General features: G+C 42.0%; 2 protein-coding genes and 2 long non-coding RNA genes across 37 annotated transcripts; 2 read left to right on the forward strand and 2 right to left on the reverse strand.

The window, feature by feature from the left end:
• The first annotated feature begins 32153 nt into the window (after window positions 1–32153).
• GSDME (gasdermin E) lies at window positions 32154–88501 on the forward strand. Of its 18 annotated transcripts, none has more exons than XR_014834155.1 (12): window positions 33830–33909; window positions 34429–34584; window positions 42216–42445; window positions 47630–47822; window positions 65471–65636; window positions 67711–67831; window positions 68988–69152; window positions 71121–71248; window positions 71888–72086; window positions 81746–81819; window positions 84989–87776; window positions 87814–88501. XR_014834155.1 is itself a non-coding variant. In XM_021078675.2 (11 exons), the coding sequence occupies exons 3-11, from the start codon at window positions 42235–42237 to the stop codon at window positions 85217–85219; spliced, it is 1488 nt and encodes a 495-aa protein (XP_020934334.2). In that variant the 5' UTR covers window positions 32154–32444; window positions 39313–39505; window positions 42216–42234; the 3' UTR covers window positions 85220–88501. The 18 variants fall into 18 exon arrangements, 11 of the variants coding, with proteins under 11 accessions (XP_020934334.2, XP_020934335.2, XP_005673376.3 ...); XR_014834159.1 differs by lacking the exon at window positions 34429–34584 and adding an exon at window positions 39313–39505 and having other exon boundaries at window positions 84989–86140; window positions 87170–88501; XR_014834160.1 differs by lacking the exon at window positions 34429–34584 and having other exon boundaries at window positions 84989–86140; window positions 87170–87776.
• A 3126-nt stretch (window positions 88502–91627) lies between these two features.
• PALS2 (protein associated with LIN7 2, MAGUK p55 family member) lies at window positions 91628–217445 on the reverse strand. 17 transcript variants are annotated; one of them, XM_021079251.2, is made up of 13 exons: window positions 216838–217054; window positions 162323–162441; window positions 147464–147616; window positions 136495–136647; window positions 135237–135464; window positions 115582–115623; window positions 113979–114110; window positions 112007–112106; window positions 111603–111671; window positions 109589–109750; window positions 103253–103455; window positions 101530–101658; window positions 91628–98251 (listed from the first exon to the last, which is right to left on the reverse strand). In XM_021079251.2, the coding sequence occupies exons 2-13, from the start codon at window positions 162437–162439 to the stop codon at window positions 98075–98077; spliced, it is 1665 nt and encodes a 554-aa protein (XP_020934910.1). In that variant the 5' UTR covers window positions 162440–162441; window positions 216838–217054; the 3' UTR covers window positions 91628–98074. The 17 variants fall into 17 exon arrangements, with proteins under 17 accessions (XP_020934910.1, XP_020934907.1, XP_020934909.1 ...); XM_021079248.2 differs by lacking the exon at window positions 216838–217054 and adding an exon at window positions 216062–216350; XM_021079250.2 differs by lacking the exon at window positions 216838–217054 and adding an exon at window positions 216062–216169 and having other exon boundaries at window positions 162323–162444.
• Window positions 152452–184479, forward strand: LOC146395070 (uncharacterized). Its single transcript, XR_014834186.1, has 2 exons — window positions 152452–152538; window positions 180364–184479. It is a non-coding gene; the product is annotated as an uncharacterized LOC146395070 (long non-coding RNA).
• LOC146395071 (uncharacterized) lies at window positions 184772–190721 on the reverse strand. The gene is made up of 2 exons (XR_014834183.1): window positions 187643–190721; window positions 184772–187352 (listed from the first exon to the last, which is right to left on the reverse strand). It is a non-coding gene; the product is annotated as an uncharacterized LOC146395071 (long non-coding RNA).
• Window positions 217446–288358: the final 70913 nt, after the last annotated feature.

A 288358-nucleotide genomic window follows, 5' to 3' on the forward strand; every position in this document is an offset into this window, starting at 1 on the left:
AAGGAAAACAAGCTGTGAAAGACATTTGAGGACAATTAGTGGCATTTGCATATAAACATGATGAAATTATCGCTCACTTCCATACATGTATATGATATCGTCTGCTGATCTGAATCAAATCTGTCACCAAAGGATCATTTTCCAGCATCATTCAAAATAGCATGAACACTAAAGGAAATCTTAAGAGGCAACCTCAAAATATTTAAACATATTGGCCATTATTGGAATAGATATTAAAGCATCCTGAGCTGTCGCTGTTGAGGCAATGAAACTTCCCGGCCATTAGTACACAAACTTAGTCTTATTATTTTCTAGTCCTATGGATGGAATGTCTGCATTCGCATAATTATGTCCATTGGTAACCAACACATCAGGACATCCCTGTTCTAGTTGACGCCAGTCAGGAGTTTCTTATTGTGGACTCATTAGTTGGGGTCCTTGCAGGAACGGAATCCCAACTCCACAGTTTAAGAGGCTTGAAGGAAGGGGATACTTGCCGGGCTATTAGCAAGTTTAAGGCACATTAGCAACATCAGGAAGTTGTCACCGCCCCTTCAGGGGCTGGAGCTCCAGGAGGGAAGGGCCAATGGGAGCCGTAGCGGAGGTTCATTTGGCCTCTGCCAGAAAATCCAGACCCAAGTAAGAAAAGAGCCTCTCAACTTGGGTCTCTGGCTGCCATTCTTCCCGGGGGCTGAAGCCCAGCGAGCTGTGGGGCCCCAAAGGGCAGTTCTTACAGCTCAGGTCCTGGGGCAGGAGAAGGGCGGAGCCAACAGAAAAATGAGCACCTGGTCAGGGGAAACGCATCTGACTAACATCCATGAGGACGCAGGTTCAGTCCCTGGCCTTGCTCAGGGGGTTAAGCATCCAGGGTTGTCATGAGCTGTGGTGTAAGTCGAAGACGTGGCTTGGATCCTGTAGTGTAGGCCGGCAACTGTAGCTCCGATTGGACCTCTAGCCTGGAACCTGCATATGCCACAGGTGCAGCCCTAAAAAGACCCCCCCCCAAAAAAAATAAGAGCACCTGGACCTCACATTCCCTGGAATGCTTCACAGCTGAGCTTCAGTAAGTAAATAGGCTTAATAAGAGCCACTTTTTTTGGAGAGGATAGAATTTATTTTGGCTTCCAGTTATGAATTAAAGATGAATTATGATTATGCATGCAAAACACTGAATCTCCATATGACTGTTGTAACATTTTTAATGAGCGAAGGGCAGCCTCTCTTTATCAAATGCCGTAGTTTAAATAGATATCAAGCTGGGAAAGACATATCAGCTTAGGCAGTGATTCCCCAATTTGGCGAATGTCCTGGGCCCCCCCCACTCCTCTCAGGGGGTTCATCCCGAGGCAGCCCCACAAGGTGTGTTGACCAGCACCTGCTCACCATCGAGCAGGAAGACTGCTTTCTCATTTCTAAACGGCGTCTTGTTAAGAACTTTCTTTTCATGATGTTCTGTGCGTGACGTGTGCACTGTCTTTGCCATGTAAAGGTAGCTTCTTCCCCGTGACATTTCCGAGCTGTTTTAGAAAAAGGGGCTTTGCAGGCAGAGCAAGGGGAGCCACTGCTCTGATGGATGTTCTCTTTAAAAAATATTTACTGAGCCAGGAATGGTCCCAGCTGCTGTAATTCAGGGGCCTCCTCCTTGGGAAGCTTCTGGTCTGCTGGGAAGCTGGTGGGTCCGACAGCAGCCACAGCTGTAAGGCTCTTGGGTGTGGTAAGAGGATGCCCGTGCAATAAGGGGCGAGGTGACGGGGGTTAGAGATGCTGAGAGTTGGGCCTGACCTCAGAGCCCCGAGGGAAGGACGGGGTTGGCGCCGGGGAAGGCTGGGGGTGGCAGGGAGAGTCCGGGAGACTCAGGGCTCCTCTCTGTGCCAGTTCAACCACAGCACCACTTCCCACCCAATGTCATGATGAAATGTTCGATGTGTCACAATAGCTGGCGTTTCCTCAGCCTGGAGCCATGAGACAAAGGGTGGGGAGAAGAGGCAGGCACCCCAGGAAATCAGGCCTGAGGACCCCTCTTCCCCCTCTGCTCAGGGGCACATGAGCCCCTGCTTCCTGTGTCCCCCTCCCCAGGTGTCCAACACAGGTTCACAACAGAGAGGGAGGCCACGCCTGGGAAATAGCATAGGTTCACCTGCTCTCCAGAACTGGCTGAGAATCACCAGAGCAGACTGTCTAAATGATCAGATGCGACTTTAAAATTTTTTATTGTGGCAACATATAAAGTTTTCCTATCTTTTCAGTTTTCCTGAGCTATGTTTGATATAAGTTGTGTAGCTCGAGGGTGCACAGCCTCATGACTTACACCTATTGTGCTGTGAATCCCACCGTTAGTTCTGTATCTCGTATAGCTAGAAAAAAGGGGGGAAAAAAAGGAGTTCCTGTCATGGCTCAGAGGAAACAAATCTGACTAGCATCCATGAGGATGCAAGTTCAATCCCTGGCCTTGCTCAGTGGGTTAAGGATCCGGCATTGCCATGAGCTATGGTGTAGGTCGCAGACGTGGCTCGGATCCTGCATGGCTGTGGCTGTGGTATAGGCCCAGCAGCTGCAGCTCTGATTCAACCCCTAGGCTGGGAACTTCCATATGCTGCAGGTGAGGCCCTGAAAAGACAAAAAAAAAAAAAAAAAAAAAAAGAAGGAAAGAAAAGAAAGCTTTCCCTTGTGACGAGGAATTCTAGGATCTGCTCTTGTAACGACTTTCGAACATCCCATCCGGCAGCTGGGTAGCTGTGGTCACCACGCTACATGTACAGCCCGAGTAATTACCTCTCACGTCTGCACGCTTGTACGTAGGCAGGTGTGCAGGTCCGTGGCATGATGTGCATTCACATTGTCGTTTGACCTTTGCCACTATCCATCTCCAGAATTTTTTTTCATCATCCCAGCTGAGACTCTGTACCCATTTAGACTACGTAAAATTGGACCTTGGGTTTATTTTTTCTTACTGACCAATAGTTGAAGGGCTCGTGAGGAAGACCAGACCAGTTACTGATGAGATTTACGAATTACATTGTCACCTCTGAGTTAGAGTGTGAGTGACAGTTGTGCAACCCACTGCAGAAGCCTCCCCACAGCCCCATTTAGGCAATTCCCATTTAACAGACGTGTTCACTGAGGACCAGAAAGTAAGCGACCTGACCGCATTCTCCCAATTCCTTCACAGCATTGCAGGAGTATGAACGCATCTCTGACTTGTTTCAAAATCCAGTGTCTTCTGCTAAGAATGAGATGCAAACAGTATGATCCCAGCATCCTTTCCCTTCCAAGTACTTGTCCTCTAATTTGATTTGATTTGATTTTTTATTTTATTGTTTGGTCTTCTTAGGGCTGCACCCGCAGCATATGGAGGTTCCCAGGCTAGGGGTCGAATCAGAGCTGTAGCTGCCAGCCTACACCACAGTCAAAGTCATGCAGGATCGGAGCTGTGTCTGCAACCTACACCATAGCTCATGGCAGCGCTGGATCCTTATCCCACTGAGCAAGGCCAGGGATTGAACCTGCGTCCTTAAATTTGATGCTAGTCAGATTTGTTTCCGCTGAGCCACAGCAGGAACTCCCTGTCCTCTGATTTGAGGTCCAAAGATTTCCTTAGGTCTTTGATGCTAACATGGGGAGCTCATTGAACAGGGAGAGACTCCTGTGATGAGACCTGGGAACTTCATTCTAGTTAATGGTAAGAAGTTGGGCAGGTCACTTATCCTCTGCAAATGTCACTTGGTCCCAACATCAGTGGACAGATGACTGTTAAAGTTCCCTCTCTGCTGCCATGTTGTCATCTCAAGAATAGATGGACATGTTCTTTGGTCAATCAACAAACATTCATGACCATCAACGAGCCAGACATAATCCCTGTCCTCTTGGAGCTTACAGATTGCACAACCTGCCCTAAATTGGTCTTTTCTATTTCACCCTGAAAAGGGGACTCATTTGGCCCTATGGAAGAATTACATTACTTATTTAGAAAATACCATCTGCTTCTGAATCATCACGCTTTTGTGGAATCAAAATGATCCAAGAGTAAACAGCAGACTTCAAAGCTCATTGATAGGATCCTTTGCCTACACATCCAGCCAGCCAACAATACAGGGAATACAGGAGAGATTTGAAGCATAAACTTTCTGTTTTTATGGTGCTTAGAGTCTAGTGGGGCAGAGGGTGGGGGCTGGAGGTGGAGGCGATGAACTCATGACCAGACAGATGTGTGGTGTGACTGACGTGAAAGTGCCGGGGAGAAAAATACTCAAGGACTGTGCGGAGGGAACACTAGAGGGTGCAGCTACTTTTGGTTAATAGAGTATTTTATGCTCTTCCGAGACTTGAAGGAAATGAGAGGCTGGAGCATCTGGGGCTGAGAGGAGAGCCAAGACAAGTCCGAAGCAGGGATGTGTCTGGTGTGGTTGAGGAGGTTAAGCCAGGGCAGGTGGAGCAGTGGGGGGCCGGGGGGGGGGAGTTGTGGGGGGAAGACGGTCAAAACTCGGGCAGGGCAGTTCTCGGAGTCAGAGGACTTTGGTTTTCACTCTGAGTGGGATCAGAGGTGAATAAAGCATTTTGAGCAGAGAAGTGACATGACTTGACTTGCAATTTTAGAGGGTCATCTGGCTGCCTGGTGGAGATTATAGGGGCCACTGGCAAAAACCAGAAGCCCAGTCTGGAGGCTGCAGACTCATTCAGAGAGAGTGGTGGAGGTTTGCGCCAGAGGGGAAGTCGTGCAGGTGGAGGGGCGCAGAAAGAAACTGGAAGTACTCTGAATGTCAAAGTGACAAGATGGGCCTAAGAGTTGGATTTAGGGTGCGGGAGGACAGAGGTTGAGGATGACGCCAGGGTCTGTGGCTTGAGTCACTAGGCAGAATGAAGTTGCGTGAGCTAAGATAAAGAAGATCCCAGGCAGAGCAGGTGCGGATGCTCTAGTGAAAAGGTTAGGTGCTGAGGGAGTTCCTTTTATGGCTCAGCAGTCACAAACCTGACTAGCATCCATGAGGATGCAGGTTTGATCCCTGGCCTTGCTCAGTGGGTTAAGGATCCCGTGTTGCCGTGAGCTGTGGTGTAGGTCGCAGACGCGTCTCGGATCTGGTGTGGCTATGGCTGTGGTGTAGACTGGCAGCTGTAGCTCCAATTCAATCCCTAGCCAGGGAACCTCCATATGCCGTGGCTGAAGCCCTAAAAAGACAGGAAAATAAAAAAGAACCTCTATACCTGGGATGTTGGGCCATGCCAGATGGTTTATGGTAAAAACGATGTGGTCATGGTGGGACTTTGGGCCACGTTGTATCAGTCTGACCTCTGGATCCGTCACGTGGGTGCCCCAGGCCTGTGACCAGCCCTGGCTACGGAAGCTCCTGGGTGACACCACCTTGAACGTGTGGTCACACACAGTTGCTGGCATCCTCGCGTGATAAATGCAGGCGAGGTTTTAGACTCCTCCACCTCCCTCGTCCCCACGTTCTCGGGGCCTGAGTCCTGTCCAGCCTGCGGGAAAAGTTCCGCTTCCTCGCCTGCAGCCCTGCCTCCAGCCAGGCCCTCGGTGGCTCCTGTCTGGTTCCGTGAAGACCCGTCTGCAGTCCTAACTCCTTCCATCCTCTCTCTAAGTCGCACCCAGGGTGATGTGTCTAAGTTCTGGTCATGATAATCTCTTCACAGTAGGTCTGTGCTCAGAACACCTCAGCATGGCCTGGATGCAACACAGGGGTCACAAGCCCGGACTTTGGCGTCAGAGACTTGGGTTTGAACCCTGGCTCTGCTGTGCCCTCCATTCGGCCCCAAGGGGTGTTGTGAGGATCACTGGTAGCTGCCATTGACTGATGGCTCACCCCGTGCTCGTCGCAGCCCCAAGGCTCCCTCAGTGTCCCCACCTCGCCAAGGAGGAAACGGAGACCTGGGCTGGGCACTGGCTCACAGTCAGTCTCAGGCTCCATTCAGCCAGGCTTCAAATGCCCTTAGCCTCTAAACCAGCAGGTCTCAGAAAGGGGCCTGGGCCCCTCTGGGGCCCCTCAACATCTGTTCAAGGGGTGTGCAAGGTCTGGAATATATTCGTAATGACTTTAAGACACAGTTAGCCTTGTATAGTGGGATTTTCTCAGGAGCCATGTGACATGGGAGCGACCAACAGGTGAAATCAGGAGCTGACATGAGAATCCAGCTGTCTTCCTTTAAACCAGATAGTAATGGTGTTTCTAAAATGTAAAGCAAGTCTGGGAGTTCCCCTCGTGGCAGCGGAAACAAATCCGACTAGGAACCATGAGGTTGCAGGTTCAATCCCTGGCCTCGCTCAGTGGGTTAAGGATCCGGCGTTGCTGTGAGCTGTGGTGTAGGCCACAGATGAAGCTTGGCTCTGGTGTGGCTGTGGCTGTGGTATAGGCCGGCGGCAACAGCTCCAATTTGAACCCTAGCCTGGGAACCTCCACATGCCGCAGGTGGCAACCCTAAAAAAGCAAAAAAAAAATATATATATATATATATATATATAAAGCAATGCTATTCTTCCCTCTAATTTTTTTTTTTTGTTGTTTTGGAGACTCTGGTTGTATTTCTTTAAAGGCATGTTTTTATGTTAACATATAATGGTTTATCATCAATATTTCTAATGAGTTCATGTGTTTAATTGCTCAGTTTAGAATTTCTAATACAGTAATAATCAGTAGATAAACCCTACATATATATAAGCTCTCCAGGGTTCTCTCTAATTTTTAGAGCATAAAGTTTTTTTTAAAAGAGCTTACAGGTGTTCCCAACGTGACTCAGCGGAAATGAATCTGACAAGCATCCATGAGAAAGCAGGTTCAATCCCTGGCCTCGCTCAGTGGATGAAGGATCCGGTGTTGCTGTGAACTGTGGTGTAGGTCACAGATGCAGCTCGGATCTGGCGTTGCAGTGGCTGTGGTGTAGACTTGCAGCTGTAGTTCTGATCGGACCCCTAGCCTGGGAACCTCCATAGGCTGCAGGTGTGGCCCTAAAATTAAAAAAAAAAAAAAGAGGGTACAGTTGTTAAGAGCATAAATAATCTCGAGGCCAAATAGCGTGAGAAATACAGGACTGAGCTGTACCTGATACACACACACTGTTTCTCATGGTGCCTAACCGAGAATGATTAGATAACTGATACGTGGCAGTTTCACTCATTTACGGGGTGCTCTGATTGAGTAGTTTGTGCTGGCCTGTGACTGCCCTGGTCTCACGTCTCACTTCCCCGCGGACCCTTCTCCCCCAGTTTACTGAACTGCCCATGGTCTCAGATCCCCTCAGGCCTCAGCTCAAGCATCTACACCCCTTAGAAGGCTTCCTGGAACTGGGCCCAGCTTCTCCAACTCCCTGACCAGTGACCTTCCCGTGACATGTACCACCTGGCAGCAAGTCATGGGGATTTTGCTGATTTCTTTGGAGAACAAGACTCTGTCACTGCCCATTCACTACTCTTGAGAAAGAGGCCTTCTTCCCGGAACCCAGCCATATCCTGTAGAACAAGATATGCAAGAACGATGGTGGCCTAGGCCAGGGCCTCCCCAAATGTGTCCTAACCCCCGCAAGGTCACTGAGGTGCAGAATAACAACACCCATGACCTGCTGAGACAGACTCCTGGGAGTAAGGCCAGAGAATACCTTTTTTTTTTTTTTTCGGCCATGCCCCAAAAAAACCCTTTTTGTGGCAGTCCCTGGGTCAGGGATTGAACCCATGCCATAGCAGTGACCCAAGCTGCGGCCTTGACAATGCCCGATCCTCAACCCACTGCACCACAAGGAATAAGATTATTTTTTTTTTAGGGCTGCATCCACAGCATATGGAAGTTCCCAGGCTAGGGGTGAAATCAGAGCTGTAGCTGCTGGCCTACACCACAGCCACAGCCACACCAGATCTGAGCCACATCTGTGACCTACATCACAGCTCACGGCAATGCCAGATCCTTCACCTACTGAATGAGGCCAGGGATCGAACCTGCGTCCTCCAGGGTACTAGTTGAGTTTGTTATGGCTGAGCCACCATGGGAACTCTGAGAAGACGGTTTTCTAAATAACAGTCTTATTTTGATTTAGTGATTCTTACATGCACGAAAGATCTGAGAAGCCCTCTCCCAGCTACTCCTGGGTGCTGTCCACTGGGGAGACGGAGATGACTACGAATGATGCTCCAGTGAGAAAGGAAATAACCAACAGTCAATACCTCCCACATATGGAAACTTACTAAAGGGAGTAACTCCCATTGGGAAGGGAGTCAGGGAGGATTTTGCAGAAGATGCAACGTTGGACTTGGTTTGCATGGCCATTTTTAGGTGTTGAAGGACCACAGGGGTATTCTGGGCAAGCAGAAGGTCATGTGCAATGGAAAAGAAGCCTGAAAGTATGTGGCACAGAGAGAAAAGCCCCAAACCACCTGCATCCTTTGCTTTGATGTGACGTTCAACCAAGAACACTGCGGATGTGAATTTGGCTATTTAGCGGCTCTGTACTGGGTGGTACACATGGGAGAGGCATTTGCTTATCCTGGTTGGTAAACTGATGTTTGGTTAGGGTGTATCCCTGCCCCAGAATGTCTCCATTCAACTTCTAACCTTTACCACGAGGGCCTTGGATGTGGTTCCACAAGGTAGGAAGTGCCCCATGGGGCCAACCGGAAGGAGCAGCTGACCCCTCAGCCCTCTTGTAGTGGACACTGTAGCTTGCCTCCCGCCCCTTTATCCACTTTCCTATTTACAGACAGATCTTTGATTCTGTTTAGACACAGACGGCCTTGTTTTTGAAGGGAGGCCAACCCCCCTCCCCGGCCCCAGCATTTCAGTCGGGCGAAACCTGTACGGCAGTTCCTCCTCCTGCCCATGACGGAGTTAGGAACAGGCTTGGGATGCAGTCCTAGCTGATGGGATGGGGGAGAAATCTGCTGGCAGCTTTAGAAATGTTTCCTACAGTCTCACGAAAAGTCTAAAGAGAGGGCCATCTCCTTTCCAATCTGACTGGTGTGAGATGGTACCTCACTGTAGTTTTGATTTGCATTTCTCTAATAATGCGGGATGTTGAGCATCTCCTCATGGGCCTACTGGCCTCTCTATGTTTTCTTTGGAGAAATGTCTAGTTAGGTCTTCTGCCCAATTTTTCAATTGGGTTGTTGGTTTTTTGTTGAGTTGTATGAAATATTTGTATATTTTGGAAATTAAGCCCTTGTTGGTCACAGTGTTTGCAAATATTTAATCTCATCCACGGGTTGTCTTTTTGTTATTTTTTGTTTTGTTTTGTTGCCCTTGCTGTGCAAAAGCTCACAAGTTTGATTAGGTCCCATTGGTTTATTTTTGTTTTTATATCTATTGCTTTGAGAGACTGACCCAAGAAAACATTGGTATGGTTTAGGTCAGAGAATGTTTTCTCTGTGTTCTCTTCTAGGAGTTTTACGATGTCATGTCTTATGTTTAAAAAAACCTCAAACTTTCTTTTTTTTAATAATGATTTTTATTTTTTCCATTATAGCTGATTTGCAGTGTTCTGTCAATTTTCTGCTGCACAGCAAGGTGACCCAGTCACACACACATGTACACATTCTTTTTTCTCACATGATCATGCTCCATCACAAGTGACCAGACATAGTTCCCAGAGCTATACAGTAGGATCCCACTGCTTATCCATCCCAAAGGCAATAGTTTGCATCTATTAACCCCCAATTCCCAGCCCCTCCCACTCCCTCCCCCTCCCTCTTGGCAACCACAAGTCTGTTCTCCATGTCTGTGATTTTCTTTTCTGTGGAAAGGTTCATTTGTGCCGTATATTAGATTCCAGATAGAAGTGAAATCATGTAGTATTTGTCCCTCTCTTTCTGACTTACTTCACTTAGTATGAGTCTCTAGTTCCATCCATGTTGCTGCAAATGGCATTTTTTGTTCTTTTTATGGCTGAGTAGTATTCCATTGTGTATATATACCACATCTTCTTAATCCAATCATCTGTCGATGGACATTTAGATTGTTTCCATGTCTTGTCTATTGTGAATAGAGCTGCAATGAACATGCGGGTGCATGTGTCTTTTTCAAGGAAAGTTTTGTCCGGATATATGCCCAAGAGCGGGATTGCTGGGTCATATGGTAGTTCTATGTATAGTTTTCTAAGGTACCTCCATACTGTTCTCCATAGTGACTGTACTAATTTACATTCCCACCAACAGTGTAATAGGGTTCTCTTTCTCTGCACCCCCCCCCAGCATTTGCTATTTGTGGATTTATTAATGATGGCCATTCTGACTGGTGTGAGGTGGTACCTCGTAGTAAAAAACCTCAAACTTTCAATCATTCAATTCTTCCACTACATTTCTGACACTGCTTCCTGCTCCCTGAAGCAACCCTAAAAGCCTGGGTCAGGCCATGGGTATGGGTTTTGGTTCAGTGAATATGCAGGGCCAGATTCTGACCTGTCTCTAGGCACACAAGAGGACTGCCTATGTGGGCAATTTCAGGGTGTCCAAATTTAGTTGATTAAAATATTTTTTCCTTTTCCCCACTTATCCTGAAAAGTTCAATCTATATGGGGAAACCAGTGTATTGTATGTTCCATGGAAATTTCTTTGGAATTTATATTCATGGTGGACATTTTTGTCCATTTTTCAAAACTAAAGGTAAGATATTACTTTTTGAAACAGAAAAATGTAAATAATTATAAGCTAAAAGGAAAGAATATAATGGAAATTTCCTGAGTTCATTTCACCCCAAGAAAATACTGCTAATATTTTGGCTTTTTTTTTTTTTTTTTTTTTTTTTTACTTTCTGGTATCATTTCTAGTATATACATTTCTCTATTGCACATATGAATAACTCTCTGGTCTTTTAAGAAATAAAAGTTCACAATTTGCAGCCCATTAGTTTGGGAAATAAATTATCTTTGGGGCAGGAGGTGAGAATGGTGACCTAAGAAAGAATAAAGTGAGGCCATCTCATCAGCTTCATCTGTGTGATAGCAGTTTAGGTCTGTTCCTGGAGCTTTTGATTAAGGTGATTTATCCCTGTTTTAATTTTAATTGAAATTTTAAGTGACATAAAAGCAAATCCTGGTGAGGTGGTGAAGACCTGGTTTTAAATGAAACCTAAGGGAGTTCCAGCTGTGGTGCAACAAGATCTTCAGTGTCTTGGGAGTGCTGGGACACAGGTTCGATCCCTGGCCCAGCACAGTGGGTTAAGGATCCAGCATTGCTGCAGCTACAGCTTAGGTCACAACTGCAGCTCGGATCTGATCTCTGGCCTATGAATTCCGTATGCCAAGGGTGGCCAAAAAAGAAAAATGAAACCTAGGATTTGCTTTAAAATAAAATGATGTTGGTTGTTGGGGAAGAAGTGGATATAGATGAAATAAGATTGCCATGAATTGAGAGTAAGTGAAGCTGGATGATCGATATGGCAGGGGTGGGGGGAAGTATCTTCTGTGACAGACGTTTGACTTTTTTTTTTTTTTTTAAGGCCACATTTGCAGCATACGGAAGTTCCTGAGCTAGGGGTTGAGAATCAGAGTTACGGCCGTCAGCCTACACCACAGCCATAGCAACACTGACTCCTTAACCCACTGACCGGGGCCAGGGATCAAACCCTCACTCCCATGGATACTAGTCAGGTTCATTTCTGCTGAGCCACAGTGAGAATTCCAAGGTTTGACATTTTTGTTAACAAAAAAAAAAAAAAAAAAAAAAAGCTAAGCAACAATTAAAACCAGGGACTGACTCATGTTAATGGCCAGTTCCTGGTTTAATAATTAGAATTTGACTCAGTCTTTGTATCTTCCCATTTCTGAGACTTCACTTTTCTCAGACGTCCCACCACCAGCAGCACCCGTTAGTCATGAAATTAACCACCCTGACCACCATAACCGTGCTGGGGCACTCTTCCTTACCACCCTGCGTCTTTAGCAAAGGTGCCAAGAGACAGGGTGGGGCAGGAAAGCAGGAGCAGGAGCAGCTGGCGAGGAGTCCCTAGCAGCCCTTCGCAAGCGTGGCGTATCATGGACTTCTAGTTGTTTTACAAAGGTGTGTCAATTTTGCATTCTAAACAATGTGATTTGTAGGCAAATTATTTCATCTCTCTGAGCCTTAGTATCTGAATCAATGAAGTGGAGATATTCACCCTGACCTCTGAGTTATTACAAAAACTGAAAGACAGCCTTTGTTTTCTTAGACTTACAAAGCTATTATGTCCATACAATATTTTGTAACAGGAGAAGGAAAAAAAACCCCATATAACCTGGTATTAGAATTCCACCTAGGAAAGAAACTGTCTTTACTGGAGAAACTAATTTGATAAAATACTGTGGGTGAAATAGGACACTCCAGAGCATGGCTTGGCCAAAGACAAATCACAGAGATGGCAAAATCCCAGGGCTACATATTTATACATTTTGCTTTTTAGGGCCCCACCTGCAGCATACATAAGTTCTCAGGCTAGGGGTTGATTTGGAGCTGTAGCTGCTGGCCTATACCACATCCACAGCAATGTGGGGTCTGAACCACATCTGTGACCTCCACCGAGGCTCACAGCAATGCCGGATCCTTAACTTGTTGAGCGAGGCCGGGGATTGAACCTGAGTCCTCACGGACACTAGTGAGATTCGTTACCACTGAGCCACAGTGGGAACCCCCTATATAATTTTTAGTTGCTTGTTTTATTTTTTTTCTAAACATGTTCTGTTTCCGCAAGCATTTAGTAACATCTTCCCCATGCATCTGTCTGGGTGGGTGGGTGGGTGGTATTTGTGTAAATGAAAGGCAGGGACTGAATTCCATAGCTGCATCCCCTCCAAGGAGAGGACAGGCAGACTGGAGAAGCACAGTGCACGTGCAGACCTAGGCTTTTAAAGTCAGAAGTGAGCATGAAATTGAAGTCCTGGGAAATGCACAAAATCCTTCAGGTGATGGTGGTTCTGGTTTGAGGGCTCAAAGTGAAATACCAATTGCAAACAAACAAACAAACAAACCCCCCCCAAAAAAAACCTCACCAAGGTGGCTACGCTTCTGTTTGTTAAGTGCAAATGAGTGGAGTCACCAGGAAATAACAGGACAAGATGACATCTTTGCAGCAGTCCTGATGGAGCTACAGAGGAGACAGAGGATGAACAGGGCCTACAAGGCCCTCGTAACTCAGACTAGTACCAGACGAGCCTGTCTCAGACAGATTTTGTTTCCCCTCCTAAAGAAAGCAACATGTCTTTTTAATAACCTCAGCCCCACATAGTTTCCAAAGGATTTGTGAATCTGAGCGACACATATCTAGGTAAACACAGGGAAATTAAAAAGGGATCAGAAACCATGGGGAAAGAAAACAAAAAAAGGCCAGGACATGGTCGTACTGGGAACAAGGGAAGGTGTGGTTTTGGCATTGGAGCCCCCTGGCATTCCAGGAAGTGGATACCATACAGAGCTTTCTGTAGCTGACAAAGGAGAGGGTTTTCATCAGTGTATATGCAGGATCCCTGGCTTTGCAAAAGCCAAGGGCCTGTGCCTCACTATTTTATTTCTTCTTTTCTTTTCTTTTTTTTTTTAGGGCTGCAGTCACAGCATACGGAAATTCATAGGTTAGGGGTTGAATCGGAGCTGCAGCTGCCAGCCTATACCACACACAGCCATGCGGCAACCGAGCCTCATCTTTGACCTCCGCCAGAGCTCACCACAAGGCCAGATTCCCGACCCCGGTGAGTGAGAGCAGGGATCGAACCCTCATCCTCATAGATACGAGTTGGATTCGTTTCTGCTGCGCCACAAGGGGAACTCCTGCTTCACTATTTTAGAGGCACAGAGAGGCTTTTATAAAGGCAGACAAGAGAGGGAGCTATGCTGACAAATTACAACGTGACTGCAAGTGTTAATTGGTTTTAAAAATTCTTTAGATCTGCATAATATATCTACAGCTGAGAGTCTCCATAAAACACAAAAATAAAAACTGATGACAAATCATCAAATGGAAGAACAATGTGAATCGCCATCAAATATGAACAATTAAAATGAATTAGTCATAAACTACATTAAAATGAAGGCCACGGATGTGTAGATTTATGATGTGCGCTACACTGTGAAAGAATAATAATGGCACTTTATCTTAAGCTATTCGACTTAATTTTTTTCCATGTGCTTCAGGTACTTGCTATATAACTTGAGATGTCTACATCGTAAAACAGAATTATAGCCCAAATGATTTAAACAGCAACATAAAACTAAACGCTAAATTTGTTTATAGCCAAGAGCTTATAAGTGCCTGGATAGAATTGGGTTTATAAAGAAAATACAGGCACACCTCATTTTACTGTGCTTCATTTTATTGTGCTTCCTAGATATTGCATTAAAAAAAAAACAACAAAAAACACAAATTGAAGGTTTGTGGCAACCCTGGGTTGAGCACCATTTTTTTCCAAACAGTATTTGCTCCCTTCGTGTCTTGGTGTCACATTTTGGTAATTCTGGCAAGTTTCAAACGTGTCGTTATGATTGCATCTGTCATGTAGACTGTGATCAGTGATCTTTGATGTTACTATTGTAACTGTTTTGGGGCGCCACAACGTCACCCTTAGAAGATGGTGAACTTAATAAATGCATGTGTTCCGACTGTTTCATGGACCACCCGTTCCCCCATCTCTCCTTCTCCTCGGGCCGCCCTATTCCCTGAGACACACCAGTCTTGAGAGTATGCCAGCCAATAACCCTACAGTGGCATCTAAGGGTTTAAACAAAAGGAATTGCATGACTCTCACTTTAAATCAAAAGCTAGAGGTGACCAAGCTTAGTGAGGAAGGCATGTTGAAAGCCAAATAGGCTGAAAGCTGGACCTCTTGCACCAAAAAGCAACTTATAAATGCAGAGGAAAGGTTCTTGAAGGAAATTTAAAACTACGATGGCCACTGGACACACACATGATAAGAACATCACACAGCCTTATTTGCTGATATAAGGAAAGTTTTAGTGGTCTGGGTAGTTGGTCAAACATTACCTTAAGCCAAAGGCTCATCCAGAGCAAGGCCCTCACTCTCGAATTCTATGAAGCCCAAGAGAGATGAGGAAGCTGCCAAGGAAACGTTGGAAGCTAGCAGAGGTTGGTTCATGAGATTTAAGGGAAGACGCTGTCTTCATAACTAAAGGTGCAAGGTAAAGTAGCAAAAGTGCTGACGTGGAAGCTAAAGCAAAATATCCAGAAGATGTAGCTGAGATCATTAAGGAAGCTGGCTACACTAAACAACAGGTTTTCAATGTAGACAAAACAGCCTTCTACGGGGAGAAGATGCCACCTAGGACTTTCAGAGCTAGAGAGAAGTCAATGCCTGGCTTCAAAGTGACAAAGGACAGGCTGACTCTCTTGCTAGAGACTAATGCATCTGGTGACCATAAGTTGAAGCCAGTGATCATTCACCATTCAAAAAGTCCCAGGGCCCTTAAGAATTATGCTAAATCAGTTCTGCCTGTGCTCTATAAACAGAAGCACAAAGCCCGGATGATAGCATATCTTTTACAACTTGGTTTACTGAATAAACCCACTGTTTGCTCAGGAAGAAAGATTCCTTTCAAAATATTAACACTTACCAACAATGCACCCAGTCACCCAAGGGCTGCGGTGGAGATGGATGACAAGATTAATGTCCTCATGCCTGATAACATGACATCCATCCAGCAGCCCATGGATCAAAGAGTAATGTCAACTTCCAAGTCCTATTAAGAAATATATTCTAAAAAGTTCCCATTGTGGTGCAGTGGAAATGAATCTGACTAGCATCCATGAGGTTTCGGGTTTGATCCCTGGCCTTGCTCAGTGGGTTGGGAGTCTGGCATTGCTGTGAGCTGTGGTGTAGTTCACAGACAAGGCTTGGATCCTGTGTTGCTGTGGCTGTGGCCAGCAGCTATAGCTCTGATTTGACCCCTAACCTGGGAACTTCCATATGCTGTGGGTATGGCCCTAAAAAGAAAAGAAATACATTCTATACAGCTATAGTGGCCATGGGTTTTGATTCTTCTGATGATCCTGGGCCAAGAAGATTGAAACTTTCTGGAAAGCATTTACCATTCTCGATGTCATTTAAGATTTGTGATTCAGGGGGAAAGGCCAAAATAATCAACATTAGCAAGAGTTTGGAAGAAGTTGGTTCCAGCCCTCATGGATAACTTTGAGGGGTTCAAGATCTCAGTGGAGGAAGTAGCTGCAGATGGGATGCAAAGAGCAAGAGACCAAGAATTTGAAGTGGCGCCTGGAGATGTGATTGAATGGCTGCCATCTTGTGAGACAGCTTTTTTTTTTTTTTTTTTTTTTTTGGTCTTTTGTCTTTTAGGGCTGCACCATGGCATATGGAGGTTCCCAGGCTAAGGGTCAAATCGGAGCTGTGGCTGCTGGCCTAGACCACAGCCACAGCAACGATGGATCCAAGCCACGTCTGTGACCTACACCACAGCTCACAGCAATGCCGGATTCTTAACCCGCTGAGCAAGGCCAGGGATCGAACCGGCAACCTCATGGTTCCTAGTCGAATTTGTTTCCACTGCGCCAGGACGGGAACACCTCGTGATACAACTTTAATGGATGAGGACCTGTTTCTCATGTAGGAGCCAAAAAACAAAAAAAAAGGGTTTCTTGAGAAGGAATCTAGTCCTGGGGAAGATACTGTGAATCTTATTGAAATGACAACAAAAGATTTAGAACAACGCATTAACTTAGCTGATAACAGCAGCAGGGTTTGAGAGGATTGGCTCCAATTTTGAAAGAAGTTCTTCTGTGGGTAAAATGCTATCAGGCAGCATTGCCTGCAACCGAGAAATCTTTCATGAAAGGGAGAGTCTATTGATGCAGCAAATTTCTCTATCATCTTTTTTTTTTTTTAATAAATTGCCACCACCATCCAGTCTTCAGCAATGACCACCCTGGTGGGTGATCAGCCATCAACACTGAGGTCAGAGCCTCTACCAGCAAAAAGATCATGACTCCTTGAAGGCTCAGGTGATGGCTAGCATTTTTTAGTAAGAAAGTACTTTTTAATTAAGGTATGTACTTTTTGCAGACATAAGGCTATTACACACTTACTAGACTAGAGAATAGTGTCAACATAAATTTTATTCAAGTTGGGAAACTAAAAAATTTATGTCACCATATTCACTTTAGTGCGTGGTTTGGAGCTGAACTTGCAATACCTCCAAGGCATGACCGTAAGATGAAAACATTTTTTATTGTCACTGATGAATGCATGGGAGCCCAAGGACAGACGCTTCAGGGATGCAGGTGGGAGAAAGAAAAGCTACACTGTTGCGGAGTGCTGTCTTGTACACAGGCTCCACCTACAGCCTTTCAGGCCGGGAAGGTCAAGAGCATGGGGTTTCAGGAAGGTGCAATCCCATTACCTCGCCAGCACCTGCTGTGTCTGCCCGTCTCTATCCCGTAGGTCCTCATATGTTACTGGGTTGTTCCATTGTTTGAAATAACCCAAGTCCCTGGCAATTAGATTCTTCTTTGAAGTTCAAGTCTCATCCCATGGCCTCTTTCATAGGTAAAAGTGGCATTAGCATATAGACAGAGAGGCAACCAACAGGGGGTGGGGGGTTTGGGAGGGTGGAACCCAAACAAACAAGATAAAACAAAAACTCTCTCCAGTTCTAGTGATTGGACTTCTGAAAAATTACTGAACTATACAGGACTCCATTCCTAAACTCCCAACACCTTGGCAAAGGTATAAGACGAAGTCATGGAAACTACTAGCATCTGATGAGAAATAGGAGCATGAATCAACAGCTGTTATACTAGGCACCAAATGTGGGCCAGGCACTGTGCCAGTTCCTCAACCTAGAATTCCTCTAATTCGTAACTGCTTGACTGTTTATTCATCTCTGCATTCTGAAGATGCTGTGCTTACCTGCTCTGCGGCTTAGACATCCTGAGACGTGTGGAGATGCAGCAGCGAACAAAGACAGGCAAGCTTTCCCTCCAACAGCCTGCATCCTAGTAGGAAAAATAGGCATTGCATTGTTACATAAGCAACCAATGAGTTAGAACTGAGACAACTATTATGAAGAAAGATCTGAGAATAAATGGGGGACTTCATTAAATCTGTGGGTTGGGAAACGCTGCCAAGAGAAAGGAAGTTTAGGCTGAGCCCTGAAGATACGCAAGGGGGCACCCAAGGAGCTGGGGACAGGGTGGTCCCTGCAGGGCTACAGCCTTTAGGGAGAGGCTCAGCTGAGATGTAGACCAGAGGACCAGATTGTCAGGTAACCTGCCCAAGGTCACACAGTCAGGGGGTGGCAGAAAAGGATGCCAGCCTCGTTACAACCCTTCTACTGCATCACGGGGCCTGTTACAGACTCCACACAGAGAAAAGCACAATTAAGGTGCCCATTGTGAATTCAGGAGCTGAGTTCCCCTTCCCAGGAATGCTTTCCCTGGCCACTCTATGGAAAGTTCCAAACCCCTCTCCTCCAGGCCCCCATGCAATTCTCTAGCCCCTTCTTTTTTTCCCCCTTAGCAGGGACTTAGCATTGTCCACTATCTAACGAGCTCTGTACCTTCATCTTTCAAGATTTCTTCCTTCTCTTTGGTTTTCTGTGGTTCGAGTAGGCATGCCTGGGTATATATTTTTGGGGCGTTTATCTTCCTGGATGTTCTCCGAGCTTCCCGGATCTCTGGTTTCATGTCTGACATTAATCTTGGGGGAATTACCAGTCATTATTGCATCAAAAATGTCTTCTGGCCCCTTCCTCTCCTTCCAATATTCTCATTACCTGCATTGTACACCTTTTTTCTTTGCCCCACGGTTCTTGAATATTCAGTTCTCTTTTTTTCCCCTGGTCTTCTCTTTCTGCTTTTCAGCTTTGGAAGATTCTATTGACATATCCCCAAGCTCAGAAATTCTTTCCTTACCCAGGTCCAGTCTACTAATTAGCCGTCAAAAGCATTCTTCATTTTTATTACAGAATTTTTTGATCGCTGGTATTGTTTTCTCATTCTTCCTTCGAATTTCCATCTCTCTGGTTACACTTGTCTCAGGTTCTTTCAGGAGTGTTTTCTTTTCCTTTTTTTTTTTTATGGCTATATTCATAGCATGTGGAAGTTCCTGGGCCAGTGATTGACTCTGAGTCGCAGCTGTGACAAGCTTGATGCTTTAACCCACTGTGCGGGGCTGGGATTTGAACCTGTGCCTCTGCAGGACCTAAGGCAGTTGGATTCTTAACGCACTGTGCCACAGCGGGAACCAGTGTTTTCTAATGCCAATCAATTCTCCAATTCGCTGACACCAACTGAGTGCCCAACCATTCAATTCAACTCCGACACCAACTCCTGAGTTAGCACTGACTCCCCCGGTTAAGGGTTCAGTCCCACAAGATTTTCTGCCCTTGAGACACCAGTCACAAATAGGCTACCCAGTGTGTCCTGGCTGCAAATCTGGGGAACCCCACAACTCCCTCCTCAGGTTTGATGATATTCTAGAATAACTCATAGCAACCAGGAAAGCATTTAATTTACTATTAGCAGTTTATCATAAAGGACACAACTCGGGAACCACCGAATGACAGAGATGAAGAGGACAAGGTCTGGGGCAAGGGGCACAAAGCTCCCACGCCCTCTCTGAGTGTACCACTTCCTGGCCCCTAATGTGTCCACCAACTTGGAAGCTCTCCAAATTCTGTCCTTGACAGCGTTTTATGGAGGTTCCATTACCCAGGCACGATTACTTAAAATATGGGTCATTGGTGGCTGAACATAATCTCCAGTCCCTCCCTTCCCTTTCACAGAGGTCAAGGATGGAGCTGAAATTTCCAGTCCTCTAGTCACAGGGTTTGGTCTTGCTTGGTGACCGGCCCCCCATCCTGAAGTTATCCAGGCACCGCAGGCAAGAGTCATTTTTATTACCTAGAAATTACCATGCTAAGTGAAGTTAGACAGGGAGACACCAATGTCATATGCTATCACTTACATGTGGAATCTTAAAAAGAGTACACACTGAACTTCTTTGCGGAACAGAAACTGACTCAGACTTTGACAAACTTACAGTTACCAAAGGAGACAGGTTGGGGCAGGGGGAGGGATGGGCTGGGGGTTTGGGATGAAATGTAAAACTGGGGTGTGATGATGGTTGTATGACTATAAATATAATACAAGTCATTGAGGTAAAAAAAAAAAAAGAGTCATTTCATTAACACACCAAAGACACCATTATCACTCTGGAGATTCCAGGAGCTTGCGCAGCTCTGTGCCAAGAGCCAGGGACAAATATCAAACTTGTTTTCTTATATCGCAATGATCCGTGTTCTTGTATATTGTCTACTGTTTGCCATTAGGACCCTTAGCATATTAGTTATAGTTGTTTTAAATGCCTGCTCTGATAACACAAAATTGCTGCCAAATCTGAGTTGGTTCTGATGCTTGCTCTGTCTTTTAAAATTGTATTTTTTGGTTTCTTAGCATGCCTGGTAACTTTTGTTGTTGTTGAAAGCTGGGTTATGACATATGTCTCAAGTAAAATAATGGTGGTAAATACGCCTTCAGGGACATGGTGCTAAGGTGTCAGGAAGAGACGTGTTCAAGTTTCCTATGATTGGACCTCAGTTTTCTAATTAAAAATATTTTTAGGAGTTCCCTGGTGGCCTAGCAGTTAAGGATGAGATGTTGTCACTGCTCTTGCTTGGGTTTCATCCCTGGCCCGGGAACTTCTACATGCCACAGACAAGGCCAATTTTTTAAAAATTGAAATGTAGTTATTTTACAATGTCGTAAATATATATATATAAATATTATAAGAATATGTATATGTATACTTTTTCAGATTCTTTTCCTTACAGTTTATTGTAAGATATTAAATATAGATTCCTGTACTATATGGTTGGTCTTTGTTGTTTACCTATTTTATATATAAGAATGTGTATCTGTTAATCCCAAACTCTTAATTTATCCCTCCTGTCATCTTTGCCCCTTTGGTAAACATAAGTTTGTTTCCTATGTCTATAAGTCTGTTTTCATTTTATAAATAAGTTCAATTCTATCACTTTTTAAAATTCCATATATAAGTGAGGCCATGTGGTATTTGTTTGACTTAATACACCGAGTATGATAATCTTTAGGTCCAACCACGTTGCTATAAATGGTATTATTTTTATGGCTGCATACTATTCCATTTTATGTATGTACCACATCATCTTTCTCCTTTCATGTGTCAGAAGACACTTAGGTTGCTTCTATGTCTTGGTTATTGTAAATAGTGCTGCTATTTTGGTGGTGCATGTATCTTTTCGAGCTAGAGATTTCATCTTTTCTAGTTATATGCCGAGGAGTGGGATTGCTGGATCATAGGGTAGTTTTATTTTCAGTTTTTTAAAGGAATCTCCATATTGTTCTCCATATCAGTTGTACTAACTTACATTCCCGCCAACTGTGTAGGAGGGTTCCCTTTTCTCCACACTCTCTTCAGCATGTGCAGACTTTTCAATGATGGCCATTCTGACTGGTGTGAGGTGGTACCTCACTGTAGTTTTGATTTGCATTTCTCTAATAATTAGTGATATTAAGCATCTTTTCATGGGCCTACTGGCCATCTATATATTTGCTTTGGAGAAATGTCTATTTAGGTCTTCTGCCCATTTTCCAATTGGGTTGTTTGTGGGTTTTTGGTTGATAAGTTAGGTGAACTGTTGGCGTATTTTTAAAATTAAGCCCTTGTCAGTCACATCATGGCAAATTTGCAAATATTTACTCCCATTCTGTAGCTTGTCTTTTCATTTTGTTGATGGTTTCCATGTCCATGCAAAGGCTTCTAAGTTTGGTTAGGTCCTATTTATTTTTGTTTTTGCCTTGGGAGACTGTGATTAGATCTCAGTTCTTTACTGAGCCTGTGCCCCTGGACTGGGGACTGCACAAGCGTATCTCAATTTCCTTCTCCTACCTTGGGTAGGACAGAGTGGCTAGAGCGGCCTGAAGTTGAGTATTTCCCTTCTTCCAGGCCAGGTCTTGAGAAAATCTCAATAGGTCAGACTTTGGTAAAATAGTTTCTCTTGAATACAGGCCTTGTTAAGAAGAATGGGATGCACTGGTGTGTTTCAAAATGATTGCTTTTCTCCTCCCTCTGCTGGATACGCAAGGAGACTTTTGTCCCATATTGCCTGTGAGAACCTGGTTAAGATCCTGGAGGTAAAACTTACAAAAGTGTGGAGAGTTTTTAACTTTTAGACGCGTTCACTCTGAGCCTCAAGCAATACGTCATTTCCAGTTCAGGTTTTCCTGCCCTAGTCTCTGCTCTGCTAAGTTGTGACTCTCTGTAACTGTCTGTCTGTCTCTCCAAGATGGCAGCTAGCCCTGTGGACTCACCTCCCTAACAGATCTAAGAATCTTTGATTTTTCAGTTTGTTCAGATTTTTACTTGATAGGATGGAGGAATGACTTTCAAGCTCCTTACATGCCAGACTGGAAAGTGCTCATATATTTTCTTTATTTTCTTGTTTATTGTCATTTCACCTGCTATAGTATGAGCTCTATGAGGGCAGGCATTTAAGTCTACTTTGGCTTGTTGTTCGCAGCTGTCTCCCTCATGTCTGGGACAGTGCCTGGCACATACGAGGGGCTCAGTGAATACACATGGAGTGAATTTTCTCTCTTTGCTTCATTTATTCCTTTATCTATCATAAGATGGCATAATACAACTTAATATAATTACTTTAGTTCTTTTAGGCTTCTATAACAAAATAAACTGAGGAACTTGCAAACAACAAAAATTTATTTTTCACTGTTCTGGAGGCTAGGAAGTCCAAGAGCAAAGTGCTGGCAGATTCAGCATCTGATGAGAACCCACCTCCAGATTCATCGATGGCTGACTTCTTTTTGTTGTGTCTTCACATGGCAGAAGGGAGCTCCTTGGGACCTCTTTTATAAGGGCACTAACTCCATTCGGGAGGGCTTCACCCTCATGACCTAATCACCTCCCAAAGACCCTGCCTCCAAATGCCATCACACTTGGGATTAGATTTCAACATACGAATGTTGGGGTGATACATTCACCCTACAGCAATATAAATTTAATATAGCATATATTAAATGTATAGTTATATGTAATATTTCAAATATATAACATATCACATTATATGTTTTATATATTAATATATAAAACAATTTAATATAAATACTGTTCATGCTTGGACTGCTGATAAGTAACATTTGCTAGGCAAATTAACTCGGTGGACTAGATTGCTTTAGGGTAGCACGCCCAATCTTTGTCATATCATGGCACACATAGAAAATAAAAGTATTCCTACAATAACCAGCCAGTGAGTGACTCACACCTCCAGGACTGAAGGCCTCAATTTCTAAGTCCGCTTGTCCACTGCCTGCTGTGCCATTGGGGAAATTCTTGCTTTGAGACTAAGGTTTCAAGCACTGAAGAGATCCCCCTGTTTGACTGGACATATTTGAATGGCTGGCTCCCGAGGACGAACGATTGCTGAGGCCAAGAAGAGGAAAAAGAAATAATGTGGAGAGAAGAGGTAATTGGCCATTCCCCATCATCAGGTAAAGGCCTCTCCCACTGGCTCTCAGCCTGTCTTTCCCATCTTAGGTCCCCACTCCTGCCCAGTGCTCCACCTGGCTCAGCACCCCATCCATCCTAAATGCTACCAGTTCTTTGTCCATTAGGCCCCAGGATGCAGCCAGGAAGGTGTTTTCCCATCTACTGATACAGAATCCCCTCTCTTGTGTTCCTGGGGTCTTTGGTCCACACCACTGCTTTCGAGCTTCTGACCCAGAATTTTAATATTTGGAGTCATTTTATTTTATTTTATTTTGCTTTTTATGGCTGCACCTGCCCCATATGGAAGTTCCCAGGCTAGGGGGTCGAACCAGAGATGCAGCTATGAGCCTACACCACAGCCACAGCAATGTGGGATCCGAGCCACATCTGTGACCTACACCATAGCTCACAGCAATGACAGATCCTTAACCCACTGAGTGAGCCCAGGGATCGAATCTGCATCCTCAGAGATATTAGTCGGGTTCATAACCCGCTGAGCTTCAACGGGAAACTCCAAATTTGGAGTCTTTTTAGAGACTGGATCCAGCCTTCAGTTTTTAAGGGAAACACGGCGCCCAGAGAGGTAGAGGGACTGTGCAGAACACAGCACCAGCTGGGGGCAGCCTTGGGACAGGGGTGTCCGGGTCTCGTCTTTCCACTCCCTGGTTTCATCTCCCTTATGCTAATGATGACACTTGATAATTTATTGATAGGTGCGAACCAGCTCATTGGAGAGTCTATATTATCTGTAGCAACAGCCAGATGGTCCTTAATAAAACATTAATACAGCAAAAGCAGCTGGCATTTAATAATGTATTATATAAACATGCCTGAGAGTCATCAAAAGCATTTTTCCCCCACACTCTAATAGTGGAGAATTATCAGACAAGACATAAAAGAGGAAATCAGCCTCTAAATTGTAATCTGAGAAGATGTTGTAGGTTCTTGTCCATATTATAGATAATAAAAGATTTAAAATGTAATTTTATCTCAAATGTCTTAGCCTTACAATGCCTATGTTTTGTGGCAGTTTTAAAAGAAACGACAAAAGCTTTAGGAGAAACAAAAGGCCTTGCAATTTCTTTCTCCCTTGAAAAATCCAGTCAAAACAAATTTCCTCACTTTCTTAGAAAAAGAGATTTTTCCAAGGCATAAAAAACAATATATTTTGGTATCAGGTGGAATTCCTGTCCTGGCACAGTGGAAATGAATCTACCAAGGAACTGCGAGGTTGCAGGTTCAATCCCTGGCCTCGCTCAGTGGGTTAAGGATTCAGCGTTGCTGTGAGCTGTGGTGTAGGTGGCAGATGCGGCTTGGATCCCATGTGGCTGTGGCTGTGGTGTAGGCCGGCAGCTAAGGCTCCCAATAGACCCCTAGCCTGGGAATCTCTATGTGCTGCGGGTGCAGCCCTAAAAAGAAAAAAAAAAAAAGTAATAATAATATCAGGGTCATAGAAGTCATTACACTGGACCGCGAGAGTTGTAGAAACAGAGCACTGTCGAAAACAGAAGGAATAACAACCGGTTTTGAATGAATGAATATTAATTTACCTGAAGGTAAAAAGTCGAACTTTCAGGATTGTGTTTCAAGGTTCACCTTCCTCCCAAAATTCACCTGTCAGGCAGTAGTCAAAAGTTAAGGCTTAGACTGAGACCCAAGGTTAAATCTTACTATCGATTGTGCCAGAATCGGAGGCTGCCTCTTGAGGATTCAGTTGTCGTTGTTCAAACAGGGATAATAATACTTTAAAGAGTTATACAAGGAGTCGGTGAAGTAATGTTTACGAAGGGCCATGCCAGACGCAAAGTAAGCATTCCAAAAAAAAAGTACCAATTACAGATATCAGAACTGGCTGCCTGCTGTTCTATCTATACTGAAAGTGGCAAAATTGTGAAACAATGGTTTCCTTTTCATAAACCTTCCATGTATCATTCTTTCCGCTTCCTGATCAAGCACAGCTACCCAGAAAGGACTGTCAAAGTGACTGTCTCAGCTCCCTGTCATTTCCCTTGGGGATATTTACACGGCGAGCCTATTTCTTTCCTTTTCTTTTTTAGGGCCCCATCCATGGCATATGGAGGTTCCCAGGCCAGGGGGTCGCATCAGAGCTACAGCCACTGGCCTACACCACAGCCACAGCAATGCCAGATCCTTAACCCCCTGATCGAGGCCAGGGACTGAACCCGCATCCTCATGGATCCTAGTCGGGTGTTCATTCACCATGGAGGCACGAAGGGCACTCTCTTCAAGCCTGTTTCTGGTTCTAAATGTGAAGCTAATTTGATAGCTGGAGGGAATATCTGGCATTGCCCTATGTGGCCAGAACTTTTTTTTTGGTGAGGAGAGAGCGATGAGAAATGGAATCTAGAGCAATGTCAAAGATGTTTGTTCCACTTTACTGGACTCCTTGCTGCAAAGTCCTGATCAGATTGCTTCTAGCAATTAGTCAAGATTGAATCAGATGCCAAGATAATTTTTCCTTGCCAAATTGCTTTTTTCCATTGCAATGAGCATTTTTAAGGACCTTACCAAATAAGAAATATGCGTACAATTCCCGTTCTCCTCCTCCAGTGAACACTCAGCTCAGAAGTTGTGTCAGGAATAATCATTAAAAATTAAAATACCACCTCACCCACTCTGGCATCGGTTTCTCCGTTTTCCTAGATATTCTTTAAACCAGGCATAGGATTTTGAGGGTTTAATTTTTTTTCATAGTACATATTGCATGCTCTGGAAGTAAATTACTTAACTAAAAGCAGTTCAGTTGTCTGGGTTGCTCTAGTTGGGATTCCTTATAAAATTTTGAGCTTGACACATCTACTTGTCCAAAGTCTATTTGTCCTTCAAAAGCATTTTGAAGCTGGGGGCATGAAGACTTCATCCTCCTGCCTCCTTGTGATGGGGGAACCATGCGACTGGCTTCTGGGCAGAGGAAAGGACACAGGCAAAGTGCCAGGCCCGTGAAAATCTTCCACCAGGGAGCCTCCAGTTTCCTTCCCTCCCCACCTGCTCGTGGTGTCCCTGCCTGGCACCCTTCGTGGCTCTGAATGGCCAGTGGCAGAGCCTCCACTAGGCTGGTTCCTGAAGGATCAGAAACTAGTCTCAGCCACCCCTTCCCAAATCTGGGAACTACCTTAGATTGTGTTTTACTTCTCTTAGCAGTTAGCCGTGAGATTACCCTAACTAGCTGCCTTTCCTAGTTCCAGCCCCAGCTACCTTTCCTTCTCCACCAGGTGAGACGATTTAGCCTGGCCTTCGCGTGGCACCTGATTGTGGAATGTCCCACCCTTTTTCCTTATTGTTTACCTGTTTGCTTTCCCAGGTAGACTCTCAGGCTGTCCGAGGACAATTTCCCTTACAGTGTCGCCTCAATATTTCATATAGTGCCTCAATATCTATAAGGAATAGATATTTGGGGTTTGGGGGGCCACACGCATGGCATATGGAGGTTCCTAGGCTAGGGGTTGAATTGGAGCTGTAGCTGCTGGCTTACACCACAGCCACAGCAACGCCAGATCCAAGTCATGCCTGCGACCTACACTGTGGCTCACGGCAACCTGGATCCTTAACCCACTGAGTGAGGCCAGGGATCAAACCTGCGTCCTCATGGATCCTGGTCAGATTTGTTTCCACTGCACCATGATGGGAACTCCAATGTTTGTTAAATTAACAAAACGTTGGCTGCACAGACTTTGCCTTTCTCTGTTCCAGTAACAGCAAACTTGGATGCTGGATAATCTTTAAGAATAATGATAATGTGCGAGTTCTCACTGAGGAACAATGGGTTAAGAATCTGACCACAGCAGCTCGGGTCGCTGCAGAGGCTCGGGTTCAATCCCCAGCCCAATACAGTGGATTAAAGGATCCTGCACGGATGTAGCTTCAGGGTAGGTTGCCGTTGAGGCTTGGCTCCAGTCCCTGGCCTGGGAACTTCCCAACGCTGCAGGTGAGGCCATAGAATTAAAAACGATAAAGATTGAAAAAATGATAATGGGGTGAGAAAAGCTTGTGCGGCTGTAAATTGCGTTATGCCTGAATGTTTCTAGAACGCTTACCTCTGGTGGATAACCATGTCTTCATTGCAAATTTCCTTGATGCTGACAGTGATGTTTCTACATGAACACTGAACAAAAAATACAGGAGTTTTTACTAATTTATTTAGTGCCACTCTCTTTCATAAAAAACTTGTGGTAGAATGAAGATGTCTGGAAATTCTTGGTTCTTTCTCCCACTGAGAGGTAGAGTATAACCACCCCCCCCCTCCGCCCGCCCATCCTGCCTTGAATCTGGACTTGCTTCAACAAAAGAAGGATATGGAAATTACATTCTGGGTTTTCACAGGATAAGTCACAGACTTAGAGTTTCTGCTTTGTTTCTTGGAATATTTGCCTTTCTTTCTTTTTTTTTTTTTTTTTGTTGTTGTTGTTGTTGTTGCTTTTTTTCTGGCTGTACCCGAGGCATGTGGAAGTTCCCAGGCTAGGGGTCCAATCGTAGCTACAGCTGCCGGCCTACGCCAGAGTCACAGCAATGTGGGATCTGGGATCTGAGAAGGGTCTGTGTCTTAGACCACAGCTCACGGCAACGCTGGATCTCTGACCCACTGAAAGAGGCCAGGGATCGAACCCGCATTCTCATGGATACTAGTCGGATTCATTTCCGATGTGCCACAATAGGAACTTCTTGGAATACTTGCTTTTAGAGCCCCAAGCCTCCATATCGGAGGTCTGTCTTCCCTGAGACCACTGTGCTAAAGAGGCCAGATGTAAGAGCTACGGTCCATAACCCCAGCTGAGCACTGCCTTCCAGCCTCCCTGCCAAGGCTTTATTTTATTTTTTATTTTTTTAAATTACTCAATGAATTTATTACATTTACAGTTATGCAATGATCATCACGAACCAATTTCACAGGATTTGCATCCCACAACCCCACTGCATCCCCCCACCCCCCGAACTGTCTCCTCCAGAGACCATAAGTTTTTCAATGTCTGTGAGTCAGCAGCTGTTCTGCAAAGAAGTTCCGTCTGTCCTTTTTTCAGATTCCACATGTCAGTGAAAGCATTTGATGTTGGTGTCTCATTGTATGGCTGACTTCACTTAGCATGATAATTTCTGGGTCCATCCATGTTGCTAAGAATGCCGGTATTTCGTTCCTTTTAATGGCTGAGTAATCTTCCATTGTGTATGTGGACCACATCTTCTTGATCCACCCCTCTGTCGATGGACATTTAGGTTGGTTCCATGCCTTGGCTATTGCAAATAGTGCTGCAATGAACATTGGAGTGCATGTGTCTTTGCGAGTCGTGGTTTTCTCTGGATAGATGTCCAGGAGTGGGATTGCTGGGTCAAATGGTAGTTCTATTTTTAGTTTTCTGAGGAATCTCCATACTGTTTCCACAGCGGTTGCACCAATTTACGATCCCACCAACAGTGTACTAGGGTTCCTTTTTCTCCACACCCTCTCCAGCACTTATTGTTTGTAGACTTTTGGATGATGGCCATTCTGGCTGGTGTAAGGTGGTACCTCATCGTGGTTTTGATTTGCATTTCTCTAATGATGAGTGATGCTGAACATCTTTTCATGTGTTTTTTGGCCATCCCCTGCCAAGGCTTTAGGCTTGTGGGTGAAGCCATCCTGGATCTTCCAGCCTAGGCCATTCTCTAGCTCAGTTCTGCTGAGTGATCCTGATAGCGATGAAGTAGGCACAGGCAGTTGCAGAAGTCCCCATAAAGACCATATTTAAAGAGGGAAACTTAGGGGACATTGGGAGATGACTGTAAGTTAATAAATTGCTCAAAAAAGCTGTCAGCACTAGGCAGGCTTGCTTCATTAGTGGAGCCTTGAGAATTGCCTCAGGTCATTGGGTAGGGGATGAGGTGAGACCTGCATTCATATTCAGACCAAGGGCAAGGGTTTGAGGACCATCCTTCTGCGGATTTGAATATATCGGATACTAAGGAGGAGCTGCTACTCCCAGAAAGGAAGGGGTGGGCTCTTCCAACCCCCACTCCCCTTGGATGATAAAACTGTAGCCCACCAGATCTTCAGGGCAGAGCTTCCGTGCCTGCCCACTTGCATCTCAGAAGCGTCCTATCCTAATGAGTCTATTTCTCGCCTATCCCTTTGTCTCTCGCTGAATTCCGTCTGTGCGGAGACGTAAAGAACCTGAACCTCAGTGAGTCCAGACACAGGAAGAGTGATTCTAATTTAAAACCTTGGGTTCGAGCCCCCATCTGGGTTCTGGCTAGGTTCAGGCCATTAACACTGTCAGTTTCAATCCCAGTCAATGCCACATAGAACTGAAGAATCACTGAGCGTAGCCCTGACCTGCAGAACTGTGAGATGTAATAGAATGATTGTTGTTTCAAGCCACTAAGTTTGAGGGTAGTTTGTTATGCAGAAATAACAACTGGACAACCAATTGCTTCATTTCCTTATTTGTACAATAATATCTACATTGAGACTTTTAATTTGGACAACTTTTGTTGATCATTTGCTGGCCACTAAGTAAATTTCAGTTCTTCTTCTTTGTAATTGAACAAAAAATGGTAGGACACTGAAAGAAACAGGCTGTTAATTCTGGGCCGGATTTGATCTTCCATATGCTTTTTATTTTAGAATGGTAATTGGTAATATGCATTGGCAATACAGCCTCCAGTTTAAAATAAAAACTACTTTGGGGATTCAGGGAAGTAAATTAAATTGGTTTAAAAATATATATCAATGTATGCCAAATTTTATGTTAATTTCTGTTAGTAGCTGTTTTCCTCCGGGAAGCAGTCAATATGGTAAAAAGACAAAATTATACGTAGGTGAAAACTTTTAGGTTCAATTTAAAAGTGATATTAACCAGGAGTTCCCGTCATGGCTCAGTGGAATGAATCTGACTAGCATCCATGAGGATGCAGGTTTGATCCCTGGCATCGCTCAGTGGGTTAAAGGATCCGCTGTTGCCATGACCTGTAGTGTAGCTCGCAGACTCGGCTTGAATCCTACATTGCGTGGCTCTGGCGTAGGCTGGCAGCTGTAGCTCCGATTCAACCCCTAGCCTGGGAACCTTCGTATGCAGCACCTGCGGCCCTAAAAAGACACACACACACACACACACACACACACACACACACACAGTGACATTAACCAACAAGTAATTAATAAAGGGAAAGAGATGTACTTGTATTTAGGGCCTATTCTGTGCTGAGTGCTTTTCCTACGTCTTCTCTTTTAATTGCCTGATAATACTAGAAGCGGTTTTTTAAATGGGAAGTTAAACATTTGCCTGGGGTCACTCAGCTGGTAAGTGGTAGGCTGGATCTGACCCAAATCTAAGTGATCCAAAGCCTGTGTGTGTTCTTTCTCCTCCATGGAAAATATGCATCTAAAAGAGTGCAGGTCTCCCCAAAAGTGGCTCCCGAAGAATTAGGAAGCAGTTATGGCAGCCAGGCTGAGCTGGTTTGTTAGCATGCTCATTTATGAAATAAATCCCGTCAATACATTTTACCAATTTTGCCTGACGTTTGCAAGTTGCTTATTCAGAAAGGATCTGGGGAAAGAGTAGGAAATGCACAACACCCCACAGATGTGTTTCAGAAATTCTGTAACTTGAAATATAGTTTTTATACCGAATCTTATTAAAAGCGAACACTGTTATGTCACTATGTCCTCCCTGATTAATATTTATCTCCTGTAAAATTCTGTTATAGCTCCATCTTCTACAATAGGATGAGAGGATTGGGGTTGGAGATTTTCTTTTTATTCATTTTTTTTTTCCTAGTTGGACTAAAATTCCCATCTTGCATTTGTCCATTTGAAGTCTTCAAATACTTTAATAACAGTAATAAGCACAATTGTTCAAAAAATACAACAGAAACATGGAGACTCTCAGTTTGGGCTATGCCAGAATCCTGATCCACCCACCATGGACAAGGGAGATTAGCCATGAGGAAGGGGAAGGGGAAGGGAGGGAATGTTCTAGAACACAATTCAGCACTCTCTCCCAACACATGGTGTGTTCAAACTCTGCTTGGTGATGCTTCCTATTTTCAGAAGAGTCTGTACTGCCCTGTGGTTTTATTTATTTAAAAAAATTTTTTTTAATTTTAATTTTTTTTTGTCTTTTTAGGGCTGCACCAGGTTAGGGGTCGAGTCGGAGCTGTAGCCACGGGCCTATGCCACAGCCAGACCAGGTCCAAGCTGCGTCTGTGACCTATTATACTGAAGGTCACAGCAACGCTGGATCCTCCACCCACTGAGCGAGGCCGGGGATAAACCTGCGGCCTCATGGATACTAGTCAGATCCATTTCTGCTGCGCCACAACAGAGCTCCCAGTCCTGTGGTTTTCAAGTTCAGACTGTTACAGAGCAGGACGCTATGGGGCCTTCCCAGGACAGAACTCTCCACCATCCTGGGCCTTGGCTTCTTTCCCAAGTGCCTAGACAACAGCAACTGATGCACATTTCCTGAGCTGTTTTACTGATGCTAAACCCACCACCCGGTGGAAGAAGTTAACCCCTTGATGATCCTGAGCGAGCCCATAGCCCCCAGACTTCCTGGCCCCTAAGGACTGATAATGTTAACACCTGTAACACCACCCTGTTTTCTCACTCTCAACCAATCAGAGTGCAGGAGCTGATCACATGCCTGGTGACGTTCCTCCCTCACCTAGCCTTTAAAAAGCCTTCCCTGAAACCCAGTAAGGAGCCCAGGTGTTTTTGAGCGCTGGCTGTCCTGAGCTCCTCGCTGGGGGCCCTGCAGCAAACGCTGCGCTCTCCTTCGCCACAACCTGGTGTCTTGTAGATTGGCTTTACTGTGAGTGAAGACGAGCAGAGTCTGGTTCCGTCATAAGATGGCATCAAACGATCTGGGTTTGCATCTTACCTCCGTCTTGTCCCAGCTCGGTGAACTTCCTAGCTTGTGCCTCAGTTTACACATTTGTAACTTGGACCTTCAACCAGTTACTGGGAGGATTAAATGAATCAATCAATGCAGGTAAGGTACTTAGAACTCTGCATGGTGACAGTTAAGAGAAAGCGCTACATAAATATTATTTGCTGATCTGATATTCTCTTCCTCAAACATTTAATTGAAGACAGTGAACAGGACCAAAAAAAAAAAAAAAAAGTGAAAAATTTGAATGCACTGAGTAACTGTTGCACCAAAAATCTCATGTGCTCTCAATGACAAGTGGTTACCTATCTAGACAGAAGGCTGAGCTTGTCGGTGGAGACTTCATGAATATGCTGCTTATAGGATGTTCTTAAGGTTAATGGCCAAGGTCAGGAGACAATAATCTTTACAAGTCAGAGTCATCACTATACTAATTTACGAAGACAGAGAATCAGCTGCATGGATGAAAAGTCTCTTGGCGGGGCCAGGACAGAGATTCTTCTGTTCTTCCACTATCTAATCACTTTGGCCAGGCAGGGGACCAAAAGGGGGCCACCTCTCTTGACCGTTTCTATTCAGTCATTTATCCAACAACCATTAATTGTTCACCTGCCCTGTGCCAGGTACTGCAAAGAGGAGTAAGACCCCACAGGCTAGTTGGAGGGACAAGAAGACATAAATGAATTCAACAGTTATTTACTATCAACCATTCATCGGGTGCTATGCTAGGTTTCGGGGGTATGGTGAACCAAACAGGCCAAACCCGTTCCCTCGGAGAGCTGACATTTCAGGGAACAGAAAGATTATGCCCGGAATAAGTATGATGTGTGTCCTCTCTCAGATGGTGATCCGTACAAAGGAGAAAAAGCCGGCGAGGAACTAAGGCATGTTCCTGTACGGTGGTGGATTGGCTTATCCTTTTTTTTTTTTTTTTGGTGGGGGCTGCAGGCGCGGCATATGGAAGTTCCCACGCTAGGGGTCAAATTGGAGTTACAGCTGCCGCCGGCCTACGGCATAGCCACAGCCCCAGCCACACCAGATCAGAGCAGCGTCTGCAACCTACATCGCAGGTGACGGCAATGCTGGATCCTTTCACCCACTGAGCAGGTCTAGGGATCGAATCCTCATCCTCATGGATACAGAGTCGGGTTCCTTACCGCTGAGCCACGACTGGCAACTCCTGGGTTGGCTGTACTTTTAATTTGAATAGGCAGGGAATATAAGGAGGTGGGGTATTCCTATTAAATACAAGAAGGTGGGGTAATTAATCTAAGGATAAGCCCAGAGCAGATGGGGGCCCAAGCGAAAGCCCTGCCTCATTCCGGGCCCTGCTGAAGGTACTCCTGAGTGCAGGTTCTCCGAGCTCACTCCTCCGGCCCAGGCTCCGGGCTCCAGGGGGCGGGGACAGAGCAAAGGTCCCGCCGCCCGCCCCCCTCGTAGGAGCCCCCGCCCCGGCCCGCCCAGGCCCGGCCCGGCCCGGCCCGCGGGGTTCCTCTGGCTCGGCCGGCGCCGGGCGCAGGGCGTGCTGCGAGGGTTTGGCAAGTGCGCGCCGCTCGCCTGGGCTCGGGTAAGTGCGCGCCGCAGGGCGCGGCTCCGGCCTTGACCTTGGGGAGCCCGGTCCGCGCGGCCCTGTCTCTCTGGGACACCCTCCCATCTGCCAACAGGGACGAACGGGTGGTCTGCCCACAGCTGGCCCGCCGGCCCCATCGCGTTCCCTCCTCGCTCTCCTGCCCAGCTCGCGTCCCCCACCCCTTCCCCCACCCCTCTCCTGCCCCCTCCCCACTGCCCTTTCCATCCCCGGCTGTTGCCAGGGTAGCGGGTACCTTCTGCCCCCCACCCCTGCGCGCCGTCTCCCCACTCCTTCGTTTCTTTGTCTTCCGGTTTCTCCCCCTCGGGTGCACCGAGGCTTTCCCGGGCCCCGCGCCTGGACGCGTGCGTGCGGGGAGGGAGGGCGGGCGGGGGCTTCACCCTCCGGCCTGGACCGAGTTCCGCTCCGCCCGCGTCCGGGATGCTGGGCCCGGCGCCTGCGGAGACCAAGCCCCCCTGGGAGTTCTCGGCCTGGCCTGAGTGGGTGACATCACAGCAGATCACGGGACCATCTTGGGCTTTAACCTGCGGAGCCCCAAGCCGCTTCCTAACTGCACCTGGCACGGAAAGACTAGAGGGCGGTCTGCGAACGGTGTTGGTTGTAGATCATTCCGAGAAAATCTCTGCTGGAGCTTCTGCTCTGTTCAGAGGACACGTGAGTCGGATGGATGCCTTGGGATCGATGCCTTTAGGAGGCAGATAGTCAGACGGGCTAATCAGAGTCGAATGAAATAGTGCTGGGAGGTCAGAGAAACAGCTGAATTAATGTGGAGGAAATGAATCGTTTTCCAAAGCCACCGCCAATGAGCTCTTCTCGTGAAGGAGAACAGCCGAGGGGGTCCTGAGAAACACGGCCCAAGCCCCCAGCTGCTGCCTTTAGCTTGTGTGCTTGAGGAGGAGGCCTTATGTTTTCCAGAATTGCTTTTCTTTTTGTTCTTTTTGAACCCTCAAGGGGACCAGGCTTCTCTATTCTTAATCAGTGTCCTGGTATCTGCTCCAGGTTGGGAAAGTTTTTACTGCCTCTCCCTGACTCCTTTTTTCAGGCTCATGCCTGTCTTGTGACTATAATTTGTTTTTTATTTCATATTTTTATTTTAGAAATGATAGAGTACCTTGTCTTTCATTTGCCACCTTATTATAAAAATGAACTCAGATACTGGCTTATAAGCAGCAGAAGGTACAGAAGGATGACACCTGTTCTAATTGAATAGACTCAATTTCACTTTGTTATTTAGAAAACTGAAAATAATTCACAAGCGCTGAGGTTAAGACACAAGTACTAACAGTGATGTCTCGTTTCCCTAGATAATGAGGAAATAACATGTTTTATGGCCATGGTTTTTGCTTCCACCGTAGCTGGTTTACCACTTTGAGCACAGTTTCTTACTGTACACAATGAATCGTATGTAGCCCAGATTTAAAAACAAAACTGACTGGGGTGGCAGAGCAGGGTAGTTCAGGGCTCAGGTTTGGGAGGCAGGTGGACCTTGGCTGGAATGTGGGCTCAGCGCTAATTCTCTATTTGCCATCCAGTGCTCTGTCGTCAGGGACCTCTGGGGACACACGCAGAGCTGAAGGCATTGGGTCACTGCTGAATAAGGGAGACCTCGCTCCACAGGAGACCCTCTGCATCCCCCTGACTGGGTGTCAGGAATTTCAGGATTGGGGCGTGTAGGTGGTTTGGAAGCCGATTTGAGGAGATAGGACTTCACTCTGGATTGGATGCTGTCAGGAAGTGGGGGAAATTCTCTGGAGAGTCTTCATAAATCTTGTCTGAAAAGAGGGAGGCTAGAGGCCCAAACTGCGGTTGGTTGAGAATGGCCGTCGCTCATGTGCCAGGAAGGGTGGTGGGTGGGTGTGGAATGTTTGGTCCTTTTTGGCTTTGGGATAGTATTCCTATTTTGTCTGTGGTCAGATAAGACCAAGAGAGGTCTTGTGTTGGTCTTGACACATCGTGACTGCAGAGTGGCCTTGCCCAATGTTGGTGCCCTGTGCCACTGTTCATGGTCACCAGGAAAATGCCAGGCCAGTGCCAGTAACCCCAGGGCTCCCTGGTGGTACCAGGCCAGCTCCTGGATGTCAGGGCTGCAACTTTTCCTCGTGAACTTGGGCAAGGTACTGAACATCTTTGAACTTTGGTTTCCACATCTGTAAAATGTGGACAGCCCCTGCACGGGGTTGTCGAGGAGACGGAAGGAGGAAATGGGTCAACAGGCCTTAGCCCCGTACCTGGCATGTAGCAGGTGCTCAGTGCACCGTTGCCCCCTTCTTTAGTGTATTTTGATGTTGAATTTCTTCCCTAGAATTACTTAAGCAGAGTGCCAGTGATCAGCTGGAGCTGCTCCAGAGAAGAAACCCGAACTGGGTATTAGGAAGAAGAGAGTCCTTTGCATCTCAAAGATCTGATAATTCCATCACTCTGAGTCAGTCTTGAGAATGAGTGATTGTAGTATCTTCTTAGGCTACCTCTACCTGTGCGACTGTTTTTAGGATTTTTTTCGTTCCCGGGAGCCAGTGGTCCTAATAGGCCATGTGCTCTTCTGACTGTGGTGTTGTCTGGCCTTCTGGTCTCTTCCTGTGATGTCTTTTGTGCCAGAGACTGATTCGAGCTTACTTAACCTAACTGCCTTCCCTGTGGCTCTCTGGGTTCTGATGTGCTTTGAGCTGGGAAGCCATGTAGGCAGATGCTAGGGACGGTTTTCTCGTGGAAGTTTTCAGGCCCCAAGTGAGGGGGCCCTGAATCTTTGGTACAGATGTTCGGTGAGGGGAACTTTAGGCTACGAGCATTTTGAACTTGATTTCTCAGGAGGCCATTTTCATTGACTTCTAGGTCAGCGCATTCCAGAAATTTCAATCTGAAGTTTGACTTCTGCTTGAGATATTGTTGTGCTTGTCTGTGTCAGGCAACTCTGGTTCAAGATCCGCAGTTGGTCTTGGGCATATTATTATTATTATTTTTTAATAGTTATTTCCACAATACAAAATTTTTTCGACTGTACAGCATGGTGACCCAGTTACATATACATGTACACATTCTATTTCCACACATTTTCATGCACCATCATAAGTGACTAGATATAGTTCCCAGTGCTACACAGCAGGATCTCATTGCTAATCCATTCCAAAGGCAATAGTTTGTATCTATTAACCCCAAGCTCCCCAATCACCCCACTCCCTTCCCCTCCCCCTTGGCAACCACAAGTCTATTCTCCAAGTCCATGATTTTCTTTTCTGTGGAAAGGTTCATTTGTGTCTTATATTAGATTCCAGATATAAGTGATATCATACGGTATTTGTCTGTCTCTTTCTGACTTACTTCACTCAGTATGAGAGTCTCTAGTTCCATCCATGTGGCTGCAAATGGCATTATTTCATTGTTTCATGGCTGAGTAGTATTCCATTGTGTATATGTACCACATCTTCCTAATTCAATTGCCTATCAATGGACATTTGGGTTGTTTCCATGTCTTGGCTATTGTGAATAGAGCTGCAATGAACATGTGGGTGCGTGTGTCTTTTTCAAGGAAAGTTTTGTTCAGGTATACTTGGGCATATTATTTAATCTTTCCTGGCTGGACAGTTAACTTTAGATGTGTGAGAATCAGATGGCAGCTCATCTCCCAATGCCATACAATAAGCTCTATGGTATTAAACTTCTAGCTGATGTTTTGTTTTGTTTTTGCTTTTTAGGGCCGCACCTGCAGCATATGGAAGTTCCAAGGCTAGAGGTTGAATCAGAACTACAGCTGCTGGCCTACACCACAGCTGCAGCAACTCGGGATCCAAGCTGCGTCTGCAACCCACACCACAGCTCATGGCAATGCCAGATCCTTAACCCACTGAGCAAGCCCAGGGAAGTAGCCTCATGGATACTAGTTGGGCTCTTACTGCTGAGCCACAACGGGAACTTCCTCTGGCCTAACATTTTGACTCGTCTCTCTAGTCCATCAGAAATTCCTAAGAATAAAGAAAAGAATAATCGAGAATGTGCTAAGGACACAAAGAGTTAAGAAAAAGATATTAAAAAAAGGCTTTAAACAAAAGATGCTTGATTTCATTTATATTAAAATAACTTTACTGAAGTACATTTCTCCCCTGGGGGACTGACAAAAATACAAAAGATTGCTAAGACACCCTTGCTGAGACTGATCTTTTCATACATTATTGGTGAGGCTGAAAAATGGTACAACCTATAAATTATAGATGCATTTATCCATTGATCTAGCAACGCTTTCTAGAAATCTCCCTTCGGTTAGTTGTCCATGTATGAAGAAGCCATACATTCAGGAGTACTTAGTGTAGCATTTTTCTAGTAACGTTTTAGAAATAACTCAGGGGTCGGCAACACAGGACAGGCTCAGTAAGCAACGGTACATCCATGTCCAGGCATGTTATGTGGCTGTCTTGTTTGCAGGGTGCCAGCCCTGGGAAGAGCTCCAGGGTAGATTGTCACATGACAGAAAGCAAGATGCCTATGCCTTTCCTCTTATGTTTGTAGAAAGAAAGGTGAGAGTGATAAGCCTGATGGGGAGAGCGATGAAAGGGCAGTGGGATTTCTCAGCGTACCTCTTTTCCTGTAGTTTAGCTATTTGAGCCTTGGATGTATTATGTATTCAAATATCGTAATAAAAGAAGAAGCCTCCACTTTACCTTCACAAGGAAAGTTTTCTCGGAGTTCCTCAATTGAATAAGCCTGATTCTAATAAAAAACCCCCGCAGCAATACCCACCTCCCTTAACTCTTCCTAAAGCAGCCTACCCTGTCAAGAGGCTGTGTTGGAGGCTTGATTGAAAACAAAAATTAAAAATTAATTTAGGAGTTCCCTTTCTTCATCCCTTGGTCCCTCGGGGGAGAATTGGTGGCACAACAAAGGCTTTGCCGCTCACAGCAGATGGGTTTGGTTTTGTTTTTAATAGCAAGCCTGATTTGGCTTCTTCAGAAACCTGTTGACTCTGCAGGCAGATTTGTGAACTTCTTTCCAGAAAAGAATAGAAACCATAAAAACAGAGATTCTGACACTGGTGGTGGCTTTTCTCTTGGCCAGGCGGAGCGGGATCCCAGAGGCCATTGGAGAAACCTTATTTTGTTAAAAGGGCTTTCCTTGTGTTTGACGAAATACACTGCGGCCCTCATGCTAGACCGACTCTCAGCAGTTACTGACTATCCCGCACCTGTCCGCTGCCTCCCGCTTCCTCTCTTGCTAACTGGCATCTCCATCTCATCAGCCCGCCCAGGCCGGGGCTCTCAGGGGGCCGTGCTGGGGAGGCGCCTCGCTTTCATCCCCACCCTCTCCTCCAGCCAGAGTTCTGGGGAAGCCACCAAGCCAGCCTCCTTAAGCCGTTGCCGTAGCTGAGCATCCTCCTTTGTTGTTCCTCTCTTCCAGCTGGTTTCCGGTTGTGCTTCCAGATCTTTCTAAGTGACCGCTCCGATCAGATCGCTCCCTGCATAGCCTCTCAGAAGCCTTCCACTGCCCAAGCCCCCAGCAGGAGAGGCACAGGCCTTCAGGACCTGGACTGAGACCCCCTCATCCTTGTCCTTTGCCCTTCTCCTCTCTAGATCCTGGCGCTGCTGTACAGGTACCAGTCCCAGAGCTTGGACAGCAAATCCAGATCGAAGAAGTGGTGATGGGCATATGGACACAAATCCATGTCTCTTGGACGTCGGGAGCTCAGTGATCTCAAATCTCACCTTGCACGATCTTGTCCACCCATACATCACCTCCTGCAAATGCCCAGCCTTTATCATTGCTGCTCCTCTGCCTTTGCCGGCTTGCCTCTAACTATAGCCCAAGCACGTTGCAGCTTGATGCGTGTGCATCTGCAACCCCATGCTTCTCCTCAGTGTCCTTTAGATGCCTTGTTCTTGGCTCATTCCTTTGAAGCCATCTGTGTCAGTATCCAGCATAAAGCCTAGCTGTCTCTTTTTCCATATGTCCACCAAACTAGTAGCTCATTAAGGAGCTACTAGTAGTCTTTCACTACTTTTTGCATCTGCATCTTAATGGTTTTTTTTTTTTTTTTGTCTTTTGTTTTTTTAGGGCCACATCCACAACATATGGAGGTTCTCAGGCTAGGGGTCTTATCAGAGCTACAGCTGCTGGCCTATGCCACAGCCATAGCAACGCCAGATCTGACCACCAGCTCACAACGCCAGACCACAGCTCACGGCAACGCCGGATCCTTAACCCACTGAGCGAGGCCAGGCATTGAACCCAAAACCTTATGGTTCCTAGTAGGATTCATTTCCGCTGCACCACAGCGGGAACTCCCTGCATCTTAGTTGTTTAAACATGGTACCTGGGAATAATAGGTGCTTAAGAATGAATGGTGAATGACTGATTGGATAAATATTTTGATAAATGAATAAACAGGTGCTCCATCACATGCAAGACCCTTTTGCTTAATGTAGTGAGAGATTAGAGATGAGGGCCTGGGCCTACTTACCTTTCCTTTGCAGTTATCAGAAAAGGACCTTTGGCGTGTGTTAGAATCTCTTCCTTAAATATTCATTCTTATTGTTAATATATAAAAACAAGGTTAGGTGGCTATACATTAATCTGTACTTTAGAGAAGAACTAGCAATAGTAAAAATAGCAATAGATTTCTTTTATGCCCTAGAGGAGATTCATGGTAAAGAAAGTGGTTTGAACTAGTTAGTATCTAAGATGATTTCAGCTGTTAAATCTTAGGAGTTTGTTATCTACTTGACTGTCAGATACCGGGGTACAAATATTGAATAAAACACAGTTCTTGTCCATTAGACATTTTCTTTTTCTTTTTAGGGCCTCATCGTGGCACATGGACGTTCCCAGGCTGGTGTTGAATTGGAGCTACAGCTGCCGGCCTACACCACAGACACAGCAATGCGGGATCCGAGCCACATCTGTGACCTACACCACAGCTCACGGCAACGCCGGATCCTTAACCCACTGAGCGGGGCCAGGGATCAAATCCGCCCCCTCATGGTTCCTAGTCAGATTCGATAACCACTGCACTACAATGGGAACTCCTAAAAGATCTTATGTCAGTTTGTGCCTTTTTTGAGTACTAATGGTTTTTGTGTGCACATATGTGTATATCCATAGGCATATGTATAGCTACTGTATACATATATAGCTACATTATAGCAGTTTATGCATCATGAATTGTTTCTGACCTTTGCTTGTGTATCTACTACAGTATTTTAAAAACTTGATGTGGTTTGTGTTTTTTTAGTTAAGTGTTCGAATTCTTGGTATTTAAGTATTTTTTCCATTTACCAGCTGTCTTCTTAAAGTCCTTTCTCATTCTACAATGGTGCAAATACTTGTCTGTATTTTTTTTCTAGTACTTTTATGGTTTTACCTTTCCTTAAAAACTCTCTAATCTGTTGAGAATTTGCTCTCTTATATGGCATGAGGTAGGGATCTTTTTTCCAGACGATTAGCGGGTTCTAACACCATTTATTGCATAGAGTATATACACTTCCATTGAGTATAGTACTTGATACCTTCCAGTGTATCTCTCCACCCCCACCCATCCCCAAACTGGGCCTTCCTTTCTGGGTTTAAAGGTAATCACAAGTCAGTTTCCATTTTTGAACAGGGGAAATCACACAGTGTAAGGAAAAAGCACATTTGACTCAAGAAGTGCTCATGAGTACGATCCAAATTGTAGTCAGAAGCCGTGTAACACATACCCAGGCCTCTGCCTTCCCAACTCTTGGTGGGCTTCTGTTTCCTGACTCTTACCATTGGCCACGACTGTGTACCTAGTTGTGACAGATCATGCCCAGAAGTGATGTATGTCAGAGCATTTGATTGCTGGCGTGAGACGGTCAAGAACTCTCTTTCCTGTTGCCCAATGACCAACAGTCATCTGCGGGGTAGATCCACCCCGTTCATGCTGAGTGGCCACCCCATCTACAAGGGACAGGTCGTACTTTTATACCCACACTGCAAGATCGTGTTCAAGATTGTGGTGGCGGCCCCTTCTGTCTGGACCCCTGGATGACAATAGGGGCAAACTGTCCGTCCTTCTTTTGAACAGGTCGTGAGGGAATATACCTTTATGGTTCTAAGTTGCTGGGATTTGGAGGCATAACCTCGCCTATCCTGACTTAGACACATGGTTGCTTTCAGTATTTCAGTTTGATTTTTTTTTAAACATCCCCTGAACTCAAACTAGAGGCTTCTCAAAGGCGAAGTATTGTATCATGTATACTGATTGATACTGGGAAGAAATAAGGTAATTTTAGGAAAAAAAAAAAAAGTCCTACAATAAAAACTTCTCATTTTTGTATTTTTAGGTCATCTGGAACTCTCAAAATGTTTGCCAAAGCAACAAAGAATTTTCTTAGGGAAGTTGATACAGGAGGTAACTTGACTGCAGTGTCAAACTTGAATGACTCTGATAAATTACAACTTCTAAGCCTGGTGACCAAGAAAAGGAGATTCTGGTGCTGGCAGAAACCCAAGTACCAGTTTTTATCTGTCACCCTTGGAGACGTACTCACAGAAGACCAGATTCTGAGTCCAGGTATGTTTCTTTGGTGATAGTCTACCGTTAGTTCCAGGACGGGAGGTGATTCTTTTTCTAGACACATGTTGTCTCAACTGATTATAAGTGGATACCTTATAATCAGCCCTCTTGATTTTTTGCCTACTGTCTTAAAAACATATCCTTTCTTTTCTTTTTTTTTTTTTTTTGCTTTTTAGGGCCGCACATGGAGCAGCATATGGAGGTTCCCAGGCTAGGGGGTCCAATCCCAGCTCGAGCTGCCAGCCTAACCACCGCCACAGCAATGCCACATCCAAGCCGTGTTTGCGACCTATACCATAGCTCATGGCAACACCGGGTCCTTAACCCACTGAGCAAGGCCAGGGATCGAACCTGCAACCTCATGGTTCCTAGTTGGATTGGTTTCCGCTGCGCCACGATGGGAACTCTGGAACATATCCCTTCTTAAAATGACAAAATTCTGCAGGCCTGACATGAAAAGCTTTAGCAAATAATGTTGCAGTGTGGGTATAAAAGTAGGATGTGCCCCTTGTAGATGGTGTGGCCACTCAGCATCAATGGGATGGATCTACCCCCCAGATTTGGTTTGGTGTTGAGGTTGATGATGTCAGTAGATGCCAGGAGGCTGTAGATACCTGGGGAGACCGTGGCAGGTTTTCAAGCTGGTCCAAAAAGAGATGAGGGGCATGAGAGATGGGCTCAGCTTTTATAGTGAATAGGAGGCGCTGGGAGGGTTCTGCATGTGGACTGGGGCTTGCGAGCTTTCCATTTCCTGCTGGTGCCAATGGAGAGAGCACCTGGGCTTTCTTGCTGGATTGCTCAGGTGTGTGACAGAAAAAGAGGGAGTGGTGGGCTTGAAACATCAGACATCAAAAATGGGGTTCGACTGATGACCAGAGAGGAGTATTTACAAAATACAGAATGGCACGAAGAAAGCAAATCACTAAAAACTGCCCCATTAAATGTTGATTCCCCTTAACACTTGGATTGTAGTCTTTTCTTTCTCTGCACCTGTTTTTTTAAAACAAAATTGGAAACACCCTGCATGCAATTGTTATTTACTCATTTTTAAAAATTTAACCTTATATGTTTTCCTTCATAGGTTTAAATATTTCTTAAAACTGTTTTCAACAGTGTGTATGCACCTTAATTTGCTTAACCAGTCCAATTTCGTGCTTTATATAAGGCTACAGGGAGCATTTTTGTCTGAATGTTTGTTGTTGTTGTCACTTCTCCATTAAGTAACTGCGTTAGCATAGGTTCTTTTTTTTGTAATTACATTTTTTAATAGAAATTTTCTTATTGAGGTATGGTTGATTTACTATATTATGTTAGTTTCAGATTTATAGCATAGGGATTCCAAATTTTTATAGATTATGCTCCATTTATAGTTATAAAATATCAGCTCTATTCCCTGTGCTGTATAATATATTCATGTAGCTTATTTACTTTATGTGTAGTAGTTTGTACCTCTGAATCCCCTGCCTCCATCCTGCCCTTCCGCCATCCCTCTCCCCACTGATAAGCTCTGGTTTGTTCTCTGTATCTGTGTGTCTGTTCCCTTTTTTGTTCATAGTCATTAGTTTGCTTTATTTTTTGGGTTCCTCATATAAGTGATAACACACAGTGTTTGTCTTTCTCTGATTTTATTGCACGTAATATCACACCCTCCAGTCTACCCATGGTGTCGCAAATGGCAAAATTTCACTCTTTTCTATGGCTGAACAGTATTCCACTGTCTTTATGTACCACTTCTTCCTTATCCAGTCTTCTGTTGATGGACACCTAGGCTGCTCCATATCTTGGCAATTGTGGATGCTGCTGCTGTGATAGCCAAGACATGGAAACAACCTAAATGTCCATTGACGGAGGAGTGGATCAAGAAGATGTGGTCCATATACACAATGGAATATTACTCAGCCATTAAAAAGAACGAAATACTGGCATTTTTAGCAACATGGGTGGACCTAGAAATTATCATGCTAAGTGAAGTCAGCCATACAATGAGACACCAACATCCAATGCTTTCACTGACATGTGGAATCTGAAAAAAGGACAGACTAAACTTTGCAGAACAGCTGCTGACTCACAGACAGTGAAAAACTTATGGTCTCAGTTTGGGGGGTGGGGGGATGTGCTTGGGTTATGGGATGGAAATCCTGTGAAATTGGATTGTGATGATCATTATATAACTACAGATGTGATAAATTCATTTGCGTAATAAAAAAGGACAGCAGTACAATAAATTAAATGTAATTAAAAAATATATATATAAAATAATGCTGCTGTGAAGTTAGGGTAGCATAGATTCTGAAAGAATTACTAGACCAGAAGTTGGGAACTTTTTGAAGCCTTCTGGTACTCATTCCAACACTACTTTTTGGAACATGCTGATGTAGGAAAGTACCATCAACTCTTAATTATTGGACTAAATAATGTTCATCTCTTCTTTCAACTCTAACATTTTCTAATTTTGTGACTGCATCTCTGTGAAGGGAGAATAGAGATAAGGGAGATTATTTGGGTTGACAGATAATCGCTAGACTTTCTTCCAGACCGGCATTCTAGCCAGCGCTTTCTTCAGCCAAGCTCAGAATCAGAGCTGCCAAGTGATGGAATACGTGAATTGCTAGCCGTATCATGTCATCTCCCCCGCCCCCAGGTATCTGGTGGAACTTAGTGTAATAACTCTGGTGTAATAACTAAATTAGACCAAAGGCAAGAGAAAAAAAAAAAAAAAAACAGAGCAGACCATGGACCCCAGAGTAATTGGACTGCTCTGTGCTGTTGAGTTGCCTCATTTGTGGTGTCCTCCAAGATCTTGTTAGAAAGGCCTGGCCAGTCTCAGCTCCTGTAGCCAAGGCGGCACCCTGGTTCTGCGTCCTGTGGGTGTGAGGGATGTGGTGACAGGTGCCCTCTTCTTTGTGTACCGGGCAGATTTGCAAGGCCGCACCTCTGTTGTTCCTTCCACTTGTGGCAACACCAGAGTGCTGTGCTGGCTGGGGATGTGGAGGATAGAGGATGCTAACTTGATGGCTGGCGGTCCCAGCCACAGCCTGTTGGCTTCCTCACTTTTCCCTTTGACCTGCAGCACTTGACCTCAGGCAGATGGATGCACAAACGATGTCCACTTTGCAGGTGTGTCTAGCGCCATTTGGGGATATCCAGGCGGTCTTGATGGTCCTCACCAGCTGCAGGTCCCGTCTTGGGGACGGAGTTGTCAGCAGTGGTAATAAGCTTGATCAAGAGCAGAACTGGGGCCTGAAGGTAGAATTTCTGTCTGTGTAGCACTTGGTACGGCCCGGGGCTGTCCTGTTGATCAGAAAATGATGTTGCTGTGGCTGAGAGAATGCACTGAGCACTTGGTCTGTGCTAGGCTCTATGTCCCATGCTTTACAGACACCAGTGTGCAGCAGAACCCAACAGATAGGTATTAGAGTATCTCCAAATTACATATGACAAACCTAAGGTTCTGGAGATGGACGTTACCCGAGTCTCCCAGCGAGGAATGTTGGAGTAGTGGCAAAATCTTGGGCTCATAACAGCTGCTCTAGGCTGCTGCCCAAAGCATTTCCCAGAGTGTATTCTCATGATGTGACTATGAAAAGGCTTGGAATTGGGGCATTTTGACAGGCTTTGTTTCGGACAGAGTTGATTCCCTCCTTTGTAAATTTCACAGGTAATGAATGGTGATTAACTTTTCATTAACCTTAGTTAAGGGATGGGTTTTCTTGACCTGGGTGAAAGAAATACAGGTGTTGGAGGCTGTGAGTGGATGGAAAGAAACCTTTCAGACTCCAAGTGGATTTGAATCCACTGTGAAGTACCACAAGGAGCCCAGGAGAGCCTCGGATCAGGAAAATGGAAACGGCCTAGAGGGAAATTCCTAGGAGACTCTCAGTGTAGACTTATTGAATGGGGGTGACTGAGACTATTTTTATGGTAGTATTTGGTTCAGTGAAAAATGGGAACAGTAGGAGTTTCCATCGTGGCTCAGCGGTAACAAACCCGACAGGTATCCTTGAGAATACGGGTTCAATCCCTGGCCTTGCTCAGTGGGTTAAGGATCCAGTGTTGCTGTGACCTGTGGTGTAGGTCGCAGACAAGGCTGGGATCCTGTGTGACTGTGGCATAGGCCACAGCTGCAGCTCCAATTCAACCGCTAGCCCTAGCCTGGGAACCTCCATATGCCACGGGGGTGGCCCTAAAAAGACCAGGAAAACAAAACAAAACAAAAAGCAAGAGCGAGAGAGAGAACAGTAGACATCTGGAGACATGAGAGGGCTGGTAGTTCAAGTCTGAGATCATCAGATACTGATCTTTAGTGTCCAGATAAAAAGGGCAGGTCCCAAAGGCTGTAGCCGCCACCAGCTGTGGCCAGATGCAGAGCTCGCGGTCCCCAGGAGAGTTGATTGAAGCTGGGATACCAGCTGGATGGGGGCATCTTAGTGTCTGGGAAGCCAGGAAGGGAGAATGGAGAGTCTGGGGCTCGTGTGTTCGCAGAGGGTGTTTGAAGTAGGGAGGAAGGGTGTGCCCGCGGACTTTATCAGGCGCGCAGAGATAAGGAACTGCTTGGTAAAGAGTTGAAGGACTGGGGAGAGGTCAGATATAGACAGGTAAACATGGGGAGAGAACTATCTGAATGGAGATGGTAGTACGGCCAGGAGAGTTTCCCTCCAAGGCCACAGGCAGGAAAGGAAGATGCCCAAGGACACGTTCAGGTGGCCAACCTGCCAGCATCTGAGGAAGGCAGGCCACTCCCCAGGGCAGGGTGGGGCGCCGGGCTGCTTTCTCTGTGCTTGGGTGTCATCTTCATCTAGTCCCTTTTTCCTGGAAAAGCACACTTTGGAAACATCCTGTTTCTTTACCTGGATCGTGGCTTAACAGAGGTGTTTGCCTTAACATCGTTGGTGAAACACTACTTTTTGTGCGCTTGTCTATATCTGTGTATGTTGCCATTGCAAGGTGAAAAAACCAAAAAAGCAGCCGGCAGAGCCCCGGGCCTCTGGTGCCCACACGCTCTCAGTCGTCCCCAGCTGTGCGGGGCCCCACCTTCTTCTGCCCATGCGCCCAGCGTGAGCGCCCGCTTCCCGCCTGGCATGCCAGCCCCGGGTTTCCCACGGGGCTCCACGGGCCGGGTGGCCTGGGCACGGAGGTGACCATATCGTCATCAGACTGCTTTGCTTGTCTCATTCACTCCAGTGGTCGTGGAGTCGGACTTTGTGAAGTACGAGGGCAGGTTTGAAAACCATACGCGTGGGGCCCTCAAGACGGCGCTGGGCAAGGTCAAGCTGACCCTTGGAGGCAAAGGCTTCGTGGAGAGTCAGTCGTCGTTTGGAACCCTGAGGAAGCAGGAGGTGGACCTGCAGCAGCTCATCAGGGATGCCCAGGGGAGGTAACAGGGGTTCTGCTGGTGTCGTGGCATTTGGCACGTCTCTTACTGAAAGGTTATTCTGGGAGTTCCCGCTGTGGCACAGTGGTTAAGAACCTGACTATAGCGCTGGGAGTGCTGTGGAGGCACAGGTTCGATGATAAAGTATCCAGCCTGGCTGCAGCTGTGGCGTAGGTTGCAGCTACGGCTCAGATTCAGTCGCTGGCTCAAGGACTTCCATACGCCATAAAATTAAAAAAATAAATAAAAAATACGGGTCATTCCTTGGGACCTTGGCTAGAAGGGTGACATTGGGAACTTGGCCCATCAGCAGACATTACTGAATGCCCAGGTGCTGAGATGAGCAGTGTATCCTCTGGTCTGGACTTTGTCTGTTCTTAGCCTGAGGGGGGGGGGTGTGGGAAGCACTTTAAAAAGACGTTACTTCAGGCAGGTGTGTCCTTTAAAAAAATGATATGTTTGTAAAATACCAGCAGCGAGAAATCTCTGTCCTACGTTTCCGAACATTAATAGCAGAAGTAGGAAATTCACACACCCCTCTCTGGCTCTTTATGATTGTCTGATTAGCCAAAGAAGCAAGCCGGGGAGGGGCTTCAGGAGGAGAGCTGGTTTTTATCTCTGCAGTCTGGAGGAAGGTTCCCCGTTGATTCACTGTCTGGCTTTTCAGTAAATATATTTTACCCCAGTAAAATAAGACTTCCTTATTTTTACCTTGTGTTTATTCAGCATTTTCTAAGTAATTTTGCTGAGTGCCTGTTGCGCATTGGATACCGTTCTTCATGGTGGGGATGCTGCGGGGAGGAAAATGCCAACATTTCTGCCCTGTCATTTCCTGGGGCGGGGCAGGGGGGGCACACAAAATGTGTAGTTGGGTGAACTACAGAGTGAAGTGACGGGGACCGCAGGAATGGAGAAACATTTAGCAGAGAAGGAGGGTAGGGCATGCCAGGAATGGGGGCTGTGATTTGAAAAGGTGGCCAGAGGTGGCATCCTGGGTGAGTTGACATCAGAGCAAAGACTTGACATGGTGGAGGGAGCGAGCAGAGGGGTGTCCTGGGTGAGAAGGCTGTAGGCAGAGGTGCTGTGGTTGGGCCAAGGGCAGGGGAGGTCGGGGGGCGGGGGAAGGAGTGGGTACAGGTCCCATGGGACCCTTCAGGCCACTGGGAAGACTTTGAGAAGGGAAGTGCCATGAGCTGACATGCTGTAGAAGGATCATTCTGGCTGCTGGGCTGAGGAGAGACTGGATGGGCGGAAGCTGGGAGCCCAGTTGAGAAGTTATTGCAATAATCCTGACAGGAGATGATATTTCAATTGTACAGTAACATATGTGCTTTTTCATGTGTAATTTTATCAACCCCCCTTTAAAAACAAAAACAAAATGCTAATCCAAATAAATTAATACTCTCTGTGTGTAAGTATGGGCAGCTTATCTCTCCTTTTCCAATGTTCTGAGGGTTATATGAAATATAAAATATGTTCCTCAATTGAATAAAATAATGTTTTAAAAAGTTAGTGAGAGGAGTTCCTCTTGTGGTTCAGCAGGTTATGAACCTGACTAATATCCATGAGGATGTGGGTTTGATCCCTGGCCTCACTCAGTGGGTTAAGGATCCAGCATTGCCTTGAGCTGTGGCATTAAGTCGCAGATGTGACTTGGATCTGGTGTTGCTGTGGCTGTGGCTGGCAGATTGGACCCCTTGCCTGGGAACTTCATGTACCACAAGCGTGGCCCGAAAAAGCAAAAACAACAAAAAAAGAAAGCAAAAAAAAAAAAAGTTAACGAGTGAAAAAGACCATAAAACCCATATCAAGCATTTGTATAGATACTGAAGATGCTTGGGCAACCGAAGTCTTCAAAACCCATCCCACCTCCCCAGTAAGCTCTGAAGCTTCCTGGAGTGGAAAGATGCTGGTTGTTATTTGCCTGTTGCCTCCTGGGGCTCTCTGGGACTCTGGGATGCCACTGAGTTAACTCTGGCAGGAATTCCCTGTCTCAGAGAACTTAAAACTCTGTGGTGCTACCAGCGGGAAGGGTCAGGTACCTCTTTCTCTGAGAGTCTTGGCCTTCATTTTCTTTTTCCCTACCACTTTTCTTCTTTGCTACCTCAGTCATGGGGACAGACGAGAAAAATATTGGTCATTTTTCCAAAAATGAAATTTTATGTATATTTTTATTTTTTAAGTCTGGCAAGTAAGGAGTAAGAGGGGCGGAGGGCTGGCTGTTCCCTCAGTCTTTAGACAGCCCTCTATAGCTTAATCCTATTTTGCGGCCTTGTTATTTCTATTTCAAGAACCACAGTCTGGCAATGCTCTATAATCACATTTCCCGATATAGGTTTCTCAAACACTCTTCAGAGTTCAGGTGTAGAGGATGGTGCCAAGAAGAAGCATATGGGGAGAAGTCAGTGAGTAGAGATGGGAGAAAATACTCAGAGAAAGAGGCCAGGGCCAGTTGTTATAGGTAGGGGGGCAGGGAGAGAGGGAGGGGAAGGAATTGGGCATCTGCTGTGTATCTGCTCTGTACGTTATAGACGTCATCTCATTGACTGTAGAGCCATCTCCTTTTCCATTTGAGGATCTAAGGCTCAGGGAGAAGAAGTGACTTGTTCTCAGTCCCGGAGCTCAATTTGGATGCTGCACCTGGGATTCAGCCCAGGATTTTCTGACTCCAAAGTGCCTGTTCTTTCCTATAAATCATTCTTGAAGTGATTGTGAAGCAAAGAAACTGGATGAGATAAATGTAGTTAAAATTATAGCAGGAAATGTAAAGGCAGCAGCATGAATCTGAGTCCCTATTGAGAGTCCCTTGGGGTGGGAGATGTACAGGGGACTAGGCATTATCCTAAGCAAGCTCATGTGCTATATAGCTCCATCTGCTAACCTCGTGCTCACACAAGGACATGAGATCACCTTGGGAGGGTTTAGATATTCTGCTCTTTGTAGAGGTCATGGAGAAGGGATGACCTAGGTGGGGGACAGGGGAATAGGGGCAATACCAGGAGCATGCTAAAGAACAAATGTGAAGTCTCGAAATAGAAGAGGTGTCTTATCACAGAGTCACCTCCTCCTTGTCTTGTTGCTGAGAGCTAAAGCTGAGCTACAAGGAAGAGAAGAGGAGAAAGACTTGACCAGAGGATGGAGATCTTATAAAAATAAAATTCTTAATGCTGGAATAATGAATTCTTAGCTACATGGTCTGCCTGTCGTTGGACTCCCACAACCTCATCAGATTGATAAGACGCTGGCCGTTTGACACACATGTGACCTTGGGAGTGGTGATTAGTAATGCTTAGGTACTTTACGTTCTCGAGGGCATATTTGCAATCATTTTTATTTCAGGTCATTTAGATTAGTTGTCATCTGTTTACAAGTTATTTCAGCCCTCGTAATTCAGAGTATTTGTTTTATGTTGTTTGTGAGATGTGTGCACATCTCAAAAACCACCTTACCTGTCCCTGAAAAAACAGGCACATGCATTATATAACAGTTATCTAGCATTGTTGGGCATGTGGGCAATCCATAGGACCACAGGACTTAACCTCCCAGACACCTGGAGATGACCCCTTTGAATGAGAGCTCAATGTTCTTGATGAAACTGTGTAAGACCTTTCTGTGATAATTCAGATTCATATTTTATCATTAAGACCCAGTATGGTTCTGTAATGAACACCTCAGTTTTTCTGCCTTATCTTCCATTGTCACATGCCACTTGTCACTGCTCTAAGTATAACTGCCATACCATCTCTGCCACTGATTTATTGTTTTGATCTTCTAGTGCTTGGGGAACTTTATTCTGGCAAATGACTGCTGAGGACTTGTATGTCATGTCTGTCCCTGGCCTCAGTTTCCTCGGCTATAGGTGGAAGAGTAGAACTAGATGACCTTTGAGGCTCTTTTCTGGGTCAAATGTAGAAGTGAATGGGCTCCAAGTGTGCACGTCAGTTCCTGCCCCTTGAGTTTTGGGCCTTGGTTCCAGCTGATTTCCAGAGATGGTGCCATTTTGTGCTTTTCGTGCAGGTTTAGGGGTTAAGAGGGGTGTTACAGTACAGGCAGATGCCCCTCTCATTCTTGGGTGTATTGTAAAGCAAATTTCAGTAAAAAAAAATTACAGGTTTCTATGAATACATGATAATTAGAAGTTTGGGTCTTCATTAAGAATTCCAGCTTATAAATCATGTGAAACAAAATGTCATGCAAACAATGGTATATCAATGATAAACCTTCATATTTAAAATATTTTAAAATTATACTCAAAAAATCTTGCTATATTTAAATACTTTAAAAATACCTAAGTTTTACACACAGGAAGAAATGTCAATGCTACTATTTATTACGGTCCGTGTTTTGATCTCTAGAGTTGCTACAGTAGCTCTGCCGAGTACAGTTGCAGTGTGGCATCAAGCATTGTTAGGAGCGTTTTGGGAGTTCCCATTGTGGCTCAGTGGTTAATGAATCTGACTAGCATCCATGAGTTTATGGGTTTGATCCCTGGCCTTGGCCAGTGGGTTAAGGATCCAGCATTGCCATGAGCTGTGGTGTAGGTCACAGACGCGGCTCAGATCCTTCAAGGAGAGGAATTTGAGGGCCTTTCTCTTTCTTGAAAAACAAGCAAAAGCAAACCCATACAGTGAAGTTGGAACGAGTCTTCTTTTCTACTTGGTAACTTCTCCTGTGGCAGGAGAGGGTTTAAAACAATGATGTTTGTCTTTGCACTCAGCTCAGTCTTGGCACCATCATTTTTAACAGAGGTTGCGCCTAACAATTCAGAAACCTCCGGCCACATGTCCTTGGGGAACAAGAGTTTCCCGAATCGGGTCCTTTGCCTTCGTCTCTCATTTCTCTGTTTCTCCCTGGGGGGCAGTTCTTTGTCCCCCCCTTTAAGAGGTCAGACCAGGTGACGGAGTCTCGGGGCCTGGGGATGCGAGCAGCCAGCCCCCCGGCATCCTGCTTTTCTGTCGGTGTTGGTACCACCACATTTTCAGGCTGATGGTAAACTTCAGACTCTTTTTTTTTTTTTAAATGGAAAAAATTGGCTAAGAAGGATAAGGAATAATAGAACAAACACTAACACACCACCTCCCTGCCCCACTCTCAGCTTAAAAAGATATTTTTCCTTACACCAAGACATAGGAACTAATTTTTTCTGCCTTCACTGCCCAGAATTTCATTAATAAAATGGGATTTGTGTTCCTGAGGAGATGGTGTGAGAATTAAATGAGAGCATATAAACAAAAAATAGCCTATGGTCGGTTCTCAGAAATTGTAGCTGTTAGTGTAAACAGTTCATAATGATGGCTATTCTTTTTTTCTTTTTATCTAGGGCCACACTCGCGGCATATGGAGGTTCCCAGGCTAGAGGTTGAATCAGAACTACAGCTGCCAGCCTGCGCCAGAGCCACAGCAACGCGGGATCGGAGCCACATCTGCCACCTACACACAGCTCACAGCAATGCCAGATCCTTAACCCAGTGAGCAAGGCCAAGGATCGAACCTGCAACCTCATGGTTCCTAGTCAGATTCACTAACCACTGCACCACGGTGGGAGCCCCCTGATTGCTGTTCTTACTAGTCCCCATTAGAGCCCAGTTTACAGAAGCCCAGAGAGGTCAGAGCTGAGGGGGGAACGGTGTGACATAGCATTTGGTGATGGGACAGGAGATGCCATTTCAGGAGAGAAGTGAAGTCTCTGTGGTTTCTGATGCTCAGGTTTCGAGGCCCTTGTTTGGCTCTGTGTGGCGGAGGCAGGCAGCCCCGCTGCCTCGTGAACCCCACCTTGGAAGGCCTAGCCACCTCCAGTGAACGTTGGAGGGGCTCTGGTTCCCCCCTGTGGCAGCAGCCCAGCTTCTCCCAAAGTGCCTGTGGACTCAGCCATGTCCTGTGCCACAGAAAAGCCTGGAACGCACGCAGGTGCTTCTCTCAGAGGGTTTTGTTTGTCCCGGAAGATGCCGGTCCCGTTCTTGAATGATAGACCTGAAGCTCTTGGACAATATCAGTTGTTCTCAACGGGCGGCCTCTCATCATACTCCTTGTGGGAAGAGCAGCCCAAGGCCTGAGCAGGTCCCCTCTTTAGAGGATGTCTTTCTGGAGCCCACCCCCTCCCCACCCCCCAGGCCACACCCATCTCTGTGCCATCAGAAAGCTGGTCAACTAATTGCTGGGTTTTCTTTTTCCCCTAGAGTATTCTGTCTTCTGGTAACGGTTTTAGTTCTTAGGATTGGGAGCTTCTGGATGCTTGTTTGACTTTCTTTTGTTTTTGTTTGAGCCGTAAACGCAACCAACTGAGAACCCCTCCAGTGGGAGAGAGGGCCGCATAGGGATTCTGCCCAATACTCAGTCCCAGGAGTGGCTTTTGCCCTGTCCCTGAGCTTCACTTTGAGAGGCTGCCTCAGATCTTCTTGGAACGAGGTAGGAGTTGAGTCACAAGGAGAGACGTTCATGCAGGACTTTCTTCTAAGGTTGACAGCCATTCTGCATCAAATCCAAGATGTCAGGGTTCCCTGGTGGCTCAGCAGATGAAGGGTCCAGCCTTGTCCTCCCCTGACAGCGCCCCGACTTCCTTCTGTCCCTGGCATCAGTGCTCGGGCTCTCCTCACCTGCCAGCCCTGTCTGGAGGCTGTCACTCCGTCCGCCCAGGCACAGAGTCCACGCGCAGACTCCCTCCCTCCCCCAGCTGCACCTGTCCCACAGCTCCTGTGCCCGCCCACTGTCTTCAGCAGCTGTGTCACCCCACCCTTCCCCTGCTGGGGCTCCAGCCCTACTGTGCTAACACTCGTCATCACGGCCCGATTCTGTGTCTGTGTTGCTCCTGGGACGACCTCTTTTGCTCGCCGCTGGCCCGGCACTGTGCCTGCAGCACACTCCGTGGGGTGTGCTTGGAGGGATACCTGGTTCCATCTTGATTTTCTGTCTGAAACGTAGAGGTTAACTGCCTTGCCTGCACTCAACACAGAAGCCCAGGAATTCCCATCATGGTTTAGCGGTAACAAACCTGACTAGCGTCCATGAGGATGCGGGTTCCATCCCTGGCCTTGCTCAGTGGGTTAAGGATCCGGCGTCGTCATGAGCTGTGGTGTAGGTTGCAGAGGCAGCTTGGATCCTGTGTGGCTATATGGCTCTGGTGTAGGCAGCTGCAGCTCCCATTTGTCCGACTCGCCCCCTAGCCTGGGAACTTCTGTATGCCGCACGTGTGGCCCTAAAAAGCAAGCAAAGACAAAAAAAGACAGAAGCCCAGGTCCGCACCACATGTAATTGTGGCAGTCCAGCTGTGGACGCACAGTTCGGCAGGCGAAAGCCAGCCCCGGGCTCCTGCGTGCGTTCGCTTTCCTGCATCCGCCTCAGTGGCTTTTATCATCTCACAGACCTTCTGCATCCGCGGGCGGCAGTGAACTAATTACTCCATCTGAAAGGTTCAGAGTCTTCCTGCTCAGTCATTCTTCCCTTTCTTTGCCTGCTTGTGAGTGAGACAAGGTACTGAAGAGACCGCAGTGCACCGAGGTGGGGCAGCTGCACTGGGGGTGGCCTGGTCACTTTGCTAATAATACCTGGTTAGTGTTGTGCCCTGATTTTGATTTTTTTTTTTTTCACGCCATTGACAGTCCTGAAGTCCAGCCCTGTGACACAGAGCGGGGCTTTCCCCACCACGTGGAAGCGGAGGCCCTGGGGTAGCTCAGGGTTCCAGAGGCTTCCTGCTCCCTGGCCTCAGCTCCAGGTCCAGCATCTCCAGAGGGTGTGTGGGAAGTTCTTTAATGGCTGAAATGGAGACTTGGTTGGTGGGGAGGAGCCAGCCAGTGGTGGCTGCTTGGGTTTCCCAGAGAATCTATTGCCGGTCTCGGGGGGCATCTTATGATTTTTTTTGGGGGGGGGGGCGGCTGCACCCGCGGCATATGGAGGTTCCCAGACTAGGGGTCCAGTCGGAGCTACAGCTGCTGGCCTACGCCACAGCCACAGCAACGTGGGATCTGAGCCGAATCTGTGACCTACACCGCAACTCACAGCAATACCAGATTCTTACCCACGAAGCGAGGCCAGGGATCGAACCTGCAACCTCATGGTTCCTAGTCGGATTTGTTTCCACTGCGCCATGATGGGAACTTCTGAGCCCCTTCTGTATGCAGGGCCCGGGGGAGGCTGGAGAGACAAGGCCTCAGGCTTGGCCAGGCTCAGCTGGTTCTCCTGCCCGTGGTCTGCTTGCTGTGTGCCTTTGGGTCGTTGGCTCACAGGCCCTCTCTGCTTCTGTCACTCTGTGAAATGAGGGTGACAGTCACATCACACAGCAGTTAGGGTGTCTTTAGTTGCAAAGCAGATCGTTGATTGCCTCACACAAGAGAAGAGCTCCCTGGGTGGGGTGAGCCCCCTTCGCCTTGGGTTCAAGGGGGAGGTTGGTTCAGCTGCTCCGTGGGGCCCCCGTGGTGGCCTCCCTGCATTGCTTCTCCAGCCGCCCAGTTTTCTTGGTGCCCAAATGTGTCTGCATGGCAAAGCCCCAAGGCAGAAAAGTAAGTAGCCTCTTCCTTGTGCCTCGCAGGAACCCCCAAAGGACTTTTTCTCAGGTCTCAATGTTCAGAATTGCTGTGGAGTCCCTGCTAAGAACAGCAGAGTTACCAGCATTGGCTGAGGGACTCATCTGCAGGACTGGCCCCCCGCCCCTGCTCCATGGCCTTGTCCCATGGCCCCCAATCCGAGCTAAATCAGGGGAGGCAGCTGGAGGCACCATTCTCGGGGGCGGGGTGTCAGAGCTCCCAGCCCCCGTGCTCCCTGCGGCCCGCAGGAGCAAAGCAGACGCGGTGGAAGGCTCCCCAGCCCTTGCCCTCTCAGCCTCCAGATGCCAAGGGGAAAGCACTGTCTGCTGGTGGAAGCAGGCAGCCAGAGCAGCTGTGGCGCCTGCCTTTCAGGGATCGAGGAGGCGGTTACCCAAAGAAACTCCAGTCCCAGCCATGGTGTAGACTGAGGAGATGGGCGATCAAAAGAGAAGCAGACGTTTTGGCTTCGTTGAAATGTCAGAAGAGCAAAGCCAAGTTTCCAAGCAGCGCGCCTGGACCTCATCTCCGCAGCCTTTCTAAGTTTTCCAGGGTCCAGCCGGGCTGCGCGCCCACCCTTCTTTAACGGCGGCGTTGGCCAATCAATCAACACCCTTGGGAAGAAACACCTAAGTGAAACGACTCAAGCTTTAGTCGTCAGTCCATATCCACGTCTCTGTGGGTTAGTAATTCTCGCGTAATACTCTGGCAACAGCAGGCTGGCACCATCTTCGGGCTCCTTTTAATGTCCCCATTTCTGTTCCTGGAGAGATGGTGGGATCTGTGTCACATGGCACGGTGTCTTCAGCGTGCCTTGGCCCCCTGGCCTCTTGCCAGGAGCAAGGTTTTCGAGCAGTGTGGTGGCAGGGGCGCTGGTCTTCGAGTCAGGAGGTGTGCGTCCTGGTTTTGGTTCTCCAACTAAGATGCCATGTGATTCAGGCGAGGCTGCAACGCGAAGGGCGTCACGGTCCCTCTTCTGAGCACGGGCGTTGGGTGGGGTCCAGGTCGGATCCGAGTGGTCAGAACCGCCTCCCTCTCGGGCTGCTGCGAAGGGTGCGCATCAGCCACGGCTTCCTCCTGCCTCCCTGCCTCCCGCCTGCACCCAGGCTGCGAATCCTTTCCCAGTAGCTACGCAGCCGGCACCGTTGGCTCCATCCGAGTTGATGCTCACGATAAAACTTGTTTTCCACCCCAGAACTAGTCCTCCCCGGGCCCTTGTCATTTCGTGATTTCTCCGCAGAAGGACTGGGGAAGAGCTGATTGCTCCCCCGCTGTCACGGAGCACGCGTGGAGAGCTGTGTCGGAACTCTCTGTGGAACTCTCTTCTTCTAGGACGTGTGATGATCAAGGGCCGTAGCACAAGAGGTTGTGGCAAGGTGGCTGCGCTGGTCCTGCTCACTGAGAACTCCCAGCGTTTAGCCCAGAGGATAGCAGGACCCAGGCATCCGGGGAGGAAATGAATGAGTTTGGGGTGGGGTCTGCTCAGAAAGCACATGCCCTCGTCTTGTCTCTAGGGAGGGGTCCTGAGGACAGCACGAGTATGTGGGAAAAGAAGACTGTTCTTCCTCCTTTTGGATATTGTTTGAGTTTTAAAAGCCGTCTTCTCTGGATTTCTTCTCTGTTGCACTTGGCTTTCAAAGCCATAGAAGAGAGGGAGTTCCTATGGTGGCTCCATGGGTTAAGAACCTGGCTGTTATCCATGAGGACGCGGGTTTGATCCCTGGCCTTGCTCAGTGGGTTAAGGATCTGGCATTGCCATGAGCCGTGGTTTCGATCGCCGATGCAGCTCAGATCTGGCGTAGCTGTAGCTCCCATTTGTTCCTTAGCCTGGAAACTTCCATATGCCATAAGTGCATATCTAAAAAAAAAAAAAAAAAAAGTAGAGAGAATGGACATTAAAGCTTTGGCCTGAGAAGGAGGCAGCTTCACTAGGGTGGGTCTGGGGAGTTTCAGGAGCCTCAGGAGAGGAGCCTCTGTTCCCGCTGGCTGCCTGGCCCTTGGCCTGGTCCCCAGCAGCCGTGCCCCGCCCTCCTAGTGCACCCCCGCCTGGTCTCCTCCCCCAGGAACTCCTGGCCTGTATCCGTGTCCCTGTTTTCTTAATTGCTGAGAAAATCTGCTCCCCAGCTGGTGGCTCACCTGCAGGCTGTGGCTGTGTCTTTGGCCAGCCTGGAAAGGGAACTTGGTACGGCTTCCCTGCCAGGAGTGGAAGGAGAGACATCTTTTCAGGTGGGGCCAGTGTGGTTCCTGAAGCCAGGTGCCACTTTACAGATGTGCAGACTGAGGCTCAGAGACAGGAGATGGTTATCCTGGAGCAGGGCACCCGGCCAGGGCCGCCTGCAGGCAGAGCTGCGGGCACCGGAGGAGGGTCCCAGGAGAGAATGGGCGGGAAGGGGCGCTCGTCGCCCCCCTCCAGCGTGTCTTCCTCTGCCCTTGCCTGCAGGTGTGCTCCTTTGGTCCAGCCTTTTAACATTGTCTCCACCTCTGTCTCAGCGGCCTCCCATTCTGGTTTCAAACTATCATCCCCCACAAAGAGAAAGGTGCCCTGGGTGTCCTTAAAAATGTGGGTGAAGAGGCCGAAGAATGTTGAGCTGCTCATTTTCTTGCGGGAGAGCTTCTGCCCCATTTCTCCTGTCCCTGGCATTGACCCCTGGCTGGACTGGGGAGCGAGTTTTATTCTGGCCCCTTCAGGATTTATGTGATAAATTATTCATTCATATACCAACTGGGTGGGTAGCATAATTTGAATTAAAATGTTTTTGAATAATTGATATGTTCATATGGTTTAGATGTCAGAGGTCAAGAGTAAGAATGTGAAACACCTCTGAGCCCCGATCTCCCGGCCGTCTAGCTCCCTACCCAAGAGGCAACTACCCGTAATAGTTTCTCATGTCTTTTTAGGGCCACATGCGCAGCATAGGGAGGTTCCCAGGCCTAGGGGTCACATCGGAGCTGCAGCTGCCGGCCTATACCAGAGCCATAACCACAGCAATGCAGAGCCTGAGCTGCGTCTGTGACCTACCCCACAGCTCGAGGCAATGCCAGGTCCTTAATCCACTGAGCGAGGCCAGGAATTGAACCCACGTCCTCATGGATGCTAGTTGACTTCGTTACTGGTGAGCCACAGCGGGAACTCCCTCTTGTGTGTCTCTTTGAGGACCTGTCTTGTTCAGTGGCTCTTAGGAGGACCCTGGAGAGGTGGAGCCATCAGGACACCCCGGGAAGCACTTGGAGGGCAGCCGCCAGGAGATGGGGTCAGGGAGGAGAGGCAGGCGTGGATGTTCTGAAAACGATTCCCCGGGGACTCGGATATGGTCCCTGCTATTGATGCCCAGCCACCGGGCGAGCCAGCCAGGCAGGATCCTGAAATGGATGCGTTAGAGACGACAGTCACATTCCTGGGACAGCCATCGGGTGCCCCCTCCCAGAGAGAGACAGTAGCAGTGGGGCTGGTGGCGCTGGCGTGGCTGGTGGGGCCCGGGAAAGACCAGCCGGGGCCTCTCAGCTCCGTGACTGTGGTCACCGCCTCTCTGGGCTTCTCGTTGCTCATCTGTGGAAGCCCTCGCCCAGGGCTTTCCACGTTGTTGTTCCTTGAACCCCTTTAGACGTCTTTACATGCGTACAGTAAGACAGGATTCGAAGGTAAATGAGTTACACTAGGTAAATGAGGAGTTCCGTCGTGGCGCAGTGGTTAATGAATCCAACTAGGAACCATGAAGTTGCGGATTCAATCCCTGGCCTCACTCAGTGGGTTAAGGATCTGGCGTTGCCGTGAGCTGTGGTGTAGGTTGCAGACAAGGCTCGGATCCTGCATTGCTGTGGCTGTGGTGTAGGCCAGTGGCCACAGCTCTGATTATACCCCTAGCCTGGGAACCTCCATATGCCATGGGTGCAGCCCTAGAAAAAGACAAAAAGGCAAAAAAAAAAAACACCCAAAAACCAAAATGCAGTAGGTAAATGAAATGTGGCTTGCGTCCCACGTGGTGGGCTGGGGGGAGTCTGTCACACAGTGGTTCCCACTCTAGAGCCAGGGGCGGCCCCCGCGAGCTGCTCTGGGTCCTGGCACTGCCTGGGGATGGCTGCAGAATGCCCTCTGGACATGGCTTTGTCAAGAGTCCGATGTGAACCGTCCATCGCCCCGGATAACTGGCTTCCCTGCTGTCTACACCAGGCCTCCTGTCCTCACTGCAGAGGAGCTGGCATGTCCGGCATTCGGTTTCCAAAAGGTGGCAGCACTGTCCTAGGAAACACGATCCCAGTGACCAGCGTGGGAAGTGCCCTTCCTGGCGCCTCCTGCCCACCCTTGGCCCTGGCGAGCGCCTCCCAGGGGGCCGCCAGGAGGGGTTGGCCTGTCACTCTCCTCCTCTGTCACCCAAATCTGAGACTCCGAGGAGGGGGCCCTGTTGCCTGCCCTGTGGTGGGGCGCCCTGCAGGGCTCCTCTGAGGGCGGGGAAGCCTAGGGGAGTGGCTGGCCCCCCCAGCATCTCAGGTCTGTCCTGACCTTGGATGCAGAAGGAGGCGAAGTTCCTGCACTTGGCCTTTTTCGCGCCTCCTTCCGGTGTTTGGGGCTGGGGTGAGGGGCGCTCAGGAGGGAGAGGGCCTTTTCAGCCAGAGTCCTGAGTGATCCAGGCTGACTTTTCTCTTTTCAAACAATTTAACATTGATGGAGGCAGCGACAAGCGTTTTAGCGGCTCTGTGTAAGGCGTGAGTGAGGCGTGCAGTGACGCCCAGGCCGCCAGAGTCCCTTCAAGGAGGCTTCGTTTGTTGTTCTCCTGTTGTTCTGGGCTTGTGGGCAGGCGTCGCTGCTTCTGATGTGTGTGTTCAGAAGAGGATGAGCCGGTGCCTGAGCTGTGACTGAGAGTCGATTTTCAAGAATCGCCCGGAAGAAGGGACTGTGTCCAGCAGAAGGGGAAGGCCTGGCTCAAGTGCACGTTCTGACGGGTGGGTTCACCGACCCTCACCTTCAGGTCTGAGATGTGGCTCGTGTCCCACGTGGTGGGCCGAGGGGGCGTCTGTCAACAGTGATTCCCACTCTAGGAAGTCAGAGCCAGGGTCGGGCCCTGTGCGCTGTCCTGGGTCCCAGCACTGCTTGGACCCCAACACGATCCCCCAGGAAGGTTTCCATCCATGCGTCTTGTTTGAGCCGCGCTGCCAACGTTCCCGTCTCTCTGTCTTAGTGGGTTCGCTCTCTTTCCTGTGCAGTTGCATAAAGCTCCCATCTGGACAGTCTTTTGACTTTTTAGGGCCGCACCCGCAGCATATGGAGGTTCCCAGGCTGGGAGTTGAATTGGAACTAGAGCTGCCAGCCTACACCATAGCCACAGCAACGCCGGATCCAAGCCGAGGCTGCAACTTACACCACAGCTCACGGCAACGCTGGATCCTTAACCCACTGAGCGAGGCCAGGGATCAAACCCACAACCTCACGGTTCCTAGTCGGATTCGTTTCCGCTGCACCACAAGGGGAACTCCCGCACTTGTTTTATTTTATTCATTTATTCCAAAGATATGTCCTGAGCCCCTGCCACGCACAGGCCCCGCTTCTGCAGAGTTTATGGTGTAGCGGGAGGAGTCGGCCACGCACGAATGAGCTGGAGAAGCGTCGTGTGGACGTGTCCTCTCCACAGAGTGGGAAGGTCACATCCACGTCCCAGCACGTGACAGTGTGACGGGGGTGCCCCCCTGCCCAGGGTGGGCGGGGAACACCGACCGCGGCAGGAAGTGACCAGTGTCAGCGAGATGTGGGAGCCTGGGGATGCGATGGCATGGCCTGGGGGCAGCCCGCAGCTGGTGTGTTTCAGGCACCAGGGCAAAGCTGGGGGCTGCGGGGGCGGTGCCAGGCCCAAGGCCTGGCGGTCTGGGCAGGGTTGAGATGTGTCCATTGGAGGCTCCTAAGGGCCTGAGGGATGGGAGAAGCACCTGTGACCTTAATGGCTGCCTGTCACTCCCACCAAGTGCACACACTGGGGCTTTGGTCTGGGGACCCCCGTAGAGGAAACAGGAAGGTGACCTGAGCCAGCCAGCATTTGTGGGGCATTTAACTGTCTGCTCGCCGCCTGCCATCTCGTGTAAACCCTGGCAGCCCCACGCAGAGGCATCATTACCATTGGTATGTCCGTAAGAAAACGAGGTGCAGGGGGCGGAGTGATTCACCCAAGGTCACCTGGTTGGAGGGGCAGGGCTGGGAGTGGGGGTGCAGCCCCAGCCAGGCAGACCCCAGGCCCCTGCTTTCCCTCAAGCCTGTTCCCGTCTCCTCTGCTTTCCTGGAAGCTGAGCCCTGGGCAGCCTTTTTTTTTTTTTTTTTTTTCTTTTGTCTTTTTAGGGCCACACCCGTGGCATAGGAAGGTTCCCAAGCTAGGGATGGAATTGGAGCTACAGCTGCTGGCCACAGCAATGTGGGATCTGAGCCACATCTATGATCTACACCTTAGCTCACAGCAACACCGAATCCTTAACCCAGGGAGCAGGGCCAGGGCTCAAACCTGCAACCTCATGGATACTAGTTGGGTTTGTTGCTGCTGAGTCACAATGTGTGAAACATTGTTATAGTTTGCATTTCTTTGAAGATATATAGATGGCCAACAAACGCATGAAAAAATGCTCAACATCCCTGTATTAGAGAAATGAAAATCAAAACTACCATGAGATACCACCTCATACCAGTCAGAATGGCCATCATTAATAAGTCCACAAATAACAAATGCTGGAGGGGGTGTGGAGAAAAGGGAACCCTCCTGCACTGTTGGTGGGAGTGGAAGCTGGTACAACCACTATGGAGAACAGTATGGAAGTACCTTAAAAATCTATACATAGAACTACCATATGACCCAGCAATCCCACTCATGGGCAATATATCTGGACAAAACTTTTCTTAAAAAAGATATGCACCCGCATGTTCATTGCAGCTCTATTCACAATAGCCAAGACATGGAAACAACCCAAATGTCCATTAACAGATGACCAGATTAGGAAGATGTGGTATATATACACAATGGAATACTACTCAGCCATAAAAAAGAACGAAATAATGCCATTTGCAGCAACATGGATGGAACTAGAGACACTCATAGTGAGTGAAATAAGTCAGAAAGAGAAAGGCAAATGCCATATGATATCACTTATATCTGGAATCTAAGGCACAAATGACCTTTTCCACAGAAAAGAAAATCATGGACTTGGAGAATAGATTTGTGGTTGCCAGGGGGATGGGGGAAGGAGTGGGAGCTTGGGGTTAATGGATGCAAACTATTGCTTTTGGAATGGATTAGCAATGAGATCCTGCTGTGTAGCACTGGGAGCTCTGTCTAGTCACTTATGATGGAGCATGATAGTATGAGAAAATAGAATGTACACATGTACATGTAACTGGGTCACCATGCTATATAGTAGAAAAAAATTGTATCGGGGAAATAACAATTTAAAACATTAATAAAATTTCAGTTAAGCAAGATGAAAAATAATAATTTGCACTTCTTTGACCACTACTGAGATTGAACAGTTTTTCCTCTTTAATTTTTTTACCGTGATAAAGTATAACATAAAATTTGCCATTTTAACCATTTTTAGGTGTACGGTTCAGTGGCATTCCATACTTTCACACTGTCATGCAGCCATCACCACTGTCCATCTCTAGAGCTTTTTCATTACCCCAGACAGAAGCCCTGCAGCCATCAAACAAGAACCACTCCCCTTTCCCCCCCACCCCAGCACCTGGCACCTCAGATCTGCTCTCTGTGGCTTTGCATTTGCCTGGGCTAGATTTCATCTAAGTGAAGCCACCCACTCTGTGTCCTTCTGGGTCTAGTTTCTGTCACTCAGCATGACGTCTTCAAGGTTCATTCCTGTTGCAGCACGTGTCAGCTTTATTCCTTTCTCTGGTTGGATAACCATTGTGCGTGTGGACCACATGGGTCTGTCTGTCCATCCATTGATGGGCATGGGATGTTTCAAACCTGAGCAGCTTTTCACATGGAGACAGACCTTTCCAACTACCTGCTTCCCTTCCAGGGACCCTCCCTTCCTTCCTTCCTTCCTTTCTTTCTTTTAGGACTGTACCTATAGCACATGGAGGTTCCCAGGCTATGGGTAGAATTGGAGCTGCAGCTTCCAGCCTTCACCACAGCTTCAGTAACGTGGATCTGAGCTTTGTCTGTGACATACACCACAGCTCGTGTCAACGCCACATCCTTAACCCTTTGTGCGAAGCCAGGGATCGAACCCGCATCCTCGTGGATACAAGTCGGGTTTATTTCCGCTGAGCCACATGGGGAACTCCCGGGGATGCATTTCTGAAGCCTGGAGAACCTGAGTCCCCCTGGAGCGAGGTGAATGCTGCTATGTGTGGTTGGGGCTGGCGCTGAGCTTTTCAAGGTAACTAACCTTGGACTGTGTAAACAGCACGGGATGAAGACAGGAATTGTCCTTGTGCTGCCCCTAACTCTAATTTGGTTTTCTTCCTGTCCACACCATCGCCTCATAGCATTGAATGAGAGGGTATTTCATTACTTGCTTTTAAGCATGAAATCATCGTCTGTGGATGGAAACTTACCTTGGTCGTGAAATTCCCCAGAGGAACCCCAAGTCTCTGCTGGGTGACCTGGGCAGGTCCCGCCTAACTGGCCTCGGTGTCCCTGACAACTGTCAAGTGACATAAAACCTCTTCTAAGAGATGATGCATCCTTCCCAGGCGGGCAGGTTAAGTTCCTTTTTAATTCAAATCCATTTTTTTCCTTGCTCTTCAAGCCCGTTCCCCTCTCCTCTGAGCGACACTGGCCCCCACGGGAATCCTATGGTTAGTGCCCACGGCTATGATGTCTGTGGTCCCTCGGCCTCTGCTAAAATGACAAGACAGAGCTCCCCCGCTGGGGCTTCCTTCCCTCTCGCTAACAGCCCCGCGGGCGTGTGGCAGGAGCCCCCCTTCCTGCCGGCATCCAGCCTTTCTCCAGAGACCTGGCAGCTCCCAGGTGGCCTCGCCAGAGTCTGGTTTCTGCCTTTCCTGACGAATTGCCCCCTCTATCATTGCTGGGAAATAAATGATGCTGGTTGTCACCTGTTCACTTCTCAGCCGTCAGCTGTGCGAGGGGCAAAAATTCAGGCTGCATCCACCTCCTGGGGCCACTCACGGGCGTTTTTCTTTTTCAGAACAATCGATCTGAAGAATCCTGTGCTGCAGCAGGTGCTGGAGAGGAAGAATGAGGTCCTGTGTGTCCTGACACAGAAGATCGTGACGACGCAGAAGTGTGTGATCTCCGAGCACGTCCAGATGGAGAAGTGCGGCGTGGTGGGGATCCAGCTCAAGACCGTGCAGGTGTGTCTGGTGGCTTGGAGTGTCAGACCACGGCAGCCGCTGGTTCCAACCACCGATGAGGACTTGGTCTTTATCCATCAGGACTCTCTTTGTAGGGAGTTCACAGAAATCCAACTCAGGAGTTCCAGCTGTGGCTCAGTGGAAGTGCACCTGACTGCTCTCCATGAGGATGCAGGTTTGATCCCTGGCCTCGATCAGTGGGTTCGGGATCTGGCGTTTCCACAAGCTGTGGTGTAGGTCACAGAAGGGGCTTAGATCTGGTGTGGCTGTGGCGTAGGCTGGCAGCTGCAGCTCCACTTGGACCCCCTACCCTGGGAACTTCCATATACGGCAGGTGCACCCCTAAAAAAAGGGAAAAAAAATCCAACTCAAATTGGCTTAAACAAGAAAGAATTTATTGGCTTATGTAATGGAAATGTTTGGGGTGACTGCTGGATCTAGGACTCAGAGAAGGTTGTAAGCTGCCTCCCCTGGGGGTGGAGTCCCTCTCATATAAGCTTGTGGGGGGGTGGCTCCTGGCTCTCGTCCCATCTGCCACATCAGGGCTGCTCTCACTGGACCATCCTGGCAGTGCCCATTCCTAAAGAAGACCCACGGCCAGGGCAATGGATTGGCCATGCAGGGTTGGATCAGACACATTCCCAAAAGAAAATGGGTCAATGTATTCCCTGGCCAGGTTGATGCACAGATAACCCCTTAGAACTGAGCGTCTCCAGATGATTGCTTTGGGATTAGATCGGTACCTGCATCTGCATATCTATGAACAGATGCTTCTGGAGTTCCCTTTGTGGCTCAGCGGTTAACGAATCCGACTAGGAACCATGAGGTTGCGGATTTGATCCCTGGCCTTCCTCAGTGGGTTAAGGATCCGACATTGCCTTGAGCTGTGGTGTAGGTTGCAGACGTGGCTCGGATCCCACGTTGCTGTGGCTATGGCGTAGGCTGCTGGCGACAGCTCTGATTGGACCCCTAGCCTGGGAACCTCCATATGCCCCTGGAGCGGCCCCAGAAAAGGCAAAAAGACAAAAAAAAAAAAAAAAAAAAAAACCAGAAAGGAAAAAACAGATGCTTCTGGATTAAGTCACAGTTTTACCAACTGGTCCCTGAGCTTCGGCAGGACTGCCGAAGGAGTGGAACAGGAGGCTCTCCACCCCACGGTTTCCCCCCCAGCTGGTCATGGTGCTCAATATTCTGTTTGTAGAGATTTACTTCTTGGGGTGACTTTCAAGTTATGCTAGAGGATCCAGGGAAGTTGTCTTTAGAAGGAGGTGGAGATACAGGTCCGGGGCTGGACTCCCTGGGCTGGGAAGGCTGGGCAGAGCGCAGACAGATGCCAGGTGAGAAGTGGCTTCTGCTGCTCCTGCCCATACTTCTGCCCACAGTGACCCCCCCCCCCCCCCACCAAAGGCCTGGAGCCTGCCTGCGAGTCAGGAGGCCAGCTGTCACCACACTCTGACCAGGACTGAGTTGCTAAAAAGGTCTATGATCTCCAGCATTTGGGCGGCAAAAGCTTCTCATCTTCCCAGGCCATGGTGGACAGGGGTCATGTTTGTGTTTGAAGGAGAGAGTTGGTACCCGACCTGGCATTTCCTGCCCATCCTCTCATGCCCGCTCCTCTCCCTCCAGCCTGTCCCCTGGTTTCTGCACACCGTGCCATCCACAGGGTCTAGAAGAATGTGCCAGGGTCTTGCTCTCAGCGGGGTCTCCCAGTTAGGCTTTCTTACCCCTGAGGGTTTTCTTTGGATTTCGGAGTTGTTTCCACAACCCTCCGTGAGGGAAACGGGAAGTCGTCTTACTTGGTACCTGCTTTAGTCGACACCATAGACCCAGCTTCACTGGATCCCAAGCTCTGGAATCTTGCTTTTGTGCAGCCAGGCTGGCCATTTCCTTTGGAACGTGTGTCCGGCATCGTGAGGCCGACGGGGATGAAATCCTGACCCCTGCCGGCCGCTCCTCCTTTCCACCTGGTTCAGTGGGCATTTTCCAGGCACTTCTTGTGCACCTGGCACCAGGCTGGCGCGTGGTGCAGGAGGAGCCTGGGTGCCCAGGTGGGAGCGTGTGTCCTCTCCCGCAGGTGTCAGTGATGGACCGCGGGAACATCAGCAAGGGCAGCAACGTGGTGCTGGAGATCCCGGCGCCCACCACCCTGGCCTACGGCGTCATCGAGCTGTACCTGAGAGTGGACGGCCAGTTCGGTGAGGGCGCCTCGGCTCGGGGCTCTCTGGGGCGGTTGAGCCTGCGCTGAGGGACACCCCACCTTCCCGAGACACACACTGGTAGAGGATCTCCTGCTGCTCTGGGCTGGAGAAGAGAGAGATACTGGAGAAGTTTAGGGATGTCTCTGCGCAAGTGAGACAGCAGCCGCATTGGGAGGGCGCTGGTCCGGGGTGCCCAGGTGTTGGGGGGGGGCGTGGGTTTACCGACAGGGCACAGGGTGAAGACTGGGGGCCCTGAGGTCAGACAGATGGTACCCCAGGGTCCTGCGAGGTCCCAAACTGCTTGCTGAAGCTGGCTGGGCCTTCGTTTCCTGTCTCCCTCCATGGGCTGCGGTGAGGAGCAAGTTAGAGGAGGTGTGTGAAGGGCCTGGGGCAGTGGTGGCTTATTAGTACTCACCTTGGCTATTAGATACTGTCATTAGAGTTCCTGTTGTGGCCCAGCAGTGATGAACCTGACTAGTATACAGGAGGATGCAGGTTCAACTCCTGGCCCTGCTCAGTGGGTTAAGGATCCAGTGTTACCATGAGCTGTGGTGTAGGTTGCAGATGTGGCTCAGATCTAGCCAGTGGCTACAGCTCCAATTCGACCCCTAGCCTGGGAATCTCCATATGCTGCGGGTGTGGCCCTAAAAATAAAAAAAAATAAAAAAAAAAGACTATGTGATTACAGAAATCAGTAGTTTATTTTTTGGTGCTGTGTGTTGTTTGTTAACAAAGAAAAACAGACTCTCCTAGAGTCCTATAACCACTTGTGCATTTAAATGTATTGTCAATAATTCTGTAATACTATCAGTTCAATCGAGTCAAATCTATCCATCAAATTCAAGTTTTCCCAGTTACATATAGTGGGTTGTTTGTGGGAGTTGGTTTGTTCCAGTCAAGCTAAGAAAATACTTCTGATGTTTGAAAGCTTCCCTCCCGCCGGTTCAGAGGGCACACACTAGAGAATGTTATGTTAAGAACAACTGTTTCTCCTGTATTTGCAGGAAGTGGCTGAGTTTTGGTGAAACAGCCTGATGTGGGGAAGAGAGTGGGTGTGTCTCCCTGCCCTGCTTGATTGGCGTTAAAGCTGGGTCTGAGAGGTGCCAGCAAGGCTGACCCTCACGCCCGGCTGGGCCTTTTCTCTGCATTCCAGAATTCTGCCTCCTCCAAGAGAAACACGGCGGCTTCCAGCAGACAAGGGAGAGCAGCTGTGCCTCGCTGGAGCCCCTGCCCCTCCTAGAGCTTGGGTTCTGGGACATGACAGATGCTTTGCAGGGGGCGTCCGTCGTGGATGAGCCACTGGGTGTTTTGAAACAAGGTATTGCCAACAGGGTGGGGCATGGTGAGCTGATGGGTAACTGAGTGCTGTACCTCAGGAGGGGATGTGGCCTCAGGAGTGGAGACTCCATGGAAGGCATTTGAGAACAGAGAGGACAGAGCCTGAGTCAGTTCTAGTTCACTCCGCAGGGCTCACCATGGTCAGATCTTGGGGAACCTCACGTCTTGGATGGCCTGTTTTAAGGAAGGGGTGGGGGGCTGAGGTGGGGAAGAGGCAGGAGCCTCCTGCTTTCTTTCGTTTGCACCATGGGAGTCTTGCTGGCTACCGGGAATAGCTAGTGAGCAGCAAGGAGAGAACCCAAGCTTTGCATCCGTTTCATTATGTTCCGGGCTTCATTGCGGAGACAGGCAAGGCTTTGTCAGCATTGCAACGCACTCTCTTGGAGGCCCTTATCCACATGGCATGAAGACATCTGGTGCCAAGGCAGCCAGCGAGAAGGAGGGGAGGACCCGTGACTTACCTGTGGCAATTGCTTTTGCTCCTTGTAGCATTTGTGCATTTGTGTTTTAAAAGTTTTTTTTTTTTTTTTTTTTGGGTGGGAGGTGGGGCAGGAATTAAAGGCGTGCAGTATATAGTAGAAGAGGATACGCAAGGACAAAGAGAAGTGAATAACTAAGCATGATAAAAAGAGCTAAGAGCAGCTCACAATATCTCTGGCTTGAAGGCTAAGAAGAGAGACTCATCAGTGGGGCTTCAGTGAGTCCCAAACCAGAAGAGAGAGGCTTTTGTTTCTGTAGCATGAGAATGAAGCCCCAATCTTAAGGCTTTCCCATCTAATGCGGGGATGCAGGCCCCCTCCTGGTAACTGGGTGTGATTCTCCGCTGCTATTTAAGCGATGTGAGTATCTTGGCTTAAAACCACAGCAGGAGTGGCCCTGGAGCCTTAAACTGCACTACAGGGAAGTGACAACACCCCCATGTGCCGAGCTTTCTTAGAATTTCTTTTCCCATCAGTCCACCCTGTAAGTTGGCCATTCTGGTCAGCCCGGGGTGGAGTTGGGAGGCTGAGTGGTTTAGGCAGGACTAGGGCGGGGCCCGCCTTTGGCTCTTGGGCTCTAGACCAGCCAGGACACACTTCTCTCCAGGCTGGCAAGGACCTAGTCGTGTTCGTAGGGCAGTTTTTGAATTTATTGGGCATTTTTTGAGTTTAACTGTTGGCTGGAGTTTGACATCAGTGGAGGTGGTGCTTTTATATATTGATATGCAGCCCTGCATGTGAAAGCTTTGGTTTATCAAACTTGTTTTTAAATTCTCACTGGGCTTAATTTACTCCAAGTTTTTGACTATTTTAAAATAAAGAAGAAAGATTCTAAGGGGAGAGGCTCAGGCATCCCGCGGAGGATGTGAGCGACGGAGCTAGGAGCCTCTACACCCATTCTCCAGGATGGGTGAAGAAGAACGGAGAAAGTGGCATAGCTGTGTTTGCCATGAAATTTGGGTGCTGGCCTCTTGAAAAGCGTGCGTTTGGTATTAATGGATACAAAATTACGGTGTATTAGGAAGACACAAAAGAATGTATTTTGGAATTTGCATGGCTTTGAAGCTTTGTGAAAGTATTGACATTCCATAATTCAGCCTTGATAATTTAATAATAATTCTAAATGACTGTTCCAGAAAATAAGTGATTAGACTTAATTAATGTTTAAAGCCATCAGGAAAAGAGTAAAGTCTGAAATAAAACTGGGCTTCCCTCTTTTCTTTCTTTTTAATCTGTTTCCTCTCCCTCCTGGAGGGAAGGGAAATGGAAGCAGGAAACTACTTCTTCTTTTAGTAGTTCGGTTAGTGAAAAACACTCAGGTGGTACTTAACTTGTCCTTTGAGTTCCACAACTGACTGTGCAGCTGGAAGCGTCTGTGAAAGAACGGAGGACAATGAGCTTTAGAAAGCAGCGTTGCTGGTCCTCGTTCTGAGATGCGTCGCGAGACCGGGTCTGCTCTGCTTTCACAGTCACGTGGCTCTTGAAGAGGAACATCCATCCCTTTGCGGAGCTGCCGGAGCAGCAACAGACAGCTCTGAACGATGTGCTCCAGGAGGTCCTGTTTGATGAGGAGATGCTCGTGGTCCTGGAACAAGTGGTGAGAGTGGAGGCATCTCGAGGCGGTATTGCCCCCTGGTTTTCTGAAGATGTGGACAGGCTGGACCTTTAGAAATGAGGCTTTGAGCTGGGATAAAATTGCCTCTTTTTAACCCTAAAGCTTCTTTTCCTCCTACTCCTAGGTCCTCAGTTTTCTCCCTGCAGCACAGTAGCCGATGTGAAGGTGGAAAGCTGTAGTCGTTTCCTAGGGCTGCTGTGACAAGTGACCACCAACTGGTTTTTATTCTTTACAGTTCTGAAGGCCAGAAGTCTGTAAAGTCAAGGTGTCAGGCGGGGTCATGCTTCTCCCCCAGGCTCCAGGGGAGCATCTTTTCTGCCTCCTCCAGCCTCTGGGAGCTCCCGGCATGCCTCGGCTGGTGGCCGCATTGCTCAGATCTCTGCCGTCTTCGTGTGGCTGTCTCCTTCCTTTTCTGTCTCTGCCCCAATCTAAGACCAAGATCCTTACCTTTATGACACCTGCAGAGACTTCAACAAGGTCTTGTTCTGAGGTTCCAGGTGGACATTTATTTGGGGGACCACTGTCCAGCTCGCCACTAGGGCTGCGTCGTGGGGCAGAGGCTGGGATTCTGCCCGGTTTGGCCCCTGGCTTCACTAACCTGCCTCTTTCCCCCTCCCACAGTGTGACAGTGTGGCCAGCAGCAGACTGTTGCCCCCTCTGGCCGGGCTGGGGGAGCTGAAGCCTTCACAGCAGCAGCAGCTCATGGCCTTCCTGCAGCTGGCGGGGTGCAGCGTGCAGGGTGGGGTTCCGGGCCCAGAGGATGTGGTCAGCAACCGGAAGCTCTTTTCTACGGCCTACCTCTTGGTCAGTGCACTAGCAGGTATGGAAAAAAGGCAGAAACGCAGTTGCCTTGGAGTCGCTTTGCTTACTTTGTGGAAGATGTGGTGCATTGAGTTCCCTTTCAAGCAGGACAGGGAGGCTAAGCAGTGGGAGGCCAGGAGAGTTGACAGGAGTGCCACGAAGTCACGGACTAGAGCTTGGGGGCAGCCTCTTTGCTGCCAGCCTCCTCCACCCCCTGGGGGAGGACTTCCCTCTGCTCCCCCGGGGAGGGCTGGCTGAGGGCGCACCCCCTCCCCAACACAGCAAAGCACTTCCCCAGACACACGGCTGGTGATCCCCCTTGATTCCTGGCAGTGCTGAGAGGCTGTGACTTGCATTTGGCAACTGCTTTGTCCTCTGTGTTTTGGTCCTTCTGACCCTCTTGTTCCTCTTTGGAAACGTATGGCCCCACCCTGAGTGCAGCACTGCGGCCACTAAGGAGCCTGGGCCCAGCAGCTGCACAGCCTCCACACCCGGCCTGAAATGGTCCTCCCGTGATTATGAGCAGTGGACCCCCCCACCACCTGCGACCTCTCCACCACCCCCATCCCACGCTCACCGCGCCGGAGAGTCTGTGATACCAGAAGGTGGTCATCCTGCATGAGGATGCTGAGCGTTCCCTGCCCTTGCAGCAAGGCGAGACCTGGCCAGCCAGCCCTGTCTCTCAGTCCCCACAACTTCCCTTCAGGGCGATGTTAGGGAGTTGAGTCAGGGTTCTTCCCCAGCACCGGGCAGGAACCAAGGCCCGGCAACCTTCCGTTGTAAAAGAATTGATCAGAGCGGATGCCTCTCCCAGTGGCAGATGCCAGTGAATGTTTGCTGTATGTCTTGCTCGGAGTCCAGGGTAAAAGTTTTAACTGGGGCAGACATAAGACAGAGCCCTGTGGAACCTCACCAGAGACCTTTCCCCGGTGTTAATCCAGATATTAGAATGCCTAGCTATAGGCATTCTATCTGAAGCTAATCTACCGGCCAGAGTTTTCTAGCTTGTGAGAAGCCTTTTCTTCACCTACCCTACTATCTTTTTTATTATTCAATGAATTTTATTGCATGTATGGGTGTACAGTGATCATCACAACCAAATTTTATAGCATTTCCATCCCAAACCCCCAGCGCATCCCCCCACCACCTCGTCTTTATCCACTCCTCTGTCACTGGGCATTTAGGTTGTTTCCATTCATACCCCTATTACTTACTGAAATAGTTCTATCAATAGGCTGGATCAGTGATATCAAATAGGTAACACCTGGCCAACACTGTGAATGCATCACAGTTTCCTCTTCCTTGAGCCTGGACACAACCTCCCGTTCTCTGCAACCTTGCACACAGGCAGCCACTCGGAGTTGACACGTACCATAACACTTACTAGCAGTATCTGAGCTGGAAGCCCAGGGATAGCGAAATCTTTCAGTACAGCTGAAAATATATGCAGCTGATGCCTCAACCAACAATGAGTGCTCTTTTGCTTCTCTCTGGACTGAGGTCTCATTTACAGGTCAGTCACTGCAGAGATCAGACTGGTGTAAGCTGTTTCATTAACACGCTTGTTTATCCTTGGCCCTTCTGAGTTGATCTTTTCCTCCTATGACAACAGTCTTTTCTCTTTAGAATCTGAAAAAAGTGCTGGAACAGAAAATGGCCTCTTTTAGAGGCCTATTTCCAGCATTCTAAATAATAACACTAGTTTTTTTCTTTAGCGTGTTTTTTAAAAAATTGAAATATAATTGAGATATAACAGTTTCAGGTGTATAGTATCATGAGTTGATATTTGTACATGTGTCTTATTAACATGCATCCCCATACATAATTAAGTTTTCATCGCAAGAAAAAAGATTTACTCTTAGCATCTTTCAAATATATAATACAGTATCGTTAACTGTAGTCTCTGTCTGGCACATCACATACCCGGGACTTGTTCATTTTATAGCTGGAAGTTAATACTTTTTTAACCATCTTCACTCGTTTCACCTACCCCTCCACATCCTCCTCATCTGTTCTACCTATGAGCTTACTTTTTTTTTTTTTTTAAGACTCCACATGTGAGATCATGTTTTGTTTCTCTGTTTGACTTACTTCACCTAGCCTCATGCCCTCAGGGTCCTTTCATGTTGTCCCAAATGCAAATATTTCCTTTTTCACTGCTGAATAACATTCCAGTGTGAGGTGAGTATGTGTACATTTTCTTCAGCCATTCATCCATTGGATACTTAGTTTGCTTTTGTACGTAATGCCCCAAGGAACAGCGGGATGCATACATTTTTTTCAAATCAGTGTTTTTGTTTTCTTTGAATAAATACCCAGGAGTAGAACTGCTGGATTGCATGGTAGTTCTATTTTTAATTTTTTTTTTTCCTTTTCATGGCCACACCTGCAGCTTATGGAAGTTCTCAGGCTAGGGGTCTACACCACAGACAAGGCAACAGTGGATCTGTGCCTCATCTGTGATCTATGCTGCAGCTTGCAGCAACGCCAGATCCTTAAACCACTAAGAGAGGCCAGGATTGTACCTTCATCCTCACAAGGACAACATCGGGTTCTTAACCTGCTAAGACAATAGGAACTCCTATTTTTAATTTTTTGAGTAGCTTCCATACTGTTTTCCATAGTGACTGCACCAGTTGACATTCCTACCAACAGTATGCAAGGGTTCCCTTTTTTCACATCCTTGTCAACACTTCTTTCTTTCCTTTCTTGATAATAGCCATGCTAACAGGTGTGAGGTGCTGGCTCATTGTGGTTTTGATTTGAATTCTCTGACTGATGCTGAGTACCTTTGCATATATCTATTGGCCATTTGTACGTCGTCTTTCCAGAACTGTCTATTCAGATCCCTTGCCCATTTTAAAGCTGGATTTTTTTTTTTTTTTTGCTATTGAGTTGTATGAGTTTTTAATATATTCTGGCTATTAACCCCTTATCACGCATGATTTGCAATTTTTTTTCCATTAGTAGTTTGCTGTTTCATTTTGTTCATGATTTACTTTGCTGTGCAGATTTTAGTTTGCTATAGTCTCATTTATTTAAAAAGTTTTTAATTACAGTTGATTTATAGTGTCATTTATTTATTTTTGCTTTCGTTTCTTTTGCTTTTTCCGTGAAATCCAAAAAAAACCACTGCCGAGATCGATGTCAGGGTGCTTACTGCCAGCCTATGTTTTCTTCTAGTTTTATGGTTTCAGGCCTTATGTTTAAATCTTTGCTCCATTTCAAGTTCGTTTTTGTGTATGGTATACGATAGTGGTCCAGTTTCATGCTTTTGCTTGTAATTGTCCAGTTTTCCCAACACCGTTTGTTGAGGAGACTGTCCTTTGTCCTTTCTCCATTGTATATTCTTGACCATGTAGCATGGGTTTATTTTTGGACTCTGTTCTCTTCATTGCTCTATGTGTCTGTTTCTCTGTCAATACCACAGTTGATTGCTAAGGCTTTCTAATATAGTTTGAAATCAGGGCACGTGATACCTCTACCCTTGTACCTCTTGGTCAAGATTGCTTTGGCTTTCAAGGATCTTTTATGAAGCTAAACAAATTTTGTAATCGTTTGTTCTATTTCTGTTAAAATACGCTATTGGAATTTTGGTGCAATTGTAAATGAGGTTGTCTTAATTTCTTTCTGATAATTTATTAGTATATAGAAATGCCACAGATTTTTATATATCAATTTTGATCCTGCAATTTTATTGACTTTATTAGTTCTAAGGGTTTTTTGATAGTTAGCGTTTTCTATATATAAAGTCATGTCATATGCAAATAAGGGCATCTTATTTCCAATTCGCATGCCTTTTATTTCCCTTTCTTGCCTACTGGCTCTGGCCAGGACGTCCAATAAACCACTTCCACTTTAAAAGTGGTTAAAACATCCTTCTTTGTCTTGTTTCTGATCCTAGAGGACAAGCTCTCAACTCTTCACCATTGAGTAAGATGTTAGCGATGGGCTTTATTATGTTGACATGTGTTCCTTCTCTGCCCACTTTGTTGGAGAGTTTTTATCATAAATGAATGTTTTGTCAAATGCCTTTTTTTTATCATTTGAGATGGTCATATTGTTTTTGTCCTTCATTTTGTTCGTATGGTATCATCACATTGATTTGCAGATGTTGAACTGTCATTGCCATCACTGGAATAAATCCAGTTTGTTCACGGTTTATGATCCTTTTAATGTATTGTTGAATTTGGTTTTGCTAATATTTTGTGGAGAATTTTTGCCTCTGATCCTTTTAATGTATTGTTGAATCTGGTTTTGCTAATATTTTGTGGAGAATTTTTGTGTCTGTGTTCATCAGGGATGTTGGTCTGTAATTTTCTTTCTTTTCCTTGTTTGATTTTGGTATCAGGGTGATGCTGGCCTCATAAAATGAGTTTGGAAGGAGAAGGGTTGGAAATCTTTTTAAACGTTTGTAGAATTCACTGGTGAAGTCATTTGGTCCTTGACTTTTCTTTGGTGGGATTATTGATTACTCATTCCATCTACTTTGATTCAATCTATTTGCAGTAATCAGTCTTTTCAGATTTTCTATTTCTTTCTGATTCAGTCTTATGTTGTATGTTTCAGTCTCAGTCTTACATTGTATGTTTCTAGGAATTTATTCATTTTTCCTAGGTAGTTAAGTATTTCAGCATATAATTATTCATAGTAGTCTTTTATGATCCTTTGCATTTCTGGGATATCAGTTGTAACATTGCTTTCATTTTCATTCCTGATTTTGAGTCCTCTTTTTCTTCTGGTCTAGCTAAAGATTTATTAATTTTCTTTATCTTTCAAAAGCTCTTAGTTTCATTGTTTGTTTTCCTTTTATCTACTAGTCTGTATTTCATTTATTTCCACACTGCTCCTTGTGATTTCCTTCCAATTTTAGGTTTCAGTTCCTTTGCTACATCCCATAAGTCTTGAATGTTGTATTTCCATTTTCATTTGTCTAAGGGTATTTTTGATTTTTTTCTATTGATTTCTTCTTCGACATCTTATTCAGTAGCATGAATTTGACTTTTCTAGTTTTCTTCCTGTAATTGATTTATAGTTTTACACCATTATGGTCAGAAAAGATGCTTGATATTGTTTCAATCTTCTTAATTAATGCTTATTTTGTGGCCTAAAATATGACCAATCTTGGAGAATGTTCCATGTGCACTTGAGAAGAATGTATATTCTGCTGCTTTTGGATGGAGCAGTCTGTATATCAGTCCATTTCCTCTAATGCCTCATTTACGGCCTCTATTTTTGTATTGGTTTTCTGTGTGGATGATCTATCCAATGATGAAAATGGGGTATTAAAGTCCCCTACGATTATTTAATTGCTGTCTATTTCTCTTTTTAGGACAGCTAATATTTCCTTTATATACTTAGGTGCTCCTATGTTGGGTGTATAAATATTTTAAAGTGTTATTATACCCTCCTGTTGGATTGAGCCCTATACCACTATATAACAGCCTTCTTTGTCTCTTACTACAGTCTTTTAAAGTTTAGGCTGATATAAATATAGCAGTGTAACTTCAGTTTTTTTTTTTTCTTTTTTGGTTTCCACTTGGATGGAATATCTTTTTCCATCCCTTCATTTTCAGTCTGTGTATATCCCTACATCTGAAATGAGCAGTGTAATGGGTCTTGTCCTTTTTTTTTTTAATCCATTTAGCCACTCTGTGTTTTGATAGAATTTGGTTCATGTACATTTAAAGTGATTGCTGATATGTACTTATTGCCCCTTCGTGGCTCTTTGGTAGTTCTTGTTTCTTCCTTATTCTCTTCCTTTTGTGATTTGATAATTTTCTGCAGTGGTATGCTTAGATTCCTTTCTCTTTATTTTGTTATGTATATACTATAGGTTTTGCTTTGAGATTTTCGTGGGGATTACATATCAACTTAATATAGAATGTTATATGTATATTTACCTTTATCAGTGAGGTTTATGTTTTCCTGTTACTAATTAGTACCCTTTCATTTCAGCTTAAACAAGTTCCTTTAACATTTCTTGTAAGGCTGGTCTAATGGTGATGAATTCGTTCAGCTTTTGCTTGTCTGGAAAACTCTTTCTCCTTCAATTCTGAATGAAAACTTTGCCAGGCAGAGTATTCTTGGTTGCAGGTGTTTTTTTTTTTTTTCCTTTCAACATTTAAAATATATCATAACACCTCTTTCAGGCCTGCAAAGTTTCTGCTGAAAAAAAAATCTGCTGATATGAGGGGATTCCCTTGTATGTAAGATTTGCTGCTTTTAAGATTCTAGGCTTATCTTTAATTTTTGATGTTTTAATGCGTTGTGATGTGGCTCTCTCTAGGTTCCTCTTATTTGGAACTCCATTCTGGGTCTCATGGATATGTTTCCTTCTCCAGTTTCTGGAAGTTTTCAGCCCCTTTTTGTCTTCTCCTTCTGGGACCCCTATACTGTGAATATTGGGCTGCTTGATGCCGTAACCTTGGTTCCTTCAGCTATGTTCCCCCTTCCCCTTTTCCTTCTGTGGCTCTGACGGGGTGCGTTTCATTGCCCTTTGAGTTCAGTGACCTTTCCTTCCGCCTCCTCTAGTCGAGCCCCTCTAATGTCTGCTTCTGTCCAGTTCGTGTATTCTTCATCTCTGTGACTTCTATTTGGCGCTTATATTTCCTGTTTCTGCATTGACGTTGTCACTTTTTCATCCATTCTTCCACGGTTGGCAAGCATCTTTATGATCACATTCTGGACTCTTTGTCACTTGTATCCTTTGCTATTCATTAAGCACTTTTTCTGAGTTTTTATCTTGTTCTTCTGTCTGGAACCTATTCTAGTTTTTCATTTTTCTTGACTCTGTTTCCAACAAAACAGTTACTGCTCTCAGTCCTGAGAGCGTGGCTTCATGTAAGAGGTGACCTTACTCTTCGCCGTGGCTGCAACTCTCGGTTGGTTGTCTCTCAAACCTTTGTGAGGGTCCAAATCGTCGATTTTACTTATTTTTAGTGGCCCCAGTAGTTGGGGGTTTGTCAGCACCTAGATGCAGACTGAAAGAAGCCGGACCCTCCGGCAGCAGCTTTTCCGGCATATAAATATATACAGACCGTAAGTGCAAATCCTGCTAGCCACTACAGCCAGGTGACCTAGAACTGTCATCCGGGTGACAGTCGCACAAACCAGATGATTGTACAGACTGTTTTCCAGGAGATCCCGGTGGCCTGCATCGAGGTGGAGAGCACAAAGGTGGCATCCATCGGCCTCTGTTCCCTGAGAGCAGGCGCTAGGTGTGTGTCAAACCAGAGAGAAGCTCGCTCCGCAGGCCAAGCAAACAGTCTTTCACCGGAAGACTGGGGGTGTGTTTCCGTCTGCTGTCTGACAGTGCCTTGGGGGTGGCAGCTGGCCAAAAATGGTATGACTGTCATTGAGTCCTGAGTGATCCAGGAACACAAGCTCTGCTGGCTGTGAGAGCCACGCGAACGAGGCGTATTGCCTGGGTGGCAGCTATAAAACCCAGGGCATCAGACATGTGTAACAGCTGTGCTCTGGAGTATGGTAGAGGGAGGGTGCAAAGATGGCATCTGATGGCCTCTGTCCCCAGAGAGAACACCAGCAGGTCCCTAGACATGTGTTAAATTCGATGCCTGCTCCTCAGGCTGATGCTTTATAACAGATAAGCCTTCTCTCACCAAGTGTGATGCTTTTCAAATGGCTGCCTCTGCGCGGGACCCTAGGCTGGGCTGAGTCCACATGAGCAAGTTGTCCATTTGCTACAGGCTTGTGGGCCTCATGGACGCCAGCCAGCCCCATTGGTTGTTAAAGCCAGAGGTTTAGGGGGGCTTATCTGTGTGGTGCAGGTCTTTAAAAGTTGGGGTGCCTGAGGTGGGGTTTAAACTCTTCACGGGAAGAAGCGTGGGCTTTGAAGTTGCCTGCGGATTGTGGGCCGCTGTGCCAGGGGTGGGATTTACAGAGAGATCCTACCTGTTTCGATGTGGGTTTTTCCCTCATTCGTCTGATGTGTAGGAGTCACCCAGGGGGGTTTGGGTTTTTTCAGAGGAAACTGCTCCACGGGGAGATGCAGATTCAGTTTGTCCACGGGAGGAGGGGAGTTCCCATCTTCCTATGTTATCATCCTGAAGCGGCTTCCTCCTGCTTAACCTGTTTGAGGCACTTCAGTCTCAGCATCTGACCTGTCTCCTGGGACATGTCCTCGAGCGTTTTGTGACCTTAAGTGAACTCTCCATGTCTCATTTGTAAAACAGAGTTAGGAGAGATCAAAAGACACCATTTCAATTCAAGAAACATTAAAGAAGTCTCTACCTGTGCTGTCGGCACTGCTTGGTGCTGAGGTGGGAGAACATCAACCCACCCTCGAGGGAATTAAAATTAGGGGGTCGGCTCCTCAGAGCAGATGCTGTTCTTTCATCCCCGTGTCCCCAGCACCGTGCTCAAGACAGTGAGTGACCACTGAACAACGCGGAACTAAAGTATTTCCAAGAATAAGGGAGAACGGTGATGATTACGTGGGACTCAGGGGCCACCTGCAAAGTGAGGGAAGGGGAGCATGAACAGGTGAGAGGACTTGTGACAGTACTCAGCCAGGACATCCTGTCCCAGGTGCCTTTGCCCCTGCCCTTCCCAGCCCCGTGATCTTCCCACAAGGCAACATATATTTACCCTCTTCATCGTCCTGATTTAGGATCGGGGCCTCCTGGAGACTCTGTGGGCAAATGCACGCACAACACTGGAATGCAATTTAAGATGTTTTTAGGCAGATCACCCCTCAGGGCTACCCCATCCTCCTAGCAGCCTTCCTCTCTTGGGCATGGGCCATGTTTCACTGCACTCTGCTGGGTCACAGCCTCAGCAACACATTGCTGTGTATAAATAAGCCTGCTAATGCATGCAGGAGATGGAGGGAGTTCATAAATGTTCCCTGGGCCAGATGATGGAACAGGTGACTTTTTTCCGTTTGCCTTCTCAGCTTAAAGGCTGTATCCCAGAGGACTGGGTCTTTTTAGCAACTGCATCTGTTTTACCCTGGGAGAGATTTAAAACTGGTTCTGAATGACATTGCTCTAGATTTCCTTTCCTGGGGCTTGGCAGGACCCTTCTGGTGTAGCCCCCAGCCTCACACAGCTCTGCACCAACTCCCTCTCCCACCGTTGCCATATGTTGAGCTAGCAGGAGGCTAGGGGGCCCTGCAGTCCTGGGCTCAGGTGGTCTCCTGTGCCACCCCTTGATCAGGTCACATTACATTTTTCTCTCCCAAATGACTAGTGACCTAGATATAACCCCTTCTAGTTTATTCAGTTCTCTGACATAGGCAAAAAAATAAATAAAACAAAAAGCCCCCAAGCCTATAGCAACCAAACAAGGAAACATTTTAGAGAGGTGTACCCAAAGTCACTTCCCAAATATATAGTGGGGCTCGAATACAGCTCTTTTGTCACCAAATCCCAGATTTTTTTTACTTTTCCCTGAGTCTGTATGTTCTTCCTGATGGGCAAACTGAACGTTGAGGAACCTTCTCCGGTGAACACAGAGCTGGTTACCTAGTCCCTACATCTATTTTCTAAAAAGCCTTTGCTGTTTGTTTAGCCCCATTCATTCATTCTACAACTACTGAGCATATCCTCCGCCTGGCTGGCAGAGGATATATAAATTAGGTACAGTCCAGGGGTTGCTGTTTCCATGGATGCTTTTTTTGGGATAATGACTGATTTTTTTTTTTTCCTCCTGCAGAAATGCCAGATAATGCAGCAGTTCTGCTGGGCACTTGCTGTAAGCTCCAGATTATTCCTACACTGTGCCACCTGGTAAGGAACCTCCCAGATGGGACCTAGGATGGGCAGGAACAGGGAAGCCAGTAGGACAGGGACACCTAACAGCTGATAAACTCACTAGACTTTCTCATCCACCACAGCCCTTCAAAATAGGTTAAACATATATTATTATTATTAACCACATTTTTAAAAAAAAATACTCTGCCCATGTCACACATCCCACTCCATAGGAAGACTGAGGCTCAGAGGAAAGGTGTTATTTGAAGAACTTGCTAGCAGGGCTGGGACTTCAGCCTTGTTTTTAGACTCCACATCTCATGGCTTTTGCATTTTTTTGGAGAGAATTCTGGCCAAAGCCTTGGTGCCATGTGGCAGGGACTAGGCCTGATACCCCATTATTTGCAGCAGGGATTCTGTGGCTGGACCACTTTGGTTCAGCGCTGCCTCAGATTCACAGGGACATACTCAAGAGGACGGAGTTGTCTCAGGGAGACATTTCATTCTTAGGAGTAGCATTAGCTCTGTGCCCTCAGGAAATGTCATGGCAAGAGCAACAATTAGGTAAGGATGAGTTTTGCCCCAAGAGTCAAGGTTAAGCTTTTCCTTTTTAAATTATAAATTGGGTCATTAATTGAAGGAACCATCAATAGGTTGGGGCAGCCACTTGAATGTAGTTTCTGCAGATTTTGCTCATCGTTTGGGGCAGAGGAGCAGGGCAGACCTGGCTGTGAAGGACTGGGGCCAGCGTGCTATGTGACACAAAGGACCAAAACTCTGAGCTCTGCTTCCAGGTTCGGGAAGCAGGCACTGGGGGTAGACTGCCTAGATAGGTTTGTAATGCATCCACTCTGGGAAATTTGAGCGCTATGGTTAGTGCCTTTGTGTAGCCAAGACATCCAAAGAGGGCAGCAAGGCCTCGTTCCAAGGAGCCAATGTTTGTTCACAACTGAAAACAGATTCCACCTGCCCAGAGGGATGCCACGTTCCTGCACTTTGACCACAAAATCTGAACTACTTAAAAACGAGCCAGGATGTGACTGTGTGGTGGCCAGGCTAGGTGACATCTTTTGGTTATGGAAACAATATGTATAATTATCTAATTTTCCACAAAGATGAGCACAACAGTAGCTCTGCTGTCATAGCCCCTTTGCCTTTTGCAGAAACTGGGTGTTTAGCATTTTTCAAATCAGTCCTTACCATTTTACAAGGTCATCAACTGCATCCAGGAAGTAGATAAAAAAAGAAAATACGGCGAAGCCCATACTAGCTAACTCCCTCGCCCAACCAACTCACGTTTAGTTGTCATCTTCCTTGCAGGTCAGCTCTAGGAGTTGATCTTTGTGTTGTTTCCAAGTTCTGCTCTGTTGAGGGTCTCAGAGGAGCCACTAGAACGCACTTGGAGTTCCAGCACGGCTGGTACTCTACTTTGGTGCAAAGCTACCAACTGTAGGGGCTGCTCCACATAAACAAAGAAATAATTTTTCTTTAAAGACCTTCCTAAGTGTCTCCACATACTCTCCCTTAGACTTCCTAACACCATGTCTTAGGACAGCGAGGCTGCTGCCTCCTGAAGGAATTTTGGGATGTCGTATGTTTCTTACAGAGATTTACTTAGACCAGGGTACAGAAATCTACCTGCATTCCTGTCTTTTCTTGTCTGGTAGCCAGAGTAACTTTGAGAGACTTTCTGAAGGGCTTTTGAAAGCTACCCTAACGCATTTGCAGACTGGTGAAAGAACTGGGGAGAAGGTAGCTGAGAATCACCAGGAGAAAATGTTAACCCCCCTACCCCCACCCTGCTCCTTGGGGCATCTTAGTCTCTCTCATGTCTAGAAGTGCCTCTGCGCACTTGGGGTTGGCAGCTGTTCAGAGAAGGAAGCAGTATGCTACTCAGCCCTTCTCCACCAGACCCAGGACAAGCCTGCTGTGCTCTTGGCAGGCTTCAGCCTGTACCCATGTTGCTCATTCTTAAATCACCAGGATGTGGCACTTGTGTTTCAAAGAGCTGGCCAAATCCATTCCCTAAAGCATATCTACAGTTTACCCTTTGGGCCACATGGTGACGTGCAGCCCCTGGTTACACTCTGTGAGTTGCATTGGGTGAATCTACAAGGTGTAGACTGGTAAGACTGATCCTGATCACAGACCCACAGGTGCTTTTATATGCAAATGAGTGCTGCCCTTCAGCCCTTGCGACAAGCTGCGTGTTATTTGAGTAAGGTTACCATTGCTCGGAACATTTCTGCAATTCTTTCAGATTCTCTTCATATTCAGTTAAAATTCACGCATATTTTATAAGGCTTCATTATTCATTTTAAATTTTACTATTTACATCAGTAATCTGATCTGGTTCTGAGGGCCTTTTTAAAAATCAAATCTACTGGCAAATTTGTAATTACTGAAGATTCAAAACAAATGTGTCAGAGGTGCTGCTCAGATCCTAAAAGCGAAGTTTCAAATGTTCTGAGCAGTTGCAATTAGAGCAGTGTTCAAATGAACCTCTCTGAAGGACATTCAGTGTGTTGAGGGGCTGTGGTCCAGGCAGGGTACAAAGTGAGGATGACAGGCCAGGTCCTTGCTCTCCTGGGCAGCTTGGGTTTTAATAAACAGACTTGAACAGTGAATATCGAGAAGAAAATTTCAGATTCCATAAGCATGTGAAGACAATAAAATAATGTAATAGTGGCCAGGATGTGGGGGTAGCGGGTGGGCCAGTGGAGAGGGGAGGATGTGGCGTTTCAGCTGACCACTAAGATGAGAAGCAAAGCGCCCTGGAACTCTGGGGCGAGACTTTCACAGGCTGAAGCAAGAGTGGGAGGCAGGAAGCATAGCTAAGTAAATCACGGCACCTACCTTTGAGGAGTTCATGTAGACATACGAGAGATTCTCATAGTTGAATAAAAATAAAAAACCAAACCTTTCATACTGACTTGTGAGAAAGGTACATTCAAACCTTCCTAATCTGCTGCAGTCAATGGATCCAGTAGAAGGTAGACTTCAGGGAGTGGGGATTCAGAGGACTCCAGGCAAAATGGATAAAGTCAGGCCAGATAAATCTGGGTTACATCTTAAGGGTTTTCCCTGCTCCGTGTGGGCAATTTAAACAACAGCTTAATTTCTTTTTCACAACTGTGAGAAGTGCTAATATTACTATCCAACATTGTTATTTTCTGTAACGTTCTGCCTCAACGTGTCTTTTCAGCTCTATGCTCTGTCTGATGAAGGCATGTCGGATCTTGAAGACCCAATGCTGGCTCCTTTGAAAGACGCGGAGACCCTTGAGATGGTGCAGCATCTGTTCGCCTTAGCTGACATTAACCTGGAAATGCTGCAGTCATCTGTGCAAGCTACTGCAAGCAAGGACCCTGCAGTTCTCCCACTGATTCTTTATATAAGCCTGAATGGACTCTGTGCTCTAGGAAGAGCACATTAATAGCAATATATGTGGATTACAGGTACAGGCACACCTTGTTTTATTGTGCCTCACCGATAGTGTTTTTTTTTTTTTAACAGATTGAAAGTCGGTGGCAACCCTATGGTCGAGCAAGTCTATTGGCACCATTTTTCCAATAGCATTTGCTCACTTTGGGTCTCTATCACATCTTGGTAATTCTCACAATATTTCAAACTTTTTAATCATTATTATATTTGTTATGGGGACCTGTGATATTCAGTGTTACTACTGCAAAAAGATTACAACATGCTGAAGACTCAGATGATAATTAGCATTTTTTAGCAATGAAGTATTTTAAGGTATATACATATATATGTGTAATGCTACTGCACACTTTAAACAGACAAGGTAGTATAAACATAACTTTTACCTGCACTGGGAAACGAGCACATTTGTGTGACTTGCTTTATTGCAGTGGTCTTGAAGTGAACTTGTAGTATCTCTGAGGTTTGCCTGTATGTGACATCAGCCAAGGCTGGCTATTTTTCAGCATCTTCAAGATACTACCTTTGGGACTTAGGGTCACCACGTTAAGACATTGATCAAGGACGTTAATTTACAGAACAGTTTTACAAAGTGGTGACTTTTTGCATTATGATTGGCTTGAGTGTGGCCATCAGCTCCTCTGTGAACAGGATCTTTTCCATAGCAGGCCCTCCTGTGCTGGTGACTCAGTGGCCAAGCTAGACCCCAGCTCCAGAGAAGCTACAGGCAGGTTGAGACTTCCAAGCTACTACTATACAGGCAGACCTTTTCTCTGCTGAAAAGCGGGTCTATCTGTCACTTTCTTCTATTTCCCACTTTCTGTTAAACAAATACAGATGAGGCTGACACTCTGATCCAGAAACTCATTTTAAGTTGTGAAGGCTGTGGGGATGCAATTTCTCTTCGTAGAAGGCTGCATTTTGGAGGTGCTGTGTGCTATGCGATGGTTGAAAAATGAACTGGAAATGCCAGTAGAGTACACATATTCTTCTGCTAAACAAAATCATACGAAAAAATAACCTAACAGCAGGACACCCTTCCTTAGGGTCTAGCTAGATGCATTTTCTTTGACTTTGCCATGCTTTGATGAGTGGATCAGTGTGGTTTCCCATGCATTCCAGCTATTTAATTTGTAAGATACTACATATTGTGTCAAAGGAAACTTCGACCTGTATATACATTGCTTTTTATTGTCTTTCATATCCTTCTACTGGAAATAGTCCGACTGTCTCCTGAGAGCCGCCAGTCTGTTGCTAACATCCAGTGGGGACCTGAAGCCACTTCAGCTTCTCTTGGCAAAAAGCAGCAGGGATCTACTGCTGGGATTTGTCTTTAGGAGCAGGAGGCACTGGGGATGAGGACTAGCAGTTGTTGGAGAGAAACCTGCCATGCTATTCAGCACCTGCTTTTTATCTCAGTATCACCTACTTATTCCCTTTTTGTACTTAATATTTTAATGGCTGTTAATAAGGAAGAAATGAAGCAAGTAACCCTTTCATTACCTCTATTAAAAATTAGACTAAATTATGCAAACATCATGCAAATACTTATGTAAGGGGGGAAAAAAGGATACAGAGTTATACTGTGTGGTGGCAACAACATGAAAAATAAGCACTTCATAACACAAACTGGAAAGGAATATGGAAAAGTCAAAACAGTTGTGCCAACATGGTGGCACTATTCATGCTTTTTGTCTGGTTTTCTGAAATAAGTATAAAGAACATACTGCAGACAGAATGTGTGATATGAATCTGCTTGTGTAAAAAACAGACAAGCCTTGCAACTCATGAGAAACCTCGTTTGAGTTCACAAGAAACCCAACAGTGTCTCCTTTGGGGAGAGGAGTGGGTCACCTTTCTAGTCCTCTTAGAATTTTGTCTGAATTAAAAAGAACAAACAATAAAACAATTAAAAACAACAACAATACTCTACTGGCATTTCCAGTTCATTTTTCAACCATCGCATAAAACATCAAAAACTAAGGACAGACTTAAGACAGAAAGAAAAGATGTCATCCAAACAAGTGCTGAAAGTTTGGGTTACCTCAGACATTTGTACCTAAGGCATTTGTCTGTTGCAGCAGTTGCCCTAAGACTGGCAGTTGGACTGTGTTTTAAACATCAGCCATTGACAAGGAAATAGCCTTATGTTGCTACATCAGAGCCCCACTGGGATGTGGTGGGTGAGGTGGGGTTGGGCTCCAGCGAAGGCGAGATTGAGTTTGTGCCTCCAAAAGGTTCATCTGACTAACCAGTATCCTCACCATTAAATACTATTAATTTAAAATGTAACTATTTTTACTGCTTGAGATCCAGAACCATACTGCTTTTAATAACAAGATTTGGAAACAAGTTCTAAAATCCCAGAATGCCTAGAAAATAAGATCGTATTTCCTGCGGGGAGCTGAGAAAATGCAGGGACTCGAGGAAGGGACCTTGCCTGATGGCGCAGGTTCCTAACCAAGGAAGGGAGCTCACCTGAACGGTACAAGCCGAAGGTGGGCTTCTGGTCAGGATAAAAGCCTGCCTGTACGGTGCAAAACCGAGGGCAGGCTGAAGTCTGCCTGTACGGTGCAAAACCGAGGACAGGCCTCAGATGACACGGCTCTCCTGTTGATGTTGATGGGGAAGAATTGGGGCTTTCCCGGGAAAACAATTTCCACGTTTGCGCGGGAGAACATGGATTGTTCCCCAGGTGACCTAGTCTTTCCTGTTGTTTTACTTGTTATTCAGTTTTTCCTCAGTCTTTCCTGTTATTTGCTTACTATTCTTATTCTCCTGTGGTGCTTTGTGATTTAACAAAATTACAACAATAATATAAAAATTTCATCCTGATGGACCTTCTCCTATTCAAATCCAATTTAATTAAAAACATAGTGTTTATTTACTAACTGGTTATACTGTAAGCTTTAGACGTTGGAATGTAATACAGACTTAGATAAAGTTAGACTTACATTGTTCATAGTCAAAGAAACCTAGCTATGAGAGTTGCCCTTGATTTTAAAAACTTTTAAGTGACAGCTAACTGAAGTTGGTTTTCTCATACTGTCCTCCCGCCATGACTCTTTGGGGATAAGCACTAATCTAAAAACAAGACTTGTGAATGCCACATCCTTATGTCTGTAGCCTTTTGGGAAACATGACCTGGGAGTTAATTTTTAGAACTTGACCTTCAGGTGTACTTTTAATATTGTGATGTAATTGAAAACTGTCTTATAAAACAATCATCTATGCCAATAAAATTTGAGCAGTTCAGCACCCTGAAAGAAGGGACAAAGAGACTGTCTCTGTTTGCAGTTGCTGACGCCATCCCTCCCTAACGGGGTGTGCACTCCCTGGCTGCTGGACCTGGACTCTGGCAATTTCCTAGAACAAAAGAGCCACCTTTTGCTGCTGTTTCCCACAACCATTTCTCTTTCCTAAATGGATACAGGAAGAAACGCTGACATGATTAGCTAGAGTGATGTGGCCTGACAGTGGCCCCTAAAAAGGTCTTCGTGACCTAATGTATCCTTAGAAACTGTGAACATGTTACCTGGCAAAAAAGGGACTTTATAGGTGGTGTTAAGGTTATGGACTTTGAGATGGATAGATTATTCTGGATTATTTGGATGGACACTTAAAGAAGGCAGAAGTGTTGGTGAGAGAGGGACTTGACCAAAGAAAATGCAGGAAAAACAAGGCATGAGAAGAATTCAGTGCTGTTTCTGGCTCTCAGGAATGAAGGAACTGATCCAAGAACAGCTCCTTGGTTCAAGAGAGCAGTCAGTCAGATAGTCAGCAAGGAAGTGGGAACTTGGGTTCTACAACTGCTTTGGAACTGGTGTTTATCAGCAACCTACATGAGTGTGGATGTGGATTCTCCTCCTGACCTGAAGGTAAGAGCCAGGGCAGGCCCTGGGGGATGGCTTCATTTTAGTCTGGTGAGACTTGTGTTGGATTTCAGACCTATAGAACTGAGATTATGAATTTATGTTTTAAGCTGCTCAATTTGTGGTAGTTTGTTACTGCAGTGAAAAAAAGGGACAGGATAAGATGGAAGAATGAACCACAGTTGATCCTTGAACAACATGGGTTTGAACTACCCAATTCAACTTACAAGCACATTTTTTTTTCAGTATGTACTACCATCCTACATGATCTGTGGGTGCCCTGTTGGATATCGAGGGATGACTTTATATGAAACCCAATTCTTTTGAGGTATAGGTGAAATACTCTGACATAAATCATAACAATATTTTCTTAGATCAGTCTCCCAAAGAAAAAGAAGTAAAAGCAAAACTAAGCAAATAGGACCTAATTAAACTTAAAAGATTTTGCTCAGCAAAGGGAAACCATCAACAAAAGGACAACCTATGGAACAGGAGGACATATTTGCAAGTGATGCTACTGACAAGGGGGTTAATATCCAAAATATACAAACAACTCATTCAACTCAACAACAACAACAAGAATCCAATCCAAAAATGGCTGAAGACTTGACTAGACATTTCTCCAAAGAAGACATACAAAAAGGCCAACAGGCACACAAAAAGATGCTCAATGTGGCTAATTATTAGAAAAATGCAATTCAAAACTACAATGAGGTATCACCTGAGTTAGAATGGCTATCATCAAAAGGTTTACAAACAACACATGTTGGAGATGATGTGGAGAAAAGGGAACACTTGCATATTTGGTGGGAATGTAAATTGGTGCAGTCACTGTGGAAAACAGTATGGAGGTTCCTTAAGAAACTAAAATAGACTAACATGGGATCTAGCAATTCAACTCCTGGGTATATATCTGGAAAAATGAAAACATCAATTCAAAAAGACATGCCTCCTCAATGTTCATAACATTATTTACACTAGCCAAGACATGAAAGCAACCAAAGCGCCCATCAAAAGATGACTGGATTAAGACAGTACGGTATATACACAATGGAATATTACTCAGCCTTAAAAAGAATGAAATACTACCACATGCAGCAACATGGATGGACCTAGAGAATATTATGCCTAGTGAAATAAGTCAAACACTGTATGATATCACTTATATGTTGAATATAAAAAATAATACAAATGAATGTATATACAATACAGAAAGAGACTCACAGCCATAGAAAATAAACTTGTGGTTACTAAAAGGGGGAAGGAAGGGGGTTAAGGGCAAATTAGGCATATGGGATTAACGGATAAAAACTACTACATCTGGACTTCCTGCTGTGGTGCAACGGGATTGGCATTGTCTGCAGTTCAGGGACTGAGGTTCAATCCCTGGCCTGGCACAGTGGGTTAAAGGATCCGGCATTACTGCAGCTGTGGTTCAGATCTGATCTCTAGCCCAGGAACTCCATATGCCGCAGGGCAGCCAATGTAGCACAAGGAATTATCACATTGTCTAGTACTAACTTATACTGGAATATAATCTATAAAAACATGGAATCACTATGCTGTATACCTAAAATTTAACACAGTATTGTAAACCAACTATACTTGTTTTTAAAAAACCCAATACTTTTGGAGATACTGACCTTGGACTAGCAATTTCTGAAGTGTGGGGTATGGAATCCTGGAAACTAGCTTAGGAAAGAGTTCCCAAAGTATCTTTTCTGAGAATAGGAATGTGTACTCACCCTCATTCATGCCTCCATCTCTTGGCCAGTCTGGTGGGTCCACCTCCCTTTCTGACTGCAGACCTCAGGGCCACAGCAGACACGGTCCTCCCCACCAGTTTCTCTTTCTTGGTTGGCTGGGAAACGGCCCCAGGATCCCATGCCATCTAAACATGGAGGGCTTTTCTTGATCCTGTATTTTAATCTTCCCTGTCTCTGGAATTCTTTCCTTGAGGAAGTGGTCTTTGAAAGCCACAGAATCACTGGGTTGGGATAGAAACAATCATTAGGGGAGGCAGGTGAAAAATGAAGATGTTTTGGCGGGAAAATCTAAATGACATTAGAGGCTGTTAACAAAGACTAGTAGCATTGAAAAGAAATTACCTCAATATTTTGTAATAACCTATAAGAGAAAAGAATCTCAAAAAGTGTATGTGTGTGTGATATAGATATATCAGTGATATATCTCATATATATATATACACATATATATATCACTGTGCTGTATGCCTGAAACTAGCATGACATTGTAAATCAATTACAATTTTAAAAAAAAGTTAAAAAATAAAGTTAAAAATTGCCAAAGCTAATCTGATACTTTCTGTACTCTAAGCTTTAGTTCTACCTATAAATGAAACACATTTTCCCAATATTAAATATTTATTTCCTTATATGTACAAAAATATTTTACCAGGAATATGCAATCTCACAGATTGAACACATCAATAATTTTCGTTTTGGACAACATATGGAAATAATGTGAAAAGAAAAATTAATAGGGACAGTTTCTGAGAAATCGATACTTAATTGTACTGCAGGAAAATTTTATTTTTACAAGGAAAGCAATAATCATTCTTTTATACAGGAACTAGTAATACAATTACTTGGAAAGCAGTAGCAGTTAATTATATTTTGCAACTTTTTCACCACAAACCTACTTTAGCAGCTTGTTCAGCTTTGATTTTTTTTGGTTGCTAACAAGCATTTTGCCCTCCATTAAAAACAAAACAAAACAAAACAAAAAAAAAACAACCAAACTCCTCTGTAATTATTTCAGACTAGAGGTTAAGAAGAGCATGCATATGTGTTCAGAGTAAAGATATACCAAAATGAGATGGGAAAAAAGAAAATCACCCAACATCTTCACATCAAATATTCATGGGCTCTGACGGAGCTAACAGAACATGTGGAAATAAATTATACCAGATGCTGAACCCCAGTGCTCATTCTTCTATAGCAAAATCCAATATAACACTTTCTTAAAAATTGTTACTAAAGATCAGGAGGCAGTTCTTTTTTAAAGAGGACATACAGCCAAAATAAATATTTATCTTGTATTTCAGTTACAGATGGAGAGCCTCAGTTTGAGGAAGAGGCTAAGGCATTTCTCAGCTGGACCGTTCTACCAGAACAAGCTTTGTCTTCAAAGTAAGGTTACTCACATCACTGCCTGCCTCTCCCATTTAGTGAGATGAGAACCACGTATTTTAACTAGTCATGATTTCTGGCTTAGTGTTGGTAATTCATCACAAAGGAGCTTCTGAGGCTGTCATTTTCCCCTCTTCCTCCAGGGTCTCAGGCCACTTTCACTAATGTGAGGAAGGTCCAATTTCAGGCATGGCCTGTTACATATTTTCATGTTCCCAACCTGTGGCTTGCTATTGCTGAAGTGCAGTCATTTCCAGCTTTTAAAATAAGACCTTTTGGCTTCTGCTCTGTGGTAGGGACGATACCTGTTCAGTGGGACTGGCAAGGTTTACAAGCAATGAGTCATTTAATCTGCCAAGTTATAAGTGGCATTTTCGGTTAACTGTAGATTTGTTCATTCAGTTTTGTGCTGGAGATCAGGAAACAGTAAAAACTAAGGAAAAAAAAAAAAAAAGAATTGCTGCTTCTGACTTTGGTGTGTGGAGGCAAGTCAGATTAGAGCACTGCATTATCAGCCAGTGGCCCTGATGCAGGTGGAGCACAAAACTAAAACGCACTCATGTTGGATTGGAGGTCCCCTCACTGGACCTAATGGAGTGTTTCCCCTTCAAAGAGTCAGGTGTCTCTAACCTGAACACTTTGGGTTAAAATGGGGTTGCAGTGATAAATTTCAGGCATAAGAATAAGTACGGTGGATTTAAAGGGCAGAGATCAGACTGCCTTTAGATATAAGAGAGTACTGGATTGCTTAGATAAATTTTGTTCGACTTGTAAGTGGTCTGTTTGGTAACAAGGGTTTGCTAAGGGTTTGGACTTAGGATTCTAAATTAAAATGTGCTTCCTGACCAGGGCCATGTAGAGAGCAGAACACACCCTCTTCCAGGCTGGATCTACATCCTTGGAGCTGTTTTAAGACCGAAGGTAGAATTTCTGAATGTTGTGCACCAAATCACTAATTCCAAAAGAGATGCACCTTAAAAGAGCCAAAAGATAAGCAACCTCAGGGTAAATGAATATATACACATAATAAACAGATAAAGTAGCCTAATAAGGATTTTTCAATTTAGCATATACCACACAAATTACTTCTTGTAATTTAAGGTGAAGACAAATAATTAAGTTAGCCTTATTTAACAAGTGTACTATTATAAGTAAAGGGAGATATACATTTTATCAACGGTCACATGCTTAGGGAGTCAGAGTTAGGATCTCAACTAGTAGAAGTACACCAGCTCTATTTTTGTCAAAAGAGAGACCATTTTACTGCAGAAGTAGTGCAAACTGTGCTTTTAATTTCTTACCTTAGAAACGAGACATCATTCCTTTACTTTTATTAAGGACATTTTTTTTCCCCCACACCCATGGCACATGGAAGTTCCTGGGCCAGGGACTGAATCCAAGCCACAGCTGCAGCCACACCAGATCCTTAACCCACTTTGCCACAGCAGGATCTCCCTTAAGGACTTATTTTTAATTCTGTGCACTAAATAATTCCAGAAACACACAAAGTAACGTGGTAAGTTATGGAAATTATTAAAAATGAAATTTGAGGCTAAGATGCGATTTGAAAATAACCTTACCTTAAAAAAAGTATAGAATTATCTTCCTCAGATGTACAATGTACATGTAAAAACTGACATGATAAATTAGTCAATTGTAATCTTAAAACCTTGTGAATAATATCAACTTGTACTATATACAATAATCCTATTATTTAAAATACTGAATTTCTCCCAAGAACTCCAAATCCATTACAGATGTTATTATATGAATTCTCACAGCAAATCCAATGGAGCAAGAGGGCAGGTACCATAATCCCTAAGCCTGAACCATATCACAAATTCATTCAAAGGTTTAAATAAGTATTACCCAAGAAATACTTATTTACACTCTGTGTCCTTTTCCCCCTAAGGATTCTGAGCTTAACTCCAAATATATTTTTTTCCTGAAAGAGGATTAGTATCTGCCTCAAGGTAAAACCAGAGTCTTTGAGAACAATGTGAAAAAAGTTTCATAATGTTCAAGAATTTGGGAATAATTAAATACATAAGAGCACTACTTATAAGTACATGGGTAAACATAATTTTATTATTCATGTGTCTTGGGAGAATTTTACATATTGTACACAAAGCTGTTCATATATATTACATATGTAGTGACTCAAACATTTTTCTTTTTAAGGGCCACACTTGTGGCATAGGGAAGTTCCCAGGCTAGGACGTGAATCAGGGCTACAGCTGCCAGCCTATACCATAGCCACAGCAATGTGGGATCTGAGCCATATGTGCATCCTACCTCAGCTTTCAGCAATGCTGGATCCTTAACCCACTGACTGAGTGAGGCCAGGGATCGAACTCGCATTCTCACAGACGCTATGTTGGGTTCTGAACCCACTGAGCCACAATGGGAACTTCTCAAACATTTAAAAAATGACCTGTTATCTATATACACAAAACTTCAGTATTTCTTTTTCCTTATTTAGTACAAAGATTCATTACTACAAAATTATTGGCTATTGATTGTGATTTCTGGAAAATGGAATATTGTTTCATAAGTCATCAAAGTACAATGTTAGATAGATCACTATTTTGACCAATTTTCAAAACTTTTATGTTCAGTGTTTGCCAACTTAAAATAATTACGCCTAACTCCATGGCTATCCATCTTAAAAAATCAACCCCCATTACCGCATCATGACACTTACTGTTATTCATAAAAATAAGTACAAATTTCAATGAATCTTTAAGCAAAGATCACCTTTTATTATCATTGGGATATTATGGTCAAAGTTGTTAGTATCTGGCCATAGTCTATAACACTACACTAACATACTTTATTGCTAATTTGCATTATTTTCTAAATTTGTGTTACTATCCAATTTGCTCTTTTAAAGAAATCTTGTCCTTACAAGCTATTATAAATTTACTAGACTCTAGAATCTAGGCTTGAGGCTACTATTGCTGTACTGGGTTTATGATAAGATTTCTACTTGAGAAAGCTATGTTCAGCGATTGCATCATTAGAGTTGGCAAAAGTAAAGTCCTGATATATTGGATATCTGATACTATCCAAATATCAAACAGAAACTGAGACTGCATAATCATGGTGTGGCTGTAATACAAGTAAAATTTCTACTCGAGTGCATCACGTATATTCCACTAGTTACAGTTAAATGACTTATCCAGGGAGTCAACTCTATGGGTATTGGGTATTTGTACATTTAAAAATAAAATATTTATATATATATATATATATTTAGCTGTATACAAATAGTCATGCCCTGAATACTGAATGTGGATACTCACCTGTCCACAAGGAATCCTCAGGTGCATCATGTTTCCCAAAGGCATTTGCACGTGCGTGTGCATTTAACTACTACTAACTGTTCAACACCACTTTAAACATTTCCTCTTCAGTACAGCTAATTACCTTAGACTTCTCTCATAAGAGAAGGTTATGTTCCCTTGATCACAACTGTACCCTCACTGCCGTGGGAGAATTCCAGGGCCTCTGGGACTTGCTGCCCCAGCAAGGTGCTGCTGGTTCCCACAGACTCAGATGGGACTTGGGTTTAGTTTAGTGGCTCTTTATTGAAATAAATGAACTTTTTCTAAATCTAACCTCTTTAGCTCTGGTGTCTAGATCGAAACGAAATAAGCTGTATTGTTCCATTTTACATTAGGAGGAATCTACTGTGTATTAACTAAGTAGTCAGTCATGAATGCCATTTATAATAGAAATAATTCCTTTAGAGTGTAGACTATTTTCTAAATAATGGGCATTTTTATACACATTTTATGATAAGGCTTAAAAATATATATGATGTAAAACTCATCTCTATTGTGTCAAGATGGGTGAAATATTTTGTGGATAAGCTTTTTGAGCTGCTACAATGATTCCAAAGAGGCTCCACCCAGCAGCATGAAGGCACACTGCAGAAGACGGCACATTTCCTGAGAACATGGAAATAAAATTTCTCTAAAATTTACAGTGTGTTGAGACACTTAGTCATGGGACATCATTTTTGACACCATACTTAGATTCATGTTGCTTTGAGAAGCCGAGAATTTGATCTAACTGTATGTGGTTTAAAAAGTTACCAAAGTGATCAAAAGAGTATGCTCTAGTTTGCCCCTAACTTCCTAACCTAGGACAAAGAACATTAATTTGTGTTCTGGATATAAAATGCTGGAACTCCAATTTCAACCCATGGATTTCCAATCTTAACCATACAGCAAATTGGGTGTTTGGTTTTATTGTGAAAAAGAACAGTGTGTGCATGATGCTTATTGCCATGTATTTTCTCTTCCCGCCACGTGCTCCCTGCTGCCTTTCCATGCGGCAGCTTTGATGAGGGGAAATCAAATTTGGTAGCCAGGTAGTGTCCGGTGCTCACTACCAGACAAAGATGACCACTGAGACTTAAGCACCGAACCCTTTACGTGTGAATACTGTTTATGCGAAAAGCTAAGAGCAGTATAAACTATGGCTAACTTAGTTTAATGATGGGCTGCATCTCTGAATAGGTTTTAAAAGAATTTATACCATCTAAGAATCCTAAAGTGAATTAACTGAAGTGAATCTTGGAACTCTGTACACGTTAACACATCTAAAGAAGGAGAACTGTTTCCTCGTCATCAAATAAAAATGTGCTTTTCCTAAAAGAACTATAAAAATTGCATAAAACATCAATGTATATTATATAATATACACACTGTACATATTATACAATGTATATATTACATTGAGATAAAACAGCTGACAATTATTTCCAAATTTCATAAAATTTTCAATGGATTTGGTTCTCAACACAGCAAACTAAACAAAACCCTAATGATCACATCACACGTCAAAAAGCCCACCGACTGTACACAAAAACCCCCAGTAACAAACTTAAGAGACATTTTTCAGCATCACAGAAATTTTCAGAGGCATGAAACATTTGCTGACCGTATCCTAATAAAAAACTGTATAAAGCAATAGGTTCATTTTTGTTAGCGAAACATTTACATGGACAAATAAATCAACTTTCAGTGTTGTTTTGCTGTAAGGTTTTGCAGGGTAAGGCACTCTCTCAGCCTGCACAGCCTTGCTTTTACTGTGTACATATTAACGAGGCGTCAGCCTGTCACTGCAACACACGAGAGTGCAAGGTATTGCTCTTCAGTTTTTTTCACGCGAGAGAGAAGGGCAAAAAACGAATATAGGTGTGGACATTAGAACGGAGAGCCATACATCTCTGAAGTGATGAAACTGTGTAGCACTGAGCAGACTTCAGATGTCAGATCGGTAGAGTAGAAGATGAGCTGTGACGCTGACATTAAAATTCTGCTTCTGCAAGAAATTATACTTACTAGGAAAGAAGGCCAATAAACTACTATTTTCTCCTAATAAGAGTAGCTGACCTTTCACTAAATACTGAACTAAATGACAGCCTTACAAAACTATTTCAAGTATTCATTATCACAGTGAAAATATGAGACTAATGTTAGAGTGAATGATTTGAAAAATTCCTTTGATGAAAAAGGCAAGGGTACTAAATCAAAACAGATACAAAATGCTTCAACGCATTTCTTTATGTGATATGAATAGAAAGATTATCCATAAAAAGTTAGAAAAATTAAGATAAATTATATACTAGTACACCTTCCCAACCTCATCTTATATAAAAATTCAGAATAGTGTACTGGTATTTCAATCTACACAATAAAAATGCCTGGACTTGGCAAGTGTCTTCTATCTGTGCATGTACTTTCTCAGGAGAAGGTTTACTTGTTGCAGTCACTTTTTAGAAGTTTTATTTTAGTTGTGAACCTTATTGAATCATCAGTAAACCCAGCTGATTGGGACCCACTGCGGCTCCATTCTCAGCTTCTCTATGGCAGTTTGGAGTTTCTCAAAGGCTTTGTCTAGATTGTCATTTACGATGATCAGATCAAAGTAATGGTTGTACGCTCTCTGAATCCGTGCACTTTCATCCACTGTCTTCTTCAAGTCAGAGTCCTGTCAAAGAGTTTTAAAAGGAAAAGTTTATGTAACGTACATTTACTTGCCCCAAACCAACTCAAAGTGAATAAATAAATTAGGTTGGATATTTGTTGTGATTCTGATATTAATCCTCAAAACCTACCTATATAGATCGTTGAAAAAAAGACATTACCATCTGTTCATATTCTAGTTTTCCAGCTCACTCATGTTTGCATTTGTAAGTGTTCTGAGTGTCTTCTGCCTCACTGATATTAAGATCCCTAATTAAAAGACTGCCGGAGCTCCTGTTGTGGCTCAGCAGTTTGAAGGCCTGTCTCTGTGAGGACTGTGGGTTTGATCCCTGGCCTCGCTCGGCAGTTAAGGAGCCAGTGTCGCCACAAGCTGCAGGGTAAGTTGCGGATGTGGCTCAGACTGGCTGTGGCGTAGGCTGTAGCTGTAGCTCCTGAAAAATTCAACCCCTGGCCTGGGAACTTTCATATGCCACAAGTGGGGCCATAAAAAGAATAGGTGAAAAAATTAGACTGATGACAATAAGGGTTAAATCCTACGTAGTAATAAGGTAATAAAAGAATTACTGGGAGTTCCTGTTGGGCTCAGTAGTAGTGAACCCAACTAGTATCCATGAGGATGTGGGTTCGATCCCTGGCCTTGCTCAGTGGGTTCAGGATCTGGCATTGCCATGAGCTGTGGTGCAGGCCACAGACGCGGCTTGGATCCTGTGATGTTATTTATGACTGTATTGTAGGCCGGTGGCTACAGCTCTGATTTGACCCCTAGCCTGGATACTTCCATATGCCACAGATGCAGCCCTAAAAAGACAAAAAAAAAAAAAAGTTGGGACATTGAGAAAATTGGCCCTGATGTGTAAAGTTCTCCAGTAGTTTTTCACCTAATAATTTCAGCAACTTTTATTACTAATGGCCTGGATTCATTATTGTCTTAGTAACTGTGATGTGGTAATACTCTAAGTTTGTCATTATTCTCCATTTATAAACTAGAATTCCACAATTCCTTTTTTTCTTTTTAGGGCCACATCTGCAGCATATGGAAGCTCCCAGGCTAGGGGGTCGCATAGGAACCACAGCTGCCAGCTTATACCACAGCCACAGCAATGCCAAATCCAAGCAGCATCCATGACACACACTGCAGCTCAGGGCAAGGCCAGAGTCTTATCCCACTGAGCAAGGCCAGGGATCGAACCCATGCCCTTATAGATACTAGCTGGATTCGTTTCCACTGTGCCACAACAGGAACTCCCACAACTTTTTTTTTAATGTGAGCAAAAACGCACGTGCATCCTCCCTCCCCCATTTCTTACGTTGAAGTTAGCTTATCATACACAACAGTCTGCCGGCCTTTTTCACTTGCCAGCGTAATTTGGAGATTACCCTGTAACTATATAGACTTTTCTCCATCTATATGGTGTACCGCATTACTGTTAAAGGATTGTTGTTGTCATACCTTTCTTTTTAAGAAGACAGATTGCTAATGACTACACTAGATAAGAATTGTTTTCCAAGTGCACCGTGGCCTATTATACACCTATAATAAAAGATATTTTAGTTGTTTCGAATTGCTTTAGAGATCTCCGTGAAAATATTAACTCCAAAGAGCAGTATCCCTCAGGCTTAGCTGGGAACACATTTCTCTCTCTACACTTTCCTGTAGGTGTTTCCACCAAACCCATTAACACACATCCCGTCGTTACGCGGATGATTCCTAACCCAGAGGTTGGTAACCCAGATCTCAGAGCTCCGACGTGCACAAGCTGTCACCTCCTCAGCGCTGTACCCCCACCTGGACGTCTCGCGGACATCTCAAACTTAACACGTGCCAAGTAGGACATCTTCTTCCCGCACCCCCAAAATCGTGTTTTCCTCCTATCCCCACCCCCCAACTCTGCATCTTCTACAGTCACTTATTTCTTCACGCTACACACCCAGGAACTATTTTTGATTCATTCACAGTCCTCACTTTTCACATCCAGCTCGTTCGGCTAGCTAATCCTGAGGTTTCATCACGAAAACATACGTCCAGTCTGGGGCCATTTCCATCTCCTCTGCCACCGTCATAATCCAGAGATGTCTTTACACTGCATCTGGGTCCTCCAAGACTCAGGCTGGGCTCATCTCCACTGATTACCCACCCACCCCAACCATTTCTGTGTCTTAAACACATCAGGATCATCTTCCTCCTGCACTTTACACTGCTGTTTCCTCTGCCTGGAATATCTTTCCCCACTGTAGTTCTCAGCTTAAATGTCACATACAGAGTCTTTGTAAGCACCCTGTCTAAGGCAGATCTCTTAAAATCCTTCGTTCCTGGTTTGCTGCTTTGATAGGACTCATAATGGGTCAGTTTTATTTATCTGCTCTTTACTTGTCTCCCCCACTAGAGGGCAGGAGCCCATTCTGTCCTACTCACTGCTACATTCCCAGATTATGAAAGACAGTAGACACTTTAATAGGAACTCAATAAATACTTGAAGCTCACATAGAAGTACGATGAAATTTCAAAACACTTGCAATTTAGTGAAAATCTTTACTTGCTCACGCAAAGCTCACTACTTATTCTCCCACATTCTTCCAAAGTGACCAGAAATATTTTTGAAATATAAACAACACTAGCTAAAAAATTGTGTGTGTATATTGTTGGAGATGGGGGAGCATGTAAAGTCAGTCTTCAAAATATATTTCTAGGATTCTCTTTCTTAGAGAAAAGCAGCAAATGTGGCTTTGAGCTTGACAGTCACTCCAAACTGAGTTCTGATTCACAGAATCTGTAAGATAAAATTATTTTGAAAAGCATGATGCAGTTGGGCTAGGAGTAACCTGCAGTGGGTTAAAGGATCCGACACTGCCACAGCTGTGGTGTAGGTCATAGCTGTGGCTCGGATTCAGTTCCTGGCCTGAGAACTTCCACATGCCATGGGTGCAGCCGTAAAAAAAATAAAAGAATGATGTCGTTGGGCTAGAGACCAGTAACCTGCTTATGGTCTTGGGCTCAGTTCCCACATTAGTAAAATGGGGGAGTTAGATTCATATGCACATTTTAATACTGGACCATTTCATTTATATAGGAGGGGCAAACTTCTGTTTTAAAATACAGCAAACGATGATTTCTAAGTAAAAGCAATACTGTTCCATATCCTAACTACATCTAGGGAACAGATATTTATTCTATAATATATGTTTATTTCATAAATACAATTAGACAGAAGTAAGCATGGCCGAAAGAAAAAGGAACAGTTTTAGGAGGAAAAAAACATCATCAGCTTGGAAAGAAATGCTCACTGTCAAAAGCTTGGTAGTGATGCCAGCATCCACCACGGCCTTGTGCATGGCACGTAACGTCTCCAGTTCCGGGGCAGCAATGAACACAACGTAGGGCATGAACTCGGACGTCCTGAGCACCTTCAGAGCCTGCGCAGAAGGACAGTTACAAACCGACTCACAGAGGATTAGAATCGGAGTTACGTCACCCTTTAGTTTACACTTAATAATCAGAGTCTATCTGCCCTCTTCCTAAAGTTAAGGACATAACTTAACACGCCTCCCGCCTCTTCTATCCTTTTGATTCCATGCAGTACTTTCCTAAAACGCGATCCAGTGACTGTGTTCTGAGCTCAGTCTCCCTCCTCTTTGGTACCTTTGAACAAAAGAAAGTACTAAACCAATGATCCCTGAATCATCATGAATGATGTAAAGGCTTGCTGCGTTAATTGTGGAATTCTGCTAATAATAAAAGCTGAAATAATTTCAGTGTCTATTAATGTAATTGTAGCTATATAAATATTTATCTGTACCATGAAATACCAGGCAGCAATTACAAAAAACAACAACAAAAAAAGCTCTAAAGTACATGACATGAAAAGATCTTTAAGAAATAATGTTTAGTGACAAAAGCTAAGACTCTGTATAGAATTTTTCCATTTATGTAAAAAGAAACAAAAATTAAAAACCCATTACATTATATACACACACACATATATATATATGCACACACACATATCCATACATACATATATATACACACACAAATATACATATTTGTATTTAAGGTATATTTAAATGACACACAGATAACACCAAACTATTAATACCATTTTTCTCTGAGGAGGGAAGAGAGACTGGGTTGGTACCGACTGGTGGGGAGGGATGGTGAGAGAGACATGGAATGAGAATACATGTTTTGTGTATGTGTTTGTGTTTGTTGGGAGGGAAAGGGTTATGACTTTTTTACTCCTTATGTTGCAGCCTTGTTTAAATTTTATTTTAAAAAATTTTTTTTTTAGGGCCGCACCCATGGCACACAAAGGTTCCCAGGCTAGGGGTCTAATAGGAGCTGTAGCCGCTGGCCTACACCACAGCTCACGGCAACGCCAGATCCTTGACCCAATGAGTGAGGCCAGGGATCAAACCTGCAACCTCATGGTTCCTAGTCGGATTCATTTCATCTGCGCCACGATGGGAACTCCTAAATTTTAAATTTAACATTTCCTAACACACACATTTGTATATTACTTAAGCAAGTAAATAAACAGTGAACTTCTATCAAGTTTCTATTGCTATCCAAGCCTCTGTTGGTTAATCAAAGATTTATTTACTAATTGTAGATACATAATAAGCTCTCTATCACCACAGGTAATAAAAGGGAAGAGCTACCCTGATAATCTGAAAACAAAACAAAAACTCCACAGAAAATGAAAAATAGCTCTGGGGAGTGCCTGTCACGGCTCAACGGAAATGAACCTGACCTAGTCCATAGATCCATAAAGATGCAGGTTCCATCCCTGGCCTTGCTCAGAGGATTAAGGATCCGGCGTTGCTGTGAGCTGTGGTGTAGGTCACAGACGTGGCTTGGATCTGGTACTGCTGTGGCTGTGGCGTAGGCCGGCAGCTATAGCTATGATTCGACCCCTAGAGCCTGGGAACCTCCATATGCCACGGGTGCAGCCCTAAAAAGAAAGAAAAAAAAAAAAAAAAAAAAAAAAGCTTTGGAATCCATGCAGCTTACTTGTGGGTTGACATCTAAAATGCAAGTTCGTCCAGTTTGGACAACTTCAAGAATAGAGTCGATCTTGGTTCCATAGAGATTTCCTTCATATTCTCCATGTTCCAGATATTTTCCAGCTTTAATATCTGCTTCCATCTCAGACCGTGACACAAATTTATATGCTTGGCCATCTTTTTCATCTTCCCTTGGTTTCCGTGAAGTAACTAAATAAGATAACATTGAGAATTTGTACAAAGAGAATGCAAGGTATTAAAAAATAAAATAAAATGCACGGGGTAGCTTAAGACTTTTCCATCTAATGCAGGGATTGGTAAACTATGGCCAAACCTGGCCTGCTTCCTATTTTTGTAAATAAAGTTTTATTAGATCACAGCCAAGTGCATTCATTTTACCCCTACAGTTTCATTCATTTTACAATGGCAGCATAGTTTTGTCATAGACTAGATACCTGCAAAGCCTAAAATATTTACTATGTGGGAGCTCCTGTTGTGGCTCTGCAGTAAGGAACCCATCTAGTGTCCATGAGGACGTGGGTTCAATATCTGGCTTTGCTCAGTGGGTTAAGGGCCCTGTGTTGCATGAGCTGTGGTGCAGGTCACAGAGGCGGCTCAAATCCTGAGCTTCTATGGCTGTGGTGTAGGCCTGCAGCTCTGATTCAACCCCTAGCCTGGGAACTTACATGTGCCGTGGGTGTGGCACTAACAAGACAATAAATACATACATAAATAAATAAATTTTACTATGTAGCCCTTGAATAAAAAAGCTTGCTGGAATCTTTTAAGAGGTAGCCCCCAATATACAAGTTATATCCAAAAAACATGCTTTATAAAGTCCTTTTGAAACTCAAAATGTATTTACCTAGAGTCAGGGTCTAAATTTAATTAGTTACAGTGAGAGCTAGTAGGTGTGAGATACGCTGCAAGCATCTGTGCCAGCACTCCCCTTCTGCTTAAGGAGTATCAAGATCACATCCTTTCTTTACACTTGAACATCTCCTAAGGGAGTGTGTCCACCCGTGAGCAAAGTTCTCCTCTTCTTAGGTGGTATTTTCCATTTTCTCAGGGGTAGTTTCACCCAGAAATTATTTACCCTTCATCTTGCCCCAGCACCAAACCTTTCTTCTAGTTTCCTTCTAACTGATATTCCCAAATGTTGTTTTGTTTTGTACCTCAGTGGTAGATCTGCCACCTGGATGTGTTACTATGGTCAATTAACTTTCTCTACTCTGACTTAAAGTATTCTTTGTGAGAGAACAACAGAGAGCAGGTCAAATCAAAATTCAGAAGATCCTTGTGTCTGATATTTTAGAGCTCTAAATTCTTTCAGAGACATAAAACTCCTTTGAAAATTACCACCTTTCAAACTGCTGCAACAGGGCAGATTTTAGGTACTCTCTGCCAACTGGCTAGCACTCCCTAGGAAGAAGAGAATTAGTGTTTGTGTGTATGTGTGTGTGACTTTCAAGTTTAGCCTTAGTCTGAGTTCGGCCGGATCACATAAAAAAACAGTATTCTACTTCTATTAATCAAGTACTTATACAAGCAGAATATCTGATGTAATCATTAGACACATACAATTAAAGTCAGAAAATCAGATGAAAAGCTGACGGTATTTTGACTTTGCAATAAGCACATCAAGGAAACTTTTATAAGAAATTTCAAGTTCAAGCTCAATAATAAAGGTCTAATTCATAAGTGAGATCATTATGTAAAGAAGACTTTCTTTTTCCCTTGCTGTTTTCTGGCTCATCACAGGAGAGATTTGTAAAGTCACTTAAACAGCTTCAAGACGTTATAACGGCTTTTCATATTAAAAATGTGTGATCTCTAGGGTTTCTGGAATTATCCACCAAAGGTAGAATGGTAAAACTTGGAAGGCAATTTTAAACTCCCCATACATAATTATGTGAACATAATTTTAGAGGAGTATGGTTTTTGGGGACACACTAAAGTGATATTATACATAGGAGTGGGATGCGTGAAATAAATACGTATAGGCACAAACACCATCCCCACAGCTACCTCCAACATATGGGGAATCTTGAATTCCTGGTGAAAAGTTTTTAGTTTACAAGTGAATTTTAACTACAATACCATTCTCTAGTGAATATTCAAAAAAAAAAAAAAAAGAAAAAAAAAAGAAAGGAAATCTATATTCTATATATTGCTACACAGTTCAGCCTCTTTCCATTTCTAGAACATAGAAATTAGATCAGGGTGGCTTGACTACTATTGGTTCCTTAGGGGTTTTTTTGCTAAGCAGCTAAGTAACATGTTCGCTTAGAATTTCAGCTTTGTGATTGACAGGCAAAATTCTAACCTTTCGCAGCTCTTCAAACAATAAGGAAACAATAAAATAACATTTGTTAACTAACCCAAGGTATATTAAAGAGAAAACATGATTCACAAAATAGCTTATTAATCTGGATTAATATTTTTTCTAATTTATTTTAGGATCATTTGATAATAATGTAAAGAAAATTAAATCAATTCAATGCAACACCAGCATTTACCTCCCTATGACATTTCCCCATCCACACCACCTGATGTGTGTGGCACAACATCACATACCAAAAATTAAGGTAACTTGTCACACTTTATCAGTGTTTTTCTTTTTTGTGTTGAGTGTGAGGCTTATAAATATGTATCTCCTTTGGTCTAATAATTTTACAGCTGAGATTTATGTATGCACATTTCAGCACCTCTTTACTGTCACAAAGAAGTCACTCAAACCATATAAATGGGCAATAACAGTAAGAGTTAAATAAAGCATAGTGTACTTATGTGCTAGAATATTAAGTTATTAAGATTAATTTTTTTTAGTTATCATAAAATACATAACATAAAATTTATCATTTTAACTATTATTAAGTGCATGATTCAGTGGCATTAAATACGTTCACACTGTTGTGCAACCATCATCACAGAAAATAATCCTAAAATGAAACATACAATTTCCTGTGATAAAACACTGATGAGACAGAACATAATTCAAAGCAAACTTTTTATTTTTTTTTTAGAGCGTATGGAAGTTCCCAGGCTAGGGACAGAATCGGAACCACAGCTGCCAGCCTACAGCACAGTCACCGCAACATAGGATCTGAGCTGCATCTCCACCTACATCACAGCTCACGGCAACCCTGGATCCTTAACCCTCTGAGCAAGGCCAGGGATCCAACCTGCAACCTCATGGCTACTAGTCAGGTTCATTTCCACTAAGCCACAATGGGAACTCCAATTAAAGGCAATCTTTTAAAGAATAGAATGAAAAGATAAAGGGATAGAAATAATACGATTTTTAAAAAAGTAAGAGCCTGAGAAAATGAATCCAGGATATTCAATATCCACCTAATGGAAATTCTAGACAAAGTGAATAAAGAAAAGAGGTGGAAATTATACAAAAACAATAATTCCTCAGAAGTGAAAGAGCCCACTGATCATGAGCACAATGAATAAAAGCAGATGAACACAAAGGAACATCACTATTAAATTATAAAATATTGAAAAACAAAATAAAAGACTCTGAAGGAAATCAGGTCATGTATGAAAGAACAAGAATTAAAATGGCAATGAATTTCTTAACAAAACAATTCGAGAGTTAACAGCTTTTGAGTTTTACAAAATCTAGACTTCTATTCTCAGCTAAATAACCAGATAGAAGGCAGAAAATCACAATTTCAAATACAAAGATGCAGAAATTACATCCCATATGCCCTTTCTTGTGAAGTTACAAGGGAAGTACCCCAGCAAAACCAGGCAATAAACCAAGAAAGAAACAGAATGGGACCCAGGAACAACAGCTTCAAAACCCAGGAGAGCAACCAAGGGGAGACTCCCTCTTCACAGCGGGGCAGCCAGAGTGGAGAGCCTGTAGTCCCCACTGCAGCAGCAAGACTGAGGGTTCTGGAACAGGGGTCTTCAAGAAAAAAACATCCCTTACTAAATAAGTGAGTCTTTGGTTTAATACAAAACTATACACACCAACGCTTAAAGTCAAGGTAAAGAGAGGAAGGAGGAAAAAAAACCAAAACTCTAGAAAGGTCTGGATTGGGGGAGAGGGAGAGGCTGTTCAAGAACGTAAAATTGGGAGTTCCCATCGCGGCACAGTGGTTAACAAATCTGACTAGGAACCATGAGGTTTCGGGTTTGATCCCTGGCCTTGCTCAGTGGGTTAAGGATCTGGCGTTGCTGTGAGCTGTGGTGTAGGTTGCACATGCAGCTTGGATCCCACGTTGCTGTGGCTGTGGTGTAGACCCCTAGCCTGGGAACCTCCATATGCTGTGGGTGTGGCCCCACAAGGACAAAAGACGGGGAAAAAAAAAAAGCAAACAGATTAAAAAGTGACTGCTTCTGGTAAGTAGGACAGAGGTGGGGCAGAGGAAAATGGGGTTATTTTTCATTGTATATTTTTAAGAACTCTTTGATTAAAATATGCTATATGTATTAATGTGATAAAAATGAAAAACAAAATACTTTAAAATGCTTTGATCACAGTGAGATTTTTATGGTGTTAACTATCTAACTAGGATTTGTCTGAACTTAATGATTTACAGTGTCTACATGGAACTCAAAGCCTTGTCCGGAAGGGATTCAAACAGCACACGGGGACAATGACAAGGTTACTTCCCCAACACGCCCCTAAGAATTTTAGCAATAAGATTACTCAGAAAGAACTACATCTCAAAGCATACTGGACGAAAGCAAACTCTAAAATTCATCCAAAAGAGACAGAGTGATGTTGGGCTAGGACTTGACACAGAACAGCGTAAGGGCCCTTCAGAATACCTAAAGAGGGGGTTCCCGTCATGGCACAGCAGGAACGAATCCGACTAGGAACCATGAAGTTGTGGGCTCAATCCCTGGCCTTGCTCAGTGGGTTAAGGATCCAGTGTTGCTGTAGGTCACAGATCCAGAGTTGTAGTGTAGGTCACAGATGCGGGTCGGATCCCCCATTGCTGTGTCTGTGGCTGTGGCTGGCAGCTGTAGCTCCGATTTGACCCCTAGCCTGGGAATCTCTATGTGCCACAGGTGCAGCCCTAAAAAATACTAAAAATCTAAAGAAATTCTGTGTTAATCAAAAGGAGACTTGGTCAGCAATGGAAGCACAGAAAGGGAAGGCGGGTTACAAAGCCAACACTGGCTTGTCTGCTGCATTATTCAGGGGAGAGAGCACGTAAGTTCCCACGAGTAAAGGCTCACATATCTGCAAAGTCAAGACAAATATATATTAACCCTTAACAACAGGGCAGTGACATCATTTAACTGCTTGCTCTATTGTCATTCTCATCAAGCCTGCTTCTGACATCATTATTTAACCTTCCATGTAAACATGCACGTAGAGAAAGAATGCCAAGATCATAAAATGAGTGTTTGGTTCACTCATAACACTCATCAGTATTATTTTATTTTAAATATAAATACAATTTATATATAAATAAACTTGTGACCTTAATGCTGCCTGCTCTGGAAGAGAAATCCCTCTTGATGTGCTACCAAAAATCAGGTTTATTGCAGGACTGAGCGCTAGAGGCCAGATCACACAAATTCACAAAGGGGTTGTGACACTGGGAGTGTGAGAGGACTGAGCAGGTTTCCCCTCTTCCTGATGCTACAATGGGTGAAAAATATAACTTTTCAGGTATTCATCAGTTGTACAAGAAAATACAAACTTAATGCTGATTTTGCTGCAATTTTTAATACCTGCATTAAAAGAACACATCTGGATTGAAGAGTTTGGAGAAGTGACTGCCACCAGGCAGCAAGCCGACGGGAGCTACAGGGCTATTTTTCTTTTTTTAAAAAAAATGTTACTGTAGTTGATTTACAAGGTTGTGTTAATTTCTGCTGTACAGCAAAGTGATTCAGTTATACATACATACATATACATTCTTTTCCCATGTTCTTTTTCATTACGGTTTATCACAGAATATTGAATTTAGCTCCCCATGCTATACAGTAGGACCTTACTGTTTATCTATCCTATATATAACAGTTTGCATATCTGCTAATCCCAAAGTCAACCCCCACCCCACCAAACACAAGTCTGTTCTCTGTATCTCTGAGTCTGTTTCTATTTCATAAATCGATTTGCCTGTGTTCTCTTCTAGGAGTTTTATGCTGTCATGTCTTATGTTTAAGCCATTCTGAGATTATTTTTGTACACGATGTAAAGGTGTGAGGGGTGCTATTTTAAGACAGCTGTAAAGCTGCTGAGTTTTTCAGTATCATCTGCTTGTTTGTTTTCATTGGCATAATCACAAATTACTTGGAAATAAAGTAATAATAGTCTGCCCCCCCTCCTTCCAATAAAATAGCAAAGGAAACAAAGAAAACTTACATGGCACTGTGGTTCCAAATCTAGTCGGATTCAGCACGATGAACCGGTTTTTCAAGCTTCTTCGTCCCACGCCTTGAGCTCCTATCAATACTAATGTCTTTCTCTGGAAAGGAGGCATTTTGGCTACCTCCTCATATATCTGAATTTCATGACGATCAAATTCTAAATGTAAATAAATGGGAAAATATCATATTCAGTTATCTTTTATATGGATGAAAACTCTGTTATCCTGTTCAGTAATGGCTTAGTTGTTTTTATGGTTAAGTTTCACTTGAATTCTACTGACTTATACAGATTTTTATAAATAAATTTGGCAAAGTACAATACTTATTTTATATCCTGGTTTAAACATCTGCTTCCATCCATTTGCCCTTAAAAATGTGTCTAACAAAACTAGATAAATGCCCTTGCTTTGTCCTTATTAGATATTCTATCCGTTAATATCTCTTATCAACTGATCAGTAGAAATATAAATAATCAAACTGCAAACTAGTTTCTGTAATCTAACCTACCAAAAAGTATGTATCAAACATAGAGAATAGCAGTAAACCTAGAGTGACTGTTTCAACTAGTTTCACAGAATGAGTACCCTCTCCTGATGATATAAATGAATAAACACTGTATGGTGACTCTAAACATCAGTTTGAATAGTAAAATACATATAGATAAGAGTTCCCGTCGTGGCTCAGCGGTTAATGAACCCGACTAGTATTCGTGAGGACATGGGTTCGATCCTTGGCATTGCTCAGTGGGTTAAGGATCCAGCATTGCTGTGAGCTGTCACGTAGGTCACAGACACGGCTCAGATCCTGCACTGCTGTGGCTGTAGTGTAGGCTAGCGGCTTCAGCTCTGATTCCACCCCTAGCCTGGGAACCTCCATATGCCACAGGTGTGGCCCTAAAAAGATAAATAAATAAATGAATAAATGAATAAATAAATAAATAAAAATACATATAGATAACATAGATTGACATTTAAATATTAAGCGTCTAAATTCATGTATAAAATATGTTAGATTCTTAACTATTTTCAATAGAAATACATTCCAAAAATTATGATCAATGGGAAAATTACAAATTTTCCATTTTGTAAGAAAGCTTTAAGGACATATATTTAATGAATAATAAAGTCAAAGTAGATTTGAAATATTATATTACCTATTATTATGGCTATAACTCTCAATCTGTAGTAATAACACTTCTTTAGGTGATTATCTTAAGAGCAACACCTTCTTTGCACAATTGCTCCACAGTAGATTAAACCAATATAAAGGGAGAGTCTATTTTCCCCTTATTATTATATTACTATATATTACATATATTACTATATTACTATAGTATTTCCTTTATAGTGTGCTATTTAGTTTGTTACAGTTATAGAGGTAGCTCTGAAGTCAAGAAAGTGCTTTAAAAAATGATCAATTCTTTTGAGTAAGCCTCCAGAGCCTTCTGATTCAAAGAGCTCATTTTACTCCTATCAGTCTCTATAACTGAAAGGGACAACTGTGGTAAGTATCATATTTATCTTTAAAAGATTTAAGAAAGAATCCAACTAGATCAGACTAAGATTAGTGTGCCCAGTCCTATTTTTCTAAAAGTGTCACGGACAACACTATGGCAGTGTATGGTTGCCCTTAATCGTAACTCTTGTAATATCTTTACAAAGGCATTTTGCTCTTTAGAAATGACATGTAAGTTACCATCAAAGTTCTTTGAGCAAACAGTTTAAATACTAACATTTCTCTTTCATAAATCCAAGCATAAATCCTAACATTCATTTTATTGTAACTTACACTCATAAAATAAAGCACACTAGTGATAGTACAAGTTTATCCACCATGATTTAAATAATGTCTTTATATTATACTGTACTGGCAAGTGTTCACATGCTGGTCCGTTGCAATGAGGGTACTAATCTGAATTAATTCATTCAAAATTATACACTTAGAGTGTATGCCACATAGATTGATGATACAAATCTATTTCACTTGGATTTCTCAAATTCAAAACATACCTGCATTTCTGGTTGTGAGATACATCATCTTTTTCTTTTTTTTGCTACTTATGGTTCCACAAAAAGGTCCTGAAGGATGAAAAGACAGATGTAACTTAAATAGTAGTCAGAGTATCTACAGTGCCCTGTGGTGTCCTCTAGGGATGGGAGAATTATCTTCCCAGTGTTGTATCCTATGAAGCAGAAGGGGGCGGGAGAGAGCTGTTGGTACTCATTTCTGATACAGCACCAGCAGGTGGCAGAAGGGATCGAAAGGTTTACTTTGGAGAGAGATACAATAAAGCAGATGGGAGGGATTCATTCTAGGTATATCTTAAATAAACTCATTTGCGAATTCAGATGACAGAGGCAAAGAAAGGTGGCCACAAAGGACTACTTGTTACTTATTGTGTCGAGCTCATCACCTGAATTGTCCCAGTCTCTTCTAACAAATGCCTTTCTCTTCTCTTCCAGGAACTGGCTTGGAATGAGACCAGCGCTTCCTCCCTCTTTTACATGGCTAGCCTAGAATCAAATTAATGAATTGTATATCTCAGTGACCAGAATTTGAGACCACATTCTAATAAGTAGGACAAGCAGTAGTCAGTTAAAAAAAAAAAAAAATTCACATTTGCTCTTAAGAAACTGCCTTGACATTTCAATCCATGGCATTGTCAGTTAGGATATTTAAACACCTTAGTACTGAGGAATCAATGACCACCTACTGAGTATGCCACTGTACTGGTAGTGAAATTTGGGAAACAAAATACAAAGGTATATAGGCTCTTTAAATTACTAAAACTTATTCGTAATACTCAACTACTCAGAGAATGGAAAGTTAACAAATGCTGTTCTGTGTGTTAGATTTACTATTAGTTAGGATTTACTATTCACATTAATCCTACCAAGCGGGTGTTTCTTGAGGTCATATTTGAGGAAAAAAAAACAGTACTGGGAAAATAAGAGTGGAGAGTTAAATTCATACTACCAGGAATCTGAATATCCTGAAGGGGAGTAAGTTTAAAATACCTAGTGGCAACAAACTAACTTTTAAAATGAAACCTAGAGAAGTGCTATTTCAAAATAGTAGCTGCAGAACTGGCCACTAATGGCTTATTTACAAAGTTACTATCTTAGCCTCTTCCTGCATTCTGTCCTCTATTACTCTATTGTATTTTGTGACTTTATCCTTAGGACTAGCACAGAAAAATCTAGTATCATTTTTAGCAATTAAAACTGTGAAAAATACTATGAAGAGTAATAACAAAACTCAGGAAGAGACTGATAGATAATAGTGACGGGATTAGGAAACTAATAAGAGATGGTGTTCACAGAAAAAGAAAGAAAGAGAAAAAAGGGAAAGTTCAAAAAAGGAAACAGCCACATAAAGTAGACTTTTTTTTTTTTTAAGATGAGAATTCCAAAAAAATTGAGTGGAAATCTCTTGCAATCACAGATTCTGTTTACTCATTTCTTTGTTTTCTCACCACACAGTGCACGTCCTGATTTAAATTTAATAATTTATTAGTAAAATTCTTCTTATTGTTGTAATTTATTCCCCCTTAGTCAATGTAACTTAGGAGAGCTGAAGTTTGGAGCTAGGTTCCAGTCCTTTTCTCTCACATCTTGTTCTGCAATGAGACTCTCTTCTGCTTTGACAGTTTAAAGAATTTTAGACTTTGTTTTGCCAGTTCTGTATAGTGTGGTTGTTAGCTGACGGAAACAATGATAGAAACAGACTTATTACTGCTGCTAGAGATTTGTGAAAGCTGTATTAGGAGAAAGGAAAAAGACGACCATCTCCCAGGCCCTCTGGAAAAGGGAAGGTGGAAGGACAAGGATAACACACATCCCTTTCCATACACGTGGCTTTCAATCCAAGACCAAAATACACGGATAATAAACCAAACCTTCGTTTCTCAATAACTGAGAAGAGTTGGGCAAACAGATTTAAGAGCTTAAGAAATGACATTTCACTTGTCATGAATGTATACAAAGTAAGAAGAGAGAAGAGAAAGACTACTTTATCCAGAGTAAAAGACTCCTAGTTAAAACCAACAAAAACATACATGGAAAAGGCAGAACCCAAGTGAGTTGTTTCTGCCTAATACTATATTTTACTGCAATCACATGTGGAAGAACCAACTGGTCTAGTCTCTAAACCAATGGAATAGAGCCACAAGCTAGTTAACTCTGCATTTAGCAACAGCTACTCACAAATTCCCTCTCAATTTGGTCTTCTGTCCACAAAACTAGCAGTCATGAAGCAGGAGCTGTTCATGCAGGAAAAATCATTGGAACAAATGCTAATAATTTCTTCCTGAATATTCAGATAGTGGCCAGATCTAAGATTAAAAATAAAAAAGCAGTTGAAGAAAATTTTAGGTGCATACCAACCTGCCACCAGTTTGGATCTTCTCTGTTTACAATCTGAAGAATTTCTCCTTTTGAAAACTTCAATCCTGCTTCTTTGCAGGGTATCAGGTTATCGTTGTATGGATTATAATCAAAATGGCATTTCACAAATACCTATAACACACAGCACAATTAAAAATACTACAGATGTATCATTTGTAGCTAGATTTTAAAAATCTTTTTCAAACTACTGTGATTTAATTGTAATTGACAACGTATTTAGTACTTCAACTAAGGAACTTATCTTTCTTAAAATTATTAGAACATTAATATTTTGCTATCAGAAAAGAGATTAAGAAATAAATATTAGTACTACATTAAATTTTTGTTTCTATTTTAACTTCTAATCTTCAATTGACAGTCTGATTTTTTTATTCCATTTTATTCCACCATTCTTACACTTTCTCCTAAACTTTTCACATGATTTCCCAACCAATACTGCATAATTTTATGCAAGTAAATGCTACTTTCTAATTAAATCTTGAATCAATACATTTAGCTGATTTAAGGCATATATTTCAGATATAATAGGACAGACCCTTTGAAAGGTTCTTAAAACCAAAATTAAATAATAAAGGTTCTTGTTGAAACCAGGTCTGAAATATATGTAAGTAACCTAAAAAATCCCCCCCAAACGACCAACTTTCATCCCTGGTAAAAAACATATTTTTAATCACATAGATTCAACACTGGCCAAAATTAGTGTGGAAAATAGGCTTTTCTGAAGTCACCTTGCCTTGATTTAAATGATCAGCATCAAATTAATTATAAGACAAACACTGAAAAAGCCTTGAAACTATTTCCCAATTTAAATTCATTTAACTATACAAATTTCTCTTAAATCTGTTTTATTAATAAAAGTATGTCAGTTATCACTGTTAGTTATGATCTCCAATATCGAGAATACTGTGTTTATTCATTTTAATTTGAATTATACTTAAGTTAATAAGCATTTTCAGTATTTGACGGCAAGTTCAGACCTGTTACTTTCTCAAAACACTTTTTTCAGGCATATTTTTAGAAATTAAAATTTTATTTTCTAAAGAACTGACAGCATTAATTAGCAGGTAAACTAACAAGCAGGAAAGCACATTAGTCAAAACGACAATGTTATTTTCAATTTATCATACTTCTATAAATATAACCAAAAGAGACAGTCAAATAACACAAGTAGATACATTTCATTATTAGTGTGGCAAAATGCAGTGTGATGGGTGCATATTAAAATAACTTAAAAATTTGGGAACATGTCACAAAATTTTAGTTATTTACAACTAAATGATTTTGATAGAAAGCATTCAAAACGTTTTCAATAATTTTGAAAGGCTATGCATTAATGCTTAAAAAAATCAGTAAGCCAATAATTTTTTCCTGAGTTACAATTTTAGAAATAACTAAAAAGCAAGCATACAAACAATATTAAGATCACTTAAATGTGACAATTGGCTAACTTGATAATGGCATGCAGCTCAATGTTTCGGCAATGGAAAAAACCCAAAATGATTACATGTAATCAAGGTAAATTTAGTTGGCCAATAAGACAGAAAAACGGAGTACCAGAGAATGTCCTGGAATGACACCATACCTGACGGACGAGTGCTGGATGCCTCTCCAAATTGACGCAACTCTAAAAATATATTTTTCATTGCATAAATAAAGCCAGACTTCAAATTGATAAAAAAAAATTTAACAAAATGTAGACAAACTACTAACCTAATTTTACTTTACTCATTTGGTAAGGCGACTACTTGCCTAATTGTCCATAGGGTATAATACCTACAAATTACTATAAATGATAGAAGCAAAAGTTCAAGGTATTTGAGATGAGGCAGCGAAAAAGGACAGATGTGCAAAGTTGTAATACTTGAGTACTCCTTCCTTCTCAAGGAAACTGCACAGAATGAACAGAAGGATTATCTTGCCCTCTACCATGAATGTGTGTTATTCTTATCTGTGGGACAGAATATATTTGGTAACAAAAGGCTCAGACTTTCTGAGATAAGTCTAAATTTCAAATACTCATCCTCTTACTCCCATCAAATTGTCTGGAAATGTCACTGTTTGTGAAAGAAATCATACCTTTCAAATGTAAAAGATGTCTAGAAGAAACAATTCTTACTTTTTCTTTATTTTTTATTTGTGTGTGTGTGTGTTTTAGGGTCACACCCGAGGCATATGGAAGTTCCCAGGCTAGGGGTTGGATTGGAGCTGCACCTGCCAGCCTGGCATCACAGCCACAGCAATGCCAGATTCAAGGCACGTCTGCGACCCACACCATAGCTCACAGAAACGCTGGATCCTTAACCTACTGAGAGAGGCCAGGGATAGGACTTGCATCCTCATGGATACTAGATTGGATTCGTTCTGCTGCACCATGACGGGAACTCCAATTCTTATTTTTCTTTAAGCAAATTAGTTTTGGAACATTACTCTCCTGTTCAAAAACTAATACTAAATTAGTTTTACTTTGAACTTTGAAAAAATCTGTCAGAAAAATGAAGTAACCCAACCTTTGCTCTAAACATTTTATAATGACCTTTAAGTCACAGAGATTTGACTAGATTTAGTATAATTACATTTTCTTAAGTACATTTTAAAGTGTTTCATTAATAGGCTATGGATGTTAACTGTTCATTGATTATTAAGAAAGTAATAAATACAACCTGCTAAAATATTTCAATCTCATATTCTTATCACTCAAAGAACTGACTGACCAATAACCTAAAATAGACGAAAGAGAAAAGAGGACGTACAAATGGCTTTTAAACACAGGAGGAGATATGAAACTACTCAGAGTAGAACTACAAATTAAAACTATATTAAAATGACATTTTATTCCTGTCATGTTAGCAGAAATCCAAATATTTGATAAAATTCTATAGACAGGAAAATGCCTAGTGATCCACAGTCCTAACAGGTGGGTGGCAGAAGTGGTTTATTATCTTGGGAGGAGTTTTTAGCAAAAGCTATCAAAACTAAAAATGCAAAAAACCTCTGACCTAGTAATCCAACTCTGGGATTGTCACCAAAGTATTCACAGCAGTGCTACTCAAATATATGCAAAATGACTTAGCTGGAAGACTATTAACTACCAAATATTTCCTAATTGAAAAAGAGTGAAAGTAACCTAATTATTTAACAATAAAGAGTGAGATCTAATCAACAACTTAACCTACCACCTAAAAGAATTAGAAAAAGAAGAACAAACAAAAGCTAAAGTCATCAGAAGGAAAGAAATCATAAAGATCAGAGAGGAGAGATGGGATTAAGATGGTGGAATAGAAGGACTGGAGCTCAACTTCTCTCCTAAAATTAACAAAATTCACAACTAAAGACTGAGCACACTTCATCAAAACGGACCGGAAACCTTAAAAAAAATACCCTACTCCAGAAGAAAAAGAGGAGGCCACATCAAGAGGTAGAAGGGGCGATTTCGTGATATAAACAACCCCATACCTCCTGGGTGGGAAGCTCCACAGACTGGAAACTAACTGGTTCTCAGAGACTCACCTACAGGAGTGAGAGTTCTGAGCCCCACATCAAACTCTCACGTGTGGGCATCTGGCACAGGGAGAAAGAGCTCCAGAGCATCTGGCATTGAAGGCCAGTGGGGCTTGTGCACAAGAGCTCCACGGGACTGGGGGAAACAGAGACGCCATTCCTAAAAGGCAAAAGGCACACACAGACTTTCACGTGCACTGAGTCCCAGGGCAAAGCAAAGTCTCCAAGGGAATCTGGGTCAAACCTGATTGCAGTTCTTGGAGGACATCCTGGGAAAACAGGGGTGAATGTGGCTTGTTGTGAGGGAAGGACATTGAAAGCAAAGCTCTTGGGAATCTTCAGCAGCTGCCTTTCTCTAGAAGTGGCCATTTTGGGAAAACCTGGCCCCACCCGTCAGCCAGCTGCTGAGAAGCCCTAGAGCAAACAACAACCCAGGTGGGATCACAGCCCCACCCCTCAGTAAACAGGCTACCTAAAGACCCCTCAGGCACACAGCTGCCTCTAATCCCATCCAGAGACTAAGCCCCACCCACCAGAGGGATTAGAATCGGCTCCTCCTACCAGGGGGCAGGCATCAGCCCCTCCCATCAGGAAGCCTTCAGCAAGCCCCCCATACTGACTTCAGTCACAGGGGGGCAGACACCAGAAGTAAGAGAGGCTACAACTCTACTATCTGAAAGAAGGTCACCACACCAAAAACCTATAAAAATGAAAAGACAGAGAACTATAACTCAGATGAGGGAGAAAGAAAAAACCCAAGAAAAACAGCTAAGCCATGAGGAGATTCTCAGCCTCCAGGAAAAAGACTTTAGACTATTGATGCTGAAGAAGATGCAAGACATTGGAAATAAACTGGAGGCAAAGATGGATAACTTACAGGAAACACTAACTAAAGAGATACAAGATATCAAACTGAAACAAGAAGAGATGCAAAATACAATCACTGAAATAAAAAATTCACTAGAAGCAGCTAACAGCAGAATACAGGAGGCAGAAGAACGAATAAGCGAGGTGGAGGACAGATTAGTGGAAATTACGGATGCAGAACAGAAAAGAGAAAAAAGATTGAAAACAAATGAAGAGAGCCTCAGAGAACTCTGGGACAACGTGAAACACACCAACATCCGTATTATAGGGGTGCCAGAAGGAGAAGAGAGAGAGAAGGAGACAGAAAAAATATTCCAAGAGATAATGCTGAAAACTTCCCTAACATGGGGAAGGAATCACTCTCTCAAATCCAGGAAGCACGAGTACCATAAAAAATAAACCCAAGGAGGAACACCCCGAGACACATACTAATCAAACTGACCAAAATTAAAGACAAAGAGAAAATCTTGAAAGCAGCTAGGGAAAAGAAACAAATAACATACAAGGGAACCCCGATAAGGCCATTGGCAGATTTTTCAACAGAAACTCTGCAGGCCAGAAGGGAGTGGCATGATATACTTAACGTGATGAAAGGAAAAAAACTCCAACCAAGATTACTCTATCCAGCAAGGCTCTCATTCAGATTTGAAGGAGAAATCAAAACCTTCACAGATAAACAAAAGCTGAGAGAATTCAGCAACACTAAACCAGCCTTACAACAAATACTAAAGGAACTTCTATAGGCAGAAAAGAACAAGAGAAGAAGGAAAGGAAAAAGAGCAGCAAAAACAAATCCAAAGTAATTAATAAAATGGCAATAAGAACATACATATCAATAATTACCTTAAATGTGAATGGACTAAACACCCCAACCAAAAGACATAGACTGGCTGAATGGATACGAAAACAAGACCTATATATATGCTGTCTTCAAGAGACCCACTTCACTTCTAGGGACACATACAAATTGAAAGTGAGAGGATGGAAGAAAATATTTCATGCAAACGGGGATCAAAAGAAAGCTGGACTAGCAATACTCATATCAGACAAAATAGACTTTAAAATGAAGAATATTTTCAGGGACAAAGAAGGACATTACATAATCATCAAAGGATCAAATCCAAGAAGATGATATAACAATTTTAAATATCTACGCACCCAACACAGGTTCATCACAATATATAAGGCTACTGCTAACAACCTTAAAAGGACAAAGCAACAATAACACAATCATAGTGGGGGATGTTAACACCCCACTTACAGCAATGGACAGATCAACCAGACAGAAAATCAATAAGGAAACACAGGCCCTGAATGAAGCATTAAACCAGATGGACGTAATAGATATTTATAGGACATTTCATCCAAAAGCAGCAGAATACACATTCTTCTCAAGTGCACATGGAACATTCTCTAAGATCGATCATATCCAGGGCTACAAATCCAACCTCGGTAACTTTAAGAAAATTGAAATCATATCAAGCATCTTTTCCGACCACAATGCTATACTGGAAATTAACAAGAGAAAAACTGCAAAAAACACAAACACGTGGAGACTCAACAACATGCTACTAAACAACCAATGGATCACTGAAGAAATCAAAGAGGAAATTAAAAAATACCTAGCAGCAAATGACAACGAAGATACAACACTCCAAAACCTATGTGATGCAGCAAAAGCCGTTCTAAGAGGAAAGTTGATAGCAATACAAGCCCACCTCAGGAAACAAGAAAAAGCCCAAATAAACAAGCTAACTTTACATCTAAAGCAGCTAGAGAGAGAAGAACAGACAAGACCTAAAGTTAGTAAAGAAATCATAAAGATCAGAGCAGAAATCAATGAAATAGAAACGAAGAAAACCACAGAAAAGATCAATGAAACAAAAAGCTGGTTCTTTGAAAAGATCAACAAACTTGATAAACCCCTAGCCAGACTTATCAAGCAAAAAAGAGAGAGGACTCAAATCAGTAAAATTAGAAATGAAAAAGGAGAAGTAACAACGGACATCACAGAAATACAAAGGATCATAAGAGACTACTGTATTCAACTATATGCCAATAAAATGGAAAACCTAGAAGAAATGGACAAATTCTTAGAAAAGTACAATCTTCCAAGACTAAACCAAGATGAAAGAGAAAAGATGAATGGACCCATCACAAGAACCGAAATTGAAACTGTGATTAAAAAACTTCCAACAAACAAAAGTCCAGGACCAGACGGCTTCACAGGTGAATCCTATCAAACATTTAGAGAAGAGCTAACACCTCTCCTGAAACTATTTCAAAAATTTGCAGAAGAAGGGATACTCCCAAACTCATTCTATGAGGCCACCATTACCCTGGTACCAAAACCAAAGACTCCACAAAAAAAGAAAACTACAGGCCGATATCACTGATGAACATCAATGCAAAAACCCTCAACAAAATACTCGCAAACCACATCCAACAATACATAAAAAGGATTGTACATCACGATCAAGTGGGATTTATCCCAGGGATGCAAGGGTTCTTCAATATCCACAAATCCATCAGTGTGATACACCACGTTAACAAACTGAAGAATAAAAACCATATGATCCTCTCAATAGATGTGGAAAAAGCCTTTGACAAAAATCCAACACCCATTTCTGATAAAAACCCTTCAGAAAGTGGGCATAACGGGAACCTACCTCAACATGATAAAGGCCATATATGACAAACCCACAGTGAACATCATTCTCAATGGTGAAAAGTTGAAAGAATTCCTGCTGAGATCAGGAACAAGACAAGGATGTCCGCTGTCACCACTACTCTTCAACATAGTTCCGGAAGTCCTAGCCACAGCAATCAGAGAAGTAAAAGAGATAAAAGGAATCCAAATTGGAAAGGAAGAAGTAAAACTATCGCTATTTGCAGATGACCTGATACTATACCTAGAGAATCCTAAAGACTCTACCAGAAAACTGTTAGAGCTCATCCACGAATTTGGCAAAGTCACAGGATACAAAATCAATACACAGAAATCGACGGCATTTCTATACACTAACAATGAAAAAGCAGAAGAGGAAATTAGGGAAGCAATCCCATTTACCATCGCATCCAAAAGAATAAAATACATAGGAGTAAGCCTACCTAAAGAAACAAAAGACCTGTATTCTGAAAACTACAGGCCACTGATGAAAGAAATCAAAGATGACACAAATAGATGGAAAGATATGCTATGCTCGTGTATTGGAAGAGTTAGTATTATCAAAATGACTATACTACCTAAGGCAACCTACAGATTCAATGCAATCCCTATCAAATTACCAAGGACATTTTTCACAGAACTCGAACAAAATATTTTAAAGTTTGTTTGGAAGTACAAAAGACCCAGAATAGCCAAAGACATCCTGAAAAAGAAAAATGGAGCTGGAGGAATCAGGCTCCCAGACTTCAGACTATACTACAAAGCAACAATCATCAAAACTGTATGGTACTGGAACAAAACAGAAATCTAGATCAGTGGAACAGGATAGAAAGCCCAGAATTAAACCCATGCACTTACAGCCAACTCATCTATGACAAAGGAGGCAAGACTATACAATGGAGAATGGACAGCTTGTTCAATAAGTGGTGCTGGGAAAACTGGACAGCCACATGGAAAAGAATGAAATTAGAACACTCCCTAACACCATACACAAAAATAAACTCCAAATGGATTAAAGACCTAGATATAAGACCAGACACTATCCAACTCCTAGAGGAAAACATAGGCCAAACACTCTCTGGCATAAACAACAGCAACATCTTCTAAGATCCACCTATCAGAGTACTGACAACAAAAACAAAATTAAACAAATGGGACCTACTCAAACTTCAAAGTTTCTGCACAGCAAAGGAAACGCTAAACAACACAAAAAGACAACCCACAGGATGGGAGAAAATCTTTGCAAGTGAATCGACTGACAAGGGATTAATCTCCAAAATTGATAAACACCTTCTTCAGCTCCATACCGAAAAAACAAACAACCCCATCCAAAAATGGGCAGAAGATATAAACAGACAGTTCTCCAAAGAAGACATACAGATGGCCGAGAAACACATGAAAAGATGTTCAACATCACTCATTATTAGAGAGATGCAAATCAAAACCATGATGAGGTACCACCTTACACTAGCCAGAATGGCCATCATCCAAAAGTCTACAAACAATAAGTGCTGGAGAGGGTGTGGAGAAAAAGGAACCCTAGTACACTGTTGGTGGGATCGTAAATTGGTGCAACCACTGTGGAAAGCAGTATGGAGATTCCTCAGAAAACTAAAAATAGAACTACCATTTGATCCAGCAATCCCACTCCTGGGCATCTCTCCAGAGAAAACCACGACTTGAAAAGACACATGTACTCCAATGTTCATTGCAGCACTATTTACAATAGCCAAGACATGGAAACAACCTAAATGTCCATCGACGGAGGAGTGGATCCAGAAGATGTGGTACATATACACAATGGAATATTACTTAGCCATTAAAAGGAACGAAATACCAGCATTTTTTGCAACATGGATGGACCTAGAAACTATCATGCTAAGTGAAGTCAGCCATACAATGAGACACCAACATTAAATGCTTTCACTGATGTGGAATCTGAAAAAAGGACAGACGGAACTTCTTTGTAGAACAGATGCTGACTCACAGACATTGAAAAACTTATGGTCTCCAGAGGAGACAGTTCGGGGGGGTGGGGGGATGTGCCTGGGCTGTGGGATGGAACTATGATCATTATGCAACTACAGAGGTGATAAATTCATTTGAGTAATAAAAAAAAATGAAAAAAAAAGAAATAAAAGTTATAGACACTGAAAAAAAAATAAAGATCAGAGAGGAAATCAATAGAGATTCAAAAAAACAACAGAAAAAAATATCAGTAAAACCAAGAGCTGGTCCTTTTAAAAGATTCTTTTAAAATTGACAAACTTCTGGAGAGACTCACCAAGAAGAGGAGAGAAAGAACTCAAATAAACAAAGTAAGAGATGAAAAAAGGGAGTTCCCATCGTGGTGTAGTGGAAACCAATCCGACTAGGAACCATGAGGTCGCAGATTTGATCCCTGGCCTCGCTCACGGCTCATATCTGGCATTACTGTGCCTGTAGTGTAGGCTGGCAGCAACAGCTCCGATTAGGCCTCTAGCCTGGGAACCTCCATATGCCATGGGTGCAGCCCTAAAAAAAGACAAAAGACAAAAAAAAAAAAAAAAAAAGAAAGAAAGAAAAAGGAAAACCTCAACAGATACTGCAGAAATAAAAAAACTTAAGAGAGGAGTTCCTGTTATGCCTCAGTGGTAATGAACCTGACTAGTATCCATGAGGATGCTGCTGGTACCATCCCTCGCCTTGCTCAGTGGCTTAAGGATTCCACATTATTGTGGCTGTGGTGTAGTCCAATAACTACAGCCCTGATTGGACCCCTAGCCCGGGAACTTCCACATGCCATGGGTGTACCCCACCTCCCTGCAAAAAAAAAAAAAAAAAAAAAAAAAACTGCAAGAGATACTATGAACATGCCAACAAATTTGACAACCTAGAAGAAATGGACAACTTTCTAGAGACATACGGACCACCAAAACTGAATCAAGAAGAAACATCATCTTAACAGGCCCATCGCTAGAAATGAAATTGAATATGTAATAAAAACACTCCCTACAAACAAAAGCCCAGGAACAGATGCCTTCACAGGCAAGTTCTACCAAACATTCAAAGAATTTATACCCATCCTTCTTAAACTTTTCCAAAAGGCTGAAGAAGGAACACTTCCCATTCTATGAAGCCACCACCACCCTAATACCAAAACCAGACAAAGATACTACCAAAAAAGAAAACTATAGGCTAATATATTTGATAGATATAGATGCAAAAATTCTCAGCAAAATTTTAGCCAACTGAATCCAACAACATACAAAAAAGATCATACACCATGACTAAGTGGGGTTCATCCCAAGTTAACAAGGATGGTTCGACATACACAAATCAATCAATGTCATACACCACATTAACAGAAGAAAACTCAAAAACCACATGATCATCCCAATAGATGCAGAAAAAGCATCTGATAAAATCCAACATCCATTCATGATAAAAATTCTTGCCAAAGTTGGTATAGAGGGAACGTATGTTAACATAATCAAAGCCATTTATGACAAACCCACAGCCAATATAATACTTGATGGAGAAGAGCTAAAAGCGTTCCCACTAAAATCTGGAGCAAGACAAAGAAGCCCACTTTAACCACTTTTATTCAACATAGTACTGGATGTCCTAGCCACAACAATCAGACAAACAAAAGAAATAAAAGGTATCCAAATTGGGAGAGAAGAGGCAAAACTGTCACTCTATGCAGATGACATGATGCTATCTATATCTACGAAACCCTAAGGACTCCTCACAAAAACTACTCAAACTGATCAATGAATTCAGCAAAGTAGCAGAATACAAGATTAGCATTCAGAAATTGGTTGCATTTCTTTACACTAACAATGAAATATTGGAAAAGGAATACAAAAATACAACACCTTTTAAAATTGCACCAAAAAATACATACGTAGGAATAAACCTGACTGAAGAGGTGAAAAAATTATATGCTGAGAACTGTAAAAACAATAATCACGGAAATTAAAGAGGATTCGAAGAAATGGAAAGATACTCCACGCTCCTGGATTGGAAGAATTAATATTATTAAAATGGCCAAACCCAAAGCAATCTACAGATTCAGTGCAATCCCTATCAAATCACCCATGACATTTTTCACAGAACTAGAACAAACAATCCAAAAATTTATTTGGAACCATAAAAGACCCAGAATTGCCAAAGCAATCTTGAGGAATAAAAATTAAGCAGGAGGCATAACTCTCTCAGACTGCAGATTAATATTACAAAGCCACAGTAATCAAGACAGTGTGGTACTGGTATAAAGACATACAGACCAATGGAACTGAAGAGAGAACCCAGAGATAAACCCAGACACCTATGGTCAATTATTCTTCAACAAAGTGGCAAAATGTAAAATAGGAAAAAGACATTCTCTTCAGCAAGTGGTGCTGTGAAAAATGGACAGCTGCATGTAAATCAATGAAACTGGAACACACCCTCACATCATGCACAAAAATAAACTCAAAATGGTTTAAAGACTTCAACATAAGACAAGACACCATAAAACTCCTAGAAGAGAACATAGGCAAAACATTCTCTGACATCAACCTTGCAAATGTTTTCTTAGGTCAGTCTCCCAAAGCATAGGAATAAAAACAAAGATAAACCAATGGGACCTAATCATAAGCTTTTGCACAGCAAAAGAAAACCATAAAAACAAAAACAAAAAGACAACCCATGGAATGGGAGAAAGCTGTTTCAACTGATGAAACGGACAAGGGCTTAATCTCCAAATATACAAACAACTCAAGAGCAAAAAAACAAACAACCCAATTGAAAAATGGGCACAGGACCTGAACGGATATTTCTCCAAAGAAGACAGATAGATGGCCAATAGACACATGAAAAAATGCTCAATATCACTATTAGAGAAATGCAAATCAAAACTACAGTGGGGTACCACTCCACACTGGCCAGAATGGCCATCATTAGTAAGTCTATAAATAACAAATGCTGGAGAGAGTGTGGAGAAAAGGATACTCTCCTACACTGTTGGTGGCAATGTAAATTGGTACTAACACTATGGAAAATGGTATGGAGGTAACTCAGAAAACGAAATACAGAAGGACCATATGATCCAGCAAGCCCACTCTTGGGCATATATCTGGATGAAACTTCCATTGAAAAAAGACACATGCACTCCCATGTTCATTGCAGCACTATTCACAATAGCCAAGACATGGAAACAACCCATATGTCCATCGACAGATGAATGGATTAAGAAGATGCAGTGTATATACACAATGGAATACTACTCAGCCATGAAAAAGAATGAAATAATGCCATTTGCATCAACGCAGATGGAACTAGAGACTCTCATACTAAATGAAGTCAGAAAGAAAAAGACAAATACCACATGATATAGCTTATATCTGTAATCTAGTATATGGAACAAATGAACCTATCTACAGAAAAGAAACAAACTTATGGACTTGGAGAACAGACTTGTGGTTGCCAGTGGGGAAGGGGGAAGGGAGTGGGGAAAGAGTGGGATGGGAATGTGGGGTTAGTAGATGCAAACTACTGTATTTGGAGTGGATACACAATGAGATCCTTCTGTGTAGCACAGGAAACTATATCTAGTCACTTGTGATGGAACATGATGGAAGATAATATGAGAAAAAGAATGTATACATGTATGTATAACTGCGTCACTTTGCTGTACAGCAGCAATTGACAGACCCTTAATCAACTATAATAAAAAAAGTAAAAAAAATAATCTATATGGGAAAAAAGAATACATATTTATATGTATAACTGAATCACTTTGCTATATACCTGAAACTAATACAACACTGTAAATCAATTATACTCCAATAAAAGTAAATGGAAAAAGAAGAGTGAGGACTAGACTGTTAATGGATCAGGAGGGAGATTTTAGTTGAATACATATTCCTATTTTTTGACTTCTGAACCATGGGAATGTTTCATTCATTCAAAAATTAAACTCTTACGGTCATGAAAGTAAGATAAAGATCAGGGAGATCAAGACAGCTGCAGTGCCCGGAAGAGAGCGGCAGTGAGGAAAGGGGTGCAGAGAGAAGGAGCTGGAGACCTGGAAGAACTCCCTCCAGTCTTCAGCTGAGTACTGATCAGTGCATGTGTCTGATCAGACAGAGAACCAGCATTCTGAGGAACACTATCAGGAGGTCAGGAATACTTGCTGTTATCACCAGTGTGAGTGGGAAAAAACCTCATCATTCAGGAGGCATTCAGTATTCAGAAGGGATTTCTCCTAGACTTAATCCTATGCTGATTGTTCCTAACAAGGTTTACAAAGTATCCAAGTGCTCCCACATAAATTAACCATCCTGGAACAAAAACTTCAAAAAGCTAGAGGAAGAACTGGGCATGTTATATAGAAACATGGCATATATATAAAAAAAAGACTAATTTCAAATTTCTAGAGGTGAAAACAAAAATTTCTAGGTTGAAAAGTACACTGGATATGACTAGCAGTAAATTAAACACTAAAGAAAAATAAGAAATTTGAAGACATAGCAATATAAACTGTTTAGCATGAAAAAATGGAAGAACACAAGACTGAAATAAATGAAAACCATATCAGTGAACTATGGGACAACTTTAAGGAGCCTAACATGTATAACTTTTCACCAAAGGACAGGAGAAATACAGGAATGAAAAACTGAGTAAGTTAACAGTCAAAAAATTTTCAAATCTCATGTAAGAAAGTCTTTTTAACAGAACTGGAAAAATTGGACGCTTACATACAAAAAAAAAAACCCCAAAAAAACTAACCCTTTGATCCATATCTTACACTCTATACAAAAACTCAGAGTAAATGGACCACAGAACTAGACATAAAATACAAAACCGTAAAATTTTTTGAAGAAAATATAGTAGAAAATCTTTATGACCTTGCATTGTACAAAGATTTTTTTTTTTTTAACACGGAACAAAAGCATAATCTGTATTTAAAAAGGGACAGATTAGACTTCATCAACATTAAAAATGTCTTCTGTCTCATACCGTTAAGAGAATGAAGAGAAGCCTTTTCACTAGAAGAAAATCTCTGTAAGTGCAAATTCCAACAGAGGACTTTTATCAAGATATAAATAACTCTTAAAACTAAACAGTAAGAAAACAAACAACTGGGAGTTTCTGTCATGGCTCAGTAGCAATGAACCTGACTAGTATCCAAGAGGATGTGGGTTCCATTCCTGGCCTCACTCGGTGGGTTAAAGGATCCGGTGTTGCTGTGAGCTGTGGTGTACATCACAGATGTAACTCAGACCCTGTGTTGCTGTGGCTGTAGGTTGGCAGCTGCAGCTCTGATGTGACCCCTAGCCTAGGAACTTCCACAGGCCGTGGGTGTGGCCCTAAAAAAAAAAAAAGAAGAAAACTCAAAAAATGTGAAAGCTTTGAAGACATCACTAAAGTAGTCATGGGCAGGGCAAATAAGCACATGAAAAGATGCTCATACTTAACAGTCATTAGGGAAGTGCAAACTGAAATCACGATGAGATACCATTACATACCTATGAGAAGAGCTAAGCTTGGAAGGACTGACCACAGCAAAGGCTGGTGAAGAGGGGCACTAACTGCTGGTGTTAATGTAAATGGGTACAAACACTTTTGAAAATAGTTTGGCCATTTCTTTATAAGTTCAACATAGAGCTACTAATATGACCCAATACTTCAATCCTTAGCTATTTAACCAAGGGACTTACATGTAAATGTCCACGGTATTTTTATTTATAATAGCCCCAGACCGGAAACAACACAAATATACATAAGCCAGTTAATGGAATCAAACTGTGGTAGAGCCATGCAATGGGATACAAATTGTCAAAAAAAAAAAATCAACTATCAATACACATAAAAACACAGATAACTCCAAAATAATTATGCCAAGTGAAAGAAGTCATTTAAAAAAGCAAAATCAAAGAAATTCACATTGTATGAATTCATTTATATAAAAACATACAAAAGATAAACTCATTTATAGGGACAGAAAGAATAGTACTTGCCTGGTATAAAGGTTGGGGTGGGGGGAGAAAGCAGGCAGGAAGGAAGGATTACAATGGACCCAAGAAACTTCTGGGTGTGACATATGCTTATTGTCTCGATTGTGCTGAGGGTTTTACAGGTACATAGATACGTCCACATTTATTAATTGTACACTTTAAACATATGCTATGTATATAAACTTTACCTCAAAGATATTTTTTAAAAGGTAAAGATGAAAATAGTCAAGGTACTGACAAAATAAAATGTTGCCCAGGAGTATGCTATGCCTCTGCAGGAGAAGAGAAATCAACGGATGAAAGGCTATGACCTCTGTGGTCAGTCAGAAGAAGACCGGTAAATTGTTTGAGGATGTGCTGGCTGAACATGGTGCAAGTGTGGCTTATACTTGCTCCAGCTCAAACCACAGTTTCAGGTCCATCTGAGTTTGCACATCAGAGTACGTAACAAGGTAGTTAACGCAGTCATCAGAGTTGCTAAGAAGTTCTCTTAAAGACAATAGCAGAAATAATTAAGGACAAATGCTACTTTTCTAAAGACTTTCAAGATGTACGAACTCAGCTACTCAGTTAAATGTAGACACGGAAAACAGCATACTTTGAGATCGACAAGGAGATTAGATCGTGCATTTGCTTAATAAAGCTCCGGGGGTGATTCACATTCCTCTCTGGTAAATAACTACATGTGGGCCACAAATTTAAGCTTCCCTTGGTGGGGGGGGGGGCTTTTCTAAAAACATATATTAAGCTGGGCTTTTCTGAAGCAAACTGCTAATAATTCCCCTCCCCCCGATATTTTTGGCTGCCCTGTGACATATGGAATTCCTGGGCCAGGGATCAGATCTGAGCCAGAGCTGCAACAATATCAGATTCTTAACCCACTGTGCCAAGCCAAGGATCGAACTTGCATCTGAGGCTCCAGAGATACCACTGATCCCCCACTGCACCACATTGGGAATTCTTAATAATTCTTACTTTACACTTCAGTCACTGGTCCAAGCAAGGCTTGCTTTTTTAGTTTTAATAATATAATAAAACAGCCATGAGCTTACCACCCTCAACAGAGGCTAGAAATCTCCATGGTCTTCCTGCCCACGTCTCATCCCATCCCATTCCTCTGGTTTCCTCACAACGAAGGGAATGCTCACCCTGAATCTCCAGTTCACAAATTCCTTGCTTTCCTTTTTTGCATAGTTTTATTGAACCTCTATGTATGCTTTAAAAGTATGTATTTAGTTATTTAACTTAAAGATAGAATCATGCTATATGATTCTGGAATTTACATGCTTGTTAATTTCCAGTTGCACACATGTAAGAACTGCTCTGAGACATCACGTCTTGGTATATGTAAACATTCAACTCCCATGATGCTAAACCTTTTTCCTCCCAAGGTGGTTGTACCAATTTATAGTGCCACCAGCACCATACATGTAGGAGATACTCTAGATCCACATCTGCCAACTCAATGTTACAAAACGGTATCTCACACTGTGATTTTAACATCTCTTCGCACGTTTACCAACCATGCATCCTTTCGTTTGACTTGTGCATGCACAGTGAAGTAACACAATTTTATACATTATTCCTATGTTAACTGATTTCATTCATTGAATAGCCTCTCTCTTTATCTCTGAAAGACACAGCTCTGTCAGATACCCAAGTGATGTGCCTGGGTAGGTCTCTTTCTGAACTCGCTCGTCCGCTGATCTTTCTGCCTAATTCTACGCCAATACCACACATCCGATTCCTACACATTAACAATAAGCTGCTGTTTCTACTTTTCTGCTTCCAAAGTGTTTTGGCTATTCATCTTATCAAATACCATGAAAAACCTTGTTGGAATTTCCATTGGAATTTAACAGAACCTACAAGTCAATGTGAGGAAAACTGATCTTTGTGACAGTGTCTTCCTGGCCATGAACATACCTATTTATTTAGAACTTCATAATTTTTGTGTGTGTGTTGAAGTCCTGAATACTTTTGTTAGGTTTATTCCTAGACATAAACATGATGCCCTCCTGACTTCATTATAAATGATGTCTGTTTTAGTTATATTTCTAGATGTTTGCTGATGACATATAGAAATGCAACTTATTTTTGTATACTAATCTTATTTTCAAGTACCTTGCTAAATTATTTCAAGTAATTTATAGTTGGAGGTTTCGGTGCAAAAAATCTTATTATTTGAAAATATTTTATTTTTTTCCTTTCCAAACATCTTCTTCGATAATATATTTTTTTCTTCCTGTACTTATGGAACGTTCCATAAAATATTGAACATAGGGAGTTCCCGTTGAGGTACAGCAGAAACAAATCCAACTAGTATCCATGAGGATGCAGGTTCGATCTCTGCCCTCACAAAGTTAAGAGGGTTAAGAATCCAGCGTTGCCATGAGCTGTGGCGTAGGTTGCAGATGTGGCTTGGATCCTGTGTTGCTGTGGATGTGGCTGTGCTGTAGGCTGGCAGCTGTAGCTCTGATTTGATTTGACCCCTAGCCTGAGAACATCCATATGCTGCAAAAGCGGTCCAAAGAGCAAAAAAATAATGAACTTAAGTGGGGCTAATAAACATCCTTCTTTAGTTCTTAACTTTTTTAAAACTAGGCAACAACTTTAGCAATCCTTTTTTAAACTTTATTGCTGGCTTCTTCAGCTTAATTAACTGCAAGCAAATAATTGTCTATAAACAATAAAAAACAGCAGTGTCCAAGGGCCTCAGAATTTAAAATACTATAGATTTCTATATTTCATTACATCCTAAACATAATTTTTTAAAGGAGTCAAAATTCTTGAAGTTTTATTATTTTTTAAGAAGTGGAGGCGTTCCGTTTGCCTCACTGTTAGAAGCCTCATCAAAATTCTGAACAAGCTCACCCTCCCCCAAGAGCAGGTGGAGCTTTTGCCAGTGTCGAACCTTGTTGACACCAAGCTGGTTGACAACTCAGGTGGCATTTCTGTCAGGGGCTTTGTCTCATTGTGGCTGATAATAGTGGACGTTTCTGCTGCCAAGGATGTGGGTCACCACTCCCTGGGCTGCAAACATAACTCTTTTTAAAATCAGAGAGGCTGTTTATTCTTAGTTTCTCCGAGGAGAACTGAGGATTTTTATCATCCGTTGTAACATGTATTTGTTATATCACCTGTTATTCTAGATATCATCTGAGGGCAATTCCTTGTTACCAAAGCACAATTAGGCTTGAAGTTTGGCAAATTTCTCTTGGCTTAAGGTGGGTTTTTTTCATCTTGTTGGAGCTTCATGAGGGGCTGGGGTTGGCACTCAAGTAGTCTCAGGCAGACCAGCAGAAAATCCAGCTCCTGATTTTAAACAGGATGCTTCTAAAAGCAACTCCAGGGAATAATGTTTGCTCTAGTTTTTTTGTCTTTTGTTAAGAAGTTTAAGGAAGTTCTTTCCTATTTTAATGTACTAATCCTTAAAAAAAAAAAAAAAAACTATGAATAGGTATTGAATTTCATCAAATTCTCTGATACCTTCTCCTTTAATCTGTTAATCTGTTTGGTTACATATGTGGATTTTCTAGTTTGAAACCATCCTAGTACTCATGAGATATATGCAACTTGAACATGCTGTCTTATCTTTTTCACACATCATTAAACTTCATTTGCTAATATTTTGTTGAGAATTCTTACACGTATATCCTTCAGTGAAATGAAACTAATTTCTTCTCATAATATTTTTGGTACCTGGGTTATGATGGCCTCAGGAACGAGTAGGAGAAAATCCCATCAGTTTGGCCTTAAATGAACAAACGGAATTTCTAACAGATTTGGGAACCTGACCCACATGTCAGCTGAAGAACTTGGAATCAGCTGCAACTTCTTAACTCACCTGGGTCTTCAAACTTGAAAATATAAATTCTTGGGTGACACGAACGATTCTGGATTTTGAGTAAGTACTTCGAATGATACTGATAAAAATTACTCACTGACAGTACTGTGAAAAACACCACGAGCTGTTTCCACCTACCGCCACAGCAACAAGAGAAAGAGCCAAGTTCTAGAGCACGACACGGTGGACCTGCCGGTGAGTCAGAGCGGCAGAGCTCAAGAGGCTCACAGCTCTGGCTTCCCATTAGTGTCTCACAGTAAGAGGACCACGGTGTGCCCAGGACAGTCCTTTGCAGCATACTTAGTAGCCATCTCCCCTCTCGCTTTAAAACTGTCACACTCTGGCTGGTTTAGCTCTGCTGTTGGAAGCCTTCCTGTAAGAGGCACTTGTTTTTCATGGTAAACAGGGACTAAGACTGCCTCAGGTTTGGATGACCTAGTCTTCTCCATTCCAATGCCCTCTCCCTAAAGGCTAAAATAAAAAGCCCAGTTACAGAAGGCAGAGAATGGGGAAAAATGTATGCCTAAGAAAGGCCCAAATATCCTTATATTTCGCATCACTCAGATCATTCACCAGGTGCAGAGTCTGCAAAGGAATTTGGGCCAAAGCTCTAGCTACTAGTATTACACAAATTAATTATTCCCATGAAAATCCATTGTAGCAATGGAGAGCTGCTAAGAATTCTGGAGTTTGAACCACAATGAAGGGGGGAATATTTCTATACAACTAACATATAATTAAAATAAATCTTAAGTTCTACTTTTCCAGTCTACTCAAGGTGCCAACTGAGGAATAAAGGTAGTCCAAGAGGTACTAGCGATTCAAAAATCTCCAGTTTCTAATACCATTTCTTTCACGTTCCTTTTCCTTGAAGACAAGGCCTTTACTCTTCATTTCAAGCCAAGTTCATTACAAACCTATGTATTTTCAGAAATCTAATTTACATACTAAGATTGATGACTATTCTTATCTTTCAAAGAACAATATAAAACAGATATTCGACACACAGTTACTTCAAAGAACTGCATGGAAATGTAAACATTAGTCTTTTAAATTATCGTTCTAACTATATTATAAGAAGTCCTACAGGCAGTATCTTATGTTAAAAAAAACCCTGTAATTTTACTCAGACATGAAACAAATTTCTGGAGTAAACCTGAATAACTAAAGGCATCTAAGACATTGATAGGTATTTCCTCTTTCTACATTATCTAGACTCAAAAACCCTCTTCTCAGTTCCCACGCGCTTACCGTAACTGTCAGCTGCCCCTTTGCCTTTATTCCGTTTTCTTTCCTTCCCGTTTCTCTACAATGACAACACTGTCTCATCACCACCACTGCACCAAGAGCAGCAGCAACACTGAGCGCTCAGGATATGCCAGGTGTCGCCATGAGAACGTCACATGAATTAACTCATTTGATCCTTGTAACAGTCTTAAGAAATACCCCTAACTGTATAGATGAGAAAACGAAGCACAGAGAAGACTGTCTAACAAGTGGCAGCATGGTGGGTATTTGAACCCGAGCAAGTTGGCACAGCTTTCATTAGAGCTGATTTCACAAATGACCTCACACCTTCAAAAAGCTGCTTCCTGGATACACTATCTCATCTCTCTCCTTTCTGAAATTCATTCAACATAAGGAGGTGAAATGATCCCTGTCATTACATAACATTCCCCTGCTCAATACATTACGTCACCTAAAAATTAGTTACAAACTGCAGGCCACGTGTATACAAGCTAAGTGTCCAAGATTCTTTTTAATCTGGACCCACCTCGCTTTGGTCTCATTCTCCGTTTAGCCCATTACAGGAACGCTAAGCTAGACGTGATCAGGACTGCAGGCCTATTCTCTCACAAGGCCTGGAACGTAACAGGTATCGAAAATGTCTGCTAGATTGAGAATCAAGAAAGGCTCTGTGGTTTTTCTCAGACCTCACTGTAGGTTACTGAAATGCCAGGGTTCATGGAGTTCACAAACCCAAAAATTCACCCATGACAAAATAAGCCAATATAGAACAATGAAATCGATGTTTTTCTCTTCTATTTAGCAAAAAAGTACAACTGGTGGTTATAACCAATAGTGTGACTGAAAAAATAAAAAGTACTCTTTTTTTTTAGGTATATAGAGGTTCCCAGGCTAGGGGTCAAATCGGAGCTATAGCTGCTGGCCTACACCAGAGCCACAGCAACGCAGGATCCGAGCCATGTCTGCGACCACAGCTCACGGCAACGTCGGATCCTTAACCCACTGAGAGAGGCCAGGGATCGAACTGGCAACTTCACGGTTCCTAGTCAGATTCCTTTCTGCTGTGCCACGACGGGAACACCTATAAAAGTATTCTTAACAGGAGGATGAATGTTACTACTGACCTGTTGAGGAGTAATGGTATCTCTATAGCTTGGTAAAATTTTTAGGGTGACGCTTCCACTGATATTTTTCAGTAGTTCTTGTAATTCCTTTGGGTTGTTTCCAACCTCATGGCCATTGACCTCTTTAATGATATCTCCCACATGAAGCAGACCTTGTCGATCTATCATACCTCCATGAAGGATTCGGGCGATTACCAGATCGTTATTTTCCACCCTAAATGTGACACCCTGAAAGAAATAAGGAATGGAATTACTGATTTAGGTTGTCAGTGAGAAACCTTAAATACTCATGAATATGCATAAAGAAGAAAATAATTCTAAAAACAGGTTGTCTCCTGACTCCAAGTCTACACTAAGCCACAAGCGACTGTGACAACACATACCACCCCGTAAAAAAAGGATTTTGATGGTAAGGTCAACCTTGAAAATGAAACATTCCACGTTCCACAGGATACAAGGGAGCTCAAAGCAGCAAGAAAGTGTATAGTGCTTTCTGATGGCCCCATTCCTGGTATTTCTCTTTTTCCACTTCACTGTTCTTACAGTTGAAACCCAGAAATAATAACGTCAGCTGGAAACTGTAAACTTCCTTATTTATAGAGGCCTACCACTTCAATTTTTAATAACTTTCTTCTGTGTTTTGATACTATAGTTAGCAAGCAACCTGAGTTCATTTCTTAAAGGGCACAGTAAAAAAAAATAAAGCAGTTATCTTCTAAAATTTTAACTCAATGGCAACTTCTTCTTGCTTCTCTTTCAGTTTAACTTTTACTTTTGGTTTAATTTTTTATGCTAAATTAAGATGAGAGCATCAGCAGTGTATTTTACACACACGCCAAAAAAGGCTGATAAAATAAACATGAATAAAAGTTTTCATAATGATACAAATTATAAAAGAGGAAAAAAAATGAGATAAGAGTAGTGACTCAGTCACAAGTATGTCAGATTTCAGAAGACACTGACTGGAGTTCACACTGCGGCTCAGCAGGTTAAGAGCCCGACTGGTATCCAAGAGGATGCAGGTTCGATCTCTGGCCTTGATGAGTGGGTTAAAGGATCTGGCATTGCCATGAGCTGTGATGTAGGTTGCAGATACGGATCTGATGTTGCTGTGGCTGTGGTGTAGGCTGGCAGCTGCAGCTCCAATTCAACCCCTAGCCTGGGAGCTTCCATATGCCACAGATACAGCCCTGAAAAGACTAAAAAAACAAACAAACCTCCCCCGCCAAAAAAAACCCACAGTGATTTATCAACTCACCAATGGTTCTCCAGCTCTTTTGTGAATACCAAGAATACGAATGGCATCTACTGGTAATAACTGATTATTGACAGAAGAATTATTCATTTCCGGGCTTGATGGAGGTGATTCATAACACTTTGATGCCACAATATCATGGGCCTCCAAGAGTGACTAGAAGGATTCAAAACAGTCTGTGGTTGTTAATTACAAATGGAATACATTACTAAAAATAACATAGCTTATTATCTCCGTAGAGTACTAAAAATTTCCAAGGCACATTATTAAATTCCCAAATATGAGTTAAATCAAAAGTATACAGGATGCTTTTAAGAATAAACGTATGTAGTTTTACTTATTTCTAAACAATGTCATATTCCTTGTTTTAAAAGACCCGAAGCAACTGATAAAGTTTTGTGACTTTTTAAAAAAAGTCTCATGTTCAATGGAAACTGAATCTAGATTCCTGAGTGTGACGCAATGGAGGCACATTTCATTGCCGCTTTGTCATCACCATCATCATTCAATGTTTATCAGTTCCTATTTATTAGTTAGCACACAAAGTCAAATGGCAAAATCCTAATTTTTATCCTAAACCTACTATTAGCAATGCCATATATTTTTTACATGTACAAAAGGTCTGTTAAATATATAGCCAGTGAATAAAATATTAGCATCTTATGTCACTGATAGGAAAATTTATATTACCAAAAAAAGTATAAGATTTACATTTTTAGAGAGGACAGCGAGTAATGGTCCTGAATATAACATAAAAGAATATAATAAACTTTTACTTGCTATCATCATGGATGACTTTGATCTAGCTTTCTAGGAATTTCTCATAATTTTTGGAGTATGTTTACTTTTATTTATACTATAATTGTATATACTCAATATAAAGCTAAGTTAAAAATGTTTGGGGAGGTGGTAGGAATGCAAGTTCAAAAACAACAGATCAAAACAGAAAGAAGGGAACAAATGTGAACAGGCTCAGAGTGAAAGCCATCAGTACATGTGCCTAACTGGTAATTTTTGGTCATTTCATAAAAATAGTATAAGAGACTGACATAAATTTCAGCAAGGAAATAATTTATAAATCTATACATAAGGATTATTTCTATAAATACTGCAAGTTATTCAAATCACTGATTGTGGGCTGCTTAGTTTTTACACTATATAGTCTTCTTAGGCAGTAAACCCACTTCTGTGACTCAAACCACTACTTAATACATTGAGAACTCCCAATCTTAGATCTTCGGTCCAGAATTCTCATGAGCTTCAAATTCATATGCTAAAAATCTGCCAACAACTGGCCAAAGTTATGGCAATTTGAAAAATCAAAAAAGCTAAGAATTATAGAGGACTGAAACACTGAATTAATGAAAATTCCCTAAGTCCACAATGCTATTTTAAAAACAGGTATGAGGAGTTCCCGTCGTGGCGCAGTGGTTAACGAATCCGACTAGGAACCATGAGGTTGCGGGTTTGGTCCCTGCCCTTGCTCAGTGGGTTAACGATCTGGCGTTGCCGTGAGCTGTGGTGTAGGTTGCAGACGCGGCTCGGATCCCGCAATGCTGTGGCTCTGGCGTAGGCCGGTGGCTACAGCTCCGATTCGACCCCTAGCCTGGGAACCTCCATATGCCGTGAGAGCGGCCCAAAGAAATAGCAAAAAAAGACAAAAAAAAAAAAAAAAAAAAACAGGTATGAAAAAAGTCATTTGTTACCATTTGAGATTGCTATTTTAAATGATCTTTATTTTGAAAATTAGTAAATGGGAGGATCTAGCATTTCCCAAACTTTTTAATAGGAAATGCATTATAGGTTAACTAGACATACCACCTGGTGAGAAAAAGCTCTACTTTATATAAGAACATCAGCTAGTAAATGCAGAATGAAAGAATATGAAAAATGTAATTGGCAACCTCTAATGAAAATTCTGATTCAGGCAAAGATAATTAATTTGTGTTTGTCACTAGATAAATGGTTGAAAGGAAACAGCATTTGTATAATACCAGAATAATAATACTAGATTACTTCCTAGTAGAAATCAAACATAGGATTAGGCCATTACTGCCCTTAACTGAGGGACCAAACACAGCATCAACAGTGGTGGGCTGCGTTCTCCTGGGTTCCCTCACCCTACTGCTCTCCACTCAATTGCCCCTTTTCAATGACGTCGTTTACTTTGTCAGTACCTGTGTCTCCTTGAACAACCCATTTCTGAATGTTACATAAGAGCTCCTTTCCAGGCCCGGGAAAGGGTACCTCCCTGTGCCATAGCATCACCACTATATGACAGAAAGAGAAGGGGGTGGCCGCATAGGTGTTCAGCTCCTTACATTTTGGCACCAACAAAGCCATGTCCTGTTAATATTGCATGCTTCTACTTCCAGTTCAGAAAGCAAATAGTCCCTCATTCCAATCTGAGCTCTTATTCTAGCAAGTTAAATGACCTTGGGGAATTACCTTCTCAAAAGCAACTAAGAGGAGTTGTCAGCAAGATCAAACCTTTGAGGAAGACCAGCAGATGATGGAATATCAAGATCTTGCAAAGGAGGAAAGGAAAAAGCAGCTAATGAAGCAGGAAAAGAAGCACAAGGGTCTGGGCACAAAGGTCAAGTTTTTAGGCCTCCAAGATAAACAGCAGAGGCTTGACTAGACAAGATGATGGAGTAGAAGGACTTGAGCTCACCTCTTCTTGTGAAAACACCAAAGTCACAACTAAAAAATATTCTATACCCAAAGACAAAGAAGAAACCACAATGAGAAAGTAGGAGGGGCACTTCCGTGATCTAATCAAAATTCATACCTGTTGGGTGGGCAGCCCATAAACTAGAAAATTATATGGCAGAGATTTTTGCACAAGAGTGAGTTCTGAGTCCCACATCAGGCTCCAGCCTGGGGGCCTGGCATCAGGAGGAGGAGCTCCCAGAGTATTTGGTCTTTTAAGGGTAGCAGGGCTTGGGTGCAGGAGTGCCACAAGACTGGGGCAAACAAGAGACTCAACTCTTAGAGGGTGCACACAAGGTTTTACGTGCACTGGGACACAGGGCAAAGCAGTGACTCCATAGTATCTTGGGCCAGACCTACCTGCAGGTCTTGAAGGGCCTCCTGGGGCAGTGGCTCTTTGTGGGGGCAAGGACACTGACGGTGGAAGTCACAAGGAAACTTCACTGGTGTGAGCTCTCCTGGAGGTCACCATTTTGGCCCTGAGACCTGTCCATACCTAACAGCCTGCAGGCTCCAGTGCTAAGACACCTCAAGGCAAATAACAAACAGGGTGGGAATGCAGCCACATCCATCAGCAGACAGGTTGCTTAAAGTTGTCCTGAGCCCACAGTCTCCTCTAAATATGCCCTGCCCACCAGAGGGACAAGACCCAGCTCCACCCACCAGTGGGCAGGAATCAGTCCCACCCCAAAGGAAGCCTGCCCAAGCCCTTTGATAAAACTCACCCACTAGGGGGAAGACACCAATACAATCTTGTATCCTGCAGAACAGAGACTGCAAATGTTAGACAAAATGAGATGGCAAAAGAATATGTTCCAGACAAAGGAACAAGATAAATCCCCAGAAGAACTCAGTGAGGTGGAGATAGGCAATATACCCAAAAAAGAATTAAGAGAAATGATAGTAAAGAAGATCTAATAACTCAGAAAAAGGATGTATATACAAACTGAGAAGACCCAAGAAACATTTAACAGGAAGTAAAAGATATAAAGAACAGAGTTGAACAATACAGTAACTGAAATGAAAAATACACTAGAAGGAATCAATGGCAGAATAAATGAAGTAGGAGAATGGATAAGTGAGCTGGAAGACAGAATGGTGGAAATCACTGCTGCAGAACAGATAAAGGACAAAGAATGAGAAGAAACGAGGACCATCTAAGAGACCTTTGGGACAACATTAAATGCACCATTATCTGCATTATAGGGGTCTGAGGAGAAGAGAGAAATATTTTTAAGAGTTAATAGTTGAAAACTTCCCTAACATGAGAAAGAAAACACTCAAGTCCAGGAAGCACAGAGTCCCATACAGGATAAACCCAAGGAGGAACACACTGAAAAACATATTAATTAAATTAACCAAAATTAAAGACAAAGAGAAATATATTAAAAGCAATAGGGAAAAGCAATAAACAACATAAAAGGGAATCCCCATAAGGCTATCAGCTAATTTTTCAGCAGAAACTCTGCAGGCCAGAAGAGGGTGGCATTGATGTATTTAAAGTAAAGAAAGGGAAAATCCTTTAAGAATATTATACCCAGCAAGGCTCTTACTGAGGTTTGATGGAGAAATCAAAAGCTTGACAGACAAGCAAAAGCTAAAAGATTTCAGCACCACCAAACTAGCCCTACATCAAATGCTAAAGGAACTTCCCTAGGGGGAAAAGAAAGGGCCACAACTAGAAACGAGACAATTACAAATGGGAAAACTCACCAATAAAGGCAAACATACAGTAAAGGTAGAAAATCACCACCACACGAATATGATTATCAAAACTAGCAACCAAGAGGAGAGAAGAGTACCAATGCAGGATAATGGAAATGCATTTGAAATTAAGAGACCAGCAACTTAAAATAATCTTGTGTGTAGGTATATGTGTGTGTATGTGTATGCGTATATATAGAGAGAGAGCGAGAGACTGCTGTATCAAAATGTTATTGATTTTTGTGCAAGCCAAAAACCTACAATAGATACACAAAAAACAAAAAGTAATCCAAAGACAACCTAAAGACAGTCATCTAATCACAAGAGAACAAAAGAGGGAGAAAAAAGTTCACTATCAACAAATCCAAAACAACAAAATGGCAATAAGAATATACATATTGATAATTACCTTAGATATAAATGACTAAATGCTCCAACCAAAAGACAAAGCCTAGGTGAGTGGATATAAAAACAAGACCCATATATATGCTGTCTTCAAGAGACCCACTTCAGATCTACCTAAAGTTTTCTTAAGTGTACACGGAACATTTTTCAGGATAAATCACACCCTGGGCCACAAGTCAAGCCTCAGTTAATTTATGAAAACTGAAATCGTATCAAGCATCTTTTTCAACCACAACACTGTGAGATTAGAACTCAACTACAAGAACTATAGAAAATACCAACACCTGAAGTCTAAACAATATGTTACAAAAAACAAAACAAAAACAAAAACCCAATGGATCACTGAAGAAATCAAAGAGGAAATCAAAAAATGCCTAGAAACAAATGAAAATACAATGATGTATCCTATGGGATACATTAAAAAAAAGTTCTAAGAGGGAAATTTGAAACAATACAATGTTATTTGGAAACAAGAAAAATCTCAAAAAAAACAACTTTACACCTAAAGCAACTAGGAAAATAACAAAACCCAAAGTGAGTAGAAGGAAAAAAATCATAAAGATCATAGCAGAAAAATGAAAAAGAAATGAAGAAAACAATAGAAAAGATCAGTAAAACTAACAGCAAGTTCTTTGAAAAGATAAAACTGATACACCTTTAGACAGACTCATCAAGAACAAAAGGAAGAGGGCTCAAATCAATAAAATTAAAGATTAAAAAGGAAAGTTACAACTGACATCACAGAAATACAAAGGATCATAAGAGACTACTACAAGTAACTACGCTAATAGTTGAAGAAAAGGATAAATTCTTAGACGTGTACAATCTTCCAAGACTGAACAAGAAATAGAAAATCTGAACAGACCAATCACAAGTACTGAAATTGAAACTGTGATTTAAAAACTTCCAGTGAACAAAAATCCAGGACCAGATGGCTTCACAGGCGAAATTTTATTCACAGGTGCACATTCAGTTAAGAATTAACACTTATTCTTCTGAAACCCTTCCAAAAATTGCAGAGAAGGAGCACTCCCAAGCTCATTCTATGAAGCCACCATCACCCTGATAACAAAACCAGACAAAGAAAACACAAAAAAAGAAAATTACAGGATAATATCACCAATGAACATAGATGATAGGTGCAAAAACCCTCAACAAAACACTAGCAAACTAAATACAAGAATATATTCAGAGGATCATATACCATGATCAAGTGGGACTTATCCCAGGGATGCAAGGATTTTTCAGTATCTGCAAATCAATCAATGTGATACACCACTTTAATAAACTGAAGAGTAAAAAAACCATATGATCATTAGATTCAAAAAAAGCTTTTGACAAAACTCAAAACTCATTTATGATAAAAAAAAAAAACTTTCCAGAAAGATGGCATAGAAGGAGTCTATCAAAACATAATAGAGGCCATATATGACAAACCCACAGCTAATGTCATACTCAATGGTAAAAAGCTGAAAGCATTTCTACTAAGATCACAAACAAGATAAGGATGTCCATTCTTGCCACTTTTAGTCAACAGAAGTTTGGAAGTTCTAGCCACGGCAATCAGAGAAGAAAGAGAAATAAAAGGAATTCAAATTTAAAAAAGTAAAACTGTCACTGTTCACAAATTGCATGATATTATGCATAGAAAACCCAAAAGATGCTATCAGAAAACTACTAGAGCTCATCAGTTAATTTGGTAAAGTTTCAGGATACAAAATTAATACACAGAAATATCTTGCATTTCTATACAATAACAATGAAAGATCAGAAAGAGAAATTAAGCAAACAATCCCATTTACCACTGCATCAAAAAGGATAAAGTATCTAGGAATAAACCTTAATGAGGCAAAAGACCTGTAATTTGAAAACTCTAAGATGCTGCTGAAAGAAATTAAAAATAACACAAATGGAAAAACATATTCTTGGATACTACAAAGCTACAGTCATCAGAACAGAGTGGTAATGGCACAAAAAAAAAAACAAAAACAAAAACACAGATCAATGGAATAGGACAGAAATCCCAGAAATAAACCCATGTACTCATAGTTAATTAATCTATGACAAAGGAGGCAAGAATACACAGTGGAGAAAAGGCAGTCCATTCAATAAATGGTGCTGGGAAATGAAATTTGAACATTCTCTAACACCATACAGAAAAATAAACTCAAAATCAATTAAAGACCTAATTAAGCATAGACACTATGAAACTCTTAGAGGAAAATACAGGCAGAACACCCATTGGTATAAGTTGCAGCAAAACCTTTTTAGATATACCTCCTAGAGTAATGAAAATTAAAACAAACAAACAAATGGGACCTAGTTAAACTTAAAAGATTTTGCACAGCAAAGGAAATCATAAACATAATGAAAAGACAACCCAAAAAATGGTTGTTAGCAAACAAAATGATCACCAAAGGATTAATCTCCAAAATATATAAACAGTTCATGCAGCTTGATACCAAAAAAACAAACAACCCAATCAAAAAATGAACAGAATATAAAAACAGACGTATTTCTCCAAAGACAACAGACAAGTAGCCAAAAAGCACATAAAAAGATGCTCAACATCCTTATCACATTTATCATTAGAGAAATACAAATCAGAACTACAATGAGGTATCACCTCACACCAATCAGAATGGCCATCCCCCAAAAATCTATAATGCTGGAGAGGGTGTGGAGAAAAAGGAAACCCTCCTGCACTGTTGGTGGGGATGAAAATTGGTACAACTGCTGTGGAGAACAGTACGGAGGAGGAGGTTCCTTCCAAAACTAAAAATGCAATGACCGTATGATCCAGGGATCTGACTTACGGGCACATGTCTGGAGAAAACCACAACTCAAAAAGATACATGTTACCCATGTGTTGATTCCAACACTATTTATAACAGCCAAGGCATGGAAGCAACCTAAATGTCCACTGACAGGGGAGTGGATAAAAAAAGATGTGGTACATGTGGTACAATGGAGTATTATTCGGCCATAAAAAGAAGAAAACAATGCCACTGCAGCAACATGGCTGGACCCAGAGATTATCATACTAAGTGAAATAAGTCAGACGAAGGTAAATAGCATATGACAACACTTACATACGGAATCTAATTTGAAAACGATACAAATGAACTTATTTACAAAACAGAAAGAGACTCACACATTTCAAAATCAATCTTATGGTTCCCAAAGGGGAAGCATGGAGGAGAGGGATAAGTTAGGTGTTTGAGATTAACATAGACACACTACTATATATAAAACAGAAAACCAACAAGGATCTACTTAGAACACAGGGAATTCTAACTCACTACTCTATAAAAACCTATATGGGAAAAATATCGGATAAAGAATGGATATATGTATATATGACTTACATTGTAAATCAACTATTCTCCAATATAGAATAAAAATTAAAAAAAAATAGTAGTGAGCCAACCAGGTATTGTAGACTAATTCATGTAGGATCACACTACTTCCGATGCATTGTAATTCCAACTAACTGACTTGAATCATTAATCTTTTTAGTAGAATTTCTGCTTATAAGAAATAGAAGGGAAAACTAAACAGGAAAAAAAGCAGGAAAGCAACCAGATAAACCCAGGGAGCTGACTCTGCGGGGTAATGGCTAGTCCCTTCAGTAGGTCAACATCATGACCAAGGAAGAAAAGGATGGTCCAACCTGATGCCACACATGGACCTAAGCGGAAAACTTGAATGTACAAACCAGCTATAAAGATTATTCTGGTGTCAAATAGAGATGTGGGAAGACAGAATGTGTACTACGTGAGAAAGAGAGCCAACAAAATGGAAAATGGCAAATCAATAACTGAAAAAAAAAGGTTAAGTTACAAAATAGCTTGTGCAAGGTAATTTCAATCAGTAAAGAAAAAAATACGTACGTACATTTGTATCTAGAAAAAATAAGGAATACTGACATTCCCACTGTGGTACAGTGGGTTAAGGATCGGGTGTTGTCTCTGGTGGCGTGGGCTTGATCCCTGGCCCAGGGCAGTGGGTTAAGGAGCGAGCTTTGCCACAGAGGGAGGGGCTTGGATTTATCCCTGGCCCAGGAATTTCCATACGCTATGGGTACAGCCAGAAAAGAAAAAAAAAAAAAAAATTATGGGGGAAAATATGGAAGATTATGCCCTATGATAGTACAGCAGTGATCTGGGTAGTAAAAACGCAATGTTTTAATTTTGTATTTTTACTTGCTATTTTCTAATTTTACATTTTATTAAGTTTTACGTACTTATACAAAAAATATAGCATGCTTGAAAAACTCTACTAAATGCTTCTGAAATATTTTAAACTTAATGCAGCCAGTGTCCTTAACACTGACATGTTCAAAACAGCTCTAGAGTGTACCTTATCTCAGCGGATGCCATCGACTGTCAGAAATCCTGTCCTTATCAACTTCCCCCATTTTTCTTCTGCAGCTGTCACATGAAACCACTCACTCAGTCTTATTGATTTTACTGCTTAAATCCTCACATTTCCCACTATCTGCAATGCCATCAGGATTTCTTGCCTTGGTACAAAACCAGCTAGCTCTACAATCCGACCTCTCCCTACACAAGGTTTCCTAATGTGCTCAGGGTAAAGCCCAAATGCCTTAGTATGCTTTATAAGGCTCAATTAACTGGCCTCTGCATGAAGGCACATGTTTTTATTTTTTTGTACCTATGATACATAGTTATGAAAAAAAATCTCACATAAATTTACCTAATTTTTGCAGTAACACTGTTAGAGTTTTTGAGAAAAGGCAAAGGGGTGCTGCCATTTGTTTTTTTTTTTTTTTTTTTTTGTCTTTTTGCTATTTCTTGGGCCGCTCCCGCGGCATATGGAGGTTCCCAGTCGAGGGGTCCAATCGGAGCTGTAGCCGCTGGCCTACGCAAAAGCCACAGCAACGCAGGATCCAAGCCGCGTCTGCAACCTACACCACAGCTCACGGCAACGCCGGATCCTTAACCCACTGAGCAAGGGCAGGGACTGAACCCGCAACCTCATGGTTCCCAGTCGGATTCGTTAACCACTGCGCCACGATGGGAACTCCCTGCCATTTGATTTTTAATGCAAAAATATACAGTGACAAGCAGGTGATACCTTATTTTTCTATCCCAGGATCATTTATTGAACAGTCCATTCTTCCTCCACTAAAATATAATATTTTGGTCATAAATCAAGTCGTCTTTCGTCTGTGCATATATTTCTAGGGTTTCTATTTTCTTCAAGTAATCTATTTTTCCAATAATGTCTCAATACCACACTGTCCTAATTACAGCTTTATAAGAAATCTCCTTCACCTCTTTCTCTTCTGAAATGGATTCTTCTTTGGTAAACTGATTAACTCTTCACTCACATAGACAAATGCTTAAATTGCACCTATTTTTTGTACCTAAGGAAACTAATTTATGTCATAGTTCCTATGCTCATCAGCTTTCCTTTGTTCCAAGGTCATCAACGGCACCCTGGTCTTAGAAGCAATGCTGAAAATATCTATGACTGGTCATAAGGAGGGCTGGGAACAGTGGTAGTGAGGAAGAAAAATCCACTATTACAGAGTGGAAGACATCGCCAGCATGTGGTCTGACGGTGAAGCATGGTTTTTGCTGTTTTTTGTTTTGTTTCGTTTTAACTACACAAAGAAAAATCTTTTTTTTTTTTTTTTTTTTTTTTTTTGTCTTTTTGCCTTTTCTTGAGCAGCTCCCGCGGCATATGGAGGTTCCCAGGCTAGGGGTCGAATCGGAGCTGTAGCCACGGGCCTACGCCACAGCCACAGCAACTCGGGGATCTGAGCTGCGTCTGCGACCCACACCACAGCTCAAGGCAACGCCAGATCCTTAACCCACTAAGCAAGGCCAGGGATCAAACCCACAACCTCATCGTTCCTAGTCAGATTCGTTAACCACTGAGCCACGACAGGAACTCCAGAAAAATCATTCTAGTGTATTTCTGCAACAGATACTATACATTTGTCTAGTATGTGTGTCTGTTTATGTAGTCCCATCATATTAGGATACTAAAATATCTAAGTTGGAATTTATAAAATACAGCTCAACAATCTAAAAAAAAATCACTTTATGCTGAAACCTAACTACTAAGGGAGGAATTTTGGGAATACAGGGGACTTAGAGGAGAGATAAGCAAAGTTTACCTGGAAGTGAGGCTCTTTGAGTATACCAACCAGTTCTGCCACATTTTCATCCACATTTATTAGAGGAGTGATATCTTCAAGAATTTCATTAACTAATTCCAAGTTATTGTCACTAACGGCTTCTAGTTTTGAATCTTCTAGCCTCTCATGAGCCTGAAAAGACAATAGTATATTAAAGTAAAATCACATTGTTTTGCTCCAGACCACAATTCTGTTCTTGATTTGTTTTGTTTTTAGAAAGTTTTAAAAGATACTACTTAAAGGTTTTATTCATGAAAACCAAATCTTTCAATCAGAGCTAACATATAGATTTCACAGTAAATGTTATCATGCAATACAATCTTGGCCTCTATTCCTACCCTAAAAGTAATGGAAAACTCAGTTTTGTAACTAAACCATGAAAAACCTGAACAGGCCAATGACAATTTTTCACATGTATTGTATTTCCTACCAATAGAACTACCTAATGACTTTCTAGCCTGGGCTCAAACTCTAAACGACACTGTTTATGCTTTATTAAAATAACGATTAAGCATAGTGAAAATAAAAAATAGGAACATAATTATATGAATTACCATTAAAAAAATGAAAATCATTCTGAGGACCCCATAATCCCAAAATTACCATTTTCCAATTTTGAGAATTCAGCAAAAGTCAATTCAGGAAAGGCAGCTCTTGAACTGAACCTTGAAGAACCATATGATTTCATTAGGGAAATGATCCCTCCATCTACATCTGAAGCTGCTTTTTTTAAAATCTTTTAAATCTCAGAATCTTTTCCACAGAAAATGGGAGTTCCCATAATGGCTCAGGGGAAATGAATCTGACTTGTATCCATGAGGACACAGGTTCAATCCCTGGCCTCGCTCAGTGGGTTAACGATCTGGTGGTGTTGTGAGCTGTGGTGTAGGTTGCAGACATGGCTTGGATCCCAAGTTGCTGTGGCTGTGGTGTAGGCTGGCAGCTATTACTCTGATTCAGTCCCTAGACAGGGGACTTCCATATGCCATGGGTGTGGCCCTAAAAGGACAAAAAAAAAAAAAGAATCCACAGAAAATGAACCATGAATCACACTGCCATAGGAAATAAGTAGTTCTAATTATCTTTTAATCGTGGGAGTAAAGCAGAATTTTAAATTCAAACTTAGAATGAACTCCATTAGTCTCCATCTTTTAGATGTTGTTTTTCTGATAAATGGTTGCTGACTGATTTTGAAGATACGCAAAGCATAATTATAAAGATTTAATTTACACATGATATCATATAAAATGATAAACCTTACACTTAACATTTTAAGATTCAGTTCTGCAATGAAGAAAAAAACAAATTTCAAGTGGTAATAGAATCAGACTTAAGATACCTACTTCTGCCTGAGAGTGGATCCTTCAGAGTTTAAATACACCTAATAATTTTAAAAACTTACTTTTTCATTTAAATACATCTTTCCAGATAATTCACAAGAATTAAATAAATTTAAGTGGGGGGGCTATATATCAACAATATTTTAAAGAAACATCTTAGAAGAAATTTTAAGTTACATGAAATAAACTGATAAACTGTAACTGTTATGAAACAAAGGAAAATGTCAAAAGACCAAATGTAATTTAAAAAGAGGAATGAGTTTCTACTTTCTATTGGATTTAGATGAGAAAAAAAAAATTAAGGGAGTTCCCATCATGGTTCAGCGGTTGGCATAGATCAACAGACGCAGCTGTGGCATAGGTCCCAGATTCGGCTCAGATCTGGCATTGCTGTGGTTGTGGCAGGGGCCAGCGGCTATAGCTCTGATTGGACCCTTGGCCTGGGAACCTCCATATGCCATGGGTGCGACCCTAAAAAGACAAAAAAGACATTAAAAAAAAAAAAGAAAAAATTAAGAAGAGTAGAGAATGCCACAAAGAATGAGAACAGGTAAATCTGCGATTTTCTCTTCTTTTTCTTTTCCCTTTTTTTTTTTTTTTTTTTTTTTTTTTTGCTTTTTAGGGCCACACCTGCAGTATATGGAAGTTCCCAAGCTAGGGGTCTAAATAGAGCTGTAGCTGCTGGCCTACACCACAGCCACAGCAACTCAGGATCCAAACTGTGTCTGTGACCTACAGCACAGCTCATGGCAACGCTGGATCCTTAACTCACTGAGCGAGGCCAGGGACCAAATCCACATCCCCATGGACACTAGCCAGGTTTGTAACCTGCAGAGCAACAATGGGAACTCCCGTAATTTTCTTCAAGCATAACAGAAGCGTGATAAAGACAAGATTGTGAGGAAACTCAACACATATTATAAATGACCACCACTGGGGGAAAAATAATGTACACAATTACTTAACTCTTACAAAACAAGCTAGAATTGCTAATTGTTTTAATACAAATATTTTTTAACACATATCTAGTATTGTTAACCTTGCGAATACTCTTAGTACTCTTAAGAAAGTTCATTTTAAAAAAAGAAAAGAATTTTAACATTCATTGAGGGTTTTTGCTTTGTGCTGCAAACCTCATCCTCAGTGCAGTAGAGAGTGGCCATTGTACTCAGTGAAGGAAGGCATGTTGTTATCATCCTCACCCTAGAGACACAGACACTAGTTATATAAAATGAGACAAAGTGATTTCGAGTTCATACTACTGGTGTGGCCAAGTCAGGCAGTCGAACATGAAGGCCTGTGCGCTTAGCTACTAGCATATTCAACTTTATCATTACATAGCTACTCTATCATCATTGTGCAGTTAATTGTTTAATCTAAAATATTGTGCATTATTCTCACTCACTTAAATGTGTGCGATATACGCTCTCATATATGATATATGCTCTCGCTGACTGAGTTGTTGCTTCCTAGAATGGCTCTTCCAGTCTAGATGTATTAAGTAACATGTGACGTTATACTCCTTTGGTTCACAATACCACCCACTCTTTCAAGCTTCACGCATTTGGTCACAGAAAGAACTATGAAGAGCCCTTGTTTCTCCAGGGAACAGATAATGATTGGCTAAAACTTTTCAGGTACTAAGCCAATACATAGTCTACAACATCCTATGTTACATGATATATAGTAACAATACCTTAAACACTGGTAGTCTTTGATTCAAGTCTTTGGGACAAGCAAAGGAACAGAAGTGGTCACTGACTTGACGTTAAAACGGCTCCCTTCTCTATGTTTACCTGCCTCACTGCTCCCAAACTGGGAGAGGACAGGACGGAATGTGGGGAGACCAATGGCAAGAGAGAGAGAGAGGAAGTCAAGGGGAGGGCAGAATTATGCTATAAAAACAAACATACCTGAAGGTTTTTGCACATCGACCCAACAGAATGGTTCACTAGAAAAAAATGTCACCACACAATACAGAAATCTCAGAGGAAACCTACTCAGGTCCATATTTGTTAACATGTAACTTCTTAAGCTCTAGGATAATGTGAAAGAAGTTGGGACCTCTATTCACTTTAAAGTCAAAATTTATGTAGTAGCTTTCAAGAGGCAAGTACCAACTTAAATTTAACTAATCAAACAAACATAAAAGACAAAAGGAAATGCTGAAAACTGACCAGAGAAACAGATGACTCACATGCTATTTAAACAAACGGGTCTTGTTTCCTTTAAGAAAAAGCATTATTAAAAGGCTGGCACAACTCAGTAGAAATGTACTGCACTTGCTACAAGTGCTTGGAGAAGATGCCATGACTGGCTGTGTACAACACTTGGAGTTGATACAAATATAGCCTGGCCTTCGTGTGGGTACAGTTCTGAGAATCTTATTCACCCCTGCACCTTAGAAAACTCAACTGCAAAGAAGAAAAGCTTTTTTCAAAACTTCTGGGTATTTTATCAAAGCACAATTCAATCATCCTTGCAAACCAAAAAAATTATTTTTAAGCAAAATTCATTCACTGTATCTAAAGTGACAAATGCTATTACTAGGAAAGATAATGGTATTGTTATGTGTAGTAACTAACCTTATCTTTCTTCCTTAAAAACAAAAATATAAATTTTGTGTCTATCCTCTTAGAAGATGGCTAAGTATGTACTAATTACACATCAAATAGTTCCTGAAAAAGCTGGTGTATAAATGAGAAATAAGATTGACTGTGGTCAAGAGACAGCCTCTTTTTTTAAAGACTTCTGAACAAAAAGATTAAGAGAAGTCCACAAATAATTAAAAATAAATAAGAATTTGAGCAGAAAGAAGAAACTAGAGACAATGGAGAATTCAATTTTTATTTTGCTTCTGCACAATGATATCAAAAAGGATGAGATTTGGAGTTCCCGTCGTGGCTCAGTGGTTAACGAATCTGACTAGGAACGATGAGATTGTGGGTTCGATCCCTGGCCTTCACTCAGTGGGTTAAGGATCTGGCATTGCCATGAGCTGTGGTGTAGGTCACCGACGCAGCTCGGATCCTGTGCTGCTGTGGCTGTGGCGCAGGCTGGCAGGTGCACCTCCGATTTGACCCATAGTCTGGGAACTTCCAAATGCCACAGGTGTGGCACTAAAAAGAAAAAAATAAATAAAAAATAAATAAATAAAACTACAATGAAATGCTTTTTGTCCTTAAGAGATCAGCAAGGATAAAAAGTATGGTAATATATTAGGTTGGTGAGAATATAGCAGAAGACAGGCACTCCTGCACATTTTTTTCTGGTGCAAACTAGTGAGCAATTTGACTATATCTATCAAAATCACAATGATTTTTTTAAGACCTATCCTGGAGATATACATATAAGTAGTCAAACTGCACATTAGAGCATGACTTCTGAGGGAAAAAAATCCATCTAAATATGTATCAGAAGTTTACTAAAAAAATTTTGGTGTATTTATACAATGGAATATTATGCTACTTTTAAAGAGAATGAAGATTCTCTATAGGTACTAATAAGGAATCATATGCAAAAACAAACAAACAAACAAAAAAAACACACCAAGATTTGGAATAAAGAGTATAAACCCACAGCTACTACTATATTTAGTAGTGGTATTATTACATTTATTTATTATTATTATTTTTTTTTTTGGTCTTTTTTGCTATTTCTTGGGCCGCTCCCACGGCATGTGGAGGTTCCCAGGCTAGGGGTCCAATCGGAGCTGTAGCCACCGGCCTATGCCAGAGCCACAGCAATGCAGGATCCAAGCCATGTCTGTGACCTACACCACAGCTCATGGCAACGCCGGATCCTTAACCCACTGAGCAAGGGCAGGGACTGAACCCTCAACTTCATGGTTCCTGGTCGGATTTGTTAACCACTGCGCCACGACAGGAACTCCTACATTTAACACATACTCTTCCCCTAAGATTGGGAATGAGATAAGGATGTCTGCTCTCATCATTCTAGTCAACATTTGTATTAAAAGTTTTACCCAGGACAATTAGTCAAGAAAAATTCAATAAAAGGCATTCAAATTGGAAAGAAAGATGTAAAACCATCTTTCTTCATAGATTTGTTTTTAGAAAATCCTAAGGAATCCACTAAAAAAAAATTTGAACCAATAAACAAGTTCAGCAAGACTGTGAGAAAACCAAGATGTAAAAATCAATCATAGTATATACTAGCAATCAACAATCTGAAAACGAAATTGAGAAAATAATTCCATTCATAATACCGCTGAAAAAAAAATACTTAAGAGTAAATGTAACCAAAGTGCAAAACTCATACTCTGAAAACTACACAACACTGTTGAAAGAAATTAAAGATTTAAATAAATGAGAAATCATTTCATGTTCATGGATCTGAAGACAATGTTGTTAAGACAGCAATACTCCCTAGAATGGTCTACAGATTCAATACAATGTCTACTGGAATCCCAGCAGAGTTCTTTGTAGAAACTGACGAGCTGATTCTAAAATTTGTATAGAATTGCAAGGGTTCCAGAACAATCAAAACAATCCCGAAAAAGAACGAAGTAGGAGGATTCAAATCTTCGGATTTCAAAACTTACTACAAAGCTGCAGTAATCAAAAGAGTGGATTCTGGCATAAAGACAGATGTACAGACCAAAACAACAGCATTCAGAAATAAATTCTCACATATGTGGTCTAACCATTTTTGACAAGGATGCCAAATGGGGCCCAGAAAGCTAGATATTCACATACAGAAGAATGTAATTGGACCCTTATCTAATACTATAGTAAATAAATTAAAAAAAAAAACAACTCACAATGGATCAAAGACCTAATAAGACCTAAAACTATAAAACTATTAGAAGAAAAAAGCAAAAGCTTCACAGTTCTGGATTAGGCAGATTTCTTGGCTATGACACCAAAGGCAACAAAAGAAAAAATAGGTCAAATGGATTTCCTGAAAATTTAAAAAAAGAAATATATGTGTACCAAAAGATGATATCAAGAGTAAAAAGGTGGGAGTTCCTTCCATGGTACAGAGTGTTAAGAATCTAACTGCAGTGGATTGGGCTGCTAGGGGGTACAGATTCAATCCCAGATTTAGGGCAGTGGGTTAAAGGATCTGGCATCGCCATAGCTGCAGCATAAGCCGCAGCTGCAGCTCAGATTCAAACCCTGGCCCAGGATCTTCCATGTGCTGTGGGTATAGCCAGTTTAAAAAAAAAAAAAGTAAAAAAGTAAAAATGCAACCAACAGAATAGGAAAAATATTTGCAAATCATGTATCTGATCAGGGATTGAATAGCTAGTATATATAGGGAGCTTCTAACATTCAACACACACAAAACTTGATTCAAAAATGGGCAAATAATATAAACAGCTATTTCTCCAAAAATATTCAAATGGCCAGTAAGCACATGAAAAAAATCAGTGACGCTCAAGATATATCAACAGAAATCTTCCATACTGAAATCAAAGAGAAAAAGGAATGAAACAAATGGAACAGAATATCTAAAGACTGTGGGACAACATCAAAAGGTGTAAGATACACATGATGGGAATACTGGTAGAAGAAAGAGAAATAAAGAGAAGAATATTTGAGGCTATAATGACAGAATTTTCAAAAATTAATGACAGGTACCAATCTTCAAATTCAGGAATCTGGAGAGATCACCAAAAAATCTATAGTTAGACATATCATCCTCAAACTGCAAAAATCAAAGACAAAATCTTGAAAGAAACCAAAAATCTTACCTATAAAAGAGCAAGTATAAGAATTACAGAGGACTTCTCTCCAAAAATTATGTAAGCAAGAAGAGGGTGGAGTGAAATACTTAAAGAATAGAAAGAAAAAACAAAACCAAAAACTACCAATCAATTTTAACTATACAGTCAAATTATCCTTCAAAAATGAAGGAGAAATACTTTGTCAAACAAAAGTTGAGTGAATTTGTTCCTAGTAGACCTGCCTTGAAAACTACGATAGAAGAGGTTCTTCTGAAAGAGGAAAGTAATATAGATCCAAATCTCGTATCTCCATTAAAAAAAAAAAAAAAAAAAAAAGGCAGTAGAGAAAAAATGAAGGTAAAATAAAATCTTTGAAAAACTCTTAATTGATGTAATAGACATGTTGATGTAATAGACTGTTCGAAAATAACAGCAACAATGTATTTGGTGATTATAGCTTATGCATAAATGAAATGACTGACAACAATGTTATAAGGGAGAGACTGGAAATACTCTAAGGTAGTTACTTCACAGGTAGTAATATGGTGAAGCTAATATAGTGAGGTAATATAGTGTTATTTGAAAGTGGACTTAGTTGCAAATGTATATTGCAAAATCAAGGGGAAACCTTGATTTATACTTAAAAATATCCTAATTTTTTAAAGTATAAATTACAAGAGGAGAAAAGGTGAAATCATATAAAAAGTTAAAACAAAGATGGCAGAAAATGAGTGGAAGACCAACCCAAACAAACAATAAGAAAATGAGACTCGCGTATATGTTATCCATAAGAAATCCACCTTAAATATAAAGACACAGGTAGACTGGGAGTTCTCGTTGTGGCACAGCAGAAATGAATCTGACTAGAATCCATCGGTATGCAGGTTCTATCCCCGGCCTTGCTCAGTGGATTGGGGATCTGGAGTTGCTGTGAACTGTTATATAGGTTGCAGAGGAGGCTCGGATCCTGTGTTGCTATGCCTGTGGTGTAGGCTGGCAGCTGTAGCTCTGATTCTACCTCTAGCCTGGATAATTCCATATGCCGCAAGTGCAGCTCTAAAAAAAAAAAAGAAAAAAAAAGACGCAGGTATATTAAAGGTAAAGATAATGAGGAAGATGAACCATGCTAACATGAATCAAAAGAAAGCTGGAGTAGCTATATTAATTTCAGATGGAGCAATCTTTAGAGCAAGGAAAATGATCAGGAATAAAAGAGAAGCATTACATAATAAAGGAGATATATAACAATTCATAATGTATATGCATCTAACAAGAGGGCATCAAAATATGTGAAGCAAAATTTGAGAGAACTTCCAAAGAGAAATAGATTAATTCACTATTGTAGATGGAGGCCTCAATGCTCCTCAGTCAGCAACTGACAGATCCAGAAGGCAGAAAATCAGTAAGGACAGAGTTGAACTGAATAACACCATCAATCAACTTCAACGACAGCAGACTGCACATTCTTCTTAAGCTCACATGAAACATTCACCAAGACTGACCACAGTATGGGCCCTAAAACACATTTTAAAAAGTTTATAAGAATAAAGATTACATAAAGTACGATAAAGAAAAAATCCCAGCTATCTTAGCTGGAGACAAACCAACACACTTCCAAATAAGACATGAGTCAGGGAAGAAATCTCAGGAGAAATTAAGAGAAAAAAAAAAAAAAAACCTGAACTAAATGAAAATACAACTTATAAAATTTTGTGGGATGCAGTGAAAGCAGTATTTAAAGGGAAATTTATAGCACTGAAAACCTATTTAAGAAGATATAAAATCAATAATCTAAACTTTTACCTTAGGAAATTCAAGATAGAAGATCAAATTAAATCCACATTAATAAAAAAGAAATAAAATTTAGAGCAGAAATCAATGTAACTGAAAATACAAAGAAACCAAATGCAAGTTCTTTGAAAAGATCAATAAAATTAATAAACTTAATATCAACTCAACTAAGAAAAAAAGAAAACATGAATTTACTAATATCAGAAATGAAAGATAGGTCATCACTACTGTTGTCATGGATGATAAAGGAATGGTATGAATAATTCTATCTACATAAATTTGATAACCTAGATGAAATAGACCACCAAACATTTAAAGAAGAAATTATACCAACTCTTTAAAATTTCTTCCAGAAGGCAAAGGAAACACTTCCTAGCTCAATATATAAGGGCCAGCATTACTCTAATACCAAAATCAGAAAAGACATTACATGTCAAAACCCATAGAATACACAACAAAAAGAGTAAACCCAAATGTAAATTATGGGCTTCAGTTAATAACATTTTAGGTTTATAGAAAAACCGAGGAGAAAGTACAGAGAATTCCCATATACCCGCCCCCGCCCCCATCCTAGTTTCCCATACTCAGATCTTGTACCAATATGATTAATTAATGAGCCAATATTGATAATCATTATTAACTAAAACCTAGAGTTTACATGTCCACGGATTTTGACTCTTGTGTTGTACAGTTCCAGTGGTTTTGAAAAGTGCACAATGTCAATGGTACACTTTTACAGTATCATACAGAACAGTTTAACTGCCCTAAAAATGCCTGTACTCCACCTATTCAGCCCTCCTTTGTACTTCCCCAAACCCTGGCAACTACTGATTTTTTGGGTACTCTCCCTGTAGTTTTGCCTTTTCCAGAATGCCATATAGTTGGAATTACAGTGTGTAGCCTTTTCAGACTGGCTTCTTTCACTTAGCAATAAGCAGTGAAGGCTCTTCCATGTCTTGTCACGGCACTACAGCTCATTTCTTTTATTTGTATGGATGTACCATGCTTTGTTTATCCATGCACCTATTGAAGGACATCTTGATGGCCTCCAAGTTTTAGAGATTATGAATAAAGCTATTTCATGTGTAGGTTATTGTGTGGACACAAATTATCAATTCTCTTGGGCAAATGTCAAGAAGCACAATCACCCAGTTGTATGGTAACACTATGTTTACCTTCTAAGAAATTGCCAGACTGCCTTCCAAAGTAGTTGTACCATTTTGCATTGCTACCAGCAATAAATGAGCGACTTCCTTTTCAGGATATATGTTCTGCAAATATTTTCTTCCCGTCTGTAGCTCACCTTTTCATTCTTAATGGTTTCTTTTGAAGAGGAAATGGAATTAATCAAACTTTTCATTATCTCTCATGCTTTTTATGTCTAAGAAGTCTTTCTCTAATCCAGAGTCACATGGAGTTTTAACCTTATGTGTACTTTTAAAATTTTTATACCTCTTATTTTTAGATCAATGACCTATTTTTAGCTAATTTTTGCATTTGAGGAAAAAAGATGTTCATTTTTTTTGCATATGAGTATTCAATTGTTTCAGCAACATTTATTGAAAAGACTATTATTTCTTCATTGAATTATCATAGCACTTAACAAAAAGCAGTCGACCATATGTGTGGTAGTCTTTTTCTGGACTCTATTCTGTGCCATTGATCTATATGCTCACGCTATATTGTCTTCATTACTAGAGGGTTGTAGCTAAATCCTTGAACTCAGGTTGTGGCAGACACCAAATTTTGTTCTTTTCAAAACTGTTTGTCTGGTCTAGGCCTTTTATAAATTTCAGTATCATCTTGTTGGCCTGAAATTTTGACTGGGATTATACTGAATCTATAGTTCAGTTTGCAAAGAATCAACATTTCAAGATTATTGAGCCTTCAAGTGCCTTCATTTACGTATGTCTATATGCCTTTAATTTCAGCGATGGCTTTTAGTTTTGAGTGCATAGGTATTGCACATATTTTGTTAAATTTATCCCTAATTAAACTATAATTTCCAATTATTCATTGATAGTATATAAAAATAAACTGATTTACACAGATTAATGTTTTACCCTGTGTCCTTGCTAAACTCACTTACTAGAGGTTGTTTTGTTATGTTTTGTTTCTTTTAGTACATTCTTTTTTGTTGTAGTTGTCTTTTGTCTTTTTAGGGCTGCACCCACAGCATATGGAGGTTACCAGGCTAGGGGTCCAACTGAAGCTGTAGCTGCTGGCCTATGCCACAGCCACTTGGAATCTGAGCTGAGTCTGCGACCTACACCACAGCTCATGCCAATGACAGATCCTTAACCCGCTGAGCGAGGCCAGGGATTGAATCTGCATCCCCATGGGTTTGTTACCACTGAGCCACAAGGAGAACTCCTGATAGAATTTCTTTTTGAAGCCATCTAGGCTGGAGCTCCAGGTTTTAAATGGTAAATACTCAATTATAAAAGACGGATTAAAAAAAAAAAAAAAACCCAAAAACTGATAGAGCACTATTCAGGTTATCTTTTCTTATGTTTCAGTTGTTTGTGTCTTTCAGGAAATTTGCTGCTTCTAGTTATCATGTTTGCTGCCATGAAGTTGTTCATATATCTTATTATTCTTGCACTGTTGGATTTGTAGCAATGTCCTCTCATTTCTGATACTGACAATCTGTGTCCAGCTAGAGGTTTACCAATTTTACTAACTATTTAAAGTTAATAGCCAAATATTATTTGAATATTTATTAACATATTCAAAATTCACATATTTCATGTATAAACATGCTATAAATGCCATCAGGCATTATTATTTCATCTTAAAATCAGTATTATTTTATATTTACTAATATTCCCTTTCCTTTGTCATTCTTTCTGCCTAAAAAGCTTCTGCATATCTTGTTGAGTAAATAGAGATAATTTTTCTCAAATTTTATCTAAAAAGAAGATTTTTACTGTGCTTTCATTTCTGAAGGCTGCTTTTGCTCCAAAGGGAATTTGAGGTTGGGCAGTGTTTTTCTTTGGGTATTTTAGCGACCTCAGTTCACTGTGTTTCGACGTTCATGGTTCCCGTTTTATTGCTAACCATTACTCTTACTGTTTCTCCCTAAAGGTAATGAATGTGTCTGTCTTCTCCAGTTGCTTTACAAATTTTCACTGTATCTCTGATTTGCAGGAGTTTGACTATACATGATATCCAAGGAATTTTTTTTTTTTTTTGTATTTTCCCTGCTGGGGGTTCACTTGGCTTCTTGAATCTATCAGTTGATGTTGTTCTTCAGTTTTTTGTGTGTTTTGTTTTTTTTTGTTTTGTTTTGTTTGCTTTTTTGGGCTGCACATGTGGCATATGCAAGTTCCAAGGCTAGGAGTGGAATTGGAGCTGCAGCTGCCAGCCTATGCCACGGCCACAGCAATGCCAGATCCAAGCCGTGCCTGCAACCTACACCACAGCTCAGGGCAACATGGGATCTTTAACCCACTGCTAGGCCAGGGATTGAACCTGTGTCCTCATGGATGCTAGTCAGGTTTGTTACCATTGAGCCACAATGGGTACTCCTATTCATTAGTTTATAAAATTCTCAGCCACTGCATCTTCAACTATTTCTTCTGCCCCATGCCCCCCCTTCTCCTCTCTGGCATATTGAGTACATGTGTATTTAATCTTTTGAGTATGCCTCACATATTGTCTTTGCCATATATGCTCTTCTGTGAATTTCAGTGACCTGTCTTCAAATTCACTTTTCTGCTATGTTTAGTCTTCTATTAAAGGCATCAAATGAGCTTTTAACCAGATATTATATTTGAGTCCTTGAATAACCATCTATTGTTTTTGACTCTCATTTTCTAGCAATATGTATGTAAATGCCTTCATTTCTCCCTCCTTTCTCCCATTAAAATATATTTAAAAACTTTTGTTTATAAACTTTAAAAAAAGGGTCATTTACGGCACTGCCGTTTTTCTCATGATTATCAGTTGCATGCCCCTGCCTCGCCACAGGTCTAGCACTATACGCCTCGTTGTTTCCTTGGCAATTTATCTGTTGTTCCCCTGACTTGTACTGGGGGTGTGAGTTCTGCTGTGACTTAATATCTCTTTCTTAGAAGTGGAATCCTCCCCTCCTCCTGGGATTTCTTTACCTTCGATGCAAGTATACCCACTACCATTACTTCTGTTTATTGAGAAACTGCTTGAATGTTGGATATTCTTGCGTTATTATGTTCCTAATTTCATCACCGGAAGATTACAGTAGCACTTCAGCTGCTCAAAAGTCATCCAGCCATTTCACTTGTTAAGAATAATGAACAAGACGATACTCTCAAAGACCAACGTCAATGACACAAAGGCCAATAATTTTTTACCCACAGAAATACACAGAGACACAGACAATGTGAGCTGTAGTAGAGCACAAAATTTGAAGAAAGAATACCTGGCCTAAATATCATTTCTGTTATTTATAGCAAAGTAACCTTAGGCAAATAATTTTTCTATTTTCAATCTTAGTTTTCCATTCTCTAGTGTAAACTGACCAATGCTTTCTTAGGACAATCTGCCAAGGCAACAGAAATAAAAGAAAAATAAACAAATGGGACATAATCAACTTACAAGCTTTTGCACAGCAAAGGAAACCATAAACAAAACGAAAAGACAACCTAAGGACTGTAAGATAATACTTAAAAATGACGCAATCAACAAGGGCTTAATTTCCAAAGTATACGAGCAGCTTATACAACTCGAAAAATAAATGAAAATAAAACTTAATCAGAAAATGCATATAAGACCTAAATAGACATTTCTCTAAAGAAGACAAACAGATGGCCAATAAGCACACGAAAAGATGCTCAACGTTGCTAATTATTAGAGAAATGCAAATCAAAATTACAATGAGGTATCACCTCACACCAGTCAGAATGGCTATGGTGAAAAAGTGTACAAATAAATGCTGGAGAGGGAACCCTCCTACACTGTCGGTGGGAATGTAAATTGGTGCAACCACTATGGAAAATAGTTAGGAGCTTCCTAAAAAACTAGAGCTGACACATAATCCATCAATTCTACTCCCGGGCATATATCCGGACAAAACTAAAATTTGAAAAGATACTATGCATCCAATGTTCACTGCAGCACTATGTGCAATGGCCAAGACATAGAAACAACCTAAATGTCCATCAACAGATGAATGGATTAAGAAGATGTGGTAAATATACATGATGGAATATTACTCAGCCATGAAAAAGAATGAAATAATTCCATTTGCAGCAACATGGATATGGACCTAGAGATTATTATACTAAGTGAAGTAAGTCAGAAAGACCAATACCACAGAATATTGCATATATTCTGAATCCAAACATGACACAAATAAACTCATTTATGAAACAGAAACAGACTCACAGACATAAAAAACAAAACTACGGTTACCAAAGGGGAAAGAGGGATAGATTAGGAGTTTGAGATTAGCAGATACAAACCGCTATATATAAAGTATATAAATAACAAGGTCCTACTGTATAGCACAGAGAACTGTATTCAATATCCTAAAATAAACCATGATGGAAAAGAATATGAAAAAGAAACACAATGTTTGATGTTTGTCTTTATTTGTTTATGGATGAATTAAAAAGATTATGACAGAGTTGATTATGGAAATGTACTCAAAATATCAGGGTTATCAAGAAAAAAACAGATTTCAAAAGGCACTAGATACAGGAAGTTGAGAACTGAAATGAAAAACAGGTACATGATCCAACACAAAAGAAGTATCTTGCTGTCACTGAAAGTGGAGATAGGACCAGCATATTTTTCACATATTTCCATTATGATTTGACTCTTCAGTTATTATTCCTCTAAAGCTTTAAAGTCAGCACAGAAAAGGCAAAAGTGGTCTAATATTTGTGTATACTAAGATTTCATTAGTTGGTAACTTATTTGCTAAACCAAGCCTAAGGCATGTCAACTAGGTTCTAAAACAGTAATCTGAAAATACCCCTATATAAATGATTTAAAAAATAATTTAGTTATCTTATGAAGAAACCAAATTACCTTAGCAAGTGATTTTACAATAGGATTCTCCATAATCCCCTTGAGGAAAATTAGGTCTATTTCTTCTGCTCCAGTAGATGAGGGCAGCTCCGTAAGATTATCCAACACTTGCTGCATTGCTGCTGAGATAAAAGCAATATTAAAAAAAAAAAAAAACTTTCAATTTCAAGCTATTATGAAATATGATTATAAAAGACATTAACAACACTTTTGAAAAAATAACATTAAAAAAACTGAATGGTATAAGCTTCCAATTGATTTCCCATGAATTAGCAGTAGGACAGGTTTTTAAATGCAATTTGGGCTACATCAGACTATCTTACACATACTTAGTACCTTAATAATTGCTTTTTTATTTTTCAAATTTAAAAACATTACTCAAGAAAAAAATATGAAACTGTAATAGATCAATAAAAAAAAAGTAAAGAGATTGGATTAGGTAATCAGGAAACTTCCTTCCAACAAGCCCAGAACCAGATGATTTCACTGGTGAATTCTATTAAAGAAAAACTAAAACCATTACTTCACAACTCTTCCAAAAAAAAAAGCAGAAGAGGAAGGAACACTTCCCAACTATTCCATGAGATTTTGACACTAAATCCAGACAAAGACATCATAAGAAAACTACAGCCAAAATCCTTTATAAATACAGTTGCAAAAATCTTTAACAAAACACCAGCAAACTGAATCCAGCAACATATGAAGAGGATTGTATGCAACGACCAAGTACAATTTATTTCAGGAATGTAAGAGCTGTTCATCAACACATGATAATCATGCACTACATTATATTAACAGAACAAAACCAAAACAGGCACAGAAAAAGCATTTGACAAAATCCAATACCCCTTCATGATCGGGAAAAAAAAAATTTTTCAACTAAGAATAGAAGGGGAATTTCCTCAAGGGCATCAATGAAAAACCCAAAGCTAATACCATACTTAATGGTGAAAGACTGGATGCTTTCCCAAAGATCAGGAACAAGGCAAGGATGTCTACTCTTGCCATTTCTTTCTTCTTTTTTTTTTTTAGGGCTGCACCCATGCATGGCATAAGGAGGTTCTCAGGCTCGGGGCTGAATTGGAGCTAAAGCTGCTGGCCACAGCCACAGCCACACAGGATGTGAGCCGCATCTGCGGCCTACACCACAGCTCATGGCAATGCCAGATCCTTAACCCACTGAGTGAGCCTAGGCATCAAACCTGCAACCTCATGGTTCCTAGTCGGATTCATTTCAGCTGCACCATGACAGGAACTCCCCAACTCTTGCCATTTCTACTCAACACTACTGAAGGGCCTAGCCAGAGACGTTAGGCAAGAAATAAAAGGCATCCAGATGAAAAATTAATCAGTAAAACTATCTTTTTTTTGCAGATGACATGATCTCATATACAGAAACCTTAAGGAATATACAAAAAATTTACCAGAACTAATAAATGAGTTCAGCAAGTTTGCAACGTATAAAAATCAATGGTATTCCACACACAATGAACAATCTGAAAGTGAAATTAAGAAAACCATTCCTTTTACAACAGTATCAAAAACAAATAATTAGAAATAAAAGGTTTTTAGGATAAACCTATATAACATCACTGGAAGAATCAAATATTTAAATAAATAAAATGACATCCATATTCATGGCTTAGAAGACAACACTGTTAATTAACATTATACTATTCCCCAAACTGATCTACAGGTTTAACGTAATCCCTACAAAAATCTAGTTCCCTGTACCCTTTCCTGGTAGAAACCTGTAAACTGATCCTAAAATTCATGTGGGAAATGCAATGAACCCAGTATAGCCAAACAATCTTCAAAAAGAATAAACTGGAAGACTCACACTTAAACACTGACTAAAGTGGTACTGGCATAAAAACAGACATATAACTGAGAATCCAGAACCAAACCCATAAACTTATGGTAAAATGATTTTTGACAAGAGTGACAAGACAATTCAATGGAGGAAAAGAACTGTCTTTTCAAAATAATGAAATAGTCTTTTCTTTTAATCAGATTAGTTTTATTAGTTTTATCTTCCCTGATGCTTCTTTAAAATATGTCTACTAGTAAATATTGCAGTTTGTTCTTAATACTTTTATTTTTTATTAAAATAAAACATAAACATTGCCAAAAGTCAGACTGTTTTACTAAGTGGCTTATAACAAAATATAGCAGTTGTCTTTTTTCCTTGCTGTCAGCCTCCCTCCCAACTTTTCCTACTTTCCAGAAGTAACTTTAAACTTGTTGTTTCTTTTACATATTTCTGGATAATATGCTAATATTGCTCCTTTTTGATTTACCTTTTTTTGACATTATTTTTAATCCAACATGCATTTAAAATTTTTTTTTCATTATAGTTGATTTATAATATTTCTTCAGTTTCTGTTGTACAGCAGAGTGACCTGATCACACACAGTTCCCTGTGCTGTACAGTAGGAGCCCATTGCCCATCCACTCCAAATGCTAGTTTATATCCACCAACCCCAAACTCACCGTCCTTGCCACTCCCTCCTCTCTTCCCTCTGGCATCCAGAAGTCTGCTCTCTATGGCCCTGATCTGTTTCTGTTTTGTAGACAGGAGCATCTGTGCCATATTTTAGACTCCACATATAAGTGATATCATAAGGTATTTTTGTTAGAATAGTACTACTGGGTTAAGCTTTCACCTTCCCCTATCTCCAGACTGGCAATTTTTAAAAAATAAAATCAACAATGCTTTTCATATTGGACTCCTAAAGTTTTTCCCAAGTGTTCCAACAAACTTTTCACATTTCTATCAGTAATTTTTCCAAATGCTCAAATATCAGAACTATTCCCTGACTTCTACCTCTGAACTCTCTTCCAAGTATTCTTCTCTTGCACTTTATTTGGGACAGGTTTATGTTTATGTTTCCAACTCAGTAAATCAGTGACAATTTCAGAAGTAAAGATGTGACCAAGAGAAAGATGTGCATTTACAACAAACAGAAGGAAAACCAATGTTGAGCTAAAATGAAAGAAGACACGAGGAAATAAAGAACGTAAGTAAATTTGAAGTTCCCATCGTGGCTCAGTGGTAATGAACCGGACTAGTGTCCATGAGGATGTGGGTTCAATCCCTGGCCCAGCTCAGTGGGTTAAAAGATCCTGTATGGCCGTGAGCTGTGGTGTAGGCTGCAGACACAGCTTGGATCTGGCATTGCTGTGGTTGTGATGTAGGCCAGCAGCTACAGCTCTGATTCAACTCCTAGCCTGGGAACTTCCATATGCCTCAGGTGTGGCCCTTAAAAAAAAAAAAAAACAGAATATAAGTAAATTCTACTTCATAATTTTGCTTGAGGTCCAGTGTGTACGTGCAACAACAGAATCAACAATCTTTATAAGTATTTTTATGTTGTGTCTATAAATGCAGTTAGATCTACTTTTCATGAGTATGTTTATCTTTTCTTTGACATTCTAGATTTGTCTTTATAACAAACCCAACAATTATCAGCTCCAACAATTACCAATTCATGATCAATTTTGATTCATAGCCTTACATAGTTTATCCTACATAACTTTGGGGCAAATCTCAGATATTGTATTTCAGTGTATATATCTAAAATATCAGGACTCTTTTAAATAATATAACCAAAACACCGTTAGCACACCTAACAAAAACAGTAATCCTTAATATCATCAATAACAGCTGGTGTTCAAATTCCATTTGTACTAAGATTTTTTTAAATCTTCTAAATTGGTTCTTGAGTTGTATGAATTTTGGTATCTGTGCTTAATTAAGAAGAAAAGTGGCAGAGATTGTGAAATAAAGGTCTTCAAAATAACCAAAGGTATAGAAGTTGTTACTGATTCATAAGCATATGAAATTTAATTAAAAACGATTAAGGAGTTCCCGTCGTGGCACAGTGGTTAATGAATCCGACTAGGAACCATGAGGTTGCGGGTTCGATCCCTGGCCTTGCTCAGTGGGTTAATGATCCAGCGTTGCCGTGAGCTGTGGTGTAGGTTGCAGACGCGGCTCGGATCCCGAGTTGCTGTGGCTCTGGCATAGGCCAGGGGCTACAGCTCCGACTGGACCCCTAGCCTGGGAACCTCCATATGCCGCGGGAGCGGCCCAAAGAAATAGCAAAAAGACAAAAAAAAAAAAAACCAAAAAAAAAAAACGATTAAGTCTGTCAATAACCAACCTCCTAAAAAGGGAATCTAGATTATAAAGCTGCCAAATATTTCCAAACTAATTTTTACATTTAATGGAGTTTTAATAAAAATACAGTAGACCCTCTACAGAACTGTTTTCAGGCCAGGTCTGGCTTGGTCTTACTCACCTACGGAAATGACCTGGCTGAGGAACTCCAGGGAACTTGGGCTGAAGAGGCAGGACAGTTCTGCAAGGGCAGGGAGGCCAGTCTGGGGTGAAAGCTTGCTGGTGAAGGTCAATGGGAATCTGACATTTGTACTTATCTTTGTTTCCAGAAGCAGATCACGTGCTTCGCAATGCAATCTTAAAGGGGACCTCATGCCCCCAAAGACTTCAAAGAAGAGAATGATACTTGACTATCCAGACTTTGGAATACCAAGTACAAACCTCGGCACCTTGCGGATGGTGGTGTAAGCCTGCTACAGCTGGAAACCCAGAGAGTCAGAACTGCTTCAACTATCGGAAAAGGATGAAACCTCTGGATAAACTCATTCAGATTTGAAGGAGAAATCAAAAGCTTTACGGACAAGCAAAAGCTAAGAGAATTCAGCACCACTGAACAACTTTAAAAAAATACTACAGGAACTTCTCTAGGTGGAAAAGAAAAGGCAACTAGAAATAAGAAAATTACCAATGACAAAGCTCACCAGTAAAGGGATACATATAGTAAAGGTAGGAAATCACCCCCACACAATCATGCTACCCAAACCAGAAGTCGTGAGAAGAGGAAGGTATAAATGCAGGATTCTTGAGATGCATTTGCAATGAGGAGACCAACAACTTAAAACAATCTTGTATACATATAGACTTCTATATCAAAACTTCATGATAACTGCAAACTAAAAATCTACAATGGATACACAAACAAGAAAAAGCTATCCAAACACAATGCTAGAGATAGTCATCAAACCACAAGAGACGACAACAAGAGAAGGGAAGAAAAAACACCAACAAAACAAATTCAAAATCATTAACAAAATGGCATTAAGATTATATATATCAATAATTACCTTAAATGTAAAAGGACCAAATACCCCAATCTAAAGACAAGACTTGGTGAACAGATACAAAAACAAGGCCCATATACACTCTATTTTCAAGAGACCCACTTCAGTTCTAGGGACACATACAGACTGAAAGTGAGAGGATGGAAAACGATACTCCACACAAACAGAAATCAAAACAAAGCCAAGTAGCAATACTTGTATCAGACAAAATAGACCTTAAAATAAAGAATGTTTTAAGAGACAACGAAGGACATTACATAACCATCAAAGAATCACTCCAAGAAGAAGATATAACAATTGTAAATGTATACACATCCAACACAGGATCATGTCAATATGTAAGACAACTGTTTGTTAAAAGGGGAAATTAACAACACAATAATAGTAGGGGACTGTAACACCCCACTTACATCAATGGACAGATCATGCAGACAGAAAATCAACAAGGAAAGACAGGCCTTAAATGATGCATTAGACCAGATGGACTTAATAGAATATTTATAGAATATTCCATCCAAAAGCTGCAAAATGCACTTACTTCTCAGGTGCACACAGAAGATTCTCTAGGACAGATCACATTCTGGGGCACAAATCAAGCTTGGTAAATTTAAGAAAACTGAGATCATATCAAGCATCTTTTCCAACCACAACACTATACATATGGAAATCAACAAGAAAAAAAAAAAAAAAAACCAGCAAAAAAAACAAACAAACACATGGAGACCAAACAATATGCTACTAAACAACCAATGAATCACTGAAGAAATTAAAGAGGAAATTTAAAAATACTTAGAAGCAAATAACAACAAAGACACAACAATCCAAAACCTATGGGATGCAGCAAAAGCAGTTCTAAGAGGGAAGTTTATAGCAACACAAGCCTACCTCAGAAAACAAAAAACTCAAGTAAACAACCTAACTTTACACCTAAAGCATCTAGAAAAGAACAGACAAAACCCAAAGTTAGCAGAAAGAAAGAAATCATAAAGATGAAAGCAGAAATAAATGAAACAGAAACGAAGAAAACAATAAGAAAGATCAATGAAACTAAAAGCTGGTTTTTTTTTTTTTTTTTTTTGGTCTTTTTGCCTTTTCGAGGGTCACTGCCACAGCATATGGAAGTTCCCAGGCTAGGGGTCTAATCGGAGCTGTAGCCACCGGCCTATGTCAGAGCCACAGCAACACGGGATCCAAGCCATGCCTGCAACCTACACCACAGCTCACGGCAACGCCGGATCCTCAACCCACTAAGCAAGGCCAGGGATCGAACCCGCAACCTCATGGTTCCTAGTCGGATTTGTTAACAACTGAGCCACGACGGGAACTCCTAAAAGCTGGTTCTTTGAAAAGATCAACAAAGGTGACAAACCCTTAGCCAGACTCATGAAGCAAAAAAGAGAGAGGACTCATATAAATAAAATTAGAAATGAAAAAGGAGGAGTTCCCGTTGTGGCACAGTGGTAACAAACCCGACTAGTGTCTGTGAGGATGTGGATCAACCCCTGGCCTTGCTCAATGGGATAAGGATCCAGTCTTGTGGTGAGCAGTGGTGCAGGTTGCACATGTGGCTTGGATACTACATTGCCGTGGCTGTGGTATAGGCCAGCAGCTGAGGCTCTGATTCGACCCCTAGTTTGGGAACTGCCATATGCCAGATGTGTAGCCATTAAAAAAAAAAAGAAAAAGGAGAAATTACAATGGACATCACAGAAATACAAAGGATCATAAGAGACTACTACAAGCATCTGTACACCAAAAAAATGGATAACCTAGAAGAAATGGACAAATTCTTAGAAAAGTACAATCTTCCAAGACTAAACCAAGAAGAAATAAGAGATAAATGGACCAATAACAAGTACTGAAATTGAAACTGTGATTTAAAAACTTTCAATAAACAAAGTCCAGGACCAGATGGCTTCACAGGTGAATTCTACCAAAAATTTAGAGAAGAGGCAACATCTATCCTTCTGAAACTATTCCAAAAATTGCAGAGGAAGAAACACTCCCAAACTCATTCTATGAGGGCACCATCATCCTGATAGCAAAACCAGACAAAGACACCACAAAAAAAGAAAACTACAGGCCAATATTACTGATGAACTGATGAACATGTGATGCAAAAATCCTCAACTAAATACTAGCAAACCGAATCCAGCAGTATTTTAAAAGGATTGTACACCATGATCAAGGGGGAATTATCCCAGGGATGCAAGGATTTTTCAGTATCCACAAATCAATCATTGTGATACATTAACAAACTGAAGAATAAAAACCATATGATCCTCTCAATAGATGCAGAAAAAGCTTTTTGTCAAATCTCACATCCATTTCTGATAAAAACCCTCCATATCTCAATATGATAAAGGCCTTATATGACAAACCCACAGCTAACAGTATTCTCAACAAAACAAGGATGTCTGCTCTCGCCACTACTATGCAACATAGTTTTGGAAGTCCTAGCCACGGCACTCAGAGAAGAAAAAGAAATAAAAAGCATCCAAATTGAAAAGGAAGAAGTAAAACTATCACTGTTTGCAGATGACATGATACCATACCTACAAAATCCTAAAGATGCTACCAGAAAACTGTTAGAGCTCATTCACGAATTTGATAAAGTTGAAGGATACAAACTTCATACACAGAAATCAACTGCATTTCTATATGCTAATAACAAAAGATCAGAAAGGGAAATTAGGGAAACAATCCCACTTACCATTACATCAAAAAGAATAAAATACCTAGGAATAAACCTACCTAAAGACCTGTACTCTGAAAACTGTAAGACACTGATGAAAGCAATCAAAGTTGACACAAATGGAAAGACACACCATATCCTTAGGTTGGAAGAATCAATATTGTCAAAATGACTATACTACCCAAGGCAATCTACAGATTCAATGCAATCCCTATCAAATTTCCAAGGACATTTTCGTCTGACACAAACAGGTAAAAACGGTATGGTGCTGGCACAAAAACAGAAATATAGATCAGTGGAACTGGATAGAAATCCCAGAATCTAAAAAAAGGATTCAAATGAATTTATTTGCAGAACAGAAACAGACTCACAGACTTTGAAAAACTTATGATTACCAAAGGGGACAGGTTGGGGGAAGGGAACAACTGGGATGGAAATGTTCTAAAGTTAGGTTGTGATGGCGGTCGTACAACTATAAACATAATAAAATTCATTTAAAAAACTACCAAAAATATAACAGTTCTTTTAACTAAATCATCCTGAGCATATGAAAAAATGAATGAGAAAATTATAACAAAGAGTAATGAGAGAGTATTAACCTTATGATGTATCAAGACATAAACTAAATGTATAATAACCACTCAGGCATGGATAACCACAAGCAACTACAGTGTACGTAAAAGCTTAATATATGAAATAGGAGCTCTCTGCAATGGGAATTTGCAAAGTTGAGTGGCAGCCAGAGAAGCAGGGAAGTGTCCCAATTTACTCAGAGATTCCAGGAAGAAAGGAAAGTCCCCTAACTCAGAAGATAAGTTTTCTACAAGTTCCATTCCCCCTCCTCAATTACCAGAGGATAGACTCTTTAATCATAAGCTAGATTCAGCAAGAGGCAAATGGGAATCTTATTTAAGCTAGAGAAAATGTAATGTATTTAATTTAGACCTTTCAATTACAAATATGAATAAATCAAGAAACACTTCTGAAAACTAGAAGCATGAACACAACTCACCAAATTCAATAAACAGAAACATTATCGGCCAAGGAAACAGACTTACTATTTACTAGGGGGTTAAAAAAAAAAAAAGACAGACCTAAAGAAAGAAAAAAGATTTAATTATAATGTGCAGGGGGAATGAAGTGTGGAGGCTGAGGTGGGTGGGGGGTGGGAGGTGGGGGTGTGAGGAAGAAACAGAAGAATTTTCACACTAAAAAAGGGCAATGAGAGGAAAAGTATAAGAAACCTACTATGGATCAAGAAAAACAAAATTTCGAAGGTAATGGGAAATTCAGAAACAGAAAGAATTAAAAGGGAAAGCAGAAATCAATCCAAGGAAAAAAAAAAAAAAACCAGACTGATACTTGGCTAGCCTGATTAAGAAAAGGGATGATACAAATACCATTATAAATGCAATGAGAAAATAACTGTAGGCATAAAGAAGATTCCAAGGTAAATACTATGAACAATTTTAAAATCTAGTCAAGTAGGGATTTTCTAGGAAAACACCAATTATTGGAATTTAGGAAAAAAAGAGGTAAAAAAGGAAATACCATAAAAGAAACAATTAAAAAGGTTTTCAAAGATCTACCATGCTAAAAAGACAGTAGGCTAGAGAGCGTTAAGAATTAACTGTATCAAAACTTCAAGAAAGAGATGATTCACATTTTTAAAACAAAACATAGGAAACAGGAGGTTCCTGCTGTGGTGCAGCATGTTAAGAATCCAATGTTGTCTCTGAGATGGCACAGGTTCAATCCTTGGCCCAGTGCAGTGCGTTAAGGATCTGGCACTGCTGCAGCTGTGGCTCAGATTTGATCCCTGGCCTGGAAACTTCCATATGCTGTGGGTGCAACTGAAGGGGCAGTGGGGAAGACATAGGAAAAACTGAAAGCTTTCTAATTTCTATGTGGATTTCAAAACTCAATTAAAAAAAGAAAAGCATATATTAAAATCCCTTATAAGCATATATGCAAATATCACAAACATATTAGCAAATTGAATCTAACAATGCCTTAAAAAATAACAATACTCAAATGTAGTTTGTCCTAGCAATGTAAATATAATGTAATTTAATATAGTATAAGAAATATATAATGTAACTTATTATCATAGTATAAGAAAAATTCCAGTCATCTCAATGCTTCAAATACATCAAATAAAACTCAAAGTTCAAACCTAATGGAAAAATCTTACTACAGTAAGACTAGAAGGAATCCAGAGTAATCTTATACCAGAATCTATATAAAGCATCATACTTAATGGAGGAAATGTCAGAAGCTTTACCATTAAAGTTAAGAAGAATACCTACTAAGACTACTTCTCAAAACTATATTGAAAGTTTTAATCAATGTCATAAGATGTGCCATTAAAAAAACAAAAAACTGCAGACAGTATCTACCTAGACTTTTCTGAAAAATTATTAAAGTCTGTTATGAGAATTTGGCTAAGTGGCTTGACACAAAAGAAATATAGAAAAACCAAGTTTTCTAAGTAACAGTGAAGGTCAATTAGAAAATAGCACTGGGGTAAAAAGCGATCTCATTCATAACAGCAACAAAATAAATAAAGAATGAGGCTAAAATAGGGAGTTCCCGTCATGGTGCAGGGAAAACGAATCTGACTAGGAACCATGAGGTTGTGGGTTCGATCCCTGGCCTCACTCAGTGGGTTCAGGATCCGGCGTTGCCGTGAGCTGTGGTGTAGATTGCAGACGCAGCTTGGATCTAGCATTGCTGTGGTTGTGGCATAGGCCAGTGGCAACGGCTCCGATTAGACCCCTACCCTGGGAACCTCCAAATGCTGTGGGTATGGCCCTAAAAGGACAAAAAAAGACCAAAAAAAAAATAATAATAAGGCTAAAATAAAAATGTTCAGCTATGAAGAAAATATAAAATATACTAAAGGACTTTTTTTTTTTTTTGCTTTTTAGGGCCACAGGTGTAGCTTAAGTTTCCAGGCTAGGGGTCAAATTGGAGCTACAGTTGCTGGCCTACACCATAGCCACAGCAACGTGGGATCCAAGCTGCCTCTGGAACCTACCACAGAGCTCACAGGCAAGGCTGGATTCCCTGACTCACTGAGTTGAGGCCAGGGTTTGAACCCGCATCACAATGGGAGCTCCCTAAAGGACATTTAAAATAAATAAATGAAGAAACCCTGTTCTGGGTAGAAATATCCAGTACTATAAAAATGTTAATTCCGGGAGTCACCATCGTGGCTCCGAGCTAATGAAGCTGACTAGTATGCAGGAGGACCTGGTTTCGATCCCTTGCCCCCTCAGTGGGTTAAGGACCTGGTGCTGCAGTGAGCTACAGGTCACAGATGTGGCTCGGATCCCCTGCTGCTGTGGTGCAGGCCAGCAGCTGCAGCTCCGTGTGGACCCCTAGCCTGGGAACTTCCGTATGCTGTGGGCGCAGCCCTAAAAGAGCAAAAAAAAAAAAAGAAAAGTTAATTCTCTCCAAATGATTCTTTTAAAAAGAAAGAAAAAAGAAATCCTAATAGAACAGGATATTTGGATAAAGTCATTCTAAAATTTACCTAAAACAGAAAAACATGCAAAACCAGATAATACTCTTGGAAAAAAGCAAGCATAAATGTAAGGGAGGTGCCTATGCTATCATATACAAAAACACTGTAAATTAAACTCGTGCAATACTGGCACAGCAACAGAAAAACCCTGAATAGCTAAACAGGATTTAACATATGCAAAAGGTGACATTTCAAGTCAGTGGGGAGTCAGTTCAATTAAATATGGTAGATTGACTACTGGGGTTTACTGTCTTCTCCTTTAGAATCTCTATTAAAACAGGAGAAAAGTATTAATAAAGGTTTAAAAGAAAACCTTAAAGAATAAAAAGAAAGCCTAAAAAGGAAAAAAAATGGACAAAAATAGCAAAAATGTTTCAAAGTCTGAAAATGGCAGGAATAGAAACTAATTTGGAGCAAAGGAAGCAGTAGATTCTACCTCCTAAACATTTCCAGAATCCAACTTGTTTCCATTACTCCCTCAGGAGTCCTAACCAACATTTCTTACCCAGACTACACAGAGCCTTCTACATATATGTAAATCCCTTGTGGGTTATTTACATATATATATTTATCTATCTCACGCAAGGAACTAATTAATATATAAATGGTACTGCCTATAAGCCTTTTAAACACATCCCTGGGTTCAGCGATCTGTACCACCCTTTGTAGCTTTAGTCGCCCCAATGGTTCCCAGGCCTGATGCAAAGTCCTCCCTCAACTACCACCACCCTTGTGTACCTAACTCACACCTACCCTGCACGAGCAGAACTTCTATGGCCCTGAATGATCCAATTAGGATAAGTTCTCCTACTATATTTTTTCATAGTATTCTGTGCTTTATTACTCTGATAAACCTGTAATTAAATACTTTAGTAAGTACTTGTTTAATGTATAATTTTCTTTCTAAAATCTTAAATCTGATGAGCGCAGAAATCTGTCTTGTTCACACCTATATTCCCAGCAACTAACAGTCTGCTACATTAATAAAATTCAATAATTCAGCTTCAATTGCAAAAATGTAACATTTCTCTGCTACCAAAATCAATAATAGTTTTAAAATTACATACTGTTATTTAAATGTACGTATGATACTTGGAATCAGCAAAATGTGGTACAGTTTACAAAGCAGTAATTTTTTTTTTCTTTTTAAGGCCACACCTGTGACATATGGAAGTTCCCGCACCAGGAAGTGAATCAGAGCTGCAGCTGCAAGCCTTCACCACAGCTTGCAGCAGAAATGGATCCTTAACCCACTGACGGAGGCCAGGGATGGATCCCACATCCTTACAGACACAACATTAACCTACTGAGCCACAGGAACTGAGCCACAACAGCAACTCCGAAAGCAGCAACAATAATAAAAACGATGACGGTGATGATGTTCCACGAATTACGTAACAATCCTTAAAGACAGAAGTAGCTTTTTTTTTTTTTTGCTTTTTAGGGCCAAATCTGCGGCACATGGAGGTTTCCAGGCTAGGGGTCGAATCAGAGCTACAACTGCCAGCCTACACCACAGCCACAGCAACGCCAGACCCTTAACCCACTGAGTGAGGCCAGGGATCAAACCCTCAACCTCCTGGTTCCTAGTCGGATTCGTTTCTACTGTGCCATGATAGGAACTCCCAGAAGTATTATCTTTTAATACTTAGTCTAAAATGGCAAACTTTTACAGTGATACTTCATGTGTATGTGTGTGTGTGTGTGTGTGTGTATTTCTAACTTTGTATAATACAGTTTAGTAAAAAGGCAAATTTAACAAAATGAATGGTATTTACCCACCGATATTCTCTTCCAAAAACTGTTTAGAATTGTTTTTACAAAAGCATTTCTACCCAGTTTTAGAACTGTAATTAAATGAACCATTTTTTAATAAATTAGGACTACAGCCTGTTTTAATATTAAAAATCCTTTTGAAAACACATTTGGTGGTATATTCACTCTCATTCAATTCAATGAACTGAATTCGTCAATGAAAATGTGACAAGTAAATTAAGTTTTTATAAGATGTTAAAAATCATCTCTGCTCTTTATAGACAGAATAACATTTCACCAGAATCATACCACATAATTTACAGATCCAGAAAATGAAAACCAAAATCTTATCCTGTGTGTATTTGGAAACATTTAAGCATAATTTAAAGGGAGTTATCTAAAAGCCATTTCAACTACTTCTAATGTATTAGCAATAGAGCAGCAAAAAAAATTTTTTAAGATACATTTCCAAGAAATGGTATACAAAAAAGGAACCTGCAGAAATCTGATTCAACTTGGATTTCTTTATAATTAAACTTTGACACAATATTCATACAACTGATTCGATCACAACAGGAAGAATTCATTTAAATTGCTAGGTTAATAAAAACAATTGTTTTCAGAGTTCCTGTTGTAGCTCAGCAGGTTAAGAACCAGACATAGTGTCCATGAGGATATAAGTTTGATCCCTGTCCTCAAGCTCAGTGGGTTGGGGATCCAGCGTTGCCAAAAGCTGCAGCATAGGTCGCAGATGAGGCCTGGATCTGGCACCACCGTGGTTGTGGCGTGGGCCAGCAGCTGCAGCTCTAATTCCACTCCTAGCCTAAGAACTTCCATATGCCACCGGTATAGCCCTAAAAAGAAACAAAACAATTGTTTCCTATAAAATGACAACACATAATCAATATTTTAGCTCTCAAATTAACATCTTGAAATTCTAATTTAGTTATATTGAGTCAAAGAAAGTCACGCTTTGAACGAGCTCAGCTAAGTTTATCAGTGTTAGCTGGGAGCTTATAGGCCAGGCATGATGGGAGGTACTGAAGAAAAGAGCCACACTACTTTCCTCCAAAACCTCCATCTAAAACGCGTAAATAAAGCATGATGACAAGAACACTATGAGGGAATCACAGAATTAAGTGATACAGCATCGTGGTTAAGAGCCTGGGCTCTACCACATAACCAGTCCTGAAAACCTGAGTACATCACACAGCCTCCCCAAGTCAGTTTCTTTCACCTGTTAGGTGGGGATGACAATAGTATCTGTCTCACACAGTTGCTGCAACTGAATAATGCATAGAAACTCCCGGAACAATACCTCCTAGTGCCTTATTAGTGTGGTCTGAGCACTGGAACTGGGAAGGGGTAAAAGGTCAGCTCTTTCTTTAATGGGGATGGCAGGGCGCTAAGACGATGAGAACCTAGGGAGACACCGGTGGAAGGCATTTTAGTCCAAAAAACCAAACAGCTCATCCTATTGAAAAACCTGGAATTTATGATTGGTGTTTAAAGCCTTAAGACAAAACCCGAAGCTACATTTCCCAAAGCCTTCCAGAGAAAACCTAAGCTTGGAGTCAACACAAGAAAAGGGCAGGCCCAATGGACGGGCAGCCATTCAGAGCAGAGAGGGAACGGCGCACACAGGGGCGCACTCGCAAACCCCTCCCGGGGCGGCGGGGGCAGGTCCCGCCTGGGAACAGCTCCTTCCACGGAGGTGGGGCCTGAGCTAGGACACAGGGGCTGAGGTACACCTGCGTGTTCACCACGGACGCTAAAGGCGGGGCGTGGGGGAGGGAGACGCCACGTCCAGGAGCGAATGCGCTGCAGCCGGGTTTCTCCCCGAGGAAGCCACGCGCTTCACCCTTTGGCGCGGCTTTGTTCCCCACCAGATGCCCGCAGTGCTCCTCGGTTATCACGACAACCAAAGATTCCCCTTACCCCACGCCTTCGAGGCGAGGCGTGTGGGTGGTGGGGGGCACCACCTTCCCTCGCCCCTTCTCATCTTCCGCTCACAGCCTCGTACCATGTGGTCCACCTCCAGGGTAAATAAATTCTTAGGTTAGCTGTTTTCAGGGTTTCCAGCTTGCTCACCAGCTTTCTGCCTCAATACCTGAAGAAGCCTGCCTGAGGACAGCCTCACCACCTGCTCAGGGCCTCCTCACCCTTCCCATTCCAGGGAGGGCTGGGGCAGGGGGCAGGCGGCCTACACAGCCACGGAGGACCTCCTCAGCAGGTGTGCATTCTGGACTAATCAGCCTATGCCTTCATTTATAAATATAAACCAACCATGACAGATCATCAGACATCTGAGAAACACATCAATGACAGGGAACAAAGCTGAACAAACTAAACTGTAAGGCAAACAGATGGTGCTGAGAAGAGAACTTAAAAATTTTATTTTTATTAGCATTCTCAAAGATATGTGAGAGGCTACTGCATTCATAAAGGAATAGGCCACTATAAGGGAGAAAACAAGGCAACCCGAGAATAAGAAAAAGGTCCTCACAATTAAAAATAGTATTCTAGGCGTTTCCGTCATGGCTCAGTGGTAACGAACCTGACTAGGATCCATGAGGACGTGGGTTCAATCCCTGGCCTTGCTCAGTGGGTTAAGGATTCAGCATTGCCGTGAGCGGTGGCACAGATCACAGACGTGGCTCGGGTCTGGTGTTGCTGTGGTGTAGGCTGGCAGCTACAGCTCCGATTCGACCCCTGGCCTGAGAACCTCCATATGCCATGGGTACAGCCATTAAAAAGACAATAAATAAATAGTATTGTCAAATTAAAAAAAAAAAAAAAGTCAAACAGCAGACTAATGATAGAATGCTGAGGTTGAAACTGCTCATCTGGAAGATCAAGTCAAGGCAAACTCCCAAATGCAGAACAAGAGGCAAAGATGGAAATATGAGAAAACTTAAAATCAAGTCTGACAGTTCCTAACAGGAGTTTCACAGGACAAGATCAGAGACCAGGATGCGGAGGAAATTGCTGAAGTAACAGAAGAGAATATCCTTGAATTTAATGTCACACAATACTTCAGAATGAATGAAAAAGACCCAGATCTGAACACACCCATGTGAAACTTCAAAATGTTGAAGATTAAAAGGAGGGAGGTGAAGATTTTCAGAAAGAAATGAAAAGAATTTATAAGATGAATAATTAACTCCATGCCACTTATTACTGGTAATATTTAATACTAGAAGATAATGGAGTAAAAATGTTAAAGTTTTGATGCAAAACTAATTTAAAAACTCTGTTATTTTAAAAACAATATATATTCACACACATACACAAAAATATGTACACGTGTGTGTGTGTGTGTGTGTGTGTGTATATATATATGTACACCTGTATGGTAAAAGAGTTTAACTACGTTGAAATTTTTTTTTTTTTTTCTATTTAGGGCTACACCTGTGGCATACGGAAGTTCCCAGGCTAGGGGTCAAATCGGAGCTGCAGCTGTCTGCCTACACCAGAGCCACAGCAATGCCAGATCCAAGCCATGTCTGCAACCTACACCACAGTTCATGGCAATGCTAAATCCTTTAACCCACTAAGCAAGGCAGGGATCAAACCTGTATCCTCACGGATACTAGTAAGGTTCTTAACCTGCTGAGCCACAACAGGAACTCCTTGGAGTTTTTTTTTAAATAAACACAAAAACTGATTTTCTCCAAAGAGACTTCCTTTCTAGACTTTCCACCAAAATCTGTCCCTGTAGTTGAATACATCCTTTTTTATTTACATGAATAACACTGTCTTATTAACAAAAATCTTAGCAATATTTTCATACTAGAGCTCATCCTTTTCAATATAGCTAGCACTTCACATAGACGCACCTACATTTGGTCTGTCCTCTAATGAAATATATACAAGTTGCTTCACTTTTTGCATTTATAATCAGTGCTGCAATCAGCACCTATAAGAGTACATCTGTATCTATACACACATATATATCTATGCATGCATCATTTGTCAAATCAACACTAAGAGTGGAATTGCTAGGTCACAGGATGTGTGATTTTTCAATTGTCATATACTGCCAAACTTTAAACAGGTTGTATTAATCACAACTCCATCAAGAGGTCCTCATTTCATCATTTGTTATAAGAATAATGGATTGCCTCAAAAAGACCTATCAAAATAAATGCTGAGAATATATACAGCGAAAGGAGTGATTAAAATAGGTTTTAATTTTAACCTCATTTTCTGCAATAAAGCATTAAAAACAATTAACTACACACTTATTTCCTTATCTATAAAATAGAAATGACGTTGATATGACTCACATTATTATACAATAAATTTAAATGACTGATTTACAAAAATATGTTCAATATGGTTTTATAGAATTCAATTTCTTCAATCATCTCTTGTGACTATCGCTAATTATTCAAAGTGTCAGTGAAAAATGAATCTTAATAACAGGAGATTAATTACATTTTTCCACCGTGAAAACAATTTTTTTTTAATTACATATTTTGGGGGGGTTCCACAATTTAATCATGATAACTGACCCACTTTGTACTTTTTATCCTCTGATGACAAGCGTAATTCAAAATGAAAACTACCATTTTTAATGAACATATCAATATTCCTACTATGAAGTAAGTAAGTACCTTACGAAAGCAACTAGTATAACTTTCTGGCAATCTCAGAAAAAAAAAAAATCACTAAATATTAGAGACATGCCAATCAAAACTAAAAGGAAGGGACTTCCCGTCGTGGCTCAGTGGTTAACAAATCCGACTAGGAACCATGAGGTTGCGGGTTCGATCCCCGGCCTTGCTCAGTGGGTTAAGGATCCGGCATTGCCATGAGCTGTGGTGTAGGTCACAGATGCAGCTCGGATCTGGTGTTGCTGTGGCTGTGGTGTAGGCCGGCGGCTACAGCTCTGATTCGACCCCTACCCTGGGAACCTCCATATACCACAGGAGTGGCTCAAGAAATGGCAAAAAGACAAAAAAAAAAAAAAAAAAAAAAAAACAACTACAAGGAGGTACCACCTCACACCAGTCAGAACGGCCATCATTAACAAGTCAACAAATAACAAAATACTGGAGAGGGTGTGGAGAAAAGGGTACCCTCCTACACCGTTGGTGGGAATGTAAACTGGTATAAACACTATGGAAAACAGCATGGAGGTACCTCAGAAAGCCAAATACAGAACAACCATATGATCCAGCAAGCCCACTCTTGGACATATATTCAGACAAAACTTTCCTTGAAAAAGATACATGCACCCCTATGTTCACTGCAGCACTATTCACAATAGCCAAGATATGGAAACAACCTAAATGTCCTTCAACAGATGAATGGACTAAGAAGATATGGTACACATACACAATGGAATACCACACAGCGATAAAAAAGAATAATGCAATTTGCAGCAACATGGACGGACCTAGAGACTCTCATACTAAGTGAAGTCTGAAACTCAGAAAGCGCTATCATATACATACCATATGATATCACTTATACCTGAAATCTAATATATGGCACAAATGAACCTATCTACAGAAAAGAAACAAACTAATGAACTTGGAGAATAGACTTGTGGTTGCCAAGGGGAGAGGGAGGGAGTGAGATGGACTGAGAGTGTGGGGTTAGTGGATGCAAACTATTGCATTTGGAATGTATAAGCAATGAGATCCTGCTGTATAGCACAAGGAACTATATCAAATCACTTGTGATGGAACATGATAGAAGATAATGAGAAAAAGAATGTATATATATGTATAACTGGGTCACTTTGCTGTACAGCAGAAAATTAACAGAACATTGTAAATCAACTATAATAATTTTTTAAAATTACATAGTGGGGGGATCTCCTAAACATAACTGATCCACTTTGTACTTTTCATTCTCTTACGACAAGTTTAATTCAAAATGGAAAATCAATTACCATTTTTGATGAACTTATCAATATTCTTATTGTGAACTAAGTGCCTTGCAAAAGCAACTAATGTAACTTTCTGGCAATCTTACTTAGAAACAATTTTCTATTATGTGCAATGTTTTCATAGTGAAGTCCTCTGAGTTAAAAAAAAAAAGAAAGCAGGTTCTGGAGAATATTTTCACTGGATTGACATTCCAACCACTCTCCCCCTCCCCCAGACCGTTTAAAACATTGTTTTACTTCCTTCTGGCCTCTGTAGTCTAGGATGAGACATCCACATTCATTCAAACAGTTCCTTTATCAGTTGCTTTTTGCTTTCTGTATTTTTTTGTCTTGTGTTCACCAATCTGATTATGTTGTTTCTGGACATGAATTTCACTGGGCTTATCCCATTTGACACTGAACCTCTTGAGTCTACAGGCTTACGTCTTCCAAATTTGATAAGTTTTCAGCCACAATTTCTTCAAGTATTTGCCTCTTTCTTCTTTCCTTCTGGGTGTCTGATGAAATAATATTAAACCTCCTGGTATCATCCCATAGGTCCCAGGAGCTCTGCTCATTATTTTTTTCAACAATTTTCCTATTTTTTCAATTTGGATAAATTTCTATTGATCCTATCTTCAAGTTCATGAACTGTCATCTCCATTCTGCTATTGTGCTTGTCCAAGGAATTTTATTTTTTAGTTCCAAAATTTCCATTTAGTTTTTCTTTACTGAGACATTCTATATTTTCGTTCATTCCAAGAGCGCTCGCCCTCACTTATTGAAGCATGTTTATAAAACCTGCTTTAAATCTTTCTCAGATGAATCCTACATCTGTGCCATCTCAGTGCTGATGTCTGATGATTATTTTTGTTCATGTGAGTTAAGGTTTTCCAAGGTTCTTCATATGCCAAGGAATTCTGAATTGTACGCTGTACATTGTTAATAATATACGCCTCTGTCTTATTGAAATCTTAAGCAGAGTGCCGATATTTTTGTTTTAGCAAGCAACTGACTCAGCTGAGTTCAGGTCTCAAATTCTGACCCTCTAAGGTACCAATGCCATTTTAGTTCAGCCTTCCATGCTTGTCGGCACCCTTGTTTATGAGCTTAAGTTTTCATTTCTCTTGGGTAAATACCGAAGAGATGGCTAAATCACATGGTTAGTGGTATTAAACTTTATAAGAAACCAGTAAACTGTTCAAAACTTTCAGTGTTATTTGACTCTGTCCCACATATGTACCACCCACTAGCCAGTGGGGACTTAGTTGGCGGTCTACTGCTATTTCAGTACTAAACATCTATGTATGTTCTTCTGAGTCAGATCCATGTATGCACATCTCACAGATGAGCCCAGGCGTGCACTGAGAGGGTCCCAGGAGGGTGAAGACAGACCCTCCTCAACCCACCCCCCCGGAATGTGGCTGTTCACACTGGAGACCTGCTGTGGACATGGCGACAGCCCAGCACAAAATCTACACCCTTTCCAGAATGTGGAGGCTTAAGCTGGGCAGCAACAACGGCCTTCGGAAAACAACCACCTGCGAAGGTTACCCTACGAGGATTAACGCCTCCTCCTCCCCCCTTGCCCTTCCCCTCCTCCTTCCCCATCGCTTCTGCCACAAGATCCCGCCAGGAACTCCAGCCACAGATTCTGCCACGGATCCTTGATGAGCCTGGCACCTCCTCACAGTCAGGGCTGGTGCCGCCTTGAGTTCAGCCCATTCCTCTGCGATGCCTTAATAAATCTCTCCTGTTTTCACCAACTTGGCCTTGCGCATTCCTCCCTGGGCAAACCTCACATGCACAAACAACTTTAAGAAGTCTCTTTTCAAACCTCCTCTGTAATCTGCCCGGCACTTCAAGTTGTCTGGGATGCTCTTTCCTGATCCTCCAACCGGAAATGTGAGGTATAGCTTAACCCATCCTGCAGAGACCTTTCTATAGCTGGGCTCCTGACCTGGTTCAGGCAATAAAACAACACAGGAAAACACACACACAAAACAACAGGAACTGTAATTCCTCCAACTGAAGAGGAAGGTTTCTTGCTTAGGAGTTTTTAGTTAGGCTCCTCTTGGCTGTTGTCACTGCTTCAACACTGCTGCCAAAGGATCTCCTGGGGGCAAGAAAACATAGGGAAAGAGAGAGGGGGAAGAAAGAGAGAGATTTCTGCACTCCTGCTGAGCATCTTGCTCTTTAAGCCAGAACCAGCAAGTTTCTGGAGTTCTATCTGTCCGTTCTGATTGCTCTGGGTTTGGGGATAGGTGCAGGGAATACCAAAGCTAAAAAAGTAAACCTACAATTGATTCAATGGTACATAAATTTCACGTTGTCTTTTTCAACCTGTCTGCTACTACTGCCTTTGCACCCTGTCCAGTCTTGCAGCTGCACATTCACTCCGCATGCTGTCTGTTGTTGCAGCTGCACATTCAGTGGCAGAAACAAGGAGTACAGTGCTTACTCCATCTTACTGGAACCCTTTAAGTTTTATTTTCCATGAAATCTGGGGAGGTTTGGTGCCACTATTTCTTCAGATAATTGTTCTCTGCCTCTTTTTCTCCTTGCTTTCTGTCTGGAACTCTCATTACATCTACGTTGAAATGTCTGACACTGACCCACAGGTCTCTGAGGCTCTGTGTACCTTTCTTAGTATTTTTTCTCCCTTCTTTGGACTGAATACTCTTTTACTGACCTTCAGGTTTTCTCTGCCACCTCAAATCTATTACTGAGCCTATCCAATGAAATTTTCATTTCAATTATTGTACTTTTCAAATCTAAAATTTCTATTTGGTTCTTCTTTTCTAATTTCTCTATTGGTATTCTCTTCTAAGTGTTGACATATTGTCCTTCAAGTCTCTGAACGTATTTAAAGTAGCCCATTTGGGAGTTCCTGTCATGGCTCAGCTGAAACGAATCCAACGAATCCATGAGGATGCAGGTTTGATCCCTGGCCTTGCTCAGTTGACGAGAGCTGTGGTGTAGGTTTGCAGACATGGCTCGGATCCAGCATTGCTGTGGCTCTGGCACAGGCCAGCAGCTGTAGCTCCGATTTAACCCCTAGCCTGGGAACTTCCATATGCTGCAGGTGCACCCCTAGTAAATAAAAAATAAAATAGCCAGTGTGAAGCCTCTGTTAAATACAGTATCAAACCCACTTGGAGTTTCTACTGACTCCTGACTCCACATGATTATGGGTCATGTGTTCATAAGTTTTTTTTTTTTTTCCCCATATCCAGCAGTTTTTATTTGAAAACTGAACTTTTATTATATAGTAGCTCTAGATTTATTGTATTTTTTCAGAGATGTTGGGTCTTTTTTAGTAATTCATCTGGACTTAAACTGCAGAATTAGTTTCCCTACATGGTATGCAGCTGAGACATCTCTGTTCAGTTTTTTAATTCTTACTTTTATTTTTTAGCTTGGTTTCCCACGCATTGTGCTTATGTCTGCACAGCTTAATGGTCAACACATGACTTGGGCAATGGCTGTGCTCAAACATCTCGAGCCTTTAAGATGTCCAGCCTCTGCCAGTTGATTTGCGTATAGAACAGGGAATGCATTTAACATGGCAGCAGGCTCTCTTAGGTCTCCCCTTCACATACGTAGTTTCCCCATCAACCAGAGCTGTGTGGACAGCATATCTCAGCCCTTCTATGGTTCTCTCATTTCTGGGATTTTCCCTATTAAATTTCTTGTGGTCCACTGCTCACCCCAAACCAGGTCCACAACCTTGAGCAAGCAAGGCAGCAGGTTTTCTCCATTTGTTTCCAACCAAGTCCACCACTTTGCACCTTGCAAAGCCACAGGTTTTTGTGCCCTCTCATTCCTCCCTTCCCCGAATCAAGTTACTCCTCCACCTCCACCATTTGGCAGCAAAATTGCTGGTTTTCTCAGTCCCATTTTTTCAATTTTCTAGTCCCAAGCTGGTAAAGCTTCAGTTTTCTCCAACTCGGGAGGGGAGGAGAGGGGAGAGAGTAGTGGAGCATGCCTGGAGAGGGAGCTGGGGGGCACCCAGGCCAAAATGCCCCAGACTCACGCAGGTCTCACCCCAAGTCCCAACAGCTGTGCCAGAACAGTTTTTTAACTGCCCTGGGTCAACTTCCACTACCCCTAAATGGCTGTTTTTGACAATTTTGTTCGCTTTTATATTTGCTTTTTGCAGAGGGGAACTGCAAGCCTCTTCATGCCACCATTACCAGGATATAAGTAATGTTTTATTTATTTATTTGTCTTTTTGCCATTTCTTAGGCTGCTCCTGCAGCATATGGAGGTTCCCAGGCTAGGGGTCCAATCGGAGCCACAGCCGCTGGCCTACACCAGAGCCACAGCAACGCGGGATCCGAGCCGTGTCTGCAACCTACACCACAGCTCACGGCAATGCCAGATCCTTAACCCACTGGGCAAGGCCAGGGATCGAGCCCGCAACCTCACGGTTCCTAGTTGGATTCGTTAACCACTGAGCCATGGTGGGAACTCCTATAAGTAATGTTTTTAGTAAAAAAAATTTCGAAGTGTCTACTAAATCTTCATCATCACAACCTATTATCAAGTGAAAGCGCTTCATGATAATTGGTAATATTGCTTCCAATGAGGCAACGTTTTAGGATGTTCATTGCGGTATCATTGGAAAACATGAGAAGAGAACAAAACAAAACAGACACAGTCTCAAAGTTCCTCATCTCGGGAATGGCTAAATCCCATCCTGCGAATAAACTCCAACAGTTAAAAGAACGTGGTTTTATATACACTAACATGCAAAAAGCTCTCCAAGACATGTGCTCCCCCCGCCCCCCGTGGAAAAAAGCAAGTGTCATAAAACAGTATTGTGTGGTATGTTCCGAAATGAAGCACAGAAAACACCACTTTATCTTTTCTACAGGTACAAATATATGTGTAAATATACAGAAACAGGTCTGGAAAGATATAAAGCAAAGTACTACAGGTACCTCTGAGGAAGGAGCAGATATTGAAAGAAGGGTTAGTTAAAAGGGCTCTTGGCTCTATCTGGTCATATCTTAAAATCCTTACAAAATTAATATATTTATGCATACCTGCATAACACAACAATAACTGATCAAATGGGCTGCTCAAACCATGAATTGCATATTTGGAGAGTCAATATCATGAGGGTTCAGAGGTTTCTGTACAGACTCATAGGATTAGGAAAAACCACTTTACCTAATAAAATTAAGTACCCTTATATACAAGACTTTACTAAGCGAAAATGTTTAACTTCACTTCTCAACTCATGGATTTGTCTCCTCAAAGATATTCTCCTTATACAGAACACTTCATTCCTTAAATACCTCATGCCTCTCATATTAGTTTGTATTTTTTATCATGGATTTTTTTTTCCTAGTAAGCCATTTCAGTCTAGGTCGTATTAAATAACACCTTTTCATAATTTTCACAGGTGCACTCTAACTTGTAAGACTTCTTTAATGCCAACAATTAAGAATCACAATGAATGAAACTCATTAACAATTAGTCTTAATTCTTTACATTTTCATCCTACAAATCAGATTATTTTCCTCACTTTTACCCTAATCACACCCTTTATATTTCAAAAAGAAAAAAGAGCCTTCAAGACGCTGTGGGAATAAATGAAAACAACGTACCTTCCACTGTGAGCCCCCTCCCTCCCACACACAAGGAAAAGTGCAGATTTTACATGTAGCTCCAGGGTATCTACCATGAGATGACCGAGAATTAAGTTCTATGTTTATTCTTGACAAATATTTATCAGGCCAGAGGACTTTTCTCGCGCTTTTGTAATGCCACAGTTACGCTCCGACTTGCACAATGATCACATACGCCATCTTTTCTATGTACACCAAGCGACTCAGCAGGCATTTCCTACTATTGCTGCTCTCAAGAGCCCCTTCTGTAAGAGTTCTTTTAGACTTTTCTGCTAATATAAACAGAAACCCACACACTCTAATTTAATCACAAGCCATCCGCGGAATCAGTGTTAAGTCTAAGGACCCTTACTCTTTTTTTTTTTTTTTTTTTTTTTTTTTGGTCTTTTTGCTATTTCTTTGGGCCGCTCCCACGGCATATGGAGGTTCCCAGGCTAGGGGTCGAATCAGAGCTGTGGCCACCGGCCTACGCCAGAGCCACAGCAATGCTGGATCCGAGCCGCGTCTGCAACCTACACCACAGCTCACGGCAACGCCGGATCCTTAACCCACTGAGCAAGGCCAGGGACCGAACCCGCCACCTCATGGTTCCTAGTCGGATTCGTTAACCACTGCGCCACGATGGGAACTCCAGGACCCTTACTTTTTACAACTCCTCCATCACTGAATCCAGCCTGCATACTGCGTAGATACCTTAATTTCATTTTTAGGCGAGTTGTCCAATGTCTCCCACCTTCATTCGTCACTTTAACGCTCATCTTCGCATTCGCTCTAACTCAGAATCCTGAGTGTTGCTGGAAGTCTCTCCTTAAGTCCAAATGCTAACTACTCACCTGTAGATTACTACCTTCCCACATTTCCTATCCCACTGTCGTCTCAAAAAACTGCCATAAGCTGGAGAATAGAAATATTATTTCCAGTCTGTAGATGGGAAAAATGAAGCCCGGAAAGTTTAAGAGACTTGCCAGAGGTGAGTCAACATGATGAAAAAATAAGTTTATCAAGAATTCAACTTATCTGATTGGCCCCAAAACCATGCTTATCTTTCCCAGCTTTTATCACAGATTATAAGCAGCATTTCCCATAAATGATCCCTATGTGAAGCAAAACCTCAATATTTTCCCTAAACAGAAAGAAGGAAAATATCCAAGAGACAAAAAGGCTAACAAATTAGAACACTTGGCAAGGGCTCCGTTTCGTCATGGAGGGCTTCCACTTCGACAAGTGATAGATGTATAAAGAAAAATCATGAAATAATTTAGTCTGGTCAGTGGAGACAACACTGGGCATAAGAAAGCCCAAGTCCTAGTCTTTTTTTAAAAAAACTCAATGGATTTTATTACATTTATAGTTGTACAACCACCATCACAACCCAATCCAGGTCGTCGTCTTGCCATTAGGCAGTATGACTTTATTATAATTTTAGCCCTGAAGGCGAAGATATACAGATTTCTACTGATCAACACCAGCCATCTCTTCACTCCTACTGCCACGCCAAGTATCTGGACACAGTAATAAAATCAGAAATATTCTTGAGAAACTTAGAAGCAGTTGCAAAGTTCAGTAAGAGAGAAGAAAATGAGTTGCCAGTACTAACATGCTCAGGAGCAGCAGATGACAAAAGTAAATGCCTGCAAGAACAATAGACGACTGAAATACAATTCTCTCTCTCTCTCTCCGTACTGTAGAAGGTAAACAGTCATGGAATCAAATCTATGTACGGAAGTGTAAAAGGAAAGAAAAGCACTGAATATAAAACATTTCCCTTTTTTTCAAATTACCTTTTTTTCTATCATATTCTTCTCCTAAAGTAATCTTTGAGGGTTAAAAACAATTACTGAAAATTCAAGAAATGCTGATGGAAGAGTGCTAACAGGTACAGATTTTAATTATGTCACTATATTATGTGATTCCAAAAAAAGGGCTATTTTATAAAGGCTAAAAAATGAAGCCAAGATCTAAGGCGAATACATACATTAATAATTTCATTTCCTATTTCCCTGATTGTTTTTAAAGACAAACATCTGGTAAAACAAGTGGAAAGAATGGTTCTCCAATATTCACTAGGTATTTCATGTTTGTTCCCTGTTTCTTTTTTTTAAAGTATAACCTCTCCAAGAACAAGAGCATTCTCTTCCATTATAGCTCCCAGGATAGAGCCTTGACTATAACAGGTAATCAGCAAATGTTTAGTAAACGCTTAACTAATACTCTGAATTATTTTTCCTTTTTATTACCTAGATTTTAGCTCTGACTGGGGATAAAATTCCATATAATCAACAAATGACACACACCAAAGTAAAATACAAAGTCACTTGGGGATTAGCTTGAGTTTGTAATAGCACCCATATGTCAAAGGAGCTGATTCATTTCTTGTGTTAACAGGGGTGAGGTCTAAAGAAAATTCAAATTGGAGTAAGGCATGGATGGATGTAGTGGCTCTTAGAGCAAACAACCTTCTTTCAGATGAGAAAGCTGAAGGGTAATCTTCATCACAGAGCTATTACCCCAGGCATAACTAAAAATTAAAAATAACAATGGTTAGAAAGCAGAAACCCTTCCCTCTGACTCCGAAATTTTGGCATGCTTGGATTTGACAAAATTAAACATCGAGCTTGATAAAACAGTAAATAAGAAAACAAAAGTAAACAAATACTTTTTTTTAGAGGATATCAACATTTCCAGGTTAAATAAACATCTAATTTTGCGCTTGCATAAAATCTCTCTAAAATGTAATAAAGATGTGTGTGTAATTTTATTTTAAGGGCATAAGTTTACAAAGATATGGAGAATTAAAGAAAAGTGACTCTGGAAGCTGTGAAACACAGCGATCAAAGAGGAACTACAGGACACCCAAACTAGCTACTGAAAAAAGGCAGAAAATCATTTCATTTACATAACAAAATCTTCCAAAGGCTCAGGAATTAGCAGCCCAAGGTACCTGAGGTGAGGGCAACCACAATAAGGAGACTCAGATAATATTAGGTCACTAGCTGATCCATTAACAAACTGTAGTTACTCTTTCTCCATAGCTATATTTTTATCTTCTTGAAATTGATACTTGCTTACTTTTTTATTTACACGACTTACCAATAATCCTACCCCACCCTTCTTGCAGGGTACTTGCTGCCCTTCCCCCTCAGCCATGCGGCACTGAAAACTGGAGGATTATCTTCTGCAGGGAGTAAGGTGAGAAGTGTCTTGGACAAAAGACAATGTAATCTTACAGAAACCAGGACTACGGAATGAGCCAATCCTTCCACCTGCTTCTCCTTCTCGACTCTCAAAAGCCCAAACCTGGTCTTTATCTGCCAAGGCAGATGTAAAGGGTCTTTTCTAGAGAATACGACCAGCCTAAGAGGAAAGATACAAACATCAAGGTCATGCATTACTCCCAAACCATCCAGCCACAGAGTGGCTTCAGAGACTCTCAAATGCAAACCGAGCTCTAGGTGTCCAATTCTCTACTCTTAACAATGAGCTATTAACCTTGGGATCTCAGATGCTGAGAAAAGCCCATAACATGAATGACAGAGGCCAGAATAAACAGGTAAAATCTACTTGGAATAATAAAACTATTCAAGGATGAAGGAAACAATCATTAAAATTATCAGTGAAATAAGAAAATTTTATATTCCTGGAACTAGAACAAGATTGCTATGGGAAAGGAACATCCCAGAGACACAAAAGAGCTTCTGAAGTAAAAAAAAAAAAAATGCAATAGAAATCATGAAAGAGGAGTTCCCGTCGTGGCACAGTGGTTAATGAATCCGACTAGGAACCATGAGGTTGAGGGTTCGGTCCCTGCCCTTGCTCAGTGGGTTAAGGATCCGGCGTTGCCGTGAGCTGTGGTGTAGGTCGCAGACGCGGCTCGGATCCCGAGTTGCTGTGGCTCTGGCGTAGGCCGGTGGCTGCAGCTCCGATTCGACCCCTAGCCTGGGAACCTCCATATGCCGCGGGAGCGGCCCAAGAGATAGCAACAATAACAACAACAACAACAAAAAGACAAAAAAAAAAAAAAAAAAGAAGAAATCATGAAAGATAAATTTGGGGAAATACCAAAAAAATTAAAAAAAAAAAAGTAGAAGAGGTAGAAAAATAGAAGAGAACAGAAACAGAGGCCTAATAGAGGGCATCTAAACAAGAGTTAAAGAAAGAACAGACAACACAGAGGGGAGAAAAACATTAATGAAACACAATATTTTTACAGAACTGAAAGCAGTAAATTGCTACACTACATGGGACATGGTAAGAGTTGAAAACAGTCATACTAAGACATATCATTGTGAAATTTAAGAACACGAAAGACAAAGAAAAAAAAAAAACCAACACAATCACATGTCAAGAATTAGGAAGAAAAGAGCTTTTGAATGCCAGTCAGATTTCATTAATCGCTGAGCCACAACAAGAACTCCAGGAAGAAAAGTGTTTTTGAATTTTACTTTTCTTTTTTTGTCTTTTTAGGGCCGCAGCCTCGGCATATGGAGGTTCCCAGGCTAGGAGTCAAATGGGAACTGTTGCCACCAGCCTACACCACAGCCACAGCAATGCCAGATCCAAGCCCCATCTGTGACCTACACCACAGCTCACGGCAACGCCGAATCCTTAACCCACTGAGCAAGGCCAGGGATTGAACCCACAACCTCATGGTTCCTGGTCAGATTTGTTTCTGCTGCGCCACAACAGGCCAGTTTTCGAACTTTTCTTTTAAAGACAGGTGATGATGAAAAGATGCATTTAAAATATTGCCACCCTAAAATTCTTTACCCTGCCAATCTATCAATCAACTGTGAGGACAGTTAAAAATTTTCAGACTTGCTTATAAGTTTTCAAAAATTAATATACCAACACTTGGTCTTGGAAAAATTAAAAAAAAAAAAAAAAGAGGGTAACACTGCCCTTTGAGCATGCAACAAAGGGGCAAAACAAAAAAGGGAAGAGGGTATGAGCTAAAGGAACAATAAGATGCAATCCAGGAGAAAGGCAAAAGTGATTCTCAAGAAGATGGTGACAAGTGTACATCAGGTACAGAGAATAATGAGAAAGAGAAGAAAGAGAGAGGAGAGTGGAAAAGAGCTAATCCTCATTGTCCATAATAGTTAAAATCAAAAAAAAAAAAAATCAAGAAATCATTCACATAAGCATACCATTATAATGATAAGGAGCTAAGTGCCAAAATAATCAGCTAAGAAGTTCAAAGTAGTAGCCTCTGGGGAACAAGAAAGAGAGGTAAGAAGAACTGGGTAGCATGTTGGTCTTTCATCTATACATGCATTAAAATTTTTAATTTTAATATGAGAACCTACCAAAAAAATATGCCCCTCATATATCAAAGACCACCAGCTTAAATGCAGAAAAATCAGAATTACAACCATTCTTACAGAGCTCAAAACAAACACAACTTTTTCTTTGACAGCAAAAGCCTGGGAAGACCAGGCTGTCCTTTGATAACGCGCTTCATTAAATTCTTCTCTGTATACATTATGACATGAAATGTATTTTAATAAAACATGCAATTAAAATATAATGCTTAAAATCAATATTTAAAACAAATTTTTAACTTTCAAAAGATAGGTATATTCTTTGCCTTCACAAGTGTAAAGGTTTAATTTTAACAAAAGGAAACTTTTTAATCTGACTTAATTCATCATAAAACTGCTTCATGTTCATTTATAGCCATATTTGGCTAGTTTAAGCCAAATCATTTTTCTTAACTCACACACCACTGACTCCACTCCAACTTGGAAGTGGGGCTCAAAAATCAATGACTTGTAATTAAATATAATTCAGATTACAGTATCATTATACCAAATTGACACATCCATGTAAAAATATAAGCTACTGGAATTAGCTATCAAATTGGGATATTTTATTCTTATCTCACTCAGCATTTAGGCTGTTTGTTCTCTTCTACTTATTATCAGCCTGTAAAGCACTGAGCAAAACATTACATAAAGTAAGTACAAGGCACTGCATTAAAAATAGGCACACACTCACAAATATACACATATTTGTCTTTTTAGAGCCGCACCTGTGGCATATGGATGCTTCCAGGCTAGGGGTCGAAACGGAGCTACAGCTGCCGGCCTACACCACAGCCACAACAACACCAGATCCTAGCTACATCTGTGATCTACACTGCAGCTCATAGCAATGCCGGATCCTTAACCCACTGAGCGTGGCCAGGAATCAAACTCGTGTCCTCATGGATGCTAGTCAGGTTTGTTACCGCTGAGCTACAATGGGAATGCCAAGCACAAAAAAAAAATATTTTTGATGCTGAATACGAAGGAAACATTCTCTTCTCAAAGGTATTAATGCCACTCAACCACGTCTCCCGGGCAGGACTTCTCAGGTGAGAAGAGAGGGGAACAAACAGTCTTCGCACACAGGGCGTCCCCCTATGGAACATCGAGCACAATCGACAAGAAAAGACAACTTCTTTCTATGCATCCAGGTGAAAACCCTGCCCTACTGATTATTTCAAAAGTCTCAGAAATTTAGAAAGTCCAAAGTGGTCCTAGCTCAGCGAGAACAGCCATATCCTATCCAAAACGAAGAGACGGTTTTAGGCTTCGACCTCACAATGCTTATGAGGAAGCCCTCCTGGTTGTGAGAAACTTGAGAAACACGCAATATGTTCAAAGTGGTGAAGGAACCCTCTAAGGAGATGGCAAACTGACCACCGGGCGCTGGTACCGTTTTAGTCTTTTTCTCATTGTCTCCTGATGGTGGCCGTCAACACCAGACACAACTAGGTGTCCTTGCCAGCCCTTCGCTTCCGACTGAGCTGGATGCCATGTAACACAGTGAACTAAAAAGACGGTAATTTGTGTCTCTTGTAGATTTTTAAAAGGTGACATAAAAAATAGTTTCAAACGCTGCAGAAAGTCTTACAAGTCCTTTTCTATAATGGTGGTTTTCTGCTTTTAACAGAATTTCCATCACATGCTTTGGTTTGATACAGGTGCATTACTGGTGCAGTTCACACTGACACCAGTGGACAGATTCACCCAGCGGCCTGGCGACAGCTGGCCGGCACTCACTCCCATTCGCGCAGCCCAGACACAATCCCGGGGGAATCGCACTGTCCTCACCGCCCTCACTCCCGTGTCCACAGCTCCTTCCTGCCTTTCAGCGCCCTTCTTCCTGCTCTTACCCCAGGTTTTTCAGTATGCTCAAACTTCCCTGTTTCCCCCCAAACCAGCAAAGCCCTAAATACTGCTGCCCTTGGGTTCGCTCACATTCTCTATTTCAAACCTTTACTACCTTAGTCAGATGACTTTGTTAGCAGGGAAAGGAAAAGGGGCGACCACTTAACCATTTACTGAAAATCCCCTCCACCCACAGCATCCAATACATGGGCATCGTCCCGCACCTCTTTTCCTCAAATCTCACAAGAAAATCTGCCCCTGGTCCTCTAGGAAGTGACTGCCTGTGGGACAAATCAAGTCCCTCCCACTCGCTGTTGACCAGGACCCAAGAGTTACTCCTCTCCTGTAACTTCAACATGCCTTCATTTGCTATCCCCATATTTGTAAACACTGGAGTTCCCTGCTGGCCTAGCAGTTAAGGATCCAGTGTTGTCACTGCTGTGGGGTGGGTCTGATCTGTGGCGTGGGAACTTCTGCATGCTGCAGGCTTGGCCAAAAAAAAAAATATATATATATATATATATGTTAATGTTTTCCTCACCCCTAATATTTTAAATACCTATTTTGAACCCCATTTCCCTTTTAAGTCACAGCCTCCTCTCTTCTTCTCCAGCACATCAAGCTCCTCTAAAGAGTAGTTCACCAGAGTTTCCACTGTAGCCCAGTGGGTTAAGGATCCAACTGCAGCGGCTCGAGTCACTGCTGAGGTGTGGGATCAATCCCTGGCCTGGGGCAGTGGGTTGAGGATTTGGCATGGCTGCAGCTGTGGCACAGGCTGCAGCTGCAGCTTGGACTGGATCCCTGGCCCCAAAACTTTCAGATGCTTCGAGTGCAGGAGGAAAACGAAGTGGGAGAGGTAGTTCCTCCTAGGCATCTTCTCTTCAGTTCTCCACCTTGCCATTCAGCCTCTGCCATCTGTTACCGAGCTTCTCTAGTCGCATTCTCCTCAAAGGCTGGGCAACAAGCGAGCTGAAAATTCAGTCACCTATTGTCACCATACCCTGCCGGGGGGGGGGGGGGGGGGGGGGGAAGACCATCTCTGCTGTTGGTGACCCTCAGATTTTCATTGAAGGAGCTCATCCGCTTCGAAGGCTTCAGCTAATTTCCATCTGAATATAACTTTCAAATCTTAGTACTCACTTGTTCTCCAGCTGCCTTCCCCTTGGAATCCCAAAGATGGTGCCCTTAATTTACCATTTTCAAAACTACTCACTCACCCAAACTAGAGATTCTAGTTCTTGTTATTATGACATCACTATTTATCCATTCTCCAAAGCTTAAAATCTCAGAATCATCTGATTTTTTTCTTCTCCCTAAGAAAAATGTGACATCGCATTCTCCTCAAAATCCTTCTCATTCTATTACATAAAAGTCTCAAATTCATCTTTATCACAATTCCCAGTCTCTGACCTTTGTTTTTTATCATGTCTAGACTATTTGAAAAGCCTCTTAACTGGTCTACTCATCTCCAATCTTTCCCCATCCTAGTCCCTGCTCCATGCTGTGTCCAGAAGTATCCTGGTTAAAGTACAGAGCTCATCCAGAGAAAAGCTAAATCTACAAAGATTTTTTTTTTTTTAAACAGATCAAATAGTGCTATTCCCAATTTGCTCTCACAATGTAGTGAGAATACATTTTTACTGAACTAACCACTAATTAATAAAGCAGTGAAAAGCTCCACTTCTTTATTATAAGAAAATATGTAATATTATAACTGAACCAGCACAATTGTCAGAAAGTGGTTTTTATACAATAAGCACTAATAAGCATGAAATATGACTACAGGATCACTGCCAGATTGTATTAAACATGCAAATTTTTTAGTATCTTTTTTAGTATCCTTCAAACTAGATTATTTTAGAATAAATTTCATTGGTAGTTTTTTCAAGACAACACTTATTTTATATACGCACTTACAAAAATACAGAGAATTCAAGCCAGATCCAACGATAGAGTGGTTTTTAAATTCAGCCATAATGGAGGTAATAGAAGAAAAGTACATCATCTTAAGCAACTGACTCAAAATCCAACTCTCGTTCTCCTCCACTGCTACCATTTTACTTGGAGCCACCACCATCTCTTGCTCATTTACTTCGGCAGTCACTCAGTCCCCTTTCACTCCAGTTCTCAACAATATTCTCCAGGGTGGCTACAGACCATCCTTTAAAACATAAACAGATTTTTTTACTCTTCTGCTAAACCTATCCAAAGGCTTCCCACTGCTCTGAGGAAAATACCCGAACTCTCGACCGCGACCTAGAGAGCCTTCAGGATGTGGCACCTTGGTGCCCCTCTGAGCTCATCTTCCACAACTCTCTGCCCCGGTGCACTCGCCTCCAGGCACACTGGCCTCCCTTCAGTTCTTAACATGCCAGGTTAACACCATTTTCTGTTCTCTCCTTGAAACAACCCTCCCAGATTGCCACGTGCCTATCATCATTCTCTTTGTTTCTGTTCCAGTACAAATGTCACTGCCCCAAAAAGTGAACCCTAACACCCAGTCTCAACTAGCGCCTCCCTAATCAGTGTCATTTGCACCACAGCACTCATCTGCAAGTACCCCTGCTTGCTGTCTGTCCCCCCGACTAGAAATCGACTCACTGTTCTGTCTGCTCCAGCACAGGACCGTCAGCTGACACTCAGAAGGCATTCAGATATTCAACAACAAATAAACAAACACATACATGCTGCTGTCTCAAAGTTCCATCTCCCAAGCTTCAGAGTATATTTTCTTGCTTAATCTCTGTAAAGCTATCCCATGGAAACAATAAGCTTGACATGCCCAAAGCTCATCAAATTACGTCCCAAATCTGGTCTCCTTCTGGTATTCCCTATCTCAATTAATGGCACCCAGAACGCCTGTTCAGTCTCCTTTCCTCCCTTTACCTAGTCTGCCACTAAGACCTTTCAATCTGATATACTGCAAGTATTTCCAATAACCCCTTTTCCTTTACCTCCACTGTCACTGCCTTAGTTCATACTCTCATCCTTTCTCACTTTAACTTCTGAAACCTTCTATTTATTTTTCTTACTCCATGTATCCCCAATACCATCATCGGAGTGAATTTTCCAAAACACAAATATGAGCGTGTTTCCCCTGGTCAAAATCACTCACTGGTTCTCCATAACCTATAAAATTCCAATTACTTAACATGGCATAACGGCCTCCTATCTCCTCCCTTAGCTGTTCAAACATCCTCTCGTACTCCTCCTTAGAGGGAACCTTCTACTTTCAGCCACACCAGGGCATTTGCTATCCATAAACCCACTGCTCCACACGGCTTTAACGCCATCGTCAGGGTCTCCGATGAAGCCTTTCCCGACTCATCCTAGCAGACCGAGAGCACACAGCATTCCCTGCACTGTACACAGTGCAGCTGATCCTCATTATTCACTGATTCTACACTGGTGAATTCACCTACCCGCTAAAAACTCACCTTTTAACTCTGAAGTTCATACTCGCAGCGCTTCAAAGTCATATGCAGACACAGAGCAGAAAAAGGGAAAAAAAAAAAAAAAAGGCCCAATTTGCGCATCCCCAACTTAGGACCAGTGATGCAACACTTTGCTTCTTGTTTCAGGTCTCAAACCAAAAATGAGTATCCTTTTCATGGTTTGTTTAGTGCCACATCTTCCACATTTCTGTGCTTTTTCATGGTGATTTCACTATCTAAAATGTCCCCAGGTATAGTGCTTAAAGGTTATCCAGTGTTCCTGAGCACAGATAAGTCTGGTAATGCGCTCTACAGAGAAAATACAAGTGTTTGATTAGCTTTCTTCAGGCACGAAATTATAGGGCTATTGGCTATTTGGCGTGAATGAATCGTCGTGTATATATCAAGGTGTTTTAAATAGAAACGTACATAGAGCAAGGTGATGTACTGACCAGTTAATGAAAATGTGTTCAGAGAATCACAGGAACCTAACTCTAGAGTAAAAAGTACTCTAGAAATAATAGCTCAGTATTCCCTAATTCAGTGTTTACAGAGAACTTACAGAACAAAACCACCACAAATAATGAGAACTGACTGTATTTTCATTTACACATCTGCCTCCACCACAAAATTAACGGGTTTTCTGAGGGCAGAAAAGGCATCTTATTTCTCTCTGAACTCTAATGCTTATTATTGCACCAAATACACTGCAGTTAATCTTTACTGCATGTAATTTAAAGAACTGTGGTTCCTCACTGTTGTAATGTGATTTTGCCCTATATATTTAGTCTTTGTGGTAAGATCCCCACACTGCTCCCTGCCCCAGGGAGGCCTTGCTCAGCTGATGACCTGAACCTCATCCTTCATCCCTGCCCTTTCACCTCTTTGTAGAAAAAACAAACAAAAACAAACAAAAAAATCACACTAAGTTGAAACTTAAAAAAAAAAAATCACAGTTAAATGGAAATGCATTTCCAGGTATTTAATTCTCATCAGGTCAGTTAGCCTCCAGGAGCTTAGATCTAAACACTAAGAGACAAGGTTGCAGACACAATGGAAAGCTGGGCACATGAGCCTGCACGGTCTCCTTCCTGAGGTCCCACTGATAGGACAGAATCCACACTTTTTTAAAACACCCACAATACTAGAAGTGAGGTAGAAGAGAAATGAAAGACAGATTAGAAACCAGAAACTTTAGGAAATTTCCACAAGTTAGAAAACAGGTGAAGAGGACTGCACAGCCAGCAAAAAGATGGATCTGAAAATCCAGAAGTAATTCCCTCACAAAATGCCTAGAAATGCTAACAAAAATAGCAAAAATGTCCACTCGAGTACAAAAAGAAGTCCTCAAGAAACTCTCCATGCTGGAGTTCCCACTGCGGCTCAGCGGTAACAAAGGTTCCTAGTATCCATGAGGGGGGTTTGATCCATGGCCTTGCTCAGTGGGTTAAGGATCCAGCACTGCTAATAGCTGTGGTGTAGGTTGCAGACATGACTCAGATCTGGAGTTGCTATGGCTGTGGTGTAGGCCGGAAGCTGCAGCTCCAATTCGACCCCTAGCCTGGAAACTTCCACATGCCGCAGGTACAGCCTCCAAAAGACAAAAAAAGAAAAAAAGGTACAGCCTTCAAAAGACAAAAAAAAAGACAAGACAAAAAAAGAAACTCCTCAGGGGCCAACATGAAGAGGATAAAAACAAACTGCTAAGCAGGTGCTCAGGTCACAGCTCCACGGGGTGTTTGCAGCTTTCAGTACCTTGAAGTTCAGAGGCAGCAGTTCAGGCCTTGGTCTGCTCAAGAAGAATTGCCAACTTCATCCCCCCCACACAGAGCAGGGACCTTACAGGACTAAGCCCCACCCTGTAAAGGAATGGCCTGCCAAAGATGTCCCTGTTGGCCAAGGAAGCCAAAGAGGAAATGAGCCTTTCTCAGCTTGGGCTTTGTATTAGGAGGCATGTATCACCTGCAAATTTACAACCACAGCCTTCTGTCAATGACTCAGGCTCCGACATACCTACCTAGTTCAGAAAACTCCAAGCAGGTAAAATTATAAAGGTGCCAAAGAAAACCCTCAGCAAATCTCCCCTGGAGGAATATGCCCCATATCCAAGCTGCACAGAATCCCTCGAATAAAGTCTAGCCAAGCATGAGCTCACAATTCAAGAATCACAAGAACACAAGAGGGGAAAAAATAAAGACAGATAATTGAGGACACAAGAAAATAATACTGTCATAAACGAAATCAGGTAAGATTGAAGAAACCTTGTAACCCGAGATATTAGAGGTAAGCGCGATTCTTCCCAAAAGGATTTTTCCTGGGCCTCCCTTGAGAAGTACCTTTGTGCTCAAATATTCTTTTAGAGTCAATAATTACTACGTCAAGTTGAAAAAAAAAAAAAAAACTGACCCACGTTTTCTAAGACACATGGCATCATTTTAAGATTTACAATACACTACCCCCCGGGGTAAGTACCGCTCCCCTGCGCTGGAACATCTGGAAACTGTAAGGAGATTTCTGATGCCCCAGTGGCCGTGGTGGGAAGCAGGGGCACCAAGCATCAAGTGGTGTTACGCACAATCCCACATGACAAGGTACAGTACTGCCCAAAACGCCAATGACCGACTGGGGAGACATACTTTGCTGATGTAACTAAATCTGAAACTTATCAGTGAAGAGATCTGTGAGGACTGGGAACAGAAAATTTTAGACTTTCATTGTACATTCATCCTTCTATACTATTTCAACTCTGTTTTTCATCTAACAGTTATGTTTTTAAAAATTAAAAATAAAAGGAGTTCCTGTCATGGCGGTAATGAGCCCAACTGGTAGACAGGAGGACACAGGTTCAATCCCTCGCCTCGCTCAGTGGGTTAAGGATCTGGTGATGCTGTGAGTGACCTGTAGTGTGGGTCGGCAGCTGCAGCTCCTGCTCAACCCGTAGCCTGAGAACTTCCATGTGCTGCAGGTGCAGCCCTAAAAAGACCAAAAACAAAATAAAAATGAATTCATATAAATAAGTAATGGGAGGGAGAGGTAGCCTGTCCATCAGTCAACATAAATCCCTCCCTTCAGAAAAACTGGGTTGTTGATCGCTCCAAGGCTAAAAAGCAGTCATATGACTACCCTGGGATTCCTAGAATCACAGAAGTGCTCTCCAAGCATTTAGTATCTCGTAGCTAAAATACTCCCAAGAATTAAAACAGGCTTACCGATGTCGGTTGTGTGATCATGTGGTGAGGACCTGAAACCGCATTTGTGAGGCAGCAGCTGCAACACCAATGCTCCCCACAGCTGAGAGGAGCCCAAGGAAGGAGGCAAGACTCAAAACAGTAGCTCACTACATGGAAGTCGTGGGGCAGGATGGTTCTGTGGTACAGCCGCTGAGTAAACAAATGAAAGCCTCTTTCTAACAATCGATTTATCAGTGAGGCAGATCAGTTTTAGACTGATGGAAGGCCAATTAATGAAACATTTGCACAGATGAAAACGGAAGATTGAGATCTAAGGGAGGTATACTAGAAGGAGACAGGAAACATTTACTACAAAAAGCCTTACACGTACTCCAGAACTCCGCCTCTCAAAGATCTCACACACACACACACACACACACACACACACACACACACGATTTGGATCCCTCGCCTCCTGACTGCTACACAGTTTTTCTATACTTTTGCTTCTCTCCCTATTCCTTTCTTGTACACAGAGTAGCTAATACAGCTGACTTTTGAACAATGGTGGTTTGAACTGTGTGGGTCTACGACAGTGCTACACACTCTGTGGTTGGTTGAAGCCACAGGTGCCAAGGAAACCCAGATGTAGAGCCCAGCAATAAATTACTGACAGATTACCAGCTCCTCCACCCCACCCACCCACCGTGTTATTCAAAGATCAACTGTATAGACAGCCATACTGCACTTACATTTTACTAAGTGGTCAATATGTTTACATCAATAAGTTGAGGCAGGCTAAGGAAAAAATTAACTGGTTCTTAACGTTTTTCACTTATCATTATGAAACCACTATAATACCTTTTAAAATACCTTTTTGATAAGTAGCTGTTGTCTGTACGGCAAACAATAAGCAGGGACAAAATTATTCTAAAAAACAACTCCTAGATGTTTTTTTCTGGGAGTTAAGCATTTCATTTAAATAAACTTGCATAACAGAAAGATTACAACAGTTGCAAATACTGTCAGGAGAAAAAAAAACCAAACTTGCATTAAAAAAAATATATAACAGACTCAAATATTATCAGAAAAAAACCTGGGTTCAAGAACTAGCTCGACCCAGACCTGGGACTTGAAGCACATGAAAAAGCCTTCTTACAAAAAAAGGTACCTAAGAAATCACACTGAGAGGCCCTCAGAACTTGGATACAGGGTGAAACCTCAAGAATTTAGTAAAAGAAAACACAAGATACATAGACCTAGCGTAAGAGGTGGGGGGGAACAACACTCTAAGTAGAAGTTTGGGAAATATCTGTCTAATCAAAATGTCCAACATATAGCCTTAAGATAAGAACACAATAGAGAGATCAATGACAGTCAAGTGTATTGTAAGCTGTGGGGATAAAAAGTATTAACAGAAAGGCAGTACCTGGCCAAGCCTAGAAAAAAGGAAGTAATAAATTGATGCAGGTTTCCAAAACTGCCCCGAGGAGAGCTGGCCTCCTCCACATTCCAGTGTTTTTCAATCTTGGCACTACTGGCATTTTGAGCCAGATAATTCCTCGTGATGGGGGAGTGTCTCATGAATTGTTTAGTAGTATCCTTGGCCTCTATCCACTACACACTAAAAAATAAGAAGCACCCTATCCCAACTGCGGCAACCCAAAATCTTCAGATATGACCAAATATCCCATGGGAAGCAAAACTGCCCCCTTAAAGACTCAGCGGTATATTATAAACAATGCCAAGAGAAGTTCCCGTTGTGGCTCAGAAAAAACGAGCCCGACTAGTATCCAGGAGGATTCGGGTTTGATCCTTGGCCTCGCTCAGTGGGTTAAAGATCTGGTGTTGCCGTGAGCTGTGGTGTAGGTCACAGATGTGGTCTGGATCCCCCTCTGGTGTGGCTGTGGCATAGGCCAGCCCTAACCTGGGAACTTCCATATGCTGCAGGTGTGGTCCTAAAAAAAAAAAAAAAGAAAAAGCAAATAGATGCACCAAGTGAATACAATTTGATGTTTCTAGCATCAAAATCACCTGACTCTTCCTGATTATCCAGTAAATGTCTCACAATAATTTGCTTTTCTAGATAAAGTATTATCATGACTGTAAAAGGCATTTGCTATATACAGTTTTGTGAATTTAAAAAAGAACAAGTCAGAAAGACCCATGACCATACTTTACATAAGCTTTCTTTTTTTTTGTCTTTTTGCCATTTCTTGGGCCGCTCCCGCGGCATATGGAGGTTCCCAGGCTAGGGGTCAAGTTGGAGCTGTAGCCGACGGCCTACGCCAGAGCCACAGCAACGTGGGATCCGAGCCGCGTCTGCAACCTACACCCCAGCTCACGGCAACGCCAGATGTCAACCCACTGAGCAAGGGCAGGGATCGAACCTGCAACCTCATGGTTCCTAGTCGGACTCGTTAACCACTGCGCCACAACGGGAACTCCTACATAAGCTTTCTGATAGTAAAAATCAAATCACAGCCTTCTCCTATTTCCCCAGTCTCTAGCACTGTTTTAAGTGTTTTTCAGGCACCTGAATCTTTTTAAAACTTAAATACTCCTCGTTTAATATTCCTATCTTCTCTGTCCCGGCAGGGTCCTGACTTTCTACATTTCCCCTTCCCCCATTTGTACAGCTTCTCTGCCCCCCCCATGACCACACCCACCAAGCTCCCGAAAACACCCTTCCTTCCACAGTTTATCCCTCAGGGCCAAACGAAATTTGACTTATTAATTAACACCGAGGTAAGTGGTTTCAAAAGAACTTTTCTATTCTTTCCTTTAATAATAATAAAAGAGATCAAATATAGTTGAGAAGAACGTGCCCGAGTTTACAAAAACTACAGAACCTAAATGAATGTTTAAAACTAGATCAGGGTGTATTGTGAGAAAAGATCCCCAAATCCTGAAAATCCAGAGGCTGTCCTTTGCTAGGAAACCCCTTGAAAAACTTCAAAATTCCTCTATATGCTCTTGGTCGGCCACAGTGAATTCGTCACTTCCCTAGACGCACCCCGGCCTCGCCATTCGCTCTGCCGCCTCTGTCTTCCTCACTCTCACCGCTTCGCCTTTACATCACCACTGCGAGTCTTTTCCTACTGCCTCTTCTTCCCTGTGACCCACTCAGCCTAAGACACAGGTCATATTTAATGACAAAACTGCATCAGAAAAACTCAGGGGGGGTTTCTGCCATCAGGGAAAGCTTAAATTTCTCTTTTAAAAAATCTATCTGCCCCTCTGTTCAACTGAATTCCTCCATTTGCTAAGACGAACTCTGTCCTAAACTACACTGATCTTACTTTCTAAATACGGAACCACATATCTCATTCCCATCTAAATGCCTTCACTCATGTTACCCCATCAATGATATTCTTTTTTTTGGTTATTCAATGTCTAATCCTTTGATGGCCCCTTCTTGCTTTTTCAGAATCCAAGTTTTAGAGCTAAAAGGAATCTTTAAGGCTCATCTCAAAATTAATGCAATCAAGAGATTAAGAAGTCCTTCCCTACAGATGAGAGTTTATTTTTTCTTTTCTTTTGTCTTTTTAGGGCTGCACCCGAGACATACGGAAGTTCCCAGACTTGGGGTTGAATTGGAGCTACAGCTGGCAGCCTACACCACAGCTCACATCAACACCGGATCCTTAACCCACTGAGCAAGGCCAGGGATCACACTTGCATCCTCATGGATACTAGTCAGATTTGTTTCCTCTGAGCCACGACGGAAACACCCAAGAATTTATTTTCTTAAACTCTTTCAGAATGTACAGTCTGCTGCACATAATAAACCAATACTTACATGCTAACTTGTGAGGTTTCCTAATTTTTTCAGTAATATTAAACACTGCCCAAGATCATGGAACAATGCTTGGCTAAGGGGGACCTTTTTTTCCCTTAAATTATAAAACGTAACTGTTTTATTAGGTGAAATTCCAGTACCTACATATACACACACACACACACACTGATTTGCTTTTGGTAGAGAGATACTGTTGTTTCCGCAAATATTTTGGGAAAGAGGGGCGGCAGGTTTGGAAGATAAAAGGGAAACAAGGAGACAGCAGAGAAGGGGGAGAAGATATTTGCGAGGTACTCTTTCTAAAAAAGAGATAAAAACAGACAAAACAAATTCCCAGCCTTTGATTTAGAATCATGGTCTGCTGGGAAGGAGAGGAGAGAGGTGAGAACGGAAGGACCATCAGAGCCAAGTCAGACGCAAACTGGCATGAAGTTAACCAAGGCTGGAAAGGAACTAACTATAAACACCCACTTGGCTATAGACAACTAAGTGAGTTAAATAAAGGTTACTAAAAGTTGGTGTTTTTATCTCAAATATCCAAGTTATACTATTTCTAAAACAACAGAAACAGAGGTTGAGGTCAGTATCCTTTAAGTGAAAATAAGGAAGGCTCTGAATAAGCCACCCTAAAACATGCTTCTTAGGATTTATGAGGCATTTCCTGGTCCCCCACCCCAAGACTGGAAATCCTGAAACATTTCTTTCAAGAAAGCAGTGGTAAATGGAAACTACCTGTATGGTACCTAGAATTTCCAAACTTCACTGCATAAAATGTTGATAATTTGTTTGATATATTTAATATTTTAATTGGGAGGATGTTAAAAGTTTATAAGGTTTTTTAAAAGGATTCATTCACAATCTCAGACTCCTTAACCGTATTTCCCCCATAACATTTTTATTTTTTGCTCTTTAGGGCCACACCTGAGGCATATGGAGGTTCCCAGGTTAGGGGCTGAATTGGAGCTATAGCTGCCAGCCTACGCCACAGCCACAGCAGATCCAAGCTGCATCTGTGACCTACACCACAGCTCACAGCAATGCCAGATCCTTAACCGGCTGAGCGAGGCCAGGGATTGAACCCGCAACCTCGTGCTTCCTAGTCGGATTCGTTTCCACGACGGGAACTCCTTCCCTCATAACATCTTAAAATCCTTCAAGGAAAATTTCCCTCTCTTGGGGTTTTCAAGAACACAATGATAAGAATGGTGATGGCATACTGTGATGGCTTTGGCTGTTTGCCTCACAGGGTATCCAATCTTCTTAAAACGTGGTTTATTTTTTTTCATTTATCCCCCATTCTAAAAGGCTACTATTTAAAAAACAAAATGAAAAATATCTGAATCAACTTTTATAAAATAATGCATGACCATCATTTAATTTCTAAAATAAACAAATTCAATCAATTAAATTTCTCTAAGTCAGCCACCCAAGTTTTTTGTTGTTGTTTTGTTTTTGGTTTTTTTTGCTTTTTAGGGCCACACCTCTGACATATGATGTCCCAGACTAGGGGTTGAATCAGAGCTGTTGCTGCTGCTGGCCTACACCACAACTACAGCAACACCAGATCTGAGTCACATCTGCAACCTACACTACAGCTCATGGCAATGCCAGATCCTTAACCCACTGAGCAAGGCCAGGGATGGAACCCAAGTCCTCATGGATCACATCCTCATCAGATTTGTTAACCACCGAGCCACAACGGAACTCCTACCTGAGTTTTTAATACCAAAGTCCCAGATAGGAGGATATAAAATAGATGAATAAAAGGGCAAATAATTGTGTTCTTGTAAAGTTAAATTTCCCCATAAAACATTTTATTAAATGTATACAGACACACATACTCTAGGCAAAATAAAAAGACAAATCCACCTGAAGACACTCACTCCAAACACTAAAGAATTCCTATTATATGATACAGGACTATTACAACCACATTACAAGCATGGTCATTTTCTTCATTCAAAACAAAATGCTACATTATTAAACACTATTTAGACTTTTAGAGGGAAAGCAAGAGGAAAAATTAGAATTACGTGAATTTTATAAAAATTTTAGACCATGGTGGAAAGACTCTTTGAGGTCACACAGTCATCTTTCCACCCAATATTTAATTTTCCTTTGTAAACACACTGAAATGTCATAAAAATAAGACTTAACTTCAGTCAACGGCATCTAATATTTATTGGACTACTTTAAAAGCAAAGTTTAAAAATATTTACTAAATGAGACATAACTCTTACACTGGAAAGAAAAAGTGAAACTTATGAATCAAGTAATGGCAACTGAAAACACGTTTCTTCAACAAATATCATCCACTGTATATGCAACACGGTACAACACCAGAGAGTCACAGAAGGGAATGATACCGACCCTCACCGGCCAGACTCTGTGCAAGCACCTCCGCTGTATTATCTGAGTAAAAGCTTATCCCAGCTCTTTGAAGATGTTATAATCCCTGTTTTAGAGATGAGGTATATTGCATTCAATGGTAACACCAGAATTTCTGCTGGCAAGTTTACTGTTTGCATCACACAGAGCTCTGTGTTCTGAACAAAATAGAAGAGCTGGAAGTTAGAAAAACTAGAATTATAACTCAGTCTCTTACCTCTCTTGCCATCCTGAATAAGAAAATAATAAAGTACCCAGTTTCAAGAAATTACTATTTAACTACATAAGAAACAGTAAATTTTTTTTTTTTTTTTTTTTTTTGCTTTTTAGGGCCTCACCCACGGCATATGGAGGTTCCCAGGCTAGGGGTCGAATAGGAGCTACAGCTGCCAGCCTACACCACAGCCACAGCAATGCAGGATCTGAGCTGCGTCTGCAACTCACACCACAGCTCTCGGCAATGACATACCCTTAACTCACCGAGCAAGGCCAGGGATCGAACCTGCAACCTCATGGTTCCTAGTCGGATTCATTTCCGCTTCGCCATGACGGGAACTCCAAGAAACAGTAAATATTTTGCTAGTAAGCAAAACTCCAAATATTATAGTTAATGAAAAGCCAATGAAAAATAACTCAACCATTAAGCTCAAAATAGCAATAAACTATTTATAGTAATATCTTATAATTTGTAATCTGTCATTACAGTATTAAAAGAACATTTTCTAAAACTTCCAAAAATTTGGAAATAACTGTGACATTAGCTCTTACTGTATCATCAGATGAGAAGCTATCTATAGCCTTATAAGTCCTAAGAACCTGGGAAGCTTACATTATTTGGAAAAAGGGCCTTTGCAGATATGACTAAATTAAGGATTCTGTGATGGGGAGATTATCCTGGATCAACAGGGGGGCCCTCAAGTGCCATCATATGTGTCCTTATAAGAGAGAGGCAAAAAAGAGATTTCTCTTTTTCACACCCAAGAAAAGGTGCTGAGAAGACTAGAACTGAGGAAGGTTTGAAATTCTGCTCTTGAAGACTGGAGTGATGCAACCAGAAACCAAGGAATTCTGGCAGCCATCAGAAACTACAGAAGCAGCGAGGGATACAGTCTCTTCTGGAGCCTTTGTCTTTTCATTTTATCTTTTCAGTGTCTGCACCTGCAGCACACGGCAGTTCCCAAGCTAGGGTCGAATCAGAGCTGTAGTTGCTGGCCTATGCCACAGCAACTCGGGATCTGAGCCAAGTCTGTGACCTACACCACGGCTCACAGCAACACTGGATCTCCAACCCACTGAGCTGAGGCCAGGGATCAAACCCGAATCCTCGTGCATCTTAGTTGGGTTCGTAACTGCTGAGCCACAATGGGAACTCCCTCTTCTGCAGCCTTTGGAGGGAGCACCCTGACTTTGGCCCAATGATACTGATTTCAGATGTCTGGCCTCCAAAACTGTGAGAGAATAAACTTTCCCCCCCCCCCCACCTTTTAGGGCTGTGCCCACAGCATATGGAGGTTCCCAGGCTAGGGGATGAATTGGAGCTGTAGCTGCCAGCCTACGCCACGGCCACAGCCATGCCAGATCCGAGCTGTGGCTGTGACCTATACCACAGTTCACGGCAATGTCAGATCCTTAGCCCACTGAGCAAGGCCAGGGATGGAACCTGCGTCCTCATGGATGCTAGTCAGATCTATTTCTACTGAGCTACAATGGGAAATCCTAAACTTTTGTTTTATGCCACCAAGTTTGTGGCAATTTGTTACAGCAGCCAGAGGAAACTAATACAATCATTTGCTTTTAATTTTTAAAAAAACTGTTGATGGGAAAATGAGATAATGTGTGGAGAACACTTAGCAAAGTTCCTAAAACACAGTAAACTTGTACTGCTGATGCCATCAGGATACTAAACCAATTATGTCTAAGTTCTAAGCTCTGGGTAGCAAGAGAAAAAAAAATAAGATGTTCAAACAGTAAAACAGGGGAATATATGCACACAACTCAGGAGCTAAAACACACGAATCAGCCCCTCATATGATGTGCACTTAACAGCTGTGTCAGTGTTATGTTCTAATTTGTCCTGCACTGAAAGGATAAATTGTGGATGAGGCCAGCCGATGAGAGCTTATTGGGGGGAGGCAAGCGTAAACATTTATTAGCAGAGAAGAAACAAAAGAGCAAGGAAGGACAGAGCATGAAAAGGAGCAAAGCAATGGAAACCAATTAGATGTTTGTAGAGCTATCATCTGGCTGAAGCAGAGACCAAGCTGAGAAAGACCTTCTAGGGTGAGTTATCTAAGTGGTACAATGTCTTAAAACCTATGTTGACTGATTTGATAATTAAAGAGAATATGCTGTAGGACGTATTGGCTCTTGGAGACTCTAAAAATATAAGTGTGCTCTGACCCGACACCAGACTTACTAAATTAGAACCCTTTGGTGTGGGATACCTCTAAAAGATTCTGACACCCATCTAGGTGGAGAATTTCTACATCAGAGTCAATTCACGGCAAAAGACCTACGGAATTAAAATACCACAAAATATGTAATGTATCCTCACAGTACGCATGCAACTAAATTAAGAGCCTTTTCCTAGGTTAAAACTCCTCCCCAGCTGTAACCCCTCCAACCACAGACTTTCCAAAATCCACGCCCTCACTCTTTACTCTTCCTTTCTTAAGTACATGGGCCCTGAACTGCTCAGTCATCTTTCTCACACCTTCTCACAATTTTTTTTTCTAGGAAAGTTCCACTTTCAGCTGCCTCCCCATCTTTCCACAACATTTACTGTTAGACTAAGATCTAACAATATTTTATAGAACAAAAGAACCATGTAAAAGTAAAGTTCCATTAATATACCGTATTATATAATAAACAACTATAAAAGTGTTCTACGACCATTTACTGCAATAAAATCCTAAGTACAACTATCAAGTAAAATTATAAATCACTTTATACAAGATTTTATGCTTTATCCAAAAGCATAAAATTATGAAGTGGCTATCAAAAGCTAATAAACTAAGCACTGTTCACTTCAATCTGTACTTAAGTGCTACTAAGTAGATAACAAAGTACAAGGCTCTGAAAAGTTACAAAGTATACGGAAAGCTCAGCGATTTAAAAACAAACTTCACCAGCACTAGGGTAAAAGAAAAGGTGATCTGGGAAGGGAAACTGACTCTGAACCTAAAAGGAATACCCTTTATGTGTGTGTAGGGTTGGGGTCAGGGTCGGGGGTGAGGGGGTGAAGGGTAGGGTGTTTATATCTTGCTGTCTTCACGCTAGCCTGGGTTTATTTTATGACTGAAGCCAAAAAAGAACACAAGTTAGTGTTCAGATAAATGTCTGCTCTTCCTTGTCCTATAAAACACCTACACCAATTTATGTATATTCCCAGATATTTCTATTTACCTTAGTACTCTAGAAATTTCAATCACATCAAATTCTATTAATTTATACTTCTACCAACAATGTGTGAGGTCACTGTTAGTCTCTATCCTCTTCAAAAGTATTATCAAATTGTTTTTGATCTGTCAATGTAACAGGTGAAAACAGTATCTGGCAGTTTTAATTTGTAATACTTATATTGTGCGTGAGGTTGAACGTCTTGACACACATGCTTAAGAACTATTTGAATTTCCTTTTCTGTGAAATATCTGTTCATGATCTTTGTCCACTTTACGGCTGATCTCTTATCAATTTGCATGTACTCTTCATAAATTAAGAAAGTTAATCTTATATCTGTAATACAAGTTATAAATATTTTTCTCAGTTCCTGCATTATCACCATGCCATTTTATTATTTCTTTCCTTCATGTACATATTTTATTATCCTCAACCAAATGGTAAATTCCTTCCATGAAAGGATATTTCTTTTGCATAAACCCAGGTCAGTGCTTTTCAGATCTTCAAATCTCACACAGAAGCAAAATTTAAAAGAGGGGGTACCAGCCTTTTGGAGGGTGGTCAAGTGTGAAAATGAATTATCATTGGAGCACCTACTTGGGTTGACTACCCGACCCTATTTCACATGATTACAGCAAGTACAACCAAGTTCTAATAACACGGTATAGATCGTCATACAGGGGAGAGATGTGAGCTGGATGAATCTGTTTCCTGTTTCTGGGCAGTGCAGGGGAACATTAGGAGATGCTGGTGGCCATATTTTCCATAAAAGAACTAGGAAGTGGTCATTTATAGCATGAGAAGACATGAAGCAAATGCACCGCGAAAAGAGAGAAAAGACAAAGTGTGTCCTCCTGGCACTGGAGTTCCAGAGTCCCAACCCTTGGATTCTAAAGGAATCCTGCATCTTTACAGTAAATTTCACTCCCAGTTGGAATGGATTTCTATCACTTACACTCAGAAGTGGCCTACTCACTACAACTATCATCTACTCATATCATTTCAAAGAACATTTTAACACCAAAGCTTTAGGAGGGACAGAATCTCAGGATTTTTTATTTATTTATTTATTTATTTTTTAAAGAAATATTTATATTTAATGTCAGCTGTGTGCCAGGTAAAAGTCTAAGTTCTTGAGGCTTACAATCTAGTGAGAGTATACAGACATTAAAAACACATTTTCAGGAGTCCCCATTGTGGCTCAGTGGTAACAAACCCAACTACAATCCATGAGGATGCAGGTCTGATTCTTGGCCTCGCTCAGTAGGTTAAGGATCTGGCGTTACCATAAGCTGTTGTGTAGGCTGCAGATGCAGCTTGAATCTGGCATTGCTGTGGCTGTGGTGTAGGCTGGCAGCTACAGCTCTGATTCAGCCTGTAGCCTGGGAACTTCCATATATCGTGGGTGTGGCCCTAAATAAATAAATAAAAATAAAATACATTTTCAGATAGTGATAAATGGTTTGCAGAAAAAAAAAAAATTAAGGTAATGGGATAGAGGGAAAAGAGGATGGTGCCACACTGACAGGGTGGTTAGATAATAATCCTTCTCTGAGAAGATAACTGAATTGAAACCTGAAATGATGAAAAGGAGCCAGGTTTTAGGAAGAGAATTCTGGGCAGAGAGAACAGTCCTAGGTCAGGAGTAAGCCATGACACTTTGGGGGGGGCGGGGGGGAAGGACAGTGTAGATGGAGTATGGTGACAAGAGAGAATGCTAAAGAAGTGGTAAAGGAGTAATTGATTTAAGAGGAAAAGGTGTAAAATGGTAGACTGAGTAGAAATCAGATCATACACAGGAACTAGAAGGTAGTGGAAAGGATTTGAGAATAACTTGAGCTTTATGGTAAACTCACTACATTGTCTTTAATTCTCACTTTGCATCAGTCGAAACTTTAACAGACTCTTAGAAACTATTCCCCAAGTATTAACACAATGTTGAGGTTAGCCAGGAATGAACATTTCCTAAGCAGAAGAGAACTCTTCTGGTAATTATAATTTTTTTTAAGAAAAAAAATGCAAAGCCATCTTATACAAGAAGAATCTGGGATGACAGGATGATATAAATGACTTCAAATTCTATCCTGCTTACTATATACTGTGAATGAATCTACTACAATCAAAACTGTATGAAGTTGTTAAAGAAGAATTTAAGATCTTTCCAGGCTACTGTAAACCTAACATCCTTTGTTCGCTGAGTTCACTGTTACTGAACTGGACATTAACAATGTCAAATACTGTCAGAAGAGAAAATTAGAAACTAAACTTATTTCTGACTTTACTGTACCTCCTGAGAATAGATACAGCTTAACGATCAACAAAGCTGCCAGTTCTAATCTTATCTCTTTTATTATAATAAGGAAGAACTTCCCCTCAGTGGTGAAATTGGGTACAAGGGATGCTTGTACCAGTATCTCTTTCTCTGAAAGCTTTTTAAAATAGGAGACTAATCAATCAGCTTAAAGAGGTCTGCATACAGTACACGTTGCAGAAGAGCAGTGTTCTCTCCAGATCTTTCCAGACCACTAATATTTACGTACACAAAGCACGTAACGGAAACCTGCATGGCTTCTAAGATTAATATCAGTAGAGTAAGATCTTTGAAAGCTCTAATTTATTTATGAATCTCATTTTTCACTATGTTAGATATTTAGTTAGCCCACAGAGCCATAGACCAGAAAGTACACGGCGAATAACACAATCCATAAAGAGTGGTGTTTGTGAGTGTGCTGTGAGTTAAAGACATAAAAGTCATTTAGACGCCTTGATCAAGACTTGATTCTGAGTGCATCCTCCTCAACACACTTCCAGCAGTTTGGCAAAGTGCCCAGGGATGATTAGCAGCCATGTATGGGGGGGGGGAGCAATACAGGGCTGTCAACCTAAATTGTAAAGTCTCCCCCCAGTGGTCACATACAAACAACAGGAAGACTAGAGAAATCATTGCAGCTTCTGTGAGACTGACCAAAAATACTCTATGCAGAACCTGGCCCCTACAACGGGAAAAAAAAAAAAAAAAAAATCAAACCTTTAATTTAATACTAGTGCCATGTCAGTAGAGAGACCTCATAGGCTTCTCTGCTCTTATGATATTCATAAGTGTGAACACTGTTTCTGGAAGGAAAGAACCAAGAGGCAAAACAAACCAGCACAGTTTTTCCCTGTACGAATGTTTAGGAAAAATTTAATGTTATCTTCAAGCAACCCATTTGTTTTATCTAATGTTCATTCCTCCTGAAATAAATATCAGCGCATCCCTTGAAAGTCAACTACACCTACCTGAGGTGGAGTTCTGATACAAGTGTAGCCACTTACCAAATGACTCACCTTGTTAAAGAAAATTATCACCAACGCTAAAAAATCTTATACCCAATTTTCAAAATATTCCTTAAAAAATACCCACCTAGAACTAGGCAGTATATAACACAGTAAGTGACATCAAAAGTTCCAAAGGGCCCTCTTGCCTATTTTAATATTTATTTTCTTGGTATTTTTATAATTAGGGAGTCTCCGACTAGCACTAATATTGCATTATTTGTAACTCTCAGCAATAATTTGTTGATGTTACTTTTAACAAAGCTTGGCTGTCAAAAATGAGAAAGGCATTTAATGAAAATCTCAGCTGTCTTCTGCTAACCATTCATTATTAAATGGTAGCGTATACAAAGGCATGGTAAGTTCTCAAACAGCTTCAAGTTAAAAACAGTACAGGTAACACACAGAGTCCTGTAATTATGACTTTCTTGGTTATCCCAAGCTAAAAATGGGAGGGGGGGAGGCAGAGAGACACAGGCTGTGTAGTCTTCTGGAACAATTTCAGCCTGAAATGAGACTCAGGAAAAATGCAAACTGCTCCCACGAATGTTTAAGAAAAATATGATTCGTTTAAAAAAAAATCCAACAGTTGGCCAAGAGAACAAAAAATGATTCTGTCTTCCACAGAACTATCAGCCTTGCTGAAGGCCCTATTTTTTCCAGTGCTCATTTAATCTAGAATATATAAAGAAGAGAGTCATTTTGAAATTCCAAATGGAAAAGGAACCCAGTGGCATCAATCAGAAAAGGACACACACAGACCCCCACATGTTTTTTCATAAAGATATTTAGCGTGCAATCTCTACAGGACAAAACCAGGGCTATTAAAAGTGTTACCACTTGTATATTATGTAACCCTAGTCTAAACTAAAAGCAGCACAGACCTTAAAAAGTAACACATTGTGCAAACATGTATTTAAACATACATTTAAATATATGACAGATCTCAGATACCAGATGACCTCAGGATGACACAACCCATGAAAGTTGTTTGCTGTAATCAGGCCTCAGAAGACATGACTATAATCAGGCCTGATACCTTATCATAATTGCACAGCAGATGCCTAAAATAAGCAGTAATAGCGTGAGATCCGTTGTTTCACACATGTACTGCAACTATCTCCGCATTGCTAACAGAGTGTTGCCTCGCCTGAAATATTCGACCTGCATAAGTTTCTGAACGACCATTTCAAAGATTTCTCGGGAAGACATGGCTGCTAAATCCTACTCCAATTGAAGAGCAGTTTAACGCACCTCCAATGTTCCAAGGCATATTACAAGGAGGCCAATTCAGGAGGCATAAAGTCAAATTCCAACACCCCCAAAGGCATAGAAAAGGAGTAAAATGTAACCAGCTGTTTGTAAGTCAGGCGGAGAATTTTCCTGAGATTCCCCACCAGCCTTCAACTCCGTCCCTCGCCTGCCCCCAACCCTGCTTACATGCCCCAGCTGATGGAAGTTGAACGGATGGAATCACGCGCTGTAATCCCAGGAGCTGCGGAGACGGAGACGAAACTCCCAAGAAAGTGTTAAAAAAAAAAAAAAATCCTTCTGCAAAAAACACCCACCAACCAATCATCCACATCCTGTCATCACAACGACCGTAAGATCCCTCAGTCGACTCGACTCCCTTCCTGTCCCTTCACCCCGCCAAAAAAACAAAAAAACAAAAAAAAAAGAAAGAAAGAAAGAAAAAGAAAAAGCCCCAGCACCTTTCGGGTTCCAGACACGCGTACCCAGAATCGGAAAGCACTGCCTCGGCCGCAACCGCCTCCGGAGCCGCGTGTGCTCGGCCCCCAAGCACTCTGCTCAAACAACTGGAGTCTCGTGCCTCGGAAGTAGCGGCAGGACTTGCAGAAAGCCTCCTCCCCCAACGACTCGGGGCTGGGGAGGCGGCCCGAGGTCGGCTGCGTCGCCCCCTCCGGAGACGGACCCCGGAGGTGTCCGTCACGGCCGCCGCCGCCCCCGGCGCAGCCCTCCATTCACGCTTTCCCACCGCTCCCGCCGCAGAGGGGGTCCGCGCCCCGCGCCGCTGCCCTGCGCCCGGAGGGGCCCCCGCGCGACCCCAGCCCCAGCCCGGCCCCCGCCGGGGAGCACGCTGGCGAGAGCCGGGCGCGGCGCGGCGGCCGGCGGCATGGGCCAGGCACGTTGCCGCGCTCCGCCCGCCCGCCCGCAGCCCGGGAGCCAGGGGCCCGGCAGAGCGCGTCCCTTCCGCGCGGCCCGAGCGGAGCAGCCCCCGCCGCCCGCGCCGCCGCCCGCGCCCAGGTGCCGAGGGGGCGGGGCGGGCCAGGGTCCCCGCGTGGCCCGCAGCCGTGAGCAACAGGGCGCCCCCGCAGCCGGCCCCGCGCGCGCCGAGACCGTTACCCGAGCGACGTGGGGGCCCCGGCAACTCACCGGCTCGCACCTCGGCCGCCTCCGCGCCGCCGCCGCCGCTCCCGTCCGCCGGCCGCCGCTGCTCTTCCTCAGCCGCAGGCGCCGCCGAGCAGCCCCATCTACAAACTCGCGGCTCGTAGTTGGGACCTGGAAAGGCGGCTCTCGCTCCCCTGCGCCGCCCTCCCCCTCCGCCCCCTCCCTCGCGCCCCACTCCGCCCGGCTCCGGTCGCCGGCGCCGCCGCTGCCACCACCGCGCGCGCGGCCAGCCTCTCCTCCGCCGCCCTCCTCCGCCGCCGCCGCCGCCGCCACCTCCTCCTCCTCCTCCGCCTCCTCCCGCCGCTGCCGGGGCGCGCTCCCTCCCGGCCTCGCGCGTGCGCCGGACGCCGCGGAGCGCGCTCGGGCGCGAGGAGGCGCCACCGCCTCGGGGAAGCCGGCCCCGCCCCTCCGGCCGCGGCGCGGCGACCAGGTGGAGCCCCCTCCCCGCGCCGGCAGACGGCGCCCCGGCCCGACCGCGCGGCCCGCCTCTCGCGGGGCTCCCGGGTCCGGCCCCGAGCCGCGCGCGCGCGCGAGGGTCCCCCAGACCCAATCCCCACCGGATCTTCCAGGCCGAAACTGCAGCTGTCACTCAGCATTTACCGAGGAGCAGGAGACTCCACCGGGCGTAAAAGAGGCTCCTCCCAGCCCCTTTCAAGAGTTTACATTCAAAGAACCCACCAGCCGTGGGGCCCAAAGGATAAAAAGACCTCGAAGAAAAAAAGCCTCTGGAAAATCTCCTCCCTCCCCCTTCACACACGCACCTCTGGTTTTGATGTGTATTCAGCAGGTTCTACGGCGCTGTGTCCTCCGTGAATTTCCTCCCGGAGGCCCAGCCAGGGAGTGTGATGCACACCCGAGGAAATGGACGGACACTAGCTCTTTTCATAGCACCGAGGCGCCCGTGGCACCCCCGGAGCCGGCTTTGCCGAACACTCCTGGGACACCAGTTGTTGAGCTCCCTCCAGACACCCGGCCTTCGCAGACCTCGGAAGTGGGGCTGCGCCACCCTTTCCACCTGGACGCTGCCTCTGCAGGGTGCATGGTGAACTGGGATGAGTGTCCGGGTGTGCAGATGACAGATTTTGACAGGAGCGCAGATTTAATTTTTCAGTTGAAAGGAACTGAGCGATGCGGTGCTGCAGAGGCTCTGGTAGAAAAACACAGCCAGGCAGTCTGAGAACTTCCGATTCCCTTAACCTCTCCCTGAATCCCAAGAGATCTGTGAACCCTCAGACCTGTGATGGGGCTTTTGGCAAAGCTGCTGTGTCAGCTGCTGCCGCTTCCTGAAATTGAAGAAGCTATGAACGCCTTGTTTACATTTTACAAAACGTTTACTGCAGTCTTTTCAAACCGGGAATTTAGAAAGTGCAAGTAAAACGTGACAAGGGCGGAACATCGCATCAGGTGGCTTCCTCTATGCAGCCTTTCCTGGCTTCCCTTGGGCACAGTGGCACTGTCCTGCACCAACCAGGCATTTGCTAAATGCTAGCAACATGGCCCTTTGGATTCAGAGATGGAGTTTTCAAGCTGCATTGTGGCTAGCACGGGAGGGAGGGAGAGAATGCTATGGAAGGGGTGTATTAAGACCCAAAACATTTTCTCTTAGCCTCAACCAAGCATCAAAGATTAATTTACTTTTCCATTAGGATCATTAATTTTGCAAACCCACACGCAGGGGGAGTTTGTTGCGTATTAATTTAGAACCTTCTTTCCTGGAACAGCAAACCTGAGGAAGGGAAATTGGAAGCATTTAAGGACATCTGAATGTACTAAGGGATACCAGTAACTCCGGGCCCATGCTGAGCCCCCTCCCTCATAGTCATGCCAGTTGGATGAAATGAAGTTGGCTGTGCCCTGTGCCCAAAAGTGAGGCAAGGCGGATGCAGAAGGGAAATATGTTTCTCTTCTCAGAATTAGGAAACACCTCCACGTCTTCCTTTTCCTCCTCCTTGTTTCCCAGGTCCGTTTACTTCCCACAGGATACCCAATGGCTCATTCCCACTGCACCCTACCCACACCTCCCAACTTTGATCCTCTTCTTCCGATTCCCAATCTCACCACACCCTCTCCTACCAGGTGGTGCCCCGAGCCCCTCCAAGGGAGGGGGATGAAGGTCATTTCTGGTATGTTCCTGATCCCTTATGAGTCCACCTTTGTTTCCTCAAGGGTCTTGCGGAAGCAATGTACTAACCTCCTACTCCACCCCCACTCCCTGAGAATAGGATGCGTTTCACTGAGGAAGTGTCAGGGAGGGAGAGATGGGGAGACTGTCCCTCAAATTATAACATGTAATCCTCCTGACTTAACAGCTGAGACCAGCCCTCGCCAACTCCCCTATCCCTGCAGGTACCAGGGACCCAGAAGTTGGGAGCAGGCATATAGGAACAATTACCTTTCAGTTACAGTTCCAAGTCTGTCCTGTAAGTAATGACAGCTATTAGATGGAGGCTTCTCACGCTCGTAAGACTCAGTCTCATCCTCACAGTCAGACAAATGGCTTTTGCTCCACACCTGTCTTCAATCCTTGTCTTCAGGATGCTCTTGGCAGGGAAGTTTCTCTTTCAGTGTCTATATTTTATCAAATATGATATATTATGAAACACTACATTTTATAAATAATCGTGCCAATTTGTGACATTCTGCCCTTCCTCTAAACTTTAAAGGTGGGACATGCCAGAATAAATTTAAAGTGATTTAATATGAACATTGGAATTCTCCTCATTGCTTGCCGCCGGCCCACCTTTCTCAGAGGTCATCATTTCTGAGATGCTACCCATCCATTTCCTGTACCTGTTATGAATTCTCTGTTCCAGGAGAGGGGATTGTTATGATTGAACATGATGGGGAAACCCTTCTCTTTCGTGTCCTTAATGATTTGACTTGTTCATTTCCTTCAAGGTTACTCTCAAGGAATCATAATTTTGCCATAGCTCAATATCTCTTCTAACTGTAACTCGATTTAAAGTCCGAGTTTTGACTCTTAATTTCAGAGCATCTATCATTGCCTTTATTTCCTCTTTCAAATATAAATGAAAGTGTCTGTCCTTTCAATTTGATCGTTTTCTTTTTTCTTCTGGCCTGCTTTGGTACTTCAGAACTTGAGAATTTTGCTAAGAGTAAAAGCCCCACATCTTAGCAAAGCAAGGCCTACTGGCTTGTTTTTCAACTAATCCATCGTATTAAGAGCAGCGATGCCCCTGGAATATAGCTTTATGAAAAATTGCAACTGACATGCACCACGAAGTCCAACCAAGGTTTCCTCGCGAATACTTCATGTAGCTTCCCTTTTATCTCTGTTCACAAAGCCAGGTCAGATTCCATTTCCAGCCTTCTTGCCACGCTTTCTAATTCTAGTCTTTCTCTTGCTTGCTTGCAATTTTCCCTACACTTAGAGCCATACGTCTCACGTTATTGGAATTGCCCAGACAACTTAAAAAAACAAAACAAAACACTGATGGCCAGGTCCCACCTCGAGGTTTAATCATTCTGCTGCATAGCCGGGAGTTTTCAGAGCTCTTCCAGGTAATTCTAATATGCAGCCAGAGTTAAAAACTATGGAAATGAGTCATCTTTCAAACCACATTTTATGCCAGGTCTTCTCAGAATATTGGGGTGGCTCCAAATTACCTCAAGTAATCAAATTAGAATACCTAATCCTGTGCTGTAAGACTCTGCCAATTGACTAGAATGGTCCCCTTTCAAAACAGCTTAAACTTATCTCCTTCCTAAAGCTTCCCCAGATTAGTCTCACCTGGCTGCCTAAAGATCGCTGTCTGCACTTCTCTAAGCATTCCAGCTGGCACTGGTTTACAAGCCCTTGGACCACAGTCGATTGTGTGTGTTATTGTTTTAATCTAGCTTTCATAGATACCTGTCAGAGGTTTGTAATCTAAATCACTCTGAAATCCCACTAGGTCCAGAGACAATCTCAAAATAAACAGAAATGTTATTCTTAGCAGCACTTTCTCCTACCTACCAGAAAGAACATTCTCTGACACAAGGGCAGTAAAGAATTAGCATGTTTGGGGTTGGCTTTTCTTTCTTGCCAAAATAAAAAACAGCCTATATATCTCAGCCTATCTGCCTAACACTCCTTTCCCCCACTCGTTTACTGGAGGCATTGGAATTTGGCTTCCACACCCACCTCTCAACTGAAGCGACTCTTGACCACAGCACAGCCACAACTGATATTTTCCTTCATGTGTTCGTTCATTCGCTCATTTATCAGCAGTAAATGCTGGCAATAAAATAATTAAAAATATCAAATTACCCCAATGGTGGAGAATAATAAGCACTTAGAATATCATGTGAGAAATGCTATGTCATGAGTCTTTTTTTTTTTTTTTTTTTTTGCTTTTTAGGGCCACACCCGAGGCATACGGAGGTTCCCCGGCTAGGGGTCGAATAAGAGCTGTAGCCGCCAGCCTACACCATGGCCACACAGCAATGCCAGATCCGAGCTGCATCTGCAACCTACACCACAGCTCATGGCAATGCCAGATCCTTAACCCACTGAGGGAGGCCAGGGATCAGACCCGCAACCTCATGGTTCCTAGTCAGATTCGTTTCCACTGTGCCACGATGGGAACTCCTGTGCCTTGAGTCTTAACCAGACACACTAGAGGCTTGGGGGTGGGGGGAGAGGCTTTGCATAGTGTTCAAGCAGGTGATGTCTCTGCAGTGTTTGAGGAAGTTAACTTCCATGCCCCTCCCTTTAAACCTGTCCTTTCCTTCGACTTTCCAGATGTTATGACCCAGGACCACCCTTCTTCTCTGATGATTCCTCCTCCCGCTTCCTAAATGAAAATGTTCCACTTAAGAAAGGAGGAGCTGGAGTTCCCGTGGTGGCACAGTGGTAATGAGCCTGAGTAGTATCTATGAGGACGTGGGTTTGACCCCTGGCCTCGCTCAGTGGGTGAAGGGCCCTGCGTTGCCGTGAGCGCTGGTGTAGGTCACAGATACAGCTCGGATCCTGCATTGCTGTGGCTGCGGCGTACACCAGCAGCTACAGCTCTGATTGGATCCCTGGCCTGGGAACTTCCATGTGCCCTGGGTGTGGCCCTAAAAAAAGAATGCAAGTGCCTTTTGAAGGAGAAAAGATAGAGAAGAAGAAACCGCTGTTTCTTATCAAGATCTCTCCGGGACCCTTGGGGCTCTATCTTCAATGCTTCCATATCTGTATCGACAGTTCTACTTTCCCCTGAGGCATGTTTTCAACTTCCTGTTGAATATCTTCATCTGGATAAGCCATTCACAGCTCAAATTAATGTCTAAAATAGCATGTATGGCTTCCACTTCCCTTCTCTGTCTCCTCTGCAGGTTTCCCTCGTGCCTCTTTCCCCTCTAACAGATACAGGCTGCACCCAGGTCCGTGGAAGGCGCCTTTCCATTTCATGGTGTGGGTCCTCTTGGCCATTTCCCCTGGCCCCACGGGAAGTCTCCTTGGGCACCTGAATGCCTCGTGTAATCCTCTCATCCCCGCCTCCTCGCTGCCTGTGGGACTCTGTCCACAAAGTCACTCGCAAAGAGCCTCAAGACGTTTCCCCCTACGCCCGCCTCGCCCGTGTGGGGATGTGACACAGCAGTCGTATCTCACACCTTTGTATTTCCGCCCCTCTGTTTTTGCAGGAATGCTTTTCCCATCTCTGCCGGCCAAAATCCAAGCTTTTATGGCCATCTCACATCCTCCTTTCCCCTTACAACTTATCTGCCCCACCTCGAACAGAGGCAACTGCTTTCCTTTCGATTCCCGTAACACTTTGATTATCTCTTAACAGCCTTGTACTTATTCCGCTTGACAATATTTTCGAATATTTATCTTAACACTCTTCACCATAACTGCCAGCCCCATCTCCTATTTGCTTGCTGATAAGAATCCAGGGTGGGAAGTCCCGTCGTGGCTCAGTGGTTAACAAATCCAAGTAGGAACCATGAGGTTGCGGGTTTGATCCCTGGCCTCGCTCAGTGGGTTGAGGATCCGGTGTTGCCATGACCTGTGGTGTAGGTCGCAGACGCGGCTCGGATCCTGCGTTGCTGTGGCTCTGGCGTAGGCCGGTGGCTACAGCTCTGATTCGACCCCTTGCCTGGGAACCTCCATATGCTGTGGGAGTGGCTCTCAAAAGGCAAAAAGACACACACAAAAAAGAATCCAGGGTGCTGTGCACAGGAATGCTTGCAGAACTTGGCAAGATACTACTCATCGTGGGGGCTCATTTATTGAAACAGATAAAGTTGTTAGTTGGCAGACTTCTAAAATTAAAAATAATTAAGTGGAAAGAAATGTTGCTAATTAGAACTGAACGCTTGCTCTTGAACATACAAGCTATAGCTGAGAAGCTCTTCCAAGGGCAATCAGATTTCGGGCAGAGACCCTAACCGGGCTACTTGAGTTTAACCCGAGAGCAGCCAGGTGTTATCTCTAATTAACCCTTTGGGAGTCTTATTTAAAATTGGCTTCCACATTCTACCTCCCCTATTTATATAGCAGCTGCTCGGGCATCAAAAGTAGATTTTAAAATATATGGAAACAGAGAAAAATTAAAGACTGTGAATACCTCGGTGTCAATATGGTATCCTGGGCTCATTGAACAGGCAGAGAGGCATGAAGTCCTGGAGGGCAGAGGTCTTTATGAGGAATCTTACCACGGTATTACAGTAAAAAAATAAAAATAAGAGTGTCTGAATAGCCATTAGGCAGAGAAGCAAAGCGTAAAACTCTCTGAGTCAGAGGCTCCTCCAGAAGACGGGTGGGCAGGCTTGAGGGCAAAACCAAAAAACAGGAGGCCCCTCAGACGTTTTTGATACACAAATGAATGAAACATTGTCAGGTTCAGGGCAATGGGAATGAAGATGAAGCAGGTGTGTGTGTGTGTAGGGCACAGTCAGGGCAAGCTATTTCGTCAGTTAAAAAAAATCCAAGAACTTAATGGCCCATTCTAAAGTGATGATCTCTTGGAGTTCCCGTTGTGGCATAGTGGAACCGAATCCAACTAGGAGCCATGAGGTTGCAGCTTCTTTCCCTGGCCTCACTCGGTGGGTTAAGGATCCGGCATTGCTGTGAGCCATGGTGTAGGTCACAGACGCGGTTCGGATCTGGCGTATCTGTGGCTGTGGCTGTGGTGCAGGCTGGCAGCAACAATTCCGATTAGACCCCTAGCCTGGGAACCTCCACATGCCATAGGCATGGCTCTATTTAAAAAAAAAAAAAAAAAAAAAAATGAAGTGATGATCTCTCTCTCTCTCTTTTTGTCTTTTTAGGGCCACACCGGCAGCATATGGAAGTTCCCAGGCTAGGGGTGGAATTGGAGCTGTAGCTGCCAGCCACAGCCACAGTAACGAGGGATCTGAGCCACGTCTGTGACCTACACACACCTCACGGCAATGCTGGATCCTTAACCCACTGAAGGAAGCCAAGGATCAAACCTGCGTCCTTAAGGATACTAGTTGGGTTGTTACTGCTGAACCACAATGGGAAGTCCCTAAAGTGATGACATCTTCATGCGAGGAGGTCCAGGCCATTTCATTCCTCTTTAAACATCAGCTGTTTATAAATATGAAAGATCAGATTTTTGTAGAAGTCCTGCTTTGGTAATAATAGTAAATAATAAAAACAATCCATTGAGTTCATGTCTATGTGGCAGTGTTTTATACCCTTCAGCTCCTGTTTGAGTCATTAGTATCACTGCCAGTTTACAAATAAGGAACAAATGAAAAGGGGTTAAATGAACCTGCCCAAAGCACCAGAACGCGGAAGTGTTCAAGTCGGTTCAGGTGCAAAGCCCCTGCTCATTCCTACGCTTCACACACAGAGTACTTTGCAGCGCTCAGGTCAATTCAGCCGGAATGAATTATAGTGCAAGTCTCCACAATTAAGGGTTCTCCGTAACATGTTATTTAACTTAGATTCATCACCACGACTTCCAAAATTTACTACATGTTTTAACAATGTAGAAATTTGGGGAAAGCTGTGCTTGTTGTTTTTATTACAGTAGAAATATGTTATAGAAAAATTCACATTTTTTTCTGAATTATTCTTTTCAAGAAATAAAAAAGGGATTAGTGAAAGAGTAAATAAATAATGACTTTTAAAAGATTAAGAAAAGAGTTTCCTTGGAGTTCCCATCATGGCACGGTAGAAATGAATCCAACTAGTATCCGTGAGGATGTGGGTTTGATCCCTGGCCTGGCTCAGTGGGTCAGTGATCCAGCGTTGCTGTAAGCTGTGGTGTAGGTTGCAGATAAGTCTTGGATCCCATGTTGCTGTGGCTGTGGCACAGGCCAGCAGCTACAGCTCTGATACAACCCCTAGCCTGGGAACTTCCATATGCTTCAGGTGCAGCTCTAAAAAAAGAAAAAGAGTTTCTTCGAGTTCCCCATTGTATCTCAGCGGTAATGAGCCTGGAACTACCGTATGATGTGTGTATAGCCCTGAACAACAACAAAAAAAAAAAAAAAAAAAAAAAAAAAAAGTTTCTTTTACTCATTTAGTAGTTCGTATCCATTAATTGGCTGTCAACTCATTGCACTGATGATAGTTTTGTAGCGTGGGTACTTACTAAGTAAAAATGAAATGGAGAGCATCAATTCGTCTTCACTGTGTATAAATCCACTTCCCTACCAGGAAAGAATCACGATTAAGAGTAAATGAAATACTTAAAAAATGCAATTTATCACATTATCTACAGCAGAGCAAAAATGGTTAGTCTAGGTTTTTTCCTCATTGCCAGTTAACTTCGGCTTCCTTAGAGAAGGTGACCACAGCAGCAATACCCTCCCCAGATCTGCTTTTAAGGAAATGCTTGTTGCCCCAGCCTCAGGAGAGCTGTCAGAGAAAGCCTCCAGCTCTCAGCCCTCCGCAGATCACCTCAGCTGGAGACAGCCCTACATGCTCAAAGATGGGCCCCCAGCTTCGCAGGCGGATCCACAGTAAATGAGCGAGGGAGCAGCCACTTCAGCCCTTGTAGCAAGTCTGAGAGCCCATTTTAGCTCCAGAGTTCGCAGTGGGGTCAGCTGTTCAGGCCTCCACTACACATTAATTTCTATCTCTGCCAAATCTTTTTTTTTAATTTTATTTTATTATTATTATTATTTTTTATTTTTGACTGCCCGGCAGCATATGGAGTTCCCAGGCCAGGGATCCAAAGTGCAGTTGCAACCTATGCAGCAGCCACGGTCGGATCCTTGAGCCACTGCCCTGGGCCAGGGATTGAACCTGCCTGCATCCCAGAGCTCCAGAGACTCCATCACCCTGGGAAGTCCTCCCTCTGCCCAGTCTTGCTACCTTCACCTTCCTTTTACTGGTGTTCATCCACGTGTGTACTGTACTGAACACACTGGACTGTCTCAGAGAAACCGCCAGGTGATACAGGAAAGGCTTTGATTCCTATACCACACGCTTTTTTACTGGAGGGAGAAAACAGAATCCAGGCATATATGCTAATTCCACAGAGGTTCACGGCTGACTCTGAATCTATTCGATTATTTCTATGTGTATATTGTCTGTATTTACATGGATAATCACTTTGCTCATTGCAATGAGGGATACAACTAGGTGAAAGAGACTTTGTTGACTTACAATTTATGACGGATGCCTGTTATTTTTATCTAACCAATATCTAATATTATCTTCAGATAGTTATTGCCCCTCTCTTCCTTTGGGAAAAATTGTTTCTCCCACTACTTATAGCATTAGGGTCTAGTGGGGCTGCTAATCATGGCACCCTTCCCATACTCTCAAATAATTGGAGGGACCATGTGACTCAAGCTTGGCCAATCAGAGAACTTCATCCTCTCCATTCTCTCAGTGATTGGTCCAAGAAATAAGCATGTTACCAAATCAAAAAAATTTTGGATTTTTTCAAAAGAGACTATAGCAGAGAAGAAGATAAATTTTTTTTTTTCTTTCCTCAAATCAACACTTGGAGAAACTCAGAAAATGAAGACTTAGTCCTGCCTGAGGCCAGCCTTACTTCTGGGTGTTTCTGGTTACATTAGTTCATGAGACCTTTTTAAATTTGATTTGGGTTTCTATCACTTGTCAAAAACAGAGTTCTGATTTATACATCATCCATTTCTGGGAGAAGTTATTCATCCATTAAATGCTAAGTTGGAATACAATAAATACATGATTATGTGGTGTGGTTAGGTAAATAACAATGAAGATACTGACATATTGTGGGTACTTAACATTTATTGGATTAACTCCTTGCAATTTTTTAAATTTTTTATTTTTTAATTGCTTTTTTTTTTTGTCTTTATAGGGCCACACCCATGGCATATGGAAGTTCTCAAGCTAGGGTTCAAATCAGAGTGGCAGCTGCTGGCCTATACCACAGCCACAGCAACTCCAGATCCTTAACCCACTGGATGGGGAGAAGGATCGAAGTCACATCCTCATGGCTACTAGTCAGGTTTGTAATCTGCTGAGCCACAGTGGGAACTCCCAATTTTTTAAAAATTAAGAAGTGATGATTATAATTCATCTTATCCTAAGTCAATATATAATTATCACGAACTGAATATTTACTTAGAAACGTATTAAAGTATATCATGTAACCTACACCAAGTCCCCAATCACATATATCCATTTACATTTATCAGAATTAAGTCATTTCACTATTTATATAATGCAGATAACATGGTACAAAAGAAGAGTTTAGGATCAAAAAGTTCTAGGTTATATTTCTGGATTCACCACTTATGATCTGGATAATCTTGGGCAAGTTATTAAGTATATGAGAACTTTCCTTTCCTCGAATGCAAAATGAGTGTAATAGGCTTACCTTGCAGGATATTTTAAGGATTACAAATTAAACCTATAAAATGCCTGATACAGTTGCTTGCTCAGAGAAGAGAGTAATTATTGACCATTATTATTTTCACAATAGTTGTAGAACAGCAAATGACCATTTGCTAATTATCTTTGGTACATACTTATGAGCTAAGAATTCTCTTAATTAGATTATCTTTCCTCCCCAAAAAGACAACGTTTCCATTGTATCTACTACTGTCAAGTATTTATTTGGAAGTTCTAGCCAGTGCAGTAAGAAAAGAAAGAGAAGAGATATGGTATTAACACAGGAAGAGAGAAACAAAGTTTCATTAGGTACATAGGATGAAACTGTATCTCTACATGACCACAGATAATCAGCTAAAAGAGCTAATAGAACTAAAGGAAAGATTTGAAATATAGTTAAATCTGATCAAAACTTCTAAAATGCAATTGGTTTTCCATAAATCTAATAACAAGATAGAAAACTAAACTTACAAAGGAAATATACTCTTCATTATAGCCAAAAAAAAAAAAAAAAAAGTGCCATATCAGAAACTGAAATAGCAGGCCAAAGTAATTTAAACACAATAGCATTGGAGAAAAAAAATAGATTAATAGAACAAAGTCAAGAAATAGATCCATGTATATATGGAAATTATAAATATATATAAATAAATGGGAATACAAAAGTTATTATAATTGATAAAGTTTGAAAAAATGATATGAAGATAATTGGAAAAACATTTAAAAAATACTTTCCAAAAAATAAATTCTAGGTGAACTAAAGATTTAAATCTAAAAGATTAAACCATATAAGGAAAGAAAAGAAAATACACCATTACACCAAGATAGAAACTGTAATCAAAAGACTAAAAACTGTGACTGCATGACATTACTTGGAGAAAAAGATGCCAGAAAAAGTTGAGAATCAAATGATAAATTTAGAAGTAAAATTGAAAGCCATGACAGAGTCTTGAGTTCTCATATACAGGGACTATATAAAAATCAGTATAAAGATAAATAACCAGGTCTAGTTTAAATTAATAAATGACAAAAGTAAACTTGATGGAATCCATGTTCTTTAGGATTTACCTTGATAATTTATGAAAGTTAATGAAAGTGTCAATAGCATAGGATCCAGGGGTTCCAATTATTGTTTAAATTTAATACTTTAAGAGGATCAGGGAACTTTTTTTTTAAGAGAAGCTTATTTGAGTGAATTTGATTCTCAAAGTGTGGAGAGTGTACTCTTTTTTAACCCCAAATTCCCAGTCCATCCCACTCCCTCTCCCTGGGACTGTACTTTTTTTAAATTAATGTGTTGTCCATGGCACCAAGCAGGGTACCTCACACAGGTGGGTGTTTAATGATGATGGTGTCACATCTATAACAATGTTCACACAATATGTGAAATATTTTGTAATCGCGTGGACTTCTTTATGACAGCAAACATGATTGATTAGATCAATATCATTTGCATATCATTATGGGCCTGATGTGTTGCTGTTCTCACATCTTAATGATATCTTAGTATGCTCAAAGAATATGAGCAGAATCATAACAATTGTTTTCATATTATAGCCTTTACAGGATTCTATGGATAGAAAAAGTAGTGAGGTCTTATGAGATGTTACTATATCAATAGTCTGAGTACACTACTTTGGAAATATTGTGCTATTGTTATTATTATTATTATTTGCTTTTAGGGCCACACCTGAGGCATAAGGAAATTCCCCGGCTAGGGGGTCAAATGGGAGTTGCTGCTGCCGGCCTATACCACAGTCACAGCAATGAGGGATCCTTAACCCACTGAGTAAGGCCTGTGTTCTCATAGCATTGGAGAAAAAAATAGATTAATAGGACAAAGTCAAGAAATAGATCCATGGTATGTAATCAACACTACACTACTCTACACTACACTACTTGGGTTCATTACCACTGAGCCACAGTGGAAACTCCACCAACTAAGTACTATGCTAGGCATTTTTCATTTCATGTTCAGAATACATATTTATACACATCGAGAAATGTATACTTATCTGTAGTTTTGGGGCAAGGAAGCTGTAAGTCAGATTGCTTAAGGGACTTATTAAAGATGATATGGTGCAGTGGTTAAGACATGGCCTTAGAGTGAAACTTTGGCTCTGTCATCAATGCATTGAGTAGACAAGTTCCTTTTTTTTTTTTTTTTTTTAAGGGCCACACCTGCGGCATATGAAGGTTCCCAGGCTAGGGGTCTAATCAGAGCTACAGCTGCCAGCCTACACCACAGCCACAGCCACGCCAGATCCGAGATGCATCTGCCACCTATATCACTGCTCACGGCAACTCCAGATCCTTAACCCACTGAGTGAGGCCAGGGATCGAACCCGCAACCTCATGGTTCCCAGTCGGATTCGTTTCTGCTGCGCCCCGACAGGAACTCTGACAAGTTCCTTGGTATCTTTGAGCACCAGGTTTTTGCATCTGTAAAAATGGAGATGATCTTGAGCATCACTGGAGTCAATGTACATAAAAATAACTTGGTACTGTGCCAGGCACTTGGCACAGGCTAAATGGTGGCTAAGACCAAAAAAGGACACAGAGTTAGTTATTAGTTTACCAAAACATTTATCATTAATTTAATATCTAGTATATATCAGCAGAAGCACTGTGTTGATTACATACCATTAGAACAGTTCTTTTGTCTCACAAGCTTTTCAGGGGTATGGAAATATTTGAGATCTGAAAAAATTCACTGCTATTTCCAGAAAAAAAGAAAGAAAGAAAGAAAAAAAAAGGCAAAATGTAAAATAAGCATTTTATTCAATATCTGAAAAATATTATTAATTTAGTATTTCATTATATTTAAAAGTAATTTCTAGGTCAGATATCCCACTGTGGAAGAATTATGATTCTACTTAATGACAGCCTGGAAATCATCACCCTTTGAGAATTAAACCACTTATTCGTAGCTAAATAATTTTAAAAGCAAAATTATGAAATCCTTTCAAAATATCATAGCCAAAGAGTTATATTAATGGGGTGATGTGAGTTCATTTTAATATATGCAATACGAAGTGTGAGGAGGTATGGAAGAATTAGAGTGAAAATGGTTCTATTTGTTAGATGTCGCCTGTAAGCGTACCTAGCTAGTATGTGATCTCAATTCTCAATGAACTCAGAGCCTAGAAAATACTGGGCATGCAAATAATTATCGAACACATATGGTATTATAAAGGCTCTAATCACATTTTATATGAAGTATAGCAGTGATTAAAAAAGGAGGTAAGATCAACTATATACAAATAATTCAGAGAAAATTTCTGAGCATTGGAGGTGCTGAAAGTAGAGCTTAAGGAGTAAATAGTGAAGAGTTTTAGGTGAACGAGGTTGTGGAAAGAGAAGGATATTTGCCCTGGGGGTCAGACTTGGGAAGTCAGGAAAGTGTGGGACTGATAGGTGTGTTGTGAGCAGTGTGCAAACTTCAGGAAGCACCTAGACAGCGAGACAGGAGCTGAGCCTGGCGAGGCACGCAGAGGACAGTGAGTAGAGGGTCTCTGCAGTGGCTTCGTCCAGTGAGCAACGCTGAGATGGTAACTGCTTAAAAAAGAATCAGATGTCTGGTTCAAAAAGGCTTCTCTAGTGAGAGTGTGGATGCTCTTTCGGAGATCAGGGGACCTCTTAGGAAACATGGATCAAAAGGGAGAAAAAAAATGTGTCAGGAAGGAAACCAGTGTTAGTTGAGGACCTGGTGGTGGAGCAGCACGCTAAGCCTCTCACACACACCGTCTCAGGAACCCTAGAGGCACGCCTGCGGGATGGGTCTCACTCCCATTCGCAAGAGGAGGAAGACGGAAACGCCAAGTTATTGCTGCAGTGTCAGGCCATTAACAAGCAGCAGATGTGAGTCAAGAACGGGTCTCTCTGAGACCACACCACTTGTGTATTTGTTTCTGTACCATGCAGATTTTCTGGGGGACAGATCAGGAGGGCTTGAATTAAGGCAATGACAGCAGGGATCAAAGGAATGGACAGGTTCGAGAGATGTCGAGATGACACGGTCTTCCAGCTTTTGTGCTCGGGTTCGGGGAAGGAGGGAGGAGTCTAGGATGACTCCCAGCTGTGGGAAAAACATGGGAGGATGTAGAGGAGCTTCTTTGGGGGTAGAACAAGGGATTTCAGAAAAGTAGAGTGGAAATTATTGGAAAGGTGAACAGCCCCAGCAAAGCAATCTTTGGAGAAAAAGCACAAAGAAACTAGGATTGACAATTAAGCCGGCTTGCATTTAGACAAAGATGGTGAAGTTGGGGGATGCGAGGCATGGTGGTATTAACTGGCTTTGAGGCCCAACTTGTATATTTAAGTTTTATTTATTTATTTATTTATTGGTCTTTTTAGGGCAGCACCCGCAGCATATGGAGGTTCCCAGGCTAGAGGTCTAATCGGGGCTCTAGCCACCGGCCTACTCCAGAGCCACAGCACCAAGGGATCCGAGCCGTGTTGTGACATACACCACAGGTTACAGCAATGCTGGATCCTTAACCCACTGATCAAGGCCAGGGATCGAACCCGCAAGCTCATGGTTCCTAGTCGGATTCGTTAACCACTGAGCCACTACGGGAACGCTTAAAATTTTAAAACAAATACAAATCTCAGAAAAAGGAATTTTGTTTGCTACTTGAAAACAAGCAAAACACTTTCCAGCTCAGAGAACAGTTTGACTTCCCATTTACTACAAAGCAGTTGCTGAAGCAGGAAAGAATGGACCCTTTCTCAGCATTCATTCAGAACCAGACCTGGGCCAGTGACCTCAGGAGAATCTCAGGTGTTCAAGGAGCCATGGAGACTTTCTAGAAACTCAGCATCTGCATACGGTCTTTCTCTTTTGGCCAGGTCTTTAGTGGGGACAGGTACACTAGAGAAAATTTGCTCCATAGACTAGAGCAGCCATAAGTCTCGCCTTGCTGGAAATGCAAGTTCCTGGGCCCTACTCAAGACCACTGGATTAGAATCTACTTGGTTTCTGAGAAGAAAAGGGTACAGTAACACGAATGCCTCAAAACACTACCTACTCCTCTCTGTCTGTGACCCTTTTCTCTCTCCAATATTTTTTTTTCCCGAAAACTGATTGCTCGTGTTGCTTCTCTCAAATCTGGGAGATATTCAGAATACGTCCCAAACATTTTGTGATGCTATCCTTTGGAATTAGAAAGAATTTAAAAGGTAGTAGATGTTGAGGTGGGAGAGGGCTTTCTAAGCTACAAACCAGAAGTTACAAAGTGAAATTATTGACCATATAAAAATTTAAAACTCCTCAGGGTCAAAGTTCAGTAAACAAATTAAGATGCAAGTTATAGACTAAGAAATAGCTGTACCATATGTGGCAGACAAAAAGTCATTGTACTCTTTACTTAAAAGAAAAAAAAAAACCCTACAAATGAGAGAGAAAAAAGATAGATAACAAAAACAAAAAATATTGGAGTGCCAACAGAAAAAATGGCCACAGAATAGACACAAAAAGGCAATTCACAAATGATGAACTACAGAATCCAGTGAATGATTGACCTCATGAGAAATCAAAAAAGCATATTAAAACAAGAAACCAATTTTCACCTACATATTGGTTTGAATTTTTAATAATAAACACCTAATGTTGTTGAGGTTATGAGAAAGTAGACATTATCATAAAATGCTTTTGAAAGACTGGCGTAAGTCTTTCTAGGGAGCAATGTGGTAATGCACTGAAAGTCATGAAAACTTGCATGATTCTGACCCATAAAGAGGATCACGTTGACCTGAGAAGAATTCACCCAAAGGAATAATCATAGGTATGCACAAAAATTTGTGCATATTCACCTTAGTATGTGTATAGGAAAAATTGAACACCTAAACTCTGATGATAAGTTGGAGGTTTATTAGATAAGACACATCATGTCCTTAAGTTATTGTGCAGCTTTGAACAGCTATGTTGCATCTAAAAGTGTAACAAAATGAAATCATGTTTGAAACATACTGTTACATAAAAAGTCACTTAATGAAAGAATGTGAGCAGTATCCCAGTCTTATAAAAATATACTTGTGTAGGAGTTCTTGTCATGGCTCAGCAGTTAATGAACCTGACTAGCATCCATGAGGATGCAGGTTTGATCCCTGCCCTTGATCAGTGAGTTAAGGATCTGGCATTGCTGTGAGCTGTGGTGCAGGTGGCAGACGCAGCTTGGATCTGGCGTTGTGGCTGTGGTGTAGGCCAGCAGCTACAGCTCCGATGTGACCCATAATCTGGGAACCTCCATATGTCACAGGTACAGCCCTAAAAAAAAAAAAGGAAAGAAAAATATGCTTGTGTGTTTGTATATCTCTTTCTAGCTCCATCATCTATATTACAAGAGTGAAGTAGAATGTCTTCGAAGGCAAAGACTTTGTCTAATTCGCAGTTACAGCCCCACAGTTTAGAATAATTCCTGGGCCCATAACAGGTACTCAAAGATTTTTTTGTCAACATGTTAACAATCTTTTTCCTTTGTATTGGTGAGTTTAAGGCACTTGATTTTTTTATGTGTTTATTTTCAAAAATTTCTGCAAAAAAGTTGTATTCCTTTTTCAGTCAGAGAAAGAAAATACATTACTGGATAGAATATTACTGGGTAAAATTAGCCATCGAGAGACAGAACCTAAGAGCTAACTGTCAATATGGGGGCCCCTGAAATGGAAAACACACAATTCAATCAAAGTGAACTGGGCAGTGCTGCAGGAAGTGTGGCAAATATGTGATTATAAGTCAGGAAATTTAGGCCTATTCAGCTGCTTTGTGTTGTTCTTGGACTATGATTTTAAAACTTTTCCACCAAGTACCCTCAAAGAGAGATCTCAAGATTTTTTACTTTAAGGATGAAATTACAATTCATTCGAATTTTGCATTGTGCTTCAATAATAAATCCGATGTGCATCATAGAAAATATTTTAAATTATTTACCATCAATAAGATTCTCTGGAAAAATCTCCATGTGATTCTGTGGCTTGTGTGCCTGCTGTTGCTCCTTGTGGGTCTTCAAGAGTGCTGTTTTTTTTTTCCTCTTCATTTTTTTAACAGCGACATCTGAGGCAAATGTAAGTTCCCAGGCTAGGGGTGGAATCGGAGCTGCAGCTGCAGGCCTACCCCACAGCCACAGCAGTGCAGGATCTGAGCCGCTTCTGCGCCCTACACCACAGCTCATGGCAATGCCAGTCCTTAATCCACTGAGTGAGGCCAAGGATCACACCTGCATCCTCACAGACACTGAGTCGGGTTCTTCATCCATCGAGCCACAATGAGAACTCTGTTCAAGAGTGTCGTTGAGGCAAGTATGGGAACACATGTTAACAAGCAGAGTTAGCCGAGTCTGGTAGGGCAGAGTCAAAGAAACACTTCGTTAGCATGTGTTCACAAGAAGGGTAGATTGACTAATTGACCTCAACATGCCATCTGCCTGGCAGGTGTATCTCCGCAGTGAAAACCTCAGGGGTGAGGATTAAATGAGATATAAAGTATTGAGCACAAACCTGACATGCAGTAAGCTCTCAATAAATGCTAGCTGTTATTAATTATTATTACCAGACAGCGTTTTCACACCCAGATGTCACTGCCACTTACACTATCAAACTAATTAGTGTTACTCTGATTCAATGTGCACTAAGCCACATTCTCACACAATTACTCAGGAAGATTTTTCCTTCCAAGAGGGGATGATCAAAATAGCTTCATGCAGCCATGTTTCGCTTTGCAAATTAATAAATGAGACCATCCTAAGATACTGGTCCTCTGTCTCTCTCTTTTTGGCCATGATCACTGCGTGCAGAAGTTCCCAGGCCAGGAACTGAACCCATGCCAGAGCAGCAACCTAAGCCACAGTAGTGATAATGCCAGATCCTTAACCCGCTGAGCTACCAGGAAGCTCCTGGACATATCTTCAGGGGAAGCACCATCAAATAATTTCTTTGAACCATGGAAAGGTAAAATAGACCTTGGAACATGGTGATTTTGTCAAGGTAAGGTTGCCCCTTGAGGCATATCTGGAACATGGGTCTTTCAACAACTGTAGCCTCTTTCCCTCACTACCATTAATAGGAGAACAATATTCAGGTAGGTCCCAAGTTCCCTAAAGCAGAAAGTTGCATGGCTCACAGTGAAAAATGCATTTTATGATGTGATCCAGAACATGTATGGAGAGTTTCATAAAATAATACCTAGCCACATTGCATTATTGCCTAAAACTAGAATTGGAGTGAACAGCCACTGTGCTGGGATGACCCACAGATGAAGACCGTGCTTCCCTGTTTAGTCTCTATTTTCGTGCCTCCCTGCTTAGTCTGTATTTTGTTGCCTCTCTGTTCACTCCATTGCCCAGTCTGAACGGCCTTGGTCTATGCCTTACTTGTATTCTCCTCCTCCACCTATGGCTCCTAGCCTGCCTTGAGCGCTCAACATCGATACTAGCTCACCTATTGCTTATATTTATAGCACTGCAATGGTTAGTTTTCCCTGGATTTTTCAGGGCAATTGTCGTCTTTTATTCCATGACCCCAGCTTTGGTTTAGAATTTATGTTCTTTGGCCCAAGTCCTCTTGTGTGCCCGCCCTGGCCCCCGAAATTCTGACCTCGGCTACTCCCAGAGGACTTGAAGTGACTGTAGAACCTTGTCTCCATAAGTAAAAGTCCTCATTTACTCACTTACTGTGCCAGGCACTGTTCTCTAGGCCACCAACTCTACCTCGCCCACACTTTGTCCATTCCAGCCCGCCTCCATCTTCCAAAGAGAACTGTCTCTGTCTATCTAAGAGGGGGTAAGCCCTTTTCCATAGTTCTTAGTTTGTGTGTCTATGTGTGTGAGCTATTTTATGAGCCACTGCTGAATGCTTTCCTGGCTGTCACAGCCTGTCCCCCTGAAATGGTTCCTTTTGCATCCTGATGATGGTTTTCTTGAAGACACACAAAAATAATTTCTGGGGTCAGAGAACTATGGGTTCAAATCCTCGGGCCGTCACATATTAGCTTCTTCGTTTGTAACCCCATCAGAGTTGTGCAAAGATAATCTTCTTCTGTTTACATGCTTGGTGAGGAGGCATCTAGCTTATAACAGGTGGTGAATAAATGTTAACCCATTCCACTTATTTTTTTCCTAGTCAGTAATGCATGAAGAAAAGATAGAGTGGCATGGTAACGTTAGCAGGTTTTAAACACTTACGTGTGCTCAATGCCTCATGTGCCTTATCTAATCTAATCCTAGAACTCAGCAGGGTTCCTTGTCATCTTACAGGGAAGGAAAGGTGAGGTCCAAAGGGAAGAAAGAGAGGGCTGAGGTCACAAAGTTGGTAAGGTGCAGAGCGGCATGTGAACCCCTAAACTAGTAATATGTTCAAACTTCTTTTTTTTGGGGGGGGAGTGTCTTTTTAGGGCCACACCCTTGGCACATGGAGGTTCCCAGGCTAGGGGTCAAATTGGAGCTGTAGCCGCTGTCCTACACCACAGCCACAACACCAGATCCGAGCCGCGTCTGCAGCCTACACCACAGCTCACAGCAACACTGGATCCTTAACCCACTGAGCGAGGCCAGGGATCGAATCTGTGTCCTCATGGATGCTAGGCAGATTCATTTCCACTGAGCCATGATGGGAACTCCAAAGGGTGTGCAAACTTCTGATCCCATTTATAGTACAAGACCCACTGAGGGTCAGAATTCTCTATAGATTAAAATCAGATTGTTCACTGCATACACCTATATAATTACATTTCTTGCCTCTCCCCAAGAGGAGAATTCCAGGCTTCTTCTTCCCATTATTCTCCACCTGTCTTCCAAGGACCACTTGGGAAAGTCTTGGGCGTGAAATAGCTGGAAGGAGCTGCTGAAGTTCATGAGAAAAAACATTTATGAACCACCTGGCCATTTTTCCCCCTCACGGTTTTCCACAGTTCAGCAGCGGTCAGTGTTAAGTGTTCTGAACAATGGACTCAGCCAGGGCCAAGGGGGTAGGGGCTCTGTCTGGGCATTTAGGTTACTGCTTAGCTCACAGCCAGCTGCCTTGATGTTACAGCTTCTCAAACACATTTTTGTCAGTTCCAAAGGCTGTTAGGTTACTAAGTGCCTAACCGCAGTACATCTGTTTGTTTGGGGTAGTAACGAGTGCTTTTCCAGCTGTTCATTTTTCTGTCTTCCTTCTTTGTTTCCCTACGGTTTGAGCTTCTGAGCTTTTAGCATTCATGACTTCCTTTCAAGCTGTTAGATCAAATCTAGAATTACCATTCTAGCATTTCAGAGGAGTTGGCTTTGTCCATTTTTAGATTTATGTTAAATCCTGAAAGATGAGCCTGCTCTAGAGTATTCTTAAAATATACCTATCTCTCATCTATCTATATCTGTCTCACAATGTATGGAACATCTGAGAAAACACAGTTTTAATTGCCTCTGTTTAATAATGCATCTATACATTTTTCTTATTTTCACTGAATTAATTTTTTGACTATGTGAAGCACGTCTTTGATTCCAAAGTCAAAACTACAGAGCAAGGTAGACTCAGAAAAGCCTTGCTTTCCAGTTCATGTTCACCCTGCTTTCTCCCTCCCTTCAGATTTTCATGCTTTTAAATAATTTAAAAAGTATAACATGCATGCAGTGAAACAGTCATGTGACAAGTATATAGCTTGATTTCTCATAAACTGAACATACCTGTGTTCCTGCCATGGAGAATATTTCAAGCACCTCAGAAACTACCCTTCCCACTCCGATGCCACCCTTCTCTCCAGAGACAGCCACTCTCCTGACTTGAGATACTGGGTTATTTTGCCAGATGTAGAACTATATATAAATAGAATAACGCAACAATGTATTTACGAGATCCATCCGTGTTGCTGTATGTAGAAGTTTTCACGTTTTCATGGCAGTTAACATATTCTGTTATACTGAAAGACACATACAGGAATGTTCAAGAAGCCCTATTTGTTAAAGCTAAAAACTAAGAACAGCAAGATGGATAAATTACGGCATACCGCATAGGCACAGTGCACATATATATTTCTGGTGGGAATATTCTCAGGAGTAGAATGCCTGGGTCACGTGGTAAGAGTGTGTTCAGGCTTTAGTATATATTTCCAAAGAGTTTCTATAAGTGGATGTTCCAATTTACACTTCATCTAGCAGTATGTTAGAGTTAGGTTTCTTCATCTTTGCCAATATTGGCAGTTTCTGTCTTAGGAATATTATCTCTTCTTGTAGGTATCCTACTATGCTTTTGTTTTTCCCTGATAAGCAATCATTTGTACTAGTTACTGATTTATTTTTGCAAAAAAAAAAAGGGGGGAAATATGTATAGCATAAAGCGTAGCACTTTCTATACATACTGTTTTCTGTTTTACACATTACTTTTTTCACTTAAATTATATATTTTAAAGATCCCCATATAACAAGATATATAATATCAAGATATTCCTTCTTTCTTTTTACACTGCTTAGTATTCAGTTGTGCGAATGTACCTTAGTTTCTTGAATCAATCCCCCATAGATGGACAGTTCCAAACATTTTCTGTTATAAATATACTGAAATTGACAGGCTTGTGCATATATCTTTTCATATTTTTGCTACTGTACCTTTGAAGTAGAACTTGAACTTGATGTGTTAAAGGCAAATGCATATGTAATTTTGTGAGATATTGCCAAACTTCCTTCCATCAGGATTATGACATTTTATATTCCTACAAGTGATCTGTGAAATATGCATCCACATTTTATGCCATAGAGCTATTCTCTTAGCCTATTCAATAGACATTGGTAAATTTTTTTCTAAAGTGAAGAATGTTTGACAGTAAAAGTTTTTTTTGGTTTGTTTGTTTTTTGTCTTTTTTTAGGGCTGCACCTGCGGCATATGGAGGTCCCCAGGCTAGGAGTCCAATCGGAGCTGTTGCTGTCGTCCTACACCACAGGTCACAGCAATGCCGGATCCTTAACCCACTGAGTGAGGCCAGGGATCGAAGCTGCAACCTCATGGTTTCCGCTGCGCCGCGACAGTAACTCCAAAAGTAAAAGTTTTGATTATTTATAATGCTACACCCTCATAAGCACTTGGATGTTCCTTAAGTGTGTAAAAATTTAAATTGAGTTAATAATGTAATGTGTATTCTTATCTATCCACATTAAATATGATATTGAATGACGACATTAATTACGAATCTTTTAGTTGTGAATTCAAGAAAAAAAAAGTGGGGCAGTTATTGATTCATATAACTGGGGAAGTCCAAAGGCAGTCTAGCTAGCGTCAGGTACAAACAATATTGATAAGAATCCTTCTCCTTCTCCATCTCTCACCTCAGGTGCTTTCCTCAGTGTTGGCTTTTTTTTTTTTTTCCCTTCTTTTTGGGCCACCCCATGGCATACAGAATTCCCTGAGCCACAGCTGCAATCTATCCCATAGCTGTGGCAAGGCCGGATCCTTAAACCACTATGCCAGGCTGGGGGCCGAAACTGAGTTCCAGCATCCCTGAGACTCTGCCAATTCCATGCTGTCACAACAGGAACTCCAGTGTTGCCTTTTTATTTTATTTATTTTTTGTCTTTTCAGGGCCGCACCTGAGTCATATGGAGGTTCCCAAGCTAGGGGTCAAATCAGAGCTGCAACTGCCGGCCTAACACCACAGCCAGCCACAGCAACGTGGGATCCGAGCTCTGTCTGTGATCTACACCATAGCTCATGGCAGCGCTGATCCCTAACCCACTGTGTAAGGCCAGGGATCGAACCTGCACCCTCATGGACACTAGTAGGGTTTGTTACTGCTGAGCCACAATGGGAACTCCCAGTGTTGCCTTTTTTTATTAGTAAGCTTAGTGGCAATTTTTCCTTGCCCTTGAAGCTTGCAATCTCACAAGGCAAGAGGCTCTCCTTTGTCAAGTACTCACATGTGTCCTCCCATAAAAGACTCTGTCCCTGAATGAGTCATGAGCATTTCCAAGATGAAAAAAAAAAGTTGTTGTTGGATTTCTCATCGTGGCTCAGCGAAAACGAGTCTGACTAGCATCTATGAGGATGCAGGTTCAATCCCTGGCCCAGCTCAGTGGGTTAAAGGATCTGGCATTGCCAGGAGCTGTGGTGTAGGTCACAGATGCAGCCAACAACTGTAGCTCTGATTGGACCCCTGGCCTGGGAATCTCCATATGCCCTGGGTGCAGCAAAAGACAAAAACAAACAAACAAACAAACAAAAAACCCCCAAAAACCAGTTGTTGGTGGGGGCCACTTGATTGACCCTACTCTCAGAAGTGCACAGAATTAAGGAAGCTAAGGTCCCCCCCAAAAAGATGATGGGCCACCCCAAAGGAACAGATCTCTGCCGTAACTGCGAATTCTGTTGTCTGGACACAATGAAATTAATTGAGCCCCTAACGGGTCTCCACCTTCACATTCAGGCTATTTCCAGGTCTTGCTGGTGTATATTATGTTGTGATAAACAGTCTGGTATCGTACACTTTTATTTCTTTAGGCTGCGTTTCTATAAGTGAGGCTACCAGCTGCAAGGCTGTGGATGTTTGACACATATGGTCAAATCTTTCCAGGGCATTCATAGCAGTACACACTCTCACCTGCAGCTGACAAGACTGCTGTTCTACCACACCCCAGGGAGTATTATGAATTTTAATTTGATAGAGCTTATCACATTGCTTCCTGCTTAATTTGCTCAAAACGATAAATATCTGTTCTGTTTATAGCAGGTATTCAACATACAGCTCTTCATTTGATTAATGTTTCATATTTTCCTATATTCTTTTGAAAAATGCCTACTTGCTCTTTTCTCATTTTTTTTTTCTTTTTAGGGGCGCACCTGTGGTACATGGGAGTGGTCAAATCAGAGCTGTAGCTGCCGAACTACACCACAGCCACACCAGATCTGAGCCACGTCTGCAACCTATATCACAGCTCACGGCAACACGGGATCCTCAACCCACTGAGCGAGGCCAGGGATCGAACCTGCTGAGCCACAATAGTAACTTCTGGGTATTTTAATTGGGGTAAGATATGCATAATGTTACCTTTGCCATCTTAACTTTTTTTTTTTTTTCCCTACACCAGAGTCATATGGAAGTTCCTGGGCCAGGTATCAAATCTGAGCCACAGCTGTGACCTATGCCACAGCAGCAGCAACACCATATTCTTAACCCACTGTGCTGCACCTAGGGTCAGCCACAGAGAAAACACCAGGGCCTTAACCCGTCATGCTACAGCAGGAACTCCGCATCTTAACCATTTTTCCTTTTTTTTTTTTTTTTTTTTTTTTTTTTTTTTGCTTTTGTCTTTTTAGGGCCACACCTGTGGCATATGGATATTCCCAGGCTAGAGATGGAATCAGAGCTGCAGCTGCTGGCCTACACCACACCCACAGCAAGGCTGGATCTGAGCTGTCTGTGACCTACACTGCAGTCCATGGCCATGCCAGATCCTCAACCCACTGAGCGAGACCAGGGATCAAACCCGCAACCTCATGGTTCCTAGTCGGATTCGTCTCCACTTTGCCACGATGGGAACTCCTTAACCATTTTTAAGAGTACTCTTCACTCGTGTTAAGTACATTCACATTGTGGTGCAGCCATTACCACCATCCATTGCAGAACTCTTCCCATCTTGCAAAACCAAAACGCTATGCTCATTCATCAACACCTCTCCTTTTCACCTCCCGCAGCCCCTGACAACCACCATTCTACTTTCTGCTTCTGTGAATTTCACTACTTCAAGTATCCCAAACAAGTGAATCATATGGTATTTGTCTTTTTGTGGCTGGTTTTTTAGTTTAGCATGAGGTCCTCCAGGTTTATCTTTGTTGTAGTATGTGTCAGAATTTCCATCCTTTTCCGGATTGACTAATAGTCTATTGTATGTATGTACCCCATTTTGTTTATCCACGCATCCATCCATGGACCCTGGGTGGCTTCCCCTTAACAATTTGGGTTTTAACAAGCTCTCCAGGAGATTCTCATGAGTTTGGGACCTACTGGTTAATAGGGGATAAAAATGTGGTGACTAATGTCATCCTGACAGATCTAGAATTCTTTTTTAGAATAATTTAAGCGGCATGTGATATAGCAAGTTAACTGAAATGAGGCATATGCGTCAGGGCAAAAAAGTATAAAACCTCTTTGCTGGCAGTAGTCTCACAAGGATACAATGCCAAAGCAAAGTATTTAATAATGTTTGAAATAAAAGCTGTGTTATGTTACGCAAGAACATGAATAATGATAAAGCGTTTGTTTGTTTTTGCTTTTGAGGGCTGCACCCACAGCATATGGAAGTTCCCAGGCTAGGGGTCAAATTGGAGCTGCAGCTGCTGGCCTATGGTACAGCCATAGCAACTCAGGATCTGAGCGGCATCTGCAACCTACACCATAGCTCCTGGCAATGCTGGATCCTAACCCACTAGGTGAGGCCAGGGATGGAACTTGCATGCTCATGGGTACAAATCGGGTTCTTTACCACTGAGCCACAACAGGAACTCAAAGTGTTAAATTAGGCTAATCTGGTCTTTGAAAGGTATAAACTGGATAGGGATGAAAACGTATCAAATAAAAAAAAGGAAGATGGATAGAAGAAAAAAGTAATGCCATCAAAGGGCACAAGCCATAAGTAACACAATGGTAAACAGCAGCCTCCTATTTTATGCTTCCCATGGAATTTAGTGAGCTATTCATAGAGTTAACATTATAGCAATTTTGAATGAGTAGAATTCCTTTACAGATACCAGGGAACATCTGTGGTTATATAAACCACCATAACGGGGGAGTCAAATCTCATGAAACAGAGCATTAACCCACAGCCCGAGGTAGTCGGTCAGTCGAGGACCTCATGGTCATGTGCAGCCTTGCAGAAGAGGCAAAATAAGTTTTGGGAGAGGAGATCCAACTTTCCCACAAGAATCCCAGCTAGAAATTCCTGCTGCAGGCAGAATGTAGTACTAGAGAGGCTAATGATATGATTTGATATAGGAATACTAATTCTTACTCAAGAAATGAACATAGGTATTGGATTACAAGGTATTTTATTAGAAGGAGAAGATGGTTCAAATAGTCATATACCTGATACCCGGCACAGAGCAGGTATTCAGATACAGATTACTGCATGAATGGACAAATGAGTGAATCAACAACGAATGAATGAATTTCCCGGATAAGTATTGAGTACCTATAATGTACAGGCTAAGGCGAGGCCCTAGAGATCCACACAAATAAATAAATTAGCAGACTTTCCAGTGAGCAAGCAAATAAATGAATATCTTCTTATTTGTGTGGCATCTCTTGTTTTCACTACTTAATTAACTGCATGACCTTGGGCAAATTATTTAAAGCCCCCAGCTCTCAGTTTACTCATCTGTGTAATTGGGTGTGTGGGGGTGACGAGGGATGCTGAGATAGATGATGCGGAAGGCATCCTACTGTTTTCAAATTGTTCCTTATGTTTTCTTGGGGCAGGGGGAGGGGCACTCTCTTTTATTCATTCATTCGGCAATGTGCCTTGAGTGAATGTAAGGCACTATGCTATAATTTTCCCATCACTTATTAAAATCACTTTCCTTTTTCCTGACTACCAAACAGCCCTGCTAAATGTCAGGGAGAAAAATCTTTCTAAACAGATCCCTGTAAAACTACACAGCAAGCACTCTGGAGGCTGGCACAACCACATCAGGACTTAGGTGCCCTCCTACCATCCCAGAGTTTCCAAATTCCAACAAGTGATCATCAAAACACCTGCGCTGGGCACTGCCAGCTGCTGATGTCATCACGAGACTGTCTTTGGCAACAGCTGTGTAAGGAGCTTCAGGTCTTTCCACCAATCAGCACCTTGTGCCAAATGTTTAAAAACCTCATTTCGGAGGCCTGTGGTTTTGTTTTTTGTTTTTGTTTTTTTTAAAGATTTGGATTTTAAAAACACATCCATCTTGAGGGACAGAGAAAACAGACGCATAGGTGTCACTTTTTTCTTTTCACCTAGGGATTTCATGGTATCTGTTTTTCAATTTCCAACCAAGTATTAAATGCTGGTGTAATTTAAGTGTCTTGTTTAATTAAACTTGAAAATGTACTTAAACCTGAGATCAGCCTAGACGACTTGAAGACAGGAACAATCGGGGGCAGTTCTGCCAGTTCAGGCTTGATGTAGCATGCATTCCATTTCAAATGACTTAGGTGTTCAGAATAGTCCTAGTGGTTTCTGGGCAAACCAACTCTGAATGCTGGAATCTTTCGGGGCTATATTTATAGAAGCAAGGCTATCACATTCTATCTCTGGTTCCTGTCATTTTCAAATGAGTCCATTTCTTGGGCCTGAAATGGATGAGGCATATAACTGCACTTAAAATTACAAACTGATGCCAAGCCGTAGCATGCCACACCTGAACAACACTTTTATTATCGAGGAAGAGTACCTTGCCTGCCACAATAAATACATTCCTGAAAAGCTGTGTTTACCTACCTCATTTGAACTTCTTGCTACTTTCCCCGTTTATGTGTTATTGCTCTGCCACTTGAAATATAATCGAATCGAGCAGTTTTTATGTGGCACGAATGTGTAAAACAGATTACTTATTCTTTGCTATACTGAATGATGTCTACAGACTAGACCGCGGGAGAACAATGAAGTGTGGGTTACTCACATGTCTGCATTGCCGATTTTCCTCAGAGATACGAAGGGCAACATGTGCCAGTCGCAGACAGACTGACTTTGCAAAGTAAGCTACTTCCTTTTTTTCATGAATATGTGTTCCCAATGGCATCTTTCCTTATGAGGGTAGTAAATTTATACTCTATATCGTATGAGTAATTATTTAAGACATCTAGGAATGTATATTTCTATATCATGTAAGTACTTAAGGCATTTAGGACTGATTTATATGTGAATTGCCGGCTGCAGAGACCAAGTAGGCTGATTCTTTCTGCCTTTCTTCCCTTTCAGAGAGGGAGGCTCTTTACAGACCCACCCTGAGGAGGTGAGAATTTGCCTGCATCCTCTCTTCTCCATCCCTGCTGCCTTCGCCACCTAATGGTCTTCCTGCCTCAGGATTTGTCCAGGTCCTATCTGTGCTCCAATCAGAGACCAGTTCTTCCAGAAATGCAAATTTCTACCACCTCACAGCCCTGCATGGAATCCTGAGCGGTTCCTATCACCTTTCAGGATGTAGTTTAAATTTCTTAGCATCTCATCACCTGGTGCTTCCAGCCCAGCCAGCCTTACCTCTTACCATTTGGACACACCCTTTCTCTCCTTCAGTCTTATTTACCTGGATCTCAGTTCTTGAGTTCACTCGTGTCTTTCCACCTGCTTGGAGTCCACTTTTCTAACTCCTTCGCTTGAAAGATGCAAATGAATCCTTTTCTTCTGACTGGAAGCTTCACTGATCTCCATGCTGCTAATGCACCTTCTCTCTTGGTTCCCTCCGTGCCCTAGGCATGACATTATCATAATACCACCCCAAGTCATCCATCTATTCTCTGTCTCTTCCACCAAACGAGAAGCCTGTCATTTCTGTAACCCTACCCATTAAATCTTTCCTCTTATCTATTATGTCTCTGGCAATGGCAGCAGTGCCTGCTGTATAGTAGTTTCTCAGTAAAGGCAGGTTGCAAGGATGAATTCATTCACTCATTCATTCATATTTTTGGTCACCTTTATTTGAAAAAAGCTCTGTTACCAGAGGGATTGTTACGCCAATAGCACTCTATCTAGGGCATCTGTTTCAAAATAATTCTGTGCTTAATTGGTGCCCCTTGTAGGATTTCATGCTAGTGCTAATATCCTATACACCATCACCTGGGCCACAATGTGGTAAGTAGCGTGGCAGCTTATGTCAAAATATAATGATGAGAACGGATTCTGGAACTCCAAGCAAATATTTCAGAAAGATCCACTGTATACTTAGTTAGTTGTATATAAAAAGTTTTCCAAGGTCTGTCTTTTCAGAAATTCTCCCACAGAATAGGAGCTGTTTGGAGAGATCTTACATCTACACTTTGCTATTTAATGGTTGCGTCAGATACTTCTACATGCATTGTTAAAAATAGTTTTCTCTTCCAAACAAGTTATACCTGTAATGCATTCACATAAACACTTTCTTCATTATCAGCTGGCAAGGAAAATGAAAAAGCCATTGGACCTAGGGCTGCAAGCACTCAGCTTTGACTTTTGAGGGGGTGTGTTTAGAAAAGAGATTTTCTAGTGTGTGAATTAACTGTGTCCAAGGCTTATCTTTCTCTTTTTTTAATGTTTCCCTTTGGCTACAAGAATTTAGTACTGCAATAGCCCTTATACTAGGATGGTAATTTCTCAGAAGAGCATTTTATCCCTCAGGGTATATTTGGCAATGTCTAGAGACATTTTTGGTTGTCATAATTGGGGGAGAGTGGTGAGTGATAATAGCCTTAGTTTGTAGAGGCCAGAGATGCTGCCACACCTTCCACAATGTACAGGACGGCCCCCTCCCACACAAAATATCCAGTCTGAAAAGGCAGTAATGCCAAGATGGACAAACCCTGCACTATAGTGAAACAAGAAAGGTGCAATTGGAATCTGAAAAGTGAGAATACCTGTGGTTGACTTGGCTTTCCTTGCTGTTCCTTCCAACATGTGATACCTATAGGTAGTTCACAATATATGGCTGTTCGCTGCCGTCAGACCAGCTAGATGCAGGGTGTTTGAACTGACTTTGGACTTTGTCCTGAAGGCCAATAGAAAACTGCTAAAAAATTTTAAGCAGAAGAGTAGGTGCCTGTCATCTCTATGTTCAAAATACGCCTACAAGAATGACCATATAATCCATCGATTCCACTTTTGTAGCTACCCAAAAATACCAAAGCAAGGACTTGAACAGCTATTTATACACCCATGTTCACAGCACCATCAGGTACAATGACCAAAGGGTGGAAACAACCCAAGTGTCCATTAATGGGTGGATAAACAAAATGTAGTCTATTCATACAATGAAATATTATTCAGCCTTAAAAATGAAGGACATTCTTAGAGGTTGAATCAGAGCTTCAGCTGCTAGCCTACACCACAGTCACAGCAACGCCAGATCCTTAACCCACTGAGTAGGGCCAGGGATCAAACCGGCATCCTCATGGATACTAGTGGGGTTTGTGCTGCTGAGCCACAAGAGAAATTCCAGGAAGGAAATTCTGACGCATGCTACTACATGAAGAATCTTGAAAATATTATGCCAAGTGAATGTCAGAGACAAAAAGACAAACCTATGATTCCGCTTATATGGGGAAACTAGAATAGTCAAATTCATAGAGACAGCAAGTAAAATGATGGTCGCCAGGGGCTGGGAGGAGGAGGGAACGGGAGTTCTTATTTAAGGGGCGCAGAGATTCAGTTCAGGAAGTTGCCGATGTTCTGGACATGGACGGGGGTGATGGTTGCACAACAATGTGAATGACGTTAATGCCACTGAACTGTACGCTTAAAAGTGGTGAATATGGTACATTTTATGGTACATATGGTTTAGCACAGTAATGAGTAAATAAATAAAACTAAAAAAAAAAAAAAAAAAAAAAAGACCAGCTAGAGAGTCTCACTCCCGTCTGCTCACTCTGGGTCTTACCCATCATAATGTAATCACCTCTGTTATATTCTGCTGATTCGAAGTAAGTCACCAGTTCCACCTGCACTTGGGGGGAGGGTATTATAAAAGGTGTGCACACCTGGAGACAGGACTCATGGGGCCCACCCTACAATCTGTCTGCGCAACATATTTTTGTCTCGATTGCAGGTGTGATGTTTTGTGCTGTGTCAACCTGGTTCAGCCACGCGAGGTTGGAAGGCAGAAGGGATGGAGTGGCTGCTGCTCTCTGCTGGTTGTCATAGATCAGCGATGGGCTGCTGTGAAAGTGCCTGGCCAGTTCCAGTGGGTCCAGCCCTTCTTACCACCTGCCAATCAACAGCTGCTCCAGGGCCATTGCCAGAGGCCGACTGAAACCTGCAGAGGCAATAGCTGCCCAAAGGCAATGACTTCCAGTCAGCTCCCCTTCTTGGTCAGAAGTCTGGTTTCTTGCACTATTTAGTGACTCCAGGTCCACCAGGAGGCCTTCATTTCCCCAGCTCCTTGCAACCACATTGGGTCAAATCTGTGAAATCCGCTTTTCTGTAATACGGAGGGAGCTGGGCTCCCCTCACCACGCCCTGACTTGCACAGATAATGTTCCACATCAGGATTAGACGTAAGCACGTCCTGTGTTCTTTTTACGGTGCTGGGTTCTGTGGTCAGTGAAATCTACCATAATATTCCCACTAGAATATATCCTCCCCGTTTTGTTTACTGCTCTATCCCTAGGGTCCTGAGTAATGCCTAGCACCTAGCAGACAGTCATAAATATCATACTCATGAAAAAATAGTATAAACTCCTTTTGTATTATTTATTTTAGCATTTAAATACCTTTGGTGTCTAACTTTGCCCTATTTTCTTATTTAGAACATCTTTTGGGAAATGCAGGGTAGACTACTGCCTAAGTAGTACATTGTGATTTTAAAGTTCAAGGAAAGGACTCCGTAGTCCCTACTGCCATCCAAATAATATAATATATAATATAATATAATACAATACAGTATAGCCAATTTGCCTAGGATATTATGTATCTATCTCTCTCTTTTTTTTTTTTTTTTTTTGCCTTTTAGGGTAGCACCTGTGGCATATGGAAGTTCCCAGGCTAGGGGTCAAATTGGAGCTACAGCTTCCGGCCTACACCACAGCTCACGGCAGCGCCAGATCCTCAACCCACTGAGTGAGGCCAGGGATTGAACCCATATCCTCATGGATACTAGTCAGGTTTGTTTCCACTGTACCACAACAGGAACTCCTATCTATCTATCTATCTATCTATCTATCTATCATCCTAGGCAAATTGGTTTCTTAAAGATTATCTTTGGGCCTCTATATATGTGGTTTTTCCTACTTCCTCTAAACCCCCATCACACAGATGTCCATTCTGCCCCCTTTGCTATTTGTTTTCACCACCTTCCATGTCAGATGCTCAGTGTGTCTACATTTAACGGTTAAACATTATCATACATTATTATAATTTATTTTTTTTTTGTCTTTTGTCTTTATAGGGCCACACCTACAGCATATGAAGGTTCCCAGGCTAGGGGTCTAATCGGAGCTATAGCTGCTGGCCTATACCACAGCCACAGCAAGGCTGGATCCTTAACCCACTGAGCGAGGCCAGGGATCAAACCCACAACCTCATGGTTCCTAGTCGGATTTCTCCATGACGGGAACTCCCTAATTTTTGATACTTTAAAAAGTATTTTTATTATACTTTATAGTTTTAAAGGATTTCACATAAAGGCATTTAAAAAAATTAGGTGATTATAAATTTAAATTCAAATGTGTTTCCTGTTTGGACTCAATATCATCTTCAATCTTTGTAAAGAATTTTCAGTGAGGGACATAAGGAACTAAGGAGACTATCTCCTCTGCTAGAAGTCACAGTGCACTACTTAGGCAGTAGTCTATCATGCCTTCCCCACAGGGTGTCCAGAACTGGAAAATAGTCAGGGGCCAAGCTGAACACCAAAGGCATTTAAATGCTAAAATGAGCAATAAGGATGGGAATATAATATTTTTGCTCATAATAAATAAAGTTTATAGAAAATGTAGATAAAAATTGAGAAAGAAGGCCAAAGGGTATTTATAGAGCTTGATACTATATATCATATGTAATGGGAAAGTATTAATACATATAATTTTGAGAGAAAAAGCCCTCTGTGCACAGTGCTTTCTTAAGAAGAGTGTGCCTATGTGGGGGGTGAAATTAACATTTGCAATGCACTTTTTTTGCCATTAATTTTATTGACACTTTAATAAAGTAATAATCAGGGAACACTATTAAAAGGGACCTTAATGATCATGTGGTCTAATCCTTTGATTTTGCAGATAAAGTTACTGGGGTCCAGGGAGATTAAGTACTTGTTCAGGTCATGCCAGTGAATAGGGTAGAATCTAGCAGTTAAAAAGACATTGTCTGTAAATATTCTTGTTGAGTCTCACTCCTGAGGTGGCCCATTCTCTCTTTGACCCATTAATTCATGGCCTCTTTTAACTTTTGGAAACTGGTCACTAGAATTCCAGGATCTTATTTAACAAGAAAAGTGGTCTTTTCTGGTGGTTCTGTTCCTTTCATTGGGTAATGCATTTGGTTTGAGTAGGCTTTATTTTTCATGAAGGTATACATTTTTGGACACTAAACAATCACATGACATTTTAGAAGAACTCAATGGCACCATTTTATACTTGGTTTTATTTCCCAGTTTTTTCTTATGTAACAGCTGAAATAAAACCAAAGAAAACAAGAAAAACCATATCCTTTGCAATATAATTGAAAAGAATAAAATACTTAGAAATAAATACGACAAAAGAAGTACATAATTTGCATGCTGAAAGCTACAAAATATTGTTGAAATAAATAAAGAAGGCCTAAATAAGTGGAAAGACATTCCAGGTTCAAAGGGCAGAAGATGTAACATTGTTGAGTTGCCAATACTCCTAAACTGAACTACAGATTCTATGGAATTTCTCTCCAAATCGAAAGGAACTTTTGCAGAAACTGAAAGCTGATCCTAAAATGCAAATGAAAATGCAGGGGACCCAGAATATCCAAAACAATCTTGAAAAAGGAGAACAAAGTTGAAAAACACATTCTCTGATTTCAAAACTTATTACATAGCCTGCAGTAATCAAGACATTGTGGTACTGGCAAGAATAATATACAGATCAATGGACTAGACCTGAGAGTACTGACGTAAACCCTCACGTTTATGGTCAATTCATTTTCAACAAGAGTACCAAGATAACCCAATGGTAAAAAGAAAAAAATAGTCTTTTCAACAAAGGGTACTGGGAGTCCAGATACCTAAAAGAACCAAGTTGTACCCCTTTCTTACACTATACACAAAAATTAACCCAGAATGGATCAAAGTCCTAAATGTAAGACTAAAAATAGAAAACTCTTAAGAGGAAAATACAAAAGTAACATTTTGTGACCTTGGGTCAGGCAAAGTCTTCTTAAATATGACCTCAAAAATATGAGTAATAAAAGACAAAATAAATAAATTGGATTTCATCACAATTAAAACCTTTTGTGCTTCAAAGGGCACCACCAAGTAAGTGAAGAGAATTGGAGGAAATATTTGCAAATAATGTAGCCGATAAGACTTATATGCAGAATATATAAAGAACTCAAATCTTCATAATAAAAATATTATCTAGTTTAAAAGCAGGCAATATATCTGAATAGATTTAGCCAAAAAAGATGCAAATAACCAGTTAATGGAAGATACTCAACATTATAAGCCATCAGGAAAAAAAAAACCTAATCAAAACTGCAATGAGATTCCGTTTCATGCTCACTAGAGTGACTATAATCAAAAAGGCAACCAATAGTAGGTGTTGGTGAAGATGTGAAAAAATTGGGATTCTCATACATGGCTAGTAGGAATCTAAAACGGTGTAGCCACTTTGGAGAAGTTGGGCAGTTGCTCAAAAGGTTAAGCATGAAATTACCATATTACCCAGCAATTCTACTCCTAGGCACATATCCAAGAGATATTAAAAACATATGCCCACATAAAAACATGTACATGAATGTTCAGAGCAGCATTGTTCTTAAAAGGCCCCAAAATGAAACAACCCAAATGTTTGTAGATTGATGAATGGATAAATACAATGAGGTGTATCCATGCAAAGGAATACTATTCAGCTATAAAAAGAATGAAGGACCAATACACACTACCACATGGATGGATCTTGAAACATTGTGCTAAATTAAAGAAGCCAGTCACAAAGATCATAATATTATGTGATTCTATTTATAGGAATGTCTAGAATGGGCAATTCTATAGAGAGAGAAAGTCAATTGATGATCGCTTAGGGCTGGGGGATTGGAAATTAATGGGAAGTGACCACTAATCTATACAGGTTGCCTTTTAGGGTGATAAAAACATTCTAAAATTGTGATGCTGGTTGCACAACTCTATGAAGATACTATAAACCTTTGACTTATATACTTTAAAGAGATCGATTGTATGGTTTGTGACCTCTCTCTTAATACATTGTTGCTGTATCTATATAAGGTATACATACAGATATTTATACATTACTCATATATACACTATACATACTTTTTGTATTAAAAAACAGATACACAGTGAGGTAAAAAAATATTTGCCACGTGCCAAATGTTTGCCATGTGCTTCCTGGATAGTCATATGGAAAGACCAAATGGCCCAACCTTTCCTTCCCCAAGGATGCACAGCTGAGCAGGTAGGTTTATGGCTTTCTTGGGAACCCTGGATGAAGCCATATCCAACAGAGACACGTGTGGTTACTGTGTCCCCAACAGACCTAGCAATTTTTGGTTAAAGGTGAGTGGGACTCAACATTCATTTTGCAGAGTTTTACTTTCTTCTTCTCTTTCATCACCTAAATACTGAAAAGTTTAGAGTGACCAAGCTCATCATAAACTTAAATAAAGACTAAAAAGCAATGCAGAAGAAGTCTATGGTTTCTCAGCAGGTAATGGGTAAATTTTTTAAAGGAAGATTTTATTCTTTTCTTCTGGCTTGTTTTGTTCACAGCTTGAAGCCCCGTTAACCCCTTTTGGTCAATTGTGACTTTGACTTTAAGCATTGAGTCATGGGCAGATGAAAAATCTTATTTGGTGTTTGTCCACCACTTGCATCTTTTTTTTTTTTTTTTGCTTTTAGGGCTGCACCATGGCAGATAGTAGAGTTCCCAGGCTAGGGGTTGAATTGGAGCTGCAGCGGCCAGCCCACACCACAGCAACACAGGATCTGAGCTTTGTCTGTGACCTACACCATAGTTCATGGCAACACTGGATCCTCAACCCACTGAGTGGGGCCAGGGATTGAACCCCCATCCTCATGGATACGAGTGGAGTTCATTACCACTGAGCCACAAGGGGAATTCCCATCACTTGGAGCTACATTGAAAAAAAAAATAGACGTATCACATCTGAGCCCCACTTTTTTCTAGTATTTTATCTGCAGTAATGTTGCCTCATTCATTGTTACAGTACTATGTGCTGAGTGCTTTACTTGAGTTAAAGACACCTCAATGCCAGGGTCAGGCAATAATCCCCAGTTTCAGAGAACATCCACTTCAGTGGGGAAGACAGACATTATGGAAAGTGTGAAAGGAAACTGCTAGATGCTTTGGGAGCTGCCAACCTGTCATAGCAAAAGCACTTGATGTGAGGAGGTGACTTTTATGCTGCCAGCTGAAGGCTGAGTAGTCAGCCAGGGGAGAGATACGAAGGTGGCTGGAGGGGATGTTGGCTGGACGGCAGGCTGGGGAGAGCCTGTGAGAAGGTTCTAGTGAAGGAAAGACACTAGAGGTTTCTCTGGTTGAGTGTGTGGCCTGAGAATAAAGGGTGTAAGACTGTCACCAAAAGATTGTTGGCCTCTGTCCATCAATGCTGAATAGAAACACAGAGACAGCGTTTGGGTGAAGGAGAAAAAAAATAGCTTTATTGCTTTGCCAGGCAAAGGATGCCATAGCAGGCAGGCTAATGCCCTAAAGACTGTGCTCTCCCTTGGGAAAGATTAGGAGGTGGTTTTACAGTTTGGGAGTGAAAAATAGGGCTGCAAGCTGTCATTCTTCCTCAAAGTTGGTGTTTGGTGGACCCAGGACTGGTTCTGGTGGTCCTCCTCTCTGGTTTTCCCTTGTTGAGAGCTGTGTTTGTTTATTTGTGTTTTGGCGCCCCACAGCATATGAAGCTCCCAGGCCAGGGATCAAATCCAAGCTGTAGTCACGACCTAAGCTGCAGCTCTGGCAACACGGGCTCTTTAACTCACTGTACCAGACTGGGGATCGAACCTAAGTCCAGTTCAACTCAGGAACTCCTGCGGTATTGTTTTTTGACTGTTCCTCCCTGGTCTCTGCATCCCTTCCCTTCTCTGATTGGCAACCATTTGAACCTGCCCTTTGGAACTCAGGGAAGTTGATGGAGGCTGAATCTTATTCCCTAAAATCAAGAAATGGGTGGGGGGTGGGGGTGGGGTGGCACAGAAAGACTTGTTGTGCCCAGGAGCCCTGCAGGGTCCTGCTGGGTTTCCAGTTGAGACTGGTGAATGGGATGGGGGATGAGAGAAAAGCTTTCAAGGCTGCAGTGAGGAGTTTAGACTCTTGTGGGGTCAATGGGAAGCCACTGAAAAGTTTTCAGCAGTGGAGAGTTGTGATTAGATTTTTAAAGAGATCCCTGTGGCTGCTGTGTGAAACACATAAATCTGCCTATCATGACAGAAATCAAAAAGAAATTCAGTTCCACATCTTCATTCCAAAATTTTCTTAATTTCCCCAACTCAGAGGATGCTCACAATTTATAAGACATGACAAGTCAACCGATCTATTTAATCACTGGGTTATTCAGGGACAAAGCATAGAAAGTTTGCTTTCAGCAATATTTTTCTTCATTCCAGACATTTGGATTTTGAAATCAAATAAAAGCATGAACAAAGACACTTTTTTAATTCCTAGGACAAATACCACAAAAGCAAATAAGTGGTGTATCAAAGAAATTATTTGAGGCCTTGTGAGTAGGGTGGGCAGCGGATGGCAGAGTTTGTGGGTGTTGGTATGTTGAAATTCCAAGCACTTCTCTGCTGCCTTTGAAATACGTTGAACAGGACTGAATGTGTGAGGCCTGGTGGATGTGTGACAACCCCAGAAAATCACCAACTCCCAGCAAATGCCATATCAGAGTAGTATTAGAAAGAAGAGACGATTCACTCCTCTTTGTAGCTTTGAGACATTTCTCTTTGATTCCAGTCTTTCAATTCAAAAATGCTTCCTGAAAAACTTTGTGTGTGTGTAAGGAATGGTACAACATCCTAAGCAGTGTATCCAGAGATGAGGAGAAACTCTCATCTATGGACAGTCCATCTGTCATGAAGATCACTGTTTATTCCAGAAGAGTCCCACAGTTTATGTAGAAGCCCTTATTAGAACAGATCGAATCTTATCTCCCCAAACAAAAGAATCGTCTTCATAAATTATTTATTAACAGTCTATAACTCTGGTAAGCCGTGGTCTCAGAAATAAAAGTTGGGACATATGGTGTGAAAAATATATTCGTGGGTCAAAATGCATGAAATCCCAAGGGTCCATGAAATCTCAGATGCATTGTCATTTATCTGTGTCTTGCATCATTAGCATTACAAAAGGACTCCTTGGTGATTTGTAAAAGATGGAGGCACTTTGATCCACACAACACTTAACCATCCGTCATCCAGCCCTTTCTGCTTTCAGGAACCCAAGCGGCACACGCTGTGTGGAAACCGACGGATTTTCACTTTCTATTGTGATTTATATCGTTATGCACTTTCGATTGTAGTTTCTTTAGGCGGGGTTGGTTAACATTCGTGTTTGCTGACAATCAAAATTTGCTTCTTTCCTCACCCCTTCCTAAGGTGAAATAGCAGGGAGCAAGACAAGAAGTTTCAACATAAAAAAAAGGACCACAAGATAGATGACCTTTAACCAATTAGTGTGATTATACACTACTTTTTAAAATAAGGTTTATAAATAGAAATGATAAATGCCATTAAAATCTAGTCATTTGTATCTTTTTCTTATATAAATGAAAGTGGAGAAATTGGCTGAAATGGAAAATGATCCTTGAGATTTAATGCGGAAAAATTTCTTTAAAGTCGTGGGTAAGTCTGAACATTTACTCAAGATAGTCACTTAATTCAATGCATCTACTTTGATGAAATCTTATTTCAATACTCTTCGATCTCCATATCTCTCTAAGGCAGGTTTTTTTGTTTTTTTTCTTAGACGGGCATTTATTTTGAAAGAAATTCCAGATTTATAAATAGATGAGGGTGGTGAGGCTAATTCCTTTTTCCTGGGAGGTAAGACTTTCATATTTAGAAAGGTCAGCCCTTTTTTTAAAATAGCAAACATTTTGCAGGTATTTATTAGGTATCAGGCCTGGCTTTAGATTCTGAAATGCAAATCTAGATTTTGAAATAAAGCCATGGTTTTCCTGTTCTGTGAAGCTTCCCTTTTAGTAAGGGAAGCAGACATATTTAAAAAAAAAAAAAGACGCTAAAATATTGTAAGTGCCAGCAGATAATGAAAGCAGGGCAGGAGCCCTGAACATAAGCATCTTGAAGAGGTGACGTTGAACTGGACCCTTACTGGAAAAAGAGTCTGTGAGAGGATGGAGAGGCGAGAGACAATTCAGGTAGGAGAATCAGTATGTGTAAGGGTGCGTGAGAAGGTCTGGTGTCTTGGGGAATATTGGCCTGAATTCAGAGTTTATGGGGTGAGTACAAATGAGTCACAGTATTAAAGCAGAAGATGGTAAGCCTGAAGTCTTCCAAACATTTGCTTTGCATATTCAAATTATCTATTTATCAGCTATCTACTATCTATCCATCATCTATATATCCATGTATCTATCATTTATATACCTATTTCTCTATCATCTGTCATCTATCAATCTAGCCATACACCTGTCTTTCTCCGCAAGTGGTATCACACTATGTGCAGGTATTCCACAATCTACCTTTTCTCAATACATCTTACAATACAATACAAATCAGGAGAGTAAAGATTACTTCATGATTTTTAGCACCACATCCCTGATATGAATGTATTCAAATCTACTTAGTCACTCTCTGTTGATGGCCATTTAGGATGTGTGCAGAGTAATTTGCTGTTGCTAATGATGCTGTCCTGACCATCCCTATGCACCTATTTATATGGCTTTAAGGGAACAGAGCTGCAGGATAAGTTGACAGTTGTAGAACATGGCAAAGATTTGGCTGCTATTGCCAATGGCCATCAAAGGAAAGTCACTCCCTTCTAACTTACGTGAGTTGTACTTGTTTCCCCATCCCTCATCAATACCCACCTCACCCTTTGCTTGTTGATCATAGTTGTAGTTATTTATTTTTATGAAATTTCTTATACAAGTAATTATGATTTCTGGAAAAAAAAAACTTAGAAGATGAAAATGAGGTAGTAGAAAAAAAATACACTCTAAATCCTACTGCACAGAGATGTCTATTGTTAGCATTTGGTCTGTAGCCTTTACATATTTCACTGTGTAAGGATCAACTTGTGTCCTGGTTGGTCCACAGCTGAGATTTAGACGTAGCTGGTGGACAGATAAAGGAGAGTCCCCTCCACTCCCAATTTCTGGTATTTATTTAGCTCTATTGATACAAGGGGGCTGGGAAAACTGCTAGGGAAAGAATTCAGAGGGTTTCTGTAAGTGGCATTCAGATATATCCCAGATGGTAGACTTTGGAGTTTTAAAACAAACCAAATCAAAACGAGGGACTGAGGTTCCCCAAGGGAGAGCCACCCGATGTGAGAAAGACGCTGGCATAAATATCTAGATGCCACAGTAGTTTCTAAGTATTTGAGGACAACCACTTGTGTTGGGAACAGAATAATAACTGTTACTTGAAACTTTTCTGATCCAAGAGCTCTGTGGTGGGAGTGCTTCTCAGGAAGAGCACAGCTGTGTATACAAACAAATAAAGCATCTCACTCAATTCTGTGACATCTTTGGATTACCCCACTGTCAGGACAACCCTCCCTCTTTCAGCAAAGCATCACATGGGGAGGAGAATTTTGCTCTCTTATTTCACTATAGACTGTCCAGCAAAAGAGATATTGTAAGGCTGAATGCATCAGAGTTTCATGGGATCAACAGGGATGAGTGCCTCAAAGCAGATGGTGACATATAGATCTTTGGCACAATTAATGTCAGCCTGAACATGGCAAAGGCCAGGAATGGTGGCCAACTCAACTGGTAACTTGTACCCGTTTATAAACCATCTAGCACTACTCAATGGATGCTAAAAATAGTTGGGTGTTAGAAGAAGATTCTCTGAATTTGTGACTGTGTGAATATATGGGTACTTAGTGCTACTGCAAACTCTTCAACAGTTTTTTTGACTTTGCCGCAGAACAAAATCCAAATTCCTTGAGGACTTTCAAGGATTTTTATGATCAGGACCCTATATTTTCAAGTGTTGCTTGCAGTTCTCTGAGGGAGCCTCTTGGCTTCTGTGCCAACAGATTTTTCTTTCTGGAACACAAGTTACTATGTGCTACCTGCCTAACTTTTCTTCCTTTGCAACTCAGTTCATATGTTTTCTGTTACAGAATCACTTCTCTGACCACCCAAGGCTAGGTTATTGGTTTTCACGCTATAGTTTTGTGGCACCATGTTCATGGTCTCATTATATAACATTTACATGTTATTGTACTGTATAAATAAGTGTGATTGTCAAGCTCCATCACAGTGTCAGGAGATTCTTTTTCTTTTTACAGCTGCACCTGTGGCATATGGAGTTTCCTGGATTAGGGGCTGCATTGGAGCTGCAGCTATGGCCTAAGCCACAGCCGTGGCAATACCAGATGTGAACCGCATCTATGACCTATGCCGTAGCTTACGGCAACGCCAGATCCTTAACCCACCTAGCAAGGCCAGGGAGCAAACCCACATCCTCATGGTTACTAGTGGGGTTCATTACCACTGAGCCACAATGGGAACTCCTTGTTGCTGATTTTAACTTATCACAGTTTACCTTCAAGATATGCCACTTCAGATACAGGGTAAGAAACAATATTATAGTTCCATTTCTCCCCTTCCAACTTGTGTGCTACTGCTGCCTTGTACTTCCCTTGTGTAAAAGGTAAAGTCCATACTCCATTTCTATCATTCTTACTTAAATATTTTATATCTTTTCCTTTTTCTTTTTCTTTCCAGCTGTGCCTGCGACATGTGGAAATCCCTGGGTCAAGCATCAAACCTGTGCCACAGCAGTGACCAGAGCCACTGAAGTGACAACCCTGTATCTTTAATCTGTGGAGCCACAAGAGAACTTTATAAACAGCCTAAATCTTTTAAAAAGACTTAAGTAATGAAAAATTTAAAAACCTTTTACATTAACCTGCATAGTTCCCATTTTAGATCTCCTTGTTCTGTTGTATTTCAATCTAGCATCATCTTTCCATCTGAGGATTTTCTTCACATTTCGTATGGTGTGGGCCTACTACTGATTAATTCTTTTAGGTTTTGTATTGCTTGCATAATTAATTAATTAATTGATTAACTTACTTACTTACTTTTTAGGGCTGTGCCTGCGACATATGGAAATTCCCAGGCTAGGGGTTGAATAGAAGCTGCAGCTGCTGGTCTATGCCACAGCCACAGCAATGCCAGATCCAAGCCATGTCTGCAGCCTACACCATAGCTCGCAGAGATGCTGCATCCTTAACCCACTGAGCGAGGCCAAGGATTAAACCTCAATTCCCCTTGGATACTAATCAGGTTCATAACCTGCTGAGCCACAGTGGGAACTCCCTGCTTGCATATCTTAAACAGTCTTTAATTTGCCCCTTTTTTGGAAAGATATTTTCTCTGGGTATAGAATTCTGGGTTGATAGTTTTTCTTTCAGTATTTTGAAGATGTTCTTCTATCTTCTCACTTGTGTTTTTTTCCAATGACATGTCTATTTTGATCCTAATGTTTCTTCTTCTGCATGTAAGATATTTTTTCCTCTAATTTTAAAATTATTTTCTTCATCACTAGTTTGGAAATTTATTATGATATACCTTTTTGTGGTTTTCTTTATCTCTCTAGTGCTTGGAGTTAACTGATATTCTTAGATCTGTGGGTTTATCTATGCGTTTCCATCAAATTTGGACAAATTTTGGCCATTGTTCCCGCAAATATTGTCCCCTACCCTACTTCTTAGGGGACTACAACTTCATGTATATTTGGCTGCTTGAAGATGCCCCATGAATCTCTAATGCTCTGTTTATTTTTCCCATTCTCTATTCTCTCATTATATTTGGGATAGTTTATATTCCTGTGTCTTTAAATTCACTAGTATTTTTCTCTGCAATGTTTATTTGCTGTTCATCTCATCCGGTATACTTTTATTCCCACACATTGTAGTTTTCATCTCTTCAAATTGATATAGGTCTTTTTTTATGTCATCTGTGTCTCTAACTTTTAATTATGTGGAAGATAGTTATAATAACTCTTTTATTGCCTTTCATTGCAAATTCTACCACCTGTCTTAATCCCTTGTGTGATTAACTTATTTCCCCATTGTATTAATTTTTTGCATGCTTATTTAATTTTTTGATTGGATCCTAGACATTGCGAATCTTACCTTGCTGAGTGCTAAATATTTTTGTATTCACTTAACAGTCTTGAGCTTTGTTCTGGGAAACTGATTTTTTGGGAGGTCTTGCTTCTGAGGTTTGTTAGGTGGAACCAGACCCATGTTCATTCAAGGGCTAATTCCCTGCTAGTGGGGCAAGGCTACTCTGAATACTCCACCATGTCCTATGAATCGTGAAGTTTCCAATCTGGCTGGTGGATGGGCCCTGTGTGAGCTTCAGGCACTGTCCACTTCAGTCCTTCCAGAGGGCTCTTCCTCTGGACTCTGATGGTTTCCTCACATGTATGTGCACTGATCAGTACTCAGCTAAAGACTTCATGAGAACACTCCTTCTGCAGAGTCCCAAGGTCCTCTCCTCATTTATCCTCAGCTTTATCCTCATTGTTATTCTATCATGGAATTTCTAGATGTTTTACTCTAAAGATGGGCTTTCTGTTCCCACTTTCAACTCAAGGAGGCCATGGCCTTGAAACTCTGTCAAGGAAGAAGGTGGGCAACCATGTGGCACAACTCATTCTTCCTCCATCTCTCTGGAAGCATTTTCCTCATGTTTTACAAAACATTTCCACTGTTTTACAAATAAGTGCTTCCCATAGTTTGTCCATTTTCCAGTTGTTTCAAGCATGAGGATAAATCATGGTTACTCCTTCTTGATTGGAAGCAGAAGTCAGGCCCACAGTGCAGCTCACATTTTTACCTTTTTCAGATCCTCGTTAAGCTGAAACATCTCCCCCACCACCATTTTTGTCAGGTACTCTAGGTTCTCATCTCATGATCATCTATTATTGCTACTCATTTTTAATGGAAAAGTTAATATTTGTGTCACAAATTTGTTGGAGCACTTTCTGTCTTGTTTCTTAGCCCATGATGTTCAGTTTAGGCAATAAGACAATGATTTGCCATTAGAAATTTGTTTTGCTGTGAAAGCCTCACATGAAGGTCTATATAAATCAGTGTTTGGTTCTTACTATTTTCTTGGCCCTAATATTATTGAAAACCACAATCAGTAAGAGCATCTTGTTATAGGAGTAGTAACTCTCAAGAGAGAAACAAATATCCCCATACACCTGCCCCTCCTCAGAAGGTATACCAGCTTCTCTACAAGGGCTCAGAGAAATATGTAGCTTGAAAAAATCCCTGAGGTGACTTTGATAATCCTGATTAAGGTGGTTGCCTCCGCTCCATTGAGATGCACTAATATAAACATTAATTATTTGATTCCTTATTAGAGACCATAAAAGGTAGTGATGAATGTGCCCAAGCTATTTTTTTTTTTTTAGTATTTCTAAGAATATCATAAAGTTTCAGTGTTTTAAAATATCTAAGGGCATTTATAGATGAAAAGGCTGGCAGATAAGCCTGAAAGTTTATCCTTTGCTTTTATTGGAGTTCTATCAATTGGGTGCAGTAAAGCTGGCCCCCTCCTGCTAATCAGAGACACAGGTGGATAGGTACACATGTATTATATAACTGATAGGTAGAAAATAGAAAATTAATTAATTTTACATAACAAGGGCAGTCTATTTGATATTGTTTAATAGATATGACCTTTAAAAATGTGCAATCCCTAAAGGAAAACAATAAATAAATATGTTCTTGTTGGTGACAAAGCTGAAGACTACTGTACAGGCCATGTCCTTGGATCTCTTAGGTACAGAATTGCATTGGGAGGTCAAAGTCTCTAAGAATACAACTCTTGAGAAGCAAATAGAATTAGACAGGAAGAGAATCAAGGACAGCCCTATTCTTATATACCCTGGGAAGTGATGGTTTTCTGTTGTTACTTAGACGCTCTTTCTCTTACTTTCAAAGCCATGTCACACATAATCCAAATTTCATTATTTTCTCAGACACTGGGTTTCAAAACATTCCAGAAAAATATCTCCACAGCACTTTGCTGCTATGCTTTTCAAAAACATCTCACAAGTGGAGTGAATCTTACATTTCTAAAATATCTAAGCTGCATAAGGTGGTCAGATTCTTCATTTTGGGAAACATGTTTTGTGTTAAAATTATGGGTGAATGGGGGGAAAAACGCATAACATAAATTTCCCATTATAACAATTTTAAAGTAAACAATTCTGTGGCATTAAGACATTTAAATGTTGTGCAACCATCAACATCATCTAGTTCTAGAACTTTTCATCACTCCAAATGGAAACTCTGTGTGTTACATTGTTGAAGTTAAAAGATACATACCTGGTTACAGTAGAGAAGTTTTTAGAGAATCTTTGTAATCCTTACCCTCTAAGAGAAAGGAAATAACTTTTTTTTTGTGTTGTTGTTGCAATTTTCAACCTCAACAGTTCAGAAGCAGCCCACCCCGAATCATTGCCTGTCTTTATCAGAAATTGAAAGCAATTAGATAAAATAATTCTAAGGAAAATAGCTGGTTAAAATTTAAATTAGAATACTAATGTAAACACTGAGTTGAATATAGCCCAGGAATACTTGACACATACTCATGCTCTGTTTTCCTTTCTATTGATAGAAGGTCGTTTCGAACACTTGCATAGTCTCTTAGAAAGCAAACAGCTGAGTAAATGCTATTTGGAGCACTGACTGTACAGGCAATTGGCTCATGTTTTCCCTCTTTCAGGGAATGGAGCTGCACACTAGACCAAGCTAGAAACCTGAGAAATGGCCTCCACCCCTCCAACCTCATTCATTAGACACAAATATTTGTTGAGTGTTCTACTAAGGACCAGGCACCACTCAATGCTCATGCAATGCAATTGGGAACCAGATGCATAAGGGGCTGCCCTTTCCCACAATTCTTTCCCCTTGTTTTCAGCTAATTTCCAAGTCCAGTTACCTTGAGCACTCAAGACTCAAATCCACCTCTTAACTGTCTCTTGCCATCATTCATTTATTCAGTGTACAATGATTGAGTGATACATGGAACTGGTATTGTGCTAGGTGATGAGGGTACCATGACTAAAAAGAGAGGTGGGATGGAGAAGTTCAGTCTGGTGGAAAAGACTAGTATTGAATAAGCATGTTCAACAAAGTGTAATGAGAGGAGAGGTACAGGGTGTAATAGAAGCCCCGTGTTCAGTGAGTAGTGGAGGCTTAATTTAGTTGAGAAGGTAAAGCAACACATCCTTGAAAAAGTGAAAGTTAGGCTGAAAACCAAATGAAAGGCATAATTTAGCCAGAGATGGATGTGTCCTACCTAGGCAGAAAAAATAATCCATTTGGAGTTCCAAAACAAGTGGAAATAAGAACTTGGTTCCTTGGAAGAAGTGAAGAAAAACTATCATGACTGGAGCTGAAAGACCCAAGGAAGCAGAGATAGAGGTGAAGCTGGACGGGAACATTGGACCTGATTGAGCAACGAAGTGTGAAACATTAAGGATTTTAGCTTATTTTGTAAGAACAATGGGATGCCAAAGAATTGCTTTAGCAGGGAGTGACCTCAAGTCTACGAATTGTGGCCAAAGTGATCTTTCTAAAACACCAACTTTCCTAATAATTCCCATTTCTCCTAGTAACGCCCTGTTCAGTGATTTCTCATTGCTCTTGGATAATTTATATTCCACTTAAAAATGCTATGCTTTTCTTGGGCTGGTACCAGCTTACCTCTCTAGATTTTTGTTTTTTTTAAACTTTCTGCCATTCACCTTAAGCTTCAGCCTTATTGAATGGGCTTGTGTGGTTCCCCACTGCACTGCATTTTATGCTCATGAATATCTCTTACACTTTCTTATGCCAGATTCTCTCTTTTGTGGAGCCCCCTAACACCTATCTCTGTGTTTAAGGTCTTGGTTTATTCATAACCTCTCTCTCTCTCTCTATATATATATATACACACATATGAATGAATATATATATATATACATATGAATGTGTATATATATATATATACATATGAATGTGTGTGTGTGTGTATATATATATATATATATATATATATATATATATATATATATACACTTTTTTTTTTTTTTTGGTCTTTTGTCTTTTCAGGGCCATATCCACAGCATATGGAGAGTCCCAGGATAGGGGTCTAATTGGAGCTACAGCTGCTGGCCTATGCCACAGCTGCAGCCGCAGCCACAGCCACAGCCACAGCCACACGGGATCCAAGCTGCGTTTGTGACCTACACCACAGCTCACAGCAATGCCCGATCATTAACCCACTGAGTAAGGCCAGGGATCGAACCTGCCACCTCATGGTTCCTAGTCAGAATTATTTCCACTGCGCCACAACAAGAACACCCATAACGTCTCTCTTTTGACTCTTCAAGACTAAGCAGAGACCTTGTGTGTGTGTTCCCAGAATGCCCTGTCTTTATTCTATAGTAGCACCTTGTCTCTTTTTCATCTATCTTCTCGAATATAGTGTAAGCTCCTTGAGGTCAAGGATTTGTCCACATCTGAATCACCAGCATAGAGTATAGGACTTGAATATATGATGAATACGGAATGAATGAATGAATGAATATAGGAATGCATAACAGCATTGCAAAGATCTGGTCTAATAGTTAAACATGGAGTCTCAGGAGATTGCTTTGCAAAGTTTCAAGGACCCCAAAACTCAAGACCTAAGAGGAGATATGCTCAATTTAGAAGGGATCAATTCATAGGCAATTAAGCTGCAAATAGTATCTGTAACTCCAACATTGTTTTGCAGAGTGCTCATCTCCATGGTGTTATGGAATATTCGGCATAAAGATTCTGACATCAGATCAAATGAGCAATTTTCTTAATGCTTGTATATGTTAAAAGTTTTAAACAAACATTGCTTTTATTATAAAGCAAAGAAAGATGATTTAAAATTGTGAAGTGATTGGACACATTCTACTGCTGACAGATTCCAGGAACATTTCTGTTAATGTGGAAGTAAAACAAAAAACAGGGAGTAATATTTTGTCATCTAAAAGCAACTGGGTAAGGGGGCTGGGGCAGAGATTATAATTAGCCTAGCTATAGATTTTGGAACACCCACAAGTGCCTTAAAGTCTCTTTGCAAAATGATTTGCAACAATTTCGGTTGTTATATTTCTTTCATATGACACCTGGATTCTTTAATGCAAAATGCTGGGATATTGAATTAGTGCCACTGAGACAGACTTTGGGTAATTTTCTTTCAATGACCTGGCAGCTCCTCCTTCTAATTCTATGAGTTTCCATGGCAAGGGATAGGCCTGGTGCCACGATATAGCAGAGAGAAAAAAATGCACAATCAGGTTAAGAGCATTGGGGTCATCTTTGACTCTTCTTTTTTCACAGCCCATGTTTGACACTTCAAGAATTCTGCCCGATTTGTAACATCAAAGTACATCCAGAAAAATCTGACCACATCTCACTACCTTTCCCACAACCACCTGGGTCCAAATCATCACAGTTGCTCCCTGGGTTTGTAAAGATTACCTCCTGACGCCTCTCGGCTTCCATCCTTGCCACCCAACCCCTCATAATCTATTCTCAACGCAGCACTCGGAACGACGCTTCTGAAACACAAGCCAGATCCTATTGCTCTTCTGCCCCAAACCTACACTCACTCTCCATCTCACTCAAAGTAAAAGCTAAAGACCTTATAATGAAGAATGGGTGTGTGACTTGCAAATTTAGGGCTTAAAGGGCATTGCAGCTTTTGTGTCAGTCCCTTGTTTATCTCTCTCTGTGAGAAGCCAGCCACCCTGCAGAGCCCTCTTCAAGCAGCACCATGGAGGGACCACATGGAGAGGAACCAAGTGTTATGGGCAACAGCCAGCACCAACTTGCCAGCTGTGTGCTAAGCCACCTTGGATGTGGATCCTCCAGCCCCGGTCAAGCCTTCGGATGACTGCAGCCCCAGCTGACATCGGACTGGCCCTCCTGAGGAACCCCAAGCTAGGACTGCCTAGCTGAGCCATGGCCACCTTCCTCACACACAGAAACCATGGGATAAAATAACAAGTCATTGTCATCTTAAACCACCAAATTTTGGGGTGATTTATTATGCAGCAAAAGATACATTTTCCCCTGTTGTGACCACCTGCGCCCTTCCAGCCTCAGCTCCAGTTCCTCTTTCTCTTACGAATTCACTGGGATTTTGTCACACAGGCATGGTCCCCTCTTAGGATATCTCTTTGCACTTACTTCCCTCTTCCTGGACTTTTCTCCCCTCATATGACCCCAAGGCCTGTTCCCTCTTTTCCTCCAGGTCCCTACCAATTCATTGCTCTGCATATTTTTCCTCACCTCATTTTTTTTCATATTACTTATTTCTATTGGACATATTATATATTTACTTATTTATTTCTGTGTTATCTGTCTTCTGGAAGGTAAGCCCCACAAGGTCCAGAGCTGTTCATATTTTATTCAGTATTCAATCCCTAGTACTGATGGCTTAGACACACTTGATAAATATTTCCTAGAAATAGTGAATGCAGGTAAGGATAAAGGAATGACTGGGGGAACAGTTATCACTTCAGAAGGGCTGTAGAAAAATCCTTATGGATAATAAGAATGTTTTCTCTCCCTCCCAATCCTGCCCCTATGGCTTAGAAATACTGGGGCCACATGCCAGGTTCTTTCAGTTGTATACATAAGCGAAGAAATACTGGTTTCTTACCATAATTGTAAAAATTATGAAACTGTTATGCTCAAAATGCTACTTGCAAAAAAAATGTTCTGTGGCTAAATAACCCCTGGAAATGCTACATATTTATGTCCTCCTCTGGAGGATTCGCAGTGTGCACTGGACCATAAAAGGCACCTCGAAGTCCAGCAACAAAGAAACTTATTTAACTCAGTCTTTCCCAAATTTACTTACCTAATGTTTTCTTCTTCAGAGAGAACTAGAGTTCGAATTTCTCATACAGACGATATTCTTTGAGTGCTTCCCACACGCGGCATCTGGTACCTACACATCCTCTCAATAACCCTATAAGGATAATGACCACTCTGATGATTCCCATTTTACAGATGCAGAAGCTGAGGCAAGAGAGACTAAATACATTGCCAAAGGTTATACAGTCAGTTAAGTGGCAGGGATAGGATTTGACACCCAGATGTCAGTGTGAGCACCACCGTGCAGGAAGTTTGGGCTCCGCTCATAATGGCACTCCTTTGAAAGTTTACCCTTTTTATCAGCACAAACAGCAATCGCTAACCATGCCTTTCATTTTCAGGAAACAAATCTCACTATGTTTTCTGTCTGTAACAAGGAATTTGTGCTACTTTCCTATTAAACCTGCTTGCAAATGCTTTGATTACTGATAACAGTTTAACTTACTACATTTCTAAACAATATTTAAAAGACTCTGGCTCTGGGAATCTGATCTAGTGGTAGGAATTTCTGCAGTACCAGAGTGGGGAAGAAATCTTGGGCTTTGCTTCCTATGGGGGGGCGGTTCTCCACGTGAGGTCTCCAGAGCAGCAGTCTCAGCATCCCCTGGGAACCGGAGGAACTCCAAACTCTGGGCCCCACCCTAGCCTAAGGAATCAGAAACTGAGTGGGCAGAGCCCAACGATAAGTAGATTAATCAGCCCCACAGGTGATTCTGCTGCAGCCTCAATTTTGAGGTGGTTTTTTTGTGCACCTGTGTGTATCTCAGCCCTGTTAGTACGAGTGTCCCAAAGAGGTCACATATTCACTCTATTTTCCTTACAGTGATTTTCTCCGGTGGCAAAATAAAAAGGGACATTTTGAAATTTCCTTGGCTTTTAAACAGAATCTATTTAAGGTAACAGATAAAGGGCCTGCTTTAGAATCCAGAAGGAATGCATTTAATTCATGGTTCAACTTTATTGCAGCTAATAAGCTGGTTCGGTTTCTCTAGTCTGGCAAAGTGATAATTGCCTTTTAATATCTTGTTTTCCTGTGTTGTAAAACACTCAAAAGCATAAGCACAATAAAATATACTGTGGTGTGCTGGGATGGACCTGACTGGCTAAGGAGAGCCATTATGCACATCTTTTCCTAACTTTGCCTTCAGGTGTCACTTTGGGAGCTTGAAATCACCGATAGTGAAGCGTATTTATACCATGGGCATTGGCAGATGTTACAAAGGGCTACTTTAAAAAAAATTCAGAGCACTGATTTTTTTTTTTCTTTTTATAGCCACACTTGTACACGTGGAATTTCCTGGGCTAGGGGTCAGATTGGAGCTACAGCTGCAGGCCTACAGCACAGCCAAGACACATCTGTGACCCATGCTGCAGCTCACGGCAATGGTGGATTGTTAACTCACTGAGTGAGGCCAGGGATTGCACCTGCATCCTCTGAGACCACATTGGGTCCTTAACCTGCTGAGCCACAGTGGGAACTCCACTAACTATTAAAACATTTACCAGCATACCAACAAAAATGTATAAAAAAAATGGTTATTGAAACATTCTTTGTGATAAAGGACAATAGAAGGGCTAGGTGATTAACTATAGGGAACTGTTGAATTCTGAAGAATACTATGCAGCGTTAAAAAAAGAATCAGGGAGTTCCCGTCGTGGCGCAGTGGTTAACGAATCCGACTAGGAACCATGAGGTTGCGGGTTCGGTCCCTGCCCTTGCTCAGTGGGTTAACGATCTAGTGTTGCTGTGAGCTGTGGTGTAGGTTGCAGACGTGGCTCGGATCCCGAGTTGCTGTGGCTCTGGTGTAGGCCGGTGGCTGCAGCTCCGATTTGACCCCTGGCCTGGGAACCTCCATATGCTGCGGGAGTGGCCCAAAGAAATAGCAAAAAAAAAGACCAAAAAAAGACTCAGGTATAGCATTGAAGGACATGATTGTTGAGTGAGAAAATATTGCAGGATAATATGCATAGTATGATGCTATCTTTTGTAAAAATAAACAAATATTTGTGTATGTATGTATATATATGTTATATATTAAATGACAATTAGGGAAATAGAATAGCAGGGGTATTTCACCATTTATTTTACATACTTATGTAATGATAGAATTAAAAAAAAAAATCCAGCATGTGCACGTATAACCTTTGCGATGGACAATATTTTTCTGCGTGATTTTTTTTTTTTTTTCTTTTTTGGCCTCCTCATGCCATGTGGAGTTCCCAGGCTAGGGATCAGACCTGAGCCACAGTTGCATCCTAAGCTGCAGATGTGGCCATGCTGAGTCCTTAACCCACCGTGCAGGCCAGTGATTGAACCAGTGTCCCAGCGGTCCCAAGACACCGCCAATCCCATTGCACCACAGTGGGAGCTCCAGTGTGATTAATTTTTAAAAATCACTATTTTGGATGGAGTGATCATTGTTCGTAAATGCTTATCTTTGTCTCTCCCAGTAGACGGTGAGCTGGGAAAGACAGGAGTCTGTCATCTACTTCTTCCTGCTTCCATGGCGTCTGGGTACACAGAAGGAATCCAAGTAATGTATGTTGCTAAAGGAAAAAGTAAATAAATCTTTAACATTTGCAATGAAGCTGTTTGGTTAGCCCTGTACAGCTCCTTTACGGAATAAGCAAAAGTATTGTTGCTATATAATAGGTTACGGGTACACGCTACAGTAATTCACAATTTTTAAAGGTTCTATTCCATTTATAGTTATTAAAAATATTGGCTGTATACCTTGTGTTGTACAATACATCCTCATAGCATATTTCGTATCTTAAGAGCTTGTACCTCTTCATCCTTCATTGCCCCTCTCTGCTTCCCTCTCCCCACTGGTAACCACCGGTTTGTTCTCTGCAGCATGAGCAGTCTTTACACCTCGGAGCCAGATTACATCTTGGGATGGAAGATCCAGGAAGACAGGAGAAGAGACATTGGTGGGACCTCACCAGGGAGGCCCCTGGCAAGAGCTGCGAGACTGGGCTTGCTCCCAGGACAAGGGGAGCTACCGTGTGTCCTTTAGTAATCCAGGACGGTGTTCGGTGATGAACTGGCGAGGATTGGGGAGACTGGAGGCAGGGGTGGGCAGGGAGACACAGCTCCTGCAGCCACCCAGACACGAGGTAGACTTGGGCTAAGGTTGGCAGGGTATCCACCCCCTTCCTTTTATAATTAGAGAGAAAAAGGTACCTTTTGGAGGTGGTTTGAAGGGAAAAAAATAAGACTATGGTGACTGAACAAATAGGGAGGAGGGAAAGATAAGACAAAATTAAAGATGACTCTGAGATTTCTGGCCTGGGCATCCACACATTGTCAAGACATGCAGCAGTGGTAAGGAGAGGTGGTTCTGGAAAATGAAACAATTACCTATGCTTGAATGGGCTGAGTTGTACATGCACTGGGGGCAGACAGGTAGGTGGCTGAAGTGAAAGGCTGGGGATGAATTTTTAGGGACCAACATGGATGTGGGGCGGAAAACTCCCAACAGACCAGCTTCCCCACAGAGGCAGTGATGGGGAGCGGATCAGGCGGCCAGCTGCCTTGGGAGGGGAGAGGGTAAGGAGGAGGAAATGGGCCTGACAAGAGAGGAGGCCAAGGAGTGGCAAGAGAGATGGAAGGAAAACACTGTCACAAAAATCAATGCGAGGCCAAATTTCCAGGAGTGGGTGGACCGTAGTGTCAAATGCTGCAGACAGTTAAAGAAGACGAAGTGCTGAAAAGACTCCAAAACGGGAAGAAGGAGGTCGTTTTTAACTTTCCTGAGGGTTGTTATTTGTGTGGGGGGATGTTCGTGGTGGAGGGCGGTGGAAGATTTAAAAGAAATCAGACATTGAGGGATAAAAATGAGAATGCAGAGAGTTTTGCAGCCAAAGTCAGAGCGGATAAGAACTAGAAGGGTCCAGGAGGGTTAATTAATACTTGGCTAGCTTTTTAGAATAGGAGAGAACAGAGACGATTTCAAGGTTTAATGGAAAGGGCTAGCAAACGAGAATGAAAATGGGGGAATTCCCTTGTGGGTTACGGATCCAGCGTTGTCACTGCTGTGGCTCTGGTTACAGCTGTGGCTCTGATTTGATCCCTGGCCCAGGAAATTCTGCATGCCATGCACATGGCCAAAAAAAAAAAAAAAAAAATGAATTCAAGATGGCAGATAAGAAGGGATTATTGCAGAAGAGGGTTCGAATAAGTAGGACAGCATTACAGGGAAGATGGATCTTGACTTCTGAGATTATAGCTAAGATTAGGAGGAAAGATGTGACGTGTTGACTTGAAGACCTGGCTGCTTGAAGGAACTTAGATTGGGTGAGCTCCAATTTCCCTGGGTGGTCGAGCCTTAGCCACACTCCATGGACAGAAAACACAGCAAATAGGGTCTTGAGGAATGAGGGACGGTCTGGGGAACAGCCATGAGTGGTGGGATGGGAAGTCCACCAGAGATGAACCAGGAGGGCTGTAGAGGACCAGCTCGGATCACACCCAAACTGGGTAAAAAGATTCAGTCACGAGTGAGAGTGGCGGGCTCTTCCACGGTGCGGTAGAGATAGAGCAGAGGGAGCGCAGGCTTGGGAGGAGACCAGCTGGGGTTTGAATCCTTTCCAAGCAGCATGACTCTGGTCAAGTTATATAATCTTCTAGGGTCATAGTTTTCTCATTTGTGAAATAAGGATTTTAGTAGCTTTTCCTTAAGGCTATTATGAGACTTAAATTAGAAAGCATCTCACCCAGCTTGAAGTAAGGTAGCAGTTAAATGGCTTTTTTTTCCCCCTCTCTGGGAGGTGAGTAATGTCACCAAGGGAAGCAGGCAGCGGATGTAAACCTGAACGGGTGACTTGTGCACAGGACAGGATAGACGGTCAGGGGACAGGGAGAAGGGGGACACCCCGTGGTGGTTAATCATGCGGTCCAGCACTCAGAAGATGCTAATGAGCGGGGTGAGGGACAGACCCAGAGGGTTTTAGGTGTGGAACGAGCTATGGGAGAGGTCAGCTAATGCAGACACCCGAACTAGAGAAACAAGCCCTCTTAGAGTGACACCGGCCAGGGAGCGGACCAGGATTTAGGGGCTGGTCTTCAATCCTAAAGGCACAGAGTCGGTTTTGTCAGGATCTCCAGAGGCCATCAGATCTTGAGGATAGGTTTAATGCTTACTGTAATAGTTAAGGTAACTTGGGTAGTAAATCACTTAAAAGCCAATTCAAAATGGCTTGAACAGGCAATCTGTTAGCTCATATATCAGAAAACGCAGCAGTTGGGCTCATCAGTGGACGTTATTGCAGCCCGCTTTATGTCCATCCCACCCTTCCTTGTTGTGTAGCAGCAGTGCGAGCTGAGGGACAAGACCCTGAGGGTTCATTTTGATTCATTTAAGCCAATCAGGATATAATCTCCCCTATTCCTCTCCCTTGACAACGACTGGTTCAGAGTTTGGCAAACCTGCGCCAATCTGGACTAATGTGATATGAAGGAAGAATCATCCTCGCTTTTGAGAGAATTATGGAAATTCAGTCTCCTCCACTGGATGAGAAGGAAGAAGTGGGTAGCTCTGATTGTTATCAATGTCAGCCAGTACGTATGAGAGTAACAGACCTGGGACGAGGAACTGTGGAGAGTGGGGCAGAGAAAAGCAAAGAACCCACTTCTTTGATGATATTACTGACCTGCTGGACCAGAAGCTGTTCTACCACTGGAGTTTCTACTTTGTAAATCATACATTCCCACATTGTTTAAGGCAGTTGGGCTTTTTGTTACTTGCTTCTAAAATCATCCTAATTGATACATGTGGGCTTCAGACTGGGTTTGATACAGGCTGGCTTAGGTCCCTCATAATTGCCTTGGCTCTTCTCTTTTCTGTGTGTCTGCTTTGTTCCCTGATAGGAGCTGTACTAGTTGTACTAGTTAGAGTTCTCTAAAGAAACAGAACTAATGGGAGATCTCTCTATCTACATATCTACCTATCATAATCTATTTTACAGGTTTATAGGGACTGGCAATCCCAAATATGTAGGATAGGTTGGCAGACTGGAGACCCAGAGGAGTTGATGTTGCATTCTTACGTCCCAAGGCAGTCTGGAGAAGAAATCCTTTTGGGGGGGTATCCCAGTCTTTTCTCTTAAGGTCTTGAATTGATTGCATGAGGCCTACCCACCTTTGGAGGATAATCTGTGTTACTCAAAGTCCAGTGATTTAAATGCTAGTCACATCTAAAAAATATCTTGACAGCAACAGCTAGACTGGTGTTTGACCAAACAACTGGGCACTATAGCCTTACCACACTGACGCATGAACCTAAACACACAGCAGCAAACTGGATCCCAGTCATGTCCATGCTTCCTTTCTCATCCTTAGGAAGGAGATGATCTGTTCCAGTTTTGCGAGAAAAACTCTTGAATTTCACTTAGACCACTTTTGGCCATGTGCCAACATCTGAACTAAACACTATGGCCCCACTTAATTGTGATGCTTGACTTTAGACTCCCAGATGGAAACAACCTAAATGTCCATTGACAGACGAATGGATTAAAAAGATGTGGTATACTGGAGTTCCCGTCATGGTGCAGTGGTTAACGAATCCGACTAGGAACCATGAGGTGGTGAGTTCGATCCCTGGCCTTGCTCAGTGCGTCGAGGATCCAGTGTTGCTGTGAGCTATGGTGTAGGTTGCAGACACGGCTCAGATGCCTGCGTTGCTGTGGCTCTGGCATGGGCCGGTGGCTACGGCTCTGATTAGACCCCTAGCCTGGGAATCTCCATATGCTGCGGCAGCGGCCCTAGAAAAGGCAAAAAGACAAAAAAAAAAAAAAGATGTGGTATATATACATAATGGAATACTACTCAGTTATTAAAAAGAACAAAATGATGCCATTTGCAGCAACATGGACAGAACTAGAGACTCTCATACTAAGTTAAGTAAGTCAGAAAGAGAAAGACAAATACCATATGATATCACTTATATCTGGAATCTAATATATGGCACAAATGAACCTTTCCACAGAAAATAAACTCATGGACTTGGAGAACAGACTTGTGGTTGCCAAGGGGGAAGGGGAGGGAGTGGGATGGACTGGGAGTCTGGGGTTAATAGATACAAACTTTTGCCTTTGGATAAGCAATGAGATCCTGCTGTATAGCACTGGGAACTATATCTAGTCACTTATGATGGAGCATGATGGAGGATAGTGTGAGAAAAGGCATGTATATATGTATGCGTGACTGGGTCATTTTGCTGTACAGTAAAAAACTGACAGAACACTGTAAACCAGCTATAATGGAAAAAATAAAAATCATTTTTTAAAAAAGGCCACCAGGACCCACTTCAGCTGGAGGAGGGGTCAGCCCAGAAGCACATCGACTACATGGTGGAGGGATAGGTAACTAAATGGAAAAACAGACTTAGTGACTGAAAGAGGAAGGGGAGACAGATGCTAGATAAACAACCCCAAGTGTCCATTATACTGACCAAACACAACACAGATGGATACATCAATCATAAAGCCAACTTAATCACTTATGGCAAAAGTAGAAATAGAAACCAGGCTGGAAAGTTGGTGTCAGATCATCAGTACATTTTATGCTCCCAAAATATTCACAGGAAGCCAGATTGTGATCAGAAAGTTGCTTGTAAGCATGGAATCCAATTTAACCCAATTCACTTCAAACAAATATTTATTGACCGTCTACTAGGCAGGATGAAATTAACAGCTGGAGCCATTGAGTTATTATAGACTAATATACTCATTTATACCATCAGCTACACCTGCAGATCTGGATGCTGCTGCTGAAGACACACTACTAAATGCTCACTCTTTTGGCTCCTACTGTTTTAGCCCCCAGGCTGGCTGCCCTTGTGGTAAGGTGGTCTGTCTTCAGACTGAGTGCATACAATGGAAAAGATTTCAACTTTTGTGTATTGCAGTCACCTTTCTTCATTAGGATTTAGAGGATCCCTCATTCATCCCTCATACATTTCAAAACCTTAACATCAAGTTTCAGGGGCACTTGGTTGCCCCAAATAAATTCCTCCCCATGACTGTCAAAACTATTAGTTTTCCAGCCCATTCTCTGCCCAGCATCCAGAGTTCTTCTTCTTTTTAAAAATTTGTTTAGCATAGTTTTAGGCTCATAGCACAATTGAGTAGAAGGTACAGAGATGTCCCGTGTGCCCCCTGACCCCACACATGCATAGGCTCTCCTATTACCAACACCCCCCACCAAAATGGTACATCAGTCACAGGCGATGAACCTCCACTGACATGTCATTATCACCCAAAGCCTATAGTTTACATTAGGGCTCCCTTTTGGTGTTGAACATTTCATGGGTTTGGACAAATGTATAGTGACATGTATTCACCATAATAATAGCATACAGAGTAGTTTCACTGCCCTAGGAATCTTTAATTCTCCACCTACTCATCCATCCCCCCACCTCTAATCTTTGTCAACGACTAATCCTTTTACTGTCTCCATAGTTTTGCCTTTTATAGAATGTCATATAATTGTTATCATACTGGATGTAGCCTTTTCAGATTGGCTTCCTTCATTTAATAATATGCATTTAAGCTTCTTTCACCTCTTTTCATGGCTCGTTGATCATTTCTTTTCAGTGCTGAATGATATTCCAGATGTACGACAGTTTATTTATCCATTCACCTTTGGAAAGACCTCTTGGTGGCTTTCAAGTTTTGGCAATTATCAATAAAGCACGACAATTATCCATGCGGATGTTTATGTGTGGACATAAACTTACAGTTCCTAAGTAAATACCAAGGAGAGCAATTGCTGGATCACATGGTGAGAGTATGTTTAGTTTTCTAAGAACTGTCAAAATGTTTTTATTTTTTTTGGTCTTTTTCTGGACACTTCCATGGCATATGAAGGTTCCCAGGCTAGGGCTCGAATCGGAGCTACAGCTGCTGGCCTCTGCCACAGCCACAGACACGCGGGATCTGAGCCGGTCTGCAACCTGGCACCACAGCTCACAGCAGCACCCACTGAATGAGGCCAGGGATCAAACCTGCGTCCCCTCATGGATACCAGATTCATTTCCACTGAGCCACAATGGAAACTCCCCTAAAAATGTCTTCCAAAGTGGCTGTATAATTTTGCATTCCCACCAGCAAGGAATGAAATTTCCTGCTGCTCCATATCCCTGCCAGCATTTGGTGGTGTTGGTGTTTCAGACCTTGGCCATGTAATAGATATATGGTAGTATCTCACTGTTATTTTATTATTAATTCATTAATTAATTTTTGGCCATACCAGCGGCATGTGGAAGTTGTCAGGTGAGGGATTGAAACCCATGCCACAGCAGTGATCCGAGCCACGGCAGCAACAATGCCAGATCCTTAACCCCCTGCACCCCAAGGGCACGCCTCTCATTTTTATTTTAATTTGCAATGCCCCGATGAAATATGATGTGAATCCAGAGTGATTCTTTAAGATAGACCCTGTCATTCTTCTGCTTAAAGGCTTTCAGTGACTTCCAGTTGTCCTTGACATGAAATTCAAACATTTGTTCATGGCTTTGAAGCTCTTCATTTCCTTTTACTTGCCCCCTGAAGCCTGAGGGCTCACCTCATTCTTGTGTTGCTTTCTCATCTCTCAGCCTTTGTACACACTATTTCCCCTGCCTAGGTTATTTCCTCTTCTTCAATGGTTTAACTCCTATGCATCCTTCAGGTGTGGGCTTCATTGTCAATTTCTCCAGGAAGCCTCTTTCACCACCAGGTATCCTCCTGTTGTGCCTTCCATAGCTTCCATACAGCTTCCACCCCAACACACATCACTTGTGCTATGGTTTCAGTTCCCCTCTAGACTGTAAGCTTCCTGAACAAAGGGCATGTCTCTATGTCTGACACTCACTCCCAGAGAGTCAATCAACAGTGAAGGAAGTGGGTAAATGAAGAGGCAAGTGACTTATCTATCGATGTCAATTTCTTAGTATCACTGAAGCCAACTAGAAAAAGATTGTGTGATGATGCAGTTGGGGATGGCAGTCTTCTGGGTTTTGAGGGGCTGTGCTGGGGTCGCGGCATCACTGTGGCTCGCACAGCCCTTAGCACACATACCGCCTTACGTAAGGCAGTGCTGTAAATGTTTGTGGAATTGAACTGAACTGCCTTAATGAACTTCAAACAAGACTTCAGGTGACTTTGAATTAAACCAAGCCGGTTCCCCCCACCTCCTGTGGCTCATTGATAACCAGAGAGAACACATTTCACATTTTCAGCTCTGGAAAAAAAAAAAAAAAAAAGCCGCTGGCTTAGACACAAGTCTTGTCTCGTGCTTCAGTAACAAGTTAAAAATCCATCTCCCAATAGTCTCATGATTCATTTGCTCCACTGAGTTTGTTAAATGAATTTTTCAGTTGTGATTTGCATTGTTGCCTGTTATTTCAAGGTAGAACAAAGAATGCCACCATATGATTAACTTCAGGAGAAAACCTAGATATAGGATGGCTAAAAACAAAAATCAAATTCTCGAGTGGTGGACTGTGTCTTCAGGATGTGTTTTAAAGAGCTGCTGAAATCCTCTTCTGTATAAGAAAGCCAGAAATACCAAATTGAGATTTTTATCATAGCATTTTCTGAATCAATTCAAGCTCTGTCGATAAGTCAGTACGTTTCTATTATGGGCTTCATAAAAATTCAATGCAGTCATGTACACAATGGAGATTTTTATAAAAAGCAAATAAATATATATTGATGGACTGCTAATTGCATTGTAGAGGTTGGATAGTTTCTTGTTCTAGGATTTCCCAAGGGTCTTTTATCCTTAAGAATGTTATTTTCAAGCAGAATAAATCCATCCTATTTTTGAAATTCATAGCAGGAGAGAAAGAGAAGTTTCTAATTATGGCACTTGTTATATAGTCATGATAGAATTACTGTATAATTTTTTCCTCAGGGTTCACCATCTTGGCTTTTTCCCTCAGTATAGACTTTGGCTTTCTTATCACCAAAATAAATTTTAGAGTCAGAAGTCAATAGCTCCCAATTTTTTTTTTTTGAGTGAAAAACCCTTGAATCATTTCTTTTCTTTTTTTAAAATTACTCAATGAATTTTATTACATTTATAGTTGTACAATGATCGTCACATCCCAATTTTATAACATTTCCATCTCAAACCCCCAGCGCATCCCTCTCCACCCCCCAACTTGTCTCATTTGGAAACCATAAGTTTTTCAAAGTCTGTGAGTCAGTATCTATTCTGCAGAGTTCACTGTGTCTTTTTTTTTCAGATTCCACATGCAAGTGACAGCATTTGATGTTGGGGTCTCACCGTTTGACCATTCCACTAATGGTGATTAGCCTTGCCCATTTCTGCTCCATCTCCTTCCTAACAATGACAGACAAGATAGTCTGGCTTTCTGGCGTGCTGATGACGAATGCTAAGAGACAGGTGACAATAAGCACCAGCTTCAGAATGCGTTATCACTGAGATTCTGAAATGATTAAGCTCTGATTTACTCGGGAGGGAAAGAAGTTTATAGAGGCTGCTCTGGACAAAGATGAAGGGTATCTAACCTCCACTGCGTTCTCCTGAAGAAAGCCAGTTGTTTGGGTGGGAGGGAAAAAGAATTGAAAGCTAGAAGAAAAGCCCAAAGTATTTAATAAAAATGATATCATTCAACACATAGAACATTCTTATTAGGCACGAGGTGTAGGGGACTCAGTTTCTTCTTATGTTTTTCTTTTTCTTTTGGCCATACCCACTGTGGCATGTGGAAGTTCCAGGGCCAGGGATTGCACCCACGCCACAGTAGCAACTCAAGCCACTGCAGTGACAATGCAAGGTCCTTAACTCACTGCACCACAAGGGAATGCCAGGGAACTGAATTTCTGATGAGCATGCCTACAGAAGATAAAAAGATTGTGACACAAGGGTAGCAGGCAGTAAGTATTTGTTGAATGAATGAATAAATGAATGAGTAGCTGAATCAGACTGTGGCAAAATTTGTCCAGCTCAGTTATTCTTTTTTTTTTTTTTTTAGGGCTGCACCCACGGCATATGGAAATTCCCAGGCCAGGGGTCAGATTGGAGCTGTACTTGCCAGCCTGCACCACAGCCATAGCAATGCAGGATTGGAGCCTTGTCTGGAGCCTACATCACAGCTCATGCCAACACTGGATCCTTAACCCACTGAGTGAGGCAAGGGTTGAACCCATGTCCTCATGGATCATGGATACTAGTTGGGTTTGTTACCATTGAGTCATGACCGGAACTCCCCAGCTTAGCATTTTTTTTTTCCTGTATTTTTGCCTTTTCTAGGGCCGAGCCTGAGGCATATGGAGGTTCCCAGGCTAGGGGTCTAATGGGAGCTCTAGCCGCAAGCCTACGCCACAGCCAGAGCACCAAGGGATCCAAGCCGCATATGTGACCTACACCACAGCTCATGGCAACACTGGATCCTTAACCCACTGAGCGAGGCCAGGGATCAAACCCATAACCTCATGGTTAATAGTCGGATTTGTTTCTGCACACCACAACAGGAACCCCTTTTTTATTTTTATTTTATTCTTAACTGTAAATTCAGGACACACTGATGTGTTGTGCCAAGTTAAGAAACATATAACAAATAATTAGTTAATAATTGTACAACAATCAGGTTCTGGAGTGATTTTTCTTTTTAAAAAATAAATTGGAGCTGACTTAAGATTACGTTTATAATGCTCCATCCTTTCCCATTCTAATATGATTTCTTTTGATAATTACTGATATGCTGTTGTAATCGTGCTTACAAATGACTGTAGAACCTGTGATCATAGCTACTTCTGTTTATTTTTTAATTTTACCCATGAATAAATTTTAACAAGCAAGAAGGCAAGGGTAGATGAAGGGCATATGTAAAGTACATCTGTATCGGCATCGCGTGAGAGCAAAAAGGATGCCGTGACTCTATCTCTTAATGATGACATATGAGTTATTATTCCTGAATCAAAGGTAGAGCAGTGAGGCAAATGAAACTTGGAATAACATTATTCATAATAATAACTTTAACTTTCATGTTTTGATTTCAAGTTTTAACAGTAGAACACCATGGCTTTATATTTATTCTTTAGTGGTATTTACTGACTTGAATATTAACTTGGGAGTAGAAGTCTAGAGAAAAATCAAGTCTTTAAAAAATTGTTCAATGAAATAGATTAGCTATATTTATTATTCAAAGTCTTTGACTGATATATATAAATACCTTAATAGTGCCATGATTGAAAATAAAAGTGTGTGGAGCTGTTTATTTCACTGCAAAAGTCAGAGGAGAGGGCCAAAATTTGAGGACATCTGAACATGCCCTGTTTTGTATGTATCATGTTATACCTGCCAGAGTGGGAAAACCAAGATTAAGGACTTCTGAGAGGCAGTAAAGTCTAGCAGTTAAGACCATTCTTTGGAAAAACATCTATTCAGGTCCTCTCCCCATGTTTTAATCTGGTTATTTGCTTGTTTTGATGTTGAGTTGTAGGTATACGTGTATATTTTGGGTATTAACCCCTTATCAGACATGTCATTGGCAAATACATTGTCCAATTTAGTAGGCTGTCTTTTTGTTTGGTTGACGGTTTCCTTCATTATGCAAAAGTTTTAGTTTGATGTAGTCCCATTTGTCTATTTTGGCTTTTATTTCTCTTGCTTAAGGAGACATACCCAAAAAAACATTGCTAAGACTAATGTCAAAGAGCGTACTGCCTATATTTTCTTCTAGGAGTTTTATGGTTTCGGTCTTACATGTAAGTCTCTAATCCATTTTAAGTTTATTTTTGCATATGTTGTGAGAAAGTAGTCTATTTTGCATGTAGCTGTCTAGTCTTCCCAATACTGTTTACTGAAGAAGCTATGTTTTCCTCATTGTATATTCTTGCCTCCTCTGTCATAGATGATCTTTTTTTTTTTTCCCTCGAGATGCTGGAGTCTGGACCCAAACACCTTCTCTGGTAAACACTGAGCCGGTAATCTTGGAGTATATTTTTATCATGTTTTGTTTCAATTACAGCTGATTTATTTATTTATTTATTTATTTTTGTCTTTTTGCCATTTCTTGGGCCTCTTCTGCAGCATATGGAGGTTCCCAGGCTAGGGGTCCAATCGGAGCCATAGCTGCCAGCCTATACCACAGCCACAGCAACGCGGGATCCGAGCCGAATCTGCAACCCACACCATAGCTTGCGGCAATGCCGGATCCTTAACCCACTGAGCAAGGCCAGGGATGGAACCCACAACCTCATGGTTCCTGGTCAGATTCGTTAACTGCTGAGCCATGACAGGAACTCCCATAGATGATCTTTTGAGTGCATTCTAACAACTCTGAAATTTTACTCCTCTATCCCATGTTTAATATTTTTGACAGCATATTTTACATCTTTGGTTTTGTGTATCACTTAACTTTTTGTGGATATAGTTGATTTTACTACTTTGTTAACCTTCTTACCAACTTTATAAATGATTGATCTACTACCTTTACTGTATGTTTGCTTTTACTGATGAGATTTTTTTTTTTTTTTTTTGTAATTTTCCTATTTCCAGTTGTGGTCTTTCTTTCTTATTTGAGAAGTTCCTTTAACATTTCTTATAAAACTGGTTGGTTTGTGGTGCCGAACTCTTAGCTTTTGCTTGTCTGTAAAACTCCTTATCATTCCCCCAAACTGAATGATAGCCTTGCTGGGTAGAATATTCTTGGTTGTAGGTGTTTTCCCTTCATTACTTTGACTATATTATGCCACTTCCTTCTGGCTGGCAAGTTTCTGCTGAAAAGTCAGCTGAAAGCCTTATGGGAGTTCCTTTGTATGTAATTTATTGCCTTTTCCTTGGCACTTTTAAGTCCTCTATCTTTAATTAGTACCATTTTAATCATAACTTGTCTTGGTGTGGATCTCTTTGGGTTCCTCTCTTTGGGTTCCTCTCTATGCTTCCTGGACTGGATGTATGTTTCCTTCCCACATTAGGGAAGTTTTCAGTTATTATTTCTTCAAATAAGTTTTCTGCCCTGTTCTCTCTCTCTTTTCTTTCTGAGACCCTTCTATAATGCAAATGTTAGTATGCTCAATGTTGTCACAAAGTTTCTTAAACAATTCTCATTTTTAAAAAAATATTTTCTTCTTTTGTTTAGCTTGGGCATTTTCCATTACTCTGTCTTCAAGCTTGCATGTCTGTTCCTCTGTATCATCTAATCTACTATGGATTCCTCCTCATATATTTTTTATATCAAATATTGTATTCTTCAGATTTTTTTGGTTCTTCATGTAATTCTTTGTTAAACTTCTCATAACTCTTTGTTAAACTTCTCACTATGTTCATCCATTCTTTTCCTGAGTTCATTGAGCATCTTTATGATCATTACCTTGAACTCTTCGTTGGATAAATTTATCTCCAATTTGCTTAGTTCTTCTTTTGGGGTTTGGTATTGTTCCTTCATTTGGAACATATTTTTCTGTCTCCTCATTTTGCCCAATTCTCTCTGTTTATATCTAAGTATTAGGTAGGTTGATTATGCTTCCTGCTCTTAGAGAAGTGGCTCACATAGGAGATGTCCAATGGAGCCCAGTAGCACATTCCCCTCTGGTCACCAGAGCTATATGGTCTAAGAGTGTTCCCACATGGGCTGCACAAGTCCTTCTATGGGGTAATACTGATGCTGTGGGCGTACTGGTAGGAAGGACTGGCCCTTTGCCAGGTTGGCTGCCAGGTCCTGCCTAGTGTCATGGCTCCTGGCCCACTGATGGGTGAAGCTGTGTCCTGGCTGATCATGCAGCCTGGGGGATCCTTGGGCTGCTGCTGGCCCACTGGTGGCCAGAGCTGAGTCCCAAGGTGAATGACTATGGGGCCTATGGGGGTCCAGGGCTTGTGTAAGCCTGATGGTAGGCAGAGATGGGTAACAGGGTGGCTGGCTGAGGGTTCAGGGGGTCCTTGCAGCTGGTACCAGCCTTCTGATGGGTAGGTAAGCTCCTGGCACTAGTATGGTAGAAGGAGGACTCCAAAATGGTCCTTACCAGCCCCAGTATCCTTGTGGTAGAATGAGATCCCTGATTTGTCTGCTGCCAGTCTGTGTTCCCAAGGGTGTCCCAGTTACCTCCTGCTTCCCCAGGAGGCTTCTCATTATCAGCAAGTGGGTGTGACCAGGCTCCTTTCAAATGACTGCCTCTGTCCTGGGACTCAGAGCATGTGATATTTTGCAAGCACATTTTAATAGCAAGTCTCTGTTTCTATAGCCCCCCAGTTCTCCCATATGCAAGCCTTGCTGCCCTTTGAAGCCAGACACTCTAGGAGCATATGTTCTCCGTGCAAGATCCCTGGACTGAGGAGTCTGACCTGGGGCTCAGGCCCCTTGTTCCCTGGGAAAAACTTCTGCAATTATGATTATCCTCCTCTTTGTGAGTCACCTACCTGGGGGTGTAAGTCTTTATTTACCACATCTCTGCCCTCCTACCTGTCTCATTTTGGTTCTTTCTTTACATCTTTGTGGAAAAATATTTTCTGCTAGTCTTCAGGTTGTTCTTATTGATAGTTGCTCTGTAAATAACTATAATTTGGTGTGTCCATGGGAGAAGGTATGCTTGGGGTCTTCCCACTCTGCCATCTTGACTACATTTGGAGACAGCATGCATTTACATTTTGGCTTTACCACTTGCTAGGTATGTGACCTTGAGAAAGTTACACACCTCTCTGATCCTTAGTTTCTGTATTTGTAAAGTGGAATTAAGAATATACCAATACAGGAGTTTCCACTGTAGCTCAGTGGGTTAAGAACCCAACATAGTGTCCTTGAGGACACAGGTTTGATCCTTGGCCTCACTCAGTTGGGTAAAGGATCCAGCATTGCCTCCAGCTGCAGCATAGGTTGCAGATGTGGCTTGGATCTGGTATCACTGTAGCTGTGGTGTAGACTGAAGCCACAGCTCCAATTTGATCCCTAGCCCAGGAACTTCCCCATGCAGCATGTGCAGCCATAAAAAGAAAAACAAAATAGAAAGAATATACCAATACATTCAAAGCACTTAGAACACAGGTGGCATGTAGCAGGCACTAGTGAATACAAACAATTACAATCTAATTCAAATCTCTATTATTTGAATTTCATTCATTCATTCAGTATTTTTTTCTTTTTCTTTTCTGCACCTGTGGCATATGGAAGTTCCCAAGCTAGGGGTCAAATCAGAGCTGCAGGTGCTGGCCTACGACACAGCCATAGCCATGCAGGATCCAAGCTGTGTCAGTGACCTACACAACAGTTCATGGCAACCCTGGATCCTTAACCCACTGAGTGAGGCCAGGGATCAAACCTGAGTCCTCATGGATACTAGTTGGGTTCATTACCGCTGAGCTACAAAGGGAACTGCCATTCAATCATCTTTAGCCTTAAAAAAATTTTAAGGCCGGCATTCCCGTTGTGGCTCAGTGGAAATGAATCTGATATGATTGAGGATGCACGTTGGATCCCCGGCCTCACTCAGTGGGTTAAGGATCTAGTGTTGCTGTGAGCTGTGGTGTAGGTCACAGATGTGGATCAGATCTGGCCTTGCTGGAGCTACAGCTCCAGTTCTGATCCCCACCCTGGGAACCTCCATATGCTGAGGGTGAGGCCCTAAAAAGAAAAAAAAAAAGAAAAAAAAAATCTAAGGCCTTTACATAAAAGCACGTGGCAACAAAAGTCACTTTACAACTCAAATACTGCTGACTCAGACTCTGTTACATAGGACTTCTACGTCCCCTCGGCTCCATGGCTGTGTGTTTTGGTAGCAAATACAACCTGTACACCTTTTCACTCCATGAATCTTTTTTGCTGGGGGACCGAATTAAGTTTTGTAATTCCTCCCTGGAAAGAAAATGGAACGGCATGCTTTCCCCTTTGACTCTCTTTCTCTTAAAACAGTTCTGAATGTCTCCCTCTCATTCCTGTGGGAGCATCACCTTCCTGGCAAATTAAGACAAATAAAAAAAATTTAAAAAAAGAGTTATGTTTGTGGCTCTTTAGAATCTTGCCAAATTGGTTTTAATTTTCTTTTGGCAAGAGCAGTGGTCCCAAGAGATGGCACAGCCTGTTGCATCTGAGCTGAATGCAGAATGGGGGGAAGGTGCTTTCATCTTGGCGTTTTGGGGACTCGTGATATATCCTTTGGAGAGAACAAACACTTCAGCATCTGTCTCGGTGAAGACAGAATAGCACCGTGAGGGCAATCTCCTTCTGCTTCGGACAGGCCCCAGGATGAACTCGAGATCAGTGGACCTCACAGCAGCAATTACAGAGAGGGCTGTCCACAGATGCTGAGCCTGCCTAAGGCGGCTTCCTGCTGGGTGCAGCGCCTCCAGCTTCTCCAGATGGGGAGCTGGCGTTTAGGAGGAGAAACGGCAGAGTGACCTGGTCACCTCTGCCCCGTCTTAAGATCCAGTTCCCGCTTGATCCTGTCTTGCAGTCATTTGCAAACTAAAACACCTCACCCAGGAGAGAATTTTTGTGCTGCCTGCCTGGGTTTTTAGTTCCCTGATGCCTTGGTGTAACTACCAAAAAAAATCAATATGCCCTGAGCTGAGTTGTACAAACACAAAACCAGGCAGAATGCTGCCAGCCTGTTCCTTTCTGGAGGTGACATCAGAGTCCGGCCCCCTCCTCAGGCCCACATCTGTATTCCGCATTCATCCTGCTCAACACCAGCTGGGTCGGGCTCTGCAAATTAAACCGTACGCACAGGCCCAGACGGCTCCACCTTCAAGGGATGCAAAACCGAGCTGCTTCTTATTTGGAGGCCCTCCCTCAAGTGTGCTGATCTGTGAGCAGAAACAGGACAGTCTGGCCGCAGCCGCCAAGCAAGGTGAATGGGATGTTTATTTCGAAGTGTATCTGATGGTTCTTCTTTGACAAAGCTGTCACCAGAGAGGCCCTTTGGAAGGCATTCTTTGAAAGCATGGCGGTCTCGGCAGCCCCATCGTTTCTCTATTCTGCCTCTGGAGACAGCAAAAAAGCAATCTGGAGCTTATCATGCAGTTTCTCTTTGTACCAAAGCCCCGGTGGGCAATTGAATAGAGTGTCTGCATCCAGCCAGGCTAATTTACAAATGTCATGTGTTTCTCTGCCTGAGGTCTTATGCTCACCAGAACTTTTCCTCGTGGCATCCTGGCTTCCCTCTACCTCTACATTAAGGCTGTCTTAGTTTTGTCCCCTCGTCAAGACGGTTCACCTATTTCCAGAGTGGAGGATGATCCAAGCCCGTTCGGACGTGATTGTTTAGTTCTTGAGCTGGGAGACACACACTGGCAGGACCTTGACTCCAAAGGCGCCCTGCTCAGAGAGGGGCTCTCAGCTGGCAAGTCACAGACTTCTCTGCTCTACGCAGCCTCCCAGACAGAATGCAAAGATGTCAGCCTGTGCATTAGAAGTTTGTTTTCATCATTATACCACAACACCTACTTTATCTGTCAGGGTACTTTGCCAGATAAAGGAAGAAGGTATTTCCAGATCAGTCTAGTCTGAAGTTATTGGAATATTTTCACCCTAAAAAAAAAAATACACTTTTGGGGCTTGGCTTCATGGCTGGCACCTGTACTGAAGAACTTAACACAAGTGCTTATGGCTTGGTCTTCTCGATAGATTCCTAGATACCTTCCATGTCCTGGGTCTTCAATAGGTTTCATAAAGGATTATAGTTCAGACAATTGTGCCATAGTTGCCGACAAAGAAAAACGGGTTCAAATCTATATGCACCCTTTTATTTCACGTGGAGGTTATGTCTCTTTTGCTTTGCAGTGAAATGGAATGTCTCCCACACAATATTACAGCTAGAAGCTTAAGACGCTAATAACCTGTTTCCCTTCCAGTGTGTTTTAGAAGGAGGAGCCAGGCAAAGGATAACTTTGGACCAACTGCAGACCTGTTTCTAAATAATAAGCAGTGTTTTATGAATCATCCTCTACAAGGAACTTGACCCAAAGAGAAAGTATTCTGAGTCTAGATAAGAAGATTGAGTTTTACATATTTTAAGAAGTCTGACTGTTTTAGAGAGAAAGGGGTTTTACCGAAAGACAATTTGCATCCTGGCTGGGCTGGAGAGAGAGAGCGAGCTGCAGGGCTGAGGCAAAAAACATCCAATCATTTGGCACAAAAACAACATGCAAAAATTAAGCCATTTTGAGTTTCACTCAGAGTGTTAGGAAAAACAAAATCAACCAAGGGGCTTGTTGTTTTTTCCTTTCCTCTCCCTTTGGAATCTCTCTGGAGCCAAGAACAAGACCGAGACACACACAAGCAGACAGTGAGAAAGTCACTTGTATTTGTTCTCTTGCCCCAGGTGCTGTTTAAAGGAACATTTTGAAACTAGCCCACTCCTGCCAAGGTGGTCTCCAGCCAGATTCGGATGTCTTAGGTCATATAAGCTGCCTGCTGTGAAGCTCACGTGTAATAGAGGCTTTCCTTTTAACAACCCCCCTGCTTCTTCCTTTCCCAATCCTTGGCTGCATCCCCCAGGGAATTTCCAGGCAATTTGAAAACCCATAAGAGATGAAGGACTCCACATGAGAATAAAGTCCTCAACGGAGACAGAGGTGGTATCATCCAGTAAGCCTCCCGATTCAGAATCTGAGACCACAATTCTGGCTCTGACAACGACTTTCCGTGAAAACTAAGGGAAGGAACTCCATTTCGTTCAGTTACCTCTCTAACCTGACAGCAGAGACAAAATTGGATCAGAAGTTCCATCCAATACTGCGTGACTGCTAATGAACGGTGCTTTGACATTTGAAGTTCCTTCCGCAGTATTAATCATGAGCCTGGATTTCATGATGTGCAAGGGGATGAGACTGAGGGCGTGTGTCTAGTGACAGCTGAGGAAAGGTAATTTGTATGGAAAGCAAATCCAGAGGGTGCCCCAGAAGAGGATCGCCAGAACATACACGGGACATTGTTAAATTAGAATTTCACATAATGACAAATATTTTCTTAGCCTGAGTATGTCCCAAATAGTGCTTGGAACCTGCTGATCCTAAAAAGAATGATATGCGTTTATCTGAAACTCAAATTTAATGGGGTATATTGTGTTTTATTTGCTAATCTTGCAAGCCTAAGCGAAACCGAGTTTGATCCACGGGGGAGGAGGAGTGGGGTTAGAGACCACGGGCTCTCTGATCAGAGGATTATTCTGAGTTGGGAAGTCTGAAGTCAGGGTTAGGGATGAGTTCCTAGGACAATTAGGACAACTGGGGCCTCAGTGTTTGCGTTGTGCTTTCAAAAGGATATCAGGTTCTACCATTAAGGCTTCCTGCAGCCCCCGCTCTTCTCCTCTTGCAGCCCTACCCAGAAAACAGAGTGAATTAAGTGAATTCCTTTGTTGGAGGACTTGTCAATTCATCCATCGCTCCACAAATACTCACTGAGTGTCTATCACGTGCTAAATAGTCTTGGTTTCTGAGGAGTAGGAAGAGGCTACATGGCCTCTGCCCGTGGGGGGTGCCCAGTCCACGGGGGACCAAGGTCAATTTTCCCCTTGCCGTTGGAACTCTAAATCCATCTCCTGGATTCAAAACCCCAACCTACGC

This window comes from Sus scrofa, chromosome 18, assembly GCF_054392235.1.
Source record: "Sus scrofa isolate SSC_HxYL_T2T_F1_AM1 chromosome 18, Sscrofa_HxYL_maternal_Yorkshire_Landrace_v2.0, whole genome shotgun sequence".
Classification (NCBI taxonomy): Eukaryota; Metazoa; Chordata; class Mammalia; order Artiodactyla; family Suidae; genus Sus; species Sus scrofa.

Coding starts and splice junctions, on each gene's coding strand:
- GSDME (XM_021078675.2), top strand. CDS start 42,235: ATGTTTGCCAAAGCAACAAAGAATTTTCTTAGGGAAGTTGATACAGGA. Junction 42,446..47,629: donor AGACCAGATTCTGAGTCCAG/GTATGTTTCTTT, acceptor CATTCACTCCAG/TGGTCGTGGAGTCGGACTTT. Junction 65,637..67,710: donor TCCAGCTCAAGACCGTGCAG/GTGTGTCTGGTG, acceptor CCTCTCCCGCAG/GTGTCAGTGATGGACCGCGG.
- PALS2 (XM_085005707.1), bottom strand. CDS start 215,252: ATGTGGATGATTGGTTGGTGGGTGTTTTTTGCAGAAGGATTTTTTTTT. Junction 114,111..135,236: donor ATACCATTACTCCTCAACAG/GTCAGTAGTAAC, acceptor TGTGTGTTATAG/GTATTTGTGAAATGCCATTT. Junction 111,672..112,006: donor AAGAGACTGGGACAATTCAG/GTGATGAGCTCG, acceptor TTCATCCTTCAG/GACCTTTTTGTGGAACCATA.